The 283,883-nt window shown below is 46.2% G+C and overlaps 9 protein-coding genes, 2 long non-coding RNA genes and 3 other non-coding genes across 53 annotated transcripts; 6 read left to right on the top strand and 8 right to left on the bottom strand.

Moving 5' to 3' along the window:
• The first annotated feature begins 783 nt into the window (after positions 1-783).
• LOC133357893 (putative uncharacterized protein DDB_G0282133) lies at positions 784-18,989 on the top strand. 22 transcript variants are annotated; one of them, XM_061576084.1, is made up of 21 exons: positions 784-934; positions 2,012-2,101; positions 2,370-2,496; positions 2,609-2,753; positions 2,897-3,050; positions 3,155-3,265; positions 3,533-3,659; positions 3,772-3,916; positions 4,060-4,213; positions 5,120-5,149; positions 5,637-5,757; positions 6,432-6,576; positions 7,701-7,851; positions 7,959-8,045; positions 9,335-9,561; positions 9,852-10,350; positions 10,459-15,851; positions 16,085-16,180; positions 16,861-16,986; positions 17,897-17,951; positions 18,448-18,989. In XM_061576084.1, exons 1-21 carry the CDS (start codon positions 928-930, stop codon positions 18,732-18,734), a joined length of 8,277 nt encoding a protein of 2,758 aa, XP_061432068.1. In that variant the 5' UTR covers positions 784-927; the 3' UTR covers positions 18,735-18,989. The 22 variants fall into 22 exon arrangements, with proteins under 22 accessions (XP_061432068.1, XP_061432050.1, XP_061432101.1 ...); XM_061576066.1 differs by having other exon boundaries at positions 9,852-10,377; positions 10,432-15,851; XM_061576117.1 differs by having other exon boundaries at positions 9,852-10,509; positions 10,672-15,851.
• Positions 18,990-20,442: 1,453 nt separating this feature from the next.
• CCDC89 (coiled-coil domain containing 89) lies at positions 20,443-27,361 on the bottom strand. 4 transcript variants are annotated; one of them, XM_061576379.1, is made up of 9 exons: positions 26,559-27,361; positions 25,796-25,966; positions 24,902-25,024; positions 24,503-24,675; positions 23,262-23,392; positions 22,900-23,036; positions 22,195-22,271; positions 21,714-21,813; positions 20,443-21,472 (listed from the first exon to the last, which is right to left on the bottom strand). In XM_061576379.1, the coding sequence occupies exons 1-9, from the start codon at positions 26,622-26,624 to the stop codon at positions 21,386-21,388; spliced, it is 1,065 nt and encodes a 354-aa protein (XP_061432363.1). In that variant the 5' UTR covers positions 26,625-27,361; the 3' UTR covers positions 20,443-21,385. The 4 variants fall into 4 exon arrangements, with proteins under 4 accessions (XP_061432363.1, XP_061432362.1, XP_061432365.1 ...); XM_061576378.1 differs by having other exon boundaries at positions 25,796-25,969; positions 26,559-27,360; XM_061576381.1 differs by having other exon boundaries at positions 25,796-25,938; positions 26,559-27,360.
• A 37,606-nt stretch (positions 27,362-64,967) lies between these two features.
• CDA (cytidine deaminase) lies at positions 64,968-77,533 on the bottom strand. 2 transcript variants are annotated; one of them, XM_061576420.1, is made up of 5 exons: positions 77,359-77,533; positions 71,901-72,032; positions 69,984-70,101; positions 69,348-69,405; positions 64,968-67,274 (listed from the first exon to the last, which is right to left on the bottom strand). In XM_061576420.1, the coding sequence occupies exons 1-5, from the start codon at positions 77,363-77,365 to the stop codon at positions 67,107-67,109; spliced, it is 483 nt and encodes a 160-aa protein (XP_061432404.1). In that variant the 5' UTR covers positions 77,366-77,533; the 3' UTR covers positions 64,968-67,106. The 2 variants fall into 2 exon arrangements, with proteins under 2 accessions (XP_061432404.1, XP_061432395.1); XM_061576411.1 differs by lacking the exon at positions 77,359-77,533 and adding an exon at positions 73,613-73,668.
• Positions 77,534-80,539: 3,006 nt separating this feature from the next.
• Positions 80,540-111,251, bottom strand: BCAS3 (BCAS3 microtubule associated cell migration factor). Of its 5 annotated transcripts, none has more exons than XM_061576302.1 (25): positions 111,185-111,251; positions 107,348-107,416; positions 106,647-106,701; positions 106,209-106,284; positions 104,714-104,820; positions 104,063-104,144; positions 103,619-103,691; positions 103,391-103,495; positions 102,748-102,824; positions 101,729-101,820; positions 101,262-101,345; positions 100,942-101,127; positions 100,067-100,163; positions 97,426-97,559; positions 96,532-96,859; positions 95,843-95,987; positions 95,079-95,123; positions 92,860-92,978; positions 91,380-91,539; positions 89,901-89,998; positions 88,915-89,000; positions 87,930-88,138; positions 87,311-87,384; positions 86,995-87,138; positions 80,540-83,381 (listed from the first exon to the last, which is right to left on the bottom strand). In XM_061576302.1, exons 2-25 carry the CDS (start codon positions 107,413-107,415, stop codon positions 83,281-83,283), a joined length of 2,745 nt encoding a protein of 914 aa, XP_061432286.1. In that variant the 5' UTR covers position 107,416; positions 111,185-111,251; the 3' UTR covers positions 80,540-83,280. The 5 variants fall into 5 exon arrangements, with proteins under 5 accessions (XP_061432286.1, XP_061432291.1, XP_061432298.1 ...); XM_061576307.1 differs by lacking the exon at positions 111,185-111,251 and adding an exon at positions 110,613-110,743; XM_061576314.1 differs by lacking the exon at positions 111,185-111,251 and adding an exon at positions 110,336-110,374.
• Positions 111,252-116,988: 5,737 nt separating this feature from the next.
• Positions 116,989-166,013, bottom strand: LOC133357857 (A-kinase anchor protein 9-like). 6 transcript variants are annotated; one of them, XM_061576010.1, is made up of 22 exons: positions 165,826-166,013; positions 157,119-157,245; positions 155,237-155,424; positions 154,059-154,205; positions 152,432-152,683; positions 146,653-149,964; positions 142,344-143,198; positions 140,515-140,904; positions 139,885-139,914; positions 137,231-138,973; positions 132,774-132,892; positions 131,301-131,409; positions 130,019-130,888; positions 128,308-128,576; positions 127,349-127,457; positions 126,193-126,483; positions 125,428-125,663; positions 124,190-124,293; positions 123,270-123,328; positions 121,033-121,154; positions 119,430-119,718; positions 116,989-119,379 (listed from the first exon to the last, which is right to left on the bottom strand). In XM_061576010.1, the coding sequence occupies exons 1-19, from the start codon at positions 165,871-165,873 to the stop codon at positions 123,306-123,308; spliced, it is 9,222 nt and encodes a 3,073-aa protein (XP_061431994.1). In that variant the 5' UTR covers positions 165,874-166,013; the 3' UTR covers positions 116,989-119,379; positions 119,430-119,718; positions 121,033-121,154; positions 123,270-123,305. The 6 variants fall into 6 exon arrangements, with proteins under 6 accessions (XP_061431994.1, XP_061431987.1, XP_061432003.1 ...); XM_061576003.1 differs by having other exon boundaries at positions 116,989-119,718; XM_061576019.1 differs by having other exon boundaries at positions 116,989-119,718; positions 142,344-143,195.
• A 3,520-nt stretch (positions 166,014-169,533) lies between these two features.
• LOC133358712 (uncharacterized) lies at positions 169,534-174,982 on the bottom strand. Its single transcript, XR_009757114.1, has 2 exons — positions 174,940-174,982; positions 169,534-170,304 (listed from the first exon to the last, which is right to left on the bottom strand). It is a non-coding gene; the product is annotated as an uncharacterized LOC133358712 (long non-coding RNA).
• A 1,313-nt stretch (positions 174,983-176,295) lies between these two features.
• LOC133357805 (putative nuclease HARBI1) lies at positions 176,296-180,762 on the bottom strand. Its single transcript, XM_061575943.1, has 2 exons — positions 180,536-180,762; positions 176,296-178,999 (listed from the first exon to the last, which is right to left on the bottom strand). The coding sequence occupies exons 1-2, from the start codon at positions 180,712-180,714 to the stop codon at positions 177,949-177,951; spliced, it is 1,230 nt and encodes a 409-aa protein (XP_061431927.1). The 5' UTR covers positions 180,715-180,762; the 3' UTR covers positions 176,296-177,948.
• A 6,261-nt stretch (positions 180,763-187,023) lies between these two features.
• On the bottom strand, positions 187,024-201,334 carry PSME3 (proteasome activator subunit 3). 6 transcript variants are annotated; one of them, XM_061575923.1, is made up of 11 exons: positions 201,196-201,334; positions 196,223-196,255; positions 195,662-195,724; positions 194,161-194,268; positions 193,760-193,808; positions 193,176-193,288; positions 192,372-192,440; positions 191,630-191,697; positions 190,597-190,651; positions 190,293-190,379; positions 187,024-189,645 (listed from the first exon to the last, which is right to left on the bottom strand). In XM_061575923.1, exons 1-11 carry the CDS (start codon positions 201,235-201,237, stop codon positions 189,565-189,567), a joined length of 768 nt encoding a protein of 255 aa, XP_061431907.1. In that variant the 5' UTR covers positions 201,238-201,334; the 3' UTR covers positions 187,024-189,564. The 6 variants fall into 6 exon arrangements, with proteins under 6 accessions (XP_061431907.1, XP_061431916.1, XP_061431898.1 ...); XM_061575932.1 differs by having other exon boundaries at positions 194,161-194,265; XM_061575914.1 differs by having other exon boundaries at positions 193,760-193,802; positions 194,161-194,265; positions 201,148-201,332.
• Positions 201,335-207,031: 5,697 nt separating this feature from the next.
• LOC133357765 (uncharacterized) lies at positions 207,032-214,780 on the top strand. Its single transcript, XR_009756993.1, has 7 exons — positions 207,032-207,118; positions 209,004-209,108; positions 210,248-210,325; positions 211,273-211,334; positions 212,355-212,418; positions 213,467-213,537; positions 214,618-214,780. It is a non-coding gene; the product is annotated as an uncharacterized LOC133357765 (long non-coding RNA).
• LOC133359019 (small nucleolar RNA SNORA57) lies at positions 209,710-209,845 on the top strand. Its single transcript, XR_009757141.1, has one exon. It is a non-coding gene; the product is annotated as a small nucleolar RNA SNORA57 (small nucleolar RNA).
• LOC133359003 (small nucleolar RNA SNORA57) lies at positions 211,576-211,710 on the top strand. The gene has a single exon (XR_009757139.1). It is a non-coding gene; the product is annotated as a small nucleolar RNA SNORA57 (small nucleolar RNA).
• Positions 212,617-212,751, top strand: LOC133359011 (small nucleolar RNA SNORA57). Its single transcript, XR_009757140.1, has one exon. It is a non-coding gene; the product is annotated as a small nucleolar RNA SNORA57 (small nucleolar RNA).
• A 2,762-nt stretch (positions 214,781-217,542) lies between the features above and the next one.
• LOC133357759 (peptidyl-prolyl cis-trans isomerase FKBP9-like) lies at positions 217,543-230,796 on the bottom strand. The gene is made up of 10 exons (XM_061575874.1): positions 230,205-230,796; positions 225,465-225,610; positions 225,125-225,314; positions 223,773-223,918; positions 222,599-222,788; positions 221,981-222,126; positions 221,058-221,244; positions 220,258-220,403; positions 219,630-219,793; positions 217,543-219,163 (listed from the first exon to the last, which is right to left on the bottom strand). Exons 1-10 carry the CDS (start codon positions 230,441-230,443, stop codon positions 218,981-218,983), a joined length of 1,737 nt encoding a protein of 578 aa, XP_061431858.1. The 5' UTR covers positions 230,444-230,796; the 3' UTR covers positions 217,543-218,980.
• A 9,747-nt stretch (positions 230,797-240,543) lies between these two features.
• On the top strand, positions 240,544-268,993 carry P3H4 (prolyl 3-hydroxylase family member 4 (inactive)). Its single transcript, XM_061575861.1, has 7 exons — positions 240,544-242,324; positions 245,463-245,615; positions 250,918-251,089; positions 262,693-262,821; positions 264,424-264,569; positions 265,816-265,899; positions 267,037-268,993. Exons 1-7 carry the CDS (start codon positions 241,773-241,775, stop codon positions 267,184-267,186), a joined length of 1,386 nt encoding a protein of 461 aa, XP_061431845.1. The 5' UTR covers positions 240,544-241,772; the 3' UTR covers positions 267,187-268,993.
• The last annotated feature ends 14,890 nt before the right edge of the window (positions 268,994-283,883 follow it).

The raw sequence follows: 283,883 nt of genomic DNA, 5'->3' as shown, positions 1-283,883 counted from the left end.
CAGCAAGAAAATAACTAACCTAGCTTTCAGCTCCTACTAAAAAATGAATCCCAACATATAATGTACTTCAATAAAGTACCTAAATAATTGGCCACATTATACATTTTTACACCTTCATCATGGTACTCATCAATATTTTAATATCACGATACATATGATATCTAAAAAAGTGTATTGCAAAAGTAATTCATTCATATTAGGATTGAATCCCTTAAATGTATGCGTAGTACATATATATCACTATCCTGCATTCACGGTTTTCTTAAACACAACATATATTCGTTTTAGCTCATGTTTCTTATCAAAAGTTTTCAACTGGTGGTATTTGTACAATATGTGAAGTTAAAACACATTAATTTTACAGCTGTAATGAAAAATATTCTGTGGGTTTTTCGGTACAGCTACGTAGATAGGAAATAATAACCAAGATCAAAATCACGACGTTTCGATCACAACACAAGCAATCATCTTTGTCACCTGAAGACGAGTGGTTAAGTTGTGATCGAAACGTCGTGATTTTTATTTTAGTTATTTTTTCTATCTACACGTCTTTACCAAAAGACCCTAAGAATATGAATGCCTGCAGTCATGAAAGCTTGTAATGAATAATGTTATCAACTAAGTTAGTCACTGTTTACACAGAATTTGTACACGTATTTGCAATTATATACCCAGATAGCAATTTTATATTCTAATATTATACACAACTGAATAAAAATCTACATAATGTAATTTAAATTTGACATACTTTTCTAATAACATTTTTTACCCTGTCTAGCCTCTACAACACCGGAAGAACACACGACTCAGACACTCAAAACATCAACAAGAACAACACAAAGATCCTCGACTTCGAAGACGACTGTACATACACCTACACCTGGAGGATCTGCTTTACCACTCACAGAATCTCTGCCACCATTTACAATGCCGCGTAAGTTTAAATATTCATGTTCCACGTGTTTATGTTCATTTCCTTATAATGTTTTCAGCAATTAGCTACATTTTTTCAGTCGAGAGTGGAGAAGAAACTAAATGGAATTTTTGAAAAATAGTAATAACATGAAGTGGGGTTTATCGTTAAAATGTTATTAATTTTCTCGTGTTAAAATTAAAATTATTGCAACAAATAATAAAGCTGGTCCTATAGTGTTCATGTTATTTAGATTGGCGGCAAACCATTCAAATAAGTTAGCGGTCCACACTGATTGTAGTGGTGGTATCCATCATTCTACTATCTTTGGTTGGAAAGGAATGTAAGCGTTTTCGTTATTCATTCAAACGTTCTTCCATACGTCTATTTTATACATTGGAGCTAGGGGAAATCCAAGCAGGTCCAAACAGACACAGAATATCTCTACAACCCATGCACAAGTCAAAAGTGGCATTCCACATTGAGGAGAGGTCATGGCAAGGATGCCATACTGTTCAATGTGATGTGCACCATGTGCGCTCTGCTGCAATATGGTGTAAATTCCAAAATGAATTTCCTTGGCCCCCTCAGAATATGGCCAGCTACTGAGTTATCATCTCATATTTTTATATATATATATGAACGAAGATTACTTGTATAACATGCAATATACACATTTATAATAATGTATCTATATCCATGACACATATTTAGCATATACATATACACAACATATGCTTCTAGATGTACAGTTGAAGAGTAATATGCACATCATTAGCGGGATCATTTAAATAAATGTTAAAAGCAATTACAATATAATAATTATTAGATGCTATGTTTTTTTAAGTCAACATTCTGTATGCATGCAGCACAACCAAATATTAAACACAATCATATTAAGCAATATTTGTCGCGAAACCTGAAGGGATTTTTTAAAAGTTAACTATTATATACCGTATGATACGAGTTAGACAGAAATATCCCCTGCTATATTTTTACATTTAAAAAATATACTTTACTACTTTCGTTGGTGCATGCTTAAGATATTTCTATGTATGAAGAAAGAAAAACTAACTTCGAATGCTTTTCTTACATCAGCTTTCACATCCCCAACTGTTTCTACTACTACTCCAAAAGGATCCACTACAACGAAGTTTTCCACAACTGTCAAGACTCAGTCAACTACACGTAAGGCTTTTATACTCATTCTAAGTCTCTGGAGTCCTTGGGCTTATGTAAAACGTATTACTTCACCATCAAACTTTAGTTGACAAAATAGTAATTAATGGAATTCATTTGGGTGTAATTCATTTTATATATGTATAAATCTAACTGGATAAACTGTGCCGCAATCATTAAGATTCCTCTTATATGTTGTTTCATATTAATATGAAAAATGACACGTCTGTAAACCATGAATGTTTCTAATGTAAATTTTGTTTAATTTTCATTGCAGCTTGCACTTACGTAATGCCTTTCCCGAAGATATCATACTCCTCCTCAAGTGATGAGCAAACATCGGCAAAATCAGCAAGTTCTGAGGCGGACTCTCATGAATCCTGGACCCCAAACAAACATGACAGGTGCGTATTATACTCTTCGCAAATGCCCACATCAAAGATATGTTTACTTAAGATAATTATGAGAATAATCTGTACGTTTTCTGTCATTAATTCTTCTCTGTAATTTTTCCAGCAACCCATACATACAATTCCAGTTCCCTCCAGGGAATGAAGTTATTGGTATACAAATCAAGGGCAAGCAAGAAAAGAATGAGTGGGTTACAAAATTCACAATTTCCTACAGTGTTGATGGAATTGTATGGATTCCACTAAACAAGGTAATACTTTTACAGGTGTCAACGGGTGTTAAAATGTTAATTGTGAGAGTGTTGTGGAATAACATGTAATTTTACAATCACAATGCAAGTATGCTGACGGGATATTTTAAACCATCTTTGTAATGACTGCTTTTATTTTTCAGATATTTGACGGCAACTCTGAGGGACACCAGGACACCATCATTTATTTCAGCCCATCTATCCCATCCAATGCTGCTTATGTCCGTGTTTATCCTATTGAATATCATGAGCACATCAGCTTATTTGTTCAACTTCTCCAAGCCTGTCACCCTGAGGGTAAATTACCTATTCCTAATTTTTTTTGTACCACTTTATTGTAAAGTGTACTGCTTGGCATCAACATGCAAGTAACTAACCTTGCATATTTTCCCTCATATCAGCTTCCACATCTGCACATGTATCTTCAAGCAAACCTCCAGTCTCTCCTACTACTCCAAAAGAAAGCACGACCACAAAGTTTTCCACAACTGTCAAGACTCAGTCAACGACACGTAAGGCTTCTATACTCATTCTAAGTCTCTGGAGTCCTTGGGCTTACGTAAAACGTATTACTTCACGATCAAACTCTAGTTGACAAAATAGTGAATATATAATGCATTGGGGTGTACTTCCTTTTATATATGTATAAATCTAACTGGATAAACTGTGCCGCAATCATTAAGATTCCTCTTATATGTTGTTTCATATTAATATGAAAAATGACACGTCTGTAAACCATGAATGTTTCTAATGTAAATTTTGTTTAATTTTCATTGCAGCTTGCACTTACGTAATGCCTTTCCCGAAGATATCATACTCCTCCTCAAGTGATGAGCAAACATCGGCAAAATCAGCAAGTTCTGAGGCGGACTCTCATGAATCCTGGACCCCAAACAAACATGACAGGTGCGTATTATACTCTTCGCAAATGCCCACATCAAAGATATGTTTACTTAAGATAATTATGAGAATAATCTGTACGTTTTCTGTCATTAATTCTTCTCTGTAATTTTTCCAGCAACCCATACATACAATTCCAGTTCCCTCCAGGGAATGAAGTTATTGGTATACAAATCAAGGGCAAGCAAGAAAAGAATGAGTGGGTTACAAAATTCACAATTTCCTACAGTGTTGATGGAATTGTATGGATTCCACTAAACAAGGTAATACTTTTACAGGTGTCAACGGGTCTTAAAATGTTAATTGTGAGAGTGTTGTGGAATAACATGTAATTTTACAATCACAATGCAAGTATGCTGACGGGATATTTTAAACCATCTTTGTAATGACTGCTTTTATTTTTCAGATATTTGACGGCAACTCTGAGGGACACCAGGACACCATCATTTATTTCAGCCCATCTATCCCATCCAATGCTGCTTATGTCCGTGTTTATCCTATTGAATATCATGAGCACATCAGCTTATTTGTTCAACTTCTACAAGCCTGTCACCCTAAGGGTAAATTACCTATTCCTTATTTCTCTGTGCCAATTTACCCCTTCATTTATCGCTTGGTACACACGGTGTCTTATCATTTGTAATGTAACTCTTCTTCCTTTTTATTATGATTGCATCCAGAAATTAAAATGTACATATTACTACCCCACTTTTACTGGGTTCTTTTTTAAACAAAGTACATACATTTGAATTAAAGTTGCTTATGAAATTTAGTTTCCAAATGTTAGTGTTTGTATAACGTCGAGAAAAAAACACGAAATTAGCAACAGAAGGAACATAGGAGATGGATGGGAATGTATGTATGTAGCCAACCATGCTAATCAGAGGTGCGGAGTGGAAGGCCGGGTCAAGGGAGGAGAATGGGCAATAGAGAAGAAATTAGCTTTGAGAGAAGAACGATAGGAATTCAAGGAGGATGACTGCTTAATGTACAGGGGAAGTTTATTCCAGCGGAGGAGTGCAAGGAGGGAGAAGGAACAAAAACGAGATTGGGCACAGGTAGGAGGGTCAGCGAGAGACAGAGAAGATTGCGGACAAGAGGGGACATATAAGGGAATGAGAGAGAAAAATTAAGGTGGGGCAAGGCCATGGAGAATAATTTTAAAGGCGAGCGTCGGTTATTTAAAAAGACTGCGATAGTAAACAGGAAGCCAGTGAAGTTGAAGGATCAGAGGCAAAGTGTGAGACTTAAATGAAATATTGAAAATAATCTGCATAGAAGCATTTTGAATAAAGCAATCATGGACCCATCACCACTCTACCTGACTGTAGACAAATATTGTCTATAATATCTGCAATACTCTGATTCACAATACATGCAATTGGCCACAATGTTATTTTTATGTAAATTGTATTCTTAATTAAATGCTTATAATTTGTTCATGTCTCCCCCTCGCCCCTCTTCAGATACATCAACAGCTGTGCCAACAACAACTGGTTTGTAACTATTTGTTAATTCAATTAGGGACTGACTCGTGTGTTATTCGATCCTAACATTTTAGTTTGAACCCATGAACAATTCTTGTGTGCAATAGTGATCTTGGAAACTTCTCCAAATTAATTCATGGACATTAATTGAATGCAAAATCCTGTCGTGAGCTCTTAAAGCCACATTCTTTTTGTTTACAAAGACATGTCTTCACTCAACAAATTTACCAATTCACTCTCAGTAACCGTATTTTAGTTGCTAGCTCACAATTGTGGTCATCGAATGTATCTGATGTGACTCTCCCCTAGGTAAACGCTTGTGAAAAAATTAGTTGTCTAGATGTAGTAACAAGTAACACCAATGCTTGAGAGGCAAGGACAACCCAACATAATTGCCAGCCATGATGGGTTTTCATTACCAGGTTATTTACTCGCAAATGTATCCAGCTTTAATAGAAGACATTTGCTTCTGTTTCTGTTTGTATGATCCATGCAGCTTGTGTAAAGCCAATGGGCATCAAAGAATTCACAGCCACATCCTCAAGGAGTTTGGAAGAAGGGCCCAGCAGTGCCCCCCTGTACTCTGAGCATGCATGGGCTGCTGCTGTTAACAGCGAGTATGATGAATATTTCCACTTACAAATAACATATTACACTTGTCAGTCTTCCATGACAGAAAATTCACTCAAAGAATAATTACACCACAAATGTACTCCTTTATATCAGACAATATAATGGATAATACCTTTGCATACAATTAAGTTAATAATCTAACAAAGACAAACTATTTTCAAAGTAGGTTGACAGATGCAACTAATAATTTAGAGCAAAGTGGACTCCTTATAGTAAGGGTAAAAAAGGCAGGCAGTGGTGGTGCATGCCCGTGACTCAGCACTGTGCAGGGGAGAATAGATGATTCACACAAATGTTGTGAAACTGCCTTCTCATTGACGTCGAGGTACCATACAATGGCGTACCAGGAGAGCACAGTACAGCAAAATGCAGTCTCCACCTGTTCCATCTGTATGGGATAGAGTGCTGCGCCCTCGCATACGTGGGGTTTTTCCTGGGTGCTCCCGTTTCCTCCAACATGTAAACACTCATGAATAGACTGATAACAATAATAATATATAGAGGGCCACAGAGCCTGGCCAGTTGTTAGCTGCCTTCCCGCTTGTCTGTGGTTCCTTGAACCTCGAAATCATTCTCCCTATTCGACAGTGAGTGAATACTGTGGACGTTACAAATGTAAAATATTATGACCATCTTCACCCACTATTTTTCCTGACAGATTCCAGTACCTGGAATTAATACTACCTTCATCGAGAAATATATTTGCCATAACCACACAAGGCAATCCAAATGCTGATGAGTGGGTTGAATCCTACAAAGTCTCTTACAGCAATGATGGTATCAACTGGAATACCATCGCTCAGGTAATGCATAGATAAAAAAAATTGTTCTGTAGTTGCAGCTTTATCTTTGCTCTAAACATAACACTGTTTCAATATCATCAAAAAGTTTGTTGAGTATTTTCCTTTGCATTGCACATCATTCTTTGTGTTCACTAAAGAATACGAATTTGTTCGTGTTAATTGACTTGCTAAATATGCGCAGTTTTTTTAGTTCTTTAAGGACGTTACTTTAAAAAAATGTTTATGCTATGGTTCATGTAAAAGACAACAGCTATGGTTCATCTAAAAAATCAGACACATAACATACACTTAGGGATTGATTAGTTCAGCTATTACTCACCCACTGTTGTTGTTACCCACGGATAAGAATTAAACTTGCAGTATGCGAACCACTCTGCCTCACACCCCATTTCATTTGTGTAATGCCTTAACCATTTGATAGCAGCTTGTATTTCTAATACCTCTGACATCTCTGAAAGTGTAGTGCTTGGAGAAGTACTTTTGGTTGCATGTTTAAATTGCTCAAACAGTTGAGGGACTGTATTGGTAGTGGTGCAAGCCACAAACAAAAACACTCAACACCTTCATAAATAGTACGACAGGACAAGAACAAAATAAATAGCAGTGCTGATGTTTTGGACAACTGTCCTTCAGGTCAAAGAGAGAGGTAATAGAGATTGACTGACTTTTAGTTGGATATTGCTATTCATGCTGAATATATTGAAGGGTTTAATTACAAAATCATCACAATGTTCTTGGTTCTTTCGGTAAAGTCACGTTACCGAAAGAACCAAGAAGATAAATCCCTGCAGTCACGAAAGCTATAAATCGAAATCATCACAATGTTTCCTCAAAATGTTTACACTCATTGGTCGGTAATGAATATGAGATGCATTGCACGACAATAATGCCTCTGGGACAACAATAAAAAACAGGTGTGTTGGTGGTGCTGACCACCGACTCCCTCGTGTGCCATGCCGGCCTTCATAGATGCTCGCTAACATACACACACACGTATCGTAATTTAAAAAACAGTATGGATCACTACATGGAGAATTGCACATACCAACTCTTAAGTTCACATTTGCGTGGCCATATATCTGGATAAGTGAAACATTAACCTTTTGTGTTCGTAATTATTTCAGGTGTTTCCGGGCAACCAGGACAGGAACTCGCTTAAGACAAATTACATAAGTCCTTCAGAGCCTCTGTACATCAGCTATATCCGTATTATCCCTGTTAGTTGGCATAACCACATAAGCTTGCGCGTGGAGGTGCTTGGAGAATGCATCACAGGTTTGTTGTGTTTTTTTCTGTGTGCCTAAACATTTTATTTACTACTAAATCACAGCACTTGGAAAGATTGTTTCGCATGTGCTAACTGCAAACGTTCTTGTTTACAGATACTCCTACGACGACTGGTACGACGACTGGTACCACGACTGGTACGACGACTGGTACGACGACTGGTACTACCTCATCTACCACAAGTAAGAGCACGACTTTTTATATTTCATTGCCCACTTATAAACGTGTTGTTTTGTGCAACATCAAATAATGGCTCGTACAAATGTAAAAATGGTTCGAAGCTTTCGTGACTGCAGGTGTATTTGTCACTGTCATATAAATTGTGTTACGTGTAAGGACATTTGTTACACCACACTCAACATCTATATATCCCACTCATCTTAAGCATCCTATAAATCACATGACTTATGTGTGACCACCCCAACCATACATCTCTCCCCACTGCCCCCCCCCCCCCCCCCGTGAAAACAGACGCTGCTACACCGTGCAGCTCACTTCTGCTCGCTTCTTCTTCCTTCTCTTTCCCTCCCCTCTCATCATCATCACCCTATCATCCCTGACACCTTGGCCCAGTCATTCATTGACTCCCTCTTGCCCTTCCTGCCCACTGCTACCTCATCTTGAGCAGTGCCCTCTTTGTCTGACTTTGGGGACTTCTGTCCCAGCATCCTTTCTCGTCCCTTTCTCTTTTTCCATGCATAATATCATTGACTCTACCCCCCTTCCCGTGTTGTAGCCATGGGTAAAATTTCTGACGTGCCCATTTGCCGGTATATTCCTTCTATGTATCAGATTTTTTTTATGAACATGTAACTCTGTGCAAACGTTTGGCTTCAAATCACGTCTTCGTAAAAAAATTAATATCAGTTATGAGACAAATACATTCGAATAGAATTTGCTATTAAGATGGTTCTTGCCATAATGTATTTAAAGATGATGTCTAAATTCCTGTGAAGTAAGCTATGCTACTTGGTAAAAAAAAAAGATACAATACATTGTAAAAAAATGTTCAAATGTTACAAGGTGCAAATATTATATGACAAAAATGTACATAAACACCATTTGCACTAGAAATGTAGGTTACAATTATATCACATAGATATTGCATTTGAAAATTGCATTTAACATATATGTAAATGTACATATTCACCAAAAACTGTTTAAACACTACCAATAATATTTAAGCTGCTGTGAGCATATTAGACTTGCAATTCAGAGGACCCCTGCTTGATTCCATTTCCCGGCAAAACCATCTGGATAAATGGGTACGTTTCTTAAACCTTACCACCTCTTGTCCACCCAGCAATATAAATGCCTACACAATAGTCGATTGGCAGAAGAGTAGGCTTAAAGCCCACCGGACAAGCATCCCTAGCGCCACCTTTAGTGGAGGTCATTCTACACAGCAGTGGCATGACCAAGACATTGCGCCGGGCTACTTTACTCACGATAAATGTCTGTTATGTCACAGGGCTGTGTCCATCGGGCTCCGAGTGGAGCATGTGCATAACGGCCTGCGAAAAGATGTGCCAGGGCATGCAATACTACTTTGGGCAGTGCCAGCCCCCGCACATGGCTCCCTGTATCCCTGGATGCACAAGTCCAGAATGCGGTCCAGGAGAGCTTAAGGCTGACCTGACCACATGTGTGCAGATACAGGACTGCGTTTGCAGATTGCCCGATGGGACTGTGGTTCCTGTAAGTGACCCAGCGCACAGAGACATAGCATGTAACTGTAACAAATTATTTTCTTTGTCACATGCATCTCATCATCATGTACTGTAAATCCAGTCTTTTATGTGGATAGAAATATATTTTTTGATAAAAAATATAATATATGAAAGTTATATGTTACACTAAAAAGTATGGACCTACTATTGATTTATATTTTTATTTTTTTAATGGACACACAACATTCGTGATTTATATAAATATTAGTGATTGGTTTCCATATCTCCAAAACATTTGTATGTATTGTTTCATTACAGCCTGCTGGGTCTGTGACCACACCAGATGGACAAAGATGCACATGCTTTGGAAATCAACTTATCTGCACACAATCAACAACGTCACCACCTCCAACATCAACATCACCACCACCAACAACGTCACCACCTCCAACATCAACATCACCACCACCAACAACGTCACCACCTCCAACATCAACATCACCAACACCTCCAACATCAACATCACCACCTCCAACATCAACATCACCACCACCTCCAACATCAACATCACCACCACCTCCAACATCAACAACGTCACCACCACCTCCAACATCAACAACGTCACCACCACCTCCAACATCAACAACGTCGCCACCACCTCCAACATCAACAACGTCGCCACCACCTCCAACATCAACAACGCCGCCACCACCTCCAACATCAACAACGCCGCCACCACCTCCAACATCAACAACGTCGCCACCACCTCCAACATCAACAACGCCACCACCACCTCCAACATCAACATCACCACCACCTCCAACATCAACAACGTCACCACCACCTCCAACATCAACAACGCCGCCACCACCTCCAACATCAACAACGTCGCCACCACCTCCAACATCAACAACGCCACCACCACCTCCAACATCAACATCACCACCACCTCCAACATCAACAACGTCACCACCACCTCCAACATCAACAACGTCACCACCACCTCCAACATCAACAACGTCGCCACCACCTCCAACATCAACAACGTCGCCACCACCTCCAACATCAACAACGCCGCCACCACCTCCAACATCAACAACGCCGCCACCACCTCCAACATCAACAACGTCGCCACCACCTCCAACATCAACAACGCCACCACCACCTCCAACATCAACATCACCACCACCTCCAACATCAACAACGTCACCACCACCTCCAACATCAACAACGCCACCACCACCTCCAACATCAACGTCACCACCACCTCCAACATCAACAACGCCACCACCACCTCCAACATCAACGTCACCACCACCTCCAACATCAACATCACCAACACCTCCAACATCAACATCACCACCTCCAACATCAACATCACCACCACCTCCAACATCAACATCACCACCACCTCCAACATCAACAACGTCACCACCACCTCCAACATCAACAACGTCACCACCACCTCCAACATCAACAACGTCGCCACCACCTCCAACATCAACAACGTCGCCACCACCTCCAACATCAACAACGCCGCCACCACCTCCAACATCAACAACGCCGCCACCACCTCCAACATCAACAACGTCGCCACCACCTCCAACATCAACAACGCTACCACCACCTCCAACATCAACATCACCACCACCTCCAACATCAACAACGTCACCACCACCTCCAACATCAACAACGCCACCACCACCTCCAACATCAACGTCACCACCACCTCCAACATCAACAACATCACCACCACCTCCAACATCAACAACGTCACCACCACCTCCAACATCAACAACATCACCACCACCTCCAACATCAACAACGTCACCACCACCTCCAACATCAACAACGCCACCACCACCTCCAACATCAACGTCACCACCACCTCCAACATCAACAACGCCGCCACCACCTCCAACATCAACAACGCCGCCACCACCTCCAACATCAACAACGCCACCACCTCCAACATCAACAACGTCACCACCACCTCCAACATCAACAACGTCACCACCACCTCCAACATCAACAACGTCGCCACCACCTCCAACATCAACAACGTCGCCACCACCTCCAACATCAACAACGCCGCCACCACCTCCAACATCAACAACGCCGCCACCACCTCCAACATCAACAACGTCGCCACCACCTCCAACATCAACAACGCTACCACCACCTCCAACATCAACATCACCACCACCTCCAACATCAACAACGTCACCACCACCTCCAACATCAACAACGCCACCACCACCTCCAACATCAACGTCACCACCACCTCCAACATCAACAACATCACCACCACCTCCAACATCAACAACGTCACCACCACCTCCAACATCAACAACATCACCACCACCTCCAACATCAACAACGTCACCACCACCTCCAACATCAACAACGCCACCACCACCTCCAACATCAACGTCACCACCACCTCCAACATCAACAACGCCGCCACCACCTCCAACATCAACAACGCCGCCACCACCTCCAACATCAACAACGCCACCACCACCTCCAACATCAACAACGCCACCACCTTCAACATCAACACCACCACCTCCACCAAGTGAAAAATGTCCAAACATGACTGTAGATCTTGACAACAGCACCTGTTCAAGCTGTCTCGAAGGACTTTACTGCTACAAGGGAGCCTGCGTGCCTTCATACGACTGTCCGTGTGTAGTAAATGGTGCTGTATATGAGCACGGAAGTATTTGGAACGAGTTGTGCAAAACATGCATGTGCATAGATGGAAACGTTGAATGCATAATGAAAACATGTCCCGTTACAAGTCAGGAAGGATGCCCGGTTGGTGAATATTACGTATTGAAAGCGGACAGTTGCTGTGGAGATTGTATACCTTGCTGCAATAACTCTCAGTTTAACTGCCACTCGAGCGGATGTCAATGCATCCCAAATTCCTGGGTGTGCGACGGCACCGATGACTGCACAGGAGGAGAAGACGAGGACAACTGTGTCACTTCGACCTTGGTCTACTCAACTAGTCCACCAGTAACCACCACGGGAGAAATCACAACCATCATAATCACAACACCTCAGCCCACAACCTACACAACCGAACACACTTTCAGTACAAGTCAACCACCGGTTGGAACGACGACAAGGTGGTCCACAACCACTTCACCGCCAGAGGGCTGCATTTACATGGGCGTTTTCTATCCCGTTAATGGTTCCTGGCCAAGTGGTGTCAATGGATGCGGACGATGCTACTGTCGTTCACAGGACACGGTCAAGTGTGACTATTCAAACTGCGAGCAGACGTGCATTGCTGCAAGTGACCAGCTGAAAATGTTCGATGATCAGCAGTACCAAATCGACTACTGTTCTCATGTATTGGCAAAGGACTGTGCAAATAGCACCTTTGAAATAGTATACGTGCTCAAGTGCAGTGGCGATGGAAATAACTGCACTGGAGCGGTTCACATTGCAACAAGTGATACTGTCCTCGTGTTGGAGTCAATCAATTATGTAATTGTTAATGATATCAGCTATACAGCGGCACAAATTCAAATTGGCCTGCACATAAATGCCATAAATATTTCTTATGTCACTGACAGTCAGATACTCGTGTCATCCAGTCTTGGTTTCAAAGTAATATGGAAGAATGGATATGAAACGCAAGTTGTGGTCGACGAAAGTCTGAAGGGACGTGTCTGTGGGCTTTGTGGAAATGCCAATGGCAACAAAATGGACGACTTTGTCTTCAAGAACGGCACTGCAGCAGCAAACATAAGTGACTTTATAAAGAGCTGGGAGGTTGGTACAAATCTGTGCACCAAACCTAATACAACGTGCTTGGATTCCAAGGAGGCAATTGAAATTTGCAAAGCCATCTTTTCACCAGTATTCTTAGAATGTCAGGGTTGGGTGGATCCAAACTTATATTATAACCTTTGCCTCACGGACGTCTGCAAATGCATTGACGCAAATGCATCCATCTCCGCTGCCAGCCAATGCAAATGCCCATCATTTGCCTCCTACACCCAGCAATGTATGAACCAGGGCAAGTGCATTAATTGGCGTGTCCCTGTCAACTGTCCAGTCAACTGCAATAACAACATGGTGTACAAGGAGTGTGCCTCCGGTTGTCCAAAGACATGCACTAACATCAACGGCCAGCCACAAAACAATTGTGCTATACCACTCACATCTGGTTGCATGTGTCCCGACGACAAAGTGTGGGACGGCCATTCTTGTGTCGGAATTGACTCTTGCAATCCGTGCGTATGTACTGGCTATGGCGATCCTCACTACATAACATTCGATGGAAAATATTATCCATTCATGGGGAATTGTTCATATGTGCTTGTGAATGACACCCTATCTAATGACCTCCTTATATACGCCACAAATGAGTACTGTACTGCGTCTACGACAATGACATGTACTAAATCGGTGACAGTGCTCTACAAAGGCAACAAAGTTACTTTGCTACTTAACAAGTACATAAACGCCAACGGCGCTTTACTAAAGCTCCCACCTTCAAGGGTAATAGGTAGCGTCATCTTTGTACAGCTTGTTGGTCTGATTGAAGTATTAACCATCCCTGAGATTGGTCTGAAGCTAACATTCACACCGAGTAATATGGCCTTCCGAATTGAACTACCCCCATCAATTTGGTGGAACAGAACTGAAGGGTTGTGTGGCAGCTGTGATGGCAATCCAAGAGACGACTTCATTACCAACAATGGCAGTCTAGTGAAAGACAGTGACGAGTTTGGATACAGCTGGGAAATTTCACCGGACAACAAGACAATTTGCTACCCACAACAACCTCATATATGTAATACTACTGACTGCTGTGTCAACGGAGCTCCAGTCAACGTCTGCGATGTCATTTACACCACAGCTTTCAAGGCCTGCCACCCATTAGTGAATCCAGATGTGTACTACAACTCCTGCAGATTTGATGTTTGTAAGCTTGGTGGAAACCAGTCAGCATGTGCTTCATTAGAAGAGTATTCCAAGGAGTGCCTAAAGGTTGGCATTTGTATCAATTGGAGGAACTCTTCACTTTGCCCATACGAATGCCCAGCTCCATACCAATACCGACCATGTGCCCCAACTTGTCCAAAGACCTGTGATAACTACGAAAACTATCAACCTTCAACTTGTGATAGAATTGAGGGCTGTATGTGTCCAGATGATTACGTATATTACAACGACACATGCATAGCACCTTCAAGGTGTCCAAAATGCATTGGCAATGACGGCACAGCATACGCGCCAGGTGACAAGTGGTATCCTGATGGCAACAAATGCACTGAGTGTGAGTGCAGCACAATGGTTCCTGGTGGCTCATATACTGCACTTTGCAAAGCATACAGTTGCCTTTTTGAAAATGTCACTTGTGCAGATGGCCAGAAGAAGCACAGTGTATTGGACAGCAATGGTTGCTGCATGACAGACATCTGCCTACCCTGCGAAGACAGCGACTGCATAAACCCACCGCCCATACCCACATGTGACGTTGGCGAGGAGCTTGTCCTGCAAGAAGTAAAGGAATGCTGCAAGAAATACAAGTGTCAGTGCGTACCATCCTCGTGCCAAAATGAAGTACCCGTGTGCATTGCTGACTACGTCCTCAACGTGATTAACCCATCAGCTTGCTGCAAGATCTACAACTGTGTATGCCCTGAAGTTTGTTCCAACAGCTCACAGCCTCCAACAGATATCCCATTCGGCTACAAAGTCATCAACATAAATGAAGGTGGATGCTGCCCTGTCTATCGCATCGTCTGCGACAAAGAGATATGCAAGAGTGTACCTCCACCCGTGTGTATTGCTCCTAAAATTCTTCATGTCACGGTTGAGCCTTGCTGCAACAAGACTGAGTGTGTTTGCCCTTCATGCGACGATGTGGTTGTTCCAGTGTGTGGACAATACGAGGTGCTGCAGACCACTCCAGGGCCATGCTGCAATTCTTATTCATGCATCTGCGATTCCAGCAAGTGTCCAGTGTATAATATCAGTTGCCAATTAGTCAACCAGATGGTGGTGGCTGGTGAGGTAGTGCCATGCTGTGGGCCAATTCCGGTATGCCAATGTAAACCTTCGTGCGCACCATCGCATTGTCCTGAAGATTATTTGTCCGTCGTCACAGGGCAAGACGCCTGTAATTGTTCAATTTACGAGTGCCGTCCACGGCAATGCCTTTTCGATGGCCAGATTTATCCTGTTGACAGCACATGGGGAGTGGATGTATGCACAGTATGCTTCTGTGAAGAGGTTGATCAAAACTTCAGAATACGCTGTGAAGTGGAGAGCTGCGCACCATGTGGTCTGGTAAGTTGTGCATGATCTCAAAACATTTATTTAATAACGTTCATTGATTTGCACACGTGTTCTTCTACCTTTTCAAAAATATATATTCACTACCTCCTGCTTCATTTATATTTAAAGTCTTCGTCACCTTTTTTATGAGCATAATTCATTTCTTACTTGTGTTAAGTTTACATACTCTCAAACAATTATGCAGCTCCTGAAATTTACATTGTGATGTGTCATTATTTTACCAGGGACTTGCAAACTCACCTATTGCTGGCACCTGCTGTGGAGAATGTGTGGAGGTGAACTGCACCACTTATGACAATGGTGTCATCAAGATGTATCAGGTAAGATGTGCAGAGTAAACATTTACAATGTAAAGTTTTTAATATAATTAATAAAGCACTTCCAAAAGGATGTAGAGTACACAAAATAAGCATGTGCCTTTGTATCTAGGTAGGTGTATGATATATTTTTCTGGAAGTCCTGTAGACCGATGGACTGGACACATTTTAGGCGGATTATATTTTTTCTCTTATTTACGTAACGTATCTATATATAGGCTCTTTAATATAAATGAATCATTGCTCATTATTTATACAAAACCAAATAAAGCAAATGCTTGTGAGCAGATTGAAATGAGAAACAGCATAGGTTTCCAATCCTTCTGATCAATCTCTCATTGGGCTAAATTATTTGTTTTGGTATTTGTCCACAAAGAAAATGTAATATCTTTAAATAAACTAAATAGGGAATCATATAACACTAAACTTAAGTGGGCTAGTTTAAAATTTCCCACAGGTACAACAAATATCAGTGTATGAAATGTTTCACACAATGAGCCAACCAAGAAAAACACCCACTTGTATTCCACGCACTTTCAACAACATAGAACATTTCACATTGATTTTAAGTTTACAGGCCAAAAAACTAAAACTATCAATATTCAACAAAAAAGCGACACATTGCAACTGCATGACAGTGTTATTGGGTTTTTTTAATCAATGTGCTCATTTACCTCCTTCAGCCTGGCGAGCAATGGAATCCGGATTTCGAGTCGTGCACAACCTGCATTTGCGTGGAGTCTTTGGGGCAAGTGTCTGAGGTCTGCAACACCATCCGCTGTGATCCTGTCCCCGACGACTGCAAGCCGGTAAGTGCCTTCACGATAGCACCATCAGTAGCAGTCATGCCAAAAACATGCTCGTTCCAGGAATACGAACCACGATACCTTGCCGATCTCAAGGAGCATATACCATCACGCAAACTCTGGTGATCCCTGCAGCGGCTTATGGCTAACCATCGAACAAAGATGGTCACTGCATTGCGCGATTTCAGATTCGCTTCCGATATTCAGAGGTGGGACAAAGTCATTGTTATGCAAGTCCAAGTCGAGTTGCAAGTCTTTGTACATTTTGCCGAGTCGAGTCTGAAGTCATCAAATTCATGACTCGAGTCTGACTCGAGTCCAAGTCACATGACTCGAGTCCACACCTCAGAGGTGGGACAAAGTCATTGTTATGCAAGTCCAAGTCGAGTTGCAAGTCTTTGTACATTTTGCCGAGTCGAGTCTGAAGTCATCAAATTCATGACTCGAGTCTGACTCGAGTCCAAGTCACATGACTCGAGTCCACACCTCTGCCGATATTAGGAAGCCACTGGAGCTGTGCATTTTCAAATCGAGATTGAAAACGTATTTCTTTAGAAATTATTTTTGTTTTTAGTGTTTAGTTTGTTGTCCTTCCTCTGTACCTCTGATTAGCACATCTGGCTACGTCCAGTGCGAAATAAGTTCAACATACATACCTCATATTATCTGTATTGTGTATAGTATATAAATTATGTATTCTGTACGTAACGCTCAACATATAGTACTTCAGCATACAATGTATAGATATGCCACATTTATTTTTTTACAAAAGCCTTTCATTAATTATCAAAATGTCACAATGCAGGACCCTCCTCCCAAAAGTCTTCAGATACGGTAATGTGGATAAAGGGTAGGTTAGAACTTTTAAAAATATTAAAGAGAACACAATTAATAACAGCAATTTACATTACAGGAGAACATTGTTCAAGATGGATGCTGCCTGAAATGTCTCACATACAACGAGCCAAGTAAGATAATCACCCACTTATATTCCACGCACTTTCAACAACACAAAGTATATCATCCCCTGAGATAAGACGCTTGAGAATGTTTTATGGTGTAGAACCAATTTAATATATACCAAGACATTGGTGGATATCTTTATGATCCATATGCCCTCTGTAACAATCACTCATTCCTCGGCCCTTGCCATCTTGCCATCTAAATCATACTATTTTTGTACTGCTTTAAAGCTATGTAAAGTACTTTGAGCTAAAGTGCTCTATAAATATAAAATAAGAGTCAATTCCCTAAGACAAATTTAAATTACGAATGTTTTTTGTAATGTGCTATTTTTCCCTATGTACAAACATGTCCAACAAACTCGTCAAAACTATGCATTTGCATTTAAATCCTGTGTGCACTATTCACGCGTATAAAGCATAGGCTAATTAACACCAAGAAGTTTCCGAAAACACTGATAGCCACATCGTTCTAATGTCTGTTCTCTCCCAAAAATTCCAGACATGACGTGTCAACCTGTTCTGGTAAACGGCAAGAGCACGGCAATCAGCGCCGAAGGCTGCATTAGCCACGAGTTCGTGGACGTGATGGAGTGCGCGGGTACCTGCTCGGCCACCACCCTCTACTCTGCCGAGACTGACACTTTCGACCGCCGCTGCGGTTGCTGCGCTCCTGCCCTGACAGAGAAGCGCACGGTGCAGCTCTTCTGTCCCAATGGCAGCCAAAAGACGCACAGTTACACTTATGTGCAGTCGTGCTCCTGCCAATACAGCCAATGCCCCGAGTGAAAACAGAAAGTGTGACCCAACCGAACGGACTAAACGGACCGACCACAGACCTGATATTAGTGTGTCACATGTATGTAGTGTCAACGCTAATAAAATATTAGATGAATTTTAAATAGTAAAATGACAGTTTTAAGTCCACGTAGATGTATTGATATAAAACAGTTGCACGTCATTACAAATGTTGCTTTTAGTGTAATTGTATGTAGTGTTCCAAATTACCAAAAATAAACGATATCCAGCATTGTTGCAACAGAATACCTGACTCTTGAATGTTTATTGTCTATGTGTTCACTCTTAATTACATATTATAAACGCCACGCGAAAAGATGAGAAAACATTTTAAGACGCGGCAGAGAAAACATGATGAATATAGCACTGCAAGACATCAGGGGCTAAACACAGGATTATCTGTCATTCGTCAAAAGCTTAGGCCCTCTGACAAAGGAGATATAAGCTGAGAGTTTCAGCTCCTGACTAATGACAGAGAAGACTGTGTTTGGCCCGTCAGAAATGTGTACAGCAAACTTTTCCCGTCTTTTCTCACCTCAGGCCAGCGTTTCCCACTGCAGAGGTATTTTGCACTATTTTCATAACACTAAAATATGTAGTAGAATGATTTATGCATTCAAGGGGAGATTAAAAAATACCATTGTCTCCTTGATAACATGTTTTAAAAACATGTTATTTTTTTGTTTCAATGCATATACCCTTTATTTCTGATCAATTGGAGCATGGAAATTGGTCATAATTACATTTAGATGGCTTTTATAACTCTTTGTCAATTCACTGCTGGATAAACACCTCCGCACACCATGTCAGTCATAGGGGTTGTTTGATAATACGTCACCCACTAGTCAGCACAGGTTGGTGAAAGGGAGCCCAGGATAGGTTCATATATCACTTATTATTGATGTTAATAGTCGTCGGGATTTCAACTTAGGTTGTTGGATGCATACCAGAGTGCACTAACTCCAAATCAAACTTAAAAATGCAATGGAGGTATTTGCCTTCGTAGGGTTTCAGGCAAAACGGTCAAATCAGAGTTGTTTCCTCAAAGCCAAAATTATCTCGGAAATATCTCCACATCCCAAATAGTTAAATTAGACTTAAGAAGATTTGCACATTCACAGAGCTGTTAAAACAGCGATGGTTCTAATATGTACCATACCATTTAAGAATCAACATACCACAGTCGTTTCATAGTGAAATGTTTGACACAACAAAGCACTGTTTTAAAGGTACACCTTTTTTATCTAAAGCCTTTATGCTGGTTTTACAAAAGTATTAATACCGCACAGCTAGTATATGACGACACCAAAGTTATATTGGGTGAGAATCTTGGCACTGGAATATTCCACATGGTTGAGTAATTATGTTCTTGATCATGGAAACAAAAGGCAACGATGTTACGCCTCATTAGATATAAGACTTCAGCTTTCACCATGATTATAACCATGATTATATAATCATGATTATAAGCATGGTGAAAGTAAGGCTTGGAACAGCCTTGTCACAGTGATTCATGGCTTCCTGGGCAATCACAAGGTCGAAAACTATGTGGAGCTTTATTATTTGGTTCTTTCGGTTAAGTCACGTCTAAAGGTAAAATAATAAATTAAATAATAGTATATTACGACGTTTCGATTGCAACACAAGCAATGATCATCAGGTATAATGAAATTGGTGATATCTGTCTACTAATATGTCTGTCTATAGTTTTCTGCTTAGATTTTATGTCGCTATTTCATTATACCTGATGATGATTGCTTGTGTTGCAATCGAAATGTCGTAATATACTATTATTTAATTTATTATTTTACCTTTAGACGTGACTTAACCGAAAGAACCAAATAAGAATTCCCGCAGTCACGAAAGTTCTAAAATTAAGATTATGTGGAGCTTGTAAATAAGGTGTCAGTTTTGTTGCCAGATAAAAAGGTAAAAAACCAATTATCATATGTGGAGCTGGTTGAGACTCTAGTGAAGGACTACGGCACAATGGGCTGTAGGATGTCCCTCAAAGTCCATATCCTTGATGCTCATCTTGATCAATTCAAGAAGAACATGGAAGCGTACTCAGAGGAGCAAGGCGAGCATTTCCACCAGGATATACTGGACTTTGAACGCCACTACCAAGGACAGTATAACGAGAACATGATGGGAGACATTTGGGGGCTGATTTGTGAAAGCGATTTACAGTATAATCGTAAATCTGGAAAAACTACTCACTTCTAAATCTTTTGCAGTCATTTTTGTATTACTTTAAGTATAAATACATGTGAATTTTTATTCATGTTGTTTTTTTCTGACTTTATGTGAACGAAAACACACAAATTTGCCCGTTTTCTCATTGAAAATAGGTCAATTTCAAAATATCACTGTCCTGGTCACAAAAGCAAAGTTTGTGGGGAATAATAGCCATTTTCTATACTTTTTAGGCATAAGCAATTACAAAATAACACTACCCAGGAACACAAATTGTGTTACATAGTGTTATTAAGCGCCCGGAGCTTATTGTGCTAAAACAGTTTTTTTGAAAGATACCTATATGAAAACGATTTCTAACTACAACACCACATTTCAAAGAACATTTTTTCATTCAAAAATTTGACAAAAAAATACGTTGTGAATAAGAAAACAAACATGGTCTTTCAACTAACAAAATGGCGTAATTTTGCATTCAGTTGTTTTTCTTTGGAAAGTAATTCTCCACTATGCTTCTTAAAGGCTTCAAACTCCTGTAGAAATAAGGATAAATGTTGCACATGAGTCACATTTTCTAATGTTGTCTTAATCAAGTACAACATTCCAACACCAAGTTAACCAAACAAGTCTAGAGTAACTGATTAAAAATAACAATCTGAATTCAATATTAGTAACGGATATTGCATTATAGAAATGCATTGACAGTGTTCTGAATTTGTCAAATACCAAGGCATCTAATTTAAAAAAAGCTGAGATTTGGCAAGAACAGCATACCTTTTGCAGTCTGTCAAACGCCTGTGCAGAGTTGTCCAGCTTCCCCCTCAATGCCCTCACCTGCAGTTCAGCATTCACCGCCTCCACATCCCGCTCAAACCTACCACCACGTGACCAATGGCTTTCACTGCGATGACATCTCTTTCCAGTTCCTAACACGAACCAAAACTAAGAACGGTCAAACCAAATGCACTGTCCCTAAGCTCTAACAAACGTAGGGTGGTGCTCAACTATACAGGCAGGCCAGAGTCGGTGGTGGAAATGGCACATTACTATGGCAGGGAGTGACAATTCAAAGGAAAACTATAGATTTTAAAAGCTGAAGTTTAGCTCACATATGTTTGAAATCAAGGATACAGAATTTTAATGGAAAACTACATGTGTTTATAAAGTCTTCCCCATCCACATATGTTGGACTAGCAATAAAATGTAATTGCTCTTGACAAACCACAGCTTTACAGTGTTGTATGTACGTACCCACCTTTTCTCTGCAGACCTCCTTGCATCCTCCGATTTCCTCAGCTTATGCTCGAGCAGCTGTATGTCCTTCTGTCTTTCCTGCATTGAGTCAATATTTGTCACAGTGTATTTGACACCAAATTGGAGTGGGAAAGAATTAGCTCTCCGACGTTGTATTGACATGATGTCAGGGAGTTTCAATTCAGATCGCAGCCCGAAACATCAAACTTAATGCTAAGCAACAGGTGGTATACCCCAAAACATATCTCAGTGCCATATAGCACAACTGCGAAAACCTATGAAGTCGTGTGAATACATTTTTAACACAACAAAATCCCACGAATGGGAGTGAACGGATGCTTGGGAACTTGACAGTGAATGGAATCAGGGAAAAGTGTGGCACTGTGTTTGAACATATACCCTGCAAGTGATCTTCCAATCTACAAAATAAAGGCTCTATCCACGTCGCTGCTGGGCATTATTAGTCAAGGCCCACTGCTTGTACAATCTAAAGGAGACATTAATTTGCATTCATGCTTCCCTCATCACTTTCTTTACCACACCCAAGAGGATGTCTACCACGAAGATGGAGTGATCACATCAGCTCCTGTGAAAATGCTGCATGGATTGTTGCATGACCACGATAGGTGGCGGAGATTTGGGAAGGCCTTCATCTCATAGTAGATGGATCACAGGTGATGATCATTATGATGAATTGCACGCAAACCTGCAAGAGTCGGCCTCTCTGCATTGTAAGCTCTAACAGTTCCTGTTTTTCCCGAGCCAGGTCGTCCACCTGTTTCTTCAAGCTCTTTTGCTCGGCTGCCCACCCACTTTTCTCAGCCAGTGTAAGAGCCTCAGTCTCTAGGGACCCAAAGCCACACAACAGTAAACAAATGGAGTATATTATATACATAAGAATTATAATCACAATTGATGCACGTTCCACAAAAGCAAAAATACACTTCCTATACCACTGAAAGCACCCTTGTTATAATTTTGATGACAGAAATTTCAAAATAAGCGACGTCTAGCTAAATTAAAATTCGTGCTTTACAACACTGGTTATTATGTTATGAAATGCATTACCAGCAATTTTTGTCTCCAATTCTTTCAGCTTCTTTTTTAGAGATTCTGTCTCTTGTGCATGTGTTTTTTCAACATATTCCAAGCGGATTTTAAATTCATTTTCCTTTTCATAATAATTCTTTGTCTTCTGACTGAAACACATCACAGACACCACTCAAAAATGCATTAAACTGACAAATAATGATATTATACAGGTTCTAACAAAAAACACATATCCAGTTTTTCAATTCAAAGAGCTCTCACCTAACATCAAACAATACTGTAGTTTCATTCATGTATGTACTACACCATTTAAGTACGCTAAGACTTGATATCCAGTCATTGTTATGCTATTGTACACCTTTCAACCTTAAAATCCAACACCAGTGTAAAATCCACATCAAAAAGTGACCTCATGTGTTACCTCTTAAGAGTGCCCTTTGATTCAGAAAATAGGGAATAAAGTAAAACCCCTCTTAACGACCACTCCTGTTACTCTTAATGACCACTCCTGTTAACGACTAATCGCTTAACGGGCCTCCATAGAGCCCAATGTGTAGTGTATAGTGTAGTGTATAGTAGTGTATCACAGTGTATAGTAGTGTAGTGTACAGTAATGTAGAATAGAACCCCTCTTAACGACCACTCCTGTTAACGACAGGCTGTTGTAGGTACAGTAAATATTAATTAATGCATTGATAACCATGTTTCTTTTAATGTGTTTATAATGTTAACAGTATCTGTATGTATTCATATCCATTGTTTAAAAAAAATTACCTTAGATGAAAAGGAGTAACTTTCGATGCTATCGGAACGAATTAACTCTTTAATATGTATTTCCTATACTCGCTTAACGACCAGTTATGTGGAACCAATTACCTTCGTTAAGAGGGGTTCTACTGTATATTAGGGGTGGGAAGATTTACCACACGCAGTGATTCCAAGAATAATCGTGATTCAAACATCGATTCTTTTTTAACACCGCGGTGAATGCTAACACCTCTAGTGGCTGATGTCAAACCATTACATACAATCCATACAAATAAAAAAAATGTATTCTTACATGTGCGATTTGACGTATCGAATCAATGAAAAATCAATTGATCAATGGTATCATGCCAGCCCTAGGGTATATAATATGAATAGACATGTATGTGGAATGGGCTTACAGAAGCAGGGCAGCAGCACAACATTCTACAAGATGGGTTACACATTTTCTAAAGTGCAGATTCAGCACTTTAAAAGCTTTCAAGCCTTTCCACCTGCATAGTTGTTCCTGTTCAGAGCACTCTGTCTGCAAGGCTTGCAAATCCTGTGCGAGTTTAGTGATGATCGTGTCTCTTTCCTCAATGGAAGCAGAAAAAAGATCCTCATTTTCACGTCTCAACCGTGCATTCTCTTCCCGCAGATCCACGTTCTGCTTCTTGTGTTCATCCTGTTCGAGGTTACAAGTTGTTGTTTTTTTAACTCCGGTAAACGTAATGACGAAGAAATGTTATCCTATCAAACACTAGGAATTTGATTTGTTCATACAGGAATAGCTGTTGAATTTTCAAACGACTGAAAATATATTTATAAATGCAATCAACAATTACAGTATATATAGCTTTAGAGTACAATATCACTATCCTTGTTCCAGTAATATGTAATGCTGAACACACCTTGAATGTGATCATTTCCTGGTGGTTGGAGGCCAGCTCCATGAAGCGTTGCTCTAGCAGGCTGCAACGCTTGTCTGACACGTCCCTTTCTCTCTCCAGCTCACTACTTCTGCACTCTAGGACCTGGCCGAACATGGGGTACATATACAATGTTATTCGCAAGCATACATAGTGAAATTTATATCAGCTGCTGTTTGCAGAGTTTCACATTTATTGTCTCATACATTAATGCTAAGCTCTAGGAGCTAATAGTCCCGGTGAGATGTGAAAAGAACACATGAATAGCAGACACCAATGATATGTAATACACAGTGAACATCAAATTTAATAAAACTGGGAGGTACATTTCTTAATCGAATTAGCATTTATTGAACATTCAGTTACAAATCATGGAAATAACATATTACCTATCTTGGATGGTGGTCAGAGGTCGCAACCGGGTACCCGATACCTGTACCCTACCCGATACCCGGCTACCCGTACCTGTCCGGGTACGGGTAGCCGTTTGCGACCCTGGTGCGGCCGGGTACAGGTAAGGAATCAAAACCCGTTTGCGACCTCTGATGCTGGTATAATGTATGATCAGTACCAAAAGCCAAAAACCTATATATTCCATGTCCAGTATTGCCATCTGGTTGTTTTTTTTTTCCACAGTAGCTCTTGCCCATTCTGCACCAGGACATCCAACTTGGGTATTCAGGAGGTTAAAATATTTACAGCTTAAGACATTACGGGTAATGCTATAAATATGGCCATGACGTGCCAATTAATATTTGGCATTCATAAAAAAATATTCCATTTAAAAAAAAGGGTTGAGGTTCAACACTAAACTATCAATCCTAAAACTCAGACACATAAGCAAAGAAACCAGACAATAGAAGGCTGCAAAATTACCTGACATCGGGCTAAGGTATCATCGGCACGACGCTTGAGGATAGAGATGAGGTGAGACTGCTCCTCAATCCTTGACCGGAGTAGGGCACACTGCTCTCCATCTTCCTGTGGTCCCCGATGAAGCTGCATCAGCGGAGGAGCCACTGCAGCCAAGGACGAGGAGGCAGGCATCTGCTGCAGCTCCAGAAACAACAGCTGCCAGTTCACGATGATGCATATGCAGCATGTTGAAGTGCATACTCTTAGGTTTTTCGGTAAAGTCACGTAGGTAAAAAATAAAAAGTTATAGAAATAAAAGAATAAATATATTTATATTTTTTATTTTATTTATTTTTTACCTACGTGACTTTACCGAAAAACCTAAGAGTATGAATCCTTGCAGTCACGAAAGCTTAAAATCTAGAATTATGTTGAAGTGCATTTGTACACTTTCATCCAAAAATGGACTAAAACATTTTCAACACATCATAATCAAAGAGCACTCTGCTAATGGTCAATATAAAAAAACTCAGTATACTATATTTCAGATGAGATATAAGCATTAACCTTTAACAATATATCTGAACATTTATTCGAAAAAAAATTCTTGCGCTCACAAGGCAGTTCTTGAATATGCATGAGAATCGATTATCGACAAATTCGACTCGCCACGTGCTATGAATGATCTTGGCTCTTACACCGCCTCTCTCGTGTAGTGTTGTGTGTGTGTTTGTTGTATTCCTTACAGGTAAGCAACTTGTAAGGGTGCTGAAGTGTAACTGACCGGGCGGCTGACGCTGCCTCCCTGTTCACTCTCGGCGCTCCCTTCGCCACATCGCGGGGACGCCATGGGGCGTGGTGTGTTGTGTTGTGGGGGTGGTGTGTGGTGTGGTGGTGTGTTGTGTGTGGTGTGTGGGGGTGGTGTGTGTGGTGTTGTGGGGGTGGTGTGTGTGGTGGTGTTGTGTTGTGTGTGGTGGTGTTGTGTTGTGTGTGGTGTGTGGGGGTGGTGTGTGTGGTGTGTGGGGGTGTTGTGTATGGTGTGGTGTGATGTGTGGTGGTGTTGTGTGTGGGTGTGTTGTGTGTGGTGTTGTGTGTGGTGTGGTGTGTTGTGGTGTTGTGTGTTGTGGTGTGTGGGGGTGGTGGGGTGGTGTATTGTGGTGTTGTGTGGTGGTGTTGTGTGTGGGGGTGGTGTGTGTGGTGTGGTGTCGTGTGTGGTGTGTGTTGTTGTGTGGGGGTGTTGTGTGGTGGTGTTGTGTGGTAGTTGGGTGGCGGTGGTGTTTGGTGTTGTGGTGGGGTGTGTGGGGGTGTTGTTGTGTGGGGGTGTTGTGGTGGTGTCGTTGTAGTGTGCTATGTGGTTTTGTTGGTGTGTGGCGTGGTGTGTGGTGTTGTTGTGGTGTGGTGGTGTTGTGAGTGGTGTTGTGTTGTGTGTGGAATGGTGTGTGTTGTTGTTGTGTGTGGCGTGCCGTGGGTTGTGGCGTGACCGCCGCAGCCCTCTGCGTATCCACTTCACATCACCGACGGGCGGCGCGCGACAGGGAACGCTTTTGCCACCAAGGCAACGAGGGGCGGGCAGCGACCACTGGGTGCCACGTCGGGGGAGACACGTTCACAAAGCCCAGGGAGAGACTCCCCCCCCCCTGCCACCACCACCACCAATCACTCGCCTCCCACTCATGCTTGCGTTGCTCTGGAGAACCCGGTAGATCGGCATTCGATCGATGTTCGATCGGCGTTCGATCGATCGGCGTTCGATCGATCGGCGTTCGATCGATCGGCGTTCGATCGGCGTTCGATCGGCGTTCGATCGATCGCCGTTCGATCGATCGCCGTTCGATCGATCGCCGTTCGATCGATCGCCGTTCGATCGATCGGCGTTCGAATGATCGGCGTTTGATCGATCGGCGTACGATCGATCGGCATACGATCGATCGGCGTTCCATCGATCGCAGATTGAAGCTCGGAGAGCTGAATGAATTCAAAAGAACTCGCAAACGCCTTTTCGTCAAAGACCTTCGACGTGGAAAGATGCTCTGGTGTTTGTTTTTGCTCTTCCACAAAGCTCAAGGTCCAAACTCTGAAACGCATCCACTGCACACACCGTGGCAGCAGCGGATACCCTGATAATGCACAAATTGAAGATAAGAAAAACACTCTCCAGTCGTAATATGCGACTTTGGCCATCCAGAACAAACCGTAACAAAGCAATGCCCCCGATCCACAAACACGGAGACACCGCAGCGATACAAATCCCATACCTGTCAACTCCTTATCAGCGCCCTACCTCCTGACAGATCAATTCAGGACCTTCTTGGTCACCCCGTGCCTTTATAAATCTCAATTTTAATCCTACAAAGTCCCATCACAAGGGAGAAACACAAATAAATAGACCCAAAATCATGTTTGTTGCCTGTATCGACAGACCTGTTCTCCACCTGAAGACGGCTGCTTGCGTTGTGGCCGAAACGTCGTGAGAATTATTTTATTATGTTTTATTTTTATTATTTTTTTACTTTCCTTCTACGTGACTTTACCGAAAGAACCAAGAAGATGAATCCCTGCAGTCACGAAAGCTTTAAATCGAAACACACCGATGTTGCTGTACTAGTGACGAATTGGCCACGTTCTGTTTACGTGACAACCCTTACTAATTGGCTGTGCCGGGTGGTGGCGGGTTTAACGACACATTTATATATACTAGATTTTAAGCTTTCGTGACTGCAAGAATTCATATTCTTAGGTGTTTTCGGCAAAGTCACGTAGGTAAAACATTAAAATTAATAAAAGTAAAATAAAATAAAAATCACGACGTTTCGGAGGCAACACAAGTCTCCGTCATCAATCTGGCTGTGACGGTCCCACCTGATGACGGAGACTTGTGTTGCCTCCGAAACGTCGTGATTTTTATTTTATTTTACTTTTATTAATTTTAATGTTTTACCTACGTGACTTTTGCCGAAAACACCTAAGAACATTTATATATTTACACGATCTACTTAAAAAAAAACTCTATTATGGATGATATTGGTCGCGAAAGCCTACGTGTCAAATCCTTGTGCAGCAATTAATTTCTATTACCCCAATATATGTATCTCGTATCGGTGTTTGTTAATGTCTATTGCTTTTAACGTAGGTGGGGTGACTCCCCCACCAATCACACGCCACGTGGACTGAGGGGTGGGGCGGTGGGGTGGGGGCCGGAAGTGGGGGCGGGGGGTGAGGGTGGGGTCGGAGGTCGAGGTAGGGGACAGGGGGGTGGAGGCGAAGGTGGGGGGCGGGGTCGGAGGTCGAGGTAGGGGGTGGGGGTCAGAGGTCGCGATGGGGGCGGGGGGGGGTGAAGGTGGGGGGAGGGGGCCTGAGGGTGGGGTGGGGGCGGGGGGGGGCGGAGGTCGGGGTGGGGTCAGGGGGGTGAGAGTGAGGGGCGGGGGCCTGAGGGTGGGGGCGGGGCGGGGTGGGGGCGGGTGGCTGTTGCTAGGCGACGTGACGACTCTGGGTCTGGCGTGTTGAGTCTCAGGGTGAAGTTGTGGAGGCTGATAACAAAGCAGAGGAAGTTAATTTTATTCGCACAACTTCACACGCTCGGTTTAACCCTCCCCCCTATCGAATGAACCGCACAGTTGGCGTCGTGGAGTTGGGTCACCGCTCGAAAATTTCACAAACCTTGCTTTTTTTACCCCTTTACCACTCCTTCGGTTGAGTTATTTCATGAATGCAGTACAGTTTATATATACGGTACGGTATATACAGGGTATAAATACGGTGGACGTACACATTTTGTCAATCCACTGGAGGATGACGGCCTCCCCACGCCTGTATTAGTCTTCAGAGTGATTGCACCATACTTCACCACGCACCACAGTTTATTGGGTTTATGAAGACCTGGGAGCATATAAGTGCAATACAACTGCACCCCCCCCCTCCCTCTGCCTTCTACCACATAGCCTCGCCAAATATGTATAAAGTACTGTGGTCAGAGTAGGAAAATTACCCCACGAAAGACTTTCCCCCCCGAGTCTCAAGAGGGCCTTGCCTTGGGATGTTTGGCCAGTTCCAATTATTCTACGAAGTTAGTAATTGTTAGAAATGAACTACTACTAAGGCCGACAGGAAATGTTAGATGAACCTGATTTAACTACAACAAAAAGGTTGCAAAGTTGGGATCAAGATAAATTAGCAAAACAAAAGTACATACAACACATGAAAACAATTCTAAAGCACTGCAGCATGTTTGTGTTATATACAATTATTGAAGGCATTTGAGATCAAAATAATGACAGGCATACAAGAGTGAGTTGGAGGACTTTAGGAAAGTTAAATGTAATACTGAAGAAGAATAAATGTTTTTAAATGGTGCATATTTTGCTTGTTACGACATAGGGATCAAAAACATTGACATTGGCAGAAATAGAACAAACGCTGAAAAGGGCACGGATACGCGTGGGGTACATGTGAAGTATTCGGAATGACGGCAGGAAACCACTTGACGGGTAGCACACTTTTGATTAAACCTTGACTTGTCACGATACAACGTGTGGTCACTATTCCTCACACTACACACACTTCACTTGACACGTGTGGTCACTACCTTTCCCACTACACACTACACTTGACACGTGTAGTTACTATGGCTCACGCTATATGCTCACACTGCATGCTCACACTGCACTCCAGCCCCGTAACGTCCGTGGAGCCTCCAGGCCCACCCCAGCTTGGGCGTGGGTCACAACCTCTGGGTCCCGAGGGCCGGCCCTCACACGGACGTTCGGCCCCGGGTCCCAGGGTCCCGCCTCTGGGTCACACAGAGCCCCGGCCCTTACAAGGACAGCGGGCCTAGGTGCCGCAGGGCCCTATCTCTTCCTCCTCCGTCTTCAGTCTTCGCTGGTCACCAACTCCCCGTGCGCCTGTGCGCACCACCTTATATAGCCCCCGCTCTCGGGAGACGGAGCGTATGCGGACCTCGACGTGAGCATCCCCCTTAGTTGACCAATCCCCGCGCGCTTGCCCCAGGATCCCATCGCTGTCAGCGCACGTCACCGATACCCAGCCAATCACTGCCTCATAACCCCCGACCCCGCGCTGACCCCTGATCCTTCACCGTCAGCGCGCGTCACCAACACACACAGCCAATCACTACGCGCTGGCACACGATCCCTACCCCAGCGCGTATCACCACTACATCACCCCCTCCCACATAACTCGCAGCCGGCCCGGCTGCTAAACAACACAACACAACACAACAAAACCCCACCCCCCAGTGTGCCCCGTAACGCAACAACAACAACACAACGACACAACACCCGACAACAACCTATGTACAACCCGACAAACAACACAAAAAAAAGTCAACAACAACACACAACACCTAGACAACAAGCTATGTACAAACCGACGAACAACACAATAAAAGCAAGTCCAAGAAAAAGAACGTGTCCAGTGTCTCTGTGACTATCGATCCCCCCCCTCCGCTCGCTCCTCCACCGGGGTGATAGAGCGGTCGAGCGGACGAGGAACGCAGTGACGAGGCGCTCCGGCCGCATCGGCCCCTCATTCGGTTGGTCATGAAAAGTTGCGCGACTGAGCGCGAGTCCGCCTGGCCGGTCCATCGTATGGGACGGGACGCTGACGACCGTCTGGTGGCTCCGGCAGCCCTGGAAGGCGCGGATCGGGCCTGGAAGGACCGGCCGCGCCGCGGGGATCCGGCCGCCGGTGGTCGGCAGCTGTCAGTTCCGAGACACCTGGGAGCGGATCAGGCGGAGACATGTGAGGATCAGGCGGAGACATTTCCCCCCTTGGGTCGTCGGTCACGTCACATGCTCGGTCCTCACGACACAAAGGGAGGCCATATGGAGGCGAGAACGGTTTCAGTCGGGAGGGGTGGACGTACCAACGGCGCTTTCCCCATTTTATCTGAACACACTGGGGGCGTGCAACCCGCACGACCTCCACGGGTCCCCGCCATGGCTTCAACAATTTATGCGACGTAGCCAAAGGTGCCTGAGGGCAGTGCAGCCAGGCCCTATCGCCTGGTTTCCAGTTGTGCACGGACACCTTCCGTGCACGCAAACGCTCGTTGGCAATTTGGCGAGCCTGCGAATTAAGCCGTGCGGCCTCCCGTGCCTCGGTCAGCTTATGAATGTTAAATTTAATATGTTCAGCCAATTTCGAATTCGTTCGTGGCGCGGACAGTCCCAGCTGCGTTTCCATGGGCGGGTCGGCTTCCCGACCATACATCAGATAGAATGGGGAAAATTCCGTTGCTGCATGGGGAGCCATTCCATACGCGGCGAGGACCCCCGGGACCTGCAGGTCCCAGTCAACATGTGCCTCACACACCTGCTGGCACAGCATAGAAGTCAAAGTCCTGTGGAGTCGCTCCACCATCCCGTCTGTCTGTGGGTGGTACGGGGAGGTACGCACCTTCTTAGTACCCAATAGGTCGCACACCTCTTGCAGCAATTTACTTGAAAAATGTTTCCCTTGGTCGGTCAGCAAGCGTTCGGGAGCCCCCTTGTCCAGAACGTAGCCCTGGACAAAGGCGTCCGTCACAGCCGCCGCCGACTGGTTGGCGAGTGGCCACGCCATAGGCCACCGGGTAAAGTATTCGACACCAACCAACAGGTACTTATTTCCCCTAGGCGTGACTGGAAAAGGCCCCAAAATATCGAGCGCAACGAGCTCGTTAGTGCGCGAGACCTGAATAGATTGCAGCGGTGGATTTGACGCCACGGGCGGCGGTTTCCGTCTGGCGCACTCAACACACCCCTTTAGAATATTCACCCCATCACTCCCCATCCCCGACCAATAATAGTCACGCTGAAGCAGAGCAAGCGTTTTGTTTACTCCCAAATGCAAGAGGCGTTCATGTGCGGCCAGGACAACTTTCCCCCGCACAGCGGAAGGCACCACGAGTGCGTGCCGCCGGGACAAATTGTCCCATCTCATTAACAGGCCCTGCTTGAGTACCCAGGAGCCAGTTCACTCCCGGCCCTCCTCGGGACCCCCCGCCCTGCGACGCAACGCTAGCAGGGAGCTGTCAGCCATTTGGAGACGGCCCCACTCAATCAGCGACAGTGAGAGCAGCGAGTCCTCTCCCTCAGGGGTAGCGGGAACATCACCGATCGGTGCATCCGCGGTCGTGGCCAACGCCCCCATACTTTCCGCAGCTGGCGGTTTACAGCGCGCCGATCCCATTAAGCACGCACATTTGTGACAAGGCGACAATCGCGACAGGGCATCGGCGTTAGTGTGGCGCAACCCCTTACGGTATGTGGTCGTGAACTGATAGTCCTGGAGGACTTCCAACCACCGTGACAATTGGCCCGAGGGTTGGGCGACCCTCAATGAATACTGAAGCGCCGCATGGTCCGTCCGGACCATAAAGTGACGGCCATAGAGATACGGTCTAAATTGCTGTACAAAAAAAACAATAGCCAGCAACTCGCGACGGGTGACGCAGTAGCGCTGCTCCGCCGGCGACAAAACCCTGCTACCATAGGCGACCACCCTTTCGACTCCCCCAACGACCTGTGAGAGCACCCCCCCAATGCCCGTGTTGCTAGCATCCGTGTCTAGCAAGAAGGGACTTGTAAAGTCAGGATAACGCAAGGGCGGGGCACCCACCAAGGCGTCCCGGAGGGAGCAGAACGCGGCCTCCTCCTCCGGTCCCCATCGGAACTTGACTTCTTTTGCCGTTAGAGCGTGCAAGGGTTTTGCAATGGTGGCGAAATGCTCAACGAATCGGCGGTAGTAAGAAGCAAAACCGATGAAACTGCGCACGTCCGAAACCGACGTGGGCGTTGGCCATGAACTGACACAGTTCGTCTTCGCGGGATCGGTAGAGATCCCCGAAGAATCGACAATGTGGCCCAAGTATCTCACGGACTTACGAAGAAGGTGGCATTTGGCCGGTTTAAACTTTAATTTAGCCGATCGCATCCGCAAGAACACCCCTCTCAACCGCTGGAGGTGTTCCTCAAACGTTTTACTGAAAACAATGACATCGTCTAGGTAAATCAAGCAAGTATCCCATTGCAAGCCCGACAAAACCAACTCCATAAGGCGCTGAAACGTCGCGGGAGCGGAGTGAAGTCCCATGGGTAACCGGTTAAACTGGAACAGGCCCCCTGGAGTCCGAAATGCTGTCTTAGGTCTAGACTCGTCGTCGAGTGGCAGCTGCCAGAATCCCGATAATAAATCAAGAGTAGAAAAATATCGCGCACCAGACAATGCATCGAGGGACTCGTCCATTCTGGGGAGCGGATACGCGTCAGCCACAGATATTTTATTCAGGCGACGGAAATCTACGCAAAATCGCAAGGACCCGTCTTGCTTTTTAACCAGCACAATAGGTGCTCCCCAAGGACTGGAAGAAGGCGAAATAATGTTGGCCGCCAGCATATCGTTGACGGCCGACTGAACGTGTTCCTTCTCAGCAGGACTCAGCCGGAAGGGATTTAGCCTGACCGGTGCCGCATCGCCTGTTTCAATATGGTGGCGCAACAGGTCCGTGCACCCAATGTCATATTTATGCTTACTGAACACATCAGAGAATTCTATCAGCAACGCACACAGCGCACCCAACTGTACCGTTGACAAATCGTTCGAGTCCGCGCACAGCGAATCGACCCATTCAAGGTCCTCCCTCGATGGATTGTTCTGCGTCGGGCTTGGATCAACATGCGCAACCAGGCGCTCTTCCGCAGGGACCCGTGCCGCGTGAGCTAGCACAGTGCCCTGCTGAATAACGGCCGGCCGCGAACCAGCGTTTAAAACCATCACGAACGGGTCCTTGTCAGCCCGAACCAAAGTGTGAGCCACCGACAAATCGAGACCCCCGACAGCCCTATTTGAAGGACCCAAAAGCATGCCCTGTTCCGAGGTCTCCCCAACCAATGGTTTCCTCAACCGGAGGGGAATTAACATCTGTGAACCCGGGGGCACGTGCACGGTCTGTGTCGCCAGCGCTTGTATCGTAGCGCACGCCGTCCGAATTTCGGTAGGATTCGTCAAAAATGAAATACGGCGACCCGATGGTAGCTCAATGCAACGCTGATCGATGAGAATTTTTATGGGTATTTTAGCCAAAAAATCTGTGCCCAACAGACAAGGAACCGCTAAGGAAGAAGAAACGAAAACGGGTCCCGACAATTTAATATCTCCAATGCAAATGGACGCCCTAATCTGGCCGACAACGCCCAACGAGCCCCCATTTGCCGCGTAAAATGGCACGTCCACCGGGAGCAGAGGTCGACATTGGACGGGGAGAATGTTGTAAATGAGGTCTGATATAATAGTTGCCGACGCCCCCGTGTCCACTAACACCCTGACCTCGACCCCGTCAATGAATCCCGTAACGACCGATGATCCCGCCGACGCAGCCACTATCCTGTGCCCCAACTCAGACCATTTAATGTCCCCTCGGTCCCACACGAACCCCCCTCGCCGAACCGAATCCCCGATCCCTAACCGGCCTTCCTCCGCCGCAACGCGATGGCCCATGTGTGTCGTGCATGTAGGCCGAGCATGTGAAGTGCCGCGACTTGCCGGGGGTAGTAGGGATGACTTGGGGCCTTGGTCGTCGTCCAGCCGAGGTCCCGTGGCGCGCTGACGTGGAGCGCGGCAACCGGACGCCACGTGGCCCCGGAGGCCGCAGTTGTAACACGTGATGAGGGACGTCGGAGGTCTCGGTTGCTCCAGCTTGCGGGCCGATCGCAGAGGCGAACGACCCCCCGACCTCCAGTCCCCCGGTCGTCCCGCGGTGAATGCCTCCTCTCGTGGGCTGACGACTTGGGGCTCGGTGACCACCGGGCCCGGAGCTGAGGCCACGGCAGCAGTGCAGACGACCCCCTGTTTACGCTGGAGGACCTCGTATGCCTGTATACTTGTTGCGACCCGCAAAGAAGAAATATCGACCTCGTCGGCCGTGTTGATGGGGACCCCCAGGTCCTGCGCCAACTTGAGCAGTTGCTCCAAGACCATCGCGTCCTGGCCCTCCTCGTCCATACGAGGGAACGCGGCGTCGGCGAGAGCCAACAACGCCGTGCGGTAGGCGAGCGCGGTCTCCGTGTCCGCCTTCCGACGGGCGTAAAAGTGATGGCGACACGCCGAGGGAGGTCCGTAGACCTTGGCCATGAGACCCAGCGCAGCCTTAAGCGTGGAGCGGTCCGACCTCTGTGCGGACCTGAAGGCCGCGAGCGCATCGTCGTCCAACATGGCAGGCAGTGCCCGCAGCGCCGTAGCGTCGGACCAGGCCGACATTTCCTGATGCGCCAGAAACCTGCGCTGGAATGCGCCCCAGTCCCCGCCTTCCGCCTTTAAGGCTGACAATGTGGGAAGGCGCTGCTGGAAGATGAAGTCGTCCTCTGCCACGTGGTTCCTCTCCGCCGCACCGTCGGTCTGCAAGATGGCGGCCCCAATGGCGGGTGGCTGATGGCGGTCCGCAGCGCGCGTTGATGACGTAAGCGGGCGCGCTTGGAGAACCGCCGCCACGTGTTGCTCGCCGTTCCCGCCAAAAGATGTCCGCGCAGTTGAAATGGCGGGAATCGCCAAGTCATTTTGGCGGTAATCTGCGGGGCGACCCTTTTGAATGTCCGCCGACGTCCCCGCTATCTCTTCCTCCTCCGTCTTCAGTCTTCGCTGGTCACCAACTCCCCGTGCGCCTGTGCGCACCACCTTATATAGCCCCCGCTCTCGGGAGACGGAGCGTATGCGGACCTCGACGTGAGCATCCCCCTTAGTTGACCAATCCCCGCGCGCTTGCCCCAGGATCCTATCGCTGTCAGCGCGCGTCACCGATACCCAGCCAATCACTGCCTCATAACCCCCGACCCCGCGCTGACCCCTGATCCTTCACCGTCAGCGCGCGTCACCAACACACACAGCCAATCACTACGCGCTGGCACACGATCCCTACCCCAGCGCGTATCACCACTACACATGGAGGGAGCAACATTACAACCCAATCACGACAAAAACAGCAACTTGTCGTTGCCAACAAACGAATACAATTTGAAAAGATATAGGTACAGCACAACTATCCAAAATCATAGTTTGCTTGCTTAAATGTTGCTCAAAAGTATTGGTCAAGGTCAGGGGTGTCCAAACTTTTTGCAAAGAGGGCCAAATTTGATAAAGTGAAGATGCCTGGGGGCCAATAGTTATTTCTGACATTTTTTTAACCATAAAAGTTACTTGAAAATACACACTGTTATAAAAAATTCATTGTCACAATTACCTTTATTTTTCAAATGACAATGTAACCAAATATAAGCCACTCAGGCAGACGTGAACAACTCTAAAAACACAATTCTGCCTTTCATTCAGTCAGGTAACATTGAACAAACTGTATAGAATACCTTAAATTTCCATGAGTTAAATATCTGTGCCTCATGAACATTTTAAACAGGAGTTATAAGTAATGCAAAGTGGTCTGTTATCATTAAACTTTATAACAAGCGAATTTTGCCCTTGTCTTTTACAAGATCTTTCAGAAAGCAATAGTTTGTGTCACATCTACAGGTACATAACATCAACAGTTATAACCAATTCATATTCAAGAGTTTAATCAAACAAGTGCCATAAGTCCAAGTGCATTAGTGTGCTTTAGGCTTTTCACTGTTATTATTGACAGATGTTACCTTTCAAAACACTCAATTTCAGATTGATCAAGGAACAGATAACTTGCTGACACTAATGAGAAGGGTGATACTGAGATCTAGATTCTCTCATCCTTGACCTCAATCGGTTCTTGTTTAAGTTCATGACTGAGAATATTTGCTCACACAAATATGTAGAGCCGAATAAGCTCAGCATTTTCTTAGCGAATGACCGCATTTCTGGAAACCTGCTTTTGTCCAGCTGCCATTAAAGTGGCGGCCCTAACTGTCAACTTTTTTTTGCATTCGCCATGGCAGAAATGATTCAAGAAGGGTTCGCGGCACGGATGCAGAGCCAGAGAGCACTAGAATGGTGCTGCCACCGTGTGGCGAAAGAAGGAATGATTTATTTATTCTGACAGCGAGCGAGCCATAAATAACACATTATAAGACCGAAGCTGCGGGCCGTATGAAATCTGACCGCGGGCCGTGATTGGCCCGCGGGCCGGACTTTGGACATGCCTGGTCAAGATCAACAGACAGATGGGGGCCTACGTTTTATTTAGTTTCAATACAGTATTGTGAAACAGACCCTTGTGTATTTATCATGTAACTAGCTGTACTACCCGGCTTCGCCCGGGACTTGTATCTACCACGGCCGGCCGCCTTTGTCTCCCCAGTGGCGATGTTAATACGCTACAGCAGTTACTCGTTTGAGGCAGAGTCGACCTAGGGGAGGTTCAAATAATCGTCACCGGTGGTGGCCGTGAGCGGGAATCGAACTGGGTTCGCCGGGTTGGTAGCGCAGCGTAGCGTTAAGCACTACACCCACCGCTCCTCACACACCACACACGCACAGACACACACACAGACACACACACAGACACACGCAGACACACACAGACAGAGACACACACACACACAGACAGCACGCTAACCACTACACTACCGCTCCCCACACACCACACACGCACACACACAGACACACACACAGACACACACACAGACACACACACACAGACACACACACACAGACACAGGCAGCACGCTAAGCACTACACTACCGTTCCCCCTACACAACACACGCGCGCGCGTCCATAGGTACACATACACGCGCTTGCTGCAGACACACACGACTTTCAGGGTGCGTACGGCAGTAAACGACTGAAATAATAAAGCGGCAATGCTGTGTAAGGAACGCCTTAGACCCGCATTACACATTTGTGTAATGCGAACGTAAACACACAAACACACACAAACACATACACAATACACACACACATGCATGCAGACACACAGACAGACACATAACACACATACATACACACACATACAAACACAGAAACACATACACACACATACATAGACACACACATACATACACACAAACACATCCACAGACGTACATACACACATACATACAGGCACGCAGACATACACATAAACACATACAAAAAAACCCACATACATACACACACACATACATACACACAAACACATGCACACACATACATACACACATGCATACAGACACACAGACATACACATAAACACATACACACATACACATGACCCGGCTTCGCCCGGGACTTGGATCCACCACGCCCGGCCGCCTTTGTCTCCCCAGTGCCGATGTTAATACGCAACACCAGTTACTCGTTTGAGGCTGAGTCGACCTAGGGGAGGTTCAAATAATCGTCACCGGTGGTGGCCGTGAGCGGGAATCGAACTCGGTTCGCCGGGTTGGTAGCGCAGCGTAGCGTTAAGCACTACACCCACCGCTCCTCACACACCACAAACGCACACACACACACACAGACACACACACAGACACACGCAGACACACACAGACAGACACAGACAGACACACACACACACAGACACATAGACAGCACGCTAAGCACTACACTATCGCTCCCCACACACCACACACGCACACACACAGACACACACACAGACACACACACACAGACACAGACAGCACGCTAAGCACTACACTACCGTTCCCCCTACACAACACACGCGCGCGCGTCCATAGGAACACATACACGCGCTTGCTGCAGACACACACGACTTTCAGGGTGCGCACGGCAGTAAACGACTGCAATAATAAAGCGGCAATGCTGCGCGAGGAACGCCTTAGACCTGCAACACATTTGTGTAATGCGAGCGTAAACACACAAACACATACAAACACATACATACACACACATACACACAAACACATACACACACATACACACACATACATACACACAGACATACACATACACACAAACACACACATACATACACACAAACACATACACAATACACACAGACATACATGCAGACACACAGAGACACACACAGAAACACATACACACATACATACACACACACATACATATGTAGTGGTGGTATTGACGTGCGCCGACAGTGATGGATCACGGGGCACGGGGTTGGGCACGCGATGTGGGCGTGGCATGGACGCGCGCGCCGGTGGTAAGGCGCGCTGACACAAGCTGGGAAAAGAGGATCGTAGCGAGTGCGCAGTGATTGGTCAGATAAGTGGGTACTCTCAGCGACGTCCGCAGGAGGGGTATAAAGGGAGACGCGCGAGAGCACTCGTGGTCAGTGTTAACCAGTTGAAGACCGAAGACGGGGTGGAGGAGGTAGTGGCCCGAGACCCCTGGTCCCGCCGTCCTTGTGGGGACCGGGGCCCTGTGTGGCTCGGAGCCGAGACTGGGGGGACCGTGGTCCGACGCCCGTGTGGGTCGGGACGGTGGTACCCAGAGCCGAGACGGGCACCCCGGCTGGGTGTGTCCCGGAAGGCTACGGGGCGTAAGAGCCCGTGTCAGTACAGCTGAGTGGGTGTTGGTCACCCGTGTAACGAAGTAGGGTGTTAGTCACCCGTGTAGCTGAGTGGGTGTCCGTCACCCGTGTAGCTAAGTGGGTGTTGGTCACCCGTGTAACGAAGTAGGGTGTTAGTCACCCGTGTAGCGGAGTGGGTGTCCGTCACCCGTGTAGCTGAGTGGGTGTCCGTCACCCGTGTAGCTAAGTGGGTGTTGGTCACCCGTGTAACGAAGTAGGGTGTTAGTCACCCGTGTAGCGGAGTGGGTGTCCGTCACCCGTGTAGCTAAGTGGGTGTTGGTCACCCGTGTAACGAAGTAGGGTGTTAGTCATCCGTGTAACTACAAGTTGGTGAAAATAAAGAGTGTGCTACCCGTGAAGTCGTCTCCTGCCGAGTTACTACTTTACAACTGGCGTCAGAAGTAAACCTGTCTTCAAGGAGAATGGACACAAGGAAGACTTCTCGTTCCCACGTGCAAGACCGGGGAGACGACGACGTACCGGTGACACCACCCGCGGGAGGAGAGGACGAGGAGTTGCCGCCGATGCAGCACTTCGCGGAGATGGCCGATGCTCCGCCCGCCTCCGACACCAGCCTGCAGGACGCTCACTCCCGCCTGGCGGAGTTGCTGCTCGCCGCCGCTGCGATCTTGGCGGAGATCTCCGTTCCAGCGGCCGGTGGAACGCCTGCGGGGTTGGAAGAGGCGGCGCGGCTGGAGGGTTCCCGCCATAAGGCGTTTCGCGCCAAAAGTTTGGGAGTTGGCGCCATTTTTGAGGGTCCGCCTCCGGTTGGCGGGAAACGCGGACACCACGTGGCCAGAGGTCTCCACACAGCGCAGCCCGCGTCATCGGCGAGCGCCGGAGCTCTCCATTTTGCGCCTGCAGAGGGAGCCGACATTTTCTACAACCACAGCGGCGCGCGGGAAAATCGTTCCAACGACGACGACGACGATCGAGTTCTCCAGCAACGATTGCCCGCGCTGTCGGTGTTCAAGGCGGACGGGGGCGACTGGGGAGCCTTCCAGCGACGGTTCATCGCGCATCAAGAAATGTCGGGGTGGTCCGACACCACTGCCCTGCGCGCGCTGCCAGCGATGCTCGACGACGACGCGCTTGCGGCCTTCACGTCTGCCCCGAGGTCGTCCCGCTCAACGCTCCAGGCCGCGCTGCACCTGTTGGCCAAGGTGTTCGGGCCGCCCTCGACCTGTCGCCACCAGTTCTACGATCGGCGGAAGGTGGTTGGAGAAACAACGCTCGCCTATCGCACGGCGCTGCTCGCCCTGGCGGATTCAGCTTTTCCCCGCATGGACAAGGAGGGGAAGGACGCCATGGTGACGGAGCAGCTGCTGGCGCTGGCTCACGGATTGGGAGTTCCCATTAATACGGCGGACGAAATGGACATCTGCTCCCTGGGGATTGCCACGAGTATCCACGCTTACGAGGTCCTACAGCGGAAGCCGACGGCCGTCTGCGCATCGGTGGAGAACGGGGCACCGGCCGCCACGATCATCGGACTTCAGCCTGCTGTGCCTCGGGAGGAGGCCTTCGCTGGTTCGAGGCCGGGGGAGTGGAGAACGGGAGGTCGTTCGCCCACACGCTCCTCCCGCAAGCTGGAGCAACCGAAACCTACGACGTCCCTCGTCGTCTGCTACAACTGCGGCCTTCGGGGCCACGTCGCGTCCGGGTGCCGAGCCCCGCGTCAACGCACCGCGGGACCACGTCCGGACGACGACCAGGGACTCAAGACATCCCAACTGAACCCGGCAAGTCGCGGCACCTCACACGTTCGGTCCACACGCACGGCACGTTCGGGTCGCCGCTTAGCGGGGGGGGGTCCGTGTATGGGCGCCGGGGGTTCGGTTCGGCGAGAGGGGTCCGCGTACGGCCCGAAGGCAGTCGAGTGGTCCGAATTGGCCCACAGGATTGTGGCTGCGTCGGCCGGGTCGTCCGTGGTAACGGGGTACATTGACGGGGTTGAGGTCCGGGTGCTCGTGGACACGGGTGCGTCGGCCACTATTATTTCGGACCTTATTTATAATATTCTTCCCGTACAATGTCGACCACTTCTGCCGGTGGACGTACCATTTTACGCGGCAAACGGGGGATCTTTGGGAATCATCGGCCAGATTCGGGCGAATATTTGTATTGGCGACATTAAATTGGCGGGTCCTATTTTTGTATCATCATCGTTGGCCGTTCCTTGTTTACTAGGCACGGACTTTCTGTCTAAAATGCCCATAAAAATTCTCATAGACCAGGCCTGCATTGAGCTTCCGTCGGGTCGGCGGGTTGAGTTTTTGAAGAGTCCAAATAAGATACGCACGGCTTGTGCGACGGTGCAGGCGCTGGCAACCCGGACTGTACGGGTGCCCCCGGGATCGCAAATGTTGGTACCCCTTCGGTTGAGAAAACCCCTTGGGGCGGATGCGGGGGCGCAGGGAGTTCTATTGGGGCCGTCTAACAGGGCTAAGGGGGACCTCGACTTAGCGGTGGCCCAGACCATGGTGAGGGGGGACAGTGAGCCGTTCGTTGTGGTCCTGAATACGGGGTCGCGGCCGGCCGTAATTACGCAGGGAACGGTGCTCGCTCACGCCGCGCCGCTACCCGTCGAGGAACAGCTCGTTGCTCACGCCGATTCAAATGTCGATACGCATCCCCAAAGTGAGGAGGGGACGGAGTGGTTGGACTCGTTGTGTGCCGGGTCCAGTACCTTGTCCAGTGTGCAGTTGGGTGCATTGAGGGGCTTGCTGCTCGAGTTCGCTGACGTGTTTAGCAGGCACAAGTACGACATTGGCTGCACAGACCTGTTGCGCCACCACATAGAGACTGGGGACGCGGCCCCTATTCGACAGAATCCCTTTCGGCTCAGTCCAGCCGAGAAGGAGCATGTGCAGTCGGCAGTAAATGATATGTTGGCGGCCGACATCATTGCGCCCTCTTCCAGTCCGTGGGGTGCTCCTATCGTCTTGGTTAAAAAACAGGATGGATCCCTGCGGTTCTGTGTTGATTTCCGCCGCCTAAACAAAATATCAATGGCCGATGCGTATCCGCTCCCCAGGATGGATGAGTCACTGGATGCCTTGGCAGGAGCACAGTTTTTTTCGACGCTCGATTTGCTTTCGGGATTTTGGCAATTGCCCCTCGATGACGAATCAAAACCTAAAACCGCTTTCCGGACACCGGGAGGCCTATTTGAGTTCAACCGATTGCCCATGGGTTTACATTCCGCTCCTGCCACGTTCCAGAGGCTCATGGAATTGGTTTTGTCAGGCCTTCAATGGGACACCTGTTTGATTTACCTCGATGATATCATCGTTTTCAGCCGAACTTTTGAGGAGCACCTCCAGCGACTGAGAGCAGTGTTTCTCAGGATGCGTTCCGCGAAGCTTAAATTTAAACCGGCTAAATGTTTTCTGCTTCGGGAATCGGTCAGGTATTTGGGCCATATCGTTAGCCGTTCGGGGATCTCGACGGACCCTGCTAAGACGCAATGCGTCGGCTCATGGCCAACACCGACCTCTGTCACTGAAGTCCGCAGCTTCATAGGATTTGCCTCCTATTACCGTCGTTTTGTCAAGCAATTTGCCACCATAGCCAGGCCCCTGCACGCTTTGACGGCTAAAGGGGTGCGGTTTCACTGGGGGCCGGAGGAGGAGGCCGCGTTCTGCTCCCTTCGTGACGCCTTGGTGCAGGCTCCCCCCTTGTGTTACCCCGATTTCACGCAACCGTTTGTGCTCGACACGGATGCCAGTAACACAGGTATCGGGGGAGTGCTCTCACAGGTGGTCGGGGGGGTCGAACGGGTGGTCGCCTACGGTAGCAGGGTTCTGTCCCCAGCGGAACAACGCTACTGCGTGACACGGCGTGAATTGCTGGCGATTGTGTTTTTTATACAGCAATTCAGGCCGTATCTGTATGGCCGTCACTTTACGGTTCGCACGGACCATGCGGCTCTCCAATACGCTATGCGGGTGGCGCAGCCATCCGGCCAATTGTCCCGATGGTTGGAGGTCCTTCAGGACTACCAATTCACGACGATTTACCGCAAGGGGTTGCGCCACTCGAATGCGGATGCATTGTCACGGTTGCCGACGCGTACGGAATGCGCATGTCAGTTCGGATCGGCGCGGTGTAAACCTTCTGTCGATGTCCCCGCGGAAGTGGTGCTAGCCGCCACGGATACTACGGGGGTCGACGCCCCCACGGGGAGGGACTCGCTGTTAGCATTGCCTCTCATCGAGTGGGGCCGTCTGCAAATGGCCGACAGCTCCCTACTCGCGCTACGTCGGAAGGTTAACGTTCCCGAGGGCGGGGAAACGCGGGTCGGTTCCTGGGTGTGCAGGCAGGGCCTCTTGATGAAGTGGGACTCCATGTCCCGGCGTCACATGCTAGTGGTGCCGGTTGCTGTACGGGGTAAGGTCGTCCTGGCTGCCCATGAACGACTCATGCATCTGGGGTTTCACAAAACGCTCGCCCTCATTCAGCGAGACTACTATTGGCCTGGGATGGGCAATGACGTGGCGAACATTCTTAAGGGGTGTGTAGGGTGCGCTAAAAGAAAACCGCCACCAATAGCGGCTAATCCACCGCTTCAATCCATTCAAGTTTCGCGCACGAACGAATTGGTCGCGCTAGACATCTTGGGGCCCTTTCCCACTACACCTCGGGGAAATAAGTTCCTGCTGGTTGGCGTAGAGTACTTCACCCGCTGGCCCATGGCGTGGCCACTCGCCAACCAGTCGGCTGCGGCAGTGGCGGACGCCTTTGTCCAAGGTTACGTTTTGGACAAAGGCGCCCCCGAACGCTTGCTGATGGATCAGGGGAAAAACTTTTCGAGTGTTTTGTTGCGCGAGGTGTGCGACCTGTTGGGTACAAAGAAAGTACGTACCTCCCCGTACCACCCGCAGACTGACGGTATGGTTGAACGTCTGAACAGGACGATTACGTCTATGCTGTGCCAACAGGTTTGCGACGACCAGGTGGATTGGGACTTACAGGTACCGGGGGTACTAGCGGCCTATCGGATGGCACCCCATGCGGCGACGGGGTTTTCTCCATTTTTTCTGATGTATGGGCGGGAGGCTGATCCGGCCATGGACGTCCAACTGGGGATTTCACAGCCACGTGCTAAATCAAAATTGGCAGACCACATTAAGTTTAACATTGCCAAATTGGCTGAGGCGCGAGAGGCTGCGAGATTGAATTCACGCTCTCGGCAGATCGCGAACGAGCGATTGCATGAACGGAAGGTGCATACGCACAATTGGGAACCGGGCGATAAGGCCTGGCTGCATTGTCCACACGCACCGTTGGCTACGTCCCCCAAACTGTTGAGACCATGGAGGGGACCGGTGGAAATTGTGCGGGTTGCACGACCCCAGAGTATACAGATTAAATGGGGAAAACGCCGTTGGTACGTGCACCCCTCCCGACTGAAACCCTACGCGGCGCCGCGTGACCCCGGGTTGTGCCGTGACGACCGAGCGTGTGATGTGACCGTCGACTCGGGGAGGGATGTGTCGCAGGCTGATCCTCACGTGTCTCCACCTGACCCACCCCCAGGTGTCTCGGACCTGACGGCTGTTGACCGTCGGGAACCGGAACCCCGCGGCTCGCGCGGAGCCCCGATGCCTGGCCCATGCCTTCCTGAACTGCCGGCGCCGCCGGATGGCCAACTGCGTCCTGTGCCGTACGACGGTCTGGCAAGGCGGACTCGGGCAAGGACGCAACACTTTTCATGAAAAAAAAAAAAAAAAAATCTTTTTTTTGTTAAAGCCCGACCTCGTTGCCGGCTTCCCCCTCTGCCGGGGTAATGTCCCGTTCAAGGGACGCTCGGACACATTGGGACGCTGCATGAGTCGGAGAGAAAAGAAGAGGAAATGAATAAAGAAATTTTTTTATTGTTATTCTTTCCGCATACACAGTATCGTTGCCACTCGCCGGATTGTGCATGTTGTTCTTGTTGGGGGTGTGGCGGTTGCTGGGTTTTGCGGATTGCGGTGTTCATGTTGTGTTGTTAGGGTTTGTTGTTATGTTACGGGGCACACATGGGGGTGAAGGGGTGTTGTATGTTTTATTAGCAGCCGGGTCGGCTGCGAGCTATGTGGTAGGGGGTGATGTAGTGGTGGTATTGACGTGCGCCGACAGTGATGGATCACGGGGCGCGGGGTTGGGCACGCGATGTGGGCGTGGCATGGACGCGCGCGCCGGTGGTAAGGCGCGCTGACACAAGCTGGGAAAAGAGGATCGTAGCGAGTGCGCAGTGATTGGTCAGATAAGTGGGTACTCTCAGCGACGTCCGCAGGAGGGGTATAAAGGGAGACGCGCGAGAGCACTCGTGGTCAGTGTTAACCAGTTGAAGACCGAAGACGGGGTGGAGGAGGTAGTGGCCCGAGACCCCTGGTCCCGCCGTCCTTGTGGGGACCGGGGCCCTGTGTGGCTCGGAGCCGAGACTGGGGGGACCGTGGTCCGACGCCCGTGTGGGTCGGGACGGTGGTACCCAGAGCCGAGACGGGCACCCCGGCTGGGTGTGTCCCGGAAGGCTACGGGGCGTAAGAGCCCGTGTCAGTACAGCTGAGTGGGTGTTGGTCACCCGTGTAACGAAGTAGGGTGTTAGTCACCCGTGTAGCTGAGTGGGTGTCCGTCACCCGTGTAGCTAAGTGGGTGTTGGTCACCCGTGTAACGAAGTAGGGTGTTAGTCACCCGTGTAGCGGAGTGGGTGTCCGTCACCCGTGTAGCTAAGTGGGTGTTGGTCACCCGTGTAACGAAGTAGGGTGTTAGTCATCCGTGTAACTACAAGTTGGTGAAAATAAAGAGTGTGCTACCCGTGAAGTCGTCTCCTGCCGAGTTACTACTTTACACATACACACAAACACATACACACACATACATACACACATACAGACACACAGACATAGACATAAACACATACAAAAAAACCCACATACATACACACACACATACACACAAACACATACACACACATACATACACACAAACACATACACACACATACATACACACATGCATACAGACACACAGACATACACATAAACACATACACATGACCCGGCTTCGCCCGGGACTTGGATCCACCACGCCCGGCCGCCTTTGTCTCCTAAGTGCCGATGTTAATACGCCACACCAGTTACTCGTTTGAGGCTGAGTCGACCTAGGGGAGGTTCAAATAATCGTCACCGGTGGTGGCCGTGAGCGGGAATCGAACTGGGTTCGCCGGGTTGGTAGCGCAGCGTAGCGTTAAGCACTACACCCACCGCTCCTCACACACCACACACGCACAGACACACGCAGACAGACACAGACAGACACACACACACACAGACACACAGACAGCACGCTAAGCACTACACTACCGCTCCCCACACACCACACACGCACACACACAGACACACACACAGACACACACACAGACACAGACAGCACGCTAAGCACTACACTACCGTTCCCCCTACACAACACACGCGCGCGCGTCCATAGGTACACATACACGCGCTTGCTGCAGACACACACGACTTTCAGGGTGCGTAAGGCAGTAAACGACTGAAATAATAAAGCGGCAATGCTGTGCGAGGAACGCCTTAGACCAGCAACACATTTGTGTAATGCGAGCGTAAACACACAAACACATACAAACACATACACACACATACATACACACACATACACACAAACACATACACACACATACACACACATACATACACACAGACATACACATACACACAAACACACACATACATGCACACAAACACATACACAATACACACACACATACATGCAGACACACAGACAGACACATAACACACATACATACACACACATACATACACAGAAACACATACACACACATACATAGACACACACATACATACACACAAACACATGCACACACGTACATACACACATACATAGAGACACGCAGACATACACATAAAGACATACAAAAAAACCCACATACATACACACACACACACAAACACATACACACACATACATACACACATACATACAGACACACAGACATACACATAAACACAAACACACATACACATGACCCGGCTTCGCCCGGGACTTGGATCCACGATGCCCGGCCGCCTTTGTCTCCCCAGTGACGATGTTCACACACGACAGCAGTTACGCGTTTGAGGCTGAGTGGACCTAGGGGAGGGCCAGGTCCGTTTCAAATAATCGTCAGCGGTGGTGGGCGTGAATTTGAATCGAACTGGGGTCGCTCAACCAGCTTAATGACTATTTGTACAAAGAACATATAAAGAATCGATTATAATAACCAGGCTACAGTCCACATTATAGACTGCCAGTACACGCAGTCAGCTTCATAAGCAGGCTAGAGTGTACATGATAGAGTGGCAGTACGCTCACCGAGCTTAATAAGCAGGCTACAGTGTACATGATAGACTGGCAGTACGCTGACCCAGCTTAGTGACTATTTGTACAGTGAACATTTAAGTAATCGATTGTTGGCGCGTTGGGTTTAAAAGTAATATAAATTGCACACATTGTGGTGGGGGTGGAGTGAAGAGTAGGAAAAACTTTGATGAATTTACCTCAGAGTGGCGTGGTGGGTGTTGAGGCCTAGTAGCGTGCAGAGCCTGCGGCCTCGCCAAAATTGTCCAGCCGGCAGAGGCAGGGTACGGGTGGCGTGCCTTCCCCCCCCCCCTCAGCGCTCGAACAATACTGTGTAATGGCAATTATTTAATTATTTACGGAGCCTATAAAAGTGGCGAAGGCGTGGCTAGCCGTTGGCAGGGGCAACCGCCGTCCAATGAAACTGCAGCCCTTGGCGAAGGCGTCGCTAGCCGTTGCCAGGTCCAATGAAAGCGGCTAAGTCGTCGCTATCCGTTGCCAGGGGCAACCGCCGTCCAATGAAAGTGCGTATGGTCCGAAATCCACACACACACACACACAGACGGACAGACAGACATTCACGATTTTATATATATAGATATTAAATAGCCATCCCCACTTTTGAGTTTACAAATCTTACCTATGCATAATTTTATCTCGCGTTAACAATTGCTGGGTTTTATTTTTTACGTTTAGCTTATATCGATTGCCATGAAGCTTATTTTATGCCATATAACCCAGTTACACCATTTGACTGCGTGGAGTGGGTGTGTGAGCATGCAACCAATCATATTGAATGAACTCTGATGACAATAAACCACCACATTCATTTTCGACAGACTTAGAACAGAACAAACACGTAGTAGGCTGCTTCTGCCAATAGCCAGCAATTGCCCTTTAATGCTCAGTGCCCAAAATGGCATCCGAATATTTTTTTTTTGTTTTAACACAACATTAATGATGAATGGGTTGGGTTTTTTTATTTGTGCTTGTGCACCGCTGCTTCAGCAGTCTGCCGAATGTTTATATAAAAAAGAAACACTGTTTTAACCTGCTGCTTTATCACACAATTGATATTCGCATTCTTGCTTAATTTAAGCAAATAGATCCTCAGTACATAGAAGGCCAATGTGAGACTCTCAAGAATGGTGGCTCTATTTTAAAAAGTGTTACCATACTCTCCGGATTATGAGATACACTTCTCCCCCCCTGATTTTAAAGCAAAACAGTGTGTGAGACCAGAGACCCCGCGCACTGTGTGGGAGACAAATTACTTTGGTCAGTTTTCAGTTTCAGTTTTCATTTATTAGGTATAGCCCTGTGAGCCATGCGGCTCTTGACTCGGGTGCAACCGCAACAAACAAATCATGAACAAAGAACATCTTAAAGTGACGTTTCGCAACAGAAATATCCAGGAAAAACCAGTAAAAATCTTCTAAAAAAAAGTACCGTATAGGGTATGATGGGGTATACATTAACATTTTTAGCGTGTGATTCAAAGCAATGTAGACCTTTCGGCTGACCCTGTGAGTGAAAGCAAATTGACCTCCATTTGTACTGATTGGAGTACTAAATTCAGAAGTTTCAGTTTTAGGATTTTGCGAGTTATAAGCATAAATGTTTATGATGATGTGAAAAGTCTCTTCGCTGGACATACAATTTGTCAAGTAAGTTTGTTGTCTGTCTTGTTTGAGATGTTGTGAGAGTGTAATTGCACTATGTTTATGCATAGTACTTTGCACTCCACTTATACATATGTAGTGACACAGCGCTGACTGCTGTCCAGCAGCGGCAACTGCGGTGAACAGTTAGCGCACACGCCGTTGAGCAGCTGGCAGGGTGGAGGAACTGGGGCAAGGGTCACGGAATACCTCATATGGAGGCCCCTGGAACCCTCTGGTGGGTTCGAGAAGGGAGGCGCGGCTCGGGTGGAGCCAGGCCACGCGGAGTAGAATATAAGCAGTGGAGAGCGAGAGCTCTGGGCTGCCGGTTCTGGGAGTGGACTTGTCTCGTCGTCGCTGACGTCTTCAACCGCCATTGTCGCTGCCGCCTTCGCCCGATAATTGCGCGGCCGGACAGTATTTGGCTGTCTCGGTCGATGCCGTCGATGCAACGCAGACAGGGTTGTGTCTAATCCAGGCTGTGCGGCAGCATGGTCGAGAGAGAGGAGGCCGGAGTTGGTGTGACAGGATAATAAAGAGACGGTGCCTCCTGCAAATAACTCGTCTCCAACTGAGTGTGTGCGCCGCACACCACATGTGTAGGGGTTATTACGGGGAGAAAGGCGGACAGAAAGCACAAGGGTGTCTGCACCCACACACGGGTGTCTACATCCACGTCCGCATCCGTTAACCACTGGGGGGCCATGGGGGCTCTGTGATCCCCCATAACCCCGCCCCTCGGAGGGAATCCTTATAAAAGGCGGGGAGCCAGAGAGCTCGGGGCCAGTGTGGAAGAAGCTTACCAGTGAAGTCTGAAGACCGGCAGAATAGGCCCTGGGACTCCCCTGTCTCGCTGCCCTTGTCAGGGCCGAGCTGGACAAGCCAGCGGCGCGACCCCAAGAGCTTCCGGACCTCTGCTCTTGTAAGAGCAAGGCCGGCTTAGCTGGGTGCCGGGATCCGTGCTTACCAGGGCCGGATCAGACAGCCTCCCGTAGCACTATTAGAGGAGGACTGGGAACAGGACAGGGGGATTAGTGCTAGGGGTGGTTTCCCATCTAGTACGGGTGAAGGGGCCGTTACCCCTTCAAGTATTGTACTGTCCTTGAGTTTAATAAAAGAGTGTGCCTCAACTCCGTCGTCAGTCTCCCTGGAACTCACTACACATGCACACACATGCCGAGAGGAAGGAAGACACTACACATACATGTTTTTAGAAATAGCATGGATTTGGGCTAATATACACAAAAATGATGGCAGTCTTATGCGGAATAATCATATTTACGGATGGGGCAAATGAGAAATGTTTAAAGGGCAGTACATACAGAGGATGTAAGTAGGAGGACCAGGAGGGCAATTTCATTGCTGAATGAGTACGTTATGGACAAAAGTGCCCCGGAACAATTGCTTACGGATCAGGGTCGAAATTTCTCTTCTAAATTATAACGCGACGTCTGCGACGCTTTGGGCACTAAAAGATCAGGACGTCGCCCTACCATCCTCAGACCGATGGGATGGTCGAGCGGCTGAATTGTACTCTGACTGCCATGCTTTGCCACACTGTCAGTGAGAAACAGGCTGATTGGGACTTACACGTTCCCAGCATGCTCTCCGCGTACAGGATGGCCCCGCATGCTTCCACGGGGTACTCGCCATTTTTTCTCATGTATGTATAGTGAATTAACGCGCGGCAAGAGGGGGAATTGGAAACACGTGTGTGTTATGGACAGTGGGGTCGCGTCAGGGCAAACAGGTGTTGCTGGGGGGATAACGGCCGGAGGGAGATAGTTCGTTAAGTGGTTATAAGATGCAGGGCAGTGATTGGCCAGTTGTTGTTGTCAGGGGCAAGGTGGCGCCAGCAGGTCTGGAGATGGGGACGATAACGGCGGAAGCCACGGATGTGAGGCGTCGGTGGGGACGCCGTTTAATTAATTGGTAATTAATGAGGACGGGGATATACACGGGAGCGTGAGAGAGGGACGCGGAGTTGTTGCTGGGAGCTGGACGGAGACAGTAGGGGAGAAGCAGTGGAGCAGGAACAAGAAGAAGAAATGAGAGATAGAATAGGCTAGCAGTGAAGCAGGAACCAAAAAAAAGATATGAGAGATAGAATAGACTAGCAGTGGAGCAGGAACAAAAATAAGATATGAGAGATAGAATAGGCTAGCAGTGGAGCAGGAACAAGAAGAAGATATGAGAGATAGAATAGGTTAGCAGTGGAACAGGAGCGAGAGAGAGAGACAGTCGGAGTGAGACAGAGATGCCGAGAGAGAGAGGCAGTCGAAGTGAAACGGAGACGCCGAGAGAGAGAGACAGTCGGAGTAAGACGGAGATGCCGAGAGAGAGACAGTCGAAGCAGAGACAGTCGAAGCAGAGAGGAGAGTCAGGGAGAGAGAGACGGAAAGAGAGACGGAGGGAGCGGAGCGGCGAGGCAAGCGGAGCGCGGCGAGCGAGCAGAGAACGCGCTGAAGTCACGGTTGTGAAATGTAAAAAGTTTTGTAATAAAAAGTGACGACGGAAAAAGAACTTGTCTGCGTAAAGTTCAGCACTACATATGTGTAACGGGTTCCGGAGACACTTGTAGAGGTAACTTCTTTATTACAATCCAACACTCCAACTCTCCAACACTCCAACTCTCCAACTCTCCAACAGTCCTGATACTCTGTTACAGCCTAGGTACACAGCCTAGGTACACAGCCTAGATACACTACTCTGGCTACGCTCTGGAACTCGCCCTCACAAGGTCGTAGAGTCGGGAGTTCCAGAGTCCCACCACTGGCCCTCACAGCGTCCCAGGGTCCTCAGATGGCTGGTCTTGGGTCTTGGGTCTTGAGCTACAACTGGCCCTGATCGTCCAGGGAGCTCCCCTTTTATGCCTAGTCCCCAACGAGGGGTAGGCCGTGTGCGCCCCCAGATATCCCACAGAGCACACACAGCCCCCCCCCATTGGTGGCGCCAAGGGGCTTAAGCGTCTGGGCCGCCCAGGAATCCAGCGCCTGGCGCCAAGAGGCTTAAGCGTCTGGGCCGCCTGGGAACCCAGCGCCTGGGCCGCCCAGGGTCCCAGAGCCCCCAGCAGCTCCTCCCTTCTTATGTCACTACATTACCCCACTCTACGTAGCCTCCAGCTGACCCGGCTGTCAAAAAAATACAATTGTACAATAAATTATTTGTTAACCATCAGAATGAGTGTGTGACAAACCAAGAAAAAAATGAGAAGAAAGCGCCTCTCACCCCCCTGTGGTCACGCGTATAAAAAAAAAAACTCCAGGCCATCGATGCAGAACAACACTGTATAAACACATATATGCAGGATGAACGCACGCCCCAATCGCCCACTATACATGATGGGAAGGTGAGTGGCGGCGCGTTGGGACGAGAGTTCGTGGGCGGGGGTCATGAAAATCGTTTGAGTTTGGAGCGAGTCCGCGTGGCAGGTCCATCGGTCGCGACGGAGGCGGGAGGGGACCGACGACCCGCTGTTGCGCTTGTGTCCTGGGTCGCTGATCCCACGGGCAAGCTTGTTCCCGCTGGGTTGGCCGTGGTGGGTTTCATTCCCGAGGCACCTGAGGGCGGGACAGCGGGACCTGCCCGAGAGATAGAAGCAGCATCATCGCGGCGCGGCTCGTCGGACATGTCGCGCTCTCGGCCCCAGAGAAGTGAAGGAGGTGTGTAGGGTTGAATGTGAGGTTTTAGACGTGACGGGTGCACGAACCAACGTCGCTTGCCATGCTGGATCCTGACACACTGCGGGCGGAGAACGCGAATAATAACAACCCGGCCTCTCCAAGGCTTAAGCAGTTTTGAGGAAGTAGCCAATGGTACCTGCGGGCAGTGGAGCCAGGCGCGGTCCCCTTCTACCCAAACGTGGCGGGACGTGCGGAAGTTCCGCAACCGCTCGTTGGCAAGCTGACGGGCTTCTGAGTTATTTTGAGCAGCCTCCCGGGCATCCACGAGACGACGCACATTAGCATGGATGTGGTCGGCAATCTTAACCTTAGGTGCGGGCTGTTTAATGCGCAATTGTACGTCGATTGGGGGGCAAACCTCCCTACCATACATAAGATAGAATGGCGAGTACCCCGTGGCAGCATAGGGCGCCATTCTATAGGCGGCCAAGACACCAGGTATGTGGAGATCCCAATCAGTCTGTGACTCAGACACCTGGTGGCTTAGCATGGATGTAAATGTCCTATGTAATCGCTCGACCATACCGTCAGTCTGGGGGTGATATGGCGAGGTGCGAATTTTGTGTGTCCCTAGCAGGTTGCACACATCCCGCAACAGGGTGGAAGAGAAATTTTTCCCTTGGTCGGTCAGCAGGCGTTCGGGAGCACCCTTATCCAGGACGTAGCCCTGGAAAAAGACCTCCGTAATGGCTGCTGCAGACTGGTTGGGGAGTGGCCAGGCCATGGCCCATCAGGTAAAATATTCCACCCCAACCAAAAGGTACTTATTACCCCGAGGAGTAGCGGGAAACGGACCCAAAATATCCAATGCGACGATCTCATTGACCCGGGAAACCTTAATGGGTTGGAACGGCGAGCAGGACGGCCTAGCAGGTGGTTTCCGCCGTGCACATTCTGTGCAACCTTGCACAAGGTCAGCCACATCGTTTGCCATGCCTGGCCAGAAAAATTCCAAATTGGATTTTAGCTAGTGTTTTCTGAACACCCAAGTGCAAGAGGCGACTGTGGGTTTCCCACACAAGTCGCCCCCGCAGGGAGGTGGGCACCACCAACGTGTGGGATTGGGACCCCCCATCCCAATGCATGAGGACGCCTTCCCGGATGACATATGATACGGGGCCCCCCTGCCCCCTGTGACCCTCAGCATCCCTAGCGCGGCGTCTCAATTTGAGGAGGGAGACGTCTTCCATCTGAAGACGTCCCCTGTCATCCAACCCGAGGCCCAGCAATGCGTCCTGCGGAACTTGCGTGGAGGGAGCCCCGTGGTCCCCGACCCCATCCTCGGCCGCGGCCGCAAGGGATGGGGGCGGTACCCCGTCAGGCTGCCTACAACGCCCCGCACCCAAAAAACAAGCACAGCGCCCATTGGTCGGCAGTCGCGACAACCCGTCGGCGTTCCCGTGTTGAATCCCCTTGCGGTAAATGACAGTGAACGCAAAGTCCTGGAGGATCTCGAGCCAACGCGAGAGCTGTCCAGATGGTTGGTCCACTCGCAAGGCGTATTGTAGTGCCGCGTGGTCAGAGCGTACTGTGAAATGCTTGCCATACACGTATGGTCTGTACTGCTTTATGAAAAAAACGATAGCAAGCAATTCGCGGCGCGTCACGCAGTAACGTTGCTCCGCGGGCGACAGCACCCTGCTTCCATAGGCGACGACGCGCTCCACTCCATTGACAATATGCGACAGCACCCCTCCAATTCCGGTGTTGCTGGTGTCTGTATCCAGAATGAACGGAGTGGAGAAAAATCTGGATAAGACAGGGTAGGAGCATCGACCAGTGCTTTTCAGACGGCATTGAACGATGCCTGTTCTAACTCTCCCCAACGGAATTTTACCCCTTTGGCCGTTAATGCGTGGAGGGGCTTCGCGATGGATGCGAATCCCGCAACAAATCGTCGATAATATGAGGCGAAGCCGATAAAACTCCGCACCTCCCCAACAGAGGTAGGAGTTGGCCATGAGCGCACGCAATTTGTCTTTTTGGGGTCCGTGGCAATTCCTGTGCGGCTGACAATATGGCCCAAGTAACGAACCGAATCCCTCATGAGGTGGCACTTTTGCGGTTTGAATTTGAGGTTATCCGCCCGCATTTTAAGGAAAACTGCCTTCAATCGTGTGAGGTGTTCATCAAAAGTTTTGCTGAACACGATTACATCGTCGAGGTAGATTAGGCAAGAATCACACTGGAGCCCAGCGAGGACCAGCTCCATCAGGCGCTGGAACGTCGCCAAGGGCCGAGTGAAGACCCATGAGAAGTCTGTTGAATTGGAACAGTCCCTGCGGCGTGCAAAAGGCCGTCTTTCGTTTGGATGCGTCATCAAGGGGTAGCTGCCAAAACCCCGAGAGGAGATTCAAGGTGGAGAAGTAGTGCGCACCTGCTAAGGCATCGAGCGACTCGTCCATCCTGGGAAGCGGGTAGGCGTCGGCCACAGAAATCTTATTAAGTTTCCTGAAGTCAACACAAAAGCGGAGGCTCCCGTCGTGCTTCTTAACAAGAACGATCGGCGCCCCCCATGGGCTATTTGATGGCGCAATGACATCGGCCGCAAACATATCGTTGACGGCCACCCGTACATGTTCCTTTTCGGCCGGGCTCAACCGAAATGGGTTTTGACGAATTGGAGCGGCATCACCCGTGTCGATGTGGTGGTTTAGCAATTTAGTGCAGCCAATGTCGAATTTGCTTTGATTGAAAACGTCGGCGAAATTGCTCAGCAGCGTGCGTAATTTAGCATGCTGTAATGGTGACAAATCGGCAGAAGTGGAGCAAAGCGCGTCGAGCCATCCTGTGTCAGGACCTGGCTTGGCAACGGAAGGGGACTCGCCCCCTACGTGACCCACGATCACATCTTCTGACGGGGCTGGCGTCGCGTGAGCAAGCACCATTCCCAGACAGATAACGGCCGTTTCCAATCCCGCGTTAAGGACCTGGATAAAGGGGTCGTGGTCGCTTCGCACGAGCGTTTGTGCACACACGAGGTCCGACACCCACCCGATCACAGCACCCCCCATGAACGCGTCGTAGTCAAGGGGTTTACGAAACCGGAGGGGAACTAACATCTGAGAGCCGGGAGGAATGTGAATTGTACAGGCCGCCAACGCCTGCACCATCGTAGATGCGAAGTGCAACCGAGTGGGTGTGGGCAGGAAGGCCATGCCTCGGCCGGAGAGGAGCTCAATACACCCTTTGTTAATGAGAATTTTAATGGGCATCTTCCCCAAGAAATCTGTTCCGAGGAGGCACGGAACGGCGAGGGTTGATGAGACCAAAATGGGCCCAACTAATTGGACGTCAGCAATGCGGATCTGAGCATTGATCCGTCCGGTGATGCCCAATGAACCCCCATTTGCGGCATAGCATGGCACATCAACTGGCTGCAAGGGACGCATGTATCGGGCAGAATGTTATAAATTATGTCTGAAATGATGGTCGCCGACGCACCCGTATCGATCAACATACGAACATCAACGCCCTCGATGGAACCCACTACGGCAAAGGACCCTGCCGCCGCGGCAACGACCTTATGGGCCAACTCGGACCATTGACCTGGTCCGAGCGCCCGGTTGCTCAATGATGGGCCCGAATCCCCCTCCTCCGAAGCATGACCCCCCTGTGTGGTGTGAGGGTGCGTGCTTGGTGTAAGTGGGGGCCGAGAGTGCGAGGTGTCTTGACTCGCCTGGGTATGCCGAGGATACGGTGGTGAGCGAGGCGCCGGGGTCGGAGGTCCTGAAGTCCGGCGTCGGGGGACCCGGCAGCCGGACGCCACATGGCCCCGAAGGCCACAGTTGTGGCAGATGATGGACGCCCCATCCTGGCGCGAGGTTGGCCGGTCCCGCTGGTGGTGATCTCGCTGGGATCGCCAGTTGGACGATCCGCGACTTTCTGTTGCCGCGAAGGCCTGATGAGGCCCCGAATGCACGTCATAGGCTTGTGCATCAGGTGGCCCTGCACAGGCGGCGATGGTCGTGTCCTCATCGCAATGGAGGTGTGCTTGGATGCACCTGGCAGCACGTAGCGACGTGAAGTCGTCGTCGTCGTCGGCTGTCGGCATGGCAACTCGAAGCTGGCGGGCCAAGCTCATGAGCTTCTGCAGCACGAGTGACTCCACAGCGTCTTCATCCATGCGAGGGTAGGCAACCCGCGCCATGGCCAGCAGCGCGCTGCGGTACCCCATCGCCGACTCGGAGGCCTTCTTCCTCCTCGCATCGAAGCGGTGACATGCTTCGGACGGGGGTCCATAAATCAGCCGCATCTGATGAAGGGCGTCCGTGAGCATGGCACGTTTCGCCCGTGGCACCGCAAGGAGTGCTGCGAGGGCGTCGTCGTCGAGCATGGCCGGGAGGCCCTGGAGCGCTTCATCCTCCGACCAGCCGGACGGCTCTATAAGAGAGACGAACCGGCGTTCGAACGCTGCCCACTCACCCCCCTCTGAAGAATATGCCTTGAGTTCCGGCAGGCGTTGCTAGACGTGAGCCCCGCGCTCGTTGCCTGGCAACCCGGCTGAAGCTGGCTTCGTGTTCGCAGCGCTGTCACCCGGCGGTGAGGAACGCAGCGCTGATGACGCGGCGTTGTTTGGTTGGACCGCGCTGGGCCCGGAAGTGACGTTGCTCCCAGCGGTCATTGCTCCCCCGGCAGAAGTGACGACACACCCGGATGTATTTGTGGCGGGAACTGCTGCCATCCTTGTGTTGGAGCCGGCGGAATGGCGCGGCCGCTGCGCTGCCTCTCTCCCTCCTGTCTCCGCATGTGAGCGACGCATGTCGTCCAGGATGGAGACGGAGGCGTGGAACAGCTCAGTGAGGCGAAGCAGCGTTTCCTCCATTGCTGCTCCCGACGCTGGAGGAGGATCGGCAGGTGTGGTGGACGGCTGCTCAGCCGGCGGTGCGGCGTCGTTGTCGGCCTGAGTTGGCTGCCCCGTCGCCGCTTGTTCCTCGACATCGCCGTCAGGACTGAAGGTACGTGGCTTACTTCTTGTCTCCATGGCCACTTCTGACTCCAAATGTAACGGGTTCCGGAGACACTTGTAGAGGTAACTTCTTTATTACAATCCAACACTCCAACACTCCAACTCTCCAACACTCCAACTCTCCAACTCTCCAACTCTCCAACAGTCCTGATACTCTGTTACAGCCTAGGTACACAGCCTAGGTACACAGCCTAGATACACTACTCTGGCTACGCTCTGGAACTCGCCCTCACAAGGTCGTAGAGTCGGGAGTTCCAGAGTCCCACCACTGGCCCTCACAGCGTCCCAGGGTCCTCAGATGGCTGGTCTTGGGTCTTGGGTCTTGAGCTACAACTGGCCCTGATCGTCCAGGGAGCTCCCCTTTTATGCCTAGTCCCCAACGAGGGGTGGGGCCGTGTGCGCTCCCAGATATCCCACAGAGCACACACAGCCCCCCCCCCCCCCCCCCCCCCCGTTGGTGGCGCCAAGGGGCTTAAGCGTCTGGGCCGCCCGGGAACCCAGCGCCTGGCGCCAAGAGGCTTAAGCGTCTGGGCCGCCTGGGAACCCAGCGCCTGGGCCGCCCAGGGTCCCAGAGCCCCCAGCAGCCCCTCCCTTCGTATGTCACTACATATGGAAGGGAGAATGTGCCGCAAATTCATACACAATTAGGTACGACTGTGAGGAGCGCTAAACAGACCCTACCTGACCACGTCCGGTACTCCTTGCGCCGGGTTTCTGAGGCTCGGGAGGCAGTTAGGATTAGCACGCCTAAGACACAGGCTCGCAATGAGAGTTGTTCACGCAGGTCTGGCCGCGTAATGCCGTGGTCTGTCGATGATTGGGTCTGGCTTCATTGCCTGTTGGCACCTCTCCCAAACTGCACAGGCCGTGGCACGGGCCTGTGGAGGTGGTTGACGCTCGGCATCCACAGTGCGTGTGCATTCGGGCGGGGTCCCGTTGTTGGTTCGTCCACTTGTCTCGATTTAAACAATTCTTTCCTCCGCGTGTCGTTTTGTCATCTCCAAAAATTGGCTTGCCGGGGTCTGATGTGTCCGATGTGCCAGACCGGTTGCGGATTGATCCCCCGAGGGACTCTGTTTTGCCGCCTACAGTGGAACCTCGGTATACGTCGTTAAAGCTGCCGAACCCCTGACTGCTGCTGCCGAACCCCTGACTGCTGCTGCGATCGACGATTCCGCATGATCCAGCCCTGCATTAGCGGATTTCGCCACCTTGCCGTTGACCGCTCTGCCTCCTGCTGAGTCGGGCCTTTCGGGGCTGCACGCTGACACAGGGGACGGTTCGGCATCACGGACCCGTTCGAAGACGGGCCGATTTCATTAATCGTTCTTGTTCTTATCGGTGTTGGGTATTCGTTCATACTTGTTGCATTCATTGTTGTTCATACTCTCTGTGTCGTGGGTATGTACGGGAAGCATCGAGAAGGTACTACGAGGGGCGTGGCTAGAGGCGGAGCCTAGCTCCGCTGAGAGCAAAATAAGGAGAGGCAGTGAGAGGACTAGGGGTCGGTGTGGGAAGCCTGGAGTCCGGACTGCATCATCGCCTACCTCGTCTCGCCACCGGCCATGTGGCGACCTCTGCCAGCGAAGCCCTCTCTCCTCCCCGCGAGAAGAGAGAGACACGCCACAATGGTGGACGAGGGAGCGCGCGCATTACGGCAAGAGGAGAGAGAGCAGAACCATCCGAGAAGAGATAGCGGAGCTGTGTAGTAATTTTCTTCTATATACAGTGGAACCTCGGTATACGTCGTTAATTCGTTCCAGTAGGACTTATACCGAAAATGAGGTATACCAAACGAATTTTTCGCATAAGAAATAAAGGGAAAGGAAATAATCTGTTCCAGAGGAAAATAAATTATATTTTATATGGCATATTATACATTAATGGGGTTGTATAAAATAATTTAGACACTAATTACTAAAATGCATACAGAAGCCACGTGACTCCAAATGAAGGACGTGGGCAGGTGCTCCAAATCGAGGGCAAGCACATATTTATTGTGGTTAATATTAATCTTGTGAAGAACAGCACCGTCACTCTGTTAAATGCAACAGCACGTGTGTCACACAGCATTTCTCCCGAATCGCCATTAACCATCTCACTGGTTTACACGTGCGGTTATTAATTAACAGTTTTCACTTAAACCCAATTCTACTACTGATAAACCATCTTTGTTTTTGACAATCACATTTGCACATCACTATTCGAATATTCCTTTAATCCTAAGCTGTATGTCGATCTATACCATCCACTTAAATCGGTATCTTACACCCATTATATGTGTAGTGACATAGAACGGTCACTACTGTGTCGGCCCGTACGAGGGCTGGGGGCCCCAAGGGGGTGCCTGGGGGGTCACGTGGTGGAAGGATCCGGACCTTCCCAGAGGTGGGGGAAGTGAGGCGTGTCCTGGGAAGGGAGGCGTGGCCTGGAGAGAGCCAGCCACGCCTGGGCGGAGCCGGCCACGCCAAAGCAGACATAAGCGTGGTGTGAACGCAGAGCGGGGCTGTTGTACTGTACTCCGAAGTGAAGACATCATCGGTCGTCAAGTCCCGAGTCGTCGTCCTGGGCCAGGCAGGCCTTTGCCTGCTTGGTCCAGTCTGTGTCGCGTTCCAGAGTGTTAGTGAGTTGAGGAAGGTGGTCACCACCTCATGTAGTGTTATATTACTTACCGTTTAATAAATAGTGTTGCCTCCAAGCTGCGTGTGTGTGCACCTAATTCGAACCCACTACATATGTACTGTATGTGTACAGTATACGTACTGTATGTCACCATTGTACAGCTTACTACTTTACTTGTGTTATATTCTAAATAGCATTGCAAGTAGTCATACTCTGGGTACCTGGGCATAGTTATAGACTAAACAGTATTAGAGTTAGAGAATTACAATAACAGTAGGTAATTACAGTGCATCGTCCTGACAATGCACAGTGCTAAAACGCCTCTAATTGCATATATCACAAACGAACAATTCAACGCCAAGCTTAACGTATAGAACAAGTCTAGAACATTTATATAACGATCAAAAACAACCTTTGGGTCCTTTACCTGTAAAATGGAACAGCACGTGTGTTACAAACAGCATTCCTCCCGAGTCGCCGTTAACCATGTGACTGGTATATCCGCGCGGTCATTCAATAACCCTGCCAGCCACCTACAGGCCCGACTCAGTCATCACATGCTGCTGTACACACATGCATTGATGCACTGCACAGCACATCAGGACTTTCACAGAACCACACTTTACTCCCTTGCTGCACAAGGACATAATTAAAAGCGTCATCCATTCCTAATGTGCCACACGTGCCTCGACCCGGGGCTCTACCCTCCATTGCGGCAGCCCCCCACCGCCCCCCGCCCCTCGCCCCCCGCCCCTCTCCCCCACGTCCCCCGCCCCTCGCTTTGTCTCAGTCGTGTACGGGGCATTCGAGGGTACTGTACGCGGTGACTCATCCCGAGCCACACAAGTTCTAGCAAGCGCGTCGTATCCCAAGCAAGACGTCGTATCCCAAGTCATTTTATGCTGGAAAAAACACGACGTATACCAAATTCGACTTATTCCAAAGTGGTTGTATACCGAGGTTCCACTGTATATAAAAGGGAAATTTGTGATTATGTGTGTCTGTTCAAAATGTTTAGCGTACTTCCCGACATGCAACAAACTTGAAATATGTCATGTGGGTACTTTCCAGACTGTACACCATGCATATATTATAAAAATACACTTTAGTATTTTTTTTTTGGGGGGGGGGGGGGGGGCGCAATAATGGATATATTTTGCACACAAGTGAGCAGTGACGTCACAGATCTGTCATGTCACCCGCATGTGGCAGTGTGACGCAGTGTGCCTGCTGACGTCACGCATCCCCCCCCCCAACCCTCGGCCGTGTATCCCGCACAAATGCGCGGCTGATGGGGGGGAATAGGTTACAAACTTTTACTGGTAGGAACGAAGTGGACCAGCCACCAATAGATTATATCGTCCGTCCGTTTGTCCGTTTGTCCGTCCGTCCGTCCGTCCGTCCGTGTAGCAACATCGCCCCCTACTGCAAACACTTGGCATGACCCTACAAAAACCGAGACCTAGGCCTGAAACTCTCCTTTCGTATCGTACCCCCGCGTGTGTGAAAGGTGGTTAATGTTTAACAATGTTACATTCCCTGATGTTTTTAAATAGCAACATTTACATTTAAAGCTTTTACATAAATAATTAAAACATTTATATTAACAATTAACTCACGGCGGCCTAAGGCCTACAGCTAGGCCTAAAGCCTAGTCCTAGGCCTCAAACTCTCCCTTCGTATCGTACCCCCGCATGTGTGAAAGGTGGTTAATGTTTAACAATGTTACATTCCCTGATGTTTTTAAATAGCAACATTTACATTTAAAGCTTTTACATAAATAATTAAAACATTTATATTAACAATTAACTCACGGCGGCCTAAGGCCTACAGCTAGGCCTAAAGCCTAGACCTAGGCCTCAAACGCTCCCTTCGTATTGTACCCCCGCGTGTGTGAAAGGGAGTAAATGTTTCACAATGTTACATTCCCTGATGTTTTTAAATAGCAACATTTACATTTAAAGCTTTTACATTAAAAACAACTCCCTACCCCCCCCTCGTCGGCGGCTCTCCAGCCGAGCCAGGCCTGGGAATCTCTCCCCCGCTTGGGGTGTATTGGGCGGGGCTACAGCGGCAGGGGGCGGGGCTACGCGGGGCTGGGCGGGGCAACGGCAGCAGGGGGCGTGGGCACGAGGTGGAGGGCGGGGCTACGCGGGGTTGGGGCGGGGTTACGGCGGTAAGGGGCGGGGCAACGAGCTGGGGGCGGGGACACCGAGATGGGGCGGGGCCACGGGTGGCCGGGGCGGGGTTACGCTGGTGGAGGGCGGGGCCACGGGGCATCCACTTATTGGCGGCCATTTTTTGCCATTTCATTTTATTATAGCCATTCAATTGTTCGGTCCTACCAGCCCACCCCACAGGGTCCTGTTAATTTGCCATGTCGCTAGCTCCCATACTTTACACAATATAAAACGTATAAAAATTGACTTTTGTATTTTGGGGGGGGGGGGAAATGACCATGAAGTGTGTGGCGAGAATCAATATCTGGTGAGCGTTTGTGGTATCGATTAAATGGGAATAGGCCGATTCTAAAGAAATCTACAATCTTTGATTCCTTTGCGCGATCTAAAGAATCAAATCTTGCCGCGCAAGCGTAAGTTTTTTTTTCCACCGCGCGTTGGGTTTTATTTTAATTTTTATTAATGAGTTAATGATCAAAGTTTATTTTTATTTCTATATGTTGTGTTTTTAGGGTTGAGAAGTTTTTCAATATATTTTCCCCCCGGGCAACGCCGGGTGCTTCCCGCTAGTCTTCTTCTTCTATCTACATCTATATTAAAGTCAAAAATTGTGGGTTTGTATGTGGTCGTTCTCCAACGCTGGGGTCTACATAAAAAAATAGTTTTATTAGCGATTGTGCGATTTTTGTGCGCTTGCATGTTATTTATTTATTTATGACGCCTTCGGTGGGAGTGAGAAGGACATTTCCTTTCGCGTTAAAATGCGATAAAAAATACACTAAACGCTGAGCTTAAATCTTCACTGTGTGATGTCCCCCCAACCCCGATGCGTGTAGTTATTACTACTATATACAGTCGCTAGATGCTACCACTATAGGCGGTAGATATTACTGCAGAGCGGCCGGGGAGATCGTGACTGGGGGGGAGGGGTCAGGGGTAGCAGCCCAGCCTGCCAAGGTGCCACCTCGGCCGGCTGGACAATCTAGGCGAGGCCGGAGGCTCTGCACAAGACTAGGCCTCACCACGCCACTCTGTCAGGTGAGTACTTTGTGCTATACAGTCGATAAATACTGATATAGAGTCAGCATGTACGACTGTAGTGATGGCAGGTACCACCACAGTCGGTATGCACTGATGTAATCATAGCAGGTACCACCACATTCAGTACGCACTGCTGTTAGATTTTTAAAAGTAGTTTGGAAATATTTTTAAGACCCGGGCAACGCCGGGTACTTACCGCTAGTTGTTAATAAAAGACACAAGTCTACAGTCGTCGTGGAAGTGCTTTATTACACATGCTTAGCAAGAGAACGTCGGAAACATGTCTCACCTCACAGCGTCCGAACTTGATAACTGTTGTGAAATGTTGCACGAATTGCTGTGCTTGAGTTTATATTCAAGTAGATAATTAGAAGCAGGGCTTCTGAGGGTGAAACGGTTTATTGCGGTGATAAAAGGATATATGAGGTAAAAAACACTTTCAATGTCGTGGTCGCCGATTGCAACATTTAATATACTTAATACGGCACTCACATTGGTGTTGAAAAAGTATTCCAATAATCTCAAACACTCATTCTCGGATGTAGTAACCACACCTCCGCATCTGCACCAAAATCAACTCCGGGTCGTTTGCAACGTGACTACATTTGTGCTATATTTCAAATCAGTTGCTCGGTGACAATCAGCTAATCATCATCTCCTTTTATATATAAAAGGCAAAGTTGTGAATGTGTCTGTTCAAAATGTTTAGCGTACTTCCCGACATGCACCAAACTGGAAATTTGCCATGTGGGTACTTTCCAGACTGTACACCATGCAAAAATTATAAAAATACACTTTTTTTTTTGGAGGGGGGGGGAGGTCAATAATGCATATATTTTTTGCACGGCAAGTGAGCTGTGACGTCAGATCTGTCATGTGACCCGCGCATGTGGAAGCGTAACGCATTGTAGTGTAGTGGTTAGCGTGCCGCGCTATGAACACGCCGACCCGAGTTCGATTCCCGCTCACGGCCACCACCAGTGACGATTATTTCAACTGCTCCTGGGCCTCCCCTAGGTCGACTCAGCCTCAAACGAGTAACTGCTGTGGTGTGTGAACATTGCCACTGGGGAGACAAAGGCGGCCGGGCGTGCTGCTGTCACCCACCCCCTCGTATGATATAAATTGGAATTCAACAATTATTTGCAGCATACCAGTCGACATTACTTAAAAAATGTATTCAATCAGTGTATACTACCAGCTATGATATGTATCAGATACACAGACAAACTTGAATAAGAAATTAAAAGTAGGCAAAGTAGTATGGAAAGATGCACGTTCAGAATGACACTGAACTACATAGAAATAGCACGTGGATCAGAGAACATGAATCAGATATAATATTGGATGAATGACTGATGAACAAGACTCGTGAACAGAGTGGCAGCTCGTGGTTAAAACGTGCCTGAGAATTTGACTACTGCAGATATTTATCAGGTAAATTTATTCAATTATTTCGTATGGCAATATGTTCAGGAGCTAAATGCCAACATCGATGTCTGCTAGCCATGAGAGGGCTTCAGGACAGTTCGTGTAGTTTTGCTATACCGTTGGAGGAATGCTGGCTATTGTGGTTAACGGTAAGGCCCATAGTCTTAATCTTCCATTTATGAAGGAGATGTGTATATCGGCCTGTTGATGTTCTGATTCAGTTGATGGTACACCATCATGCACTGTCAAAGCCAGGAGGTGCGATGTTTGGGTCTCGAATGAGGTCTTTATTCTGGACATCTGCGTTGGTCCACTCTGTTCGCCAGCGTTCTTCTGATAAGGTGATGAGATGAGTTAATGTGCAAGCGTGAGATTGGTTGTGCTTTCAAAGGACCATAAAATGATGGTGACACATTAGGAAGCCTTCATGCAGCTAGCGATACACCATGACCAATAATATACATTTATAAAATCATCTATTTGAAATCACCATTATATATAATTAGTTACCAAAGATATACATTTATTTAGTATTTATTATGTACTACATATACAGGCATGTACACCTTACATACACGACACTAAAGCTAAGTTAGTTAAGTGTGTGAGTTTTTACGCAATTTTCACCGATTAGTCCTTATAAAAAGTACAAATTAGCTGACTGGGGCCGGATGCATCTATTATGCATTCTGGGGTCACCTCAGGCACCTGTGTATTTGTCTTGATTCGGAATATGTATTGCAATTTACAATGCATAGACAAAATAAAGTTGATAAAAATATTGATTTGTAAATATGAGCAAGAAAATGAATTTAACCCCAGTGGAAGGGTGGACTGAAAATTATATTACAACAATAACATAAGTGGCCTAATAGTTGACCCTGATGTGTAGACCATGCTCTGTAAAGTTGCTGGGTTGTTGCATGATTGAACATTTTCAGTGATTATTTTTTTCCTGCACTTCTGCCACAATGCTTCCAGGAGGAATCTTATTCTGTTTGAGATGGTGAGGACCAAAGGACAAGGGCAGCAGCTCTTCCACCGAGTACGCACGATATGAAGAGCCATGTCGAGCTGTCAAGAAAACCGTCCATTCTGTGCCAAACTGTGCATAATGAAAAATAAGGGTGGAAAATTAATTGAACAAACTAATGTTGAATACCTTTGCAAAGTTCAATATTGAAACACACAAACAAGAGCGATTGTGTTAGATACTCTCCTTATCGTACTGCCATATTTGGGAATACATCTTTTCTATCATTTAGGTATCGCAGTGGCTTAGGGGGCGAATTCCAGCACCACTGAGAGCCTGAGTTTGAATCTGAGTTTTGGAAATCTGTGATTAAACTGGGTTCTAGAGTGCAGTAAGTTCGTGGTATCGGACCAGTCACAATGAAGGATATTTTCATCACCTAGCCAGTGAACTGGCCAAGCTCTCAAGACGAATGGCTATTCAGACTACACAATCTGTAAAGCTATCACACTAATCGTTGGGAAAGAACCATCTGAGGAGCCAATCAAAACCATCATCTTGCCATACATAGCAGGGGTCACTGAAAAGATTTCCAAAATCATGAGCAAACACAAGATCCAAGTTCGATTTAACACAGCACATAAAATTCGTGATCTGATCCCATCTTTGAAGGATGTGATCCCTGACATACAATACCCCGGCGTCTACAAACTAAGCTGTGTCTGCGGCAGTAGTTACATTGGGGAAACGAAGCAAACATGTCTCGGACCGTGTTCGTGAACATAAGGCAGATCTGAAACACGGTAGGACCAATACCGTAGCCATCCATATATATGGACACAGACACAATTTCAACCGAGAAGATGGGTACAAACTGAGCAATCATTGGAAGGACGTTATCAACCAGTTTAAGTCATAACTGGCTTTGATGTTCCCATCCTACCACCTTCCGATGTTAGTTGTGCTTTACGCCCATTTCAAACTCGCGCGTTCACAGGATTCATGCAACACAGCCACATCGCGCGCCGACTACCCCTCGGTTGCATGCTTTACGATTTTCATGCTAATCTCATTAACATGCTAATTTTCACCTGGCAGCCCTTTGATTGGTGGAAAACCAACCACCGTCGGGTTGGCTCCCACCACTTGCATTAACATTGGCTGCTGACATTTGGGCTACGCCCATTCCAAACCCTGAAAAATAGTTTGCCTTTGGAAGCTAACACCCCTTTTCCTGAAGACGACCACTTGTGTTGCGATCGAAACGTCGTCATTTTTGGTTATTCTTGGTTCTTTCGATAAAGTCATGTAGAAACGTCGTGAGAATTGTATTTTATTACGTTTGATTTTATTATTTTATTATTTTCCTTCTACGTGACTTTACCGAAAGACCCAAAGAATACGATCATGTTTATTTATATATATTCAATCACGACTTTCTAGGGCATATAACAGGTGTGTCCTTAATATGAATAAAGAGGCAATTTTAAGTGACTGCAACTATTTCATGGGGGGCTCTTGCCTATGACAACAGACACTCTAAAAATATGTCCGACAGGTCTGACTCGGCTGATGCGACTCAAAAAATTAAGGCTGGTCTCTAATTTGCTTGCTTAAATAAATGCTGCTACGGGACATTGCTCCAGAATGCCCATAGGCTGGAATGGGATTCTAATGTTAATGAGAATCAAAGTCTTGTTTGACTATGGTAAGTTTGTAATTTCAGAAATAGTTCTGTGACATATTCCAGGGCCACTTTATTGGGTGGTGCACTAACTGTGAGACTTCCACAGATAAATTCCTTCATCTTATGACATAACACTAATAGCAAAATTGGAATAGTTGTACTGCCTTAAAAAGCCTACAAACACTGTAAGCATCTTAGCTGCACTTACAGGTACCAAAGTAAAATATTTTTGACCTGTTAATGCTGTTTCTAATTTAATCATGCGTGCGGGCGAGTGCCAATTACTGTTCGCGTTATTATTGGATAATACCAAGTTGCATGTTAATGTGTGGCCCGCCAAAGCTATGTGAAGGTTCCCCACCCATTATTTAATCAAATCAGTTTTTGCAGCCATTTGGAATTAAAGTCTGGTCCTTCTTGACCCTCAGTAAGAACAAGGTTTTCCATCCTTGATATGGAGGATAACACGAGAGGGCTCCAGCCAGCTCCGGGAGAAACGGCAGTCGTCATGAACCCACCTCTCGCATGACCTGCCTGCATGCTCCGCATGGTGAGATGAAGTCATCAGAAACGTCACTGCGGCAAACACATCCAGCACGACACACACAGCACGTCTACGTTTAGCACTCTTTGTTAATCCACTGCTGGATGACGTCCTTCCCATGTGGTGCGAGTTGTGAGGATTATTTGACCATATTTCACTACGCTGGTCAGTCCGAATGGTATTACGTTGGGAGCATAAGATGTGAGAGCAATGGATTTTTCTCCACTAAACAATACACATTTTATAACCTAAGTTACATTTGTTTTGCATTATCCATGTTTTATCTAAGCCCCCCACCCCCCATTACCCCACATGATTGAGAGTTGATTGTAATCCGCAGATAACTCTACAATTATCACGCAAAATGAGGCTTATGTGACCGGAGCAGCCCAGGTATTCTTGGAGGCCCGGTGCAGAATTCCACCATCTAGTGTTCAAACCTACATCCCAATTTCTTTAGGCAAAAAAACACTTGTTTGATAAAAAAAAATGCATTTATTTCAATACACATATAAGTTAATTAAAATAATAACATTTGCAACATACCAGGCCCATGGTAGGGCCCTCCCTCCTCTGGGTGGTCCTGTGTGTCATACATCACTCTGCTCACCTGGACGCTGCCACGGCTATGGCTTTGAAGCTGTGATGACCCTCGGAGACAGCTTTAAAAATAGCTGTTCGCTCAGCACAAATTCCAAGGTTGTAGCACGCATTCTCCACATTACAGCCTTGGCGTCATGCGACAGTAGAAGATTGTCACGATGCAGGTGTAAGGTGTTCGGGTAAAGGGGTCACAGAAATGCATGGAGTGACATAAAAAAACAAGTTAATAAGACATCAACTCATGTCAACCCGAACTACCAAGTGAATCAACCAGCTCAGTGTCTCAATGGTCGTGACCGGTTTACAATCAGATGTTTTTTGCCAGTTCATATCCTGGTTGGGGGTTGACTCAGTTCATCATCCCTCCAAGGTCGGTAATTGAATACCAATTTGTGGGGAAGTCAGCAGTGGTTGTCCCATGAATCACCTCCCCCCTGCCATATGAATGTGTAATTTCCACCTCTGGCTCAGTGCTGCAAACAGGATATGATCACCACTTCAATGTACATTTGACCGAGGGAATCACTGATTATGATTGACTGCCAATAATCCAGGGCTGTGAAGTTTTGACAACTCCCATGGCTGAGATTCACCAGTGGACACTACTATGGGCACCAATCAGTAAATCTCACTCAATTATTTTGTGGAGCCAAAGTGATGCAAGGGGTGTGGTGAAGACCTTTGGACAAGCTTGCATGTGAGTGAGGCCAGTGGCATAGCGTGAATGGCAATGGACCCTGGTGCAAGGAATACATTGGAGCTCACTATCCAATGGTCCCCTCTCTTTGTAGCCTGGTGCCTGGGACCCTCGATCGCGGGTCGTAGCTATGGAGTTGCTGGCTGTGCAAATTATCTTCAAACTGGCCAGTTCTGTACATCGCTGTGGTGATCCATGACAATTCCTGTTTACTTTGCGTCCACTTCCCAGCGTCATGTGGCCCTGATAATCATTCGAACACAAACTAAGGATAGTTTCGTGGACAAATTTTTTAAGGGAACAAAAATACATTGGGAAGTCGATCCACAGTTCCTGTACAATAATTGTTTCTTTTAAATTAGGTCAACATTCACCCCCATAGTGTGATACATTTGTTTATGATTTCGGGGTCACATTTCGGTTCAATAAATATTTTTTGTTATTTTTTTGCCAACTCCTTTGTATTGTTTATATTTTTCACTCTCATTTGTAGTTTTGTTTACTCCGTTATCTATAACGTAGAAACATATAATTTCCATGAATAATAATCAATATTCTCACATGGGCAATTCAATGCATGCAACATTGGCGAAATAATAAATCAAAAATTAAAAATATAAACACGTAGAATCCTGCGTCAGTTCATAGCTGCATGAGGACAGCCCCACACCATGCACGTTATGGGGGTTATTTGACCATACTTCACCACACTGGTCAGTGCAGTTGGTGAATGCGAGGAGCGTAGATGTGAGAGCATGTAAGTAGTGTACAATTCATTTTGTTGCTCACAACGGAGCAACCACTGCATGCCCATTTACTATAGTATATCATATAAAGTATATACCAGTTTTTAAATAGGAGGCAGGAAATTATAGTCTTGATATTTCGGTTTGAATACAGTATTTTAATAAGTGCTGAAAGCACATGAGCGGTATTTGTCTGAACAAGCAAATTCCAGACCGGATTAGACCTTGTGATTGTCATCAGGAGAGTCAGGTTTCTTAAACAAATGGTGCTAGGTTCCCAATGTTATTGGCAAATGAACTTGCCTAGAAAGCCAATAGGCTAATGGAGAAAACATTTTTTTATTTATACGTGGAGACACAAAACGGAGTTCTGATTACTCAAGCTTTTATCAATAATGCTCCACAGAAAAGAATAAAAATGAGTTTGTGTACAGTGTTTACATAATTATTGCACACAATCAGTCTCAGCTGCAGCTGTTACCAGTGTAGATGGTTCCATCGGTGGTGAGCAGAGCAGCGCCTACTGGGAATTTGCTGTAAGGGCTGTACGATTTCTTGAGCATATCACGGCTGAGTTGTATGAGCTCCAACACCCACTTATTTCCTTCTGAATCTGTTCAAAACACATTTACACCGCAGAGTTAAGGATCATGGAGACATGAAACTATAATTGCTTAAACACTGCCTCCAGATGCACGATTTACACAAGATAAGAAGTTGTACTTTTCAACTGTAGACGCATGCCCTTTTTTACTTTTCACAATATCAATCGGTTTAACTTAATCATTTTGACCAAACTGTATTTTTTTCAGATAAATTATACGTTACATTTAATTAATTTGCAAGAACTACACAATATTTTTCGCACCTCCGATTAGTACCCTTGGCTATGTACAGCACAAAAGAAGTTCACGCCTTTTGGTGTCCTCTGGTCTAACACCGTTTTGAGACGAGGCTCAAAAGAAAGCTGTCTCTGGTGTGGACAAATCAGTTTCAAAGACAATACATATATTTGTTTGCATTCTGACCACAAGTATTGTGGTTAATGCAGACATGATTCCTTGTGCAAGGTTTCAGTTTGGTGTTTTAACATCTTAACACCTGTTTTATTGCCAGAAAAAAGGGGAAACCTATTCTCGAATTTCTTACTCATTTAGCCATTGTGTAATGCCTCTTACGAAACAATTACAAAACTAGTCATTGTTTAATGTGGTCATCAGTGTTGCCAACTCGGTGATTTTGTCAATAGATGTCACAACTTTTTGAGTTTCCCGTACCACAACATGTTATCAAATTGACCTGCGACAACTATGTAGATGTGGCACATTAGGAATGGATCACTCTTTTACGTGTGTCCTTGTGCAGCAAGGGAGTAAAGTGTGGTTCTGTGAAGGTCCTGATGTGCTGTGCAGTGCATCAACGCGTGTGTGTACAGCAGCATGTAATGTCTGAGTCGGGCCTGTAGGTGGCTGGCAGGGTTAATGAATAACCGCACGTGTAAACCAGCCACGTGGTTAATGGCGTCTCGGAAGATTTGCTGCGTGTAACACGCGCTGTTGCATTTTACAGGTAAAGGACCCAAATGTTGTTTTTGATCGTTATATAAATGTTCTAGACTTGTTCTAGACTTGTTTTAGACTTTAAGCTTGGCTTTGAATTGTTCGTTTGTGATAAATGCAATTAGAGGCGTTTTAGCACTGTGCATTGTAAAGGGATGACGCACTGTAATTAGTTATTGTCATTGTAATTCTCTAACTCTAATACTGTTTAGTCTATAACCATGCCCATGTACCCAGAGTATGACTACTTGCAATGCTATTGAGCATAGAACACATGTAAAGTAGTAAGCTGTACAATGGTGATATACAGTACGTATGCTGTACATATACAGTACATATAATGGGTGTAAGATACCGATAGTAGTGGATGATATAGATAGACATACAGCTTAGAATTAAAGTAATATTCGAATAGTGATGTGGAAATGTGATTGTCAAAGACAAAGATGGTTTATCAGCAGTAGAATTGGGTTTAAGAGAAAGGGTTAATGAATAACCGCACGTGTAAACCAGCCACATGGTTAATGGCGTCTCGGAAGATTTGCTGCGTGTAACACGTGCTGTTGCATTTTACAGGGTGACGGTGCTGTTCTTCCCAAGATTCATATGAACCACAATAAATAAATGTGCTTGCCCTCGATTTGGAGCACCTGCCCACGTCCTTCATCTCGAGTGTGCAACATAGACTTTCTGGGAAGAAGACAGCAGATGTGGGTGGATTTCCACGTAAGGGATCCTGTATCAGTTTTTGGAAAATTGTCATGACATTTTTATGACCTCAGGTCTCTCTTTTGACAGAGTGATATATTTGTTTTGGTTGGTTTGACTTTTTTTCCACTTTAAAGAGTTGGCAACACTTGCAGTCATCACATGCAGGCTAACTTACAGGCTGCAACTTCAATGTAGTTAAAACTTCCTCCTCAAGATTAAAAACATAACTCAGGTACGTTCACAGCAATTTGTCCATCCACCACTGGATGAGTGCATCTCCCCCCCACCCGACCGTGCATGTTGTGGTTTAATTTGTCGATACTGAACTAATGGCAAGTGTGGGTTGGTGAAGGTAGGGAGCATGTACAGTACAACTCACCCGTAGTTGAGTGAAGTTACAAGACTGAATCAAGTTACAACATTTCGTTGAGGTGGCGTCTTATCAGTCTGAAATTGCTTTAGCCAGAGCCACAAGCTCACACTGCTAACTGGTGAACCACGCAACAGATGGAGTGTTGCAAGAGACTGTTGCGACTTAAATTACAAACACATGATTGACAACACATGGCAGTTGCTTACATTGATTTCATATACAAATGTAGTCACTGGTTTGTATTGTTCGTTTATCAGTCCGCTTGTCCTGGTGAGGGTTCGCAGCGGCAGCATGTAGAATAGTGGTGGTCCAGACCTCCCTGTCCCTGGCAACAGACTCCAGGTGTTCCCAGGTCAGCTGATCAACCGCCAGAGTGTCCTGGGCCGGCCCCAGGATCTTCGCCCAGTGGCACGTGCCCGGTAGAATTCCAGTCTATCGGGAGGCATCCTTACCACGTGCCCGAACCACCTCAACTGGCTCTTCTCGATTGGGAAGAGCAGCGGCTCGACTCTTGAGGCTCCTCACCCGATCACGGAGAGTGAGCCCGGCGATGTAACAATGTGTTTACGCAGCCCTTTCGAAGGATGCATAACGCATTGTGTTTAAATCGGATTTGTGGGGTTTGCGACTCCCCTTTAAGTTTCAATTTAAAGCTTTCGTGACTGCAGGGATTCATCTTCTTGGTTCTTTCGGTAAAGTCACGTAGAAGGGAAATAATAAAATAATACAAATAAAACATAATAAAATAATTCTCACGACGTTGCGGCCACAACGCAAGCAGCTGTCCTCAGGTGAAGACCAGGTCTGTCGGGGAGACAGCGTCAGACGCTACCGAAAGAACCAAGAAGATGAATACTTGCAGTCACGAAAGCTTTAAATCGAAAAGGATTAAACCAGACTGGTGGCATGAATTGTGTATGGGCTTCTGTCTGTGGGTCTGTTGTAAATCTCTTTATGTGTTTATGGATCTGAAAGCTTTTACAGACTTACTGTGGGTGCATTTTTTGCACTGCCACTTAAATTAAGGTAAAATCCGGACTTTAACCTGGTCGTTTAAAATACTTGACAGGATGTTTGACAGATTCCACTAGGTTGAGATTTTTTAAAAGTAAAATAGTCCCATTCTCAGAGGCGAATGAGATATTTTTCTACCTACGTGACTTTACCGAAAGAACCAAAAAGTAGGGAATAAGATGTTTAATATATAGCAATTACACCAAAATTTTTACTTAACTTTCGTGACTGCAGGAATTAATATTCTTTGGTTCTTTCGGTAAAATAATAAAATAATAAAGTGAATACAAATAAAAAATTTGAAAAAAATAAGAATAAAAAAAACATTAATGTAGACTGTTCATTCTAGATTTTAAGTTTTCGTGACTGCAAGGATCCACACTCTTTGGTTCTTTCGGTAAAGTCACGTAGGTGAAAAAAAAAATCACGACGTTTCGATTGCAACAAGCAATCATCATCAGGTGTGACAACCACAGCAAGAGAATGTTTATTTATTTTTTCACCTACGTGACTTTACCGAAAGAACCAAAGAGTATGTAGACTGTTGCCTGGTTCTTAACCTGAGTGAGTGTACTAGCAGTCTATAATGTAGACTCTAACCTGGTTATTAAGCTGAGTGAGTGTACAGGCAGTCTATAATGTAGACTGTAGCCTGGTTCTTAACATGAGTGAGTGTACTTGCAGTCTATAATGTAGACTGTAGTAATGGTTATTAAGCTGAGTGAGTGTACTGACAGTCTATAGTGTAGACTGTAGCCTGGTTATTAAGCTGGGTGAGTGTACTGTCAGTCTATAATGTAGACTGTCGCCTGGTTCTTAACCTGAGTGAGTGTACTTGCAGTCTATAATGTAGACTTATTATTGGTGCTTTCAGTAATAAAACAAATAATAAAAAAGATTTAAAAAATAACAAAAACCACGACGTTTCGATCACAACACATCTACTACGCCTCTATATAAGGAACGAAACAGTAAGACTTCTCCACAAATCTAGCTGTCGCCTGAAGCTAGTTGTAATTACTGGTGAAACGTCGTACTCAGAATGTAGATGTTGTGGCTTGGCTCTCCAACACACCGGTGTGCTGTACTAGTGACGAATTGGCATGTTCTGTTTACGTGACTACCCTTACTAGTTGGCTGTGTCGGGTGGTGGCGGGTTTTAACGACACATTTATATATTTACGCGATCTAACCCAAAAAACCTTTATTATGGATACATTGAGCTCTATGGTGTAGCGTTTTGATGAAGGAATTATTCTGGGATGGATGGTGGTGGGAATCAGGTTTTAGGTAGGCATCAGTATGGGTTACTTTCCTGTAGACAGAATGGCTCATTTAGCCATCTGGTCTCTTTGATTAGGACATCCAGGAAAGGTAGCATGCCATCCTCTTCAACCTCCATACACCCAGCCATCAAATTCCCTGTACAAGAATACGGGTAAACCGTACGGGTTGACACGGTATGCATCCTGGACCTTACAAAGTCCACCAAACTTGGCTCAACATGTGTCGCCAAGTAAACGTGCAATATAGGGTATAACTAGGTACACAAAGTACACTGCAAACAGTATATTCTGATCATGTCAACTTACAGTCCTTTGTCAATCCACTGCTGGATAACGGCTTCCACTCCCGTTTCGTTCACGGGGGTTGATTGACCATACTTCACCACGCTGGTCAATGTGGGTTGGTGACCGGAGGGTTACGGGAGAGGCAGGACCGGTTCCGATATTACTTAGCGCCGATGTGAGCCGGTGGCCAGTAAATGGACTCAAGTTTCTGGGTATATCGTGTTCTGACTACTGCACTACCCCTCCACCGTGCTATGGACACATCATATTGATGAGCCAAATAATTGTGTTCACATTCAATACCCCCCCATACAACGGGCATTCACATCGTATCAACACCACGTCAATAAATGTTGCGTATACAGCATAGAAACACGAAGGCAGAGTTACACATTGTTTCCGTGAAAAATAGTATGCAGCATTACACACACACTCTCTCTTATGAACAATACTGTGTTTCAACACGCAAAAACATGTTGGTCAAATTCCACACACGACAATCCAATGTCAGGTACAAACTTGCATCTGCCGTCGGCCGGCAAACTCAATTTATTGGCTCACTTCAAACATGCACCGCATGTTACGTTCGCAACTTATCAACCCCAATGCAATGTGAAAACACACAGCACCACACACAACAACACACACGACAGTCAACAGAATGCGATGTATCTATGCGAGTATAAACACTTCGACAATGGCAACACTCACGTTCCATCGAGATGTCAGCAAAACGTGTCCGACCGATTAAGTCAGGCGGACCTGCTGTCACGCTTTATATACCCAGGAACGAGTTTGCCCAGGAAGGGGGCTTTGCTGACTTTGCTCACTCATTTACGACCACAGAAAGGAATATAATTAAATAAGCGTGAGCCCGTGCGTGCAGACAGAGAGGTCAGAGCTGATGACCGTCGTTTTTTGGCTGGTGGTGGGTTGACACGAGAGCTGCTTGGGCGTTGCCAACACTTCTGGATGGACTGGGAATCTGGCGCAAATTGGTATCGATCTCTCTCGGTGGCTTTCGAAAGCAATGCCCGGGGGTGTGGGGATGGGAGGTGATTTTAATTGGACACGTTTCGTAAATGGACCCGTGATGTAGCTAGCTGGTCACCCCGAGATTAAACTGATCTTGATACGTGCGTTGTCTTTGTGTTGTTCGCCTTTTGGCGTTCTCTGGTCTGACACTGTTTGAGACGAGGCTCAAAAGAAAGCTGTCTCTGGTGTGGTGGACCAATCAGTTTCTAAGACAATGTCATATATTACACCGTGAAGAAAATGTTTTTTTTGTTCCTGGGTAGTGTTATTTTCTAATTGCTAATGCCTCAAAAGTACAGAAAGTGGCTATTGTTCCCCACAAACTTTGCTTTTGTGACCAGGACACAAACGCAAACGTTAATAATCCACTCCATTAATAACTGTGTAACACATTTATTTATTGTTCCTGGATAGGAAGTGTTATTTCCGAATTGCTTATACCTCAAAAGTGCGGAAAGTGGCTATTATTCCCCACAAACTTTGTTTTTGTGGCCAGGACAATGATTTTTTGAAATGTACCTATTTTCAATGAGAAAACGAGAGCATGAGAGCATTCTCTTTGGTTCTTTCGGTATAGTCACGTAGGTATGACTTGCATCCCACTGGGATTTTTGCACACAATGTTGGTGTACGGTGCTTTTTCTGCAATATTTTGCTGTCTTTTCTTGGATTTTCTGTTTGCACATTGTCACTATAAGATGTATTCTTGTTCATGTTTTTGTTTTTTGTTTGTTGCGGTTGCACCCGATTCAAGAGCCGAATGGCTCACAGGGCTATACCTAATAAATAAACTTGAACTTGTACAAATAAAATAAACCACGACGTTTCGGGCGCAACACAAGCATCCGTCATCAGGTGGGAAAAGCTTGGAACCCATAACTCGGCCTCCCACCCCATTTGGCATTCGCATTACGTCACAATTAAATGACGTCATTTAAAGCTTTTACCACCTGATGACGTCATTTAAAGCTTTTCTCATCAGATGACGTCATTTAAAGCTTTTCCCACCTGATGACGTCATTTAACCAACGGTCATTTCATTGTGACGTAATGCGAAATGGGGTAGGAGGCCGGGTTACGGGTTCCACGCTTTTCCCACCTGATGATGGACGCTTGTGTTGCGCCCGAAACGTCGTGATTTATTTTATTTTATACCTAACGTGACTTTACCGAAAGAACCAAAGAGTGTGGATTCTCCTGCAGTCACGAAAGCTTCAAATCAAGCATGAGAGCATTTTTTTTTGCATGTTCACCACAAGTACTGTGTTGTTAATGCAAACAGAGTTAATTGAATAAGGATTCTGTTTGGTGTTTTAACATCTTGGACACGTGATTTATTGCCAGAAAGGGGTAAAACCCTATTGGTATACGTAAGTCAAGAGTTGGCAACCTAGTGGCAACACCCATTGCATAATGCTCGTATGTCACCATTGGAATTCGCGGGGATTATTCATTCACTGCGGTACAGTGCGAGCAAGCCTCGGGTGAACTTCACGCACTCATCATTGCACCTTGCCAACACGCCTCGCATATTCACCGCACGACGTAAAGTTCCCCACCGTGATGGACACTATTTGTAAATAAGTAATATTTAAAAAAATACTTTTTAAAACACGCTTTTATGAAATGTACCCGACTAGTAATAGAACTCCACGACTCCAGGAAGTGGCCCTGAAGCTTGCCATAACTTAAGGGGGACGTGGTGATGACAGCCAACGTCAGCTGACCGTGGACAATTAGACCCAAGCCGAAGCATAACATCTAAAAATGAATGTTTAAAAATATATTACGTTTTTTTATGATAGAATATAGCATTGTCATCAGTAAGACATGAGTATACCAAGTTTGCAGTCGAGACCACATTGGGAAGTGGGTTAAAAAGAAGATTTGAGGATACAACAACAGCAGAGTGAGTTCATATAAAGCGTGTAATAAAAAAAGAATATATCACTCGATCAGTCTTGTGTAAACAAAACAAAATTGTGGATGCCCAGGGCTTAAATGGCAATACCTGTCAACCCCCTTATCAGTGCCTACTTTTTAACAGACCAATTCAGACCTTATTGGTCACCCCGTGCCCTTTTAAATCGGTGACTTGCATCGCGATGCGCTTTCAGATGCGCTTCTTCGGCCGTCTGGAACGCTCTCTTGCCATCAAATGTATAGGAAGCCATTGGAGGCTACGCACGTTGAAATCACCGAGATTGACGAACTCACTTCTGTAGAACTGCTTTTTACTGGTAGGAACCACCTGGTTGTTTGTAAATACTATATTGTTTTGCTATTTATCTTGAGTCCAACTTTCAAGCCATGCTTACGAAACAATTAGTGGACCCATTTATTACATAATTACACAATGCAATACAGTATCGATTGGAATGACGCCTCATTCTTTTTAACATGAAGATAAATACTGATTTAACGAATTAAGACCCATTCCTTTCCAATTAGTGTACAAATATTTAAAAAAATCTCGTTAAAATAGAACCAAATAATTGATCATTTAGAGGCCAACGTGAAAAAAAACTGCATATAGCAAAATGTTTTTCATTTATCACAACACTATCAGTCCGTTCTGAAAGAAGGCATGGATTTTATATACCATACCGCCCGTGGCTTTCATGGAATATGAAAGAGCTTTTGATTCAATATAAACGGATTCAGTTATCCAAGCTCTCAACACAAATGCCTTAACATTAATGGTCAAAACCAATTGTAAAAAAAAAGATCTGCCCTGCATAAGGTAATAAAATAAAATCGAAATAGTATTCAGACAAGGATGTTTACAAATACTTTAGAATATATTTTCAAAAGATTGGATTTGGAGGAAAAGGGCATCCATATAAATAAATAGATATATAAATAAATGTTCCCACAGCAAAACAATTGGCTTCTTGGTTGGTCCTGTGAACAGGATTGTGTGGGGGTAAGGTACATCAAACAGACATGCAATAATGTTCAGAATTCTTTGTAAGTTTTCCCATGAATTTATTGACAGGACATTGAATGCTCCTCACAGCTGCATTAAGCCATACACTGAGAACCTGTAAACATACTGAAGCCATTCCAGCACAAAGGAACATCACCGTTCCTGCATGCCCGGGATGAAAGTCATGATACCACTGTCAGGTGGACATCCAACACACCTACCACCCACTTACACATATGCAATAAACCACACAGCAGATAATTATTCAATGACAAAACAGTACATTGGTCCAATCACTTACGAACGCGCGCACACACACACATTCGCCTAGCAATCGCTTACATACATAAATGCGCTTAATTATACTAAGCACGGCAGTCACAAAAGTAGCGTGAATATGTGCTCAGCACATTTGAGCATGTTCATACATGGGACTATCGTCATCTGCAGTGCTGTTATCATTAACATCTACGTTACTGTTACACAGCACTGTGTGTGCAAATGTCTGCTTGTGCACTCACCAGGGTAGGGCATGTGGTCTTTTAAAATCAAGGCAATTGGGATATAAAGTACAGTATATTACAAATCTTCCCGTTATGTATTTACTTGAAGCATGCGTTCAATAGTTTAGATATTACTGTTTACATGAAATACCATTGTCTATATACATAACTTATTACTAAATTAACTCCTTAAATAAGTATCTATTTTAACCAGTCAATTATTCCCTTCGCTATTTAATATTTGTACTATTCCTCTCCTGCTATCTCTAGTCTCTAGTTGATACGTGTTTTTAAGACTCCGGATTAGCCACAATTATCATTTGGAAATAAAAGAGATAAAAGCAATGCTGATGTGTTGGGCCAATCCTCAATAACAGCGACTCCTCCCAACCCTATCAGGTCGGCCACTTCGAAAGAATTTACGGTAGGCAACAAATGTCACCCGATGTCTATTTTAGATTTCTTCTGCAAATATATAACTTGGCAAGAGCGTCCATCTCAATGCTTCAAAAGGGGCGTAATGTATAACTTGGCCGCATCATCCATTAGTGGCACTGTCAGGATTGGTGAACAGATATTTGGCTGAAAGGGAGGTCATATTGTTCCAAGGGCAGTGCTGCCCTTCTTAAAGGGCAATACCTAATGATGAGTCAACATCACCTTGTTACAAGGCATGTAGTTCTCCCAGCTATGGCAGTTTTGTCCAGATCACCACGAATAAAGAACTAATGAAGACATTTGTAGACCCAGTGTTATGCCTATTAAACAGGAGGACATGTACTTCACAAAAGATTAACTTTGTACATTAACTAATACTGTAGCCTAATGCTTAACACACAATATAATCAAGCATGAAAATAATAATTTTATAGTAATAAGGACTTGAATTGGATGTCAAAAGTCACATCACTAGCCAATAGCATATATGTATGCAACAAACATAAAAACATGTTCTTTTACACTTAAAAGTGCAAGCTTTTTTATATTTCAATTTTAGCAGTGACTATGCTGTAATGTTAAAATAATTTTAAATACTACAATTTCTGCATATCAACTGTCATGGCTTGAGCAAAAGAATAATTCTCAGTAATGAGTCGATTGTGATTTCATTTTACATCAAAAACTTATATATATGGTATGAAGTGTCACGACCAGTCGTGCATTATAATGGAATATTCCTTAATTAACATAAAAGTGATTAAGCATATAACCTGATTTTTCTTAATCTGACAAGCACTGCTGAGTATAATTGACTAACTGAACAAAAAAGTACATTTGGCTTGAAATACGAACCGAAGGAATTTAAACAGACATTTAAGAGGGCTCAATTTGCATCAACACAACTGCAGTCATGTGAAAAGGTAACCTTTTGCGTGCAGAACCAAACCACTTTAGCATCGTCCCACAGAACGGCACACTCAACGATGCTGTACAAGGGTCCAGGCTGGGTATCGAACCGGCGAACCTTGGACTCAAGAGATAAGTACGGTACCTCTGAGCCAACCCTGCTACCCCTTCTAACAGTGATGTGGGTAAACTATAAAAACGTTTAAAGGACAATGCACCGATTTGAAAACTACAGGTGTGGAGAGAGCTTTGTATAATAAGTTGAACTGAAATTTGTTCCACAAACACTTCCTTCATTTTAGTATGAAGGGCCAGTGTACAAACAACACTCCACCCAATATGTAACAAGGCCCATAATGTCTAAAGTGCCAATCAACAACAAAGCACCACCTAAATGCCCCTTTATAGTTGCTCAGCAGAGCTCCTATAGCAGTAGCATTACCTTCAGATTTTCCATTACACTTTAGGAGCACTTCTGAATAGATGATTGTGTCACAGTCAACCCTATGACCAGCCTGCTGAAGCATTTTTTCCCCATTCACTTCAATAAGTCATTTTGCGATTTTTAAAAGTGCGTCCATCAAATTATGTCGTGTGAATGTGCATTGACGTGCAACTGCTTATATATGAGTGTGCGTGTACGCATCGACAGGTTTGGTTTCAGATTTGTGTAAGTGTGGCGATGCATGTCAGTAGCTAAAATGTGATTACTTCAAAGTGGGCTGTCATCGCAGTGCAGCAGTAAATAGCTCGTGGACTGTGGACTCAAAACGTTGCTGGTATACCCGTTGATAAAGCAGAGTGCTAGTGCTTGGGTGGTTAGAGAGTGGGCAGGCTCGAGTCGTATCGGCGGGGAAGACTACCACTTGTGGAGCCTGAGCTGTTGCTGAGTGTCTCAATGCTGCCCTCTCTCTGCAGCTCTGCAACAATAATCACATTGCAAATTACACAATTGCGCATACAACACACGTGTATTTTTGCAAATACGATGGTAAAAGCATGCTCTGTCTTACACACAACATACTTTGTTTGGGGTGTGAAGCCGTGTCATATAAACTGTTGTTTTAGATATTCATGTTTTATATATCTAAAGCATATTTAGGTGCAGAATAACGTGTTCTCTTGGGGTATGGTTTTCTGTGGTGCCTGTCAAAAGTAATGCTATGATGTACCGATGTATTCTTGGTTCTTTCGGTAAAGTCACGTAGATAGAAAAACAAACAAATTAAACTTGATTTGAAGCTTTCATGACTGCAAGAATCTATACTCTTTGGTTCTTTCGGTAAAATCACGTAGGTAGAAAAAATATAATTAAATCACGTTTCGGCCGTAACACAAGCGGCCTAAGGACGGCCGCTGACTTTAGCAAAAGAACCAAAGAGTATAAAAAAAAATCTAAATTAAAAGCAAAAAACCCCACGACGTTTCGATCGCAACACAAGCGGTCTTCTTCAGGTGGAAAGAAAAGAGGGCAAACCTCCAGATGTAGCTGCTTATTCGGGCTCCAGAGTGAGTGGGCGGGGGGAGAGACAGGGGAAGAGAGAGGGGGTGGGGCAGAGATGGGGGGGGGGGGAGGAGAGAGGGGTAGAGATGGGAGGAGGGAGGGATTGCACCGTGGGTTTCCCCATCAGACAATGGGGGGGAGGAATGGTGATGCACCGACTGAGTGGAAAGGGAGGGGGGGGAGAAAGAAGAACGGAGTGAAAATATTTAACCTCGCTACGCCCATCTACACTGCTGAAGAAGACCGCTTGTGTTGCGATCGAAACGTCGTGGGGTTTTTTTTACTTTAAATTTTGCCTTTTTTGTTTTTCTATCTACATGACTTTACTGAAAGAACCAAGAATATGAATTCCTGCAGTCACATCAGTACATTTAGACTTAAAACTTTCGTATCGATTAATATTTTGTAAAATATATATTCATTATGCTTAAGTGATATGCGTCATAACATGATTTTTCAATTTGTATATATAATAAAAACTCGTTCTTTCGGTATTTGATAATTCGTAATTGGGTAAAATTTGGCACGGCTGCGCCTTCGGCATACATACAGTATTAGTAATTCGCCATGAGCCGAAATCCCATACAGAATGGTCCAATTTCAGCACACACGAGGAGCGACGCCGCGTACCACGACCAAAACAATGACGTGGTCTATTGGCGGCGCATACGGTGAGCGTTAGTGCAGACCTATTGCTTTGGACTTTACCTTGTTTATGCAAGTCAATCATCTCAAAAATGTCGTCTACACCTACATCAAGAAGTAATAGAAAGGGACTGAAGTAGAAATCCCTCAGCTTGTGAGACAAATCCATAGTTGTGGATAGAATTTGTGCAGGTGTGTCAATACGTATGGTGTGCGAAGAGTTTAACACGTAGACTTTCGCAAACAATATCATCCATAATAAGTTTTTTTGGGTTAGATCACGTAAATATAGGCGTCGTTAAACCCGCCACCACCCGACACAGCTAATTAGTAAGGTTTGTCACATGAACAGAACATGCCAATTCGTTACTAGTACAGCACACCGGTGTGTTGGAGAGCAAATCCACAACATTGACAATACCATTACGTTTCACCAGTAACTACAACTACGATCATCAGGCAACAGACAGATTTTTAGACATCCTCCTGTTATGTTCCTTAAATAGAGGGATAGATGTGATGACGTCATTTGTGAGCCCTTCACGTGCGAACGGGAGAGGTTTAATGGATGCATATTTAAATTACAATGGATATCCATTGCCGGTTTTGTTATTCATATGCTATTCGATGTACCTCCTGTCGTTTGCGTGCAATAAAATAGGACCTGTTATTGTCTGCGTACATTTTGATTTAAAGCTTTCGTGACTGCAGGGATTCATCTTTTTGGTTCTTTCGGTAAAGTCACGTAGAAGGGAAGTAATAAAATAATAAAAATAAAACATAATAAAATTATTCTCACGACGTTTCGGCCACAACGCAAGCAGCCGTCCTCAGGTGAAAACCAGGTCCGTCGAGGCGACAGAGTCTGAATGAAACTCGTGTGCTGTTTCATTCAGACTCTGTCGCCTCGACGGACCTGGTTTTCACCTGAGGACGGCTGCTTGCGTTGTGGCCGAAACGTCGTGAGAATAATTTTATTATGTTTTATTTTTATTATTTTATTACTTCCCTTCTACGTGACTTTACCGAAAGAACCAAGAAGATGTCTGCGTACAGGTAATCCCCATTGACGTATGGTAACCTGTGTAGGCATGCATTTAAACAATGGATTATTTGATGATTCGCTTCCAAGCAGCACGAAGCCTGTAGCTATCCGAACGGGTACAATTATTTTTTATTTCTCTCAATTTGGATATATTCTCAAATTAGTCTTTGCCAGTAGCAACTAATTTTGCACAGAACTTCAACATTATCAAAATCAACTGAGTGTCCTTGTTGGCACACGTATTCTGCCACTGTCGACGGTTGTATTTGGGAGTATTTAATAAAACTTTGGCATAATTTTAGTCTCGTGCTGATCATTTGTCTTGTCTGCCTAACATAGCATTTTGCCACAAGTGCAATTAATCGCACACAGCTTATGTCGACATCTTGTGCATTCATAATGTGCATGCATAATGTTCGTAGATTACCATATAAATAACCCAACCAGAAATTGATATCCATTGTACTTCATATGCTCAAAAATGATGTCATCACATCTATCCCTCTATTTAAGGAACGAAACAGGAGGATGTCTCCACAAATCTGGCAGTCACCGTATGATGCAAGTTGTAATTACTGGCAAAACGTCGTACTCGTATTGTAAATGTTGTAGATTTGCTCGACCACACACGGTGTGCTGTACTAGTAACGAACTTGCATTTTCTGTTTACGTGACAAACTTTACTAATTGGCTGCGTCGGGTGGTGGCAGGTTTAACGACACAATCATATTTACGCAATCTAACCCCCAAAAAAAAATCTATATTATGGTGCATGAAGAGTTTGGAAAACCAATTTAGATTTTTAATTTTTATTGGGACAGGAGCCACTGGGGAGTAGCATTGTACATAATTCTGAATATTGGATAATTCGGCAACGCCAGAGCCCCATATGTCAAATTAACAAGGGTTTACTGTATTGCACACGACTCCTCCTGAAACTAGAGCCTGCTAAATTCATCGAGATATTTAAAAAAAAAAAATTTGGATCACATCGTGACTATGGATCATGAAGATTCAGTAAATCACAAGCAGAGTGAATGTCCACATCTACATAAAATGGGTCCATAAAATCCCTACATAGTGCTAATATAAGTGGGTATGTATCTCTATTAAATCATACATTAAAAAAATTATTATAATTATGAAAGGTAAAAATAAAGGTGCAGCCCTGCAATAGAGAGCTCATTCTACTGCTTGCAGAACTACCTCCACTAGAGCGAGCATTGCGGAGCCTCTCTAGAATATATTTAGTCTCCATTTCAGTTTTAGGCAGTTTTAGTTTGTTTTACAGTCATCAGGAGGGCGGGGTGAGATGTGGTAGTGGACTAAGTGTACCTACCTCGTGTGGTGTGCATGTTTCCCCCCGGTGACTCCATCATCGCATCGGCGATCCTCTCCCTCAATGCCTCATCCCCGGGGTCGCACACCCATGCACGGTGCTGTGCATCTGGCCAGCTGCCGCACACCTCCAGCTCAAACATGCCTGCTCATCACACCCAAACGTACACCAAATGCAGTGCCAGTCAATACACACTAATTCGTGCATGCCACTTGGTGCCTTGGTTAAATCACTCACTTAATTTTGTTAGCGTGAATCAGTAAAAACTCCATGTGCAGTCCCACAGGTGCACATGAGTGGAAACACGACAGCGTACCTGATCCAGCCTCGATTTCCAAAGTGGAGGCCCGTGCTGGCATGCACACTGGATCAGACCGCACGGGCTGTAGTCTGCAGCACATCACATGCACCACATCATGTCACAGGCAAACAACAGAATTTAAACAAAGCTGTGACAGCTGCACAGATTATAAGCTAATGACGAAGATTAGAAGCTGTTTTCTCAGTGGACTGAATTGATTATAATATTGCAGCTATAATATTGTCACAGGGATATTTGGTAAATTAGGCACTTTTTTCAACAAGTTAGAGGATTATAAAATACCGCAAGTAGTATTGAATAAGTTAGAAAAAGCATGAGGAAGCATAAATATAGCAGCAAGACATCTTTCAAAATGCCCCATCTTTGCAGTGTTTGGTAAACGATCAATACGCATGCAATAGAGGTTAACGGTAATTTCCAATTATATAAGAAATGGAGAAAGCAAGATTGGTGTTTGTGATCATTGCCATTGCGTCAAAAGATAATTATTTGCTTGGCGACAATAAACAACTATGGGCAAGAAGTTATGAAGGGCCGTTGAGGCAGTGATCTTTTTATGTACCCAAGATCTATGCGAGTTTTGTGGAGGAGCTGTGTGCTCAGTGGCACTTACCTGAGGCTGCACACATCCAGTGTGTCCGAGTGGGGAGCGTGCGCGGCATGAGTAGCGTGCGCGCTCTCGGGCACGGTGTGCGACAACAGTGCAGAGGAGTTAGAGGACACCAGCATGGTCTGCCCCGGGGGGAGTTGCAGGGTCTTAAAAGTGAACTGGGGGCCCATCCACAGCCGCCTGTGGGGGCCCGAGTGGGTCACGATCTCCACCTGTTGCGGCACAGACACGAGCGTTTACAAACCCCGCACGGCCCCGTATTAACATAACATCACGTTCACCATACACCACGACACATCACCAGGTCAAATGTTAGAATGGAGAGAAAACCATCGTTCAGAATACTGACATTTGCCAAAAGCAGTGATGTTGATGTGTTGTTAAAAAAAATCATCACAATTACTTTTGTGGTTAACGCAGTGCACTACAAACTTGAGAGACTTTCATTTCATTACTATTTGGTTCTTTCGGTAAAGTCACGTAGAAATAAAATAAATCAAATAATAGAATACGACGTTTCGATTGCAACACAAGCAACCGTCATCAGGTAGAACTAAATTTGAGAGAGAGACAAAACACAGACACGGAGACACACAGACAGACACACAAGCAGAGAGAGACAACACAGAGACACACAAAGAGTAATTGCTGCAGTCACGAAAGCTTAAAATCAAGTTTGAATTTGATTCTCAGACACTGATCAGTGTCTGAGAATCCTAAATTACTTGTACACAAAATACTCTTGTGTACAAAAAACACACTCAATGTGGAAGGCCCTTTTGCCAATAGTAGGCAGTCACCTTTTTGTGGATATGTGAAAGTTAATAACTGCTGAGAGGTGATAATTATGATGACATGACATGACATAGTTGTGGCGCTGGGGCTGATGCGGATAGCAGTGGTGCTGGTAATTTTGATGGTGGTGCTGCTGGTGGTTAAAGCAATGGTACTGGTTGGGGTGGTTCTGTTTGTGGTGATATTGGGGAACCTGAGAGAGCCACTCATCATCTTCTTCATCCTCAGGCTCCGATGTTAGGCTCTCACTGGATCCCCTGCCTGCACGTGCACACACTCCTGCAACAGACACAGCTCGCATCCTAAGCATATCCAAAGCCATTGCCAAACGATGATCAAACTCCAAACATTAAAATATCCATCCAGTGTGTAGTAAACGCTCTTTGTTTACATCAATTACACGAATGCACTGCCATGATGGATGGGCAGTTAGTTTGTTACATCTCTCTCATTGTCACTATCAAAGCAGGTCAAGTGATAACGTTTGTAATACAGCCCTTTTTGTTGTCATTACTTCATTTCCAGCATATCCATGATTGCTGATAAAAGTTAATTTTCTGAGACAAATGTAAAATATGCTGAGCAGTATTTTCCCTAATTAAACATACACGAGACTGACCATAATTTCGTTGTTATACATCTTTGTAAATCCCCCAACACCATTTAAGAAATGTTCATAATGCAATGCTTTTGTCAGTGTACATGTACACACATTACAAAACAGGTCAGTGCACTGGGGGCCAAGTAGCTCAGAGGTCAAGAAGTCAAGAGCACCGAGATGGCACCGCTGAGATACTGAGTTCACATCCAGGCAGCCGCATGTGATTAAAAATGGGTTCCCAAATGTAGTGGTGAGCTAATGGTCTCAGCCTGGTCACCAACTACTGTACAAAATATAATCATTTAAAATGTGTTTCTACACTAAATTGGGCTAAATCCCAGCTTCGAGAAGCTGGGAAATTGCTGCCCCTCACTGTGTGGAAAAGATATCACTTGAACCGATCTCAAAGGTAGCTCTGTGACATCCGCTTCTGTATGTATTTTCTCGGAAAAAGGGTTGCATTACACTGTGTGAAATCTGAATGGGGTCTTCCTTTCAGGACATAATGCTAAAGGCGCAATCAGAAAAAAAGATTGCGAGGAACAGCTTAAAAAAATACATGGGTGTTCAGTGCTGACCTGAAGGGAGTGTAGGTGCGTCCTGTACTGCATCGGCTGCCAGCATTAAGGGGTGAGTTGTGTGGAATGGGGGTCGCAGCTCGGCCCAATGGGTACTCCTGAAAAACACACCAACACAAAAACAGCATGCACACACGCCTAAAGGGCTTGTCTTACCAGAATTCGTGCTTTGTCTGCATCGTGAACAAAAATACACTTACTCTTTCAAAATACATTTTACACCGCTTCATACTTTAACGGCGGTTTCTATAAACTAAGATTCCATTAAACAAATCATGAAGTAAAAAGGATAAAGGAGACTGCAGCGATATTAATATCAATTTTATATGTAGGCTTTCACAACCAATATTATTCATAATTGGAAATCGATTATGAATTTTTGTATCATCAGATGATAACTATCTGCTATTGGAAGACCTCCCCTCAATGTAAAACTGTGTCATATGCCATGTTTCTGGTCTATGCCATAGCTGACATTATGCACGAATTAAACACTCTCTTCAGGCACTTTGCATGCTGATTTTCATTATCTAAGTCAGCTTTCCAAAAGTGTTCCAACCTGCTCTTGCGGACTCTATTTAATAATTCAGATCCTTATCTGCCTCCAATATCTGTCCTAGGAATACATACTCTACTGTGTTTAAAATAATTGCGTCCCTCAGCAAATTACTTTATGTTTAGTAAACTTGTTGTATATGACTTCTGTTCTTATCGACGAATGCTGCATTATTTTTGAAAAATTAGCGATAGGAAACGATTCCTACCTCTAGGTATTTTTGTTATACATCGACTGTCATCGGCTAATATTTTATGCCTTAATTTTGCCAATCGAATTTTTAAAATATATTTCCATTGTTGCTATGAAGTGTTGGTGAGAGCATATCTCATTTTATAACTAATCATCTGATTTATATTCTCCTGTTCTCTTCATCTAGTTTCAATGTTGTGGTGGGTCCTTCTTTGTAAAACCTTTTGATACATGACACGAGGTCTAGAATGGTGCATCAGTGAAACTCAATTCTGGACCTAATGATACAGGAATTAAATAACTTTCCCAAAAATCCATTATTTTTGATTATATAAATTACATGTCACTGTGATGTACGAATGTTATGTTAACAGACATATGGCACGGCGCAAAGAGATGAGACACGCACACTGAACCATGAACCTAGCAAACAAAGTTTGATTCCTGACCGCAGCTCACATCAGTGGAAAGTAACATCAGAACTGGTCCGAGGCACCCATCCCCTTCACCAACTTACACTGACCACAGCGGTCAAGTATTATCCAACTCCCAAACTGACACATCATGTGAAGGTGTTCATCCAGTAGTGGATTCATAATGGACTATAAATCATCATGATTATTCGTAAATAAGGCAAGGGTTAAACAATGAAGGCAGTGAGGGCTTTATTTTTAACAGCAACAAAGACTATTAAAGTGTAAACCGGTGGACTGTGGAGGAGAGGCGTGTACCTGGCGATGCCCCAATTGGCGTTGGGGGTGCAGGACAGCTCAAGCGGCGTGTCGTCACAGATGCGAGTGACGCCGACCGCCGGGTGTGGCTCCAGGGTGTGCTCCACGAGCGAGCCCACGGAGCACAGCACAAAGAGCGAGCCCGCCACTGCGTGCGCCTCTGTACCACGACACCATCCCACCGCATCGAAAGTCACGTCATGGTAAAGCACAACTGTACGACGCCACGAGTCACAACGTGCCCTCGCACGGCATCAAGCATCCTACCGCACCATCGTACCACACTAAGCATCACACTGCAACCGTCGCATCATCACACCAAACCATCACACCGCAGCAAAGTCACACCATACCAATGCACTGTACTAGCACACCACAGCAAGTGTCACATAGCACCATTGTACAGCAACCATCAAATTAAATAATTGTACCACACATCACACCGCACAATTCCACCACATCATGCCTCACTGACACAAGCGTACTCGCACAGCTTCGTATCCAAGGTCACTGCCAGGCTGTTTCACATGAAGGAAAATGGTGGCATGCACGTTCTTCCAGGTTAGGCTGTGTATTGAGCATTTCTCTCAAGCATTCACCACGCACTACTGCGGGCATCAGTAGATACCCGCAGTCATGCACGATGCTTGCAGCGATAGATAAATCAATTGTTTGGAAGTAATTAGTCTCATGTGGCCACGGGCCATATGAAATCAAGTTGCCAGCTGTATCTAACATGCAGGCCATAGGTTCTACAACTCTGGACTAAAGAATTGATGTAAAATTTTGGTAAAATGGATGCATTTTTGATGCATAAATTATAGTTTTTTATGTGTTGCTTGCAACAGATGCATTAAACTAAATAATATCAGTTAATGTCCAAAGGACTACTGATGCATGACAAGGTAACAGTAATCACTGTGGGTCGATTATTGGAAGTTCGTGTGTGTATGTGCGGTTCTGTAGTGGTTAATTAACCACGAACCCAGCGACTGGAGTTCAATTCCCATTCACGGCTTCATAAGTGGCGAATACTTGAACTAGTCTCCCCGAGGTAAACTCATCCAGGACCAGGGAGACAAGGGAGGATGAGCGTGGTGCTTGCCACACCACCTCCTCATGCTCTGTGCTCGTGTTCACTAACACCACTCCATAGGTGCTCGCTAACAGCACTTGCATCTCTATACGAGGAATCGTTGTGTGTATGTGCGGTACAAACCCAGCGACCCGAGCTGGATTCCCATTCATAGCCTAATTGGTGATGAATATCTGAACCAATGCTGGGCATCCCCTAGGTTGACTCAGCCTCAAATAAGTACTTGGTGTGATGTTTAAACATTGCCACGAGGGGACAAAGGCGGCCAGGCATGGTGCTGGCCACCCACCCACTCGTGTGCCGTGGCAGCCATCGTAAGTGCTCGCTAACAGCACTTGCTCCAAAGTCTGTCAGAGGATCTTTGTCTTTGTGTGTACTGCATACCTTTCTCGCGGGTGTGCGCAGCCGTGTTGAAGGGGGAGTGGGAGGGAGCGAAGCACGCCGACACGCACACCTCACGCACGCCGCCCGTTGGCTGGGGAGACGTGCGCGGAGCGCCCTTACTGTGAGGCAGGACACAACGTGCAACGCCGTTAGAGCTCACTCTCACAGGTCCGCCACACCACCGGACAGATGAATCCCCTTCGGAGACGGACCAATTAAATCAGCTCACGTGTAGGTGCTGTATGGGTTGCTGCGTCATGGAAGATGGAGAACTTCATTCGGCAGTGGAGTGAGCATGGCTCACGATTATGATGATGAAGTCATGTGTGTGAATGGGTTCTCACCAGGTTCTCAACAAAAAATGAATACTTATTAGGCATGCAATGATGTATCGGATCATTGATGAAAATTGATTGTTATGCTCATTACTTATGGGAACAGATGAATTACAAGCATTAAATAAAAATTATCAGCTATTGTTACCATTGTGAACGTATGTTGAACTTTTTTCGCAGCGGACATAGCTAACCTTGCTAATTGGAGGTGCGAAACAGAGCAAACTGATTTGTACAAATGAAACGTAAAAAATGGAATGCAAAAAAAAGACAGCAAAAGCGACAGACAATAATCCAGTCTTGAACTGAATCATGACCCCAAATCTCTTGGGGGTTGTAAACCATTGAGCCGAGTGGTTTATTATTGGCATGCCTCCCAGGCAGCGCTTAATTTCTAAATTAATATTTTCGGGGGGGGTCGCTGGTAGGCTGGAGGCATATCACTAAGTGGCCTCAACCATGGTGAGAGAAGGATATTGGATATGATGTGCTGGGTGTGAAAATATTTTCCAGGTCGAAAACCTGGAAAGACCCGACTCGAAATAAATTATTCTGCTGTGCAGTTAAAATCCACCATACATGGTGACAGCCATTGCCTATGGGTGTCACAGTTTAGTTTAATATTGCAGGTCTCCGGACAAATAACGTGAATTGTGAAGTCGAAGAGAGAGGTGACTTTCCTTGAGCATGCTGGAAAGTCATGTCAACAAAATATATACACGTGACACCACCAGCACTGCCAAAATGCCTAATTAGTTCACAGAAATTGAATGATACTCGAGCTACTCGTGTTCCAAAATAACTTCTCTAACTTGGAGGTGTCTGTAACCTTGGAGGATGCTAGACAAATAATGGCTCATAAATATGTTTGCCCAATAGCCATACAACATGAGGTACTTATAAATACAATATTAAAATGACACATTATTATATATAGTTATGGACTGTGACAATAGTTTCCAAATTCTACACACACCACTCTTACTTTAAATGTGCTAAAAACACAAATAACACAAACTGCAAAGGAAAATCAATACAAAAAAACAAATGCGACTACATTTTTATCCCAAATCTACAACACAGGTTTCACAGTAAATGTACATTATTATAATTAAACCTGACACTGTTTGACACAAAGGTCAAACTATGCACAAGTTATGAGTTTATACAGTAAACAGCAGACTACCAGCACGTGACAAAGCAAACGGTGAAATAATACGACTTTTGCAAATCAACTTCAATCTTGAAACAATACTTCTGCATTAAAATGAATTCACATTTTCCATATACATATAAAGACATGTTTTTCGTTCTAGATTTGAAGTTTTCGTGACTGCAAGGATCCATACTCTTTGGTTCTTTTGGTAAAGTCACGTAGGTGAAAAAATAAAAATAGGAATAAAATAAAAAATATATAAACAGTTATACATATAAAATTTAGTTATTTCTATTTTTTTCACCTACGTGACTTTACCGAAAGAACCAAATAATACATGTTTTTTAATTAAGTGAGTAACCATTATGCCAAAACACAGGCACGCACTAAAAATACAGAGCAATGGGGAATGTTTAATATCATCCAGAAAATGATAACACCGTACTAACAAGACTTCTGCAGAACACTGTGCTTGTGTTATTCAATACAGACAGACCAGAACTTCGTTTCGATCCGGTGCACATTTACACTCGTCAGACCTTTGAACCAACAGAAAACGTAAAGGACCAGTTTTGTCCAATATATTTGGCACAAGTGCAAGCAGGTTAATGCTTGCAAATGCGTCCAGGGTGGACCACAGGTGGGGGATATGGTGAGTGTGAATGCCCTAGAAAGTCCACCACATGACCAACACTTATGTCGCACATCACACCGCACACCCCACTCACCAGGGTGGTGTAATAGCCAGACAGCCAGTGGCAAAGAGGCCAGGCCTAGGCAAGGAAAGGCACAGAGAGGGAGAGAGAAGGAAGGAGACTGTGTGATCTCGGCTAGCACTGTGCAGGTGTTTCATGTCTGTCACAGTCTACCCTGTACCACACATGCCTGCACAGGATTTCATGCATCCTTCAATAAACAATAGGTGGGAAATTACATAAAAAGGAACACTGGTCACATGCCTACACATCATGGTGACATGCTGCGTCTTTGGCTTCAATGAGGGTCGGCATGTGGGATAGCCCATGAAAGTCCACAGTTATGCGTTACTACAACGGGGTTCCAATGGAAATATGCACAGCAGATAACCTGCTAAGGCAAGATCTATCAGGATTTAGGAATCAATCCAATATGGGGCAGAGGACCTCACTCTAAAGAGGCAATAGACCATGTTTATATGCACTAGCCACATCGATAGGAAGAAGGGAGAGTGCCGACATCTTCACCCCCACCATATGCAATCCACCAATGGGATTCAGGTCGCTACATAAGTAATGCAATGTAAAATGATGTTTTCACAGTCATGAGTGCCGTAATGTTGGGAATGCGTGATGATGCGTGATGCGGTGTGCAAGACATGGCACATTGAATCTAAGCATCTGGCAATCACACATGAGCACTCCCGCATTGCTTGCCTGAGACCACTTTATTCAGACATAGTGGTCTCATGCAGCGTGGTGCTACACGCCGTGAGCAGGGCATGTGGCGTGGTTACCCGGTAGTGAGCGAGCCCAGGGTGAGCGGTTGCTTGACTTGCGCGAGTGGAATTGTGACGCCTGGGTGGGGGAAGGGCGGCAAGCGTGGGTTCCCGTAGCTGAAGCTGGAGCGGCTGCTAAGCACCTCCTGCCTGGATAGCTTGCCTGGGGCACGCAAGAACACACACGACATTCAATACACCCAGTGAGCCGTACCATCTTCACATATGTGCCACATATATTTGTGCAAAAGAGACCTCACATCTTATAGACGCTGTCCATTTCTTTCTCAAGACCTCTCTCCAAGTCTTTTACTCTCTTTCTCTGTCTTTGTGCAAGTCTCATTCTAGGCTTCTCAATGCCTTCCTCGTTTCTTTCATTTCTATGTTTATATCTCAAGGACCTCTCTTCCACCAATTTGCACTGGGTGCCAACTTGGCGTTGACACCGCTATGCCTACGAGGATAACAGGGCACACTCATAAACAAATTGTATACAAACGCAAGAGATGTGCACAATTTCTGGACATACCATACAAGCAATAGTGACAAAACAAGTAAGCCTGAAACACAGTAACAATTGTTCTACAATGCTCTCCAATGTTATTTTTCCAACGTTTTGCTCCATGTGCTGGGAGCTTCTTCATGAATTGAATGCATGCGGCACAACCCTGAAACACACTGAAGAGTTAAAATATGAATGACCTTACCATGGTGAGGGGACGCTCCTGGGCTGGGCGCAGGGCTCCCCGCGCCAACGCCAGCCCCGGCACCACCGGCTCCACCTGCCCCAGACCCGCCTGCGCCATGCTGTAGCTGCATCTGTTGCACTTGGTGCAGCTGCAAGGAGATTGGGCCCATCTCGTCGAGGCCTGCGCTCTTATGGAACCGGCTTAGGCGGTTGGCAACGCGAGGGGTGGTGTGCGTGCGCACGCAGCTCACGCCGCCATAGGGGCACACGGCGAAGACGTGGCACGTGCCGCGCAGGGTGCAGGCGCACACCCAACGCCCGTCGTCGCTCACGCTGAGGTCTTGGACCTGCACGCAAGGACATGCATACATAATTCACATCGTCTTCCTCTCAGCAAGAGTCCCAGTATTGCATGGAGCCAAATGCTATTTTCATTTTCCATGTGCTTTACCGTTTACCTCTTACCAAGTCACATCCACTGTACTCGTATCTCATTCCACTACATCGTCCTATCTCATGCTCGGTCTCTCTCGTCTTCTCCTGCCCTGGACCAACATCTGTATAGCCGTTTTAATCACGTCTTCTTTGTCTCTTGTACATCACGAAACATGGATGTAAGAAACATATTGTATGCGAACAGCGCTTTTGCTAATTCAGTACAGCAAAATCCACTGCCGTATGATACTTCCATACACACTAATCTATGCTCTCCGCCTTTACCAACCCACAATGAAATTATACTATCCTGGTCATGTTGAGGTCAAACAACCCTCGGCACCCGCATGGCAAGGAAAGGCCCTCATCCAGCAGTGGATTGACAAAAGGGCTGTCGGTGTACATAATGTGCACGTGCATCACTACACAGAGGGAAACGCGTTTGTACAACAAAAAGGTGTGTTGGGACGGTGCTCACCTGTGCGTCCGTGTCCCCGCGGTGCAGCGTATAGAGGTGGTGCACGGCAGCCTGCGCCGACACGAGCGGATGAGCCATCACGCGGAACACGTGGAAGTCGTGACCCTGAGCATCGGCCGTCACGAGCAGCAACCCTGGAGAGAAGCATTGTGAAATCAAGTGCAAGCGCAGTGACGTAGCTGTCGAGTGTGCAAGCGGTAAAATTTCACTGGGGCCCACGTATAGGAGGGGCCCACATTAATTCCATGCACCAGGGTCCATGCCAACCATGCTAGGCCAATGTGTACGTGTCACACCCCCTAAATGGTATCAACATCCCAATTTAAAGTACACGCTGTGGTCACAACAATTCATCATCATCAGTCATGATATATACACTGGCATAGTGTAGGAAAGTGCACTAAAAGTGGAGGGAAATTTTTCGATGTAAAGCTTTCGTGACTGCAGGGATTCATCTTCTTGGTTCTTTCGGTAAAGTCACGTAGAAGGGAAGTAATAAAATAATAAAAATAAAACATAATAAAATAAAATAATTCTCACGACGTTTCGGCCACAACGCAAGCAGCCGTCCTCAGGTGAGGACGGCTGCTTTTATTATGTTTTATTTTTATTATTTTATTACTTCCCTTCTACGTGACTTTACCGAAAGAACCAAGAAGAAAAAAGTGGAGAGAAAGTTTAGAAAGTAAACGGAGATCAAATTTAAAGCACAAGAGAAGAGTTATGAAAATAGATGGAGAGGCTAAAGGATTTAACACACAGGACCATTATGAAATAAGTCAGAGCACACAAAACAAAAATGGAGACGATCATAAAAACCAGTTGAGGGCATCACCACAGCAAGAAGGCTGATGATTGGCAATTCACAAATAATGGCCCCGAGAGAAAAATAGGAAACCATAACACATACGAGAACCTTAAAATTTGTGGTCACAACAGTTGCGGATCCAAACATATTTCCAAAGACAAATGTTACCAACACCAACCGTTCCCACTGAAGTTTCAAGCCAAACCACAAAAATGCTTGATTGCAAGATTTTGCAAGAAATGTCAAAAAGTTCTTTCCTAATACAGCACATGCAATTGCCAACAAATACCGTCAGTTTAACACGTAGACTTTCGTGACAAATATTATCCATAAGGTTTTTTTTGGGTTCGATCATATAAATATTAATGTGTCATTAAACCTGCCACCACCCAACACAGCCAATTCTGGCTGTCAACTGATGAGGCTGGTTGTAATTACCGGCAAAAAATGCAGGACTCGAATTGTAAATGTTATGGGTTTACTCTCCAACACACCGGTGTGCTGAACTACACATTTATATTTACACGATCTGACCCAAAAAAACCCTATATTATGGAAATGCTGTCAGACTATCAATTCCACGCATTCAAGGCGAGTTGATGCCAAGTAGGTATATTTTCTGAGTATTCGAGCCATGTGATGTATTCATACCAAAGCAATGTGTTGGCACCACTCATATGTAACAATAGACTGGAGACAGTTATACTTGTTTTTCAAGCGAGTCATTTTTACATTACTCATTGTTTTTTTCGGTAAAGTCACGTATGTAGAAATAAAATAAAATTCAACTAAATTAATTCACGACGTTTCGAACGCAACACAAGCAATCATCATCAGAATTTTTCATTTAATTTTATTTAGTTCAATTTTATTTTATTTCTACATACGTGACTTTACCGAAAAAACCAATGAGTACGGTAATTGCTGCAGTCACAAAAGTTTCAATCCTATGTCATTTTTACATCCTTCGGCAGAGTGCTCACGTGGTGGTGTGTGGCGAACCTGACGACCCGAGTTCAATTTCCAGCCACGTCTAACATTAATTTGCAAGTTTATCTGAATCGGTACTGTACACCCATCCCCTTCAACCCATGTTTGACCATTGTAGCGAAGTATGGTCAAACAACCCCAATGACTGACATTGCATGGAGAGGCCTCTATCCAAGTGACGAGACAAAGGGCTGAAAATTATTGACATTCTTGACTTAATATGCTTTAAAAACCACCTCAACCACTCCAGGTGGTTAAAGGGGCGGCGGTGGTTATGCACATGCTTATAATCCTACACTGTGGAAGCGAGGGTTGGTAGATCACACAAATGTTGTGAAACTCCCTTCCCATGGTCATCGAGGTGCCATACCCTGGCTCGTCAAGGGAAGATGGTACAGCAAGTGTGCACTATCATCTGTCCCCATCAGTATAGGATAGTGGTGCCTCCTCGCATGCGTGGGTGTTCTCAGGTTTTTCCCACGTGTATAAATACTCATTACTTTGCTGGCAACATCTTAATATACATGCGCCTCCATATTTGCGGATAGTGCAGCATTGAGTGTATTGCGATTCCATAAATTACGCTATGTAATCATTCTATATTATACCATTTTTTTGTAAAACATTACCACTTACGATGATTAACATAGATTAGTTTAAGGCTGGACCAGGTCTCTAAAGAGCTCATCTATCAGGTGCACAGTAAGAGCAAATTATTGCCTATGGTTCGGGCAAAGGGTTCATTAAGTTCAAAGAGTAAAAATATTTTCTTGGAACCAACGATGACCTTAACCCTTACCTACCTAGGGATTATGCAAACCATATACAAAAACATGAACTCACCGCTAGGGTCGAAGGTCATGGCCGAGATTGGGGTACCGTCGTGTGCTGGGAAATGAGCCACAACCCCATCCCCTTCTCCCTCTTCACAAACCTCCACCTACACACAACACATTACAGTGTCAACAACTACTACTCGTACTGCACTTGAGCCAAGCAATGTGCCTGAAAGAAGAGTGTACCAAAACAATAGACATCATCAACAACAATCAAGCCACTGCTGGATGCAGGCCTCCCCCCAAGCTGTCGAAATTTCATCCTCCTGCAATATAGAAATCCATCTCACACCTCCACATGAGCTGAAGTAACCTCTCCATCTCCGTGGTGAAAGTCATTCCGGTCGTGGTTCCTCCTATGGCTGCCACTCCAATTGTTAGTTTCAACCACCGACCATCATTGCTTCAAATGATGTGTGCTGCTCAAGCCCACATACTTTTTGCTAACAATTAATGATGTGTAAATTGCGTATATTCCGTAATCAATGTGTACCTCTTTCCCGTTCTCAATGTAATATCAGGCTTACATCTCTCCAAGCTTATTTATACATACTCTTTGGTTCTTTCGGTAAAGTCACATAGGTAGAAAAATAGATCAAAATTTTTTAGACACTTGCCAGGTTTTTCTTTTTTTCATGGACACATACAAAACACATAAGTATGTAGTACAGAGGCAAACACATTTACACAAAGTATAATAAAACAAGTGAAAAAGATGTAAAATTATACCATCCAAGATATAAAAATTTCATCTACGTAAAATTTCACTCACTCTTTTCGCATTAACAAAATTCTCGTACAAAACCGATCAAGGGTTGGCATCAAACGACAATATTAGATGACAGGCACAAGAGCGTGAGTGAGACGATACGCATCCCGCACCTGCCCATGCCGGACACATTCAGTGTCGATGATGGTGACAATCCCAGGAAGGTGTGCATGTCTGCGTGGTGTAGGGGGTGGACCCCCATCCTCCTCACAGCCCCCCGGGCCCATCCCCGTTCCACGTACCCCACCGGCAAGCCTGCCGACTGCCTCTCCAAACAGAGACAGGCCAGAGCGAATTGTCTGCACACGTGACAAAACGGCCAACGAAGGGCAATCAAACAATAGATTATATAGGATGCCACAATGAAGCAGACAAATGTTTATGACTTAATTTTCACCAGAACGGGACATGAATGGTGCATGCATAGGGGTACCTTGGCAGCACTGATCACAGTGGCAGTGTAGGACTGCACAGCATCTCCGCTCACTCCACCATACGTCTGGTGCCTCTGTACCAACTGACAACGGCACCAAATACACGCAGGGCAGAGCGGCGAACTACTCGTACCGGCACACCTGTGCGCCCCATTTAGGCCACAACATGAGCAAGGCATCGTGCAAAAATGTTCGACATCGCCATGTAGTACATGCAGACAACAAACATCTAACATACTCTCAATTAAAAGGTCAATGAATATGGGTGCAATGATGCGTCAACATATCAATTAATATCGGTTTATATTCAGCTCATGATACATGCAATCAATTGTGTGTGTAAGAATAAATGTCTTTCATGAGTTTATGCTGTATGTAATGGGTTTGGGAGAGGGGGGGGAGGATTGTAAATTGTTGCACCCATAATAATGAGGATGTGAAATGTGAGACTTGCGTTGCAACATACATAGCGCGCTCCAACCTTAGTGTCAGCATAAGCGAGCCAGCGTGACCCGAGTGCCAGCGGGTTTGGGTTCGGTCCTGGACTGGGGTAGCAACCTGAGGCAGTAAAGGACACACAAGAATAACAACACATATGCAACATTAAGACTTCATGAATATAGCGAATACTGTATTTGTGGATGAAGAAAGTATACACATTCTTAGGTGTTTTCGGTAAAGTCACGTAGGTAAAACATCAAAATTAATAAAAATAATAAAATAAAATAAAGATCACGACGTGATCTCCAAAATTAATAAAAATAATAAAATAAAATAAAGATCACGTCGTGATCTTTATTTTATTTTATTATTTTTATTAATTTTGAGGTTTTACCTACGTGACTTTACCGAAAACACCTAAGAATATGATTCCTTGCAGTCACGAAAGCTTCAAGTCTAAAGTATACACATTTTTTTTTTACTGTGAGCACATCATATACGTTTGTCAGTCATATTAGTGAATTTATCTAGTTGTAGGATGAATCACTATCAGACCGATTTTGGTACATGTGCTTTACCAACACAATGATTCAGAGTTAAAATTACATTCTGAACAAAAACATTTACATTTTGCCAATTTACATATTCCATGCAAATGTGTACACGACAGATGCAGACATATGTTTGGGAATGTGTGACACCAAATATTAAAATAAGTGCAGTACTATTTCTTATGGATACTCGTACACTTTTTCTGTGCCTGTGGGTCCATCTTATTTTTATGAAATATTTGTAAAGCGCTTTATGTCCAATAAATGAAGAATATCAATTAAAACCATACAAATCATCCATTTAAATACAATATATCTCCATCCATAGAAATACCCCAAAAGTGTCCGGAATGCCCAAGTAAATATGTACGCGAATGCTTGTGTGACTTGCTATTATTCCTATAAAAGGTCACCGATAATACTGGCGTGTGCTTTGAAGACTAGCATGGTGGGTTTGCAACGGTTCAAAATAAGAACTTTGCTGTCATCTCACTTGTGATAAAGAAGGTCTTGACGAGTGTACGGCTATCGAAAGCTGCCAATTTCTCCTGTAATGCCACCACCAGCACCCTACACACTCACAAATACAAAATATTAAATTAGTATGGTTCAGACCATTAGCCACAAATACATCATTTGGAATTGTGTCTAAATGACACAGATGTGCTGTGGAAAATAGTTGTCACCAAGATAACCGCATATATTTACACAATGAACCCAGAAATTGGTACAACTAATGCAACTAACACACATACATACACACAATATAAACTATAAACAATAGCCAAGCTAACCGAAAAAAAATTGTCAATAATTACACCATAAGTTAATTTTGATCGTTTTTCATGCATTTGATTTTCATCACAAAGTTTTATTGGTATTTAAAAATGTTTTACATGATCAAACTGTTATTCCTTAAGGCAGCATTCATTTCCTTTTGCTTTCAAATCTGGATGAGAAATATTGAATGCCGTTTCGGATGACTTACCACAATTGCATAATAATGAAATAATCTGGAGCACCATTTTTAAGATTTTACCAAGTCCTTGAATCAAGTGTCTCACACCAATTAATGTAAACAACATAGCCGACACATCACAGGGTCAGAAAATGAATAAGCACCCTCTCATACCTACCTGTGGTTGGCATGCAGATTAAAGATGGGCGTTTTGAACTGAATGGATTTCACCACCTCTCCTGTACGCAATGAGCGTACCTCCACACCGCAGTATGGCTGAGACCTGTGGCGGATACGTCGCGTAGGGGGTTAGTGCCATGAAATCACGTGACAGCCAGTGTGCCAAAAATGCCACAAAACAGTGATTGGCAGGTGGGCGCTCAGTGAGCAAGCTGGCTTAGCTCACCCGGTGGATGAGGCTCCATCGCACGTGGCTAGTAATGGCCGCTTGTCTGCAAACAGGTCTTTACTGTCCACGCCTGTGGTGTGACGTGGAATGGATGACACCGAGACCCAGAAAACGTCTTATTCATGGTTGAAGATTACACTATTGTGAACTTTTCATTATTTACACATAGGCATAGACAACTGCATCGAATAATCTCTTAAACCGATTTCTACACTCATGATACACACACCAAACCATGGGATAAAAAAATGTATTTACAGATTATGCTAATTATATGTAAATATGTAATTTAGGCGAATGACGCAAATGAAACAATGAACAAGAGGCAATACAAACTGCTCTTCCAAACACAAAGAATCAGTAAATGCCAAGCAACAAGCAGAGTGAGATTTATGGTACGCATTGCAACTCATGGCTTGTCCGTAGCCAACGTTCACTCACCAGAGTGTGGTGTGGGAAGCAGGCGAGCACATCTGACCGGGCCACTCCTCACCGAGTACAACTCCTGAGCCTCTCCACTGACCTACACTCAACGCAAGGGCATTGGACAACAGATGTAACAAGGGACACTCGCGTATGCTGTTTCCAAACATGGCACTTACAGTTAAACAGCTAAAAAGTGTAATGAACATACCCCACTCTTTTATACAACACATTGAGCAACAGTTGTACTTAAAACACTCTAACAATCCAAACTGTGTGGTATTGTAAGGTGAACAAAGCAATGTGAATGAAGTCTCACTCCGAGTAGTTATGTTCTCTGGGTGATACACATGCCATATACAAAGGCAATGTATTTAAATGACTACATTTATAAAGGACTATCCTTTATAAATAATTAAGTGTTCTTAGTGAGGCAGTGATAGTATTAGTACTGATACATTGGTACAAATACTCATGTTCGAATGTAAAAAAATATATATAGGACTCATCTGGAGTAGAATTATGTATCTGATATTCGCCATCACAAGTAGAAATGGAACCTAGTTCACTGTGAGAGATAATCTAAAGATAAACTACAGCGATACAAACTCTTCCAATAAACATGCATATTGAATTGTACATGTGAAATCAGACAAGGTGTACACTTACAGGCAGGCCCCATATGTGCATGCCAGTGTTGTAACCCAACATCAGCAGTAGGGGGGGCGTGCTTGCCCCTCCTCCGCCTTCCCACAGCTCAGGGTTTCTGCTCACATCTGCAGCACACGCCAAAACACGGGACGCATCAAGGCCAGGCCCATACTCCAAACATCCCCGGGGCTTCTCATCCATTATGAGCGGCACACAAAACAAGAGTATCTTTGAACCAATACACACAAGCCGATGACGAAATAACCTGAAAGGTGAAGCTAAGAAAAGGTAGAGCCTGCATAGTGCTTGGATAGGCAACCACTATGCACAGAACAGCAACATCTAACGCTGTAGTATGCTCCAACTAGCACTGCCCATACATTTGCGGAGAATATAACTTAACCGTGCCCTTGCTCCCAAACATTGCAGGAGTCTGCATTAAGCACAATAACATCACCACAGTAACAAAGCGTTAAGGGATGATAACGGCATGAATCAATGGGGAGCCGAACTTTTGGACAATTCTTCCAATAAAATACGAGTCAATCTTTTCGATTATTTTGGCTCCCATTGGTTTGTATTGGACGTTGTTTTTCCATCATTTTGGAGGCAAAATGTTAATTCAGAAAAGTGACACTTTTGCAGGCAGGTCCTTGCTGAGAAAAAAATATCTTTTTGTTTAAATGATTTTTGTTCTGTGCAACATACCGTTTGTGAGATAAAGAGCATGACAGGCGGACAGTTGCAAATTATGATATATATATAATGCCTGTGCTCTCCACTTTCACTAACCCACACTGACCAGTGCAGTGAATGAAGTATGGTCAAATAACCACCACGACCCGCACACCGTTGGAAGGTGCATATCCAGCAGTTGATTAACAAAAAGCGATATGCGTACATGCGTAGTGTAATAGCGCTGGCTGGTGGACAGCAGTGGCAACTGTGATAGACAGACAGTACACACGCCTGTGAGGGTGTGCAGGTGTGTGGCAGAGAGAAGGAACTAGGTCATGGGTCATGGAGGGCCCCAATCTGGAGGCCCCTGGAACCTGCTAGCAGGTTCGAGAAGGGAGGCGCGGTCAGGGCGGAGCCAGGCCGTGCTGGGAGCATAAAAGGAGCCGAGAGGAGGAGGTCGAGGTTGCCGGTTCTGGGAATGGACTCGTCTCGACGTTGCTGTAGTCTCGTCGCCGTCGTGGCTAAACGTCTCCGCGCTACGAAGGATAGCAGTTGGCTATCTCAGTCAGCGCCGTCAGTGTTAGGCGGCTAGTGTTGTGTACAGGCTAGGCTAATATACTGCGGAGAGTCTGTGGACGAGACCGTGGAAGTTGTTAATAATAAAGGTGCCTCCTAGAAACTCATGTCTCTGAATAGTTGACACTACGCGTGTAAAATAGACGTGTTACGTCAAACATAAATAATAATTGTGTGTGTACTCAGATACGGAATGTGTTAATGGATGTGCAATATTCATTGGAGACTGCCATGTGTGCAGTGTGCCTTTAGTTCATACCATTGAGATCAGCCTTCTCAAAGCGTACCCACACCACACGCTCCTTCTCATCTGTTACTGGGCTGCCTGCATATGCCTGCAACTCAGCATGCAGGCACAACAAGCAGGCATACACATCAACCATGACCGCAAACTGCAAATCACTCCGAGCACATAACACATGATGGCTACACCGTACAAAGCATGGCAAATGCAAAGGACTAAATTTAAAAAGAGCAGACCGTTAGTTTTCAGTTAAATAAACTAGATGGGGGAAAGTCGATTCTGACCATTAACTTAAATATTAGCTTATTTGTGAACAGTGTGTGCAAAAGAGTTATTTGAATGTATTGAACTTTTTTCGCACAGTACGTAGCCAAGCGTGCTAATCAGAGGAGCTGGTTTGGTGTAAATATGAGTGTTTGCTTAACACAATGAGCGTGGCTCGGGCAGCCTCACCTGCGGCACAACATCTTGTATGAATGTAAACACACTATCCATGTACGACTGCTCTCTGCAAAATCCACAAGAACACAGCATTCAACATCACACGTGTGACCAAGTGTACATTAGCTGTTACGACTGCAGAAATAACATTTACAAAAGCGGTTGAGTTTATGGTATAAGTGAAATGCATTTTATTTGGCCATCATAGCAGAGTATTTATTATTCATTGCTTCAACTGCACCATTAAACTATTTCATCGTTTGCGCTGTACAATTGTCCTTGGATTGACATGAAGAGACAAGAAGATAATCACAACGATGAGGAAACAAACAATTTATGGGCATCGTACTGACTGGTAAGAAAAGTCATTGGGTTTGGGAATTACATATCGCCATAAGAGATGATGGCCAACAGATGTGTTCATGGGATAGAAACCAAAACAGAAAATATGCTCAAGGCGACCACAGTAGAGGAGCGATGAGATCAGCGCCTTGCAGGACTGCGATGCACTATGGCATCACGGAAAAGTCTGGGATGACAATGGCAAGAGGGAGACCTTAATCCAGCACTGGCCAGAACAGGACTGATATTGATGATGGCACCATTACGCAACGTGAGAGTTGTTTTATTTATTTAGTGGGAACATAACTACATGGACGATGGCACAATGATGACGATGACATCGGTGTTTGTAAAGTGAGTCAACAACGCACGTCTCTGGCTGAGGACGCACGATGGCTCCACCAGCACTGCACCGGCTCGCTCGCCAAGGAGATTCCATCCTGAAATAGATGCAAAAACACCTGTCTCAACTTCAACAGTCAATAAACATACCTGTTTCAACCACAACACTTCCAACACACGCGCCCGTCTGGACCAAAGACAAATACAGTATCCCAAATACAGCCGACATAGGCTGCGGGAGAAAGTGCTGTTAGTGTGCTACTATGAAGGTCGGAATATTATACCAGAGAGTGGTATGGCCAGCACTACGCCCAGCCACCTTTGTCTCCTCAGTGCTGATGATTATACATCATAGAAGGTTCTGCTTTAAGGTTAAGTCTATCTATGGGATGCCCTGAATGAGTTCAAATATTTACCACTGATGTTAGCCTTGACCAGGAATGTAATTCAGGTCATTGGGATAATAGTACAGTGTGCTAACCGAGGCCCCTATTTCACCCTAACATTTCAACACACACCCCTGGCATCACCATCAACAGTCAACACACGCCTGCCTCACTCTCCAATAGGCACACATCTGCCTCGCTCTCTCCATTCAACACACACCTGCCTCAATCACTACAGTCAACACACGCACCTGTATCACCTACAGCAGATAAACAAGCCTGCCTCGCCCTAACAGTCAACACACCCCTGTATCACCTACAACAGTCAACACACACCTGCCTCACTGTACAGTCAATACACACGCTTGTATCACGCACAACAGTCAACACAAACGTCTGCTTCACTGTCAACTCAACACACACACACCTCCCTCACTCCCATCAGTAAACAAACACACCTCCCTCACTCCCATCAGTCAACACACACACCTCCCTCACTCCCATCAGTCAACACACACGCATGTCTCACCTACAACAGTCAACACAAACGTCTGCTTCACTGTCAACTCAACACACACACACACCTCCCTCACTCCCATCAGTCAACACACACGCATGTCTCACATACAACAGTCAAACACACACAATCCTGCATCACCCTATCGAGTCAAACACACCTAACTTTCTACTCAAGTCAACAACACACACGCCTGACACACACTCTACACACACGCATATCTCACATACAACAGTCAAACACACAATCCTGCATCACCCTATCGAGTCAAAACACACCTAACTTTCTACTCAACAGTCAACAACACACACGCCTGACACACACTCTACACACACGCATGTCTCACATACAACAGTCAAACACACACAATCCTGCATAACCCTATCGAGTCAAAACACACCTAACTTTCTACTCAACAGTCAACAACACACACGCCTGACACACACTCAACACACACGCTTGTCTCGCCCACAACAAGGCAACAACACGCACGTCTGCCTCGGTATTAGAATCCGACACCCACCAAGCCTGTCTAACTCTCAATAGTCAACATACACGGCTATCAAGAAATCGCGAAAGTCAAAAACACACGCGCAATGGAGGTTGTGTCGCAATCTTCCCCCTGTCTTTAGGCAATTTACATATTGCGACCAACACTACCGAGGGGAAACTGTATGAGAACATCCGTTCGATCGGTTTATTTTTTTTAAACACAGGTTTATTTATCGAACTCTGGGTAAAATCAATCCGAACGTGACTTGATGCGGTTAAGCAGAGTCAAATGCTGTGGCTCGCAGCATGGCAATAACAACGGGACCGACACAGCCCCGTGTCACTCTCACATGGCCGCGAGCTCACAGAGAGTGAGAATTAGCCTCTACCCAGGTGAGGTCAACTCCCAATAACCCTGGTGTCCAACCACAGTAATCTAATCGTCTATTCACGTTGGACCGTATTGCTATAACATCACGTTCGCCATACACATCACCAGGTCACAAGTTAGGATGGAGAGAAAACCATCGTTCAGAATACTGTACTGACAGTTTCCAAAAGCAGTGATGTTGATGCGTTGTTAAAAAAATCATCACAATTACTTTTGTGGTTAACGCACTGCACTACAAACTTGAGATACTTTCATTTCATTACTCTTTGGTTCTTTCGGTAAAGTCACGTAGGTATAAAATAAAATAAATAACGACGTTTCAGGCGCAACACAAGCGTCCATCATCAGGTGGGAAAGCTTTCGAAAGAACCAAAGAGTATGGATTGTTGCAGTCACGAAAGCTTCAAATCACGTTTAACCCTATAGATTTTGTTTTGGGGTAGATGGCGTTAATGTGTCGTTAAACCCACCACCACCCGACACAGCCAACTAGTAAGGTTTGTCACGTAAACATACCGTGGCCAATTCGTCACTAGTACAGCACTAGTGTGTAGTGCAGTGTATAGTGTAGTGTATAGTGTAGTGTATAGTAGTGTATAGTGTAGAGTTTAGTGTATAGTAGTGTATAGTGTAGTGTATTGTAGTGTATAGTGTAGTGTATTATAGTGTATAGTGTAGTGTATAGTGTAGAGTTTAGTGTATAGTAGTGTATAGTGTAGTGTATAGTAGTGTAGTGTATAGTGTACTAGTACAGCACTAACCGGTGTGTTGGCGAGCCAAGCCACAACATTTACAATCTGAGTACGACGTTTCGCCAGTAATTACAGCAACCAACATCAGGCGACAGCCAGATTTGTGGAGAAATCCTGTTTCGTTCTTAAATAGAGGGCATAAATGTGATGTCACTTGTGAGTACCTCAGGTGTAAAGGTCATTTGGGAGGGGAAGACACTTATATTTAAGCGATCTAACTCCAAATAACATCGTATGGATATTAGTCGCGAAAGCGAACGTGTTACACCGACGTAAACCCCTCTTGGGCAATCCACTGCTGGATGAGTGCGTCCCTCCACACGTGGTGGAGATTACTTCACCATACTTCACCACGTATGGGAAAAAACACGGCCGTAAATAATAATTATGCAACGTTCACTTGGCCTGAAGACGAAACAATTCCATCGATGACCACAACAATTTCAAATAATAGGTCCCAGACGCCTTTTTCAGCTCACAGTATCGCAATCTTTTCTCTCAGCCCGTGTGTTTTGTTTTTGTACAGCCGCTACCACCCGAAGCAAGCGATGGAAATTCCACGTTATTATGGCCGGGCCCGAAGACAGCCGTCAAGTGTTGACAAACAAACCCAGAGAGAGGGAGGAGAGGGGGGAGAGGGCACTTTGTTAACTGTGCCACGCTTCGATAACGGCGCCTAACTCTGCTGCTGCGCTTACACCAAGGCACACACACAGATAGAGAGATGAGCCAGGGAGTCTGAGGAGAGACGCTTACAGCCTCAGCCGGCGATGAGGCGGCCTAATCGCCCACCACCCCCGCTGTTGTTGCTGCTGTTGTTGTTGTTGCTGCTGTTGTTGTTGATGTCCTCCTCTGGTTCTATGAGCCCCCCTTGAACCCTAAGAATCGCACGACAAGCCGGCAGCAGCGCCCCCCGCGGTGCCCCGATTCGTCGCCGTTCAGCCACCCGTTCAATCAAAGGGCCCTCCCTTTGTTTTGTTCGGATAACTTTATCGATAGTTTTTTATTGTTAAAAAAATTAACTAATCCGGCGAACGGGCGATAAGTATTACTGTAGAATTTAAAGTAGCACAATCGATGGGAAATATATTTTCCAACATTTTTTTTGTCTCAAAAGCCGAATCTGCACGCCGCGAGTGACGCTCCAGCATAAAGCGGCCCTCTCGGCCACCGCAATAGAAACAACGATGTAATTACAACAATTTAAAACACCAGGGGAATTAAACATCGTCGTCTTCGTCGTCTTAGTCTTATCCTCGAACTGTAACCTTTTTCGGAAAAACATTTCCGTGAGGGGGAAAAAAATGTATCAACAACGTCAGCCTCACCTCGACACAAAGCCCAGCGCTTGTCAGCAAGGGGTTTGTTTACATCCACTTCTCGCGAGATCTTGCGCGCTCGCTTGCGTGGAACCACCTCGCCCCCTCCAAGTCTCGCGAGATGTTGTTGTTGCGGGGGGTGGGGGGGGGATAGGGTGGGTGGGAGAGGGGAAGGAGGTGAGTGGGGGGGGGGGTGGTGACGTAAGATACGGCGATCTGATTGGTCGGCTGTGTCGGCCAATAGGAGTCGTGCCCTTTTGGTCACGGTTTCATGTTGTTGGGGCTATTTTTGAGATGCCACACATTCTAGGTGTGTACATTAAATGTGTAATTTCGTTACATTTGTACTCTGTAATTGGCATTTAAATGACCCACCATGGAAGTAATTGGTATTGTGTGTTAAAGTATATGTTTATTTTGTTTAACAAGTTGAGAAATGACCAGAGAGACCAGGGTTAGTCTCATTTGCGAGTGTCAAAATGACAAACGTGAAAACGTGGGATAAAAATGCAACAATCAAGCGAATAGAAATCAGAGAACAAAAAAGACAACTGCATTATAATACTGCACACACATAAGTATGAAAGAAAACTTTCTTGTCACGAAAGTTGGCTATTAATTACACAAAACACTGAATTTGTAATGTGTGCCTTCGTCACATTACTCCAGTAAGATTTGTAATTTTAATGACTCAAGTAAAATTAGTATTTTGCCAATCTGAAATGTTTTTGTAAAGACATATACAAAAAAAACCTCTCTAAGTCAGGCTAATTGGATGGAGAGCATTTTAAGTTATGGGGGCTGTCCAGTATACTGCAAATAAATAATGTTTCTTATTCTTTTTTTTAGAATGTAGTTAACATCCAATATTTTATTTACGCGTACTAACGTAACAGCAATTGACTAAAAAAAAACTTAATAACACGACTGATTCAGTCACCATAAAGCAGAGGTGGAGGGCTGAAGTTTACTGGGTTTCAATAATGTATGTTATTGTAAAATCATACCACTGCAGTTTTTAGAAATAATACTGGTAGAAACCCACTGGTCCCATCAGCCCACAGGGGATTATTGTGTCCGTCCGTCCGTCCGTCGTGCAGGGAGGGGCTGGGTGGGGAGGGTGGGAAGGCGCTGGGTGGGGAGGGTGGGGAGGGGCTGGGTGGGGGGTGGGGAGGGGGCTGGTCACTCCGTGGTGCCCTTATAAAACTCAACGTTTAACCTACTCACCCCGGCTTGTGCCCGCCCTCACAGTCGGCCATATTTGCGGAATACACCACGCCGCTGTTGACCCTGGCCATTGACCGAGCAACCCAACGTTCCTACCAGCTCCCTCCGCAGGAATGTGTTCTGTGGCTCGAGTTTCCTGCTTGGTTACTGGCTGGGCTCCTCTTCACCCAAACAATAACTCTATAATCCATAAAAGGGGTTTTTTTTTTGCGGTAGATCGCGCAAATATAAATGTGTCGTTAAACCAACCACCACCGTTTCGCCCATTAGGGGCGAAACGTCGGACTCGATTTGTAAATGTTGTTGGTTCACTCTCTAAAACACACTGGTGTGCTGAACTAGTAACGAATTGGGATATTCTGTGACAAACCTTACAAATTGACTGTGTAGGGTGGTGTAGGGTTTAACGACACATTTCTATGTACGCAATCTTACCCCAAAAAAACCTTCTATTGTGGATAATACAGTATTACTCTTTGGTTCTTTCGGTAAAGTCACGTAGAAAATAAAATAATCATAGAATACGACGTTTCGGTCGCAACACAAGCAACCATAATCAGGTAAGAATGATTGGTAAAACACAGAAACAACATCCATCATTCATTCATACCTGATGATGGTTGCTTTAGTTGCAACCGAAACGTCTTATTCTATTATTATTTGAGTTTATTTTCTCCGTGACTTTACCAAAAGAACCAAAGAGCAGTCACGAAAGCTTCGAATCTAGTTTAATACAGTATTGTTCGCGAAAGCCTACGTGTTAAATAACTCTGTTGTTAATGACTGCAGCTGGGTAACTGGCTAACACTGGTATAGTTGGTGAAATCTTGGCTTCATAAATGTAATCTTCTAAAACACTCGATATACAACGTTTTGAAAAAGCCCTGTTTCCTCCCTTAACATTGTAAAGTTTCCTTCAAAAATACCCTCAAACAGATTAGTGCTTGATACAACCACATTTGCAAATGTCATTTAAGAACTTTAATCCTTACCCGTGTATTTATAGTTTACATTTTATTGTGGGACTGTGTGTTGTTTTGGTGTGGTCTGGGATTCTTTTTGTTGTTGTTTTCCTGCCTTTCCCAAACTCTCACTTAGTGTTGAAAAATCAGCAGGAATGTGTGTACTTATGCCATTTGTACTTTCTACTGTATTAGTATTTATATATTTCAAGTGACTTGCTTACCTTTTCTCTACTTTGCACTCCTATTGTTTTCAGTATTGTTGGTTGTAAATTGCTTACCTGCCCCTACTGGATATCTATGAAAAAGAGCTTCATAGCTCATCAGATTCGCCAGCATAAATGTACTGATTCTGTATTGCTGAAAATCTGGCCTTGAAAGATGCACAATGTGTCATCTCATTAGGTATATGTAATCTCCAGATGAGTAGATACTGATGGACTAACTGATTCTGAGCTTGTGTTCTCTTCCCAGATCTCAACACTGTAGGACCTCATACCTCCATCTGTGTAACATCTCCTTCATTTCTTATTTCGGATGTCACAGAAACCCTCATCAATGCCTTCATCCCAACGGGACTGCTGCTATTCTCCTCTATGGCTACCCCATATCACTCATCTCAAAAGTCCGAAATGTCACTGCCAAACTCTTTACCCACACCCTTAAAACACATTCCTGCGGAGGGAGCTGGTAGGAACGTTGGGTTGCTCGGTCAATGGCCAGGGTCAACGGCGGCGTGGTGTATTCCGCAAATATGCCCGACTGTGAGGGCGGGCACAAGCCGGCGTGAGTAGGTTAAACGTTGAGTTTTATAAGGGCACCACGGGGTGACCAGCCCCTCCCCACCCAGCCCCACCCCTCCCGCCCCCCACCCAGCCCCGCCCTCCCCACCCAGCCCCTCCCCACTCTCCCCACCCAGCCCCTCCCCACCCTCCCCACCCAGCCCCTCCCCACTCTCCCCACCCAGCCCCTCCCCACCCTCCCCACACAGCCCCTCCCCACTCTCCCCACCCAGCCTCTCCCCTACCAGCCCCTCCCTTCCCAGCCCTCCCCACCCAGCTCCTCCCCACCCAGCCCCTCCCCACCCAGCCCCTCCCTCTCCACCCAGCCCCTCCCTGCACGACGGACGAACGGACACAATAATCCCCTGTGGGCTGGTGTAACCAGGAGGTTCCTACCAGTATAAGACTACATTATTACCCTAAGTCTCTGATTGCTCCACTGGCTCCCAATCCAATCCTGAATCAACTTTGAGATCACACCACCTCCATGCACTTGCCCCACTGAAGGCGGTCATCTAGCAGTGGATTAACAATCGCGTTTCCACCATACACATACATCCTAATTACGGACAGCACATTATATATGCGATGTTTACTGCAAACTGGTCTGTTTTGATTCCTCAAATAGCTTTCATGGTCTGACTTAGTTGTTCCAAACAACTGCTTGCCAGGATATAAATACATGGCTTTAAAGCACAGCACTTTTGGGTGTTACCTTTAGTTAAAATCAAAAGGTGGTTACCCTAAATTACAAAAAATAAACATTTGTTTCTGGCTTAGTTAGGCAATGCAATAAACGAATACTGTACAATTATATAACAGGATTGACCAGTGGTGACACTTTGAAAGCTGAAACAGGTGCAGAATTTGCTTGCTTATAAAATCGTGCTTCGTGGAAAGCACATGTTCAAGGGAAACACAAGTTCAGAAGGTTCATTCAAAATTAGAATATTTATTTATACCGGAGGAATCGAATGAGCTATAATATGTCCAGTAGGGGTAGGTTGCAAAACGTTACAACAATAGAAAAACACGATAATTGAGGGGTCACGAGACATCTGTACCGCCTTGTACACTGCAGTCACAGCGATGGACAACATTTACATCAGAATCATTGGCTTGGAGACGACACGCGTGTTCTCCCCGTGGTCGCGTGGATTGTCTCCAAATCCTCCCCTACACATTTACAAACATGCGTCTGCATTATTTTTATTATAATGCTGCTGTAAATTTCCACATAAGCCACTTCGTTGAGCTGCTTATCATTCAGGTAGCTTCTAAAACAAGATGATAATAGCTCGGTGGGCTTTACCTGGTAAGATTAAAAAGCTTAGTTTTATTTGTATCTATTTTTAAAGTGATGTTTTTACCTTCCTTATACAGCGTGTTTAAAAAAGATTGACCCAATTCCAAAGCAGTATATTTCACGATGGCAACATGTTACAATTACACAAAAAGTTACAAACGGTTTAATGAGTTATCAAGTTTTACTAACCATTTTATAAATGCTCTATATGCCCTCCGCCTGCTGTACGGACAACATCGAGACGATAGTTGAATTCGTCCCAAACGCCTCTCTTCTCACGTTTTCCTCTGAGGTGTGTGGTCGCCCTGTGCTCTTCCCCTTACATCAACAGTAGCCTGCTTCCTCAAATTGTCGATACCAACGACGAATGCTCTTTGACATTGGCGGATCAATGTCAAAACGCTGTTGAAACGCACGCTGCACCGCAATTACGGATTCAGTCTTCCTGAACTGCAGAACGCAACACGCCTTATGTTGCGGGGTCACCATCTAGCGAATGACTGAGGCTAGGGGCTGTTTGTGCGCTGGGAGAGGCATCTTGCGGTCATCATTTAAAACTCTATGCCCCGCCCTCCTCACTATGCCCCACCCTTTCAAGTGGTAAGAGTTTCATTCATGGGCGGTTCGTGGTTGCAGGGATATAGCGATTTCAAATCGGTTCCATCTTTTTGAAAAACCCTGTACTGTGCACTCCTATCGTGTTGTTGTATTGTTCATTGTTGTAACGTTCTGACCTGTCCTCCTGGACATCTGTAAAAAAGAGCTTTAGAGCTCATCGGATACTTCCAGAATATATTCCGATCCGGACATTTGATTAATAAACATCTCTATAATCACTATGAGATCTCTTTTACCAGTGGCAAAATATAGTAGTAGGTTTTTACCATTTTAACTGGTACAAAACTGAGTTTAAAAGGGATAAAAACCTACTACTATCTCTATAGTCGTAATACAATAGTTGAAATATGTTCATGCATGGTATACACAGCTCAGACTCCCGCTTGCTTGCCCATCGCCACGTAAATAACCTCTTGTTGTGACTGCTCTCTCGCTAGATTCAGCAGTTCCACTGATGGATTATTCTTTCCGCCTGAGGACGACCGCTTGTGTTGCGATCGAAACGTCGTGATATATTTCTTATTTTATTTTTCTACCTACGTGCCTTTACCGAAAGAACCAAAGAGTAGGTATACACTTGTAAAAATATATACCTGATCTTGTATGATTAGTTAAAACGTCATTATTGACAGTACAATGATGAGACAAGTGTATGCACCCGTGATTTACCCATTTGCCTTTAAAATAATTAAATTATTTGGTCGGTTCAGTGGTTGAACAAAGTATGTAATTTTTAGGTTTTGGCTAATGCCATCGATGGTACTTTAGCAAAAATATAATAAACTTAAAAGCATGACAGATTAATGTTCAAACCAACATTGGGGAAAATCAGAGCGTGAGCAAACTTCAAAGTGCACATAGCACTGGAGCTTAAAAGCACACACGAGTCGTAATTTGTGACCTCGTTATTGCCGAGGGTGCTCAACACGTTAGTTTTTATTGCATGTACAGGGTAGATTATAAGGTGTACAAGTTCACCGTAAACACATTCACCACACTGCAGTGGCAGCATATTCTGTGCCCTTTGAATCGCAAACACGCAGTTTCCAAAAAGTTCATTGTAGCCTCGTAAACACAAGAAATATTGACACGAGATTAATTTATAGACTTATAATAAAACTATTTTATTCTCTTTATTATAATTACAATCGTATCAACATTGACAATTCAACGGTCTATGATTTTTTTTCAAGTGTACAAAGGTGTGATGTGAAAATGGATAAGATTGGCTGGCATTGTAATGCTGGACTGGGAAGAACCCGTGGGGGACCATAATTGTTCTCTTTAATCAGCATCCGCACACCCAAATCTTACTGAGACTGATTAGATGCCAGTTGCACACACACACAAACATTTTCAAGTGATTTCCACCTAAGGAATTTTATGAAAATTGCTACAAGTGTTCTTGAGAATTGGCCCAGGCACTGGGTAGACATGAGATGTTATGCTTCTTTCAGGACGGCTTAGAGCGATACCCTCAACATAAATGACACTTGCTCAAAGTAGCATGAAGGAGTTGCATAGCTATATATCTCACACTTGCAATACGGAGGTGAGCTTTGTTTAAACGAAGGCAACAAGTGATACTCAAATGTGGGTTTCGTCGGTTGTGCTGTACAGCCCTCTGATACATTTTCTGGTTATACCGTGTGTTGTTCAGCATGATGTCCAACATTTTTCTGCATGTGCTCGGAGCTTGTTGAGAAACTGAATGTTTTGTTGAGTTGCTGAAGAAGCTCCCTGGACGTAGACGTCAAGACATCATGTCTAACAACACACAGTACAACCCAAAAACACATCGCAGAGCCTATAAGACAATGTGGAAATAACTGTAAGCAACAACCGCCCCTCTTACTAATGTTAAAGGGGATCATTGATGTTCAGAGAAACCTATTGCCATGGGCTCAATGTTATATTTACTTTGACCGACATGCACAATCGTTTTAACATTTTTGAGATAACATGTAAATACTGTAGCCGATAACCGTTGCAGAAGAGTCTCTGCTAAAATATAAAGTTGTATATTAAGTTAATATAAATATGGAATGTTTGCATGTTGGTGCAAATAGTTTTCATTTCCGACCTGAGATTTTCATTATATTAGTTACATTAATTACATTGCATAAGCTGCAATGCATATCGTGCAAGTGTGGATATAGCCAATGCTTTTATATTCAGCGATGCTCATTTATTGATTAAATTGTATATAAAGAGCAACACTAAATAATATTGATGACTAATTGATAAAATAGTAAAGAAATAAAGTATCGATTCTGAATGAGAAACTTTAGCCTATAGGAGTGTTTGTTGCTGCATGGGTTAACATTAGTTATGCAAGTACTACACACTGTAGATACTGCAGTAATTAACCCTCATTTTATTTCAACATTGACTAGGAGACTGTCTTAACGCGGGAGGGTGAAAATAGCAATATTCTATAATAAATAAAGTAGTAAATAAATAACTGCACTCTAAACACCGTTCCCCAAATTACAGTCCTTATGACCCACCATGATATAGATTTCCATGTTCTCTGCTCAACATACAAACTAATATTTACAATGCTACACACATCGGTGTTAAACACGTCTCCTCTCAGATTGACAATTGAAATTAAGATAGCGATCTTGTGTGTGTTTCAGGTGATCTCTGAGCAAGCTTAATCTAAAACAGCAATTACCTATGTAATGCGAGGCGTGTTTAGCAATCATCATGCACGTGCGCTGACGGTAACAACTTAATTTGTGTTTGAACAGAGATTGCTAAGCATGGGAAGGTATACCGTGTTAAGTCGTGAGGCCTGGATTTAGAAACCCCTACACTATAGAAATAAAGGACCGTGAAAATTATCCCTCAACCACTGGAACGGCAATCGTGTTACACATTAAAGTGCAAGTTCTCGACTTCGGCAAGATCTGAATAGGCTGTTACAAAACAAGATCTAAAAAGTGTATTTCTACATTTGATCAACTAAGTCTATCACTCATACTTTGAACATAAATACATCAGAGAGAAAAAACATAACGTGCCACCTTTTTACGTTAAAAAAACACGACCACATTAATTGTTCCCATTTCAGCTAATAGAAAGGGCTGGATATATAAGGCTCGATATTGGACTAGGGTTTGTCATAGGGTTTAAGCTAGGACTAGAGTTGCACCTTGTGCGAGGGTTTAAATTAAAGTTCATTGCTAGAGGTAGAGTTATCACCAGTGATGGGATCTCTTCTTGAACTTAATCATTCTTGTAGTGCACTACCTTAACACTGGGGATCTTTTCTTGTACTTAATAATTCTTGTAGTGCACTACCTTGCACTGGGGATCTCTTCTTGAATTTAATCATTCTTGTAGTGTACTACCTTGCACTGAAACAACATCATTACCTTGTAAAGACCAGCAAGTGACATTCCAACTAAATTAAACAGACACAAAGACAAATAACAACTAAGTTATATTTCTTCATAAAATATGTATTTTCTGACCGTGGTGTCAAGGTCTTTCGAGACACATGGGGCATTGAGAGCTAAAACAATGTATTATTTAGTTAAGCAGAGTTCATTGGAAGTTGAGTTGGAGGCGCTCTCTCCCGAAGACAAAGGAGATGTGCAGCTCAGGGCTTCTTGGCCAGACGTGAAAAGGACGACGTCTCTGTAACACGAACACAACACAAGCAGGACATGTTATTATGTATGCATGTTTGCACTCTCTGTGTCAAAAGTATTCCATTCTCAGTGTTTATCAAAACCCCACAAACCAGTCCTGAACAGCAGGGTTCTGGGAACCAGTTTTCAGTGAACTGAATGCACACCCTCCATTCCTCCCCCCACCCAATTTCAAAGACAATTTTTCGTCAATGTCAATTAACCTTCGCATACATCATGTCCAGTGTGGTGGACTGCTACGATTTGTTTGCATTTCACCTACGGTGATCACACCCCATAACTTTTTGGTGTGCGCAGTCCTTTTCCTGAGGACGTCAACTGTTCAGTGTGGCCACCTAGTGGTGGAACATGTGACTACTACGGCATAAACGGTGTAAAGCTGAGCTTGACATTCAAGGTGAAGGCTGGTGGACACTCCGTGGTCCAAATAATAGACATGATCAGAATTTTGTGAGGAAATCTTATGAGAAATTATCAACTTAGTTGGGGGGGGGGAGGGGAAAGGGTTCCTTTAAAATCACAGTAAAATTTAGAATTTTTGTTTTTAAGAATTCATGCACCAGAGAGTGAAACGAAGACAACCCCCACTCCCCCCCCCCCCCAAAAAAAAAGCTCTTATAGATACTTAGCCAAGCTACGTATATATATATTTTTTTTTATTAATAATGCTCTATTCATACAGAAGAGCCTCGTAGAGTCTTAAGACGTTTCAAGGAAAGTCCTGTGCATTGCCAATTCAATTCCTAAGTGAAATGTAAAAGGAAACCGGAGTATGCGGAGAAAGCTATACAAGAGAATAACAACACACAAAGTTGCATGCAAACACATTCATCTCATGCCACTTCAGAACAACACCACCTGCTTGATGTCTCCAAGAAGTGTCAACCATGCGATTTGGACATCGGCTGACGTTATGGTTTTTCTTCCCCCCCCAATCCCCAATTACTCCAGAAGATTGCGAGTAGATAAAAAGTAAAGTTGCAGCCCTGCATTTGCTTGCTCATGCCACTGCTGGCGGAAGGGCCTCCACTAGATGGAGCTCGAGAGAACCAATCTATATGGTGTTTTTGGCCTACTCTTTCACACTGGCCAGACATCTCAGAAGGATGTTGGTGTATCCACGCTTTACCCCACAGCTGATCGACTAACTGTGGTTTTTGCCCATTTATACTGCGGGGTGGACAGAAGTGGAGGGAATTAAGACGAGTGCCCATTGCTTCAATTGCTGTGCAGGGGACATCCACCGGGGTTTAAAGCACGAACCTCTGCAACAAGCGGTGAACATGCTACGACTTGTTACCTGTGTAGTAGGGCCCCAGGCGCAGCTGGATGGACTCCAGCTTGTTGATGAAGTCGTGCAGGAAGGAGTCGGGGTTCCTGTGCTCGTCAGCGCAAGGAGCACTGTGGGAGGACCACGGTGAGCTGGAATACAGCGGAGGAGGGGGGGGTGCTCAATCATAAGTGTATGATAACTTTACAGAGAACTCACGCCGTTGCCTTTGTTATGTTGTACATTTTTTTTACTTTTGGCAGGTACGAATTTCTGTTTTGAATGCATGAGGTGGAGCTTTGTTTCACATAAGCTTAAGCGAGGCAACTATACATCGAATTTTTTAAACGACAGCAAAATTGTACCAGCATACAAATCTGGGCTGAGATATGCTCAGAAGTGGTGAACACAATTTTTGTTGGGGGGGAAGAATGGTTAGATGCCCTTTATCAAGGAAAGCCTCACTGAGTTTTATTTCAGGAGGGTCCTTGCACTGGGATATTTGGCCAATTCTATGACATGAATGTTTGGCATGTCAAGAGAAAATCGGAGTGTCCAGAGAAACCCATGATTATGAGGAATTAACATGGCACTGCACTGCTTTTTCCTGGTGAAGACCACGAGGCCGGTCCAGGACACGCTGGCGGGACTATGTCGCTTGGCTGGCCGGGAATGCCTGGGAATTCCCCAGGAAAGCTAGAGTCTGTCGCCAGGGAAAGGGAGGTCTGGACCGCCACTCAACATGCTGCCGCCACGACCATCACCAGGACAAGCGGACTGAGAAACGAACGAATCCTCCCAGCCCAACCCTATAACACCTGGGATTTCCTTTCTGTCTCCCATCCAAGTACGAACCAGGCTCATCATCCCACTTCGCTTCTATGATCTCAAAATATTGGGTGCATAGGTTTTCTCCTTTTTTCTGGCAACAAAACAGGTGTTAAGATGTTAAAACACCAAACTGAAACGTTTTACAAGGAATCATGTCTGCATTAACCACTATAATTGTGGTTAGAGACAGCATGTCTCTGGTGTGGACCAATCAGTTTCAAAGACAATGCATATATTAGAGTGTGTTTTTTGTTTGCATTCTGACCGACAAGTATTGTGATTAATGCAGACATGATTCCTTGTAAAAGGTTTCAGTTTGGTGTTTTAACATCTTAACACCTTGTTCTGTTGCCAAAAAAAAGTTGAAAACCTATTCTCATATGTTGGTACTGGCAAAGGAGGTCCCATGATATTTTGGGTGCATTTAGAGTAATTTGATCGTAGGTATACATTTTATTGGCGGCAGTGCCTAGGATAAAAAAAAAATTTCAGGGGAACACCAACCAGGTGCCAAAAAGTAAGTCAATTTTAGCAGATGCATGTAAGTATGTATGTTGAACTTGTTTCGCATCGTATGTAGCCAACCGCGCTAATCGGAGGTGCATGAAACCTTGCATTTTCTTGGACACATCTCAATCTGTTTCACACTGGATGCTTGAACATTCTGCAATATCAACACTGATCTTCCACACTAAACTACAATATACACAGCAAGGTCCTGAAATATCTACCACACCCTGTTATAAGCTTCACCATCTATGCCTATATTCAAGGGTGAGTGTCCGTATCAACGTCAGTTTATCTGTCAGGAAAATTCAAGGGTTAAGGATGATTTTCTTTAGGGGATAGAGGCAGGGCGAAGGTCAGTACTGGGCCATTACCGACTATAATCACCCAGAAATGTCTGTCCGTCCTGCGCGTGACGTCACTCCGCGAGGCCCACCCCCCCCGCGTGACGTCACTCCACATGAGGCCCACCCCCCCTCATTAATATTCATGAGTGGGTGGATTTTTACACTAACGCAGAAGGTCTAGCTGAATTAAATAATTTATTATGCAAAGTCGATTCAAATCTTACGTTTCTTTACAGAAAGGGACGCAAAAAAAAATCTATGCAGCACAGTGCTACATCCGTGCATGACGTCACTGCAACAGAGGCCCCCCCCCCTTCATTAATATTTATGTCCGCGTGGAGAATTACACGAACGCACAAGAAGGTCGCTCACTCCACTTGCCGCACCCCTGCGGGTGACGTCACTCCACATGCCGCACCCCTCCACAATAACCATGATGGGGTGACGTCACTCCACATGGGGCAACCCCCCGCCCTCATTAATAATCACGAGCTGAACAACTTTTCTATTGACTATTTCAGACTTACTGCAATATACACCCGTCCTTGGACCGGCAAAAAAGCTAGCGGTATAAGAGCTCACCAGTTCCAAAAGTGTTCACGTTCTACTTCATCCAGACTATGACCACAGGTAGTGTCGGCCTGCAGAAAAACACAGACACGGGTTACGACTGGTTCAACATTTTCACAATGGCAGGTGCTTCAACCATTACAATTCACACCACTGTAGGAATACGTAAATAACACTGACCTCACTTGGGCACAAATTAACCTGGAAACCCAATTTTAAAAATACAATTTTAATTTACAGGCACATGAAGCTGAACACATCTCAAAATTCTGTACAAGAAGAAGGCAATGCATTAGGACTGCAATTGGGAAAAGGAAATCAGAGGGAGGATGCTCATTTGTACTTCTTTAGAAAACTGTAAACACAATCAACATCTTTATTTATCCTGGAGAAATCAGATGAGCTGTGAAACTCTTTTTCACAGATGTGCAGTTGGGGCAGATCATAAAGCTACAACAAACAATACAGAGACAAACGATAGGACTGCTAAGTATAGGGAAAGGTAAGTAAATCGCTACACTATTGTTATTTTGCCAGGTAAAGCCCAGTGAGCATCAGTTCTCTTTCAGAAGTGACCTGGCCACAAATGAGTAAATTATCATGTGGAAATGTATAGCAGCCAGATAATGGTAATTGGCGTTATAGGCAGGTGCCATATTGAAAATAAAAAATTAAAATAACTTCTTTAGCTCAATAGGCCTTACACGCTTCACGTAAAAGAACAGGTTAACCTCTCCCTGCAGACCCAGAAGATCGGCCACCGTGCATTCTACTTGAGCATTGCAATTATATGACCACTTCGACCTGTTGACATTGGTATGGATCTTGTACCATCATGGTTGGGTGGAAATGTGCGCGTTTGAAGGCCTGCCTTAATAGCTTTTGGTTTGTTTACAGTGTTGCCATAAGCATGCCGGTGCTCGTAATGTTACCCGGTGTACTGAACGTCGTCACGGGCATGTCAACCTTCCAGCCATGTGCTGTACAGCCTCTTTGTCGCTGCTGCTGCTGCTGCTTCTGCAGAAGCATCCTCAATCTGCAACAGGGGAAATGACTCAAGTACATCAATGAACGGAGGGCAAAAAAAATATTGTGGTGTTAATTTAAAGAGCATAGTGCCCTGTCTTTAAATTAACTTGTCCAAGGTGAAGTCCACTGCACAATTTTTATCCATCTCATCTGATCCCACTCTCTTCTCCCCACATCACACAACACCACGCTCTAAACTTGGGTTCTTGAGCCACAACTACAGAAGAACAGTTTAATTTGTCTTACATTCCACAAACATCTCTTTCTTAGCTGACACCATCACTTTCTGCAATTTAACGTAATACGTAATATCCCAGGATTACAACAGATTTAAGAAACTATTCTCTCTTCAATGTACCGCTGTTTTCCTCTGGTCGCTTGATCTGTCCATACGCCTGTTCTTGTTAAACATTCTCCAATATCCGCCTTTTTTTCCAAAGGATTCCATCAAAGGAATCCTCTTTCTAATCACCTCTTGCAGAAAGCTGCTCCCTCTCACTACCACCGACCCAATCCAGATTGTTTTATTCCTCTCGCTAATTTATTGAACGAGTTCACATTCTCCTGCCAGCTGACGCAGGACCTCTTCGTCAGCTTAAAGAGCGATGAAGCTGAAATAACTCCCTCGGTCTGTCTGTCTGTCGTATACAAACCTTGTTGCTGCAGCTAGCTATACTCTCACCGTTTTGTTCAATGTCTTATTTATTACATCAATCCAAATCGTCGTTCCTCCCTTTGCTTCTCATTCTTTACACAGATAACCAACAGACCCTTCCCCTCCCCTGCTGTGAGTACAAGACAAAGATCCCCCGTTTTGCCTTTAACATACTGTTCGGGCAAGTGCTGTTAGCGAGTAGCACCTATAAGGGCCAGCACGGCACACGAGAGGGTAGGTGGCCAGCACCACGCCCAACCACCTTTGTATCCCTAATGGCGATGTTTACACCGCACGAGGTACTCATTTGAGGCTAAATCGACCTAGGGGAGGCCCAGGACCGGTTACGGATAATCGTCACCGGTGTTGGCTGCGAGCGGGAATCGAACTCGGCTCGCCCAGTTCGTAGAACAGCCGCGCTAACCGCTACACCGCCACTCCCCACAATACAATACCACAGCCGCGGGTGCAATACACAAGCTTCACCTGCAGGTGGCGGCGACAGCCCGGGCCACGACGCGGAAGCGCCGTCGCGTGGCTGCGTTGGCGGCCGTTTCCCGCGCGATGAGCAGCAGCTCCACGCGAGGGCGAGCCAGCAGAGCGAGCGCCGGCTGCTCCGTGCCGGCGAAGGAGCCGAGCACGAGCAGCAGGTAGCGCTTCTGGTGAAGCAGGGCGCGGCGCTGGCTCTCGGCTCTCGTGAACCGCCGGTGCAGCGACTGGAACTGTGGTTGGTGCAGTTGACAAGAGGTGGGGGAGGGGGGGATTTGCAATATGCCGTTAAGAGGGGGGGGGGGGGATTTACAATATGCTGTTAACAGTCACTAATAAAAAATTATGAATTCGAATGGTTTGGAAATAAAAATGTATAATAAGGTCAAGGTGCAGTCCTGCAGATGCTTGCTCATGCCAGCCCCCTGGCAGAAGGGCCTCCGCTACAGGGAGCCCCTACATAAGATATTTTGGCCTAACTAATCAGATGTCGTAGAAGTGGTGGGAATCGGCACACTTTAATCCACCTAGAGTAAGTCCACCGTGGAGATGGAGCAACAAGATCAGCTCGTGTGTAGGTGCGAGACCATAGTGGCATCGTGTGGCCATGAGGAATGGTGATGACTTGGGGAGACCGTCAACTAGCAGTGGACAGATCATGGCTGACGATGCTGTTGACGAGCCGAATGTTTCCATTGTAATAAAATGCGCAAAATATTCAATAAACCCTCTCGGCCGTGTAAAGAGAGAATTTGCACTCGCCTTTCCGATGGGCACGCAGAGCATCGCTCGCTCTGAGGCCGGGCTGCCGCGGCTGGCCCTGCGTGGCGGCGGCACCAGCTGGCGGTCACTCCTCCAGGTGGGCGCCGGCTCGGGACCGCCCGTCAACCGCGGGGGCGGCGTCTGCTCGCGCTGCTGCAGCAAGCGGGTCAGGTCCAGCACGACGGCGTTCAGCGCCTCCTTCTCCTCGGAGAGCACCGTCATGCGGCCGTACAGCTCGCTCAGCTGCCGCGCCACGCGGCCCAACGGGTCCCCGCTCGCCAGTCGCGAATCCTGATCGCCGCGCCGGGGACGAACAACGACGACACGACGACCGACGGTTTCAAATTACGACGTCGTCTCAATGCAATCGTTTGTCAAGATAATTTGCCCGAGTGCGACTTACGCAAACAGGTCTAACTGCAATCATATCTCAAGACTGAATTACAATGTATGTAGTTTGCATTGTAATAAACTTCAGGTCACATGAATGAGCTTCTGATGCAATGCTGACAGCGCTCTTTTATGGGGCTCCTCAATTGGTAATTCGGAGAGAGGCCTACTAAGTTGGGTGTGGTGGTACCCCCACATCTACAGCAGTGCTTCAGGGGCAAGGATTGGTCAATTGCAACAATTGTTTTAATCTTAAACCCCTGCAAGAACACGGCAACACCGCAAATGGGTTCGGAAAGCTATCTGTGCCTTTGTATGTGCGAGTCTTCTCTGCGCACTCCTGCGCTCTCCCCAAAAAAAACATTACCTTAAAATGAACTGCAAAAACAGTACCACCTGAAAATGTATTGCGACTCATTAATGCTTTCCCGGATAGATAAATAAGAATGTCATATTATGTTACTAAGAACAAATAACATTTATAAAGCACTTTTTTGCAAGGCACTCAAGGCGCTGGTTAAGCATGGTCTAGGCTTGAGCATGCGTACCTCCTGGGCCCCTCCAGCCCGTACGCCCCAGCGAAGTTGCAATGCCTGCTTGCTCCATAGCTATGCCACTGGTCATCAGCAAATCTGAGACGTTATCAGTACATGCCAAATATTCATTAACACTCCATAAACGACTTCCGAGGTTTCTCCCACAAATCGGGATGAGACGGCAAAAGTCACTCGAGGTGGAAGGGGAACGAAGGAGGGGCAACCGTTACCCATGTCAGATCGGCCTCCGAGTGGGCGATCTCAGCGTCGAGCTCCTTCAAACGTCGCAAGAGCTGCGCCAGCTCCTCATCCCGAGTCAAGTCAACCACAGAGATAACCCTGGGGCACGGCAAGAGCACAGAGGGCAGAGTTACATGGTGTTGTGTGAATGTGGCCGATGACAAATCGCCCAGAATGCAACTCATCCGGCACCTCCGATTAGCACGGTTGGCTATGTACGGCGCGAACGAAGTTCAACATACATCTCGTCATATCTCGGAACCGAAGCTGGGTTTAACCTGGATCGTGATTTGATGGGCGACAAAAACATGCACAAATAGGTTTCTGTAGGCGGATGTCGAGTGCAGTAAAATCCATTGTTGTGATAAAGCATTTTTGCACCCTCATCTGCGATCCCCACCTTCCAACTCATACCGAACAGCATGGTGAGGTATGGTCAAATAACCCCCACGACCTTTACTGCATGAGGGGCCCTCATCGAGTCTTGATTGGCAAAGAGGGCTGTACACGTGTGAATGAAAAGCATTGATATAGATACCAAAGGCTCTTGTTAATTATTTATAATTGCCAAAATTGATCTCCTTTAACATTTGCTCGTTGCCAAAGTAGGATCGAAAGAAACCTCCTTTACCAGAATATGGGCCATTCAACCACAGAAAGTAATTGGCAGTTGCACAAATGACAATTGAAACCAGTGTGTAATCTTCAAAGCTAAGGCAGCATCAATGGAACATTTGACATTGGAAGCTAAATAAGCCAAAGCCTCGTTTGTAATTGGAGAAAATTATTAACAATAAAAGCAAATTAGAGCTGCATATTTTGACGCAGCCGACCATTAGAAACCATGGATTGGATTCAAAACAGGCAACCCCAATGCTCCGAGTTTAAATGGTGACCACTAGGCATGTTAGATGGTTTGCGAGAGAAGCAGCAAAACGGCTCAACATACCTGATGCTGATCTGGGCCAGCAGATCTCTTGTGGTCGTTGACACCAGCTGCAGTCGTCTGCATGCACACTGCAGCAGACCGTGGCGTCTCGAGAGATCGGTGCTGTTGGAGGAGAGGCCAGCTGTGCGACTGCTGCTGCTACCGTCACATGCGACCAAGCCAGAGCCCTCGCTAGGCCCGGCTATGTCCCTGTTCCCATTGGACATCTCCGTGTCAGCCGTCCCCTCCTCTGTCCGGGAGCCACTCAGGAGGGAAAGTTTTTCTGCAGCCTAAGAGAGAGACAGAGGGAGAGAATTTGTTTGGTACTTAAATATTCCTGATGGCCCTTTGTGAATCCACTGCTGTGTCGGTCATGGGAGCTGTTTGATCATACTTCACCACACTGGTCAGCGCATGGTGGTGAATGGGGGGCCTACGATCTGTTCGGATAATACTCATCACTAATCTTCGGTAATTTTAGCAGTGGCCAGGGAATTAACTCATGTCGTTGGGTTCTTAGTGCAGGACGCTAACCATGGCACCACCGTAGCTAGTTTATATAGTATTCCAATACTATCCTCTTTGGTTCTTTCGGTAAAGTCACGTAGGTATAAAATTAAATAAATCACGACGTTTCGGGCGCAACACAAGCGTCCGCCATCAGGTGTGTTGCGCCCGAAACGTCGTGATTTATTTTATTTTATACCTACGTGACTTTACCGAAAGAACCAAAGAGTATGGATTCCTGCAGTCATGAAAGCTTCAAATCAAGATTATTCCAATATTGTTCGTACTAAGTATGGAATTATTGAGGACACCCTCTGCCCATAGTTATTTAATAAACTGATATGATTTAGCATCATGATTTTGTTGCCCCATATTTCCAATCTCATTTGTCAAATATTGATGTTATATATCTATACATAATATTGGTCTCGAAAGCCTATGTGTTAAACAGTGATTATTCTATTAGGCTCAATGTAATATTAATACAACTCTCTCTATATAATGTGCATCCATTTAAAGTAAATTATTTTTACACTTGCAATACATCACATTTTAAGCATTATTCATTTTAATCGATTGATTTATGTTTTGTTATCCCTAAAAGGTATTTATGTACCGTTTTTATTCAGATAAATCTGTAACCAAACTATGATACAATTTTTCGTGATTACATTTATATTCTTTAACATTCAGGTTTCATTCAGATATTATAATTATTATTTGTAAGCAGACCAGAAAAAAAACAAATATCCATGCCATTGACAAGCAATACCTTACATATTACCTTTCGCACATCTCTCCCAGTTCATAAAAGTGGATTTTGGACACGCAAGACAAATATTCCCCGTATGGCCTTAACAGGCTGTTGGGGCAAGAGCTGTTAAGCGAGTACCTATGAAGGCCGGCACGGTAAACGAGGGGGTGGGTGGCCAACACCACGCCCGACCGCCTTTGACTCCCGAGTGGCGATGTTTACACACCACATGAGGTACTTATTTGAGGCTGAGTCGACCTAGGGGAGGTCCAGGACCGGTTCAGACAATTATAATCGATTACAATCGTCACTGGTGTTGGCAATGAGCGGGAATCAAACTCAGGTTACTGGGTTCATAGCGCAGCGCGCTAACCGCTAAAACTACCACTCCCTTTGGACACACACACATACAGACACACAGACGCAATGTCATATAGATAACCCTGAACATATCCCATAGGTATGTCTCACCTTGACACAAGTGCTGGCTTGCATCTCTGTCCCAACTCCAGAAGCAGAACCTTCAATCACAGGCAGGCTCGGCCCATCTGGCTCTTCCCGCCGAGTCTCCACGTGCTCCGATTGATCTCCACAGTCCGTGCCACCTGGCGTGGCTCCTTCCACCAGCTCGCAGGGGGACCCCGTCCTCTGCTCAACGTCCAAATCTCCTCGGCCCGTAGAGCGGTCGCCTCGCGAGGGGACACTCCCAGCCACGTCCGCGTCGCCGCCGATAGCCGGGCGCGACCGCTCCTGCTGCAGAACCTGCAGCCGCTGCCGAAGGTGCTGACAGGCCTCTCTCTCCATTCTCAGAACCTCCACGAGGTCGTCCCTCTCCGCTTCAAGCTGCGTGCATGTTCCGCATGGCAGTGCCATTGGTGGCGTGGCTCGTGCCGCCCTGCTCGAAGGCTTCGTCTGGGAGGCGGGCTCCTTCTTAACGTTCGCGGACCTGCCTGCGGGCTTTTGTTTGTTCATTGTCTCTTTTCTGGAAAGCTTCCTCGTCTCCCCAGGGATAGTTCCCTGGGAAGGGGAGCTGCCACGACAAGGTCCAGATTTCTGCCAGCCTCTTGCCAGATCCTTTTGCGGGGGTACAGATTCCAAGTGCAGATGCTGGCCTTGGATGGGATGTTCAGAATCTGCAACACTTAGGGCAGCCTTTGTGCACACAGTATCACCTGTGGTGTCTGTGTCAGGCTCGGGCATCGGTCCCTCAAGAGCAGCCAAAAGCAACTGCTGAGATGGCAGATTTTTGGACATTGTCGCAGCGGCTTTGTCCTTAGCGACCTTGGATAACTGCGTTTGTTGCCTTCCGTCGGAGTCCGCATGTGAAGGTTCAGCTGCATCCTGTTGTAGCGCATGCAACAGAAGCAAACGAATATTAATATAGTTCATACCAATGCATACAAGAGTAAAGGAGCTTATATGAACATAAAAAATAATGATGGGGAAGACCGCAAATGATATGTAGAGAGAGGATTTATGAAGACCCGGAGAGAAGGGGAATCACGGTGGCCGATGCAAATGACTGTGGCAGTACTGAATGTTCTGTAACATTCACCACATTGTGACTGAAGCTTTCGGATAAGGGAATATAAACGTAGCTCATAGACAGAGCTTCCAGACTCACCAGTTTACGTTTAACAATGCACCAATCAATAAACGTAAAATATATCCCTTCTCAATATTTATAATAATAAGATTACATGCGTGTACAAATAACACAAAGATACATGGGAATGGGAGATCCCACACGTACCTCCTCGCTGTGCGATCCGCTCTCTCCCGCCAGCTCCACTGCTCCTTGCGGTGTGGACATGCAAACTCTCAAGGCCTCCAGCTCCTCTTCCTTCATCGCCAGGGCCAGCCTGTTTCGCACAAACAAATGGACAATTCAAAAGGTGGCGTGACGTGTCAGTTATGATAAACAAAGAACTGGGATGGCACCAGTTGATTGGTTAGCCAGTATCGTGCTGCATCACAGACAGGCATGCAGTGAACATCCAAGTTCTAGGAAAATCACATTAGGCTTAAGCCCCCTGCTTGAACAAGGCTTAATTCCCACTCACAATACCATCTAAGAACCCTGCTGATAACCAGAGCCACCTGTCAAACAATCGGCTCCTCTGTTGGCTCTCTGCACCATCTGTTCAACCAAACGGAATATTTCACAGACTGATGTTCCTTCCCTGCCTAAAGGCCTTCCACCACGCTTGTTTTTGCCACTCTTTTTCGTAATGTTTCCCCAATTTAATCCCAATTGTGCTATCGGCATCATGTCATGAGACAGTACCCGTTCGATTCTAACACAGCAGTAGATCTTTTCATGTTCGGGAGCGATGCTCAAGATTATTTCAAACAACGTGTGGTCCAAGCAGTAGGAGGCAGCACTTGTCCCACTCGCTCTGCATGAGTGTTGTGCTTCAAGATGAATTGGGGCGCTGCTGTGGCGAGATGTTAACTACCTGACTTGGTATGCCGAAGGTCGTGGGTTCAATCCCGACCATGACGCTTGTATATTTGGAGTTTGCATGTTCTGCCTGTGGTCGCGCAGATTTTTCTCCGGGTCCTCTGTTTTTGTTCCCTCCACATTTAGAATCAACATGCTTTTAGAGTATTTGCCAACTAAAAATGTACAAATAAGCCACTTTTTGAGCTATAATTTGTGGCCAGGTCACTTCTGAAAAAGAGCCATATAGCTCCGTGGGCCTTACCTGGTAAAATATATTTTTTTAGGTGACTTTCAACCCAACATTTAGGCAAATTAAAGTGCAGAACCAAATTTAACGTGACGTTTTTTTGTGCTGTCATTGGTGACCGGCCTCAGACCATTAACTCCCTACACTTGAGAACCCAGCTGCCTGGATTTGAATTCAGGTTCTCAGCAGTGTCAGTTCTGCACTCAAGCCTCTGAGCCATCCAACCACCGCCTTCCAGTACCACTTGTTCACCCCGACCCGTTTCGAGATATCTGCAAATTGCATGGTGGGTCCCGTTCACCGCCGAATTTCAGAATGTTCAAGCGGTTCAGCGTCAATTTGATTGAGGCATAGCACTGTTGTTTTTTAAGATTTGGTACTCACTGCAGAGAACTATCGCGACACGGCCGCACTCTTATGATAGCTGGCGCCATGCATTTCAGATCGGCCCCAACCCTTGGCTCGTGCCGAGCTCAAGCCTGTCCCCACTACCCAAACTCATTCATTGTATGCTCTTGAGGCCATGCTCTTACCGGAGTGCGTGCACCTCCTCCAGGGAAGCCCTCTGGGCATCCACTGCAACCTGCAGTGCTGCTTGGCTGCTGGGCATGTCCCATCGCTTCGCATCGTCTTTGTCCGCCTGGGCGCCGCACTGCCATTCCAACAAGGGGGACACAGAGGCACACGTGGCGGTTGCTAACGGAATTGCAGTGTTCTCGCTCTTGAGCGAGTTTAACAACTCACGGACACTGACGTTGTTAACTTTTAATGAGATATGCAAGGATGGACTGATTTATAATAATTGCGCGTATGACACAGGCATGGAATCATGCGTGTGAGAATCAATTATGAACGACTTGGACGTTGTAACGGGTTTGCATGACCAGTGCGGCCACGAGGAGGCACTCAAAATTCACCCATTTTGTTGAAAACATTTTCGTGAATTGATCTGCGACCCCCTGAATCGTGCCCAGTTACCAAACTGTGAGGGGGGAGGGGCAGAAGGAATCATTACATACGAAATATTACGAGGATATGGCAAGCTATTTTCAGGTTTACACCGTCAGGTTGAAATACCTTTATAGGTCACCAGCTTGCCCCTCCATTATTTGCGACATCCATCACGGTGCAGCCGAATGCTACCACCACAGGGCACAGTGGAAATCATAGAAAGTGTCGACTTAAGTTTTGGAAGCTTATCGATCGTTTGCATGAAATGGGAAAATTAGGGTAAAATATGTAAAAAAAAACTCATTAAAAATTAACCCTGCACATTTATCCAAAAAAAGTATGGGCAGTATTTGTAGTGCTTACATTACACAAAACATGCTTTTTCAACTTAAGGCTTCTGCGGATTGCGATGACTATGCAAATAAGTCACAGCCAGAAGCAATATGCAGACATACCAACATTAACACAATTCTTACCTTTGAGGTCACCTCTGCCCTAAAAAAACAATGTCACTGACGTCACCCGCCACGCATGACCCTGCTAGTTCACGAGCTTCGCTTATGGTGCTGGGTTCGGGTACCCGGGTGACCATGTGATGGAAACTTGTCAAACAAAACCACCGCCTATCAGAATGTGCTTTGCTGGCATTATTTACATAAGGAGCAGGTTTTGGATATGGGAGGTGCTGGTCGGTTTAAAGGTCTATAGCAAGGTTGGGTAACATTTTTCTTGCAGAGGGCCAAATTATGACTTTCAAATACCTTTGGTGGCCCACACAATAAACACGCACCTCGGCCTTTGCAGTGACAGAACTGACCGAGGGCGCTAAAATTGGAGATGGTATTGGCAGGTCAAAATATTTCCCTCCAATACCCCACTGGTGTAGCTACGATGCTTTCAGTCACAGACCGATGTCATCTGCGGACTGTTTTGAATTGCTAGGCTTCATGTGGTTATGGGCCGTATAAATAAAAGTAACGGAACGCGTTTGGCTCACGACTCAAGTGGATTCCCTGCCACTAGTCGATAACCAAATGAACTACACCTGGATATGAGCAATCATTCAAGGAACACGGGCAAGAAGATTTTATCTAGAAACTTACCTGTTGGCTGCTTTTGGCCAACTTCACACATGAAATCTGAAAGTGGCTTTTTCAAAGTGGGGTGTCCTGAAAAAACAATCACTTTGGAGTTGGGAAACTGAATTTGGAGAGGTTAATGGAAAGATGACCTTTTACAGGGTAGTGTCTTGATGCAGTCCTATATGATAACTGTGCATTTCTATACTCACTGGCAATAATGAAATTCCATGTCAGATACAATTATTAAATTTCATTTGAAAACATGAGAGATGCAACGGGTCCGTACCCCACACCGCCTTGAATAGATTTTTTAAAAATCTATATATTTGTTTGTTTTTATATTGTGAATAGCCTCTAGTGGCTGGAAGGATGTGGGAAAGAGAAACGTTTAGCCTTACACGTACGATTCGACGCACGTATTGTGAGCCCAAAAATCTATATTTGTCGCTGAATTAACTCACTGTACACCCATATTAAGGATGCAAAAAAAGCCACGTGTTCACGTACCGTGCCTCATGGGTCATTGCACGCAGAGAACAGATTTATCGATGCAATCGAGTTTTAACGTTGACATTTAGCAAGAAATAGTGTAGGCTACAGACAGGGCAGACATGTCTTGCATGCTCATGCACCTGGGAGGTTTAGTGGCGCTGAAAACAAGACCTGTAATTTTGGTTTTATTTGCTTTGTTCCGGCCCCAGCTTCCATTCCAGGTCTTGGCGGCAACTGCATGTGGTAGACCAGGAGATTGTGCTGAAAACTCGATTTTGCTTTCCAAAAACGCAGCTTCAATCTGTCGTTTATCGTTAAGTTACTGGCTCGTGCTTATTTATTCAATCGTGTTAAATGCACAGCATATGTGAAGATTAACACAAATACATACCCTTGTGTGTAATGAATACTAAATTAGTTTAGGCTGCTATGGTAAATTGTGTGTTACATGGCAACCAACAGCTATCCTCCCACTTAGTGTCCACAAATTATTTGGGAATTAAAGAGTTTATAATTTTAGAGGTCATCCGTAAAATATTAGTTTTCATGACGTACATTACACAATTTATAACATAACGTGTTGACGAATTAAGACTGCCAAGAAGTTTAATATCAAACTTCATAATTCTGGACACGTAATTTACACGGATATACAACGCGATTTTATAAAGAAAGTAAGAAGAAAGTTTAGGCGACAGTGCAAGTGGTTAAATCGCTTCATAAGGGAATTTAAGAATGCAATGCACACACGCAAAGACTTGAGACAGCGAATCAGTGCGCACTAGGAGTTGACAGGCGTTAATTTCGGACCAAGTTGGCAAAAAGGATGCGCTTGAAAGGCCGCATAGAAGCCAAGCCAATGATGACAAAGATGTGCGACCGTTTGCGTTTCAACATGTATTGTCACAGTCAAAGAAAATGCGTTAATATGTTTGCAGTGCACGTGGACACTTTACAATCAGTTAGTCGGGCACAGCACAGACAAAATGTTTATGGCAAGTAAAACTAGATGCATCCGTACTCTTTGGTTCTTTCGGTAAAGTCATGTAGGTATAAAATAAAATAGATCACGACGTTTCGGGCGCAACACAAGCGTCCGTCATCAGGTGAGAAAGCTTGGTCTGCTGTTGAGCCAGACTATTTGTGGTCGATGCATCCAATTGGGTTTTGACATAGGGCCATGTTATGTCAATCGATCGCACCTCGGATTAGCACGGTTGGCTACGTACGGTGTTAATTAAGTTCAACATACATACATACAGATGTCTGTATGACAAACATCTCCCACCCCCATATTAACACACGTTACACTCTTCAATGCTGCAATATTGGAATTCATCGATGTCGTTCATGTTGCGAGACACCGACCACAAATAGGATGCTCATCATGGTCAGTGTATTTAGCAGGAATGGCTGGGAACAAAAACCTGAAGCTCTGGCAGTCATTTGGAAACACGGCCAGATCATCGGCTGCTCTTACATGAATAATGTTTGGCTTTGGAGTCTAAAATTTGCAACAGTTTTTTAAGAGTTTTGTGTCGAAGAAAAGGCCATATCCCAATGAAGGCATGGAATAACAATATGAAAAACACACAAGCACACTTTGTCATTCTTATGGGGTTAGGACACAGATTTGGCGAAGCAAGAAGCCATTGGCAGGAGGGTTATTCATAATAAAGTTTATTGTGACGTGTATATGATGTGTATATATTAAACATATGTCCTCCAAGTCCTTACCTCCCAAGACAACATTATTAATCATAAATTCCCCTGTTAATTGCACTTGCGAGTTTGATTTTTTTGCCACATTCCCAATAGCTATTTCATATATATACAAATATTTACACTTTAATTTCCATTTGCTTAAAATTGAAAGACATGCAACAAGCATTAGTTAAAAATAAGCTGTCATTAATATATATGCACATAAAATATAGCCACAGCAGTTAGTGTAACAGAAACATCCATTGCACCAGAAATTCAAGCGTCTGCCAGGCATTTAAACACCACCCCCCTCCCCATTCTGACTCAACTCACCAAGCTCGGTTGTTAAAAACACTCACAGACAGGGCTTAATTTCTCACCGAACATTTCCCACGTCACTCGTGGACTGGAGTGGGTGGCACGCAACTGGCAGTAACGGCCAGAGCGAGACGTATACTGGACATGGCATGCCGGGTGCAGCAGAGATTAAGCCCCGCTCACAGGTATATCGTGACCGTTTTACAGAGGACATGCGAGGCCGCCACGCTGCTCGACTGGCCGCCGCCGCCGCCTCCGCCACCCTCCGGGCCGACCGCCTCTACCCTTGGGGCCGCTCCTCCACCCCCCGGCAGGATTATCCGCACCAACCCCTCGCCTGGAGCCCACAGCCTATCCAGCCTCCGTGTGAGCTCGCTCATCCTGCTCCTCTGCCTGGCCACGTGCTGCCACAACGGGGGACCCGCACACGCGTCCCGCAGTACCTGGACGGCGGTGCGGCCTCCGTGCTCCCGACGCTGCTCGCCTTTGCCGTCTTCGCCGAATGCCGCTGCGGTGGCGGCGGCATTCGGGCACGAGGCCTCGGCCTCGGCGGTGGCGGCGGCGTCAGTCTGTGACCACATCGCAGAGTGGGCGGCATCTGCTCCTCGACACTCCGACTCTGGGTTTGACGCACCGGTGGCAGCTGTCGTGGTGGTGTCGAAATTCTGAGCGCGTTCCCGGTCAGCGGCCGCGCTTGTTTGTTGGGGCAAAGCGGGCGATGTTTTGCCGCTGCCCAGGCTGTCCACTTGCTCGTGGCTCTCGTCCATGAATCCGCTGTACACCGACTGCAGCTCCTGGATGCGGAACTCCATCGTGTCGATCTCGTCGTCCTTCTGCGAGAGCTGCCACTTGAGACTCGTGTAGTCTTCCCTGAGCGAATGGAACTGGTGCCTCAGCACCTCCAGCTCAACGATGTGAGCGCGCAGAGAGCGGATTTCTGTGTTCTGCCACTCAAGTTGTGCACAAAGGGATTGGTAGCTTCGTATGGCCTCGCCAGGCTGACCCTCGGCTGCCTCTTGAACGGGTGGAATCAGCATCGTCTGCATCTCAACGTTCTTCACAGCAAGCCGATCTTTCAGTCCATCGCAGTCCCTCGCCACATAATCCAGCTGCTGTTTGAGCGTCTCGAGCTCTGTGACGCACAGCTCAAATTTCTCAGCCTCCACCTCCTTCTGGCTCAGCTGCGACCGCAGGGTCTCGGCACCACGTGACATGGAGTTAAGTCGCTCCTTCAGGTGGTCCACCTCAGAAATGCACGACTGAAGACACTGGAGCTCTGGATCCTTACCGGCGGCGAGAGTCATGTGCGCGACGTCAGACGGGTCTTGCGCGCCGTGTTCGGGTTCCTCCCTGCAGCCTCCTTCAAGTCCCCGTCTCCCGAGCCTGAGCTCGCAGACCAACGACTGTAGTGACACGATCGCAGACTCTTTTTGCACGAGCTGGCGTTTCAGGCCGTGGAAGATTGTTTCCATCTCCTTCACTTGACGTCCCAAGGGTTGTAACTCCTGGATTTTTTCCTGCAAGGACACTATCTCGTCTTGCTTTTGCAACACCTGCTTCTGAAGGGCGAAGGAATCACCGTTGAGGAGAGCGCCATTTCCACCTTCGCCCCTAACCGAGGCATTTAGGTCTTCGAGAGACACCTGGAAGTGCGTGAACGTGGATTTTTTCATTTTTTGCTTCACCTCGGCCGAGTGTTGCTGGTCGCCCCAAGCTTGAACCTGCTGTTGCAGCAGCTCCACCTCGGTGTGCTTTATGTCGAGCAAAACCTGCAACGAGTGGAGCTCGGCTTCCAGGGACCTAAACAACTTGGCGTCAGGGTTCTCCTGTTCACCGCACTTCTGAATTGTGCGGCTTTCCAACATCGACAACAACCTGAGGAGCTCTGTAATCTGCCCCTTCCAACTCTGGGCTGCATTGCTGCACCCTTCTGCTGCTACCGGTTTCTGAGGTCCGAGCGCACGATAGTCCAGATTTGCCGCTCTGTTAGTCCCAGCTTCCCCGGAGGTTGCACTGGAATTGATTTCTTGCAAGGCTCTTCGCAGGACTTCACCCAGGCTGCGGCTCCACGCACAGTCCGACGTGTGGTCTCCCCCATCGTTCAAAATCTTCCGAAGCTCGGAGAGAATTCCGGATGGAGGCAGTTCTGTGCCATCACCGCGACGGTCCACATCTTCCTGGACGACCTGCGGAGGGAGAGTAAGTTAGACAACAATCGATGTCCTTGTGCAACAACTTTGTTGCACAGGTATGTGACAGTAATCGCACAAAGCCATGAATGAAACTACAAAGCAAAACGATTTGTAGGGGTCCTAGTTGTTGCCATATTTTCTTTATACAAACACACACTGCCACATTGCACGAGCTAATGTTTTTATTTGGATAGTGTCAATCGGTGTCTAATGCTTTACAGCTATCGCTTAACCAACTGGGCATTTGTGAAACTACTGGATATCTGTGAAAGAGAGCTTCAAAGTTCATCGGATTTCTCCAGGATAAATTGATTCTGATAGCTCGTGTAATATGGCAGTGTGGTGCGGTGATGAAATTTAAGCCTTGACTTATGAAATGTACTTTATATATGCTTACATTTAACAGCCTAGTACTTTGACGGTGGCCATAAAGTGTGCAGTAAAAATTACAAGAGGCTCATTTTAGGGCTGTGCCTCAATGACCCATGGCAGAGCGCGACTCACACAAGGGCCAGAATTTGGGCAGTGGCAACAAATAAAAAACTTCACACTGGAATCACAAAATAATATTTAGCATCGCCGTGGAAAATCTAAGTAACAAAATAGGTAAAGCAGACAATACATCTGTTTCACAATATGTCTCTCCAGGTAAACGATACAAAATATATATGTATGACACACCCACCAAGTTTCTGGGAGTGCATCATTTCGGCAACATTGATTCAGTACAAGCAAACTCTGGAATCGGCTCACTGGATGGGAGGCTCTGCACGTTAAAAGCATGCTCAATGGTTTGTGTATTTCAAAGGAGGTGGAATGTTGGTAGAGCAGCACACTAAATGTTCAGTTAAGCAGCTCAACTTAAGAAAATAATACTTTTTTCTCATGTTCATGCAACAACTTACCTTTAAATGGTCGTTAGTCAAACTGGTAAACTCCTCAGATGAACACAAATGGCATGAAAATGAGAGGATGCACAGGGAATCCGCAATGTATCGAGCTTGTGAAATACGTGCTTATTGCATTCCAGGTGTAACACAATCACGTGAATGGGTCGTTGCGCCTGATCGTGTTTCTCCGTATGAAATTTGTTCTCCATGAATGTTCTGATAACTCGTCAAGCAGAAAACTACATGAGAAGTAATTGAAGTGGGGTTTTTTTCCCCGACTTTCTTCTTCCGGCTCAATTCAATCACTTGGTTTCTCATATTATTGAGCGATATGAAGACAAAAACACTTTTTGGAGGGAAAACACGATGAAAAAAAATCGCATTCCAACAGAAAATTAGTTATCGAGAGACGTTTCCGAAGTTAGCCCTAATTTCTATGAGCATCTCCTTTATTCATGCCGAAGTTGCTCATAGTTCACTTTAAAAGACAACGTAGTTTCTGACAGCTCGATTGGACCGAACTCGAAAACGTCTCTCAAGAATGAAGTTTCAGTTGAGATGCCATTTCTCTTAAAGCCATACATTGTTAAGCCATATGAACAGACACTGTTAAGTCAACAAACAAACCGTTGAATTAACGAATACCTGGTCTTCTTGCCCCTCCTCTGGCACCACGCTCATATGCTGCACCAGCACCATGCCGGGATGCTTCTTTTGCTGCTTGCGGTGATGTTTCCTCTGCTGCTGCTGCTTCTGCCCCTTTTGCTGCACCTGCACTTGCACCATCACCCTGCCGGCCTGCTCCTGTAGCTCAGCCTCCTGCTTCTCCAGCTGTGTCTTGCTCTTCTGCTCAGACTCTGAGTCTGTTTGTCCATGATGCTGTTGCTGCTGTTGCTGTTGAACACCATCCTCGCAAGCTTCCTGCTCTGCGGGCGGAGGCGCTGTCGTGGCCTTGTCATCAATGCCGTGGTGGGGAGGGCTGCCGCTGGCCCACCCTTTCAGCAGGCTCACCTGCACGCCGCTCGCCTGCTCCACCTGACGGGGTGACATGCGCAACTTAACTTACGTTGCGCGCACAACGGAAGACCCGTTACACGGCTTGATGTGGATTCATCGATTTACACCTCGACGTTTTGATAGGCTAGGACGTAGCTTCAGAGCATGGCATATCGTTTCAGAGTGGGGCACAATGCAAGTGCCATTTACACCACAGGCCCTGCAAGGTGGGTAGTTAATCAACAACCAGCCACACCTAAGAGACACAAACACAAACCTCTTGATTAAACAGTGCATGCAAATAAAATCCAAACCAGGCACACTGCATGCCATACCAAATGAGAAAATGCATATCTGATCAAACAAACTCTGGAAAGGATCCACAGCACCCTATTCCAACCACACACGGCATGCGACTTAAAAGTCAAGGACTTACCTTTTCAGATGAAACTCCCCAAGTGCAGTGGTAATAACAATGCAGCAAACACCGGTTAGTTAGGACGTCATATCAGGAGGCCGATTCCAACAAGTTGCATATTCCGATTGTAAATTGTATGCATTCATATACTTGGCAACCATGTTACTTCAGGTGATCGATGTGGGTTATGGCCCCAAGATGGTCAACTAGGTTATGGGTAAGAGCACTGAACTGGCGCTGCTGAGATTCTGGGTTTGAATTCAGATTTCAGGCACTAGGTTACCAAGTGTAGGGAGTTGATGTTCTCAAATGAGGCACTTATGAACGCACAACAAAAAATCCATGATTAAATTCGTGTTTTCACTTCATTAGGTCAAATTATATCTCGAATAACAATAAAATATCAGCATTTCAACATTTCTCCTGTAGCAGGATATGAAACAACGTGCAGTGCCTCTTTGTAGTGTGGATATAAATAGGTCAAGTGAGGGGGGGGATCTCAGTGGTAGTTCTGTGACATTTCCTTCCACAGGCCAAGGAGTAACAGCAGCGTGAATGTTCTGAATGGACACCTTGGTCCATGGCGTGATGCCAAGAGCACAATTGGTATCGAATAGGTTAAATCCCTTAATAAACTAGATGCCCACACTGGTGATGATAATGTTCTCCTGAATTTCAGATGAGTAAACAACATTATAACGCAAAGCCCTGTGCTTCAAATTCCTATGGGAAATTTATAGTAGAGTTAGATATTAAATCTTACATGTAAACAAGTAATGCAGTTAATCATAATTACACTTTGTCATATTTCTTTATATATTATTTTAATTCTAGCAATGTCTTAAAAATATTGCAGTTAATGCAATATTCTGCTTTTAGCTTACATTTTTTTCAAGCCACCATTGGCAAGCAACACAGAAGGTGGAAAAAAAATCTAAAAATAATTTTAACCTAACATTGTACCATTGGAGAACTCTCAATTAAAAGGACCGCTTTTGCTTCGCGTTTTTGGTTTAAATTTTTCCAGATTCAGTCCCAGCCTCCGACACCAGGTCCTTACCGCGAAGGGTGGCGACGGGAGGGATATTTGAGCCGTGAGTCGGTGGCGACCGCTTCCACCGCTCCCTCGAGATCCACGACAGCGGTACAACCACGTGTGCACGTCAATGCCGGAATCGCCAGCGCATGGCACCAGCGGTCCCACCGGCAGAGGAATAGTAACCATCATCTCTGAGAATCCTTCCGCAAACTCCTCTGGACGCCAGTGGTCAAAATCACGAGCTAATGAATCTCCGTCAGGCTCGGAGCGAGACGGGTGAGTGAGGACGAGAGGTCGGTCTAAGGACTCCATGTCAGGTGATCGTAAGGGGTCGACGGTCGATTCGGACTCAGGATCACATCCGGGCACCACATTGTACTTGGAGATGACCACAGGTCGATCAACCGGAGCAGCGTGATTCAACGAGACATCAAAACCAGATGGATTATCCTCCTGTTGCTGCTGTGATGGACCATCAACAGAATTAAAAAGTGCTTGAATGTCCCGCGCAGAAGGCCCATTGGGAGATGCGCACACATCGGCAAACTGGTGAGAACTTGAGATGGCTGGGTATGAAGAAGACCCTTCATCTGGATATTGCTCACAATATCCTCTCAATTGTGAACTTCCAACCAGTAGAACTGTGTTATCTCCAGCAGTGAAACCAGCTGTTTCCAAGGGATTTTCACTCTCATTTGGGGTGCGAGACTCCACGGTGACAGTCAGTGAGGTTGGAAACTGTGTGGTCAGTTTTGTCTCTTGACTGTAGAGGTTTGAGAGGCCATGGGCCATTTCAGCTGGACTCGGATCCACAGATTTTAAATCAAATCTGCACTCATCTTTTCCCTTCTGCAGTTTGTGTAGCAAGTAAGGCTGCTGTTGCAGAAGGCAGATATGATAACGCTTTATTTAAAAGTAGGAAGTATGGCTTATATCGTAAATATCTATGGAGTGTACACAATTACATGCACATCCACCATAATTAATCTTAACCCCAACATTACCACTTAATATGTAAACAAAATTTAAATACGGCATCTCGTCTAGTCCATGTAAACCATGAAGGAACGCACCATGCATATAATAAAAAAGTACGAGTCGTTATCTTATTAAAATGAAGATTCTTTCAAATGCATCATCACAGCTCAGGGTGATTAATGGGAGTTGAACAACAAGTTTGTGTGTATGACGTTTTTGACAAATTATTTGCACACTCTTAAAACCACTTACAGAGTTTATACCAACTTACCCTCCCACTTTTGCACAAACCTGAACAACTCACTCACCCAATGTGCATTTGTAGATAAGCTAAACAAGTACAGGAGTGAAAACCTCACCCATGTGCATTTATTGATAAGCAATAACTGATTGTCAAAAACTACAAGAGTGAAACCAGCTATGAAATGAAATTCTACTCTGACAAACTGCACTGAACACAAGTGGGATCACAGATGTGTGTTTCGTGCTGAATACACTTGATCCTAGCCTCAGCAATATCAGAGGAGAACAGGAGGAAACATTATAATACTGTTACTGAATTATACATTTTGACAAAAAAATTGCATTTCTCTCTCGGACTCTGTCGCCGTGGCTACCCTGGAACTCGTCAATTGGGGCTGCCCCAACAGAGCCCGGAACTCACTTGGCATGACCCCCTAGCCCCCCCACCCCCAGGGCTGCTCGAGGACTTATTGATGATGGGGTTTTTTTTCCACGTGTAGACAACTTGGAACTCATTGGCAAATAGGGCCCTGGACCCCCAAGACTCTTGAGACTCAACGATGGAAGAGTCCTGGCCCCCTGATATTCCTGTGAGACTCAATGGTGGATGGGCCCTAGCCAGCCTCAGCAATCTCTGGGGCTCGTAGGTGCTGCCCTGGCTGCCCCAGCTGTCCAGCTGTCTCTGGGGCTCGTTTGTGCTACACCCTGGTTACTTTATTCCACGCTGTTGCTGTCTTTCTTCTCTCTCCCATGTTTCGATGAAGTGACCGTTCCACCGAGCGTGCAACCCAGATGTAGTTTTTATTCATTTTTTTAGGGCGTCTCAGTATACAATTGCATTTTTATGCTTTATAAACTTAAATTGTACAAAATATATTACTAATAGTTGACATGCCAAAACATCGAACATGGTGACATTTGTTTAAAACACTTGAATCTCTGATGTTTAAGAGGCCTTACCCAGAAATGCTAAAACGACTCCATAGTAAACCAGCTTAAACAAATGAGATTGGGAAAACCAGCAGCTAAACAGGGTTTAGCCTGGATAGCGTTTGGATGGGTGACCACGATTAATTATATAGGCTAGTAGTGTGCACTACCCAATTGTTGCATTATACTTGTATGCTCCCATGCATATTTTCTCCGTCTTAACCAACCAGCATTGGCCAGTGTCAAGTATTGTCAAATAACCCCCACAACCTTCACGGAGTGCAGAAGCCCTCATCCAGCAGCGGATTGACATTGACTTACCAAATTATTTTTTGAAAAATACTTTGACATTAAAACGTAATTGTATGCAATTATTTATGAAAATGAGTAAACTGGGATTATAACTAAGTGCCCATAAGAAATACTACACACACACACAGCTGTTGGCGCAGCCTGGAAACCTGTGATGTTTTTGCTGAAAGGCAAGACCGTGATGAGATGCAGCTGCCTCAACAGGAAACGCGTCGTCACACAAGCCGCGGCAGATGCCTCCCCTACACGGTGCACGCGCTGTCCAGCAGGTACGCCAACCAAGACACTTGGCACAAGGGGCACCACCCCTCCAATGACAGAATGAATTCTGGATTATTTTGCTGCTATGCATTTCCACGTGATAAGCCACTTTTGTTGAGCTATCATTTGTGGCCAGGTCCGCTTCCAAAAAAATAAGTTAATATCTCAGCGGGTTTTACCATGTAACATAAAAAATATACATTTTTTAAGCGATTTCTTTACCTTGCCTATACTTTGCACTCCTATCGTGTTTTTGTATTGTTTGTTGTTGTAATGCTCTGACCAATCCCAACTGGACATCTGTGAAAAAGAGCTTTATAGCTCATTGGATTCCTCCAGTAAAAATACATATTCCGATTCTGATTAGTTGCAGAAAAAATAACATTGTTCACCATGTTCAATAAATCATTGGGAGTCGAGCGGTGGTGCAGTGGTTAGCACACTGTAATATGAACCTGGTGTCCAGAGTAAAATTTCCGGCCGTGATTAACATCAGTGGTGAGTTATATCTACACCAGTCCTGGAAAACTACCCCCCATCACTAACCTGCACTGACAAGTGTGGTGAAGTATGGTCACACATTTCACCATGACTGACATGGAATGCAGGGACCTTCAGGCAGCATTGCATTGATAAAGGTCTGTAAATTATAATTATTACATGTATTATGATTGAGTTACTCAGTGGGATAATTTAATCGTACCATCAATTATACAAATGCATGCATCAATGCGTGCATGCCCACATAATTCATCTTTATCAATTTAGTTACCAGCACAGAATGTGCCCATGTGTTGACTCATATTTGCGGTCATGCATGCATGGGTAGATTGACAAATGAGCACACTTGTAATTCAACAAAAGTTAATCAAGCTGGCCTTCATCATTAGCATGCGAACAGGTGCCTTGGCATGTCTACACGTCCAAAGGTTTAGCCCTGGTCATAAATGGGACAAAGCGGTCAGGCTTTTGACTAAATTGTAATTCCTTTGCACTTACATTTGTGTTTGCACAAATGTCATTGCACAGCATGTGTTTCCAGAGTGCACAGAATAATTAATCATCAGGAAACCACATGTCACAATGGTGACTAATCATGTTTTCCCTCACACCGCTAAAGTGTTGTTTAGTTATAACGGATTTAAGCTATGATGAAGCAAACCCTTGCATGAAATGTTGTCGTCCCATACGAATAGTTGTTATTCATAACTAGTCTATGTATATGTATGTTGGATGTATGCTGAACTTTTTTGCACCGTAAGTAGCCAACCGCAACGAATCGGAGGTGCTAATATGTAGATTCCTTTGTCAACCCACTGATGGATGAGGGGGGGCCTCCCCTCCGCCTTTGACCATTCTCATCATGCTAGTGAGTGTGGATTGGGTGAAGTTGGGGAGCATAGAAGTACAGTCCAACAATGAATGTTGTAGCTGCACTGCCTTCTGCTACCCACCAAGTAGCACCACTGCAGACGACGACAACCTGTAGTGCACAGGGTTCGCCCATATCCAGCACCATCAAAACTTGTCCAATGCTCCTGTGGTCAATGCATAGATTTCAGGGGATCCAAGCCAGGAAGTGAAATATAATGAAAGCAATTCTCACCTGTGGCACGTGAGACAGAGCAGCTTGTGGCGAGGGTCCAGTGGCCCCGGGCAGGTCCAGCTCCTCCACGAGTCTCGTCTGGACGTCCCCCTGAGATCCAACGTTCAAGTGCGCCACCCCTCCGCGCCCCTTACGCACCACCACCTCCTTCTCCTCCTCCGCCACCTCGTCGTCACTTGCCGCTTGAGCTTTAAGAGACGCCATCTCTTCCTGCTGAAGGTCACACGTCTTACGCAGATCGCCCACCCTCTCTTCTAAAGCCGCCTTTTCTTGCAGCAACGCGTTGAATTCGTCCGCGGAAGGAACAGCTGTGCTTATGGTTGTTGCACTTTGACCTTGCGTCTGATCACCTCCGCCGCTCGATTTTGCACCCGCGGTGCCTCCTCCATCAACTACACTGTGGGGTGAAGCATCCGGGGCTGGCTCCGATTCACATTGGTACTGTGCCGCCGGTTCACGTAGATTCTTCTCGAGCACGTGCGCCTGCACTCGCCCTTTCATAGCAATGCACTGCCGGCTCAAAGCACAGAGCAGCTGCTTCAGTTGCCGACCCTGCTTTTGGGAGGCCGTGTCATCGTCGGGTTTAGGGGGCGACTCTTGCGGGTTTGCGACAGCCTTGCCACTTGGGTTTGACGGGACAAGTGCGGGTCCAGAGGCTTCCACATTGTCACATGTGCTGCCAGATATTTCCAGTGTTTCTTGGAAGGTTGCGCAGTACTCCAGTTCACGGAGAATTCCACTGATGCCCTCTTCAGTCTCAAGTTGCTCCAGTTCAAAGGATTTATTTTCTTGAATCAGTTTTTCCACTTTTTCTCTGAAGTCTTCTTTGAGCGCTGCCAACTCCTCCGCATGCTTGCTCTCCAACTCTGCCTTGGATTCCTCATTAGCTACCTTACTTTGATTCTCTGCACCTTTCAACGCCAACTCCAAGCTTAACCTGTGCTTCTCCTCCAGCTGCTTGGCTAGGTCGTCTATGTCCTTCTGCTTCTCCTGCGAGTCCTTCAGAGTGAGCCCATGGATCTTCTCCAGCTCAGCCAGCAGCTTGTCGGTGTTTAGTTTGTGCTCCTGAGCGAGCGACTCCTTCAGCCGCTCCAGCTCTCTCGCATGCTGCTCCTGGAGCTCAACCGTTGCATGCTGCTCTTCCTCTCTACGCAGAGAAAGCTCTGCGCCGAGTTTCTCAATGTCAGCCGTCAACTTGTCCACCTTTATTGCGTGCTCCTGGCCTGTGGTCTCCTTCAGAGTCTCCAGCTCTTTGATGTGCTGCTCACAAATGCTCTGCACTTCCTCCGTGTGTAGACTTTGCTGCTGCTGAAGCTGCTCTTGCGCCTCCCGCGCCCCCTGCCGACTCAGCGACAACTCCGCGTTCAGTGTCTCTGTGTCGTTGAGCAGCTTGTCCACGGCCCCCTTGTGCTCCAGACGCAAGGCTTCCTTGAGTGCCTCCACCTCTTCACGGTGATGCTGAAGTAGCTGCTCCAGTCTGCATGCATCGTCCTGCACCCCCATGCGCTGCTCTTTGAGCTGCTCCACCTGCCTGCTGTAGTCCTGCTGCATCTGTTCGTATCTGCTGTCCGCTTCCTGTCGACTCTGAGACCGTTCATTGTTGAGCTTCTCCACCTCTGCCTGCAATTTGTCCATGGTGACCCGATTTTCCTGCCTTAGAGTTTCTTTGAGACCTTCCATCTCAATGCTGTGCTGCTGCTTCATCTTCTCGAGCGAGCACTGTGCCTCTTCCTTATTGTTCAGCAGCTCCTCTTTGAGCCTCTTCAGGTCCCCCAACAATTTGTCGATATTTCCCTTGTGCTCTTGATCTAGGGTGGCTTTCTGAGCCTCTTTGTCAATGAGGTGCTGCTGCTGCTGTTTTTCTAGAGTGCTCTGTGCCTCCTGCTCATGCTGAGATAACATCACGGTGAGATTCTGAATGTCCGCAAGCAGCTTGTCCAGGCTTCCTTTGTGTTGCTGCCCGAGAGTGTCTTTCAAGCTCTCCACCTCGGCGATGTGCTGCTGCCGTTGTTCCTCAAGAGCGCTTTGTGCCTCCCGTGTATTGTGCACCAAGTCTCCTCTAAGCTTTTCTAGCTCTGCCTCAAGCTTCTCTAGGTTTTCTTTGTACTCCTGGACGTCAGCATCTTTCTCATTCTCTACTTCTCTGTTGCACTTGTCCCGAATGCCCAGAGGGTCATTCTCGTCTGTGGGCACATTGCCCAGCTCGCTCTTCACCACCTCTTTACCGAGGGACAGCTCCGCGGTCAGCTTCTCGTTGTCCGCAAGAAGCTTGTTGACATTTTCTTTGTGTTCCTGCCTCAGCGACTCTTTGAGACCCTTCATCTCTTCAATATACTGCCGCTGTAACGTTTCCTTCGTGCTTCGCAACTCCTCCGCACTCTGCGACAAGGCCACGGTGAGGTTCTCAATGTCGGCCGTCAGTTTGTCAATGCTCCCTTTATACTCCAGTCCCAGAGCTACCCGCAAGCCTTCCGTGTCCTTTTCCTGCTGCTCGCGGATTTGCTCGAGTGCCCTCTGAGCTTCCTCCCGGCCGAAAGACAGCTCTGCATTGAGCTCCTCCAGTTCGGCTACGCGAGCCCGAGCCTCTGTCCGCTCGTTCTCCAACATCTCAAGTTTGACGCGAAAGTTCTCCAGCTCCCGCCCATACCTGGCATCCATCTCTGTGCTCTCGCTCAACACTGACGACAGCTGCTCCTGCCCACTCGCGAGCTGCGCTTGCGAATCTCTCAGCGATGTGTTGAGTTGGCCGTTGGATTCCTCCAGCAGCAGTAAACTCTCGTGCGATCTCCTGTTGCTCTCCGTGAGGTCTTCGATGACTGCCTGAAGCCTCTCGACCTCTCGCTGCATTTCCGAACGAAGGGCGGCGACCTGCTGATCGCGCTCTTCACCGAGCGCCGTCCTAAGTTCTCCCTCTCTTCTTTCCCAGTTTGATTCTGCCACTTCTGTGAGGTTTCCATCGAGGTGTCCTTGCTTCTTGGCCAAATTATCAAGATCGTTGAAAAGCTTGACGTTCTCTCTGGAAAGCTGCTGCTCTTTCTCTGCGGAAGCCGACAGTCGCATCCTTAGATCCTCCAAGGCCAAGTCCTTGGATGAAACTTCTCGTTGCAACTCGGTCACGGTGCGTTCCGCTTCTCCTACCTTCTCTGTCAGCTCGCAAAAAGCAGCTCTTTCTGTCCCAGTGGGACTGGTGGACGTGCTTGTAGGGGCCTTGTCCTTGCTGGGTAAAGTCTGTTGAAGCGTCAGGATGATGGCCTCCTTTTGAGAGATCGTGGCCTCAAGCTGGCTGGCGATGGTTTTGGATTCTTGTAATTCCTGTGAAAACGAAAAATGTGAAACATTAATCGTCTCATACAAATTTATTTTTTAATAGTATCGGTTTCCTACAAGAAAACATTTATAATTCAATCGCCACATTTCAACAAATCCGTTAATATAAATTACTCAATAATGTTAACGTTTCAATGTATATTGTACGAATATTTGCATATGTTTCATAGTTTATCTAATGCCATAAAAGTTTTCATTCCAAGTTCATAAACACGGCATAATAAAACTTGTAAAAATAAATACTGGATACAGCTCTTTGTAAATCTACTGCAGGATGAAATGATATAGCATGGGCCCTGGGGGTTGTTTCACTATACTTCACTACACTGGGCAATGCGGTTTGATTAAACATTTTTTACTTTTCTTAAAGTGTTTATTTTACCAGGTAAGGCCCGGAGAAAAATCCACGCGACCACGGGGACAACATGCAAACTCCAACTATAGAAGGCGTCAGGGTCGGGATCAAACCCACGACCTCCTGCATACCAGGCGAGGTAGTTAACATATCACCACTGCGGCACTCTATGAAGGGGGTGGGGTGAGTGGAAGAGGCTTCAGGAGTTTCCCTCGCCACTGATGTTATAGCCATGGCTATGGATCAAATCCACAGCACTGGGTTTACAGCGCGGTGCGCCCCAACCCGGACAAAGAAAATTCACGTTTTGTTTCTTCACATCTCGTCCCCAAAGGCATAGGTCAATATACCCCGACGGTATTAATCCAGTAAGCTGCATTAAGCAGTTGGTGGCCCATAGGCAGAAGCAAAACTACAGCCGCAGACTATAATTTTTGTGAAATGTCACGTGCAAATATTTTACGGCAGATAAAAAAAATCCCCCCTGCAAGGGGTAAATGCAGCATAACAGTGTGCATGCTCACATAATTAATTATACTTTGCAGACGTCAGATTATATAATAACAAAAATACTTATAACAGGAGCCATTGGCCAATACGTTATCCTAATATGCGTTGTTAATGGACAGTGCTCATGACACACAAGTCTTTACGCTTACACTGGTCAACACACTTTTTCTGGCATAAGGTATTCCAACGATTTTAAGGTAATTTTGGGGTGCCGATTCCAAATCTGGCATCAGTTTTTGTCTAACACATCAGGTTATTGAGATATCAAATATTGCATTTTCAATAAAAACTGCAGAATAAAAATATTAAGTAAATGTGGATATCTACATAAAATTATATTATAAACACACTATCCTAAAAATACAGCACCATATTTTAACACTAAAGCAGTCACTGACTAGCAACAACTTGCAATCATAAATGACGGAGTTAATTTCGGGTAAAATCAATGAAAATGGGGTATGCTGATAGCATAAAAATGAGGTGATAGAGCAAATCTGAGATCAGATTTGGAATCAGCACCCTGAAATTAGTCTATAACAGCTGCAAAAGTCCAGGCCAAAAAAAAATGTTTTTTTTGTTGACCAGTGTTATCTGTGATGGATTTTATTAAATAGTAAAATAATAAAAAAGATGAAAAACAATGCTCTTTGCTCAGGAAAGCTCCATTGAGTCTTACGACTATTTTTCAACAGGATCCTGAATTTGCCAATTCCATCAATAAGTGTTTGGTATATGGGAGAATAATAGACTACACAGAGAAAACCCAGCAATACAAGGGGATAAGCAATGAACGATCCACACATATGTAGGAATACATTGTTGTAATGCCATCTAATGGCTACCTCGTAGCAATGATACATTACTTTACAAAGCATGTTTTCAAATAAAAAAATACATATTTGGCTGTTATAGGGTTAAAATCAATGTCATTGTTAATGCACATGGGCCTATTTATTTAGACTGACACTTTTGCAAAGAGCGATAATGTATGATAACGGGTCTAGTAGTTTAAGGAGTGTTACTCAAGTTTCAGACGTATCAATCCATTATTATAAGCGCACAGCTTTATCTATCTGTGATGAACGCTGCACTTTCCGTCGTTTTCATGCAGGGAGCGCTGCAAACCTACGCGCCCCCTGCATGAACGAAGGAGGCGCAGGGACAGACGTTCGATTACGTTGGAATCGATCTGCAGACGGCGGTCTTATCACACGGCCAGCTCTATGTCGCCTTATCTCGATCCCGCAATCCCAAACAGGTGAAAGTCCGCATCGAACTGAACCCCCAGCAAGGCCATCCACTTAACGACGAGAGAAAATTCCCACGAAATGTCCTTTTCAATTAAGTCTTCCAGATGTAAAATGACATAAGCTTTAAATGAAGAAACACAATGATCTAATTCAAAACATACAATTCTAAGATGTTCCATTTTCAAACTTCAAAACTAAGCATCGGGTGCTTGCGTGAATGCGTCGTTCATGTAAAAAATTTTTGTGACTTTCCTAGCCTTTGGGGAGGCCTTCATCCAGCAGTGCAATAATCATGGCCGATGATGATGATGATGATTATGATGCTGATAGTCACCTTCTGAAGGATGAGAGTGTGCTCCTCGTGATCTGCGGCCCCCTCCTGGGCCAGCCCATCCGGCCGAGTTCCCAGACTTCCTTCGGCTCCCGGCTGCCGAGTTGCATGCGCCAGCTCGAGCCGGGAGCGCAGGCGATTCAGCTCGGAAGTCTTCTCGCACAGCAGGTTCTGGCACGTGGACAACTGCTGCTGTGCCTGCACCAGTTCCTGGGTCTGTGTCCACTGCCGCGTGCTCCTCAGCATCTCACTGGCCTGTGCAAAGGGAGATGGGAGGACGCACACGTGCAGAAACGAGGGTTCCCCTCTTTAGCGCCGCATTGGGCCGAGTTGTGTTCGAGATGGTTGGGTGGCTCAGAAGGCACAGCAATGAGCCAACACTGCTGAGATGTCAGGGGGTAAAATATAGGCAGCCAACCGTGATTAAATAAGGGTTTTGAGCGTATAGGAGATTCCTAGCAAGGACATATGCATATAATTGTAAACTGTAACGTTAATACTTTGGAAAGATGTTACTCTGGAGAATAAAAGTTATCTATTTTCTGAGCTGGCCGAGTGGCTTAGGGGTCAGAGCACTGAACCAAGACCGCTGGGACGGGGAGAGAGTGAAAGAGCCTGGAGCGGAGGAAAGCGAGAGAGCAAAACGGAAAGAGGAGAGCGAGGGTAAGCGACGAGCAGTGGGAGGGAGGATTAGGGAGAGGTGAGAGAGATTGAGACAGGAAAGGGAGAGGTGGGAAAAAGGAGAGCGAGGGTGAGAGAGAGAAACAGGGAGCAAGATTGGGGGGAGGGAAGTGGGTGAGATACAGGTGGAGGGAGGAGAGGAATATGGAGGGAGATGTACAATATGGAACATGGGAATAGAGAAAAAGAACAAAGTGAGAAATCGAGGCAAAATGGGATATGAGTATGGGATATGCAGTACTGAGGTTTATGCATGAAGCCATCCAGATATACAAACATAGACATAACTTCAACCGTGATGATGGGTACAAATTGAGCAATCATTGGAAAGAGGTTATTAACCATGTAAAAAAGATTTAACTACGCATATTTGTACCATCTTATTTGACAGGCACTAGTCTATTTTACCGAGTTGCTAACATCCCCAGCGTTTAACAGTGCTGCTATTTTTTGGTTTTGGAAGCCAACACCGGCCGTAATTCTTGCGGAGGTGCTGAACAGCTGTACCTTCCCTTCTAGCCCTGCCCCCCACCCTCCCAGTCCCTGACTGCCACATTTAGATAAGCTCATCCCCCCTCCCCTTAACCAGTATATAAGATCTTGTCTCTTAGATTTTCCTTCACTTGATACAGTAAATTTGGCTGTGACGGTCCCACCTGAAGACGGAGACTTGTGTTGCCTCCGAAACGTCGTGATTAAATTTAGTTATTTTCATGTATTTTTATTTTATTATTATAATTTTTACCTACGTGACTTTACCGAAAAACCTAAGAGTATGAAGGTGGAGAGAGACAGGGCTCGATATAAGATACAACGTTCTTCTGGATGGCTGGCTAGGTGGGAGGGATGGATGTCCAAAAGTTGTGCAGGTTGATAATTATATCTTCAAAAACCACCTCGTGTTCACAACATCTGACCAATGGTGACAGCTGCACACTTTAGTTCCCACCTGCTGCAGCTGCTGCTGAAGACTCTGGATGTGGGTAGTAAGGTGCTGCGTCTCCTGCTGCACCCCATCCCGGCTGCTGAGCGCCTGCTGCAGGTTGGCACTCAGCTGCGTGATGATCTCGTCCCTCTGCTGGATTGCGGCTTCAAACTGTGCCCACGAAGACAAAGATCCCCCGTATATCCTTAGCAGACTCTTGGGGCAAGTGCTATTAGATAGAGAGCAACCTATGAAGGCCAGCACGGCACACGAGGTGGTGGGTGGCCAGCACCACGCCCGACAGACTTCGTCTCCCGAGAGGTGATGTTTACACACCGCATCAGGTAATAATTTGAGGCCAAGTCGATCTCGGAGAGGCTTAAGGAGGGTTCATATAATAGTCACTGGCATTGGCCTCAAGTGGAAATCAAACTCGGGTCATCCGAGTTCAAAGTGCAAATCGCTAATCACTAAACTACCACTTCCTACAAACAGTGTGCACACACACGGGCATGCCACACTAATTAATATCTTCATCGTTTTTACTTACTACTCAATTGGGATTACACACAGCAATCGCTACATTGCCCTCTGCTGTCCACTATTGGATGCTTTAGCCTATAGCAGCCTGTTATGTCAAACCCTAATCCAAGCACTACCCAGGATCAGCACACTATATGAGCATAACAACCAGGAAGCATCAATGCATGGATAATACAAATATCCAAGGTTCAATTGAAGAAAGTGATATTAAACAATAAAAGGAATTTATACATGACTAGCCATTTATGCTTCATAGCATAAAGTTCCACTTGCAGGAATTACGTAGGTGTCAGGAGTAGAGCGAGGCAGATTATCCGATAATTCAATTGATTGATTAAGAATTGTAACCGGTTATTTTCATGCGATGGATGACTCAGGCTCCTTTAAAAATGGTGCCGCAAGACGTGAAACCCCCTGCAAGTCACGCCCAGGCGTGGTGTGGCTCATGATGCCGATAATTTCACCAAGCGCCACCCATCTCACAGAGGTGAGACTTTCCCCCCACCCGCCAACCAATTTTGTGTTATCTAAATTAGCTCAGCAAGTGAACTAATAACCAGTAGAGTAATCGTATATACCAGCTGATTTGTACAATGCGGTGTAGTGCTGGTGGCCTGGCCTGGGGGATATGTACATTGCGATGTAGTGCTGTTGCCTACCTGGGTGATTTCAAGGGCCATCAGCCCATCTGTGTCCCTGTCCGTGGGCAGAGATGGGACCTCCGAGGACCTGTCCTCCGTGGTCTCAGGCTCAACAGAGCCCAGGCCTCCAGGAGCATCATCCACAGAGGGGATTTGTTCACCTAAGCCAGCCTCCACTATCGTCTCCACACCAACCTCCATCTCGCCTGTACAGCAATACAGCCAAATATAGCTGCCCAGTTAATTACACTCTCAACGAAGAGTGTCTAACATCTTGATGGTCCTTTGTCAATCCATTGCTGGTTGAAGGGCTCCCCACTCCGTGTCAGTCATGGAAATTGTTTGAGCATACTTCACCGCGCTGGTCGCCACCGATGTTAGCTGTGGCTGGCATCAGGTTCCAGGGCGCCTGAGTCACCCTTTCACCAATACGCATAGACCAGCAAGGTGAAGTATGGCCAAACAAACCCCGGTGACCAACAAAGTTTTGGGGAGGTCTTCATCCAGCAGTGGATTTACAAAGGTAATCAAATCATTATTTGAATCACACGTGCATGTTATAGTATTAATATATTTTTAATCTAAGCATTTAATAGGCAATACTCCAATAATCATTGGTTTTACAATCTAAATCATGCATTACCATTTATCAATTAGATATAATGGGGAAAAAAGCTAAAGTTATTGTTCAATCAAATGTTATGTTGAAATGCTTGGTTGTACATTTTGTGATGAAATACTAAACGAGATAAAACAATAATCACTGAATTGTGCAAATATTGTGGTACAGTGCTCAAGGTTGGTAAACATTAGCCTTGGGCTGTTATTCTTTATGTACATTGTCATAAGGTGCACACAATATCAATTACATGAGAGCTGATGTCCCATGTTCACAACACAGGTTTGTCTATTCAGGTTTATCACAAACATGAACAACCAAAAGATCTACTCAGAGAATTCCAAACAAGACTGGCAAAAAGGTCTTCTTAATTCAAAGGGTTATTTAAACCTCTTTTAAGCAGACCAGACATGTTGGCAGCGAATTTGGTGGCTACACTTAACACAACCACAAAGAATAAAGTTAGGCAACTTTTACCAATGCGAAGATACAGGTCGAAATAGTACGTGAATAAACCTGCCATGTATTTTAACTGTTAGAACGTTCAAATGCGACTGAGCAAATCTTGACTCTCATTGTGAAACCCTCCACACCTCGGTGGCTTCGTCTTTAAAGCAACACTGGCAGCTAGATGCACATTCCGAGGACGGCTGTAATGTATGCATGAGCAGCTTGAGTGGTGAACCCTACATTTTAGGCTTTGCAGATGCCTCTTGTGAATTGCTTTGGCAGGGCAAAAGGTAAACGTCACAAATGAAAAGGTGTGGTGCACTGTTGATGACGAGCCAGTGGAGCAATGTCATCAGTACACGAACAATGCGATCCTATCACGAGGTACCAGTGTAGCGCGGATGCGCGATGTGCCAACTAGAGGAGCATGTCTGCAGCGACGCCCGAGTGGTAGACTGCAGAGGAATACAGTTTGTAGCGATACCAACACACAACCTAAAAGTGATACCGTTGCATGGACTAAAGCTAATCAGCCCGCAAGGGCATGTCCAGAGTGTCACCTTTCGAGACATGCAGTCTGCAGATATGCCTATTTGTAAATTACAGAGACAGAAGAAGTGGTCTGCAGTGATACTGGCACAGACTAAACATACACACAGTCTGGAGCAATACCAGAGAATAGACTGGTGACATGCTGGTTGCATTGTATACAGTGGCCTGTTCTACAACAGTGATTCCACCTCCCGCACTCCCACTCTCACGTGTCAGCTGCCCCCCCCACCACTCTCATAAAACGAATAAGTTTCGCCAGCTCAAGCGAGCGGGATGTACCGGCGGTCAATGCGTGCTCTTCCGTCGACAGGCCATGTTGATGGAGAGGCGTCCTCTTCCCCTTCTTCTTCTCTTTCTCCGGATTCGCGACGTCACCTTTTGCTTTTCGCTGTCGGAACTCAGCAAGCTGCACACGAATGCGAACGAGATGTAGAGCGACAGGTAGCCGAGGAACAGATAGCACGACCACAGTAGCAGCATGCCGCTTCGGCCAGCGAGGGTGAAGCCCTCCTCAGCCCGCGCCGAAGAGTCCAATCATTGCGCGCTTCCGATCGAACATCTCCGTGTATTACTAACTACGCGAATAACAAGAAAATTGCGGGCTACATTCGCACAATTATTACATTGTGGCCTGTGGAAGTTTAACACGGAAATTTTGCACAGGAAATTGGCAGACGGACACACCTAACCCAGCAGTAAATTAACCCAATGACCTAAAGCTGGAGACTCACGGTACAATATTAATGGCGAGACGGCGAGCGAGACGCTATTGAGGGCGCACTCTGCGAATCAACGCGACCACCGTGGGACACTTAGATCGTGCCACGAATCGGGAACCTAAAAAGCGCCGGCTCACATGGAGTTTCACCACAGACTGCTCCTTCCGAGCACCCTTCGCCCTAACCTCCCCGCCGTCGCTGCGCCCACATCCATGCTGTAGACTCATAAATGCGACATGCTTTAATGCAGAGATACAATTGCAACTGCAAACCCGCCCCCGCTACGGGTAATCCAAAGAAAGCGGATTACAGGAATTACCAGACAGCCCTATAGCGCTAATAGGATAAGATTGTGAATATGCATGGCAACCCATTGGCCTCGTTTCTACTGCATTGGTCAAAAATGTTGCGTAAAAACGTAGGTTCAGTGTTGCCAAATTACTACGTTGTGGGAACGATAGGACATCGCAACAAAATACATTATTTGCATTGATTGTACTTCTATGCTCCCACATAAATGTTCACCACCTTCAACGTGCACTAACCAGCATGGTGAAGTACAGTCAAATAACCCAAGACCTGCACAACATGGGGAGGTCCTCATCCAACAATGTACTGACAGAGGACTATACATGTACACATTGAAAAGTTTAGATAGAGTTGATAAGTCATATATATACACACATTAGAATGTGTAATAATAAGTCCAATACCATAATACAATATTTCCACAGCCATACACAGAAGCTGCATTGAGTGCAGATGGTTGCATTTCTGTAAAAGTCACAATTACATTCTGACCCTGTGAGTATCCTAGGCAAACTCATCTTGTTCCATGTTTTGTTACCTATTCAAAGTAATTTATGCCTGGATTGTGGGTTTCAAATGTCATATTTGTAGTTTGGAATAGCTGGGGTGCAGCGGTGGCGCAGTAGTTATACCGCACTATGCTTTATTAACTATAAACTAAACTCTTCTTTATTTTACTAAGTAAGGCCCACTGAGCGATATAGCTCTTTTTCAGAAGCAACCTGACCACAAATGATAGTTCAACGAAGTGGCTTATCAACTGAAAATTTATAGCCGCCAAATACCCTAAACGCACATTGATTCTAAATGTGGAGGGAAAAACCGGAGGACCCAGAGAAGAATCCACGCAACCACGGGCAGAACATGCAACCTCTAAATATACAGGCGTCAGGGTCGGAATAGAACCCACCACCTCCTATATATCAGGTGAGGTAGTTAACATCTCGCGACCATGGCGCCCACACTCTTTATCCACACTCGAGGCACACATTTTATGTCCCGCAAAGAGTATTTGTCGTACTCAAGCAAACCCTATAATTAAGTCTCGAAGAAGATATTCAACCAAATTAAGCAAAAACCCACATTTAATATCATGGTTTATTTGTGCATGTATCAGTGACCAGGCTGATCCAATGACCTTGCTGTACTGTACTTGATAAACCTGTTGTATCACGAATGTCTGCCCTGGCCGGATTTAAACCCAGGGTCACAGACAGCAGAGTCACCCAGCGACCTCCTAAATACTATAACATTGACATAATTAACAACGTATACATAATTACAGTACTGACAACTCCATTAGTGTGTTTGAAACAAACAAACATTACTAATATCCCGTGGACACATGTGGGGAGGCCTTCTTCATTCAGCAGTGGATAGACAATGGCTGATGATCATAAACTCCCAAGATACTTCCTCCTCTCTCATCTTTGAGCGTCCAATTGGGTCTCACAGATTACCTTGTAATCCCAAAATTCAATCGGCTTGTGCGGAGGATGTTACTGTGTTGACAACCTGCATAAAGGCGTACGCTCCATCTGAACAACACCCTCCTAATTGTTTTGTCAATTTGGTTACAATCATATTTATTTACACTGGGGGAATCTGATGAGCTATAAAGCTCTTTTTCATAGATGTTCAGTAGGGGTGAGTAAGAACGTTACAACAAACAATACAAAAACATGATCGGAGTACAAAGTACAAGAAAGATAACCAAATGACCCAAACAAATACAAATTATACTAAACCATCCCCATCCTACCAGGCAAAGTCCACTGAGGTATTAATTTATTTTTCAGAAGTGACCTAGTCCCAAATGATAGCTCAACAGTGGCCCATCATTTGAACATATGCAGGTTAAAGAGATAATTCAAACTGTTAAGAAGAGTCAGTGGGCTTGGGAAGAACACATTGCTCAAGGTGATTATGGCCAAATGTTCAAAAGTAATCCGTCGCAGCAAAGAAATGAAACCCAGAACACGGAGCGATGAAGTCGTGTGTACACGTGCTTGGTGGATTATTACATCGCTGGCTTGTCAAAGACGCCGAAGGCTTTGGGAGTTCTTCATCCAGCAGTGAAATGATCATGGCTCATAATGATGAAATTAGAGGCGCAATAAAAGCCTTTCTTCGCCTTATTTCACATTAACAAAGCTTGCAATAAACAATCAAGCACAACTTGGGAGTAATTTAAACGTGGTTGTCCCCTGGCTTGCCGACTGCCAACCTCAGGAAACGTACGCTCCAGAGGTGTGGACTCGAGTCATGTGACTTGGACTCGAGTCAGACTCGAGTCATGAATTTGATGACTTGAGACTCGACTTGGACTTGCATAACAATGACTTTGTCCCACCTCTGAGGTGTGGACTCGAGTCATGTGACTTGGACTCGAGTCAGACTCGAGTCATGAATTTGATGACTTGAGACTCGACTTGGACTTGCATAACAATGACTTTGTCCCACCTCTGGTACGCTCCCATCAGTTTCTTACGACTGCCATGTGAGACGATCACTGGGCGACTTAACACTCGTATCAGCAAAGGAAAACTTTTAATGTTGCTTTTCCATGCAAAACGTGTTTCTAAAACCTTCACCAATCTACCCCACCTACAGTGAAAGTCAGCTCTGCTAAGACGATACACGTTGCCACTCCATTCATCTCGTATTACAAGACAGACCTGTGATGGGTGACGTGGCCAGCTCAACCAGTTCCGTACAGGTTAACAAGACACTACCACTCCCAGCCAGTCTCTGTTGCTCGGATGGTATGTTGCTTTATCCTGGACCAAAATGATTAAATAGATGAACACTTTTGGAAAGTTGAATTTTATAATGAAAAGCAACAAACTAATGTGACTAAAGTGAAATGTTTTCTGTCAGCACATACTGTATATCCTGCTGCGATAGATGGTCGCAAATATTAACACTGACAAACAAAATGAAACAAAATCTGAAAGGTACACATAGAAACACGCCAGAAAGGGGAGCACGTGGATTACAGAACACAAACCAGACACATCACATTGACTATTAATAATAAGCAGGTAGGGCACATCGGGAAGGGATGGCCAATGGACAAGACTGGTTATTGAATGGCAGCCGAAGGGAGAAATATATCCTTGAGGACAACCACCATAAAGATGTAGCAATGACATGAGCTCATGTACCGTAGCAATATAGATTATGTCATTGATGACACTGGGAGGCCCTCATCCAGCAGTGCATTGGTTATGGCTGATGATGATGTTAAATAGTAACAAGTATAACCCGTAAAAACAAAGTTTTTCACTATAATTCCTTTATATGCGTGGCGGCTAGAGTCCTCTCGTCCTCTGGCTTGAGATGGCTGCCACCTATGGGTCAGATGATTGCATGGCACCATTAAGCAATTGGTAATTAAATATAGTATTTTAGTCCTAAAAAGTGTAAAATTTTGGAAAAAAATGTTCACGAACATTAATTGTCACGCACAACGAGTCTGTGTGCAAAATGTCAGCTCGATTGGATCACGGGAAGTGTGTTAAAAAACGACCGAAAGATTTGCACGGTCCTAAGGAAGCAAGCGAACTTAATATAAAGAATTTAAAAATAAACATTAATCCTTGTATAATCTTCAGTAATACAAGACAAATAACATCTCATTCCAAATTTGAGAGTGAAAAATTACAATATGTACTATGATCACAAAGCAACCATAACATTTTCAAGTACAGCACAGTATGCTTTTGTACAAACGAAGAAATGGCATGGCTTAAGCCTCCACAATTTAACAAAGTTAACACCACATCTCTGCTATATATTCGTTTTATTCCAACAAGGACTGATGCAACCAAACTGTTCGCGAAGTAATCACGTGTGGCATAGCAATGAAGCCAACATTTCACCCTCGACTCAATGAAACCCCTTGTTTGTTGGCTGGGCGGTGGTTGGGGGGCTCTGGCTGGGCGTGTGGTGGGGGCGCGTTGCTTCAACAGCAACCCAGTGAGAGAGAGAAGAGCGAGCAAAGGCACCCACGGGTAAATAAACGTGGACAAGGAGGGGAAAATGTGCCATGCTGGCATTTCCGTGTCACTGGCCCACGTCATTCATTCCAAGGCGGATTGATCCAGACACTTGCAAATGGCCAAAGTGTTAAGCAACACTTAGTTTCAACCACTCCACACACACACCCTCTCTATGCGTGGTATTGATTGTACATGTAACCCCACTTACTCGCTCCCACATGTATGTTAACTATTTTGTTAGTCCACTACTGGATGAGGGTCTCCCCCCATCATGTGGGGGGTTAGTTGAACATACTTCACCACACTGGTCAGCGCAGGATACTGAAGGCGGGGAGCACAGATGCTGGAGCATGGTACAGTACTGCAGTCTGCTAACAATGCAACAGCACAGCAACCTACAACACCTATTTGATGCATTGGTGGTCGCTCATCCAATCACTATCCATGCTCAAACCTGCTTGGCTTATGGCATTTTGGATGATTTGATTAAAGATGGTAATAATGAACTGATGCAGGATTGCCATACACACAATCCAGTATTAATAGTAAGCCTAGCAGCATGTAAAAAATAACTACACGGGGAGACTTAAATAGCTCAATGTGAGCGAGTAAAATTAAGCATGGGAAACAGGTTTGGTGCTCACAGGGACCAACCTAGGCACCCCCCCCCCCTTCCAAGGATGGACATAAGTTGCGTGAAAGAAGTTGAACATACATACCGCTCATCTCATACCTAAACAGGTGGGTGTCCTGAATTATCTGCTCCATTGCCCCTTGGCTTGCCACTTGATCCCACCTTCTGGGCACTTATATATCCCTGTCAATTTGTCTCGTCATTCAGTCACTGTCAGGTTAGCCACATACCGTTTCACCTGCTGTCACATACAACGACCAGCTGTAACCACGACAACACGTCTATTCAATCGTTAACTAATGTGATATCACGAAAGCTGCTATTATCTATTTTTTATTTGACAAATTCTAAAATTACCCACAAATTGTCCACTACTTGAGCATACTGATGTGCTACTACTTGAGAATATTGGCACAAGACTGAGGGAAGTGGAAACAAATGTGGACACCAACGGGCTATCTGTCCTATAGATCGTGAGTGATGATGACCCACAGATTACTCAATGGGGATTACACACAGCAATCATTGCCCCCTACTGGTTGACTATTGCCCCAGGTCGCTCTTGCAAATCAGATTATCCTTCTGATCTCTACAGAGTTCCCCACCTGGTTCAAACAAAATGAACTTGACATTTGATTCTGTACCTGCCAGCCGTCACCTCCGCAATTCCACTGGTCGCATAATTAATACACCCCTCTCATTATCCGCGCCTGTGACCGTAACTCCTGGAATGTGCCCATACTCGTCTGGTTGAGCTCGAACAGTGCTTGGATGAATCTTCATTAGAAGCTTTCGTGACTGCAGGAATCCATACTCTTTGGTTCTTTCGGTAAAGTAACGCAGGTATAAAATAAAATAAATCACGACGTTTCGGGCGCAACAAAAGCGTCCGTCATGGTCTGCTGCTGAGGCAGACTGCCTCAGACTTTACCGAAAGAACCAAAGAGTATAGTGCTTGGATGAGTGACCGCCATGCACAGCAGGTTGTTGTTCTTGGCTGCGGTGAAGCTTGCACTATTGTACCATGCGTCTGTGTTAACCGCGTCTACGCTCCCCCCCCGTCTTCACCAACCCACACTGACCAGAGGGGTGAAATATGACCCCCGTGAGCGGCGGATCGTGTGGAGGCCCTCAGCCAGCAGTGAGTTGACAAAAGGGGCTGCAAATGTATATCACCTACAAACCACCATCTCACATGTACACCTGTTGTCACCCCCGCTCACATGCTGTCGCCTCACCAATCCACCTGTCATACAATATCTAAGCGCCACCCCAACAGCTGAGATCACCTTACAGGTCCCACCTGTAAAGTAGCGACACACATCAGCTGATATCATCTTACAAGCCCATCTGCCATCGTCTATAACCACCCCATCTGCCATCGTCTATAACCACCCCCAGGTGTTACTTCAATAATCCTCCCGTTGTATCTATAACCCAACCAGCCTGCTGATATCATCTTACAGCCCCCCCCCCCTGCTTACACCTGCACCCACCAATTGATAGGATACAAACGTAGCCGTCACCTACAGCCATCAAATGTCGTAGAAGGCCACCGGGCATCTACACCAATCAGCTGATATAATCCTACAAGTTCATCTACCACCCCAGGTGTCACTTCAAAAATTCACCTGTTGCATCTACTCCCACCAGCCAGCTATATGTCATCTTAACTTAAAGCTTTCGTGACTGTTTGAATGAATATTCTTTGGGTGTTTCGGTAAAGTCACGTAGATAGGTTCAAAGATAATAAGAAAAAACTACGACGTTTCGATCGCAACACAAGCGTTTGTCTTCCTGATGACGACCGATTGTGTTGCGATCTAAACGTCGTAGTTTTTTGTTGTTATTTTCTTTGAACCTATCTACGTGACTTTACCGATAGACCCAAAGAATAGCTAAAAATCATCTTGATTTGAAGCTTTCGTGACTGCAGGAATCCATTCTCTCTGGTTCTTTCGGTAAAGTCACGGAGATAGAAAAGTTTTATTTAATTTTATTCTTTTTTCTACCGACGTGACTTTACCGAAAGAACCAGAGAGTATGTACACATCATCTTACACGTGTCCCCCACTCACCCACCCACCCCGGTTCCTCCACCACACCACCAGTTTTAACCTACAGCAAGCCATCAGCTGTGTCACTGACACCCATCACATGGCCACGCACGCACATTCGAGGCAGGGTGGCAACTTCGTTTCCACCACCACCAACTAAAAGCGACACCAATCGTCCCGCTGGCGGGCTGAGTGGGTAGGTTCGCCCAAGCAGAGCCCCTGTCCACGTTGCAAAAGCCTGTTTAAGAGATAGCGTGTCGACCCATACGGTGTCCCACGTATTATTGTGCAGGCGAATTGATTGTTTAGGTCCATCTGGAGTACAGCAGTTTCAGTAAAAAAAGTGTCAATTTGTTTATGTTTCTCCCTTGTGATTGGGACTTTTGTAGGTTGAACGTTGAGATTTCATAGCGATGTCAACCCATACGATTTACACTCCGTATTCTCGTACAGGGAAATTGAGTTTTCAGGTCCATACGGCGTACGGGCAACACAAAACGTGTCAATATGTTTGTGTTTCTCCCCTGTCGTGAGACGTTGTAGGACGAACTTTGAGATGTGCAAGGGCACGGGGGAGACCAATAAGGTCCCGAATTGGTGCCCGTAATAAGCTGAGGGCACCGATTAAGGGGTTGACAGGTACGGGGTTAATAGACACGCGTTGACAACAGACGGTGGTGGGAGCTGAGGTGGTTGTGGTGGCAGCTGAGGTGGTTGTAGTGGTGGTTGTAGTGGTGGTTGTAGTGGTGGCAGCTGAGGTGGTTGTGGTTGTGGTGGTGGGAGCTGAGGTGGTTGTGGTGGTGGTTGTGGTGGCAGCTGAGGTGGTTGTGGTTGTGGTGGTGGGAGCTGAGGTGGTTGTGGTGGTGGTTGCGGTGGCAGCTGAGGTGGTTGTGGTGGGAGCTGAGGTGGTTGTGGTGGTGGCAGCTGAGGTGGTTGTGGTGGTGGTTGCGGTGGTAGCTGAGGTGGTTGTGGTGGTGGTTGTGGTGGCAGCTGAGGTGGTTGCGGTGGTAGCTGAGGTGGTTGTGGTGGCAGCTGCGGTGGTTGTGGTGGTGGTTGTGGTGGGAGCTGAGGTGGTTGTGGTGGTAGCTGAGGTGGTTGTGGTGGCAGCTGCGGTGGTTGTGGTGGCGGCGATGACGACGACGAGAGAAGTCATGAGGTAGAAGGGAGACCACGACACCAACACCAGCAGCAAAAACCGCGGCGAATTAAACGAAATTTTCTCTCGACTCGGTGCATCAATGAGGGGGGTGGTGGTGGTTTTACCTTCGCCTTTCCCGCTTCAACCTTCCTGCGTCGCTTCTCCTCCTCCATAGCTCGGCGATAGAGAGAGAGACCGCGTTACGGATGCATGCCAAGCAAGAATAACTTAAATTAGTTGAAGAAGTAAAACGAGTCGCGAGCGGTCGCGTTCACTTCCTCCGCGCGGCTTCTCCCCCTTTGCAGGCTATGGCCGCTCGAGATCTCGCGAGAACTCTGGCCCACCTGTGCGCCAAATCTCGCGAGCGTTTGTGTTGGCCCCTCCCCCTACCGCCCCCCCCTCCTCCCCCCCCGGACCTCGTGGCTCTCACCTGTGCCAGGTGATGATGAGTGCTGACGTCACCGCTGTGTATCGTGGTGGGGGAGGCCACTTCTCATACTCTTAGGTTTTTCGGTAAAGTCACGTAGGTAAAAAATAAATAATAAAAATAGAAATAATAATAGAAAATAAATAATTATTATTTTAGTTTACATTATTTATTTGAAACCAAATAAATAAAAGATAAATAACAACAGACAAAATATTTATTATATTATTTTTATTAGAACTAAATATTTATTATTTTATTTCTGTTATTATTTCTATTATTTATTATTAATTATTTTTTACCTACGTGACTTTACCGAAAAGAGTATGAATCCTTACAGTCACGAAAGCTTCAAATCTAGGCCACTCCATACTCATGATTGGGTGATGATGCTGCTGCTGCAAGGACTACGTTGGCAAGCGGTGGGCACGATCACAAATAACACAGCAAACTATGATTGTTTTTTTACCCTTTTTATCTGGCAACAAAACTGACACCTTTTTTTACAAGGAGTCATGTTTGCATTGACCACAATACCTGCGGTCGGAATGCAAACAAAACACACAACTCTGATAATGTATGCACTGTCCTTGAAATTGATTGGTCCACACCCGAGACAGCTTTTCTTAGAGCCCTGTCTCACATGGTGTTGCACCAGATAACGCCAAAATACTCCTTGTAAAAAAGGTGTGAGTTTTTTTGCAAGATAAAAGAGTAAAAAAACTATTATCATATTTTGCTACTGGCAAAGGAGGGTCCAATGGTGTAAACACAGCAAACCTCGACACATTGGTCAATAACCCTGTTGCCTTTAAATGTAAAATATATAATTGGTGACGTTTCGGGCAATGGCCCTTGTTGCCTTGGTGTGGTCTCGGGGCTGTTTTTGTTTTTCTGCCTTGTCCAAGCTTGCATTTGGTGCTGCCAAATCGGCGGCAATTTATGTTTTTGTGAAAATTTGTTCTTCTTTGCTTTATATTTATGTATGACGACTTGCTTACCTATTCTCTATTTGCTTTTACAGTATATCGGGGTTTTTTGTCAAGAGCTTCATAGCTCATGATTCCTCCATTATTCCGATTCTCGTTTTTGTTCTATGAAGGGCTATTGCCTGAATTCTCGCATACAGTATTACTAAATATATTTAGTTTCCTTTTAAGATAGTGTTATTGACGAATGTTGCGCTTTTATTGATACACAGCTCCGCCGTAGTAACGTGGAATGCAGAACCCTCCTGAAAAAAAAGTCTTAAGATTGAGTGAGAATTTTCTGTGTAAAATCAACTTCGTTAATATTATAGATATTATTAAAATATGAATTTGTAAATGTCCAGGAATGCTGAAAAGGGAATATAAAGCCCAGTGACTGTAAAAAAGTAGAGGGGTGGCAAGAGCCAGCGATCTGACTGGAAGCTAGCAACACCAGTGGACACGTGCTTGTTATTAATCATTGATAAACAAGATAGCCACGGACATCGGTTACCGGGTTTCCAATTCAATGTTTGCCGAATGCGTAGCCCATTGCCAATACACTGCTGGATAAATGCCTCCCCCCACGCTGTCGGTCATAGGGGTTGCTTGACCATACTTCTCCACGTTGGTCAGGGCGAGTTGAAGGTGAGACAAGACCAGTATTATGTCCCAACAAAACACACAACTAATAATTTAAACAAAATTAAAGGGTTTTTTGGGGTTAGATCGCGTATTTTTTTTAAAGTGTTATTAAACCCGTTACCAGCCGACAGCCAATTAGTAAGCTTTTTCACGTAAACAGAACATGCCAATTCGTTACTAGTACAGCACAACAATGTGTTAGAGAGCAAAGCCACAACATTTACAATTTAAAAACTTGTATTATGGATATTGGTCGCGGAAGCCTACGTGTTAAACTAAGAATTTATAAGATGCATTATAATCATCCATAGCAGTGACTGTCAGGAGATTGTTTTGGGAGTAGGTACGAGGCCCGCAGAGACATTTCCACAATCAGTCTTGATATCAGTGGCTTGGCCACATCGTGTGCCGGTGTTGGAAATGCACCGAGACCATAGCCCAGTGAAACGCAAGTGCCGAGCTGCTCGGTGGCAGGAGATTGGGTAGTGGGCCCCCTTCTCATTTCTCATACAGTTCCAGGCAGGAATAATGCCAACCACGATCCACCGCTGGTTGACATCACAGAACATTCCACTGTGCATGTAACAATTTTTTATATATATTTTGTTCATGGGTAATAAGTGTTATTTCCTAATTTCTTACGCCTCAAAAGTATATAAAATGGCTATTATTCAGCACAAACTTTGCTTTTGTGACCAGGACAGTGATATTTTGAAATGTACCTATTTTCAATGAGAAAACGGGCGAATTTGTCTTTTCGTTCACATAGTCAGATAAAAACAACATATGAATAAAAATGTACATGTATTTATACTAAAGTAATACAAAAATTACGACAAAAGATTTAGACACCAAGGTGCACTACCACAGGCGGGACTGGCCACAGCAGACCGAGTTTTCTGTGGGGAGGAACAATCACGAAAAACTACTAAAGTAATAAAAAAATTGGTGCAATTTTTGTATTACTTTAGTATAAATACATGTTAATTTTGATTCATGGTTTTTTCTGACTTCATGTGAACTAAAGACACCGTTTTATCATTGAAAATAGGTCAATTTAAAAATATCACTGTCCTGGTCACAAAAACAAAGTTTGTGGGGAATAGCCATTTTCTATACTTTTTTGGCATAAGCAATTACGAAATAAAACTTACTACCCAGGAACAAAAGCTGTGTTACAGTGTTATCAAACGGTGCCAGCTAGTGCTCATTTCACCACCCCTGAATGGCTGGGCTAACCCTGGGATGGATTCACGGCAATATCGCAATGCATTTAACCCTATTCACTATCCAAAATGTACATGACATCTGTCAAGCTGCTGATTAATGGATTGCCTACCTATGTCGTAAGAGTTGCAGTCGTAATGTGACCTTGATGGCCACCCATTCAATATCATGTGCATTCTGGCTGATGTGGTAATAAAGTCTCTCACACATCATGTCAGTGGAAGAGGGGTTTGCCTGGTCCCTTTGTTATTTTCCAGTTACGCAATGGTACAAGGGACACAGGCGTTATACATTTGTAATAATGCATATATGTTCTGCCATCGTGAGGCCCATTTATAAGTGTGAATATTTGCCAACAATTGTTTCAGTTTGCAGTCTCTAAAGCTCAAATGATCATGGGCCGAAGGTGTTGTGAACTTACTGACATTTTGAAGGACACAGTAAATACATGGAACTTGTACAATTAATCCAAACGTAATAATTGCGTTACCTGGATTAATTTTACAAAAAATTGTCAGTGGAGCGCGTGCGTTAGTTGCCATTTTAAAACTAAATTAAACTGAATTCTGCACAAAATGTGCTTATCATTCACATCTCATTTAAATCCATGAACACAGGTGTCACATTTAACATAGTTAAAAATACATTTCAAAGGGATGTATGTCTTGTCCAACATGAGTCGACATTCAACATTCTTAGTGCTTTAATAGTTGTTTCTCAGTGTTATTGCGGTAATCCTCTTAAAACTAGATAATTGGCATGCCTGGATTACATTCTTTTAAAAGAGATTAGCATGTTTTCATCCATATTATGAAGGTCTCTCAAACAATGTGCTTCTTCTCATATTTTTTAAAATAATAAAACATAAAGAGATCCATGTAGGCCAGGATAGCATGTCTGAAAGCGATAGAGGTAAAAAAATAACACTGTAACATTAAGTGAAAAAATGTGTAGTGATACAAAATAAAATATTTTCGTGCATTTCTCAGATTCATTTAAACACGTTCTTAAGTGAAATACTGCAACAAGTGCTAAACAGAGTAGTGGGATAATTCGTTTAAATCAGGTGGTCGGGAAAATGAACTGGGTAAAATTGATTCAAACCTTACTTCATCTTCAACTAAAACAGTGATAAATGTGCAACTGTGGGTATTCATTTTCTGCGGAGGTGTGCGGGGAGGTGCGGTCGAGCGTGGCGGTGTTGGAAGCATCTGAGAGCAGGCGTGGGTGGCTCCGGTCGTGCAGCGCGGCGCCGCATCATGGTCTGTGCGCACGCATCTTCGTGCCGACGCTCAAAAGCCGTGCACCTTCAGCTGGTCTTCCTTGGCAATGCCAACCTTAGCACGAAATAAATAAATATATCAATATCTCCCCCTCTCGCATTGTCAGTGTTGCCACTCGCTGGCATACATCCCAGGGATTATTGTGGTCATGAGCGTGCATAAGAATGCGTGGAAAAAGTCACGTGGTTTTTGGAAATACTTTCGATTATATTCTTGGTTCTTTCGGTAAAGTCACGTAGAAGGGAAGTAACAAAATAATTAAAAAACTATTAAACAATAAATATTTTTATTATTTTATTACTTCCCTTCTACGTGACTTTACCGAAAGAACCAAGAATATGAATCCCTGCAGTCACGAAAGCAATAAATCAAAACTTTAAATTATGTCGCCGAAGGGCAGGCCCATGAAATATTCGTACATTTGGTGGGTAGATGACTCCCGGTTAATGCTGTAACAGAGCACTGAGCCAACACCACTGACATTGAGTTTGAATACGGGCAACTATCTGTGATTAAAGGGCAACACGTGTATAGTATTTGTCTGGTTATTCTTCGCACGAAAAACATTACTAGTTAGTATTACTGCACTTGTTTAGCCAGGAAAGTCTCACTGAGTCTCAACAATATTTTTCAAGAGGGACCTGCAGTTTTCGCAGAAGAGGGCTACGATTATTGTTTTACAATTAAGTTTTTTTCACATTTGAAATAATTTGGACCGTGAAGCTGGCACGAAAATGGCCTACTCGTCTTCAGATGACGGCTCGGATTTTCTAACGCCCACTGCGAGGCTGACGGCACTTATTTAATGGTTAATGCACCCATAGTGTTAACCAGGGAGACCATTCCGAATTCGAACCACAAAGCTTTGCAACAGGTAGTGAGAACAGGCTACCAGTTGTCCACGTCACCACTCCAAACACGTTTTTTAAACGCAACGTTTGTACCTTTTTAATGGAGAAGCATAGAGAGAGATGCTTTGGTGCAATGCATATAGCAACACTGGACTTTCCATCCAGAGGCGCCGGTTTGATTCCACCTCCCAGCACGGTAGTCGAAACAATGGGGCACGTTTCTTAACCCCCCCCCCCCCCACCATAGAACCCTCATCCCCTCTCTCCATCCAGCAGTATAAATGGGGACACCAAAGTAAGTCGTTCAGCAGGGCAAGTGTGGTGGGGTAAAGTGTGAATATTGCCCAATAACTCTACAGCTCCCTCTAGAGGAGGTCCAAACGAGAGCAGTGGCTTGAGCAAGCCATTGCAGTCCCTCACCCTGATGTTTTATATAACCATAAAAATGCATTCATGACGAACATTCCACTGGAATCAATAACCGATTCCTCACTTCAGGGAATTTGTAATCAATTCTGAAAACGGCTACCAGTTATGTAGACAACCCCCAAAAGTATACACATTCATGGGTAAAATTCGATGCTTGTAACATGAGCTTTAAAATCAAATCGATAATAGCCTCTCCTTGACCTTCATGTGTATAGTAATAACCCTTTGCCGTGTACACCGCGGCAGAATGAATGCATCACCACTCTGACAGTTCATCAATAGACTCCCATCATCATCGAGCGTTACGCTCAGCTTCACTAGGTCAAACGCATCCCTAGGGTGTACGTGCACTGCAATAAGTGATTGACCTATCGGTTAGGATGTGTTTTCTGGCTACCTTCTAGTATGCGTGGGGTTTCTCTTGACACGGCCTTTCTCAAACACGAATTTAAAAAAAACGCATGACTTAAAATATATTAAACGTTATAAATAAGCTCATCATATCGTACTGTATTTGTAAAAATACAGTTCGTATTCGCAAGGTTACGAGTTCATATTCCGGTTGGTCAGAGGTCAAATAACTCAGCCTTTTATCATCAATCTGGGGTCCGATAAAATTGGTACCACTCTATGGGTAGGTCAACAGCGGCTGTCATCGAGCGAAATTCACTTCGGTCATTGGAATTTCGAAAGGGCACCGTCGACTTTAGGTTGTGGACAGCGAACGAGCAGCCACATTTGTGATTCGTTTTTCACCATCGCCGTCATCACCATCACCACCATCAGTGGTGATGGCGCGGTTGGCAATGGCACGGACCCTGATGCAAAGAACGAAATAGATCCTCCTCCCCTATAAATTGTCCCACTCGTCGTTGCCAGGGCATGGGCCGGCCCTCTTGCCCGTGTGCGCTTGTGCGCAGTTGCACCGCCTGCACACTCGATTGCTACCAATACCTGCCACTCGCTGCTCAGTGACGGCAACGTCACCACGTGCATTTTGAGGTGCATTGAAAAATGTTGATTCTCCGACTGATGCTCCTGCTGTTGTGGAGTGACTCATGCAGCCAGAGTTGTGGTGGTACGTCGTTTATTGTGAAAATTCGGTCACAGTTCCTATGATCACTGTTCCATTGCTTTTATGGCTTTATTTTGGTGATTTTCGAAAAGTTTTTGGTTTGGCCATGTTTGTTTGTTGTAGTACAGAGTTAGACTGATGGCCTTAATCTAAGTTGTCTTGTGGTTGTTGTTGTTTGACTTGCATCCCACTGGGATTTTTGCACAGTGTTGGTATACTGTGCTTTTTCTGCAATATGTTGCTGTCTTTTCTTGGATTTTCTGTTTACACAAAGTCACAGTCACTTTAAGATGTTTTCTTGTTCATGTTTTTTGTTTGTTGCGGTTGCATCCGATTCAAGAGCCGAATGGCTCACAGAGCTATACCTAATAAATGAAAATTGAAATAAATTAAAATGAAACTTGAAAATAAAAATGAAACTTGAGGCCACGTGCACTTTGAGGCCACGTGAAGTGTCGAAGGCTCGCTGCTGACAGGTATCGGGACAGACCCAGCAGGTGCCATGGGTTGGCCAACTGAGATGACCTCAAGATGCACCACCAACATTGGTACATTCCCATCCGCTCGTTTCTGTGAGCGTCGCTTCTGTGACCTCCAACTACCCAGTAGCGTCCTTCGATAGTTACGCAACTACCATTACCAAGCATCAACGAAACCACTTCACGCCACTATCACATCCATCACAATGACCACCACAAACACAACCAACGTATGCCACCAACACCACCATCAACTACCACTTTCGCACCTTCGATTATCACTGTTGGCTACGTAAGGTGCGAAAGAAGTTGCGCATACGGTACGTACATCATAACCGTGACAATGACCCTATTTATTGTATCACCATAATCAATCCATCGCTATGGCCACTATGGCTTTACCCATAACCATCAAACCCAGTCACCATCATACTTATCATATTCATCATCACCACCACCACCAAGTCACCTCCATGATAACCACCACCACCAATATCCACCAGGATCACCAACACAATCACCACCAGCACAACCACCACCATATCTTCACCAAAGCAATGACCGCAATTATCACCACCTCCATCTCCACCAATAACAATCACCACCATCATCACCATCACCACCAATAACAATCGCCCCATCACCACCAGTGCCACCATCACCATCTCCACCAACAAAAATCACCAGCACCATCATCACCACCAGTGTCACCACCACCATCTCCACCAATAACAATCGCCCCATCATCACCACCATCACCACCACCAGTGCCACCATCACCATCTCCACCAATAATAATCACCAGCACCATCATCACCATCATCGTCACCACCAGTGTCACCATCACCATCTCCACCAATAACAATCGCCCCATCATCACCACCATCACCACCACCAGTGCCACCATCACCATCTCCACCAATAATAATCACCAGCACCATCATCACCACCAGTGTCACCACCACCATCTCCACCAATAACAATCACCACCATCATCACCATCTCCACCAATAAAAATCACCAGCACCATCATCGTCACCACCAGTGTCACCATCACCATCTCCACCAATAAAAATCACCAGCACCATCATCACCACCAGTGTCACCACCACCATCTCCACCAATAACAATCGCCCCATCATCACCACCATCACCACCACCAGTGCCACCATCACCATCTCCACCAATAATAATCACCAGCACCATCATCACCACCAGTGTCACCACCACCATCTCCACCAATAACAATCACCACCATCATCACCATCTCCACCAATAAAAATCACCAGCACCATCATCACCATCATCGTCACCACCAGTGTCACCATCACCATCTCCACCAATAAAAATCACCAGCACCATCATCACCACCAGTGTCACCACCACCATCTCCACCAATAACAATCGCCCCATCATCACCACCATCACCACCACCAGTGCCACCATCACCATCTCCACCAATAATAATCACCAGCACCATCATCACCACCAGTGTCACCACCACCATCTCCACCAATAACAATCACCACCATCATCACCATCTCCACCAATAAAAATCACCAGCACCATCATCGTCACCACCAGTGTCACCATCACCATCTCCACCAATAAAAATCACCAGCACCATCATCACCACCAGTGTCACCACCACCATCTCCACCAATAACAATCGCCCCATCATCACCACCACCAGTGCCACCATCACCATCTCCACCAATAAAAATCACCAGCACCATCATCACCATCATCGTCACCACCAGTGTCACCATCACCATCTCCACCAATAACAATCGCCCCATCATCACCACCACCAACACCACCACCGGGGCACAAGACGACCATACCATCCCCTCACCGAAAGACTGGAGATTCTGGATCGCTGACACACGACAGACAGACAGATCGTGCCCCTCTTCTAGGCAATGTCCCACCTTCCCCTCCCCCCTCACTCACTGCTCCTTCTCTTCCCCAGGGCGTGCCGTTATAAAACAACAACAAAATCTCCGCCACCCCACCACCACGTTCCGCTTCACCGCCAAACGCTGCAACAACAGCAACAAAAAGCCCCACACACACACAGAGGGGCAACCACCACGTGACGTCAGAGGGGGCAGTGGGGTGAGACACCAGGCGTGCGTGCGGGTGACATGACGTCACAGCGGTCGCCTCGGCGACGAATTTTAATAACGGCGGGGTGGGGGTGACGTCACGCCTCGCGACGGATCCGGGAGACGAGGTTTGTCAAGAGCGATGACGTATTCGTTACGGGGTGAGACACCAGGCGTGCGTGCGGGTGACATGACGTCACAGCGGTCGCCTCGGCGACGAATTTTAATAACGGCGGGGTGGGGGTGACGTCACGGCTCGCAACGGATCCGGGAGACGACACGACGTCGCCCTTTGAACAGCAATGACGTCATTGCGATGGGCCAATGGCGTTGCGTCATCGTGCGCAGCCTTCAAAGACCACGTGTTTGTGTGGTGGAGTTCAAGGTGCACCTAGCCTGGCACAAGCGTCGTGGTGACGTCACTGCCACTTAGTGGCGAATGTTGCTGTAGCGTAGCGCGTATCGCGCTGCGTAACGAACACAAACGACCAGAGTTCGACTCCCGCTCACGGCCAACACCAGTGACGATTATCTGATCCGGTGCTGGGCTTCCCCTAGACAGACTCGGCCTTAAATGAGTATCTGGTGCGGTGTGTAAACATCAGCACTGGGGAGACAAAGGCAGACGGGCATGATGCTGGCCAACCACCCCAAAGTGTCGTGTTGGACTTCAAAAGGTGCTCGCCAATAGGAATTGGCCCATCAGTTTAAGACTCCAATGGGGGGATCATTGTTTAGGTGCCGTTGGTGCAAGTTAAAAGTATGTTACGATACTCTTTGTTTTTTTCGGTAAAGTCACGTCGGTAAAAAATATATAAAATAAATTAAAACATAAATCACGTTTCAGAAGCAACCATCATCAGGTGTAGACTGCTCCAGCAACATTACCGAGGCGTATTTGCGGGAGCAGTCTACACCTGATGACGGTTGCTTGTGTTGCTTCCGAAACGTCGTGATTTAATTTATTTGTTTAAATTTATTTTGTATATTTTTTACCTACGTGACTTTACCGAAAAAAACAAAAGTATGGATCCTTGCAGTCACGAAAGCTTCAAATCGAGAAGTATGTTACGAGCCAATGTATTTCCACGCCAAAACAAGAGTAACAGAGTACAGAAAAGCTATTTTATTACGGTGTTAATTCGAATATTCTCACAATTTGGAGCCTAAATTCAAAGGTCTTTTTTTTACGATTCCCAGTATGTTGTCCGTCTCAAACACTGTCTTGCTCCAATTGCCTGCACACTTCATTTTCATATAATGGTATGCATAATAAGGATAGTGAAAGAAATAATATCACTAAATTGTCATTTGCATTATATATATTTTCATAATGCCAAGTACATAGGAAAAGCTTTTCAATGTGCATACCTTTACCACGCATTTCATTACATCTTGCTGTTGCAAGACGGCAGGGTTCTTCAAATATATTATCTGGTGGGCCACAATATAATTAGTGTGCTGGCGGATTGCGTAACATGTCACATTTACAAACGTTAAGACGTCCACGTGGTATGATTTCAAAAACGTCTGTACATTTGACCACAAATCTGCATCTCTTATCTCCAAGTCTCATCTTTATCGTCTATTGTTGATCTGAGCAATCTCTATTTCTTTAAGTCTTGGTGGACCCTAATGTGGGCCATTTCAATAGCCCTCAATGCCACATTTAGCCCGTGGGCTACCACCAGTCCGAGCTCTGCTGAAAGACTCGAAAGCAGTGTTAAGAACATGTTTCAGACCTGGTATCAACTGCATTTACAGCGAACATCAGCTGATGAAAACTGTTCATATACCAGTTTTTCTTCTAAGACACCACCTTGCAAAATATCCACAATTCATACCTTTTCCTCACATTTCCTTTTCTCTCCAGGACCCCTTTCACTTGAGATGTTTAATCATGGACTTAGTTATCAGTTCCTATTGATGTTGCAAACAATAAACTTTTGAGCACTTCCAGCTCATTAATGGCCGTCACTTGCGGGCCTGTCAGGTTGAGAGAAGGGCGAGTGGCCAGCAAGGAGGGGGGGGGGGGAAATCGCACAGGGGTGCGTGAGCACTCGAACCACCGCCGCCGAGGGAGACGGCACTGATTTGCGACTCATTAGGTTGCTGTTTAGAGATACAAAACTGGCTTTTATCTTGTAAACAAGTACCTTGGTTAGTCTGTCCTCAAGCTCGACGGTCAAGTGTTACTACAATAGTGACATCACTGGCAATTAATATTATCTCAAAGATTTTTAAAGGTGTTTACAAGTGCTCATTTGGGGTAGCACCACCCTTTACATTTTCAATGGACAAGTTTAGCAAATGTGGGAATTTCATTTGCAGAGATGCAAATAATTGCAGGTATTGAGACCGAAATTTAGCGAAAATACGGGTTCATGTTCTTTAAAGTAAAATTGGTAGCTTCCATCATATAAAAAATAAACTTTTTGTGGCAATAAAGAAACCCATATTGATAACCTTTGCATTTCTTCACTCGTCATGGGCTACACTGACCCCGAGGTCCCATAAGTCCCCACCAGCTCTCACATGAAACTGCGTTGCGACGTCATTTTGTCTGTTGAAGGCGAGCGACGAGCTGTACACGATGCACTAATCAAAGTTTTGTATCTTCTGTTGTCGTCCTTGCTGCGCTTGGATGACAACAGAATGATCCGCGCCAGGTGGGTCGCGTCATTTATGTGTGTAGCGGGACGGAGTCGCCAAAAATAAATTTAGATTTTGACTTCCGTGTTATTTGGACGACAGGTTTAACACACTTGTTCAAAACCGGCCCCAAGCAAGTTGGCAATTTCTTCCCGTTTCCTTTCTCCGGCATCGTCCTGAAATGCGATGTCCTCCGTGGGATAGTGGATGACAACGTCTTTGCTGCTCGACTCGTCGGCAAAGTCATCCAGCTCGGTCTCGTGCAACAGACAAATGTTGTGGAACACACAGGCCGTCATGATCACATCCACCATTCCGTTCATGTCGGACATGTCCAGGTACTTCAAGCGACAAAACCGGCCCTTCAACATGGCAAAGGCCCTCTCGATCACGCTCGTGGTGGATATCTGCACAAAGTTGAACTTCTGCTCACGATCCGAGAGCATGCCGGTCTCCCGATACGGCGTCATCAGCCACGACTTGAGGTAATACGCACTGTCCGCCACCATGTGATACTGAAGGGGTATCGTCTGCTCAGCCTCTTCAAACAACGGGGACTTCTTGAGCACGCAGAAGTCCGTGATGCACCCGGGCCAACCGGTGAAGCAGTCGAGGAACTTGTAATTGGCGTCACACACCGCCTGAAGCACCAGTGAGAAAAACCCTTTGCGGTTGTAGTAGTTTTCTGGGTTCAGCGTGGGAGCTTTGATTGCGATGTGACAAACGTCCAGTGCGCCAATTATACCCGGAAAGCCCTTCTGGCGCTCAAACTCCGCGGCGATGCCCTCGAAGTCTTCCGGCGAGGGCCAGACCAGGTAGTCCCTCATGAGGTTGTTGATGGTGGCGGCGCACACCCTGCGCAGGCACGTGAGCACGGAGGAGCGCGGGATGCCGAAGCGTTCGCCAATCGTGCGCAGGCACTCGGGAGTGGCCAGCGTCCACAGTGCCACAAGCAGCACCTTGGTGAGCGGGATCGGGGGGCGCCCCCCATGGTAGGGCTCCGTGGGGAACTCGGGGCAGCGCGCCAGCTGGCTGACAAGCACGTCGAAGGTCTGGCGAGACACGTGGAAGTGGTGGCGGAACACATCGGGGCTAACTTGAGGGATCAGCTCCTCTGTGCTCTGAATGATGCTCGCCACACTCTCGGAGCCCTGCCTGCAAGTCATTGGAAGAGAAAACAAAACAAACAAAAAAGTTAAGAAAATCAAGAATTTTTACGACTCCATAACGCTTTACAACACGTGTTTGTCCTCAAAAGTGTTTTTACAGTATGAAAGTGGTTCAGCAAAAAAAAACCTCGTTTGCATATTTGCGTCGTGTTTGCTCTCCATTAGGTCTCCCGAGATGTGGGCAACCCTCAAATCAATTTAGTTTTCAAGAGGTCATCAACACAGCTTTATACCAAACTAGAGCAACGCGAGTTGTAAATCGTTAGTGTACGGTGCATTTGAGACTCGTGTCTGTCCTAGCCCGACACATTGTTCTTGAATCATGCCATTCCTGGATGAGGGCCTCCTCACGGTGTGCAAGTCGTGGGGGTTATGTGACCATACTTCACCCTGGTCAGTGCAGGTTCGTGAATGTGGGGGAGCAAAGTGCTCCACTGTAAAATTGTCTCAGCCCTGCCCTCTGCTGCCTACGATGGAGCCCTGCGGCACTACAGGGTGTCCCATAAGTCTGGAATCACGGGAAAAACTAAGAGCCACCTTGAGCCTGCAGAAACAAAACAAAATATTAGTTATTGTTCCTTATGAATCCAGACGTATGGGCCATCCTGTATAATAACAACCTGTGCATGGTGGTCGCCAACCCAAGCCACTCTCCAGACTTAAACCTGCTGCTCAGCTTCCGAGATCTGTATGCTTTTTTTAGAGACTCATTCTTAACTCCCTACTTGCATTAGCTGAAGCCGTGAATTAGTAGCGCATTTCGCGAATCGCTGCGTCAACGCTACCCCACGAGGCTACTTGCGTGCAAAGGCCCTGTAATGTAGTAAAAGTGCACCTAGCCTGGCACAAGCGGGGCGCTGAGGTGGCCAGCTGTTAACCCTCTCGATCCCGACCCTGAAGCCTGCTGTGTATTTGTAGTTTGCGTGTCTCTCTCTCCCCGTGCATTTCAAGTTCATTGATTAGGTATAGCCATGTGAGCCATTTGACTCTTGAATCGGGTGCAAACGCAACAAACAAAAAACATGAACAAGAAAACATTTTAAAGTGACTATGTGACTAAGTGCAAACAGAAAATCCAAAAAAGACAGCAAAATATTGCAGAAAAAGCACCGTACACCAACGTTGTGTGCAAAAATCCCAGTGGGATGCAAGTCAAACAACAACAACCACAAGACAACATAGATTAAGGCCATCATTCTTACTCTGTACTACAACAAACAAACATGGCTAAACCAAAACACTTTTCGAAAATCACCAAAATAAAGCCATGAAAGCAAGTTTAGAGTATTCGTTTGCTATACATTTCCACGCGATTAGCCACTTAGCCGAGCTATCATTTGCGGCAGGTCGCTTCTTAAAATATATAGCTCAGCAGGGCTTACCTAAAACAATAACAAATAGTTTAACAAGTAATAGTTTAACAAGTAATAGTTTAACGACCGTTGCGTGGTTACGCCACCGGAACCCCTGCGGTTGTTGTTGTTGTTGAACGGTAGTACAGTAGTACACATGTGGCAAGCACCGGCAGAGCAGAGCGGCGACCATCAGCTGTAGGTCGTCGTCTTCGGGCGCCTCCGAGTCGGAGAGCAGCAGGCGCTCCGACTCGTCCATGGAGGAGACGATTTCCAGGATGAGCGACACGAGCGCCGCGGTCACCGGGTCCAGCGCGGCCTTCTTCACCACCGCCACCGCCGCCTCCATCTTAGCTTGGACACGTGGGGGGTGGGGGCGCGTGGGGGAGTCACGTGGGGGAGAAAAGAGGCGGGGCGCGTGGGGGAGTCACGTGGGAGAAAAGAGGGGGGGCGCGTGGGGTGATCACGTGGGAGAGAAGAGGGGCGGGGCGCGTGGGGTGGTCACGTGGGAGAGAAGGGGGCGGGGGTGTATCGGGTCGTCACGTGGGACAGAGGAGGGGCGTAGGGTGGTCACGTGGGACAGAAGGGGGCGGAGTGCGTTGGGTGATCACGTGGGATGGAAGGGGTGGGGCGCGATTACGTAAGACTGAAGGGAGCGCGTGGCGTGGTCACGTGGGACGTGGAAGCATAAGATGATGATCACGTGGGACAGATTTACCAAATAATCAACTTTCTTTTTGCCATCCATAAATTATTTTATTTATTTGTGGTCTCACCTAGGCCTCGGCAAGGTAAGGTAAAAGTTAAACGGTAAAAAAAACAAGAGAAACGTTACCCTACCTTTTACCTTACCACAATACAATCGTGCTACCCTACCTTTTACCCTTTAGCAAGTAAGGTAAAAGGTAAAAAAAAGAACGAGCCTATTTTTACCTTACCTTTTACCCTTATCCCATACAAATTTCGCGATTACAGGGTAATTACTGGGGTAAAAAACATGGAATTTTTTTTTTACGATAAATTCTAGTTATTCATTTTTCGATTTAAAACTTTCGTGACTGCAGGGATTCATCTTCTTGGTTCTTTCGGTAAAGTATCGTAGAATGGAAATAATAAAATAATAAAAATAAAACATTACATAATTCTCACGACGTTTCGGCCACAACGCAAGCAGCCGTCCTCAGGTGAAGACCAGGTCTGTCGGGGAGACAGCGTCTGAATGAAACAGCACCATGCTTGGAGCGTATATTTAATCTGGGTTAGAAGGAGGGGAAAGGGCGCCTTGACAAAATAATTTGCATATCAAGAGGAATTTAGCATATTTATGGGAAATGCAGGTATGTGATTAGTACTACTTATGCCCATGCATTATGCAGGATTAGCAGCATCAAAGGGAGGGGATATGGGAAATGCAGGTATGTGATTAGTACTACTTATGCCCGTGCATTATGCAGGATTAGCAGCATCAAAAGGAGGGGATAGGGGTAGCATTAATAAAGGGAAGGAGTGTTAATAGTATGTAGCTGCAGTAACTAAAACCACCACGTATATAACTAAAGTATAAACTACATAGTATCATCAGTATACTAAATATACTCTACAATAAGCTGAGTTACTAACAGTACGTAATACATTACAATTCTACGTCGTAAAAAATATGATATGCTTCCATCTAAACTGTATTCTCTTACATCACACGAGTCAACACCGTACTATAAACTGCCATAGACAACCCTGACATTAAATTATATACTGTATTGCTATACCTTATACATTGTAATATTACACTATGTATTATTCTACCCACCCTAATGTATATCACACTGCTGTATATGGTACAGTGTATAATAACAAATAGTATAAAATTTATATACTTAATACAATGACACAAAGTAATATATAGTATCGTAATTGTATAGTGAAGGATGTTGAGTGGAGTTTGTCTGGTGCCAGGATGTAGAGTGGAGGTTGTCTGGTGCCAGGATGTAGAGTGGAGTTTGTCTGGTGCCAGGATGTAGAGTGGAGTTTGTCTGGTGCCAGGATGTAGAGTGGAGTTTGTCTGGTGCCAGGATGTAGAGTGGAGTTTGTCTGGTGCCAGGATGTAGAGTGGAGTTTGTCTAGTGCCAGGATGTAGAGTGGAGTTTGTCTGGTGCCAGGATGTAGTGTGGAGTTTGTCTGGTGCCAGGATGTAGAGTGGAGTTTGTCTGGTGCCAGGATGTAGAGTGGAATTTGTCGAGTGCCAGGATGTAGAGTGAAGTTTTTTCTGGTGCCAGGATGTTGAGTGGACTGGTGCCAGGATGTAGAGTGGAGTTTGTCTGGTGCCAGGATGTAGAGTGGAGTTTGTCTGGTGCCAGGATGTAGAGTGGAGTTTGTCTGGTGCCAGGATGTAGAGTGGAGTTTGTCTGGTGCCAGGATGTAGAGTGGAGTTTGTCTGGAGCCAGGATGTAGAGTGGAGTTTGTTTGGTGGGAGGATGTTGAGTGGAGTTTGTCTGGTGCCAGGATGTAGAGTGGAGTTTGTCTGGTGCCAGGATGTTGTGTGGAGTTTGTCTGGTGCCAGGATGTAGTGTGGAGTTTGTCTGGTGCCAGGATGTAGAGTGGAGTTTGTCTGGTGCCAGGATGTAGAGTGGAGTTTGTCTGGTGCCAGGATGTAGAGTGGAGTTTGTCTAGTGCCAGGATGTAGAGTGGAGTTTGTCTGGTGCCAGGATGTAGTGTGGAGTTTGTCTGGTGCCAGGATGTAGAGTGGAGTTTGTCTGGTGCCAGGATGTAGAGTGGAATTTGTCGAGTGCCAGGATGTAGAGTGAAGTTTTTTCTGGTGCCAGGATGTTGAGTGGACTGGTGCCAGGATGTAGAGTGGAGTTTTTCTGGTGCCAGGATGTAGAGTGGAGTTTGTCTGGTGCCAGGATGTAGAGTGGAGTTTGTCTGGTGCCAGGATGTAGAGTGGAGTTTGTCTGGTGCCAGGATGTAGAGTGGAGTTTGTCTGGAGCCAGGATGTAGAGTGGAGTTTGTTTGGTGGGAGGATGTTGAGTGGAGTTTGTCTGGTGCCAGGATGTTGTGTGGAGTTTGTCTGGTGCCAGGATGTAGAGTGGAGTTTGTCTGGTGCCAGGATGTAGAGTGGAGTTTGTCTGGTGCCAGGATGTTGTGTGGAGTTTGTCTGGTGCCAGGATGTAGTGTGGAGTTTGTCTGGTGCCAGGATGTAGAGTGGAGTTTGTCTGGTGCCAGGATGTTGAGTGGAGTTTGTCTGGTGCCAGGATGTAGAGTGGAGTTTGTCTGGTGCCAGGATGTAGAGTGGAGTTTGTCTGGTGTCAGGATGTAGAGTGGAGTTTGTCTGGTGCCAGGATGTAGAGTGGAGTTTGTTTGGTGCCAGGATGTAGAGTGGAGTTTGTCTGGTGCCAGGATGTAGAGTGGAGTTTGTCTGGTGCCAGGATGTAGAGTGGAGTTTGTCTGGTGCCAGGATGTAGAGTGGAGTTTGTCTGGTGCCAGGATGTAGAGTGGAGTTTGTCTGGTGCCAGGATGTTGAGTGGAGTTTGTCTCGCGCCAGGATGTAGAGTGGAGTTTGTCTGGTGCCAGGATGTAGAGTGGAGTTTGTCTGGTGCCAGGATGTAGAGTGGAGTTTGTCTGGTGCCAGGATGTAGTGTGGAGTTTGTCTGGTGCCAGGATGTAGAGTGGAGTTTGTCTGGTGCCAGGATGTAGAGTGGAGTTTGTCTGGTGCCAGGATGTTGAGTGGAGTTTGTCTGGTGCCAGGATGTAGAGTGGAGTTTGTCTGGTGCCAGGATGTAGAGTGGAGTTTGTCTGGTGCCAGGATGTAGAGTGGAGTTTGTCTGGTGCCAGGATGTAGAGTGGAGTTTGTCTGGTGCCAGGATGTTGTGTGGAGTTTGTTTGGTGGGAGGATGTTGAGTGGAGTTTGTCTGGTGCCAGGATGTAGAGTGGAGTTTGTCTGGTGCCAGGATGTTGTGTGGAGTTTGTCTGGTGCCAGGATGTAGTGTGGAGTTTGTCTGGTGCCAGGATGTAGAGTGGAGTTTCATAATCAACGATTTTTGGGTTTAGATCGCGTTTATTTATAAATGTGTCGTAACCCTCCACCACCCGACACGGCCAATCAGTAAAAATGTGTCACGTTGACAAAGACAAATAGTTCACTGCGTTAGCCCACCGGTGTGTTGAAGCAACAACATTTACAATTTGAGTACGACGTTTCGCTGGTAATTGCAACCAGCATCATCGGGCAATTCGCCAGAATGGTGAGGCTCTCCTGTGTCTCCCGTTCTTATATAGAGCAGCAGCAGGGTGACGTCATCATGCTGCTGCTCTATATAAGAACGGGAGACACAGGAGAGCCTCACCATTCTGGCGAATTGCCCGATGATGCTGGTTGCAATTACCAGCGAAACGTCGTACTCAAATTGTAAATGTTGTTGCTTCAACACACCGGTGGGCTAACGCAGTGAACTATTTGTCTTTGTCAACGTGACACATTTTTACTGATTGGCCGTGTCGGGTGGTGGAGGGTTACGACACATTTATAAATAAACGCGATCTAAACCCAAAAATCGTTGATTATGAATAACATTGGTCGCGAAAGCCTACGTGTTAAACAGAGTGGAGTTTGTCTGGTGCCAGGATGTTGAGTGGAGTTTGTCTGGTGCCAGGATGTAGAGTGGAGTTTGTCTGGTGCCAGGATGTAGAGTGGAGTTTGTCTGGTGTCAGGATGTAGAGTGGAGTTTGTCTGGTGCCAGGATGTAGAGTGGAATTTGTTTGGTGCCAGGATGTAGAGTGGAGTTTGTCTGGTGCCAGGATGTAGAGTGGAGTTTGTCTGGTGCCAGGATGTAGAGTGGAGTTTGTCGAAACGTCGTGAGAATTTTAATTGTTTTATATTTTTATTATTTTATTATTTCCCTTCTACGTGACTTTACCGAAAGAACCAAGAATAAGAACCACTATTATTCACTCTTGTCACAAAGCACTTGGCCAAGCTGGACTTGCCCAGTCACTGTTCAAGTTCATTTATTAAGTTTAGCCCTGTGAGCCATTCGGCTCTTGAATCGGGTGCAACCGCAACAAACAAAAAAAAAACCAACGAGATAACATGGGGGAGATAGTCCCGACCTCATCTCTCCTGACAGAGTTTAATCGTTATAAGCAGACCAATATCTCCGAGAACTGGGAAGTGGCCACTCATCTGTGGAAATATGATCTCGTGTTGCAGACTCCAGGTTACGAGACTGGTTATGGCCACATATGTATCAAGGCTCGGTCAAATCTGGCTGGGAACGGATTTGTGCAAAGGTTTTCTGGGGACACAAATAACCACCCACATGATGGCAAGTATAGCTGGCGATATCTGATTATCTTGGTCATCAACTTTTTCTATAATGAGCCAAGAATGTCTGTGTGTCCTGTCGGCCAGCCCCCCTCATTAATACTCATGAACAGGTGACGTTCTCCACAAGGACCCTCCCCCTCATTAATAATCATGAATGGGTGACGTCACTCCACATGGAACAGTCCCCAACATGAATAATCATGAAGGTGACGTCTTCCAAATGGACACCCCCTGCATTCATAATTAGCGGGTGACGTCACTCCACATGGGGGGCCGAGGCACCTCCTCCCCCCTCAAGGTCAACTGACAACCCTCACTACAAAGGCGTCACGTGGTCTCCGTAACGCTGTTGAGACATAGAAGTAAAAAGGACGTCATGATGAACCAGGGATTATAACCTTAAAATGAAATAGGTCTGTGACCGCGCCTTACAAATTGCACACGAATTGATGCAATGAATATCACGTCGCGATCTGCTTTTCACTAGCAAGTTTCAGATTTACTGCAATACACCCGTTCTTGGACGGGCAAAAGGCAAGTTGATTATCGGTTCCATAACTCATTTGGATCACACGAAAATAGTTCGAAAAGTTCCCATGTGCGGGAGGAGCTTGGTGACATCGACAATAGTCCACATCATGATGGGCTTGGGTTGTCGAAGGTTTCCTGCCTTTGAGAGAAAGGAAATAGGGGGCACATCCTTCAATCAGAGAGACGCAAGTAATGCAGCACCAAAATAAGTATAACCAGTAAAAACAAAGTTTTTCACTATAAATCCTTTATATGCGTGGCGGCTAGAGTCCTCTCGTCCTCTGGCTTGAGATGGCTGCCACATATGGGTCAGATGATTGTCTGCCAGTATTAAGCAATTGGTAATTAAATATTTAATTTGTTTTCCCTAAATCGTGTAAAATTTTGGAAAAAAATTTTCACGAACATTGTCTCGCACAACGAGTCTGTGTGCAAAATGTCAGCTCAATTGGATCACGGGAAGTGGGTTAAAAAACGACCAAAATAATTGCACGGTCGTAAGCAAGCAAGCAAGCACGCAAGCATGCGAACTTAATATAAAGGATTTAAAAAGGAAACAATCGTCAATTAATGACGTGACAAGTTGTGTATCTTGCATTAGTTCACATCACACGATGACAACTTCTTAATCGGGGTATTTGCACATTTCAAAACGTTTTGGTTTGAACGTTCTGGCAGGCAGTGCATTGAGTGTTAAGTGACATTGTTTAATTACTGTGGTGGTGGCAAACATGGTGTGAAAAACAACTAATTGCAACGCAAATTGAAACCACTCGTTGAATATATTTCACACGCCACACAATCCAAAAGGGGAGTCAATTTAATCTTTAATATCAATAACAAAACCAGGGCGTAGTACAGGCGATCATAATTGCGTAAAGGTGACATTCTGCTATCCTGCACGTGTCCAAACGGGACTATTGTACAAACGGCCAATGACGAAAACCAAGAGGGCACCCCAAGTTCATTTGTTTTACGACATGGAGATGATCCGGCAATCAGTCTACCACGAATGCATTCAAGTGTAAATGCACATGTCCAGCTCAAGTGTTTTGTAAGCTTTTGGGATTTGGCACAATAGAAAACACATTAGGCGCAGTCTCTCAAAATATTAAAATGTCGATATTTTCTGCAGAATAAGGTGAACTGGCATACAATGGAAGGTACCGAATTCCTCATTATACCTAACAACTACATCTAGTGTTGATTTTGAACGTCTCCATGGGACCTGCAGTTACGGTTCCAATGCTGACCTAAATCGTATAACTGGGAATTTAACTTTGCAGATAGATCAAGTAAAAAAAAAAAATCATGATTTACAATTCACCAAGTGCCACACCCCAAAATATTGCAACACTTGTTGGACATGAACCCAGGTGTGTTGTACACCAGCACCACTCCTGGAGGTGACGAAACGGGGGTTTAACAAAATAAATACCCCTACACAAAAATGGAACATTCCGCAGCCAATCTACACGTAACCTCAACAGGGCCACCACAACGCTTGTAGGCCAATGCCTAGAGCAGGCTATTCCCCACTTCATCTTTAACAACGCATTAAGATAAAACATTTTCAAAGCAATGCAAAATATCAATTTTGCTCGAGGAAAACGTCTGGACTATGACCGTACTCAAAATTTCAATACTGCAACTCCTTCCGAAAAAAAACGAAATGCTGCACTCGATTCCTTCAGCTTGGGCCTTAGGGTAGGTGTATAGGGTGGAATTCATTCCTTTCACCATCCAAAGCATTACAGTTTGTATATTCCTCGACTATTTACAGGGTAAGCTTAGTAAAGAATTTACACTTTACTTGTGCTCACTCTCATATACAATGGGAACTTACACACTGCAGCACCTTGCTTTGTCTTGAGCATAAAAGCACGTGAAGTACTGCCAACCTGATGATCAACTGAAAGGCAGCTGCAGTATAACTAGGACATGGAGTTTACTTCCCTGGAATGATCCACACAAGCTGCAGTTGCGCAGTGCCAATTCCACGTACTCCATTTCTGAGTTATAGACCAGCTTCTCAATCTTTGCCCAGCATTGTTTTGGCTTGGAATGGGCCGCTAAGTCGGGGTAGAAATTATCGCAAGTAAAAACATCAAATAATAAAACACAGGTCCAAAATTTACACGTTGAAGTTATAATAAAAATCAATTAATGTAAAGGTCAATAATGGGTCTTTATTATGTCATGCATGGTGTTCATTAGTGCCCCACCTAAATATTCTCAGCATTTTAATATTCAAATTTTTTTTGAAATCAAATGGGTTGTGACTTACCACATCTAATTCATTGTTTGTTGCTTTGAAGTTGCTTCAACAGTGAAAATGGCAAACAATTTGCTCACCCCCTCCTGCCTATTTCCAACAGGCCTCTCTCAAACGTTAAAAGTTTTTAAAAGTTTTTTTTTTTCATACAACTGGAAATATGTATCAGCAAGTCCCTAAACTTCCAGTAAATCGATACTGACCACTGAGAGTATAGAATGCCTTCCATTATGGGAAAACGAATGAAAACCACGTTTTTTCAATTGCTGTTATATAAATGGCTTGTGTTCGACACAGGCAAAATGCTGCCCGCAGGTCATTTGCATAAACCTGGGGAAGGGGTTCAGCTGGTTGAACAGGTTGGGGGTCATGAAAGATGTGGACAGGGTCGATAAGAGTAACAGCCTTAATCGTAGACATGTGGGCAGCGAGATGAAGTCCATGAGAGTGGGAGCTTGGCTCAGCTTTTCATTGTCGCAAATCCTAACGGCATACCGCACAACACTAACCGCAACCATCTGTGTCTGCCTGTTAAAAGTTATGCCCCCGCTAAACATCCATGTTCTCGCTTAAACCAAGGCCACACAACTGGCCAATGACAAAGCAACGTGGACGTCTCGTGCACACGCTGGGGCCGGGCCACTTTACCTACGGCAAGTTTTATCAGGTTTACCCAGGGAGGCACAAGACACTGGCGATAAGTGCCAGCTCCTGTGCCATCGTTTCCCTGGAGGGCTGCACTCTCTTTCTACCTGGACCACAGCAGGACATGCTCTCGATTCATATCTAAGGTGGCCAAATGCTTGGCCACAGTGCTACACGTCTGGTGACTAGGAAAAACATGAGAAAGCTCCATTGAAGCACAGGTGGATGAATGTGATGGGACAGGGATAAGCAAGGGAATAGTATGGGTGGTGGCAAGGTAAGCCTCCGCAGATAGAGTTGGGCTAATGGGGCGGTTGATGCTAATGAATAGTGGAGTGGAGCTTGTGTAGTGGGGGCAGGCCTAATACATATTATGGGGCTTTACTGAGCTTGGCTAGAGGAGGGCGAGATTTGGCAGGAGGCGCTATTTAGTAGAGTGCATCCGTGTTGGCGCTCCGTGGCTTCTTGATCTTCTCAATGTTCTTTGTAATGACGTCATGCAAAATCACCTACACCATGCATGAACATGCCGAAGCACGCCGACAAAGACAAAGACACATACAACAATTTACATTAAACCATAAATCACATTCTGCACTTGCTCTTCATTAATCTGCCAACTATTATCTATTCAACATTTTTTTCTAAATGCTGTTAATTGTGCGAGAAAAATAGACCAAATATTAAATCCTAATACACTGAAAAATTGCCCCTGACCCAATCACGTAGAAAACACCCAATATCTCGTCAGATTACAGAAGTAGAGTTGTGTTTGGATAGTGCTTGGATGGGTGACTCTCATGCACCAACAGGTTGCTAAAAATCTGCAGGGCTCCACCGTGTGCAGCAGAAGGCAGGGCAGAAAACAATAACTATTTTTGTTCTGCACTTGTGTTTCCATGTTGCCACTTCCTCCCTTCGCCAACCATGTACTGACCAACGTGGTTAAATATGGCCAAGTAACCGAGACCCACAGAGGCATGGGAAGATCCTTATCCAGCAGTGGATTGACAAAAATATTAACGTTGTTTTTAACCTAAATCTACAAAAAACCTGAACACTAACATTCACTGTAAAGGATTTGTTTATGCACTTTGTTCTTCGCGTTTGACATCATTCCATAAACTGCGAGCCACGTGTGGTGAAAGGTGCTCACATAGTGATTGCGCAGCTCGGAGACGATGATTCGGAGGCTCAAGTACTCCTTCTCATCCAGCTCATCCACCGTGCGCCGGTAATCCTCCTGCACAAACGCAAATCCCACGGTTAACAACTCCTCAGAGGAAGTGCTGTTGCAAAAATGTCAGCTATTGCAGGGTACAGAAACATATTTAGGATTCATGTGGTCAGCCCAATGCATTCACACCTTTTCCCTGCCTTGCACAAGTGACGAAGAACGTAAACACACACATGATTGCGGAACATGCACACCAGAGCTGCGTTGGTGCAACTTCACTCACCACATGGGGGTACTTGGCCACCTTGGATACGAGCTTCGCCCTGGACATGTAGTATCTAGTGAACGACAACAGCACATATGTTGAAAACTACTTCACCTGCATTTGCAGCAAAATAGTCCAGGTGCACAATGATCAACTGTGAAACCGTCAACGAAAATCAACATACACACTCAAAAAATGCTGTTCTACATAGAACTTGTACACACTACAATTGTTGCTGCCCATGCCCACACTACACATGGCGTGATGAAGTCAACTTATGGCCTAGCGGTTGCAGAGGCTGACAATTCGATCCGACAGCTGCCCTGTGGGTGTATGAACCTTAAAAATACACGAAGTCTGCTTCGCAGTGGACATTAAAAATCCGATTATGTAATTCTTAAGAGTAGGCCATTGTGTGCCGGTGTCATGGTCCGTATTTGAACAATTCCCTACACGTTACTGAAATGGAATTCTACAAATCAACTATCATCCACTTCTAGTAAAAAACTAGGCAGAACCCTCCTGCAAAAGTCCTGAGACTCAGTGAGGCTTTTCTGGTAAAAAAGTAGAATTGTCATGGGTGGATTGTTACATGACAAGACCGTGAGAGATGAATAAGACTTGGGGAGGCCTTCATCGAGCAGTGGATTAATCCTGACCGATGATCATCAATACTCTCTGTCCTTCTTAAGGTTAATACACTTCTCATAGCATCTCAATTTTGGTTTAAGACTTGCATGCAAACATTTACAAAAACAATGAAATTATGCATGCAATTAAATATTTCACTATGTTCATGCATGCGAGTAAGAGGTGACTGAAAAATAAGTTTTTTTTTTCTCAGTTAAAAGAAATGAGATGCACATATGATCCAAAAGACATTCCATAAGTTAATTTGCAGATTGTCTCACTGAAGTAAACCAAACCCTAATTTTGAGAAATTACACTTTCAAATTATGCCTTTTGTCACGTGCAGGACTGTGAATTTTAATGTGGCTTTTGAAAAACAAAAGAGTACAATCCACATAGTTATGCAAGCATGTGTTTTTACCGGGAAATCTGGTCCAAGAAGGAGGCAGCCTCTCCCTCCACAGTCCTCAACTCTGCAACCGTGTCCTCCTGTTGGTATACACGTTCATACACGTGCACGAAAAGACAATTCTTGTTGGACTACATAAGCTGTTGGTGCAAGCGTTATTAAAGAGCATCTATTAAAGTCAGCACAGCGCACGAGGCAGGGGATTGGCTAGTACCACTTCTGGCCGCTTTAAGACAAGTGCCGATGTATACACACCATATGAGGTACTCATTATAAGCCTGAGTTAACCTAGGGAAAGGCCTAAGAACTCCTGAGGTATCACTCGTCACTCATGATAGCCGTGGCCAGGAATTGAACTCGGGCAGCTGGGTTTGTAGGACATTGCGCCAACCACCGCACTACTACCACCCATCATGCAAACACACACCTAAATAGGCTTAAAGAGTGAGGCACATGCAAAAGCACAAATACAGTAAAACTATTTCCCAAAAAAAAACCTTCTTATATACCAAATATTGATAAACGAAATGGACTCAACATCCCAATTCAGTGAATGGTCGGGCCTCTAATGGCTGCAAAGGTGTCAAACTGTTTACATACAACATATGCATTGAAATATATATACACAGAATCAGATCTACATCTTGTAGATGTAAGAATGTTGAATCGATGAAACATTATAAACCCATATTAAGTTGTGCATATTTTTGTCCGCTTAATCCTAAGATCACAGGCAAATGGTAAAGGTTAATACCTGAACAGACACGCCAAAGTTGTTTCCATCTTCAATCTTGGGGATCATCAACTGAATCCACATCTTCACCTGCAAGGAGCCACAGAAACTTAAGGGACACGCAAAACTCCTGGTAGCATGGCCTTGGGCCAGCGACTTCACGAACAGCGGACGGAAATTGTTATTTTAATGTTGTCAGGTGCTATATTTAAATTCCTTTGGGTGGATTATATTTAATGGCAATGTGTAAATTAAGTTGGGTCTTCGGTACAAGGAGAAAGCTGGTACATTTAAGTAATTTCTACAATTATAGGAAGACAGAACTTTAGGTTTCTTTTGCAGCAATCAATTTTGATGCGACTGTAAAAATTAGCACATTGGATGGATGTGAGAAATAAGCTTCATGTAAGTATTTTACTTATGCCCTGAGAAAAAGAGATAGGAGTTATTTTAACTGCACAATATACTACCGGGTGCTACACATGAGTGGCAAATCCTTGATGGAAAGAAATAACAATGGGAGAAGTGGTCATATTTGGTATAGAAATGTTGCTATAGTCTCTCAAATAGCAATTGACGATTCAAGGACAAGAGTCCAGATTCATTTTTTCTTGGCAAAACAGCTGCAACACAGCTTTGGCAATTTCCCCTATTGTTGATGACCGAGACAATCAGTGCGTTTCCATCAAAAGTTTGACTAAAGGGATACATTTTGGCAGTAACACGTGTATCTGGCCTCTTGAGTTAAGTGAAAGCATACAAAAGCTAAGTCCTTTGACTGTAGTGAACACATAAGAGTGTGTGGATTAAGCGAGCGAAACTCACGGTGTTACACTTGTCCATGAGCGTCCGTATTTCGGGTTTTATTCTCTCGATAAGCGCCACGAGCTTAGGGTTGCTCTGCACCATGCCGTTAAGAAACGCGTACACCTTGGTACCTGCCACACAAAAAGGGAGAAGTAAAAAAAAAAGCCTACTCATTCGGCAAGGTCACATGGCTTTTATACTATATCAACATGGTTTAAAAGAAAACCGCAAACTACACAAGGCACTGTGGTTTATATTTGAATAAGTAATAGTTTCATATCACAATACCAAGGATTTTAGGTGATTGATTGAAAATAAAGTTGTCCTTTGATGGTGCTGATGGATGTGAGCGTTTCCTGAAATGCATCAAGAACTAAGATTTTTTCCAGTAACCTCAATATCTACGAATAATTTCAAGATATTTTAATAGTACTGCTCATGAACAAAATACCAGTAATTCATTAAGTACGACCTTTAAAAAAACCTTGCCCTTAACGTTGCTGCAGATAATTTGCAATAAAGCTTGGCAGAAAAAATACAAAGCAAGATTTAATTTGTGGTGAAACTTGTAAGGGGTTCAAACACCCCTTAATGTCACATACCTTCGCACTGGTCTTCCTCCGCTGCAATCTTCCTTTTCTTTCCCTGATGCTTGAAGACACACACACACACACGAGCTGATAAATCTAAGAGCAATGACACTTCCAAGTTGCTGATAGAGAACACTGGGAACCAAATTTGATACAAAACGTATTTTTGCGATACTGCGTTGGCGGCGGTACGCGAGCACAAATAACACACTTATCACATCTACAGCAAAGAGATAATCTCTCTACGATAGAGGACTATTTCCCTGAAACAATGCCTATTGAATAATGTATTATTCCCTTGAGGTCAGTGCGATTGACAGTGTGGTACAGTCGTGCTCAACATACATATTTGTTAAGTACATCTGTATATTAAATGTGTGCATATATATGCGCGCGCATGGCAGCATGCTCACATTATCCAATGCATTGTCGTGGCTGTTGGTGATGAGAACAGGCTCGGGAATAGGGATGTTGAGGTCAGAGTGCAGGCCCACCAGGTCCGTTATGTTTAGACATTCCTCCTGACCAACACACACGCACAGAACAACTCAACACACACAACAACAAGCCCCTCAGTCCTGGCTGAGCTAAGGTCCACTCAGTCAAATTGTGGCCTCGGGGATAATTGGAGCATCACCCTCGATGAAAATGCCCGTTTACTCTTTCTTAAAACATCGACTAGTGGTAGGAATTAGTGAATATAAAGATTTGTCCGTTCCATAAGCTTATCCATCCATTGGCCTTTGTCCACTTACACACCTTTGAATGTTTATTTGGGAGTCCACATATCCTTGTAAGATGTCTGAATACTGGAGTGTCCTTATAGGTATGGATTGGTCTCTCCAATAATCAAATTGCCCTTTCTGCCTTAGCGATAACAAACTCACAACTCATGCGTAGTGTACAGCATTTTGAGTACATCGAATGCGTTTACTTTAAAATGCATGTATGCGCCTCTCAGCCTCTGCTGCCACCTTTCATACGAGTAAAAAGCACCGGGAAGAATCCAGACAAATCTATTTTTATTTTCAATATGGCTGCAAATCCATATGATATTTAGTTTCTTCGGAGCTGGCACCTGTGTCATTCTTGACTTGACTTATTTACGTGAAGCCTTCAGTTTTGAAGACATCAGTGACACTAACCCTGCACGTTATAGGTGCATCTCAATAAAATATCGTCTGGATGAAAGATCTTGAGATTCTCACTGAGAGGACAGGGGCTCCCATTTCATTCCTTGCACCAGGGCGCATGACAACTACACTAAGCCACTGCACAAAAGGGTCAACGCTGAAAAGGGATGTGTTGAATGGGTCACAAGGAGTTTCTTGCATGGTTCTTGCCTGTAACACCAGGCAACTCAACAATTATATAATAGTCCACACACTGCTGATGACACTCAGAAAAATAAAACCGGTGGACAGTGTTTGCAAGCTTGTTTTTTTATATTCCTGCTGTGCCAATGCACCATGGATCTCCCCTGTAATATAGCAGGGAAACTGGATAAAGGGGACTGTCCATGTAACAAATGAAGTAAACTCAAGCTTAATTAAATTCTGTGAGAAAAAACACTAACCCAGGTCTTTTGGCTGATGGAGCCAAATGTTATTTATACAGGTGGCAAAACATAACTTTGTCTAAATAGATATTTATCTTGTCAGCTGCAATCCACCAAGATGACGCATACTGCATTTTTACAATATGCATTGGCTGGTCATGTTCAGACCCCCCTTAAAGTAGTTCATCTGATTCAGCGCAGACTTGACTCAAGCCACACCGTGACGGGTGGGTGGGCACGGCACAAGTCAGCGTGGTATAGCGTAGTAAAAAAAATACCCCGCCAACACACAGTATCGGGAGGCCCTCATCCAGCAGTGGACTGACAAACGGGATGTATGTGGACAAGTCACATACCTGTAGGAAAGTGTCGAGTTCTGACAGCTTTTGAGGAAAAAGGTTTGCCACCAGATCCTCTGCCTAAAATGAAAACAAATGTCAAAAGAGGAAATAACATTTAAATGTATTAAACACTATTGTGAGAGCTTTTTCACTTAACTCAATACGCTACCAAATTAAACGGTGATATACACTGCAGCCTAGGAATAACATTCCAACTATGTGTGTTTTCCATACCCGATATCCACATTTTCACCTCACAACAAATTAAAATTGCCAATTCGTTATAGTTCCGAGTCAATGTGTAACTAAATCTAACATTATATTTGGCTAGGTCTCCCAAAAACCATTATCGCCGAGTGTCACCGTATTGCCAAAAGCTTAAAAAGCTTCAAAAACATTGGTAAAAAAATAATGTATAAATTAGATGTGAAAATATCATACAGTCAAACATTTTGTAGGGTTTCAGATCATCAAAGATTTAATCTTATTTTAGCACTGCTACTATTTGCTTTTAAAAACGCATATATCATCTCCATAGGCTAATATAGATGAAAAAAACTGGATTATTTCACTCACCTCGGCACTAATTCTTTCCTTGAACATCTCAACCTGCAATGAGAATGCACACAAAAAGGCATGATTACACGAAAATATACTACATGTACATTATTTAACTAAGAATCTATAGCAAAGGCCGACATTCATCACGGGAGCTCAGTTACCGCATAGTTATTTAAGCCAAGTCCCCCCATTGAGACAGACTGCATAACAAGATCATGATAGCATAAGCCCGGCAGACACACATTGTTACAAGTCTATTTTTAATCACCCTGCGGAAAATGTATGCATTAAAGAAATAATGGCTGTCCGTCCAACTCTGGCACAGCACATAATGTGCACAATTCTCGTGTGTGTTCTCAATAAATATTTTTCAGTATGGTTTCCATTCCAGACTTCAGATCAGAACAATGCCCCTGTTTTTGCCTTTTTTTAAATACTGGCTCTCATGTTTCGTTCAAAGTCTGATAAAAGGCAGCCCAAGGAAATGTGGAATTTATTTTGGCGTATAAATGAAAGGAAAAGGCAATCAAGCACAAAAGCACAAACCTAGCTTAACTCCTATGCCCTCAAATAGTGTGTTAATTATGGGATGAAGACAAAAACAAAGTGGTGCACATACTGTATTTGGAAAAACAGTTTCCAAAGCAAATCTATTCCATGTTTGACTTGCCTCTTGTCTTCATCATCAAATGGTTGTCTGGAGTTATGTTACTCAGCAGAAGCTGAGTAACAGCTTCAATGACTAAAGAGACTGTCATTGCAACACCTGGAGAGGCACTGCAACTTGGATGTCTGACAATCATGGCAATGCTCTCATTTAACAATCACGCAAAACAACCGTTGCAGATACGCATTGTGGAACATTGAGATTGCTTTACCTATACCCACCCAATGAAAACCAATGTTCAAAGATGGCTCACAAACCCTAAAGCAGGGGTCGGGAACCTTTTTGACTGGGAGAGCCATAAAAGCCAAATATTTCTAAATATATTGCATTGAGAGCCATATAGTATTTTTAACGTATAATAAATTAAATATGTATTACTTTTAATGCGACTTCTGGTGCTGCATGGTTTTGCTGATGGCCTTGTAGTCTGGTTCGTACGTGGTGAGGTTGAGCTTCGTGCAGGCGTGACCCGTGAAATTTATCTTCAAAACTAATTTCTGTTTACTTTAAAATGACACAGTATTATTAAGCAATATCACAAGTATTTTAAAATCAGTTCCAAACTGATTTTTTTATTTTTTTTCAACTCAAAATTGTCTGGGAGCCATATGCCGTCACCAGAAGAGCCATATATGGCTCGCGAGCCATAGGTTCCCGACCGCTGCCCTAAAGCATACCCACCAGCAAACGACACACGTGACACGATACATTTACCCTGTACACATGCAGCTCTTGGGAGTTCTCTAACCATATTTCACTACGTTGGTCAGTGTGGGTTGGTTAAAGCAGGAGGAGTGACGTGCATAGTAGCCGAGTGCAACAATGTTTTTCTCTGCACTGCCTCCCTCTGTTGACCGCCACGTAGCTCTGCACATGCTGATAAATACGCTGGACTAGCGTCTCCTGGGTATCCTGTACGGCTACTCATGAATACTGTATATTAACACGTGAAAAATACATGTACCTACTTCTGTCACACGCTGCCAAAGTTTACACGTTAACCTTCCCCTGGGCTCTAGATAGTTTTATAACCATGCCTCGTACGTGTGAATGAGTACAATCAACATTACATTTATTTACTTAATGTATTTAAAGCAGGAACGTTTGTGATGTAATTTTGTACAGAAGCTTATTTAAGGATCTGTGTGGTATTATTCTGTGGACGTGTATTTTATTTAAGGTGCAGTTTTGCTCAAAAGCATTGCACAATGTACAAAACACATTAGAAAAGGTCACAACTGGACACTTTCATCAATAGCTTTAGCAACTAAACTCGTGTTCCTGACAAAACATACGCATGAAGAGGAACTGAATAGGTATTATCCTTGCACATGCTAAATGGAATAAAAAATACAATCACGATACTTTCTACCTGCAATTCTCCTCTAATGGGTTTTTGTATCGGTAGCTTGTTTTCAGAAACCATGCGCCACATGCCATGCACTTTTCAATGTGGACATATGTATATGTATAAAACTATTCAGCATTATCATAGTATATCTATTGCTTTGTTATTATTACTCTCGCTGCATTGGGCATTTCAAACAGGTTGCCAAGTAACTGCGATTAAGGTTTTGCTGTTTTGGGGGTATTGTAGCCAAAATGTAAAGAGATATTGTGAGCTAGGAACATTCATGTGTAGGATTGCAATAACCACGGGCCTACATATAAAGAGACTAACAAACATATGTGTGTTATTCTGGAAAACACAAAACCAGGTTATAATTTCACTGTGTTCCCAGGGATAGCTCATGATCTTTTTTTTTATGAAAGTGATATTACTGTAATGGGTATACATCCTGGCAGCCATCCTATACAAAATCAGTGGATGGTTTAATTTAAATAACTCAAGGGGCACTGTCACACACTTGCAATCAAAAGCAGTGTAAAGGGAAAATTTCACTGAATGTGTTTATGCAACACTGGCCACACGTCCTCCAGAACAGCAAATTTGAGAATTTCTGTCCAATCACAAATGGCTGTACAAAGGACATAAGCTAATGTTACTTTATTTGGTTCGTGCATCAAAATTTATTGATGTATCACCCCCCCCCCCCCCACCTTCCACGTAGGCCGTGCATTAATCCAAGACAAGAATCCAAGTCTCGGGCGAAGCCGGGTAGTAAAGCTAGAATAACAATACCAAACAATTTCAAGCCTGTTAATCAGCTGTTGGATGAAGGCCTCCCTGCACGCAGTGTTGCTTATGGGGGTTGGTCATACTTCACCACATCAGTCACTACATGTTGAAGTAGGGGGGGGGGGGCAATTATCGGTCCAGATATCACTGGTGTTAGCCATGCTCAGGAATCAAACTTAGGTCGCAATGCATACATTCCTTGCTGATTTATTATGTAACATTTGGATAAAAAAATTTAACTATTTAATATGCCTCAATGAATCATTTAAAGCTCTGTAGACATTTTGGCAGCCCTGGACCAGTGGTGAAAATCCCACATTATGGTGATGGCAAGATAATCCACAGGTCAGCCAGGAGGGATGGACTTGGGGGGGGGGGGTCAATTTGAACACGCATGCTTTCGAATCTGAGTGTGTACGTTTTGCCCACTGCCTCCTGTCCACTTGTCATTGTGAACATACTTAAATTTAAATGCACAGCTGTCAAAACTGCTGAATGAAGGCATCCCCACGCTGTTGCAGTTATTGGTGAGTACATGTTGGAGCAGTTCAGATAACACTCGGCGATGGCTGATCATGATTATGACAATTATACAGTACATGTTGATCCGGGAAGACCATGGCTGACAATGATGGTATCAGGATATTATGCTACTTATCTAAATCTTGAAGACTATATTCTGCTTATTTCTCATAGGCATGACGACGATGAGGCACAAAAAGTTGGAATTTCTCTTATCATTTTGCCTTTAATCGACAAAGTACAGACCAAGTTTGATGACGTGGCGATATATTATACTACTCCTGTTATTCATGAGATGATGCATTCAGCAGTGGACTGTGTTGATGGTAATGACTGACGCTCTCCAGTCTCTTATTGATGACGGTGCCTTCGTCCAGAAGTGGACAGAACATGGCTAAAAATGCGACGATTACGAAAATGTTCATGATGTTTACAACTGCAACTATTTCCATTAACACAATGTAACTAGGAATGTATAGGTTTAATTTTTTTTAAAGAACATATATTAAGCGGGCTTGGTTAGGACGCGTCGCTGGAAGGGATGACTGAACAATGGTCAGGAATAATAATAGTGTCGCAGAGAGGAAGTCCATCGAGGAAACGGAGAGACGAGATCAATTCATGCGCAGAGCAAATTGTTGCATCGCACCAATCGTGCGAGGTGGTGATGCCAGGTTTGAGGGATTCATCCAGCAGTGGATTTATCACAACTGACAAAGGCTTTTATCTATTTTAATGAAAAGAATATACCTTAATACAGGCATGGACAGACTATTACTTGATGATTTATCCATCACGGCTTCTCGTGGGGTATAACAGCCGAATATTTCGGCATTACATCGATGATGAAATGTTAAAATGTACATCCCTTTGTCAACCTGACCGGGATGAAAGCCCTTCCCCTACCGTCGTGGCGTTCTTTGTTTTTACTCAACCTTACGTTGTTCGGTGCGGGTTGATGAGGGAAACACAGACCAATTAAAATACCACTTGATACTGGTGGTAGCCGTGACCAGAAACACAACCGGGGTCGCCGGGTTCGCAGCAAAAAGCGCCAAACACTCACTGCGCCACCATAGATTCCCAAGATAAAAAGGCCACACATCACACGAGCGGCTATTAATTAATCATAGTTTTTTTTGAGTACAACTAATTACACCTCCACGCAGAATTAACTCCACGTCAGCCGATGAAAAAAACAAACATTCCGCTGACTTAATGTCTCCCATTTCACAATAACGCCGCTGCCTCCTCCATTGAGCAGTGAGACACCCCCACCCGCAGTGCCGCAGCTGATGACGGTGCCATTACTCGCCACTGCCTCTTCCCCGTGTCCACTGCCACCACAATCACAACCAAACACGTCGCGACAACAACCAAATGGCTCAAACTATTCGACTCGCCGCCGAGCGAATAAAGCGATCGCGTCTCTCGCCGCGCCGGGGAGCTCCACGTGGAGGGGGGAGCGTCCTGACCCTTGGGCCCAGCGCAGGCTCAAGGCCCTCACGAGGCCCAGGCGACGACTCCCACCCACCGCCCCCATCACCCGCCCGTGCCGGCGGTCCGCTCGCTCGCTCGCTCGCTCGCTCCATCGTCTCCCCCCTCGCTCACCCCACGTCCCTGGACGCCGCGGCTCGCCGCTCGCGCGTCCCTGCGCACCTTCTTGGTGGTCTCGCCGTCCAGCTTGAGCAGCGCGGACATTCTCGTTGCGTACGAGAGGGGGAAGGGAGGAGCGAAGCGCCGCGGCGTTTGTACGCGGAGGCCCCCACGGATTCTCCTACCGCAGCCGGGGGGCGGGGCGATGGATAAGGGGGCGGGGCGATGGGAAGGGGGCGGGGCGAAGCGGTTGGGGGGGCGGGGCGATGAGAAGGGGGCGGGGCGATGAGAAGGGGGCGGGGCGAGACGTCGACTCCGGGGAGGGGGAGGTGCTTCCCCACGCCCGGCGGGTCACATTCGCCTCGAGTGCGCATGCGCAGGGCGAGGTCTCGCCCACGTTTGACATTGGCTCCGCCCACATGTGACACGTGGCTCCGCCCACATGTGCCGCGTGGCCCCGCCCACATGTGACGCGTGGCCCCGCCCACATGTGCCGCGTGGCTCCGCCCACATGTGACACGGGCATACCGTGTCAACCCATATGGTCTATCTTCTTGGTTCTTTCGGTAAAGTCACGTAGAAGGGAAGTAATAAAATAATAAAAATAAAACATAATTAAATTATTCTCACGACGTTTCGGCCACAACGCAAGCGGCCGTCCTCAGGTGAAAACCAGGTCCATCGAGGCGACAGAGTCTGAATGAAACAGCACACGAGCTTGGAGCATATATATAAGCTGGGCGCATTGACAAAGGAATTTGCATATCAAGAGGAATTTAGCATATTTATGGGAAATGCAGGAATGTGATTAGTACTGCATATGCATGTGCATTATGCAGGATTCACAGCATCAAAGGGAGTTGCAGTTGCTGCTGCTGCTGCAGTTTCATATGGTCTACTCTAGCCCGTATTCTTCTTGTACAGGGAAATTGAGGTTTCAGGGCCATACGGCGTACAGCCGTTTCAATACGGGGAAAAAACAATTATTGTCTATTTGTTTGTGTTTCTCCCTTGCGGTGGAACTTTATAGAATGAAAGTTGAGATTTCATACCGTGTCAACCCATGTGGTTTATCCCGTGTTCTTCTTGTACAGGGAAATTGAGTTTTCAGGTTCATACGGCATACAGCCGTTTCAATAGGGGCAACAACAATTATTGTCTATTTGTTTGTGTTTCTCCCTTGTGGTGGAACTTTATATAATGAAAGTTGAGATTTCATACCGTGTCAACCCATGCGGTTTACCCCGTATTCTTCTTGTACAGGGAAATAGAGTTTTCAGGTCTATACGGCATACAGCCGTTTCAATACGGGCAAAAACAATTATTGTCTATTTGTTCGTGTTTCTCCCTTGTGGTGGAACTTTATAGAATGAAAGTTGAGATGTCATACCGTGTCAACCCATGCGGTTTACCCCGTATTCTTCTTGTACAGGGAAATTGAGTTTTCAGGTCTATACGGCATACAGCCGTTTCAATAGGGGCAAACACAATGATTGTCTATTTGTTTGTGTTTCTCCCTTGTGATGGGACTTTGTAGGATGAACGTTGAGATGTATAAGGGCACGGGGTGATCAATAAGGTTGGCACTGATACGGGGTGACAGGTATGTACGGGGCTCTACACCACGCGTGCGGGCAGAAGCAGCTTTGTCCACCCACCATTGCCTGTTGAACTAGTTTGTTGCCTCTCATTATACACTACTGTTGTTCTAAAAGGGAGTTTTCGGAGTCACGAAGTCGTCCAGCAACCTCTTCTGGCCCCCATCAACCACACTAAAGTGAAAAGCAATCGAGGGACTCTATTGTCTTGGTGTGGTCTTGTTGTTTTGCTGCATTTCCCAAGTTTACATTTGATCTTGATCAACAAAGGACTACCAAACAATAGAGATTTGATCTTGACAAATAAGCAGGAATATATGCACTAGTGCAATTTGTACTGCCATGATTTATTTATATTGGTTGTTTAAGTTACTTGCTAAACTTGTCTCTTTATGACTGTCCTTCACTGTACTGTAGTTTACTGACCCGCCTCGACTGGACGTTTGTGATAAAGTATCTTATCAGATTCCTCCAGGACAAAGATTCAGATTCACGACCTACTATCCCCACATCACTACTTACTATCGGGCTATTACCCGAAACGTTGCCTCTTACACGCCACTCTTAATGCAGTGGTATTTAAGGACGTGTTGAGCGTATCTGTGCTTGCGCACCACTGCTAAGGCAGAATCTAACGCAAAGTAATGTTTAATTGGGTTATTGATATTCTCAAAAACACTGATAATCGTTTGAACCCATATCTTTGAGGTCCCTTGCCGATTAGTACGATTGGACGATTGGCTACATACGGTGCGAAAGAAGTTCAACATACAGTACATATAAATAACATCTGGCAGCTCACTAGCATTGACTCCAGCAAGCCTGATTGGTGATTTGATAGTTTGTCGAAACCGGCCCAGTTTGCTTGAATCAATAAGAATGCAATTAATTACACGCACAATACTTCAGAGCTATAAACGACCGTGACTCGCTTGGGTCAATGACTCTGTAATTATGCACTCCTAACAAGGCTTGTGCGGCTGATAGATTGTGTAATCTTTTCTTTTTTTAAGCGGAGACACGGATGTCCGCTTTGCTGTTTTTAAATATATTTGATTCGCATATGTATTCGATATGCGTGACCGGCAATCATCGCAATGAATCTTATATAAGACAGTTCTGGGAACGAGTTGATTTCAGGAATCGCATTCGAATCGATACCGCTGCCATCCCCGTGTAAAATATTGGTCCAATAAAGGCGTCCGGGCGTGTTGCTCGCCACAACAACCCACCCACTCGTGTGCCGTGCCCGGCCTTTATCAGTGCTCGCTGACAGCACTTGCCCCCAAGAGTCTGTGAAGGCTACACGGGGGAGCTTTGTCTTAGACGGGAATCGTTCTGAAAGTGCTCGGTCCGCTGACCACTGGCGGCGCCTTCTCCCACGTGTCTGGGCACCACGTGGTGGGGGAGGGGGATGAAGGAGGTGGGGGGGGATACGGGGGCGTGGGAGGGGATAAGGGGGGGGATAAGGGTGGGTAGGAGGGGGGGAGATAAGGGTGGGTAGGAGGGGGGGATAAGGGTGGGTAGGAGGAGGGGATAAGGGGGGGTGGGAGGGGATAAGGGGGGGTGGAGGGGGAATGGGGATAGGAGAAGAGGGGGGGCAGGGGGTGAGGGGCAAGGGGAGGGGGGGAGGGGAGGAGCAGGGGGGGGGGGGGAGAGGGGGGGCGGGGGGGGGGGGGAGGGGAGGGGGGGGGGGCTGGGGGGGCAGGGGGGGGGAAAGGGGGGGGGGAGGGGAGCTGTGGAGGCGTGCGCGCAGTGCGCATGCGTGTTGTCAGGATGACGCAACCACGACTGCTTGATCCATGGCCCGCGCATTGCGCATGCGCGGGGTGATTGCCAACACGTGGGGCTCAGGGTACAGTCAGGCAACCCAGCAGTGGGTCTGAGACCAGGGCAGGGCCTTCGACTCAACAGCATGGCGAAGCATTCGTTACTGAACACTGTCACCTTAAAAGGCGAGAAGACGTTTCGAATAATGGCCCTGCTTTATAGGAGACGGGAACGCTGTTAAGAGGGCAATTGCCCTAAACGTCACTTGTTATATATTACTCATCTTCCATTTAAGGCCACTGTGAATACGAATGTGCTTTTGTTGTTGCAACGCGGCAGTACCCTTGTCACCAAATATTTATAAAAACATAAATTTAGGGGACAAAATTGTCGTATACTCACAATACAGACGGCAAATTGTGCTTGTATAAATGTTACGATTTTTACCAAAATACGTGTACGCTAATAAAACACCATTGGGGGGCTTCACGGGAGAAAATCTGGGTTTGAATTGCGAGTGAAAACTATTTATGTGATGAGCGAGTTACAAATATACAACTTCTCAATTAAAAACTGCATGTGAACGCAACAATGTAACATGTGTTTTTACAATATCGAGTGTGCTTCAAAGCACATTCCTGTGGAAGGAGCTGGTAGGAACGTTGGGTTGCTCGGTCAATGGCCAGGGTCAACGGCGGCGTGGTGTATTCCGCAAATATGCCCGACTGAGGGCGGGCACAAGCCGGCGTGAGTAGGTTAAACGTTGAGTTTTATAAGGGCACCACGGGGTGACCAGCCCCTCTCCACCCAGCCCCTCCCCACCCAGCCCCTCCCCACCCAGCCCCTCCCCACCCTCCCCACCCAGCCCCTCCCCACCCTCTCCACCCAGCACCTCCCCCACCCTCCCCTCCCCACCCAGCCCCTCCCTACCCACCCAGCCCAGCCCCTCCCCACCCTACCCACCCAGCCCCACCCCTCCCATTTTTAGATGCACGACGGACTGACAGAATAATCCCCTGTGGACTGGTGTAACCAGGAGGTTCCTACCAGTAAAAAGTTTAACACTTCTGAGAATTTGCAACAATACCACAAAAATGTGCCTCCCGGGCTCTGGAGACCACCTCGAGAAGATTCCAGGCACGTGTTGACAACGATGGCGAACAAGTCGAGACTGACTTTTTGAAGCTCTTAACATTGCATTTGTTACCATGTTAAAGTGCATTCGTTTGTTTCAGTTAAATTTCATTTATTTGGTACTAGCTTTACTACCCGGCTTCGGTATAACCCTGTAAGCCATGCGGCTCTTGACTCGGGTGCAACCGCAACAAAAAACATGAACAAGAAACAGCTTAAAGTGACTACACGCAACAGAAAAATCCTGGAAAAAAACAGAAAAGTCTTCCAGAAAAAAACACCGCATTTCAACGCTGTGTGCAAAAATCCCAGTGGGATGAATTAAAAACGATAGTCTAGTATAAGTGTTAAAAAAAAGTTAAAGCACCCTGTATATCCTCTTATGCTCTACAGAGGGGCTATATAGCACGAAAAGTAAACGTTTACAATCCCAGTTAAAGACCACCTCCAAATATCATTTGCCACTGATGGCGAGAGATCGTACTGAGGTCACCCTCGATAACATAATCGATTAACCACTGCGGCATCGCTCCAATCCTAAACAATATGCAGTCGATACATTCACGATGTTTAAGATGGATTTTGGATAAAGTTCGTCCTGTATTGCTTATCTGCTAATGGCGAAGACGCGGAAGAGGCCTTTGTCCAGCAGCGGATAGGCTGATGACATTATCGCACAGGGTGGTGCATATGCCATTTAATTATCTAAAACTACCATTGGAACCTCATTTGCCAATAAAAATATGATAATTGGTTTTTTACCCTTCTATCTGGCAACAAAACTGACACCTTTTTTTACAAGGAGTCATTTTTACATAGACCACACTACCTGCAGTCATAATGCAAACAAAACACACAACTCTGATAATGTATGCACTGTCCTCGAAGTTGATTGGTCCACACCCGAGACAGCTTTCCTTAGATTGGTCACATGGGTTGGTGCAGGTATTGTGGTCTATGTAAACATGACTCCTTGTAAAAAAAGGTGTCAGTTTTGTTGCCAGATAGAAGAGTAAAAAAACAATTATCTAAAACTAATTACGTTATAAGGTTGACTTAAAACAGAAAATGTTAGGGTTTCAATTAATTGTGGGTCACAAGACATTTGGAGCACCCTGTACAACGCTAATTACTCACGTGGAGACATTTTTGTAAACTTTCCAACCCAATTACATGTTTTAAAATAAATATAAAGTAACATTTTCACACGTTTACTTCCGTTGTTCTCATAGCTAAAACAAAATTTTCTCTAAATCTAGATTCAAATCTAAATTTAGAGAAAATCTAGATTCAAATCCAGATTAAAACAAAGTTTGTTTGAAGTTCGTCACACTGGGCGGTGACGTCATTTTCACTTGCGAGACTCCATTGCCAATGACGTCATTGGTGACATGACGTCACGGCGGGCGGCGCGTGTATATATAAATGTGCAGGGTGGCTGACACTCCCTTCTCGGTTGGGACTTCAAGGCCCTGGTCGGCAAGGTACGGCGCAGCTGCAATCCGCATCCATCCGCTTCGTTACTCGCTGCATCTTGCTAAAATTATCACCGCACGGGATGCGGGAGGTTGTCGTCCATCGTATGCAATCTCCATTTTTTATTTTAATTGTAATCGTGAGCGGTGGTGCAAGTGATTGGCGCTCCGTGACACGCTGATTGATTTGAGCATGTGGTCGCACAGGCGACTAATGCGTTTGTAAAGCCGCAATGCTTAAATGCAGAGTCTGTGATTGTGGATAATACTTTTATTGGTAACTGTTTTTGTCGATCTAATAGTTTAAATGGGCTAATGTAAACTGAGCCAATTGCCAAATCGCACGGAATTGCGCCGGATTTTTAAAGCTTAGGATTTCGGCCTGGATAGCGTTTGGCTGGCTACCTCCATGACCATTATGATGATAATGTGGCTGCCACGTGAGCCTGGTAGGTGGAAACGTTGGCGACGTACGGTGCGAAAGAAGTTAAACATGCATGCAGAGGGCAGTGCAGCACCATCGGTTATGGCCATTTAACAGTCCCATGTTTACTGTATGTGCTTCTGGCCTCTAATCAAATCCGCACTGACCAACGTGATGAAGTATGGTCAAATCCCAGCACTGGATTGACAAAGGCTGAATGGCTGAACGTGCAAACGTAACCTGGAGATGCTTCATTGTTCCTGCAACCCTTTATGCAGATGCCATGCCAGTGCCTTGCATTAAAATATTATCTAAAGGCTACGTTCTTAAACCCAACGCATTGTTAATAACCCTGCCGGAACAGTAAATATATGTAATTGGGCGACGTTTCGCACTGTGACCCTTCAAAGCACGTCAATGGCATTGTTATTTTTGACGAATGCGATATTTTTGTTGCTTGTGCACCACTGCCAACGCAGTGACTCCGAATCTTAATAAGTAGCACTTGTTCGGCTAAAGTTATTTGTGAACGTGCTGCTAGGATGGACCCCTCCCCACGGCCTACAGGTCCTAAGACTGATGACCATGCTTCACCTGGCTGATCTAATGCGGTGTTGTGAAGGTGGAGAGAGTAGAGGGGGTGGAGTATAGAGAAGTACAGCGACCTTTTGAATAAATCCCTGGCAACGGCACTAAAACCGACCATGCTTGTCTGGAACCTATCACTCTGTGGCAAAGTAACACGTGGCCGTCGCATTCTCGGGCCTCTGCCACCCTGAGCAAATCACATTTAACATTTAATATCCAACTCGTGGTAGGCGGAATTTTGTAGCCGGATGGATTTCTTGCACCTTAAATACACGTACATGGCCCAGCCCTTTCACGCTGATGTAGGTCATGGTGCGGGGGGGTGGGGTTTGTTCATACTTCACCATGCTGGTCAGTGCGACTTGGTAATGGCATGGGAGTTGATTTGGAAACATTCCATACAACAATTGTTTTTTTTGCTGAACTGTGCTCTGCTACTCACCACGTGGCTTGCTGATGTAGAGGTGTCGTGGGCATGCAATATTTTAAACCGGATGCATTACATACATGGTCGTGAACTGACAAGGAGTTGCAGTTATTGCAAATATTTGTTATATTAAAAGCTGGTGTGTTGATCTGATCAAGCTATGGCAAATATACAATTTGCCGAGTGTTTGAGTCTGAAGGAAAACTGGTGTGGATGCAGTGAACTCGTAAAATATCGCAATCAGTTACGATTACGTGGTGTGCAGCAGAGGTCCGTGCAAATTAATGTACTGTACTACTGCAGCATGGTGACGTTACACGTGATATTAACATGAATTGCATGGATACTCATCTTCCAGTAGCTTGACAAAATGGCTGTGCATGACTACAATGTGCGTGCATTACAAAAATAGCGGTACAATTTACCACACTGTTTTTATTGCGTTGCTGTTGCAGGTGAAATGGCTGTGCCTTCAGCAGCGCGATGCCGTTCCGCCGTCGCTGGTTAAGTTTTTTCAGAAGTGGCCCAGCGGCAGATCCTTGGAGAGCAACCAGAAGCAGGTGATTTAAAACTTCTACGCATGGCTCTGCAAGCAGATAACCCAACAAGCCTATGGTCGAGGTGGTGCGCATGATGGCGAGCCACCTGATGGGCGGTGAGGAAAGGCATTAATTTACCACGGGAAGCATGAGTTTCATTATCCCAATGCACCGTAGACCCCTGCAGCCCAAAGCCAAACCCCACGCAGTTGTAAAAGCCAAGTCTCTGGCAGCCAGTGACCAGACTGCACCAGAAATCTATGGAGTCCTGTCGACAGTCAGGTGGAAGATGCCCCACGGTGACATGCCGACTACCTGAAAGTGCTCGAGTGTAAATAGGGAATCCAGATCTCCCAGGCCCCGCACGGTCGGCAGTGCAGCAGCTGATGGCCGAGCATTGTTTTGTGACTCGGGAGGAAAAGGAAAGTTGGTTGCGGAGAAAGACGACTTTTGTGTGCCACTGACATGGCTTGCTTGAAATTCACAAGCTACGCTCGAGTGGGAGTAACGCAGTCTTCCGTCACGAGAACGTAATAAGTAGTAGCTACCCCACACAGTTGGGGCCGGAGTGCAGTGCAGCTGATATTAGGTTTCTTGGTGTGACTGAAACGTAGTGCGTTCACCTCCAGTTCTTGGCATGAGTGTGCTGTGCGGTGCGCATTTGTGGTATGTAAGGAGGCAGAGTAACCGCCAGAGTTATGCCTTCGGTGCCAGCGAGTGTCCATCTTCTGGTTCCATCCTCATGCACTGGCACATTGCTTGGATTTTCTTTGTTACATTTCATCGTGCAACATTTCCAATGCAATCACATAGGTTTTTGTGGTTGGACTATGTATAGGGCTCCAATGTGTTTTTGTGTTGTCTGACGTTTTGGCCCGAGTGTTAGGAACTTCTTTAAAAACAATGTTGCCTAATGTATAATTGAATGTTCAATTCTTGAAGAAACTCCCAGACATGCCAAAACAAACCAGGTACTACAACCTGAACATGAAAAAGTTTATAGGTCTACTTTTGCGTATGAAAAGTATCTTTATCATCCTGCAACATACCCTTGAGGCGCTAAACTTGCTATTTTCCCTTTATCAACAAAAATAGTCTTAAAATTAATGTTCATATTGCTGTATTTTGTGGCTTGAGTAATTGTGGCCTCTCATTTGCAGTGGGTGTTAAGCTGTCCTGGGTGAGGTGATGTAATGGATCTGCATCCTGGGTTTGTGGACCAACCGTACAATGACGTGGTAAGTCTAAACACAATTTTTGAAGAGAAAAAAACATCGGTAATACACGCTCGCCTATTAGACAAAGCCAGCTTTTGTAGTACGATGATATGCTAGCGCTATCGAGAGCCATGGGCAAACTGCCTCTCCTGTGATGTGATTGCACAAGGCATTTGGTCTGAGCGCACGGCGCAGGTTGTCCTGTTATGCGGGCCCCACAGAGTCTTTCTGTGTGGACCCGTGGAAGGGACTTCAATGTCGCCGCACGCGTGATTTCACTGCTTTTTCTCTGAGGAGAGGAATACCCACCTAAGGCTTCTGGTGTCCACTTCAACATATTAATAGAAGTAATACTCTATGAGACCTCCATTATCAGAGTTGTTTTTTTTTGCATTTTGACTGCTTGTGTTGCGGTTATTGCAAACATGATGCCTTGTATAAAGGTGTCAGTTTTGTACCAGTTTAAAGGGTAAAAACCTACTAATAGAAGTAATACTCCTTCGTCGTCTTGTTTCGTATGGCCTATGTTGCTTTGTTGTGCAAGTTAATAACAGATGTAAAAAAAAACGCTGCTTTTAGCTGGGCTGTAAAAAGATGGTGCATCAGTCCCGAGACATTTTGCCTATTTCATTGAACTACCAATATATCTCTATTTTGGGTCTACCGTATTGCCATCCCTTAGTGGAGTTGATAATGGTAAGGTCATAATGATAATCGTGGGTATTCTCATGCCTGTATACCACTGTAATCTTGGGATATATTCTGTTGTGTATACATTGTAACTGGAAATATCGACAAATCCAATAGCGAGTCGCAGTGTGATGACCACTGCCATTTGGTTGAATTATGATGCAGAACGTTTCTGAAAAGGTCTTTTGACTTGGTCGTGTATTTATGGACTCGTAAAATGTTACTTGGCTGTATTTTGCAATCCCTTAATGAATTGTGCTCTCTTTTCCCTCTTCCAGAATGAAAATGGTGCTTGAATGGTAATGGACAGAGGCCATTCAAGTTGCAAGAAAATCTGCCAGTACGTTTTGGGAATGTCCACCACCGTTACAGCCTGTGCTGAACATTCTGAGTGCACGTACATGACCTTGGGTAAATGGGACTCATTGATTGTTAAGCCACTTTGTATAGGTATCATTTGTGGCCGAGTAGCTTCTGAAAAAGAGCTATAAAGCTCCGTGGACCTTGCCTGGTATAATAAAAATAGTGTCTGAGCTGGGAGGAGAAATGTAGCAAATCGTGTAGTTGGGTTGTGGAGGGCACCTCCAGTTCTTGGCATGGTCGCGCTGTGCGGTGTGCGCCCGTGTAATGTACGGAGGTAAAGTGTCGCCCATTGCTATGCCTTCGGTGTCAGAGGCTTCCCTCTTCTGGTTCCATCCTCAAGCACTGGTACATTTCCTTGCAAGCTCCTCGAGCAAGAGATGCGTCCCACTCGCTCGTGTCTGTCTAGCTTGCCATCATGTTGACCAGCAATTGCTGTGGGTCGCGTTTTTGCCTTGTACAGTGTGGTATAGGTCACCTATTGGTCTGCACAGTCTTTTATGGCAGGCGTGTACTTTGAGACGAGGTATCTCCCCATATTGTGGATGGTAGTAGTAGCTACTCGTTTTCTTTAAGCTAAGTAGAGTTTTAAACAAACCCTGCTTTTAATTGACCTATGAAAGATTTGTGTTTCAAGCCCTAGACCTTCTGTTTTAAAGCCACCCCATTGCATAAAAAAACTCGTATATATCTATTTTGGTTATGCATTTACATAGTTGATGATGGTAAAGTGGTACTGATAATGGGAGTCTTTTCTCGTGCTTCTACACCACTGTCGGTGTAATATAAATGTTTTAGTTTTTTCCATAATTTGCCTTTGGAAATCTCGACCTACCAATGCCGAGCCGAGCGTGTTGACCACAATACTTACCAGTTGATTGACGATGTGGGGACTTTGCTGAAAAGGTCTTGTGACTTAACGATAATTTTGAGGATAAATAAATGTTTATTTACCGACATTTTTGCAATACTTGATTGTTTTCCTCCCTTTGCTTTCCAGGTTGAAAATGGTCTTTGTACGATGACGAACAATGTCCATTCAAGTTGCAAGAGGATTTCTGCCGGTACGGACATGTTACCATCTGCAGAGTTTGCCAATATGCTCCACCGTTACAGCCTGTGCTGAACATTCCGAGTACACTTTAGCTACGAGTGTGACCTATGGCCTGCATGTTTATGGCTATGGTTAATGGGGACTAAGTCCTATTGTATCCTAACGGGGAGGAATGTAGCGAATCTTTGTCGTTGGGTTGTGGAGGGCACCTCTAGTTCTTGGCATGGTCGCGCTGTGTGGTGTGCGCCCGTGTAATGTACGGAGGTAAAGTGTCGCCCATTGCTATGCCTTCGGTGTCAGAGGCTTCCCTCTTCTGGTTCCATCCTCAAGCACTGGTACATTTCCTTGCAAGCTCCTCGAGCAAGGAATGGCATGCCACTCACTCGTGTCTGCCTGGCTTGCTGTGTTTGTCATAAATTGCTGTGCATGGACCTTTCGCCTTGTTAAAGTGAGGAACCATTCGTTCAGACGATGAATTCTAGCAAGGTGGTGTTCCAACTTTGAACCGTTTGCTTGGACTCGATGCATTTCACACAGGATGCTTGTACATTCCTTGACATGGGCACACTGATTGTAGTGTGCTCGGCTCACGTTTTTACCTTTCATTCGTTTTCTTAAGACCTGCCAATGTAAACTACAAACTTCAAATGCCCCCTCTAGAGATGTGTTAAAAGGTGTGAGTGAGTTCCAGTCAACTTCGTGGCCATGTTTAATAGGTTCTTATTCGTGGGTCAATCCACCAGTGTGGGAATTATTTTACACTCCTGTTAACTGGTCTATACCTGATTGTTGCTAATGTGGGATGGCATTTAACTCCTTGCTTTCAAATTTAAAGTGTTACTCGAATCAACATACCACTAACGTCTATAATTATCTAAGGGCAGTGCAATCATAGTGCTGTATTATGCTTTGAACATCGATGCACCCAAACTTTACTGACCAGCATGGTGACTGATCGTCAAATGACCTGTATCGCATTGGGAGTCAACTCGTGCAGCAGTGGATCGATGCACGAGGCTTGTTTGAAAAAATCTTCCAACCTTTTTTGTTCCAAACAGGAGAAGGTGAGATGAAAGCGGACGTCTCCACAGGCACGGGCTTGCCCCTCGCCTGCTGCTTGTGGTGACCTGTAAGTGACGCTGTTCAAGTCCCCCGTCTACCCTTGCTGCTGAATAGCCTTGGCTTTATCTGCCCCAAAGCAAATGCCGTTTCATGTCTGTGATATTCCTCCTACTAAGGCATGCTTGCACTACCACGTGGCAAGTTGTGTAAGAGAGGGAGGCAGAGGAATTGGCACAAGGGCGCTGTTGCCGTCTTCGGCTGCTGGGTGCGCTTACCATAGCCCCCCTGGTTTGCGCCACTTGCCAACAATAAATCATCGGCAGCCTCGAATACTGCAGCCAAGTGGTTTGCCATTGGACAAAAGTTGTGTTCTAAGGCACGAAGTGGGTAACCTTTTCCTTCTTGAGGTCTGAATCGGACTTTGAAATCACTTTGGTGGGATTACACATTAACACATCCATAGCATCCATTAAAAATGCCATAAGTTACACGTGCGTTGACTGCTTTTAAAGAGGCTTTTGCAGTGACAACACGGGTGGAAAATATTCCCTTCTAGTGGCTATAAGACACTTGCAGATTGCGGAGAGTCGGGATGGCCACGGGCCACTATAAAGTCACAGGAGAGAGGTTCCCACGCCTTTCCTCGGGTTACAATTGGAATGGACCCTCCCAGCGCAAAGTAAAACAGGCTGGTGAGCCAGTCTATGAATGGAGCATTCAGTAATGGATTCGACAAATACATTTGCCTACGGAAATCGACATGCAGGATGCTCGCATTGGGTGTGTGACTGCATCCACCTGTCCCCGTGTTCGGGCTCGTACATCGCAATCGGTGCATTACGTTAAACATTCATAACAAGGGTAGAACATTTTGCGGTGGTTTATTTTGGGGTCTTGTCTACCCTAATAACCAATGCCAGAGTTTCCAGGCATCGCGATAAGTAGCCCAATGGTTACATTTCAAATTTGTTTTTTTACAAACGATACATCTTAAGAGCTTGGGGTGTCATTCTTATGTGTTTTTTTTTATTAATGGTGTTATACTATACTGAGGTTTATCAAAGAAATGCAGTAGTAACAGTTGCAGGATGAATTTATATTTTGTTTGTTCATGTGATCCCCTCTTCCCCTGTCATCCACCCTGTAGCAACACGGATACAAGGAGCAATGAATCCTGTGGACGAACGTGGCAAAGCTGTGCAGATATTTACTCAAGTCAAATAAACACGTGATTTGAAGTCCCAACCGATCCAGTATTTGCCTCGTCATGTGGTGTACTTATTGTTATCAATAAAGAAATTGCAAAGAGAGCACTGGTTGGATTCCTGTCGATTGCGTTATTACAAATAAGTGATGTGCATATACATGTCAACTGGTGCCAACGTTTTACATTTTTCCTCAATCCAAATCAGTTGTGGCACGTTGATTTCCATTTGGAACCCAAATCTAATGCACCCATCTGGTACTCTTTGTTTTTTTCGGTGAAGTCACGTAGGTAAAACAATGAAATAAATGAAAACAAATCATTCGCGACGTTTCGGAGGCAACACAAGCCTCCCTCATTGGGGTGTAAAAAAAGGCACCGCAAAATAACCGTCTGGTGTTAGGAGTGGCCCAGACAGTTATTGCATAATAAGTGGCTCCGACACGGTAAGAACTTGACGTTTATTAATAAATCTTCGGTACAGCTTGGTTGTCTCGCTACGGATGTTACGCTGCCCCTCGACACGTGGTGCTCGCCCGCTCGCTAACACGCCGCTGGCTGACGGCGCACGAGGGAGCGGCTGGAGGTCGAGCTGCCACGTGGCCGATGGAGATGGTGGTGCAGCAGCGACGGGGAACTCCTCTTGATGTTCAACACCGACCCCGCACCTTGCTCCGGCCCTCTCGCTTACATGTGCTCCCCGGCGGCTCAGCCCCGCCTCTAACCACGCCCCTCCTGGAACTTTCGGGAACGCTTCGGAGGCTTTCCGGGTGGATCCGCCCCACCCCACCTTTGCTCTAGATATAAACCCTACCATAGATAAACCAGAAGTAACGCCCCACAATACAAGAGATGGCGCTCTCATTAGAATTGTGAAGTCGAGGCGTTGAATAATCAACATGCTCAGGGCATGCCCTCCAATTTCCATGCAAAGAGTTCCAAGTATAACATGGCTGCGTGTGTATTTCAATGGTTCGCATTTTGGGTGAATTAAGTACAAATATAGCTGATGGGGTTATTTTACGTTATCATGCTTGACTGGGCCAGTATTCATTTGCTGTAATTTGAGAGACTGGTTGAGTTATTGGTGGCCGAAACCCAGGATTTAACTTAGATCTCCGTGATGCTGGAACAGATTCCTGCGGAGGGAGCTGGTAGGAACGTTGGGTTGCTCGGTCAATGGCCAGGGTCAACGGTGGCGTGGTGTATTCCGCAAATATGCCCGACTGTGAGGGTGGGCACAAGCCAGCAGAGGTGTGGACTCGAGTCATGTGACTTGGACTCGAGTCAGACTCGAGTCATGAATTTGATGACTTCAGACTCGACTTGGACTTGCATAACAATGACTTTGTCCCACCTCTGAGGTGTGGACTCGAGTCATGTGACTTGGACTCGAGTCAGACTCGAGTCATGAATTTGATGACTTCAGACTCGACTTGGACTTGCATAACAATGACTTTGTCCCACCTCTGCAAGCCAGCGTAAGTAGGTTAAACGTTGAGTTTTATAAGGGCACCACGGGGTAACCAGCCCCTCCCCACCCAGCCCCACCCCTCCTACCCCTCTCCACCCAGCCCCACCCCTCGACGGACGGACACAATAATCCCCTGTGGGCTGGTGTAACCAGGTGGTTCCTACCAGTAATATTGTTTCAGTATAAAGAGATGAGCTAATAGAACGGTATAATCTGGACTTTTATTTTGCAGGCTGTGTGGTTCTTGCTGCATACACAGTGGAGAATGCATGGAGTCTATCTGATTTCAGACTGGGATTTAAGCAATTAATCCATCGAGTGGTTTTCAACCTTTTTTGGTGTGGTAATCCTCCAAGTAAAACCACTCGTCCCCATACCCGCCCCCTCCCCTACAATCGCTTTGTGCCCTAGTTGCTGAAAAAAACTATCTTAAACTTTGGAGTCTTTTTTAGCTACCACAACTGCTAAAGCCAACTTCCTTAATTTCATATTAAATGCCCCTAAAATATTCATAAGGAAATATAGCAAACCGTTCTTGGAAAGTAATTAACTTTTGGTAGGTGCCACTTGTCAATTATTGCTGGACAGTTTGGGCCAAGAGCCAATAGTCGGTTAATTTTAAAATGGTGGCAGATGCTGCGGGCAAGGCCGTATTCAAACTAAACTGATGACGTCCAGTAGGGACACTGGCTGTATACAACTACATGCTCGGGTTATCTAAGGTGACATGCGGCTCAAACACGTTCCTTCGGAGTGGGCAGGTCGGAACTTGGTTGGACAGCGCATTCGTGCGATCCGTGTCACGCGGCGCAAGCTGCGTGGGGCGGCGCCTCACGTGGTGCTGAGCCCGCCCGAAGCGCTCTATGAAATACAAATCGAGGGCGTGGCTATGCACGACAGACAAATAATCCCTGGTGGGCAGTGTGGAACTATTGTTCCTACCTGTACATATAATGGTTGAAGGATGTAGTGACATGGTGCTGTGGTGGGATTTTATCTCCCTTGCCTGTTGTGCAGGTCATGGGTTTGCCTATTCGGAGTTTGCACTCTCCTTCTAGTGCCATGAAATTTTCTCCATTTAGAAACCGCCATTTGGATTTGGCTACTGTAAATTTCCAAAAGCTACTTTGAGATATCTAATAAAAGAGCTCATAGCTCAGTGGGCTTTACTCGGTAAGTAAGTTTTAGTTTACCATTAGCATACATCAGATACAATCCATTAGTAATTCTCATATATCCATGCCACAACCACTGAAAGGGTTGTCCTTCCCAGAGAACCACTTGGACACTCGTGGCGCTGTTTAAAATATGCAAATTCATTGCAAAATAACACACGTGGAACTTTGTGTGGTTTAATGATGCTGAGGGTGAACACTTTTGAGGCAGGAGACTGGTGTGGGACGTTAAAACCATACACTGTTTTATTCAAGGGTAGGCACTTTAATTTGGTGAAATAAAAAAGAAGGTTCAATGTTCAAGAATAACAGAATTGATTAGAAAAACACTTAAAAGAATGCCCATCAAATGTGGGCGTAAAGCTGCGCATTGCTACCTGAAACCCAAACGACACTCGGATTTCACAGAAATGTTGCAAGTTATTTGCATAGCACACAGACCTGTACACAGGGGTACAACTTCAACATTGCCACAACAATGGACACATCTGCAGAAAATAGCAGCTGTGACCTATTCTATAACACTGGCAAGAAACTTTACTCATGCAAACGCATGAATTAGGCTCCGCAAACCGCACCGTTATTTTTTATACTCCATTAATGTTTCAGCACCTTTCATCATAGCAATTTTGAATCCACCGCTGGATAAAGGCCAAATCGCCCATCTCCGCTCCAGACTTTTAACTGAAAATAATCCTGGACATTCTGATATTCTGACATTGTACATTTCTGCCAATTTTTTTTTCTTTTTTACTGCATTTGTATTTTAAAAAAACAGCTGGAGCCTGAGAGACACCTGCAGGATAGAGGCAGTACAGCAAGTAAGTTGCTGAATTATCAGTGCTGAATTTAATTGTTCTCCCCTTCTACTAATAACACCACATGCAAAAACTAAAACAAAAATTGGACAAACTCCCCACAGCAGAACCCTTTCGAAATATTATTTGGACACAGGAGGATTCCCATGTAAACAAAACAAAACCATGAATACATCTTTAACGATGCATATTTTTAAAAGACCATATTAAACAAAAAAACGTATTAAAATATAGTTTTAAAAAATGGCAACATCACACGTGCTTTTGAATTTTCCACAACATGTCCAACAACTACACCCGCCCTCGTCCGTTGAAACCGTGTTTAAATATCGTCCATGAGGCTCTATTTAACATTTCCTAACCACGCGGACTCCTCAATACAGATACGAAAGGCACGGGGAGGTTAAGGCCTGCGTCGAAACTTAGCGAATAATCTTCATTTGCATTTTTTGAAAATGACCGATTGCTCCACCGTTTGCGACATCTATTTCTGCCAGGAGAGGCAGACGTTCGAGCGAGACGGAATTACGGTGGCTCTGTGTGGCTGAAGGACAGACTGCTTACAGCTGCTGGGGGAGGTGGCACAGCCTGAGCAGCAAAGCCGTAGGGGGGGGCGGCAGGATGGCTGGAATGGGCGGGCAAACGACTGCGAGGGCAGGTGATACAGGAGGGGACCCCAGGTAGGGAGAGAGGGTGGGGGAATAGCTGAGGGTAGGGGGGTGGGGAGTGTGGGGGGGGTGGGGAGGGTGGGGAGGGTGGGGAGGGGGGGAACATCGCGTTGCTTTCTAGGGAGAGATACAGGCAACGCAGCTCATGTAGTTTCCTGCTCCCAAGCCTCATCACAGCTCATCGTGGTTCTCGGCATCCTCCTCCGCCTTCAGCTTGAATTCCGGCGCCGTGATGCGACCGTCCTTGTTGCGGTCCTGGTTAGTGAACATTTCACCAATGACCTTGTCCGGATCCGAGCCGGGGGCGAGCCGCCCCTTTCCGGCCGCCACTTCCGCCTTGAGGTAGGCGGTGAACTGCGCACACGAGACGACGATACAGAGGGAGGAGGTCAGAGGTCGGTGGCGAGTTCGCCCCGTCGCGTCGGGAGAGGCTAAGAGGGGGTTACACAGCTCCCCCCCTCTCCTCTCCTGCTGAAAGCTCAGCCTCCCTTCTTAATTCTTGTTCCATTAAGCAACAGGCAGTGCAGCATTTCCTTACATGCATCGGGGGTGAACACTAGGGGAGAATGCATGATGCAAAAAAGCAGACCATATTTCAAATGTGTTTAACGTTAACATTGACACGGTCATGCCCCTCCCCCCCCCCATTCAGAAAATTGTAAAAAAGAACCGATTCTTCGATCAAATTGCAACCCCAAATCACGATGGTTTACCTAAATCCACAGAGTTGAGGAGAAGTGCGGAGTGGTCAACCATTACACCTCCAATTAACGAGCTCTCTCTCCTCCGCTATGCCCACCTGCGTGCGAGTGCATCTCACCTCCTCCAAATCGACATGGCCATCTTTATTGCTGTCCATGAGCTCAAAGAGGTTGGTGGGCACATCCCCGTCCCAGATGAAGAGGTATCCCTCGGGCAGGCCCTCCTGCAGAGCCACGAGCTCCAGGTCAAACACGAGCACGGCGCTCCCTGGAACGTCGCCATCTGTGAGGAGACACCGGGAGAAACGCGAAAACGAGCATTAAGTAGAGGCACACACCCATAGAGGCGCAGGAAACTAACGCACGGGCGGATAGAGCAAATACAATTATTAGCATGGTTGGCTACATACGGTATGAAAGAAGTTCAGCATATGTACATATACGTGGGTCCTGATAACGGTGCCAATGACACAGAGAAAAAATGGCATGAAGACATCACGTGACGTATGATGTCACATGGCCTGCCAGCAATTGCTAGTTTCATTATGTGGCCTGCTGCTAAATGCAGTTGAAGAATCCAGCTCTAGACGTGTTAGGTGACTTGCCAAGGTCTCGGCCCGATGCTTTGGCCAAAGAGAAACGTTATAAGACTCCTGCAAACGTGGCACGAGGTGGGGCGGGGGTAGGGAACCGAGTAAAAAATAGAGATGAAACCAATCCGTGCGGCACTGGTTTGAAATCCCTCACCGATGCCCTGCTCGCCGTATCCCAGGTGCGGAGGGATGATCGCCATGCGCTTTTCGCCGACACACATTCCCGTGAGCGCCTGGTCCAGCCCCAGTACCACACGGCCACTGCCCAGTATCAGGTCGTACGTCTTTCCATACTTGTGCCTGTCCCACGCGCACACGTCGGCACAGTGTGTGTGAGTGTGCGCAGAAAACAGAGCAAATACGCACGCAGGTGCTCAACATGTGTGATCGCATTCGCGCTCTTGTCCAGACACTGCTGGATGAGAACCTCCCCATGCTGTGTCAGTGGTGGGAGGTTGTTTGACCGTACTTCAACCACGATGGTCGGTGCGAGTTGGTACGCAAACACTGGTCAGTGAGGGGTGAAGGTGGGGAGCATAGACGATGGAGTTTGCTGCACTGCCCTCTGCTAACCACCACCAAGCCCCACAGGAGCCATGAGCAATCTGCTGTGCATGGTGATCACCTATTCAAGTACTATCCAGGCTCAACCCTGCATGGCTTTCGAGATCTGGTGAGACCGGGTGCATTCCGGGTGATTTGGGTCATAGGCCCAGTCGGTCATGTCCTTAGAGATTCATCCAAAAGGGTAAGTGCCGCCACGAATACGGCGCTACTTCCGCCATTTTCCCACCAAAAATCGTTGTCACATTGCGTCGATTGACTTACGGGGCCTGAGGGCACATCCGCCGCAACGTGATTATAAATGGCGCGACAGGCCGCCGTGAGTGCACCCAAGATGCATCGCACGGGTGTCGCGTGCCCATCGTCCCGTATCCGCGCATGTGCCCTCACGAGGAGTCGAGCGGTGAGCCGTCCATGTAGGTCCCGTTGTAGTGCACCTGCACCAGGTCTCCCTTGCGCGACTTGCGGAAGCACTCCTCTGGCTGGAAGTAAGAGTCCGTCTGCACCTCGTCCTTGGGGTTGTGGAAGTCGATGAGGTTGATGTCGAACACCAGCACGGCCGAGCCCGGGATGGAACCTTGCGTGATTCGGAGACACAAGCAGACACGACGCTTAAGATAACCAGTTTGGGGCATGCTAAGCCTCTTGTTGTTTCGATGAATTCGATGTTTTTGACGAGAGCAACGACATTGAGGAAATCCAACCGATAAACATGAGCAAGTGCAGAAATGAGCGTGTCTGTCTAGACCGCTGAAAATACGAAATGAAGCAACAAGAGAACGAGTGGGACAAGAGGTGGTGACACTGATGGAGATGATCCAAGAAAGATGACCCCGGCGGTTTACACACGTGTCCAGATTTACACGCGTGACCAGGTCTACGCGCATGTCCAAGAGGGCAACATATGCGCTGGGTTGGCATAGCGAAGAAAGATATCAGACAAAAATGGCGACAAGTAAGCTGTGAAGCTGGTGCGAGACTGAAAAAGGAGAGATCAGCCCCATCGTCGAGAAAATAAGGGGAATTAATGAAGGAGATTGTGGTCATAACCGGGCCTGAAATTTCCCTACCAATGCAACAGGCTAAAAGTAGGCACAGAGCTCATCCAAAGGAGGAGTTTGTGGAAAAGGGGGTGGACATTTATGGGTGCAGCTCAAGTATCCGGGCTATCCCTCCCCACCATTACCCTGCATCGTTAATCGAGAGCTGACTGTACATTGTAGTGTTGCCGCATGGCGGAAACCCGAGCCAACAGAGTGTGCCGCTGGACGGAAGCTGCTGCAGCAAGGTTGTGTTCCGCGGACGCGTCGTACCTGTGCCGCCCTCTCCGTAGCCAAGGTGGGGCGGGATGGTGACGATGCGGCGCTCGTTGACGCACATGTCCAGCAGCCCCTCCTCCATGCCCGCGATGATATTGCCCAGCCCCAGGTATGTGTTGTACGTCCGGTTGCGCGAGTGGCTGCAACGCAAGCATTTGGATAAATTACAGCTCGAAGAAATGGAGCTACAAGCCCGGCTGTCAGGTGATATCCGAATTGGTCCCGGGTTCGCTCTAGACCCCAAGCTGCACTGACCAGCGTGTCAGTGAAGTATAGTCAAACAACCCCCCATGGCTGATGCCACATGCCATGCCCTTCGATAAAGGACTGCGAATGTTTTTGTTTGTTACATATGTTGAACTTCTTTTGCACCGTGTGCAGACAAGCGTGCTAATCGGAGGTACGGGGGAAGGACAACGAGCTAAACACAAAAAGCAGTTCAAAATAAATTAGTTTTCAATCTGCATGATTTCAAAGTGCATAGCCCCAGTGACTTCCTAATATCGGATGGAAGAGCGTTCCAGACCACCACAGAAGCGTATTATAAAGTGTGCGATGGTTGGGGGGGGGGAATCTTGCGTGGCACTGCGAACATTGTGATGAAGGTCGCACCTTGAGTCGAACGGGGTCCCGTCGAGCAGAGTTCCGTTGTAGTGGTAGCGCACGTAGTCACTCGACTTGGTCTTACGGGTGCAGTTCTCGGGCACGAGGTACGTCTTAATGTCCACCCGGTCGTTTGGGTTGTGCAGGTCCAGCAAAAGGACGTCGAACACGAGGCTGGCCTGCGCCGGGATCACGGGGTCTGTGCGCGTGACGCCGCAACAAGGAGACAAAGAGACGCACGAAACGTAGCACGAGAATTACGGGCAGAAAAACGCCGCCAGCGTAGAGTTGGCATTCTCACCCAGTGGTCAACATAAGCGTGCACAACACAGGAGCACATGTAGATGAATAGCTGTTTTGTCAATCCTCTGCTGGATGAGAACCTCCCCACACTGTGCGGTTTAACTCTACTGAGCTTCTTTCCGAGATCGCATGATGCAAACACAACGCCTCTGTGTTTATATGCAATGAAGAAGGGCTATTGCTCGAAATGTCATATTATCGTGTTACTGACAAATGTGTCGAGTTACTTTGTTATTTGCCTTTTCCGAGATCTGATGAGATCAGGCACAATGCAGGTGATGGGCGAGCGCCATGCGTGACACAGGCTGCTGCGAGGATACATTGTGAGCAGAGGGCAGTGCAGCAATTTCCACTATTGTACTGTGCTACATCCCAACGTCTGTGCTCCCCACCTTCACCAACCTGCACTGACCAGTGTGAAGTATGGTCAAATAATCCCCATGACACGCACTAAACGTCAGACATCGTGTTAGACAACATGTGGTACAACTCAAAAACACACCACAGAGCTATAGAGGGTGCATGTGTACCGAAATAAAATTGAGAAAAAGATCCCCCGCATAGCCTTTAACAGATTGCTGCGGCAAGTGCTGTTAGCGAGCACCTATGAAGGCTGGCACGGCACACGAGGGGGTGGGTGGCCACCTTTGTTTCCCCAGTGCTGATGTTCACACACCGCACCAGGTATTCATTTAAGTCCGAGTTGACCTAAAGGAAGACCAGAACCGGTTCAAATTCGCCACTGTTATAGGTCAAAAATGAGAATTGAACTCGGCTCGCCGGGTTTGCAGCACAGTGCGCTAACCACCCACTACCCGACCACTCCCCAAACTGTAACACACACACACACACAATGAGACAGGAGGGGCCATACGCTCACCGTATCCAGACTCTCCGTAGCCCAGTTGAGGGGGGATGGTAACAAAGCGCCTCTCGTTCACGCACATGCCCAGAAGGCCCTGGTCCATGCCCGCGATGAGCCAGCCCATGCCCACGTACGTGTTGTACGTCGACTTGCGGGTGTAACTGTAGAACGCACAGCGCGACAAGTGGGATTGGGTTTGGAGCGACAAATTAGTTATGAAGGATAGGGGGGCAAAGACAAGGGAATTCAGGGTGGCATGTTTTACAATGATTGCCAATGGTTTAGAAATATGCCACTCATTCAGCTCTGTCGAACTGGTAGCGTAGATAAGGCTCAGAACATTTACTTGGTTCTTTCGGTAAAGTCACGTAGAAGGGAAGTAATAAAATAATAAAAATAAAACATAATAAAATTATATAATATAATAAAATAAAAAAATATAATAAAATAATATAATAATATAATAAAATAATTCTCTCTGAACATTGTTCATGCTGTGAGTTGCTCACATAATATGCATGCAAAGCATGATGGGAGTTGTGTCTTCCTGCTTTTAAGCACACCTTTTCAGTGTTGTTATATCTTAATAATGAAAAGCGGTAGCCAAGGAATGCAATGCATTCAAGGGTACGTCAACCGACGAGTTGGAGCGAAATTAACGCATATGCAGGTGCTTGGGGGATTATTACAGTGCAAGATTGTGAAAAGTGGCCTTCAACTTAGGGACATCTTCAATCAGCAGTAGATTGACATGGCTCATGATGATGTTTGGCAAAGGATGAAATAATCTTCGTGCCATCCATGTGCAATTTCTTAAATACAGTTGCTTCATCCTAAAAAACGCTAATTATAGATTTACTCTATTTAAAGGTGAGGTCCTGGTCGAGTGGCATTTAATTAATCACTTTAGCTAACAAAAGTAAATCCGTAACATCTTTTGGGGAGATAAATCGACCCTTGTATATTTTAACCACAGAAAGATGCATGTGAGAGAAAACAGAAAAAGTGCAGCAGCAGGCCGCTGGGTGTTTTAAGGTCAGAGGTCAGAGTACTGAGCTGGCAGTACTGAGAGCCTGAGTTTGAATCCAGGTATCAGCCACTTGTGGTTCAACGGGGTTCTCAAGTATAGCAAGTTGATAGTTTAAACTCGGTCACCGAGGACTGTACAAAAACAATCATCTTACATCTTGGTATTTCACTTGATCTGGTTCACCAAAGTACACTTAATTCTTTACAGGGCCAGCTGCCACTGCTGTCCCTTTGACGACACTGCAGCAGGGTGTTGGAATTATTTGAGATGACATGTGATGCGAGGCACTCTCTAAGGCGCACCCGCAAATGCAAAACGTTGAATCCTCATCCCTTACCTGGAGTCGAAGGGTGTGCCGTCGAGCAGCGTGCCATTGTAATGGTAGCGCACGTAGTCGGTGGACTGCACCTTGCGCTCGCATGGTTCGGGCAGGGAGTACGTGTGCACGGCCACCTTGTCCTCGGGGTTCCACACATCCACGAGCAGCACGGAGAAGAACAGCTCCGCATTGGCTGGGATAGAGTCGCCTGCACATGTGGTGGGAGACGGAGAGAAAGAGAGGAGGGAGATTCAAAGCGCTCACCCGCGTGTCCACTCTGCAGCACAACCGCGAAAGGCCGTCGCAGTGGTGCACCGAGACGGTGTTTGTCCGAGTGTCGCGTGCGAGTGTCTCGTACCGAGGCCCTCCTTGCCGTAGCCGAGTGCCGCGGGGACACGGATGGTCCGCAGCTCGTTGACGCACATGCCCAGCAGGCCCTGGTCCATGCCGGCGACCATCAGCTTCTTTCCTACAAACATGTTGTAGGTGGAGCCCTTCTCGTAGCTGCACACGATAGCAGGAGCAAAAAAACACAAAAACATCTTATTGTGTTAAAGTGTCCCTTTGAGAGCACTACGCCGCTGCTGATTTATCCAAAGACGGCTGTCCATCATTCCGCGTATGGATGAAGAAACTGGAATGAGTGCAAAGATGAGCAATTTATAAAACAAAAATCACCGAAGTTTCTCCTTTGCAAAATGCACGCGCGGTGTTTGAGAAAGAGTGACCTGCCATGGAGAGTGGCCAAAAAAACATTAAACCGAATGCCTGCTCCCTTGAGACACCTACTGACGGAGTGATGAATGACGATATTTGTTAAATTACCTTCATGCTGTACTACTTTTTATTTCATGGAATGTTTGTTTTCATCATCATTACTATAATCATACTACTATTGTTAGAATGAAAGACTTTTGTAAATGATTCCACTTAAAATTTGAAAACCAAAAGTGGTACACATTTGAGCCCTTTCTGTCCGTGGCAGCCTTCATGTATTTACAGCTATGGTGCAAAAGACATCTCCAAAGCTATGATTCAGAAATATCCATGTAAATACTGTAGATGTATTTGCACATGGGCGAAACAGTAAAGGATTTTTATTAATAATACGTGTGTATTTATAACTACACGAGAAATAATTTTAAAGCCTATTTTACAAAGAAGACTGTGGTGCAAAGGGGAAATTACAAACAGATGTGTGAATTCATTGGTTACAGACCTCGGCGTTTTAACAACAAAACACTACGTGTTACAGCCATTTGACAATTCACTGCTGCATCATGAAGTCGTCCAGATGCCATTTATTTCACGAGCGCACAGTTTGACAAAATTTCATCATTCTGTGTAAGTGAAGGGAGGGTGGTGTTTCATGACCTCTGCAGATGTAACAAATCACTGATGCTAGCTGTGACCCAGAATGCAACTCGGATCACAGAGTTCATAATGCAGTGCGCTAACCACTGCGTTACTGCTTCTTGGCAGAAGGGGGATCTCACCTGGCATTTTGCCTAGAGCCTTCAATAACTATTTTGGTGGCCCTGCTAGGCAGCTTCACTGTATGCTGCTCATTCATTGATGCGTCACCAGGACACACGAGGTTTATAACAAATGTGTTAAATAGTCCAGAGAAAAATATAATGATTGACGTGTAATGATTAGCACAATATCTTGACATCATGAAAGAATGGTGTAGCACAAACTAGTAAATGTCCTTTCCCACTGACTGTGGTCCTGGTGTTGATCTTACAATTCTATGACGATAGCCATGGCCAGAATCAAACTTTGTCTCGCCGAGTTCGTAGCAGTGTGCTAACCATTGTGCCACAGCTCTCCAACGTAACATTCCTTGCGCCTAAGTCAATTAATGAAAGAAAAAAAAGATGCGTTGCTTAACGGATTCATGCATTGGATCTCTTTTGGCAAAGGGTGTCGTCATCTGCCACAGGCATGTCAGACCCCCTGAAAGAAGGAGGGCCATGGCGTGACTTCCATATGTGAATCCCAGTGGTGGGGATGGGCGCTCTAAGCCACCAGATGTCCCTTAGCGATTGGTCAGTGAAAAGCAGCAACTTTTTCTGCCACGTTGGTGATATATTCCACCCACTCCATGCCCTTCGAAAACTGCTACGTGGCCCAATTTCCTTGCAGACAAGGCACCCAATTTTGCAAATAGATATAAACGAGCTTTATTTATAACTATATTACAAAAACGTATCCGTGCAATTTTCAGTGTTGCATTATAGGTAATAACATGTACAATTCTCTCTCTTTTGTATCTCCAGTTTGAAAATGAAAAAAGCTTTTCTCCCACCGGCTTCCCAGGCCTTGTGGACGATTGTTAACAAACTGTATATGGTCTCAACACAAAACACATCTGCACTGGTTTCACCATTCGGGGGGTAATAAGCAATGCATAGAAATACCGTGCAATTGATTCAGCTGGATTTTCCACTGGCAACTTTCTGGAGACAAAGGCATTATGGAGATATGGAGCAAGTTCTGATATGCATTAATGATGCTGAATCAGTTTGATACTTAGTAAATGGTCTCGTGACATGATTGCAGGTTTGTATTAATGATGATGTCGGGGTCTGCTATGTTCGATACGACGTCAATTGTTTGGTGATATTTTTGACACCATTTAATGTCCACCTTAGCAACACCTAGCGACGTTGAGGTTCGTTTGGTGACATTTCAACTTGCAAACAGTACTAATCCCATATAAGAATTTCCCATAAATATGCTAAATTTATCTGTTGATATGCAAATTCCTTTTTCAAGGCGCTCTTCCTCCCCTAACCCAGCTTAAATATACGCTGCCAAGCTTGGTGGTGTTCATTCAGACGATGTCTTTCCGACAGACCTGTTCTTCACCTGAGGACGGCTGCTTGCGTTGTGGCCGAAACGTCGTGAGAATTGTATTATTTTATTATCTTTTATTTTTATTATTTTATTATCTCCCTTCTACGTGACTTTACCGAAAGAACCAAGAAGATGAATCCCTGCAGTCACGAAAGCTTTAAATCGAAATTTTGCAAAGAGTTGTCGACAAACATCAACGCACCAAACACCGGCGGCCGGAGGGCAGAGGAGAGAGGGTGGCGATGCAAAAAAAGCTGCCTCGAGTTTGGAAGACGCAGGGAAGGAAGGGACAAGAGTCTAAGTGGTTGACACAAGCTGCAAGGAGATTTCAACGAGGGAAGCGGCCACGTGCCCCAACGGCAACGTGAATTGCGAGCGCGACTCGGAGCAAGAATGTTTGGAAGTCTCAGAAGAGGCTTGTTGCGGCAAGTTTTGGCTTATTGGTGGGCCCCCTGGCTGCGCGTAGCTGCATTGTGGTGGATGTGTGTCTCCTTTGTGCACTGTACTTCTTACTTCTTGCCAGCGACTGTTACTGCAGAAATATGCGAACAACGTAGCATGTGTAAAGTGTCGATCACACTGCTGTGTGTGTCAATAGCGTTTGCACGTGACATGTTTAAAGCTCCGATGGCACTGAATAATCCTGACGCCTGTTATTACCATTAAAATGAGCGATCCGTTTATAGATACCCGGCTGGTTACGAGTCGGATAACTCACCGACGAGACATGAGCAGGGTATCTAGAAATGGATCCAAGTTGAAATCTCACCTGCCGCATGTTAACATAATAAACAATCACGTCGCGACGTCTTGTAGCAACTGCGTAACTAACAACAACAATTTAATCCACTGCTGGCTGGATTAAGGGCCTCCCATCTCGCCGGGGGCGTTGTTTGACCATATTTCACCACTGTGATTTACTCTGTGTGGGTTCAAGCCCGGCACAAAGACAAAGATCCCCCGTGTAGCCTCTTAACAGACTTGGGGCAAGTGCAGCTAGCGAGTAGCGCCTATGAAGGACGGACAAGGCACACGAGGTGGGGCAGCACAACCACGCCCGACCGCCTTTGTCTCCCTCGTGGCGACGTTTACGACAACACCGCACCAGGTGCTCATTCGAGGCCGAGTCGACCTAGGGGAGGCCCAGAGCCCGTTCCAATAATCGGGAATAGAACTCGGGGTCACCGGGCTCGTAGCCCTGACCGCTACGCCACCGCTCCCCGACCACTCAAATCTCTCACTCACACAGAGTGACATAACACACAGAGAGAGGAGACACACACACAGAGTGACACACACACAGAGGGGAAACACACACACAGAGACAGAGGACATTTTGCAAGTGCGCATGTCGTATTCGTCTGCCTGTCACCGACTCCGCTAAGAGTCGTCGAACTTTTAAAATGTCTCGGTTCATTGGAAAAACATTTTTTGAAAGAAAAAAAATGTAAAAAAAAAATACTCACGCTAACACATTGCTAAAAAAAAACCAGTTGCGAGAAGGAATATTATTGTATTAGTTGTTACACGTCTCGCAACGTTAGGGCAATGAACAGCTGTGACGTGCACACGACCGTGCACAGTTGCTGCTGCTGCTTCACGCAGTTCATCAGCAGCCGCTTGCCATCATCCATCCACTGCTAGATGCCAACAATTATGAACAATTCGCATAAAAAAAAAATCAGTGCATATTCTCCCAGCTTGTGACATTGCTCACACCGACAAGAGTAGGGGTGCTATTAATATTCGTCCTATTCTCTATCCACTGCTGGATGACGGCCAACCTCACCACTCTCCGCTGATTGTTCAGCCGTGGCCCGGCGGGGGGGAAGGGGCGTTGAAGCGGATTTAGAAGCGACATTTAACGCGTAACATAGAACTCTGCAATCGAACAAAATGCGAGTAGTAGGTTTCGTTTTGGTAGTGGTTGGTGGTGAAACCAGGGAGAATCATCCGTGAGCGGGGTTCCTGATGAGTTTGCGGTGATTGGGGAGGCGCCGCTTAACAAAATGCGAGTCGAAAGTTTCGTTTTGGTGGTGGTGGTAGTGGGGAAACCCGGGAGCCTCATCCGTGAGCCTCATCCGTGAGCGTGATTGCCGATGAGTTTGGGTGGGTGAGTGACTGAGTAGGCACCGATCACCTGCTGGTTGTGTTTGTTTGTTGGTGGTTGTGTTTGGTTGTTGGTGGTTGTGTTTGGTTCTTGGTGGTTGTGTTTGTTGAGACATGATCGTCTTACCTGGAGTCGAACGCCTTGCCGCCCTTCAAGGTCCCGTTGTAGTGGAAGCGCACGAAGTCACCGCTCGCCACCCGCCGTGGACACTCCGCCGGCGAGGAGACCGACTTTACCTCCACCGCATCCACCGCCGTCTTCTTGCCAGACGCGCCCGACACGGTCGTGATCATTGCCACCGCCGCAAGCAGCAGCAGCAGCTTTGTCACCTTCATCACCGTTGTCGATCCGTCGCTGATGGCCATCGTTTTAGTCGTCAAACCTCGGGCAAGCGAAGGGCGGAATAAATGGAATTCCGCTAACTCGGCCAAGCGGAATTTGAGATTAGCGGTGAAGCGCTGGGTGGTGTTGAACTTTCACCTTCGTTACACACCGCTCTTACCCAAAAGCAAGCTAAGTTTTATTCTAAACCAAACTTGGATTTAATTTAACCGTGAAAACTTTCTTTGGAGGCAACTCAAACAATGGAAAACGTTCGCCCTCCTCCTCCTCGGTTGGGGTTTGCGGGTTTTTTTTTGTGTGTGTTGTTGTCGCTGGCCGCTCGGTGTCGTGGTTTTCTCTAGAAGGGAGCGAAGGCGACGATGCTGTAGGGGATGGAGGGGAAGAGAAACGAGGGAGGGGATGATGATGAGGAGGAGGGTTGATGATGGGCGGGACTGATGGGGGGAAACTGGAGAGGGGGAGAAGCCACGTCTATGAATTCTTTGCACGGTGGGGCTGGGCCCCTTTTAGTACTTCACTGTATTAGGGGCCGAGGCATCACCCCACCCCACTTCCCCACCCCACCTCCAGCGTTTCTCTTGCAACAAAGTTGCATCGTCCCGCTAGCTTGCCCCCCACCACCCCCTTGTATGTAAAGGTTGATCCAGATGTCGTGTGACCTCCTACCCACCACCTCCCACTCCACCTCATGCCCCCATTCAAGTCTATAAAAACTTCATTTTTTTAATAGGAAAGGGTTTGTTTAAAACGGATTAATATGCAAACGGGGGAAGAAATATCGGGGTCTCAAAAGAACAGAAACCTCCGATGGATAATTTTGGTCGCGAAAAAGCCTACGTGTTAAACTCATTGAGGGTCCCAAGACATCTGGACCACCCTGTAAGCTGACCTTCTTTCGCACCGTACGTAGCCAACCGTGCTAATCGGAGGTGCGACGGGGGGGGGGGCATCAACACAAGACAAAAAGCAGTTCTAAATAAGTGAGTTTTCAATGTAGATGATTTAAAAGTGCATAGCTCCAGTGGCTTCCCAATATCGGAAGAGCGTTCCAGACGGCCACCGCAGAAGCGCATCTGACGATCGTCTTTGTTCGACGGTTCAGCCAATAGCCACCGCCGAGGATGATCAGAGTTCGCGTGATGATGGTTTATGCCCCTTGGACGAAATCAACCAAAGCATGGTGGTGCGTTTGTGGCGTTCCGTGTAATGACATCAATCCCCTATGTGCATCAATCCCGCATTGACCAGCGATGGTTGAAGAAGTTATGGTCAAACAACCCCCCATGGTCGATACAAGGGCTGAACGATTAATCAATTTGAAATCGAAATATTTTTTTAGCGATTTGAAGTCATATTACTTATTGGAATTGTTTTATTTTTATAACTTTATTTATTTAACTTAACAATTGTTCTATGTTTGATTGTTCTATTTCAATTAACACATTTTAATAAATACATGTTGGAAGCAATTTATATCTTTTAAGTTCTCATCCTTGCATTCGAATATATAGAGCAGTTCAGATTTTATGGTATCATGTGGTAATGCTCCATCACATGTTTTACATCTATTACACAGCGAATGTTGAACTGAAGCTTGACTTTAAAACATTTAATCGCAATCGCAATTAGATATTTTCCACAAATCGTTCAGCCCTAGTCGACACTGCGATAACGTGTGACAGTATTGGGGCAAGCTTCAACTAAGAGCAGCCTCACACCGCTCGGTGTCAGGAATGTCCATGAAGCAGATGGGGGAACTTTAGAGCCCGCGGGGCTATACCCGGCACACGACTTAGTTTCATACACCACGTGGCCCAGCTACCACGCAGTATTCGAACGATATTTACCCGTCACTGCAAAGCATCTTGGCCAGGGATTACGTTCGACCTGGCATCATCAACAGTGTTTCTAATATTGGTACAACAAATTATGTCACTGTGAAAGGGGCCTCTTTGAACAATTGGCAAGGCTTCTTTGCACAGTGGCGAAAGGTAGGTAGGTGGTGTGTACGTTCATGTGTGGGGAGCGGTGGTGTAGCGGTTAGCGCGCTGCGCTTCCAACCCCGAGACCCAAATTCGATTCCCGCTCATGACCAACACCAGTGACGTTTATTTGAACTGGTCCTGGGCCTCCCCTAAGTCGACTCAGCCTCGAATGAGTACCTGGTGCGGTGTCCAAACATTGCCACTGCAAAGGCGGCCGGGCGTGGTGCTTGGCCACCCACCCCCTCGCGTGCTGTTTCGGCCTTCATAGGTGCTGCTCACTAACAGCACTTGCCCCAACAGTCTGTTAAGGCTATATGAGGGACCTTTGTCTTTGTTAATGTATGGCCCGCCAATGCTATCTGGAGTACCATTCGGTAATAGATTACCCACACACCCCTTTGCCATCAAGCAATACTCCTTTGTTTCAGACTTGCAAAGAGATCGGTTGAAAACCACAGCCACGCTTGTTTGAAGATTGTTATCATGAGTCATAATAACAGCCTCCACGTGTCCACCACCAATGGTGGTGGTGGTAACGTTGAGATTTGGGTGCACTGCTCTGTGGTTGGTTCGAATGCTTCTGTTCAGGTGCTGTTGAAGATCGCTCTTCAATGAAAAACGTATATATTCCATGAAGACCATAATTGCCGCAGCATTTCCCATTGGAAATATCTATAATCGATTATTCATGACTTTGAATATAGCGTGTCAACCCATATGGTTTACAGGGAAATTGAGTTTTCAGGTCCATATGATGTGCAAATAAATGTCTATTTGTTGGTGTTTCTCCCTTGTGACTTTGTAGGATGAACGTTGAGGTTTATAAGGGCACGGGGTGATCAATAAGGTCAGCGGCACGCGTGGGAACAGGCGATGCATTTTTCCAACTCTTTTCATTATATCCGATAAGTTAAGTGATCCAACCAATAAGCGGTAGAGTGATAGATACTGGAATATTCGAACGGTTCAGCTCTAGAGTACATAGTTGAAGGCGTGTGCCTCTAAGTGTATCCTCGAAACGGAATGTAATCTGTATGACATAAAACTCAACACTTTCGTCAATAATAATGTGACCCTAAAATTAATAACATTCAATAGGTGATGTTTCGAGCAGAGTCCCTCTTTAATAGCACATGACGGATGTTTGAGTTTGTTGTTGTTTGTGCATCACTCACTACCAACGACGCAGCAGCATCACCAAATACTGCAATGTAACGTTAATGATTTTCACGATGGATCGATTAATATCGATTCCAAAGCTCATGAATCATGAGTGGTGCAGTTTTAAATTATCGATGCTTTAAGATTCATGTGTGGATTATATTATTAATTAGTTCACGTGGTCCCTGGAGCTACTAAAGATACTACATTATACCCCAAAATACACATACTGTATGTACATTTAAAAAAATCAGTAGATTTCAGTGACATGCCGAGCGTTTATCTAAATATCAACTTTCCATGTTCTTGGGTCTTTCGGGAAAGTCACGTAGATAGGTTCAAAGAAAATAACAAAAAAAAAACTACGTTTCAACCGCAACGCAAGCAATCGTCATCAGGAGAAAACATAATCAACTTTCCATGTTCTTGGGTCTTTCGGGAAAGTCACGTAGATAGGTTCAAAGAACAAAAAAAAAACTACGTTTCAATCGCAACGCAAGCAATCGTCATCAGGAGAAAACATAATCAACTTTCCATGTTCTTGGGTCTTTCGGGAAAGTCACGTAGATAGGTTCAAAGAACAAAAAAAAACTACGTTTCAATCGCAACGCAAGCAATCGTCATCAGGAGAAAACATAATCAACTTTCCATGTTCTTGGGTCTTTCGGGAAAGTCACGTAGATAGGTTCAAAGAACAAAAAAAAACTACGTTTCAATCGCAACGCAAGCAATCGTCATCAGGAGAAAACATAATCAACTTTCCATGTTCTTGGGTCTTTCGGGAAAGTCACGTAGATAGGTTCAAAGAACAAAAAAAAACTACGTTTCAATCGCAACGCAAGCAATCGTCATCAGGAGAAAACATAATCAACTTTCCATGTTCTTGGGTCTTTCGGGAAAGTCACGTAGATAGGTTCAAAGAACAAAAAAAAACTACGTTTCAACCGCAACGCAAGCAATCGTCATCAGGAGAAAACATAATCAACTTTCCATGTTCTTGGGTCTTTCGGGAAAGTCACGTAGATAGGTTCAAAGAACAAAAAAAAACTACGTTTCAACCGCAACGCAAGCAATCGTCATCAGGAGAAAACATAATCAACTTTCCATGTTCTTGGGTCTTTCGGGAAAGTCACGTAGATAGGTTCAAAGAACAAAAAAAAACTACGTTTCAACCGCAACGCAAGCAATCGTCATCAGGAGAAAACATAATCAACTTTCCATGTTCTTGGGTCTTTCGGGAAAGTCACGTAGATAGGTTCAAAGAACAAAAAAAAACTACGTTTCAACCGCAACGCAAGCAATCGTCATCAGGAGAAAACATAATCAACTTTCCATGTTCTTGGGTCTTTCGGGAAAGTCACGTAGATAGGTTCAAAGAACAAAAAAAAACTACGTTTCAACCGCAACGCAAGCAATCGTCATCAGGAGAAAACATAATCAACTTTCCATGTTCTTGGGTCTTTCGGGAAAGTCACGTAGATAGGTTCAAAGAACAAAAAAAAACTACGTTTCAACCGCAACGCAAGCAATCGTCATCAGGAGAAAACATAATCAACTTTCCATGTTCTTGGGTCTTTCGGGAAAGTCACGTAGATAGGTTCAAAGAACAAAAAAAAACTACGTTTCAACCGCAACGCAAGCAATCGTCATCAGGAGAAAACATAATCAACTTTCCATGTTCTTGGGTCTTTCGGGAAAGTCACGTAGATAGGTTCAAAGAACAAAAAAAACTACGTTTCAATCGCAACGCAAGCAATCGTCATCAGGAGAAAACATAATCAACTTTCCATGTTCTTGGGTCTTTCGGGAAAGTCACGTAGATAGGTTCAAAGAACAAAAAAAACTACGTTTCAATCGCAACGCAAGCAATCGTCATCAGGAGAAAACATAATCAACTTTCCATGTTCTTGGGTCTTTCGGGAAAGTCACGTAGATAGGTTCAAAGAACAAAAAAAACTACGTTTCAACCGCAACGCAAGCAATCGTCATCAGGAGAAAACATAATCAACTTTCCATGTTCTTGGGTCTTTCGGGAAAGTCACGTAGATAGGTTCAAAGAACAAAAAAAACTACGTTTCAATCGCAACGCAAGCAATCGTCATCAGGAGAAAACATAATCAACTTTCCATGTTCTTGGGTCTTTCGGGAAAGTCACGTAGATAGGTTCAAAGAACAAAAAAAACTACGTTTCAACCGCAACGCAAGCAATCGTCATCAGGAGAAAACATAATCAACTTTCCATGTTCTTGGGTCTTTCGGGAAAGTCACGTAGATAGGTTCAAAGAACAAAAAAAAACTACGTTTCAATCGCAACGCAAGCAATCGTCATCAGGAGAAAACATAATCAACTTTCCATGTTCTTGGGTCTTTCGGGAAAGTCACGTAGATAGGTTCAAAGAACAAAAAAAACTACGTTTCAATCGCAACGCAAGCAATCGTCATCAGGAGAAAACATAATCAACTTTCCATGTTCTTGGGTCTTTCGGGAAAGTCACGTAGATAGGTTCAAAGAACAAAAAAAACTACGTTTCAATCGCAACGCAAGCAATCGTCATCAGGAGAAAACATAATCAACTTTCCACTTAAGCCTTGTGTTGTGCCATCACCCTTCACGAAGCCGCACTGACCAGCGCGGTGAAGTATGGTCAAACAGTCGTCACGACCAACACAGCGCGGTGAAGTATGGTCAAACAGTCGTCACGACCAACACGGCGCGGTGAAGTATGGTCAAACAGTCGTCACGACCAACACAGCGCGGTGAAGTATGGTCAAACAGTCGTCACGACCAACACAGCGCGGTGAAGTATGGTCAAACAGTCGTCACGACCAACACAGCGCGGTGAAGTATGGTCAAACAGTCGTCACGACCAACACAGCGCGGTGAAGTATGGTCAAACAGTCGTCACGACCAACACAGCGCGGTGAAGTATGGTCAAACAGTCGTCACGACCAACACAGCGCGGTGAAGTATGGTCAAACAGTCGTCACGATCAACACGGCGCGGTGAAGTATGGTCAAACAGTCGTCACGACCAACACAGCGCGGTGAAGTATGGTCAAACAGTCGTCACGATCAACACGGCGTGGGGAAGCCTTCATCTGGCAGTGGATTGATCAAGGACTGTACACGATTGAATTATGTTGTATTGATGCATTGCTTTGCTATACAGCATTCGTTTGACCTGACAGTAACTCAGACCTTATTGGTCACCCCGTGCTCTTATGAATCTCAACGTTCATCCTTCAAAAGTGCCATCACAAGGGAGAAACACAAATACATATTTCGATACTGCAGGGATTCATCTTCTTGGTTCTTTCGGTAAAGTCACGTAGAAGGGAAATAATAAAATAATAAAAATAAAACATAATAACCCCTATTATGTTTTCTTTTTATTATTTTATTATTTCCCTTCTACGTGACTTTACCGAAAGAACCAAGAAGACAAATACATATACAAAACACTTTTTTTGTCCGCATTGAAACGGCTGTACGCCGTATGGACCTGAAAACTAACTTCCCGGTACAAGAATACGGGTGATCCACATGGGTTGAAAGCTATTACAGTACCGTTATCACTTAGATCTCCCTTAATAAAAAAGAGACTTTAGTCTGAATGAGCAATCTCTGGTTCTAAACAAGGGCCGTCTGTCTAATTTGTGTGTGTGTGGGGGGGTTACTCTTTTGACCCTTGAAGTTGGCAGTCAAGGAACGCAACGCGTCTGAGATGGAGAGCGAACGAGCGAACGAGCGAGCGAGCGAGACCACCGAAGAGACGGAGCGATGGAATCAGCTCGCGTGCGAGTGCTCCGAGTGGATCGATGCACCGCAAGGATCGTGGAGATGTCGCGAGACAGCGTTGGGAGAGGGAGGGGGCCTTCATCCAGCGGTGGAATGACCCTGGCCGATGATCAGCTGTTCCCTGTGAAGCGGCAAAGGGCTGAGGTTACAATTCACAGAGAGGCGCCCACGGGCTGCGTGGAGAACAGGGTTGTGGATTTTTTTTTTTTGGGTAAAAATTCTTTGCATTCAGCGGTTAAGCTTGGCATTTGGGAAGCTGGATATAAGCACAACTTATGTAAGCCCGCTGGTTTTTTTTTATATACACACGAATACAATTACACTGGTGGGAAGGCGAACTTCGGATACAAACACACTTTGGATATAAGCACAGCTGCCCTTTCTCGCGATGGGGTCGTGCTTATATCATGCGTATACAGTACTTCAGCATACTGCACACTTAATATGTAATTAGGCCAATCCGCGTTCATACTCCAGTGTTCAAACGCCCCTTAAATCCAGCAGTGTGCCTTTGTTTTGCTACTGCTCCATATCCGGAACACACGCAGAGTGTGCCTTTGTGCGTCACACATTCACCACGTAAACCAGCGAGATGGTAAATCACTCGCACATGTCGTCTTGGCTTGCGACAGCACGAAACTGTCCGGGAAAGATGGAGTTAGATTTTTTTTTAAACCCCAACTCTAAACTACTATACTGTATGTAACAACGTAATAGAGTCTGCGCAAGCAAGCGCATTGGGATGGGACATTCCACGCGCAGGGGAACCTTGCTTTGGTTTTGGCGTGGCTTTCGGAATGAAGTGTGGGCCCCCTCCTCCCTCCCTCCCTCCTCCCGCAGTGCGAAAACTCTTAGAAACCGCCCTAACGGAGGCGAAAGTCTCCTTCAGTGTTGGCACTCATGCGGGCCCCTGCTCAGAGCGGTGGCGCTGTGGTTAGCGCGCACCGTGAACACCCCTGCCACGTCTTCTTGGTTCTTTCGGTAAAGTCACGTAGAATGGAAATAATAAAATAATAAAAATAAAACACAATAAAATAATTCTCACGACGTTTCGGCCACAACGCAAGCAGCCGTCCTCAGGTGAAGAACAGGTCTGTCGATAAGACAGAGTCTGAATGACACGTCCTGGGCTTGGAGCGTCTATTTAAGCTGGGAGGGAGGAGGAAAAGCGCCTTGACAAAAGTCAGTAGGGAGTGATTTTTTTAACCGGCCATGGGGGGGGGGGGGGGGGGGGGTGATGACCCCCGGGTGGACCTCTCTTTACCAATAAGCATTTACCAGCGTGGTGAAGTATGGCCAAACAACCACCAAATGACCGACACGGAACGAGGTATTTTGGTTGTTGTGACCATCCGGCAGTAGATTGCCAAAGGGATTACACGATATGCTAATCAGTAGGTCTCGTATAGCCTGTATGGCTTTAATAAAATACAGTATTGCGTTTAGGAATTTGCATCAGCATTTTAACCTTTGCCACGTATGCGTCTGTCCGCGGTGTATCTGTCATGAATTAGTCCTGGCTCCCAATATGCCAACATCGCTACAAAACATCCCTTTGTTGCGGGTAGGTGGGGTCCATTGTAGTGCATGTGGCCATCCGCACGAGTGCGTTTTTGGGTGCACGCTCAAGCCGAACACGAATACTGCAAACCCAGTGTACTTGCAATGGCACCACGAAGTATTTGTTTCCAGGCCACTAGACGAGACAAGAGGGGGGTGTTAGACCTCATACCACAGCGCAGCCGAGGGTGGGGAGATGGAGTGGGGGGGAGAGATCGGGGGAGGGAGGGAGGGAGGGATGGATGGGAAAGTTTGGGGGAGGGGTGGTGGTGGTGGTAGTGACACGTGGCTACATTTTTGCTTCTGAAGGCCCCATGTCTCAAAAGTGATTGTACAAACTGGTTTGCATACCCACCGGCACATAACTGTAATTAGCACGAGCTACCGCTACACATATACCCCTACATGATGACGGAATGCTAATTGATAGCCCAAAAGCAAGTATTGTTCAAGAGCAAAGTATACATACGGTAAATAACCGAAACGACAATTAAATAGACGAAAAAGTCAGATATGGGTCACTTTGATGTGTTGGAGGTTATACGGCGTGTTGTTCGGTATGTCCGATGTTTCGTTCCAAGATCTTCATGCATTATAATCTACTCAGCATGATCGTTCTACCCATCGAAATTCGTGCATGGGGTTGGTTGCACGCTTGCATGGGGATATGTAATCCACAATTCATTGTCTAATGTGGCATTGTGTGGGCGCAAGTCCAGTCAAGCTTTGAGCCAGAACTTGCTCTTTTATTTTGACATTAATTGCAGAATTTCTGAAACGAAATAATCGCTTTGTGATGTTTCTTGCAGATGTTTCCACGAATATAAAGCAGCATGTGAGGCCAAACAACCATCACGGTTTTTTCTCCAGGAAATGTGCTTCGTCTTGAAGAACTAATACTGTACTACAATGTATAAAGTTACATTAATATCCCATATTCACAACTTAGTGAGAGCCCAGTGAGATGAAATCTCTCGTTTTAGGGAGATTTGGTGCAAACAACAAATTGCCAATATATTCAGCCTATTCAACTACACCAAATTTAATTAACACAATAATAAGAAAAATCATAAAATTAAAACCAAATTGATATTAAAGGGACGTAAAAATTTAAAAAAATTTGAATTAAAGACATTAGATGGAAAGTGCAATTAAAGGTTGTGATTCAATGTATATTATTATACAACAAAGGGCAGGTTAAATGGAAATAATAGCAGGGATCCTACTACTGTCCTTAACAAGAAAGTTCTGGAATTGTTTGCGGAGTGGCCGTGACGTTCCATTTTTTTTCCATTTGAAAGGAGAGCGTTCCCCACCCCTTGGCGAACACGTGCGCTTTGTCAGCCTTGAAATTAACCCCCCCCCCACACACAAACCCACCCCCTGCATTTTCCACTCACAACCCTACAGTAGGAACCAAACCCTAACCCGAAATCCCCAGGCCATCTCGGCGAGAAAGAGGACAAGAATGCGGCTCCAACCACTATAGAGCCAGAGGCGCTGTTTCCCGAACGGCTCTCGCGAAGCAAATCCATCACGGCAACTCCGCCCCTGATCCCCTCCTTCCATCCACCTCGTCTGATCTGGGTACACCCACCCACCCCACCCACCCACACAAAGTTGCGCCTCCTTCCAGCAACACTGGGGCTCTTCCACTCCAAACTCACGGCGGCCACGAAGTTCAACGCAACACCGACCATCAGCTTTGCTTATCTCAGCCTCATTATCGTCACCGTCATCTCTTTGTGTGTTGTGTGTGTCGTGCAGCTGTGGCAGCAAAAACCCCCTCCCACCCCGACAAGGCCAGCCGGTCAGGACTGTGGAGGTATCGGTGGGCTGTCAACATAAATTGTTCGGTCCTTTTTTTGCTCGTTTGGGTGGGTTGCAGTGTGCGTACAGCCAGCCACAGGGGATCAGGCAGCCCAGATAGGGCATAAGCATTTTTTTGGTACACACTCTGCGTGACCCGAGTGTACATTCGCATATTGTTTTTCAGAGGAGGAACTTTGCTTAGACGAAGATTGATTTGTGTAACCGATGCATAGACTTCACGAAGGACTTTAGGCAGTATATGCTGCAATTAAGTCATGCTTTTGTTTAATAGTACTGTGTGTGGCTGTATTGTACAAGGGCTTTCGAGTGCATTACGTATATAGTTTTCCAGCATATGTCCAATAGAGTTTGTCCTGGAACAATACATAATTATATCGTTAGAGGTTATTACACTGTCCACGGCATAGTATAACGTGCATTGTATGGTATATGCCCGTATGGCATGAACACTAAACATATTTAATATAATCTAGTACTGTGGTGCATTGTAGGTTTTGCTGTGAAAGTCCATCTCACTGAAAGTTACAAATACAATTAACAGTTCTTTTTGCACGAGAATATTGCAGTGATTTAGGTAAAAACATTCATTGTTTTGTTTCGTTAAGTGGCCTTTATTTGAAATGTAAAACGTTGATATCGCAATTGTAATACTGTATTTAATTGAGGCATATTACTTTCGAAAAAGTGTGTAGTAAGGAAACACATACTCATAAATTCACTGCAGTGTTTGAATATTGGTTAGATATAGAATAGATGTAGACACTTGGGTGGGTGAGAATTTTGATCAGGCATTTTAGATTTTGAGACACTACAATTTCTGACAATTTTAGTCAGATATCCTAGAACGTAGACAGGCACACTCGAGTGCGTGAACTTTTTTGGTGAGATATTCCAGATCTTGGGACACTCCAACGCCTCGACATTGGCCAGATATTCCAGGTGTGGGGACCCTCCAGCAACTGAGCACCTTGTTCAGGTGGTTGAGGAACACGTGACAACGAGTGACACCTTAGCCATGGCACGTCTCTCCACTCGTCCTACTTCATCGCCGCTGCCCCAGCTGCTCCTCGCCTCTCTGCCACTGCTGCTGCTGCTGCTGGTGCTGCCAGCTCCCGTGCGCTCCCAGTACGAGAACTACAACTTCTTGAACTTCCCGGGCGCCGAGCTGGGCTCGTTGGACGCGGCGTACGCCCTGGCCCTGCGGCAGTACGAGGCGGAGCAGTGGGGAGCGTGCCTGAGCTCCCTGGAGCGAGCCCTGCGTCTCCACCGCTTCGTGCGTGACAGCCTCGCCTTCTGCCGCCGCAACTGCAGCCGCGCCACGCCGGGCCAGGGGCCCCAATCCCTGCCCATGGAGCTGGGACTGGGCGCTCGGCCCGGCTCCCCCCCCCAGGGTGGTGCCGTCGAGGGGGAGATGAGGGCGCTGGGCGTCGTGTTCCGCAGGGCGCAGTGTCTCAAGCGGTGCCGGGAGATGCTGCCCGCCTTCCGTGCGGCACAGCCGTCGCCGCAGATGCTGGCCGACTTTGACCGCAGGGCGCCCTACCAGTACCTGCAGATTGCGTACTACAAGGTACATCTGTGTGAAGGGTGCGGTGGTGGCAGAGTTGGCTTTGTGAGCGCTGTGTTGTTGGCCAGCTGTTCGGTGGGGCCCTGTGCTGACGGGGAGATTGGTGGTTGCAGAGCGAGAAAATGAAATGCACAAGGGAAAGAGACGCGGAGATAGAGAGGCATGCAATGAGAGAGACAGATGTGGATGGAGAGAGATACATGGAGAGATGGAAAGAGACAATGATTCATAAACGCGTAGAGAAACAGAGAGACACGTGGGGTGAGATGGCCAGGACCAATGACAAATGTATATGCAGAGATAAAGACAGAGGGTGCACAGACAATCTGAGAGACACATGGAGAGATCACAGGCAGACACTGGAACATAGAGGGGAAGTGGCATAGAGATGCATCCACAGAGAGACCTAGGGGATGGAGAGACATCAAGTGAGACATAAATAGACACTAAAGCTTTCGTGACTGCAGGAATTCATATTTTTGGGGTCTTTTGGTAAAGTCACGTAGATAGGTTGTTATTTTTGTTATTTTCTTTGAACATATCGACGTGACTTTATCGAAAGACCCAAATAATATAAATATACACTTTTGGGGGCAAAAAGTTCAAGTATACATGTTTAATGATCTGAAAGATGGGAATGGACCTTGTGACCATGGGATCTTCTGCTATTCAACGCAGCAGATGAAGAAAATATGTAAAAGTTGCACTCTGTTTTTTCAGTGACTTGCAACAAATGCCACGTTAAATAACGATTTACATTACCTTCTGTACAACCCACTGCTGGATGGAGACTTCTCCATAGCCGTGTCAGTCATGAGGGTCGTTTTACCATACTTCTCCACGCTGGTCAGTTCAGGTTGGTAAACTGGGGAGGTTGTGGGAGGGGGGGGGTGGGCAGGATTGGTTCAGATACCACTTTGCCACTGTTAGCTGTGGCCAGGAATCAAACAGGTCGCTGGGTTGATAGGGCATTGCACTACCCATCTCGCCACCGCTCAACCCCACGTTAGACACGAGTTCTATTTAATATTTATATAATTGAATGTCCTTTATGGGTTAAAACCACAGACAGCATTATAATTTAGAATTAACTACTACACATATATTTGACTGCACAGTAATACCATTATAATGACTTTAATCACTAATTAGCAGTGTACTTGCTGAATGTATATTCATTTAAAGTTTAGTGTACAGTACACGGACAGCCTATTTTGTCAACCTGCTGCTGGATGAGGTCCCACCCATGCCGTGCGGAGTGCAGGTCATGGGAATGATGACCATACTTCACCGCGTTGGTCAGTGCGGATTGGTGAAGGCAGGGAGTATCGGAACTGGAGCATTGTACATGCAGTACAACTGCCTTCTGGCAGTATAGCCCTGCAGCAGGCTGCAAGTTACTTGCCTATGGTAACATGTTCAGGAACTAATTGCCAATGTCGAGGTCTGCTGACCAAGACGAGAGGGCCTCAGGAGAGAGTTCAGACATATTTAATCAGGTGAGGCCTGTAAATACTAGCAATTGGGTGTGTGTAAAGGAATGTCTTGCGGTGACTTCTTGTCCTGTGCCCTGGCTGGCCTCTTAGTCAAGCTGTGAAAGGCTGGAGAGGCCTTGTCCAGGCAGGTGAACAAACAATTGTAAATGAATGGCACACATAGCGCGCCAGTGCTGTTTGTTATGAAGGCCGGGAGTTTGTGTGCTTGTTACCACTGGAAGCCTCGTTATAATGTTTCCATACCCACACACTCTCTTGATAGTCCACCACAAGTGCCTTCTTACCGTGTAATTCGCTGAATCTTAAGAGAGTGTTTTCATTAAACTGTGGTTATGTTGTGTTAGCACCACAAGCCCGCTATTCCCCCACCCCCGCCCCACTGCCCCCATGCTATTTTGCAAACACACCAACAATAATACTGTTAAATAGGAATAAGAAACTTGTTATGTAGGCATTAAACAATTATGTCTGGTTGTGGCATCTTATGACCTCTCAAACCACGCAGTAAATGTTATTGATTTGCAGCCAATCTCCCCATTCGGTTGTAAAATATAAAACACTACCTGCAGCACATGCTGGCTCAATGATGCAGCCAGTAGTCTGGGCCACCAGTGGAGAAGCCTGATGCAATGCCACGCCGGATATAAGGACTACGCATCTAAGAAGGCCTCAATTGAAATAGATTTAGAATTGATTGAACCAAGTGTGTGAGAATTTGACTAGGTATTAATATTGGCAGAAATGAATTACACTTGCAAGTTAAAGTTTATTTGTTTAACCAGGTGAGAACACGATACCAGTGAAGTCTAATTTGCAAGAGTCAGAGGTGTGGACTCGAGTCATGTGACTTGGACTCGAGTCAGACTCGAGTCATGAATTTGATGACTTCAGACTCGACTTGGACTTGCATAACAATGACTTTGTCCCACCTCTGAGGTGTGGACTCGAGTCATGTGACTTGGACTCGAGTCAGACTCGAGTCATGAATTTGATGACTTCAGACTCGACTTGGACTTGCATAACAATGACTTTGTCCCACCTCTGGCAAGAGTGCCCTGGGTTACTATAAATGACAAAATGAAAACAAGTAAATTCAGCAATGAGTACAGCAATGAAGGAAATGAACATCAGAGCCAAACAACTGCATCACACGAGAAATTGAAATCATTGCTCAAACATAAATCAACGTTAACACATTCCCTAGAGAGTAAGTTGGCCTCGGGCAGATTACTTTTAGACTCGTCATAGTCCAATTGCAAATTAAGTTACAAGAACATTAAATAGACTTATTTAGGCGAATGGAGCGTACAAAACTATCGGGACAAGACAGACAAAAATTAGACCAAAATTAACGTTGATTTGCATTGCGGCATGGATCGTGACAATAAATAATCGTTGCCCACCTCGTAAAAATCCCTCCACATCTAGCAGATAGGCACATAACCATATCTGCAAGCATTTAGCAGAATACCATTGCTGCCAATAGAATCCACTTTACGACCGTGTCTTACCACAGTGCATTTTCGAGGAAATCGCTGCAACTGACTTTTGTCCAGCGGACTTTTACCGGCGGCTGTAACACCGGGCGGCGATGGCAGTTGCTCGCGCGAATTATATATCCTCCGCGCAATGTCTCCCGCCGCAGACGGACAACCTCCCAGCAGCCATGGCGGCGGCGTACACCTTCCTGCAGCGGAACCCCGAGGACGAGATGGCACAGAAGAACCTGCACTTCTTCTGGACACAGCCCGGCGCAAGCGAGAAGCACCTGCGAGACCTGGAAGCCGATCCCTTCCAGGTTACCGGCAAGCGGCGGAGTGCGTGGCGCGGCACGTGGGTCGCCGATTATTCTTCTGGGGTGCTTTGCACGTTATTTGTCGCCTTTGTGTCGAAAGCGCACGAGAGCCGCGAACGCACCGCCGGCCACCAAATGTGGAGCTGCGACCGCATCGCCGGCCACCAAATGTGCGCGACATTACGCGGAGAGTAACTGGGCTCCGGTGCGGGTGAATAGCGGTCTTGTGGTGCCATTCGCCAGCGTGTGAGCGGCCGGTGACAAAGCGAGCCAACTTTTGAGTTCAAATCAATCATCGCAAGTGATTCCACCACGCGTGCAAACATTTCTGGTGTCACTTATGAGCCCGCTTATTTGTAGTTTGGAGGGCGTACATTGTGGGCTGCAGAAGGCAGTGCAATGTTGTACTGTACTGTGTTGCTTCCACGTCTCTGCACCCTGCCTTTACCATCTCACGTGTTGACCATCATGGTGAAATGTCAATTGACCCACATTATATTTACGGCTTGGAGAGGCCCTCATCCAGCAGTGGATTGACAAAGGGCCATACATGTACATGTACTACACACACACACACCCCATATATCCCGTGTGTAGTTAGCACAAATGCTGCAGTGTACGAGCGAAGGCACGCGGGATATTTAATAATTAATATCATAATTACCACATCCTTGTAAAAAATATTTTTTGATAACCCCCTTTCATTACCTCGCTCCCACCTCTCAGATTACCACCCTATAATTGGGTTCCAGCCTGATGTAAGTGGACGTAGCACAAAGGCGCGGTTTGTGCCACCCGGTGTGCAAATGGGCAATGCGGGAGACCTTGCGTGTCAAAAAACGGGGCCTCTCACTCACTGCCCCTTTTCACAATCGCGGCACTTTGGGATATTTTTTTGACTTATTTTAAAACGTGCCCACTGTGATTTATGATGCTAACGGAAACTTGGGGGGGGGGGGGTGGGGATAGGAGGTAGGGATAGAGCGAGCCCCACGGACGAAGGTGCCTCGATGAAAGTGGGGCTGTCTTGAGAGTGGCAGTGGTGGCGTCGGCGTGCTGTTTGCTCGACGTCCGTGACCCCGTATCACTCGAGGCAACTCTCTGATTGACTGTGAGGCTGCATTGAGGTCTTGGGGGGGCCACAGCAGAGGTCGCAAACGGGCTTTGATTCCTTACCCGTACCCGTACCCGGCCACACCAGGGTCGCAAACGGGTACCCGTACCCGTACCCGGCCGTACCCGTACCCTACCCGTACCAGGCCGGGTACGGGTAGGGTACGGGTATCGGGTACCTGATTGCGACCTCTGGGATGAAGCCATGTTGCAGGCGCGGGTGGGTTGATTTTAGGAACTTGAATTGTGAGAAGAGACAAGACGTTGGGAAATGAGTGACAAACAGTTACTCATCAGTGACTCACGGTCTACCCGTACCCGGCCGCACCAGGGTCGCAAACGGGTACCCGTACCCGTACCCGGCCGGGTACGGGTAGCCGGGTATCGGGTAGGGTACGGGTATCGGGTACCCGGTTGCGACCTCTGGGCCACAGTGGCTCTGTGTGGGGAATCGCCAGAACCTCTGAGGAGGCGTCTTGTGTGAAATTTCGGCGCGTGCCGGTTACCGTTGAAACACGATCGTATAAATATTTTGTTATTAATTCACTTTTGTTCGTTGCAGAATTCTTAGAGGGCTTAGTAATGAACAGTCACAGTTTTAAAGGATTAAAACATATATAAAGGTACGGTTTGAAGAAAATTATCGCTAATTGGTAGCAGTTGAGGTCTCATTAACACTGGCACACTGTGCAATGTGTGGCACTTTATTCCGATGCAGCGTGAGGAATGAATAAAGTGATCATTGACGGCGCACGGTCAGTTCAACGTTAGATGAAGGCCTTCCCGCACCCGTATTGATCGTGCAGATTTGTTTGAACACACTCCAGCAGTATTGCTTTGTTGACCACAAGCAATATAGGCCTAATAAAAAGTGTGCCGTACTTGGCCCTTCCCCTCTTCAACCATTATATATACGGAGTGGGAGCTCTTGTAATCTCTCATTTACGTGATACAGCTGTCGTGGCTGTGACGGTTCCACCTGAAGACAGGAAGCTTGTGTTGCCTCCGAAACGTCGTGATTTTCATTTTACTTTTATTAATTTATTTTTTGTACCTACGTGACTTTACCGAAAAAACCTAAGAATATGAATCCTTGCAGTCACGAAAGCTTCAAATCTAGAATCAATATAGGCCTCTTCTGCTTGCGCACGTCAGATTGACCCCGCTGTTGTTTGTCGGCACAGCGAGGCCGGCCATGCCGAGCAAAGAAAACGAGCCCCCCCCCCCCCCCCTGATTTGCCAACGATTTAATAGGAACAACGTTGTCATGTAGTGGACCGGTTCCCCAACAGCTGTTTAACACAGACCACAGGCGCAAGTACACAAACCACACGGCGGCGACATGGCCGAGCCTCTCCCCCTCCCGCCCTCATCCTCCACGTAGCCCTGACCCTGCACCACCCCCCCCCCTTTCCTGGCCGTGTCCTCCTTGCATCGGCTCAACCAGCGACTCATTCTTCTCACTGCCTACTTTTCTCCTCCTCTGGGCCATCCCACTTCCCGTCTTGGCTTCTACCCTCCCCACTTCCTGCAGGGCTCTTTGCATTCCTGGGCCCTCCCCGTCTCCTCCTTGGCTCTTCACTGGCCATCTGCTCCACGCTCGTGATTTACACCGGCCGCACATTCATCCTTCGCTTCTTGTTCCTCTCTTATCACGCCAATGGGGCCAGGGGCAGAATTGGTAATCACCTAAGGTAGCAGCACATAGCGGTACACGGTTATTAATACGGCTAAAGGAGAGTGAATTATTTAATAACTCGACTAAATTCCAAACGGCTATCACATAATTCACCGGTGTTGACCACGTGAAATAATTGGAAGCATCTTCTTGATTCTTTCGGTAAAGTCACGTAGAATGGAAATAATAAAATAATAAAAATAAAACATAATAAAAGAATTCTCACGACGTTTCGGCCACAACGCGAGCAGCCGTCCTCAGAACAGGTCTGTCGAGAAGACAGAGTCTGTTTCCTCGACAAACCTGTTCTTCACCTGAGGACGGCTGCTTGCGTTGTGGCCGAAACGTCCTGAGAATAATTTTATTATGTTTTATTTTTATTATTTTATTATTTCCATTCTACGTGACTTTACCGAAAGAACCAAGAAGATGAATCCCTGCAGTCACGACAACTTGAAATCGTAATTGGAAGCACTCGAGCCATGCCACCTCAGGGTTGCACCGACAAGTGAAGTACCCGGTCCGGGCTCGTAGACTATCTCTTCCCACGAGGGGAGTGGTGGTGCAGTGGTAAACGCGCTCCAATGATGAAACCCGGAGACCAAGTTTGATACCCGGCCATGGCTGACATCAGCGGCCAGTGATATCTCATCGGTTCTAGGTCCCCCCCCCTCCCCCACAGGCTCGTTCACCAACCTACACTTGACCAGCGTGGTGAAGTATGGTCAACCCCCCTCCCTCCGCCTCCAAGACTGAAGCAGCATATGGATGCCTTCATTTAGCAGTGGATTGACCAACGGACTGTAAATTGTTTTTACTTTTTCTTTAAAGTAACGGAATAACATGTGCGCCTTTTTTGAGAATTAATTTAATCTGCTCGCGAGGGCAAATGCTCGCCCTGGTTTTCTTTGGCTGCGCGCATTTGAGAAGTCTGCATGTGCGAGAGGCGTGCAGGCACGCACGTGCCCATGCACACACGTGTTGTCCTGGAGCATGTGCACATTGGCACGTACGCATGGACACACAAACACAATGGACAAAGATTCCCCCCATATAGCCTTTAAACAGACTGTAGGGGCAAGTGCTGTTAGCGAGCACCTGTGAAGGCCGGCACGGCACACGAGGGGTTGGGTGGCCAACACCACGCCCGGCCGTCTTTGTCACCCCAGTGGCGACGTTTACAAAGCGCACCAGATACTCATTTGAGCCGGAGTTGACCTAGGGGAGGCCCAGGACCGGTTCAGATATTCGTCACTGGTGTTGGCCGTGAGTGGGAATTGAACTTGGGTTACTGGTTATGTAGCGCAGTGCGCGAATCGCCACACGAACTGCTCCCGACTACCATACACAGACAACAACAACAACCGCCATTCACCACTAAGTGGCAGTGACATCACCACGACGCTTGTGCCAGGCTATGTGCACGTTAAGGCCATGTGAAGTGTCGAACGCCCGCTGGCAGGAGGTCACGGGACAGACCCAGGTGCCATGGGTTGACTGAGATGACTGGCTGATGCACCACCTGTGCCCCTTACTGTGCCAACCTGCTGTGCTTTAGCCACCCAGGCGCTCCGCTCGTTGTTGTGAGCGTCGTTCCTCTGCCCACACATGCGCACACACCCATCCACGCGCACATGCTCTCCCACTTGCACATGTCTTCAGGAAGGTACAATTACGTTTACATGTGCTGAGCGAGGCAGAGCTCCACATGAATAAAAAACAGACCCCTCTGTGGAGGCAGGAGCTGTTGGGACGACACTGAACTCGGGGAGTGGATAGCACCGCCCACACACCCAACCACTCCGATCTCAGCCCACAGCTGACCTTGCTAAACCGCACTCAATACTTATTTTAGGCCGAGTCAACTTAGGAGTCGCTTAGACCAGAATAAAATAAAATGTTCGCCACTGATTAGCACGACCAGGATTCAAATGTGAGCAAAGCATTACCAGGGCCTGTGCCACTTATCAAGCAGCTTTGGAATGCTTTGACGATAAGGACAATCGGAGTCGTTCCAACATATTTAATTCCCGTCTTGAAAACCTCACCTCTTCGAACTGGCCTGTACCCGCTAGTTCTGGCCGTTAACCCTGCAGCTTCAGTGTATTCCCTGCTTTCGATGCACAGTGGCGCACTTGGATCTCCAGATGAATGTGCCACTTCGAAAATGTAAATGATTGCGATTCATATTCTTGGTTCTTTCAGTAAAGTCACGTAGAAGGGAAATAGTAAAATAATTAAAATAAAAACATAATATAACAAAATTCTCACGACGTTTAGGCCACAACGCAAGCAACCATTGTGAGAATTTACTTATATAATGTTTTTATTTTTATTATTTTTTTATTTCCCTTCTAGGGGACTTTACCGAAAGAACCAAGAATATGAATCCTTGCAGTCACGAAAGCTTTAAATCGAAATGTTAGATTATTATTACTTCTGCTAATGCACCCTGCCGTCTCGTAATGCTGCGGCGTTCATTCTTTTTCTAAATTCCCCTCCGTGGCCGCTCAGACGCTGTACCGCGAGGCAGTGCGCGCCTACGGCACGGGCGATCACCTGGCGTGCGTGGAGAAGATGGAGCGCGCCCTCGCCGGCTACCTCCACGCCTTCCACGACTGCGCGAGCGCGTGCGAGGGCGGCCGCGAGGTCACCACCTTCCAGGACTTCTACGCCTCCATGGCAGGTGGGCCCGGCACACGGCAGGGATGCTGCGCCTGCGTGCGTGCGTTGAACTTCCTTCGCACCGTACATGACCAACCGTGCTAATCGGAGGTGCACTCGCCGCTGTCGCACACTGCCGCACGCTGCGCACGTGACGGCGGCCATGTGCATGTGCGCCCCTGTGCGGGGAGCAGTTAGCGAGCCGCGCTACGAATCCGGCGACCTGAGTTTTATTCCCACTCACGGGCACCAACACTGGTGACGATTATATGAACCGGTCATGGGCCTCTCCTTGGTCTTTGCATTCTGGTGTGTCAGTGTAGCTGCCTTAATAGGTGCTCACAAATAGCACTCTCACTCCAACAGCCAATGTATGGGAATTTTTTGCAACCTGTGTATATAGTGTTTGCCTTTGTGTGTTTGTGTATGGTGTGTATATATAGTTATATGGGGAGTGATAGTGTAGCGGTTAGCGCGCGGCACTACGAACCGGGCGAGCCGAGTTCGATTCCCGCTCACGACCAACGCCGGTGACGATTATCTGAACCGGTCCTGGGCCTCTCCTAGGTCGACTCAGTCTCAAATGAGTACCTGGTGCGGTGTGTAAACATCGCTGCTCGTCGAGACAAAGTCGACCGGGAATGGTGCTGGCCACCCACCCCCTCATGTGCTGTGCCGATCTTCATAGGTGTTCGCTTACTGCACTTTCCCCAACAGCCTGTGTGGGTTATACGGGGGATCTTGGTCTACGTGCATTTAGTGCTTTGTGTGCAGTTAAAACGCGGGGTAGTGAGTGCATCTAAGTCTTAACTCGTAACACCTGGGTCTGTTTGATGCCATAACCTCCTGCCAGCAGTGAGCCTTCCACACTTCACGTGGCCTCAAAGTGCACCTAGCCTCACCAAAGCTGTGAGTGATATCATCATCTCTTCATGGCCAACGGTGGCTATTGTTGCTGCTGTGCACGTGGCAGCTCAGCCCAGCACATGGCAGGATTGGCGTACACGTGGCAGGTCAGTCAAAGGGGGAACGCCGAATGTTCCCTGTGCATGTGGCACTCGCGGCAAACACGGTGGCTAGGAGATGTTAACTACCTCGCCTGGTATGCAGGAGGGCGTGGGTTCGATCCCGACCTTGATGCCTACTGTATATTTTGAGTTTGCGTGTTCTTCTCCCTGTGGCCGCGAGGATTTTTCTCCGGGTCCTCCGGTTTTTCCCTCCGCAGTTAGAATCAACATCATGCGTTTAGAGTATTTGGCTGCGATACATTTTCACGTGATAAGCCATTTCGTTGAGCTATCATTTGTGATAGGCAGATCACTTCTGAAAAATAACTTTACAGCTCAGTGGGCCTTAGAGTTGAGCCAGCCCAGCGCGTGTCGTATGGTGGTCAACTCCGCTCGCTGCGTGGAACATCGGCTCGACACGTGGGGAGGGGATACCAGCTCCCCGCACGTGGCTGGTTAGCAAACGCGAGCCCAGGGCAGCCTGAGCACGTGGAGCGTGAGATAGAGAAGGAGAGCGATTCGTGTTCCACGAAAAATCGTCGCGTCTGAACGTGAAGCCGGCGAGCCGCTCGCTGGCTGGGGTCCCGCTCTCGGCGCGCGCTCGGCGAGTTCGTGCTGTGCCGTCGTGGCTACGTGCTCCCCCGTCCGCGTCCCACGATCCATGCGGCCCCGGCTGCCAGATTTCCTTACGTGTAGAAAGGGTGCAGGGGTCTGTGTCGTTTGACCGTGGATAGCGCCGGTAATGGGCTTGTGGCTCGGGGGCGACTGTGCCGCAGGGCGGGGTGGGGAGGGGGGGGAGCAGAATGAAAGAGTGAGGAGGAGAAAAGGAGCAGAGAAGAGGAGAGCAGAGCAGAGCTCTCCTGGAGGAAAAAAAACAACTCTCACCTGAGGTTTAGATGAAGCTGCGTTGTTCTCCGTGGCTGTACCGTGTTCGAAATAGTCTCTATGAGCCTGGGGAATATTGAGACTAAACTCCCAAGAACCCTAAAGACGCCTTAGTTTGGCATAAACACTGAACCATAATAATCATAAGGTGTGCCGTTTGTCTGGCTCTCTGAATTTCGGGCATTAACACTGAACTCTAATAACCTAAAGATGCCTTAGTCTGTTCCTTTCAGCCACAGGCAATGACACTAAACCCTAAGAATCATCCTCAAGGTGGATAATTCGGCTTTCTGAGCCTCTGCTCCAATACTGTAGTGATATTTGTCGTTTTGTCGTGTTATCACGGCGCCCCACGTGCCTTTGGCTCTCTGGCGGCAGACAGATTAATCTGGACGTGCATCGTCAGCAAACGGGAAAGCCATTCGTGCCATCCACGTGAACTGGACGAGAGATCAGCCGCTATTCCGCGACCCCACGTGGCTTCGACTAAACGCACGGAGGACGTTTCACAGTGTGGGATGTGTGCAAGTGTCAATTGTGTTTTGTCCGCTGAGTTTTGTACGTTTATTTTTTATTTACTTACATGGAACGGATGCATCGATGCCATCTCAGAAATCAGAATCTTTATTTAGGCTGCCGGAGAGATCCGATGATCTTATGAAGCTCTTCTCTCTTGCACACGTCCGGTGCGGGTGGGTCCACAACGTTACAACAGCAAACAGTACGACAAAGACACACGATAGGAGTGCAAAGTAGAGAAAATGGTAAGCAAGTCGCTGAATATAGATAAGTAACGAAATATTTCATTACATAAGCACGATCTATAAAGATTTGGCAAGGCAGCCAAAACAACAACAAAACATTCTCGGTCTTCCCAGCCCCCCCCCACCCCCCCTTCTCGATCTTGCCAGCCCCCCCCCCCCCCACAATACAGTTTTGATTTGTACAATCTTCTAAATCACAACTGCATCATCAAGACATCATACAAACGAGTGGGACGTGTGCAAACCCCTTGCCAATCCACTCCTTGATAGGGGGCCGCCCTACACTGGGTGGGTCGTGGGGGCTATTTGAGCATTCTCCCCACCACAGTAGGTCAATGCGGATTGGTGAAAGCAGAATGCGGGGTGGGGGGGGGGGCAATAGAAGTATAGTACAGCAATGGAATTTTCTGGATTGTCCACTGTTGCCTACCACATAGGCGAGCAGTCTACGACGACCTGCTGTGCATTGTGGGTCACCCAAGCAGGCGCTACCCAGGCTCAAAACCCTGATGAGCTTCCGAGGTCTGACGAGATTGGACGCTTTCTGAGCGAGATTTGGTGCCTATGACCAAATCACCTGGGACACGTCCATCACCGGGAAAAGGAAAGCATATACGAGATATTAGTTGATTTCATAAATATATGTATATATTTTAGATAAGAGGCAGTCAGTCACAGGCAGAGGAGATGAGGATGGGCAGGCCATCGACAGCATGGACGGCCAGGGAGAGGTGGTCCCAAACAATGGGGGCAGCGGAGAAGAATGCGCAACCTCCCGCTGAGTGAAGGTTGACGAGGAGCTTCGGCATAAGAGCCTTTGTTGCTGGAGTGGCGGGCGAGTGAAGGGGAGTAGAGGGAGATGAGAAGGGAGATTTTAAGGAAGATGAGAATGGAGCGGAGAAAGGAGAAGGGAGATGAGAAGGGAGATGAGAAGGGAGATGAGAAGGGAGAGGGAGAAGGGGGAGAGGGTGATCTTTAACCCTTGATACTCATCCCCACTTGACCCTTTCCCGTTCTGAGACGACCGCAAGTTGCAGGGAGGGTGTCCCATTCTCACCGCTGAATCTCAGAGCGCGCAAGCGGTTCATCGCTAATTTTATTCAAAGTGACATAGCAAACGTTGTTTTTAAAGAGATTGCGCTCACCGCAGAGAACTGTAGTGACACGACCGCACTCTTATGATAGCTGGCGCCAAACTGTGCCACACTCCCCCCTCTCGCATGCCCTTTTGCGAGCCTCGGTTTGAGAAAGTTATTTTCGTTTTTCTTTCCATTCATACGTGTACATCATCGGAACACAACACGTACGTCATCGGAATGGGAAAGTGTTCATAGCCTACGACCAAATGGCCCTGCATGCACCCAATTTTGTCAGATTTCTGAAGCTTAAGCAGGATCGAGCCTACTTAGAATTTGGAATGGTGACCACCAGTGACCAGAAGATGGCAGTACAGCGATGGACTTAGTCCACGTTATAATAAATTGTGTTCACTCTGTTTTGTGTGTGGCTTGAATACGCCGGGAACTGTCAGGGTTATCCCATCGTATGGGTTATTGCTAGGTACTCCAGTTTACCACTCATTCATGGTATTTGCCAAACATCATAATGCAAAAACCTCCTGAAGAGCAAGTCTTAAGTATCAGCACAGAAATTGGAATGATGAAGAATTTAAATGTGCAGTGTACGTTCGTTCATAATCTATATATATAAAATCGTTCATGTCTGTGTGTCTGTGTGTGTGTGTGTGGACTGCACTTTCATTGGACGGCGGTTGCCCCTGGCAACGGCTAGCCACGCCTTCGCCGCTTTCATTGGACGGCGGTTGCCCCTGGCAACGAGTAGCAACTTTTTCCGCGGGGTGGACGCCATTTTTAATAGCGCGGGGGGGGGGGGGGGGACCGGCACCCGTACCCAGCGTTCGCCGGGTGGGAAAATCAGGCAAGGCGGGAGGCTCTGCACGGTGCTAGGCCTCGACACCCAACACGCCACTCTGCGGTAAATTCATACAAATTTCACGTCCTCTACAGAGTGGCGAGGGAGGCAGAGTGGCGAGGGAGGCAGAGTGGCGAGGGAGGGACTCAGCCTCAAAACGAGTAACTGGTGTGGCGTATTAACATCGCCACTGGGGAGACAAAGGCGGCCGGGCGTGGTGGATACAAGTCCCGGGCAAAGCCGGGTCATGACTATGTGTGTATGTGTTTATGTGTATGTCTGTGTGTCTGTATGTATGTGTGTATGTATGTGTCTGTATGTGTTTGTGTGTATGTATGTGTGTGTCTGTATGTATGTGTGTGTGTATTGTGTATGTGTTTGTGTGTATGTATGTGTGTGTTTGTATGTATGTGTATGTTTGTGTGTATGCATGTGTGTGTATGTGTTTGTGTGTATGTGCGGTTATGTATGTGTGTGTATGTGTGTGTCTGCAGCAAGCGCGTGTATGTGTACCTATGGACGCGCGCGCGTGTGTTGTGTAGGGGGAACGGTAGTGTAGTGCTTAGCGTACTGCCTGTGTCTATGTGTGTGTGTGTGTGTCTGTGTGTGTGTGTCTGTGTGTGTGTCTGTGTGTGTGTGTCTGTGTGTGTGTGTCTGTGTGTGTGTGTCTGTGTGTGTGTGTCTGTGTGTGTGTGTCTGTGTGTGTGTGTCTGTGTGTGTGTGTCTGTGTGTGTGCGTGTGTGGTGTGTAGGAGGAACGGTAGTGTAGTGCTTAGCGTGCTGCCTGTGTGTGTCTGTGTGTGTGTGTGTGTCTGTGTGTCTGTGTGTGTGTGTCTGTGTGTGTGTCTGTGTGTGTGTCTGTGTGTGTGCGTGTGTGGTGTGTGGGGAGCGGTAGTGTAGTGGTTAGCGTGCTGTCTGTGTGTCTGTGTGTGTGTGTCTGTCTGTGTGTGTGTTCTGTGTGTGTGTCTGCGTGTGTGGTGTGTGGGGAGCGGTAGTGTAGTGGTTAGCGTGCTGTCTTTGTGTCTGTCTGTGTGTTTCTGCGTGTGTCTGTGTGTGTGTGCGTCTGTGTGTGTGAGGAGCGGTGGGTGTAGTGGTTAACGCTACGCTGCGCTACCAACCCGGCGAACCGAGTTAGATTCCCGCTCATGGCCACCACCGATCAAGATTATTTGAACCTCACATAGGTCGACTCAGCCTCAAACGAGTAACTGGTGTGGCGTATTAACATCGCCACTGGGGAGACAAAGGCGGCCGGCCGTGGTGGATACAAGTCCCGGGCGAAGCCGGGTAGTACAGCTAGTCTATATATATAAAATCGTTCATGTCTGTGTGTCTGTGTGTGTGTGTGGACTGCACTTTCATTGGACGGCGGTTGCCCCTGGCAACGGCTAGCCACGCCTTCGCCGCTTTCATTGGACGGCGGTTGCCCCTGGCAACGAGTAGCAACTTTTTCCGCGGGGTGGACGCCATTTTTAATAGCGCGGGGGGGGGGGGGGGACCGGCACCCGTACCCAGCGTTCGCCGGGTGGGAAAATCAGGCAAGGCGGGAGGCTCTGCACGGTGCTAGGCCTCGACACCCAACACGCCACTCTGCGGTAAATTCATACAAATTTCACGTCCTCTACAGAGTGGCGAGGGAGGCAGAGTGGCGAGGGAGGCAGAGTGGCGAGGGAGGGACTCAGCCTCAAAACGAGTAACTGGTGTGGCGTATTAACATCGCCACTGGGGAGACAAAGGCGGCCGGGCGTGGTGGATACAAGTCCCGGGCAAAGCCGGGTCATGACTATGTGTGTATGTGTTTATGTGTATGTCTGTGTGTCTGTATGTATGTGTGTATGTATGTGTCTGTATGTGTTTGTGTGTATGTATGTGTGTGTCTGTATGTATGTGTGTGTGTATTGTGTATGTGTTTGTGTGTATGTATGTGTGTGTTTGTATGTATGTGTATGTTTGTGTGTATGCATGTGTGTGTATGTGTTTGTGTGTATGTGCGGTTATGTATGTGTGTGTATGTGTGTGTCTGCAGCAAGCGCGTGTATGTGTACCTATGGACGCGCGCGCGTGTGTTGTGTAGGGGGAACGGTAGTGTAGTGCTTAGCGTACTGCCTGTGTCTATGTGTGTGTGTGTGTCTGTGTGTGTGTGTCTGTGTGTGTGTCTGTGTGTGTGTGTCTGTGTGTGTGTGTCTGTGTGTGTGTGTCTGTGTGTGTGTGTCTGTGTGTGTGTGTCTGTGTGTGTGTGTCTGTGTGTGTGTGTCTGTGTGTGTGTGTCTGTGTGTGTGCGTGTGTGGTGTGTAGGAGGAACGGTAGTGTAGTGCTTAGCGTGCTGCCTGTGTGTGTCTGTGTGTGTGTGTGTGTCTGTGTGTCTGTGTGTGTGTGTCTGTGTGTGTGTCTGTGTGTGTGTCTGTGTGTGTGCGTGTGTGGTGTGTGGGGAGCGGTAGTGTAGTGGTTAGCGTGCTGTCTGTGTGTCTGTGTGTGTGTGTCTGTCTGTGTGTGTGTTCTGTGTGTGTGTCTGCGTGTGTGGTGTGTGGGGAGCGGTAGTGTAGTGGTTAGCGTGCTGTCTTTGTGTCTGTCTGTGTGTTTCTGCGTGTGTCTGTGTGTGTGTGCGTCTGTGTGTGTGAGGAGCGGTGGGTGTAGTGGTTAACGCTACGCTGCGCTACCAACCCGGCGAACCGAGTTAGATTCCCGCTCATGGCCACCACCGATCAAGATTATTTGAACCTCACATAGGTCGACTCAGCCTCAAACGAGTAACTGGTGTGGCGTATTAACATCGCCACTGGGGAGACAAAGGCGGCCGGCCGTGGTGGATACAAGTCCCGGGCGAAGCCGGGTAGTACAGCTAGTGCATTTATACAGGCAGTGATGAAAAGAATCGCACAGGACACTAGCATGTTCTTCTTTGTTAAAGAAGGAAGCATCGGTCTGGGTCTCTGAGCCATTATAAACAAATAATATTAAAAGAAACGTGGTTAATCAAGGCATTAATTAATATTTACTGTACCTACAACAGCCCGTTGTTAACAGGGGAATGGTCAGTAAGCGAACACATTGGGCTCTATGGAGGCACTACACCACTATACCCTACACTACTCTACACTATACACTACTATACACTACACTATACACTACTATACACTCCACTATACACTACTATACAATACACTATACACTACTATATACTCCACTATACACTACACTACTCTACACTATACACTACACTATACACTAGACTATACACTACTATTCACTACACTATACACTACTATACACTATACTATACACTACTATACACTACACTATACACTACTATACACTACACTATACACTACTCTACACTATACACTACTATACACTAAACTATACACTACTCTACACTACACTATACACTACTATACACTACACTATACACTACTCTACACTACACTATACACTACACTATACACTACACTACTATACACTACTCGACACTACACTATACACTACACATTGGGCTCTATGGAGGCACTACACCACTATACACTACACTACTCTACACTGTACACTACTATACACTCCACTATACACTACTATACACTCCACTATACACTACTATACTATACACTACACTATACACTACACTATACACTACACTATACACTACTATACACTATACACTACACTATACACTACTATACACTACACTATACACTACACTATACACTATACTATACACTACTATACACTACACTATACACTACACTATACACTACACTATACACTACACATTGGGCTCTATGAAGGCCCGTCGTTAAGCAATTAGTCATTAACAGGGGTGCTCGTTAGGAAGGGATCTGCTTTATAAGTAATTATTAATAATATGAATGTACAGTGTACATTAATTCATAATGCATTTATAAGGGCAGTGATGAAACCAATCGCACAGGACAGTATCATGTTCTTCTTTGTTAAAGTAGGAAGCATCGGTCTGGGTCTCTGAGCCAGAGAACAAGGCCCCCGCAAACTGAGAGTGAAACTCCGAGGAGGGCCATCTGCAGCACGCACGCACAGCTGCCAATCTTACAGTGCCTTGTACAAAGGAGGGCAGTTAAGCATTTAGAGGAACTTCCGGTGTTTGAGATCAAACCGGTCCATATGGCTTACGCACCCATGACCACCCCGACGCACTATTGCCTTTTCAGCCATCATTTGACTTCCGGTAGAGCTCCAGCCAACCGACTCTCTCGCCGTTTCTAAACCACCCTTGTCCGTGAAAGTATGTTGAACCATTTTCGCACCGTACTTAGCCAACCGTGCTAATTGGATGTGCCAGGTGGACATAAAGGAGCCAAAAATGTCGGAGGTGCGGGGAAATGTAAACAAACTAAACACAAAAAGCAGTTCTAAATAAATTATTTTTCAATCTAGATTTGACGGCGCATAGCTTCAGTGGCTTCCTAATTTCGGAAGGAACAGCGTTCCAGACGGCCGCAGAAGCGCATTTGAAACTGCGCAATGCAGTGACCGCCTTTTTTCAATGGTTAGCCGTAAGCCGGTGCGAGGATCACCGGAGTTCGTGTGATCGTTTATGCTCCTTGACGAGATCAGGATGGTATTGTGGTTCATATGTGGCGAGCACTTTGTGTGGAATGAGTGCGACCTTAGAACGTATTCGTTCAACGACCGAAAACCAATGCAGCTCAGCGAGCACTGAATGGATGTTGTTAGATCTTACCCATCGTGTCTTCTTCTTCCTTGGCATCTACCCAACCAACTCCACCCAACCAACTCCATACAACCACTCCACCCACCAAACTCCCCCAAACCACTCAACTACACCCACCCACCAACTCCACCCAACTACTGCTCCCACCAAAATCCACCCATCCACTCAACTGCACCCACCAATTCCACCCAACCACTCCACCCACCAAACTCCACCCTACCACTCTACTACACCCACCAAACTCCACCCACCCATTCCACCCACCCACTCAACTCCACCCACCCATTCCACCCACCCACTCAACTCCACCCACCCATTCCACCCAACCTCTCCACCCACCCAACTCCACCCAAACACTGCACCCACCCACTCAACTGCACCCAACCAACTCCATCCAACCACTGCACCCACCCACCCAACTACACCCACCCATTCCACCCAACCTCTCCACCCACCAGACTCCACGCAACCACTGCACCCACCCACTCAACTGCACCCAACCAACTCCATCCAACCACTGCACCCACCCACCCAACTCCACCCACCAAACTCCACCCAACCACTCAACTCCACCCATCGATTCCACCCATCCATTCCACCCACCCACTCAACTACACCCAACCATTCCACCCAACCTCTCCACCCACCAGACTCCACGCAACCACTGCACCCACCCAACACCGCAAGAGCAAATTCCTCCACATTCTTGTGGGCTCCATCCGTCACAGTTAAACGGTTGCTTACGGCACAAGTCTGTAAGACACCGCTCTGCATGGTGACCATGGGACAGCGCTGCTGTGAAGTAGTTTGCCCGTGCCATAGCTGGCGAAAGGGCTTCCACTATCGGGCGCTCTAGAGAGTCCCTCTGGTGGATCGTTACAAAGTAAAACAACAATCACGCAAAAAGGGGGGCTTGATTTCATGTCCCACGTTAAATTACCTTTTAATCAATTGGCCAATCGGACAATGCAATCCATGTATTCTCTGTGTAATTTTCGCGCACAGTCGGTTTCGAAAATGATTCACAAGTGCCCCCGTCAATTTAGAGGTCCTCTCTAGAGCTCCTTCCACTTGGAGGCCCTTCCTTTACCAGAAGTCGCGCGAGCAAAGATGTTGCAGGATGCCGCCTTTGCCTATTACACTCGTCAGATATGAGAGTGGAAATGCAAATCGAGCTCGTTGCACCGTCAGTTGGTATGCCACACAACTAGGGGATGGGGGGGATGGAGCGCGAGGCGCCTTTCATTAGAGAGAGATGGCCCGAAACCAATGACGCGTCTCGCTCGCTTGACGCGGTAGTAGATGCATTCCAAACAAGTAAACCCGTAAAAACAAAGTTTTTCACTATAAATCCTTTATATGCGTGGCGGCTAGAGTCCTCTCGTCCTCTGGCTTGAGATGGCTGCCACCTATGGGTCAGATGATTGTCTGCCACCATTAAGCAATTGGTAATTAAATATTTAATTTGTTTTCCCTAAACAGTGTAAAATTTTGGAATTTTTTTCACGAACTTAATTGTCACACACAACGAGTCTGTGTGGAAAATGTCAGCTCGATTGGATCACGGGAAGTGGGTTAAAAAACGAGCGAAAGATTTGCACGGTCCTAAGCAAGCAAGCAAACTTAATATAAAGGATTTAAAAATATATTCGCCTGTGGAGGATGCGGGGATCGATCCCGCGACCTTTGGCATGGGAAGTGAGGGCGCTACCAACTGCGCTACTCCGCCATGGCCTGTGGAGGGGTTACGCTCTGGGCTCTTACACTGTGACGTTCAACCAAAGCCATGAATGAGTTCTATTTGAATATATGTAAAATAAAATTTTTTTGCCTAAAAAGTGTAAAATTTTGGGAATTTTTTTTCACGAACATTAATTGTCTCGCACAACGAGTCTGTGTGGAAAATGTCAGCTCGATTGGATCACGGGAAGGGGGTTAAAAAACGACCGAAAGATTTGCACAGTCGTAAGCAAGCAAGCAAGCACGCAAGCAAGCAAGCAAGCACGCAAGCAAAGGATTTTAAAAAAAAGAGCACACACAAAGCGAAACTGCACGAGGCAGCTGCCTGCCAAGTAGTGCGCACAGAACACGCACAGGCCATACCACACAGTGTTGTCACCGCTTCCGACCACATAGAACTGTGGGTAAAACTAGGTAAGCCGTATATATTTGCGAAATCGCACAAACAGAACCCGCATAAAGCGAGGGAAACCTGTACAGTATTGCGTTTATAGGGGGCCGTGTCTGCTAAGAGCTGTTTGCCGTAATGTCCATTGGTTCTCATCTCTCCGTCTCTGTGTGTCTCTCTCTCTCTCCCTGGTTGCACTGACCTGCAGATCACTACTCGCAGGCCCTCGCGTGTAAAGTGAGCTGCGAGGCGCGCCTGGTGCCTCTGTCCGGTGGAGAGCCACAGGCCAAGTTCGTGGCCACCATGTACCACTACCTCCAGTTCTGCTACTACAAGCGTGAGTCCCTCCCCCCCCCCGGGGGGTCTGCCAAATAGAGCGTAATGTCGCCTCAACGAACCTCAACGGTTCGCTTGATGTCACGAGACGGACCTTCTTAAATTAATTCAAAAATTATCCACAATTGAATTTTGGGGGGTCAAAATCTTTTTGTGTGTCGTCGAGATCCTCCACCACCCAACGCAGCCGAACAAATTGAGTTGCCGCGCGGTGCACGGGGCGTTCTAGTAGCGTGCTGAACCTTTAATGTGTTTGGCTCGTCCGCTCACAACGAGCGTTAGCGACCGTACCTTAATCGCTCCGTTTTGGTTGCGAGAATTGTCAGGGTCTTAACGACGCAAATTTGGTCAGACCTTTACGAGGCCTGAATCCAAAACGTCAATGATCATTATGTTATGTTTTGTCAATCGCCGAGACAGTTGAACAAGTTTTACACAGTAACTGATACAGCATCCTGAACGCATACTTGCAATCGTGTTAATGGACAATTCACCGTGTATTACAGAGAGCTAACTGACGCAGAATATTTAACACAAACAGGGAATTAAATTGTCCGCAGTGGAAGTCGATAGAATTTCTCCGCTCGACGCTCGGACAAAATTTTGTCGTTGGAGAAACTCAAAAGTCGCTAAGTTGCCATCACTGGTCCGGCTTGGCATGCAGCTCGCGGGGATTAGAACATCGCTCGGTGGCTCATGTGGGTGTAGTGATGTGTCTATTCGTTGAGGAAATACTGGTTATTAAAACTCAAGGTACCTGTATTGATTTTCATGTCTCCCAATCCCTTTACCCGTGGCACACCACCGCGGTAAGGTGGTGTAGAGTCAATGATATGAAGAATGGAAAATGTTTAATCAAGGGCAAAGGGAAGAGAGAAGATAAAGAATGGGAAACAAAAGGAAAAGGATGATAAACGAACGGAAAAACGGGAGCTCTAAGAGTAAAAAAAACAATCTCAGTTTGACGTCATCATGCCATAAACAGTCTAAATGTAGAGCCTGTAGGAAAGTGTGCCCCCTACTGTGTAAAGTCTAGAAAGGCCACTTGGAGAGTGTTTTGGAAGCCTTGTGAAAAATATTTTTTGCGGGTCGTTTTCACGGCCTAAGTTTGCGAGATTTCCCAATGGATTCATCTCATGGTGAATCTATTTAGCGCAATTGGAATATAGAGGGAAAAAAAAGACCAAATAAAAGTCATCCAAACGTGTCTCCCTTCGCGCGCGCTTCAGTTGGTGGGTCGAGGTTCGAAGTGGACTGCAACCTTCAAAGGATTGGTGCTGCCTTCGTGGTCGCCCCCCCCCCCCCCCCACCGTGATCCGTGGATCAAACAAATCACTCGAGACAGACAGCGTATGGCAGCCAAGAGCAAGTTTATGTGAACGCAAGAGGTTACGCGTTTTGCGCCAACGGTCCTTCGCTGACGATGCGTGACGAATGAACGACCGAATGAGTAATCTAAAATACGGTCGTCACCCAAACACGGAGCCCGCTGTTGTCAGGTTGCCGTTAGTTGACGAACGCGGCGCGTGGATTTGCTTGCCTGACGCGGGCGCCGTGTGTGCGCCTCGTGTGGTGCGGTGATGGCGGTGCTTCTCCACCCCAGTGGGTGAGTTCAAGCAGGCCGTGCGCGCTCTCGAGAGCTACTCCCTGTTCGACCCGGAGGACGAGGTGATCAAGCAGAACCTCGTCTACCACAAGGTGAACAAGGACGCGGAGGGGCTCACGACCGCCGACTTCGAGCCCAGACCGGTGAGGACTCGCCGCGACATCACCGCCGCCACGTCACCACAGGGCCGGAGCTAGGCAGTGCGGTGACTGCTGCGCCAAGGTGTCGTCCATCGTGCCGCTGCTACTGCCCCCCCTCCCCCCCCTGCTGCTGCCTATCCCCTACTGCGGTGCCGGCACTGCCCCACCAAAAGAAGAAACAAGTTTAGCCACCACCAACTGACACCACCAACTGCCACCACCAACTGCCACCATCAACTGCCACCACCAACTGCCACCGCTTGCTTCGTTTGCAACAATGTGGCAGCACCCTCTCCCACCCCCGTCTTTTCTGTAACTTTTAATCCCATTCTCTCAGAATCTTGATTTAGACTGCTGGAGGAATCCGATGAGCTGTGAAGCTCTTTGACTTGAAGCTTTCGTGACTGCAGGAATTTATATATTTTTGGTCTTTCGGTAAAGTCACATAGACGTCTACGTGACATTACCGAAATACCTAAAGAATGTGAAGCTCTTTTTATTTTTTCCAGTATGGCGGGTTAGCGAATTACAACAGCAAACAAGACAACAAAAGTAGAGAAAATCGAAAGGAATTCACTAAACACGATGCTAATTGGTTCCACGAAACCGGTCGTTAAGTGATTTGGTCGTTAAGCGAGTATAGGAAATACACGCGAAAGGCTTAATTTGTTCCGATACCATCGGAAGTTACCGTTTTTCACCCAAAATTTTATTTTATAATATTTAAACAATGGATATTAATATATAAATATACTAACAACATTATAAACACATACAATTAAAAGAAACAGGGTTAATCAATGCATGAATTAATATTTACTGAACCTCCAACAGCCTGTCGTTAACAGGGGAATGGTCAATAAGCCAACACACTGGGCTCTATGGAAGCCCTACACTACTATACCCTACACTATATACTACACTATACACTACTATACACTACATTACTATACACTACACTACTATACACTACTATATACTATACACTACACTATACACTACACTATACACTACACTACTATACACTACACTATACACTACACATTGGGCTCTATAGAGGCCCGTCGTTAAGCGATGAGTCGTTAACAGGGGTGCTCGTTAGGAGGTGTTGTACTGTCTAAGTAAATAAATGCATCAATCCTATAAGTCTGATTTATCGAGCTTGGGCAGAAAAATAACAACAACAACTAAAGTGCTCCTTCCCACCCCCCCTGCCATCCCCACTGCCATCCGCACCCTAAATTCCCAGGAAGCGCTGGAGTACCGTGACCTGACCGTGCGCCTCTGGGAGATGTACAACTTCTCCGTCGAGTTTCTGGCCCCAGACGACGAGGTGGGTCACCGTGAATAAACTCGTACGGCCTGCCCTCGGAGTGACGGCCTAATTCTCGTCGTGTCCCACTTTCTTCAGCAACAATGCTGTCGTTTTTTCGTGAAGCGTGAATATAGTCAAGTTGCAGCTTTGATTTTTTTTCATTTTCGATCGGCGCAGTGATTTACATTGTCTTGAAATACAGAAAGTGTATAGTATCGAGGTGTAAAGTATTGTTCAAACGAAATATATTCTGAGAAACAACTCGGTCTGGAGGTGTGTCAGAGCAATGGTGCAGCGAGAGACTTTCTTTCCTTTGTATTTGTGTGTTTAGTTTGTTGTCCTTTCCCCGCACCTACAATTAGCACGGTTGGCTATGTGCGGTGTGAAAGAAGTTCAACTTACACTGCTTAGAGCGCAGTATAAAGCTGAAAAAGTCAACGCGTTCGTCAATAATACCGGCCTCAACATTTTTTTAAGTACACAAAAGGCATCGTTTTGGGCAATGGCCGTTCTTCACAGTACATCGAGGGCCCAGGAGGGTCGTGTGTGAGTTTGTTTTTTGTAAAGTGTGCTCGTGTCGCACCACTGTCATCATCTGAGCAGCAGCAGCAGCACCACGAGATAATTCGTGTTCATTTTGAATAGCTATGCTGGGACTGCCTGACACGTGACGTGTCTGCGCAGCGCGGAGATGCGTTCAACAACAACTCAGCATTGCCCTGCGCGCCGTTCCATTTTGAATTTCAGAAGTGTGATTTAAAAGAAAAAAAATCTATAAACAGTAGTCTTGAGACCCAGTGTTACTTTCATGGGTAAACATAGGCAATAATACTGTACATAGATATGAACTCTTAATAAAAGCCCAACAGCCAAAGCATTTAGGGTCACCGCCTGAATGCTTTCAAACAAGACTTTGATGTTATCACGCCAGATTCAGATATCTCGTGAAGCCAGCATATCACGGGCTCTCAGTTCTGACTTTGCACGGCAAATATCCGGCGGGCAAAACCACCCGTCCTGCGTTGAGCCCTGCGCTGGCGCGGCTCGGATATGCCAGTGGAAAAGGGGTTATTTAAGCGCGCCATTCCCAGGCCATTGGCGAGGCCGCGTCGACCTGACCGATGATGATCGCGCGTCGTTGTCCGCCGCTCGCAGATGGAGCTGGACGGCGACGTGACGTACGAGCCGGAGCTGGACACGTCGGACGTGGAGTTCGAGGGCGAGGGCGACTACGAGGAGTCCATCTACTCGGACTGGTGGCAGGAGCCGCAGCACAAGGGCGACGTGGGGGTGCCCAGCAGCTGATTGGTCGCTCGTCACCGGTCACGACACGCGGCCGAACACACGGTCACTTTTTTTTTTAACCAAACTGCCCGAATACCTCCCCCCCCCCCCCCATGAATGTATGAATGAGCCTGTGGCGCAGGGCTCAATTTCAGCGGGGTCTGTCTGGGTCAGCCCAGCCCAGAAATTATTTTCCGCGTGCCGCACACCACTTCCGGTATATCTCCTGCGATGTGCCACCTACGCCCGCTCTATCAGTGACGCGGAAAGTAAGAAATGGAGCCCTGTCGTGCGGTGGACTTTGTTGGCTATCTCCCTCCCGCAGTCCATCTGAGCACAAACCCCAAAAAATTGCCTGCATCTTTGCAGCGTTGCGCTGATGTTCATTTTTATCGCCGTCATCATCATCAAGTGTCGTCCTCATAACCGAGGTTCGACGCGCACGACCGTTGCTTTCCACCGTTGACGATCGTCAGCGTCGTCCCGTCCAGCTTGCTCACATTTCCCTTCTTCCTATTTTTCACTTCGATTTTTCTTCGCAGAATCTATTTCATCAGTTGGTTCAGCTGAACCTCCGCTACCACTCCTCTCAGTAGACTCCCAAGTCGTTCCAGCCTGTGTTCGTCCTGTCAGCTCACTCTGCCCGTTCTCTCATAACACCACATCTAAAGTTTTTCCTCGGGAATTCTTTCAGTTTGAAGGGCAGATCAACAAAGCAGGATTTTTGTATTCACATTTCGATTTGTGTGTGCTTGTTTCGCTGCCACATTATCGGTTTCTTTTTTTTGTTTCCTAAATGAGCTTAGGAGGGAGAACCCATGCGGCCAGGTATGGTTTTTGTTCTCTCTCGGAGTGAGATAGAGAGATTACGATTCAGAGGGCGCGGGAAACCACAGACGAGCGGGAAGGCAGCCAGAACCATCGCCAACGATTTCCCAAGCTCAGCGGTTCTATATTTGGATGTTTGGCCAACTCCATTAATGAGTGGTCATTACATGCGGGAGAAAACGGGTGTACCCGGAGACAACAACACCCCAATATGAATGCGAGCGGAGGTGATAATCTCCTTACGGATGGATAGACGTGGCAGTCGGAGCCGCCTTATTGTGACATTGCACGTTTTCTATTGGGCGGGGCTGACCTCACTGCTAGTGGTGCTACACCTTCATCACATATATAAAACGTTCTCACTGCGGTTGTGCTGCGTAGCTCTCCGATGTATTTTCGGTTTTGCGCCGCGTGCCGCTCAGCGCGACGTTTCGCTACGGCTGCTGGGAGCTTCATCGGGAACTGAAGAAGTGCCCAGCGCGTGGAGCGAAACGTCGGACGTCGCGCCGGACCGATGCGCGGCATGACGAGAAGACGCGTCGGAGCGCCTCGTTTCTCTTCCCCTCCCGGTCGCGTGTGTCGGAGCGTTTTCGCTTAAATAATGTGCGGCCATCGTTTCTACATTTGCAGATTTCTAGCCGATAGAATTTAAGTGCATGTTGAAAAGCAAAAGGTGTATTTGATAACATTGCATTCAAATACGGTATAAGTCATTGTTGACATTCGGTGCTTTTAAAAAATATATATATGCATTGATGAGAACCTGGCTCCTTTGATTCTCGGCACAACTCTGTAAAGAGTTGCAGATTACCGGAGTTGTGTTTGTGCCTTCGGCTGAGCCACGCGGGAAGCGCAGCTCGGTGCACTTACGCGTCGCCGCTGCGCCCGCCGTTGCCACCCCTCGTGTGCCCCCTTGTTAACGCTGCCGTCCTGCACGAAGCTGTGATTGCCAACGTTGCTCGCTACCTTTCTAGTGTAAATAAACATTGGAACGTGTTGACTTTGTCTCCGCCGAGAGTTTTGACTGGGTGGTGTTTTGCCGCGTGGTCGCCAAAGCCAATTTCAGCGATGGGCTGCCGATTGTTGAAAATATATTTTTGTTACTGCGTACCGGTTTTCAGAAATAATTAACAAAAAATAGGTGTTGGACTCCACCATCCACCAAGGGTGCGTCTCGTATCCACTCCTGTTTGTGATTTTCATGGACAGGATATCAAGGCGCAGCCGAGGTATGGAGAGTATCCAGTACGGGGGCATGGAGGTGGGTGGCGTCGCTGTTTTTTGCAGACGACGTTGTCCTCTTTGCCTCGTCAGTCTGCGATCTCCAGCGGGCACTTGGACAGTTTGATGCCGAGTGTGCAGCGGCTGGGATGAGGATCAGCACCTACAAATCTGAGGTCAAGGTTCACTCCCAGGAGATGGTGGAGTGTGCTCTCCAGGTGAGGGGGGAACAGCTGCCCTTAGTGGAGGAGTTTAAGTACCTCGGGGCAGTGGCGGCTCCTGCAAAATCTCTCAGGGGGGGCAAATGTCTGGATGATTGATAAGGATAAGGTCCACCCATGCAATGGATAAATTAACAGCTTAAGCATGTAAAGGCAACTTCACTTCTTTAATATTAATGAAAAATAAAGTGACTCTTACAATACATCTTGTTTGTTTCTATACTCACTATTAAAACAAACCACTCAAGTTTATTTTATTAAAGATTCCACTAGGTGGCCACAAATTATATTGTTGGATGAAACGTGCTTACGTATGATGACGTAAGCACGTATGATGACGTAAGCACGTTAGGGCGAGCCCTCCCGGAAGCCATAGAGAATGCATTGGAGCGCCCCCCGGTCGAAAAAAAACATCTTTGAATGTAAGTCTATGGGGCCACTCGGGGCGATTCTCAGCCGGAGTGAAATCGCCCAAAAAGAGGCGGTACTCCACAGAACGTGACATGACGCTGATTGGACTATATCCAGAGGCTGCAGTGACGGCTAGCGTGACTCTGTGGTTCAATGACATTGGTGGTGCGTCGCCCAATCGCCCTAATGAAGAAACCGCCCCTGCCTCGGGGTCTCTCACGAGTGATGGTAAGTGGGGGCAGGAGATTGGCCGGCGGATTGCTGCGGTGTCCGCAGTGTTGCGGGCACTGTGCTGTTCCGTGGTGGTGAATTGGGAGCTGAGTTCTCGGACAAAGCTCATAGTTTACAGGTCGATGGACGTTCACACCCTCACCTATGGTCATGAGCTTTGGGTAACGACCGACAGGATGAGATCGCAGGTACAAGGGGCCGAAATGAGGTTTCTCCGCAGGCTTGCCGGGCTCACTCTCCGTGATCGGGTGAGGAGCTCTTTAATTCGGGAGAGCCTCCGAGTCGAGCCACTGCTCCTCCGGATCGAGAGGAGCCAGTTAAGGTGGTTCGGGCACCTGGTAAAGACGCCCCCCGGTAGACTCCCCCTGGAACTCTACCGGGCACGTCCCACTGGGCGAAGACCCCGAGGCCGGCCCAGGTCACGCTGGCGGGACTATGTCGCTCGGCTGGCCTGTGAACGCCTGGGAATTCTCCAGGAAGAGCTAGAGTCTGTCGCCAGGGACAGGGAAGTCTTTGACCGCCACTACTCAACATGCTGCCGCTGCGAACCCTCACCAGGACAAGCGGATTGAGAAACGAACGAACGAGCAACATCCGTAAGAACTTTAATATTGAAACGAACGATGATAGAATTGCGGAACGTCGACTGCTATGGTACGTACGTATGTATGTTGAACTTCTTTTGCACCATACATAGCCGACCGTGTTAATTGGAGGTGTGGGGGGAAGGACAACGGTTATGCCAGAAAAACGCCACCAAACAGGAATCTGGAAAAATCATTGGCAATGTTGGTGAAAGAAAATAGGCAAGGATGAACTAGAAAAAAGATGGATTGACAAAGTGGAGGAGGAGGAGGAGGGAGCGCTCGAATGAAAAGGAATTGAATGAAACGTCAGGATGACGATCGCCAACAGCATAGCACTTGCAGCGGCAAGTTTGTGGACCCAGTGTCTTCTGTTAAGGGGGTTGGATGGGATTGGAGAGATTATTGTCCATAGGGGAATGGTTAGAGCGTGGCCCTTTATTGTATCCGCATCTCAAATTAGCACGGTTGGCTACGTACGGTGTGAAATAAATTCAACGTACACGTGTGTTGTGGTTACTGCTCAGCAGGCACCAAAACAAACCGATTTCCACCGCATTTGGTGCAGTGCAGCTGCCACGTGTGGTAAGGCATGAAGCAGAGGGCGCTGTTTGTCCGAATGGGTAATGTGGGAGCTGACTGGCGTGCTCGAGATTTATTCAACCCCAGCCCGCCCCGTGATGCTGTGAATTGTCGCGATTCAGCATTCGAAATTAAATTCAAATTTGTTTTTTTTTATGTTCGTTTAATGTCGTGCTGAATGTTCGGCTGAGGTTCATCGGCCATTTCGCTTCTGCAGACTGAGCACGCAAACCCATTTTTGCAGTTGGTCCTTTGCAGCAGCATTAGCATAACATTTGCATTCATTCTAAATATTTGATTCTCAAAGCCACTAATTTGAGTGCAATAACTGTTTATTTACCAATTTGATTATTTAGCATTTGTTATTTCAGAATTCTAATTACATATATATTTAAAATATAAACACACCATCATACTCACAATGTAGTGATGTTTTGCGAAGCGGACATGATCATTATATTATGTCGTACAATATTACATCGTACGATATATCGTCACCTCGATTGGTCTCCCTTTAAAGCTATCCTCAGCACATTCCGCTTTCTTATTAATGGTCGGAAAATAATAAGGGACTGAATGAAAAGATGATGTGTGTTCAACGGTGGAATACTGCGTGGTTAATAACTGAACACAGTATGTGACGTGTGATAAATAGGCTTACTCTTAAGGCTTATAAGAAAATGAAGTGATATGATGATGTGGTATGGATAGGATCATGGGGGTTTCATGGACCATACTTTTACCACGCCGGTCAGTGTGAGTGTGTGAATGCTGGGAGCAGAGAACCAGTTATAACAGTTGCAGAACGGCAATGTATTTCGCAGCACAGACTCTATATTCAAAATCAACACGGCACCAAGATAGCGCGCTGTTCCTATCCTCATGTGATCCGCCAACCTCCCCCCATCCCTATGCATGCGGTAAGCCCGCGAGCATGTCAGGGTCCACCGCCCTCACGGTGGCAGTCTGTTTTTAATGGATTCTCCCCTTTGTCATCTCCGAATCTTTTTGAAAATGTTTTTCGTGAAAATTGTGGCCCCGGTTGCGTAGCGGGCGCTTCCATTAAAAATGAGCGCAACTGCTTCATTGCTTATTTATCGCGGGGGGTTATTTATTTATTTCCCACCACACTCACCGCGCTCCCCCCCCCCCCCCCCCCCCGTTGTCTCAGGATGGCGCATGAGAAGGATCGTGCTTTGGCTTAGCACAGCGTTGCGATTCCTCCTCGTCGCCATCCTTTTAACGTCTCGGCGTGCCCGATTTTTCACGGCAATGTGAAACGGCCGTTCGCTCCGTTCTGTACACCGTCGGCAGCCGCCGTGATCCATCCGCTGCCCGGATGAGGACCTCCCCAAGGCGCCACCAACGAGTCCATCTCGATCCGGCACGCACGAGGTGACTTCACTGCCCTGTCGCCGTGGCGGACCTCCTCTCCGGTGCGTTTCTCTCCTTCGGCTGCCACTTCGTCGTTGGTCACGACCATCGGCCATCGTCCCTGCGAGCGACGTAGCCTCCCCGAACTCGCTCTCCTTCAGAGTCGACGTACGGTCTCTTCTCCTGTAACGCGGTGGTAGTTGCGCTTCTGAAGAACACCGCGTTATGGAGAAATCGCGTTATCATAAATAATATATGAAATGGGCTGAACAAACACCGAGGCGCGTGGGTAGCATCTGGAAGGATCCAGCAATATCCCGCCTTGTGTGATGCTACACCGAGGCAGCCGCACAACTGTTCATTCCGACTCGCGCGACGTAGTTCTGTTTGCTCAGTCGTGTTTTATAAAATTCCCATCCGCGTGAGAAAAACATTTGTTCCCGAATACATTCATCGCTTTATATCCAAATTCGCGCTGTGAAAGCACGCGTTATCGGAGCTACAGACTGTGTGATATGTTGGACTTGCAACAGTGATCCGTGCGTTCCTCTTCATGTCTCGGTGTCATTTCAAGAATGAACTTTTCCACGCTCCACACACTTTTTTTGTAATTTCTACATTTTCTTTGACGATGCCCATGTTTCTGATTCATGCGCCACAGCAGTTAATATACACCGATTCAAGATTTTTCTGCACCTTTCACATTGATATGTTGTGTATCAGAGTCTGTTACAAGGAGACTTGCTTTCACCAAAGTGATTCACAGCGACATTAGAAGATACATTCCTAAAGTTGGATCTGGTGAGATGCAAGCAAAAGTATCAACGGACAGAATATTAGCCATGTCAACTATGCCGGCGACTGTCATTATGACAGCCGTAATTTTTAAAATCACTACATTCTGGCAAGTGATGCTTGTTTCCCAAGTTCCACGGCCTGCCGACCATGGGTTGGGAAACCGTTGGTCGAGATAAGTGATCGGCAAACCCAATTAACAAGAGCAGGCAATTTGTTTTCGAATTTCGTAGAAAAAAAACCCTAAATTTTTTCCAAGACCCTCAATGCGTGTGGATACGAGACGGCAATCCTCAATAAATGACGTCACAAAACAGTCATTAAAGATCGGCACAATGATCCGGAGCAGCAGGTTACTGAATCCTGCCCATAGTAAACTGGACTCCCATGGTGAAACTGGACTTCAATGGTGAACTGGACTCCCATGGTAAACTGGACTGCCATGGTAAACTGGACTTCTACGGTAAACTGGATTCCCATGGTAAACTGGACTTCCATGGTAAACTGGACTCCCATGGTCACGAGTCAGTAACCAATATAACACGAAGAGCCATTTTTTTCTAATTCGGCAGTCACAAAAAAAATCAAACCTCGATATTTCAAAATCCGCACGTGGCTCCCAGTGGCGGCTCCTGCAAAATCTCTCAGGGGGGGCAAATGTCTGGATGATTGATAAGGATAAGGTCCACCCATGCAATGGATAAATTAACAGCTTAAGCATGTAAAGGCAACTTCACTTTTTTAATATTAATGAAAAATAAAGTAACTCTTACAATACATCTTGTTTGTTTCTATACTCACTATTAAAACAAACCACTAGGTGGCGACAAATTATATTGTTGGATGAAACGTGTTTACGTATGATGACGTAAGCACGTATGATGACGTAAGCACGTTAGGGCTTGCCCTCCCGGAAGCCATAGAGAATGCATTGGAGCGCCCCCCGGTCGAAAAAAAAACATCTTTGAATGTAAGTCTATGGGCTACTCGGGGCGATTCTCAGCTGGAGGGAAATCGCCCAAAAAGAGGCGGTACTCTACAGAACGTAGCATGACGCTGATTAGACTATATCCAGAGGCTGCAGTGACGGCTCGCGTGACTCTGTGGTTCAATGACATTGGTGGTGCGTCGCCCAATCGCCCTAATGAAGAAACCGCCCCTGGTGGCTCCGTAGCCGCAGGCCCGCAGGCCCCTGGTCTAGATGTAGGGCCATCCTCTTACACACAAGCCTGGATGACCCCAAAAACTTCCTCTACCTAAATCCTTACAAAACCTCGGCATTTTTATTTTTATCCTCTCGCTCACCCCCTCCTGTACCCTCCATTTCTTACCCCCACCCCCCCCGCTTAGCCCCTTCCCAAACTCTTCCGTCCTCACTCTCGGTCTCACCCTTGATTCCGCTCTTTCCTTCACCTTTCACGGTGCCAATACCACTCGCGCATGCCGTTGGCGGCTGTACAACATCAGGAAAATCCACATCCCTCATCACTACCACCGCTGCCAAATCTCCTCGTACACTCCCCTCGTCTCCACCCGCCGGTCTCCCTGCTTACGCCTCTATCCCTCTCCAGCACATCCACGACGCAGCCGCACGCACTGTGCTCAACCTTCCACACACATCCCACTGCTCCTTCTCTCCTTCAACAACTTCGCCTGGCTACCCGAGTATTCGAAGCGCTGTACGGTCTTGCCCCCCCACCCCTACCTCTCATCTCTCATTAATTTTTTTGTCCCTTCACGCTTCCTCCGATCTCAATATTCCCATCAGTCTCACTGTTCCTTCGCTTCCCTGCGCCCAGTCTCGCTTTCGTTTTTCTCTCTCCTTGCCCCGTTGCACCGTGGATCAAACTCCCACTCCACGTTAGACTCTCCCCTTCGATTTCCTCCTTTAGCTTTGCCCTCAAGGTCCTTTCTCTTCTCTGCTGCCGATTCCTTCCCCCGCTTCTAAGCCACCCGCAGTCCCCCGGTCCTCTTCATCCTACGACCCTAATTCCTGACCCGGCTCCCACGCCTCACCATTCTCTATGTGCCCCTAACCACTTCTCTCTCCCAGCCCTCCGCTGTGCTCCTCAATCAGCTCAACTATCCGGCCACTGGACCTCTGCCCCTACCACCCTTCACCTACCCTCATCCATGCCCGGCCATAGCAGCTATCTATCTTACCGCTTCACACATGCGGCCCCATCATACTCCGCCGCCTCTCATCCACGTTGCACCCATCCTCATTCAACATCATTCACCATCACACTCCATCTTAGTCCTCCTTCGCTACCGCTGCAACAACATCAGCTCCATTCCCAGGCCCTGTCCCTCCATCCCTTCCGTCACCTCCCTCACCGACAGCCGCTCCACCCCACCCGTCGCTTCCCTTCTGCACCTTTGTCTACCGCCGTCGGCTTGCGTTGTAAAGTGCCCTGGAAAGGGCGCTGCTATACGAACCCTAAATCGAATAGAATACATCCTGTTGTGAAAATACACACGTTTAAAAATGCAGTCAGCCTCTCATATGGCCGCATTTTCCGGGTTGCGGATGAACCGTGTTCATTCGCATCTCTTGCGCACGCACTGGGCCAATCAGCTGCTGCTCCTCACTCGTCGAGGGTCAGTGACTCGGTGCCCACGTGACTGGTGCACGTCGGAAAGTAAACCCGTTTACGCGAAGAAACGATAAAAAAAAATCGAATTGCACAGTCTACATCTTCAGTCCCATTCCACAAAGGTAAAAGTATATATGTGTGTGTGCCCTAATTTACAGGTGTTTAAGTATTTGTGTTTTTGATTGACCTGGGCCATCCCTAGCTCCCCATCCCATTAAACCTTGACAAAGGAGAGTCTACTGTACCACATGTGCACACGGGCTTTGTTGTAAATATATCTCAATGTTTCCCCTACACTCACTCAGGATTATGAAACGCCCGTCCAATTTTTTTTTTAAGTAGACGCACACCTATTCTCAATGTGCACGCATCACAGCCCCCCCCACCACCCCAACAGCTAGGCGATTAAACATGAAGGGGATCATTTGTGGTCAGGGCAGGCGGCGGTATTAACTCGAGCGCAGTGCGGAGTTTCTCACCGAAGAAGACGACGACTTGGGGCGATGGCACCGTTTCGTTTTGGTCACTTCCGAGCTTTGTTCCTTTTCCGGATGGGACACGGGGGGGTGGGGGGTGGGTGGGGGGATTTTGGGGGTGAAGTGGACGAGGGGGGAGGGACGTCAAACTCCCCCTCGTGTGTGGTTGCTTCCCCGGCCTGTCCCGTCTGGCCCAAGAGAGCCCAACGCTTACAACATTGCCAGCAGATTCCTTGATTCCCAGCAAACGGGGGTGAAGCTACAGAATCTCCCGCTTTGGCCGGCCGGCCGGGGGATGGGGGACAGTCAGTGTCAGTTTGAGGAAGGCTGTCCCGGTGTCTCGAAGCATGTTCGCAAATTGGGATCCTGTCCCGATTGAAACATTTCTGTTCTTTCTACTTAATTGGCGATCTCGGTAAAGGACGGGGCCACCCGAGTAGTGGGTGGGGTGGCCAGAGGAGCAGATGCGGCTTGTCAGCAAGCAGGTGGACCCAACGTCGGAAAGAGTTCTGATATCTCTCGCTCTGTGTGTGTAACGGAGCTCGTGGCTGAGTGGCCGTGGCCATCGGAAGTGGTCAGAGCTGATTGACCGGCTGCCGGCTCACCATGTGCGCAGCCGCTATGGCGAGATGTTGACTACCTTGCGTGGTATACAGGAGGTCGTGGTGTTCGATCCCGACCCTGACGCCTGCTGTATGTTTGGAGGTTGCATGGTCATGTGGTCACGTAGATTTTTCTCCGGGTCCTCCGGTTTTTCTCTCTGCATTTAGAAATATTTGTTTAGAGTATTTGGCTGTTATACATTTCCACATTGTAAGCCACTTCGTTGAGCTATTATTTGTGGTCAAGTCGCTTCTGAAAAGAGCTCAGTGGGCCTTAACTGGTAACATACAAAAACATGTTTAATAAAATATAGTTTTTTTTTAAAATAGTCTCCCAGAAATGTGGTAGCTTTAAAGTGTGGGAGCCCTCAGTAATTATTGCTGGACTTCAAACTCAGGAATTATTAAAAAAAAAATCCCATAATTTGTCCTGTTTGTGCGATCGGTGTCATGTTATGAGACGGAGCATTGATTTGGATCTCTTTCAGAGCAATTCAACTCTTCATGTTGGACAACGGCCCAGAGAAGAAGATACCACGGAGTTCCCTCTGAGATCCCAAAAAGTGACCTTTGGTCTACACTGTGGGGGACAGCTCTCCCCAGGTAGTCTGCTTCAAAGAGTAGTGCTCATCACACAAATCAAGCTAACACTGTATTGTTATTTCTCAGAACTGAAATTGAGGCAAATGGAGCCGAACTTAGTGCAGAATCAAATTCTTGTGCGGTCATTGGTGACCGGACTGAGAGCATCAACCCGCTACACTTGTGTAAATATTTAATATATTCATACATTTTTAAAAATCAATTTGCAATACTGGAGGGAGTGGTGGCATAGTGGATAGTGCACAGCAGAATGAACTCGGCAACCTACGTTACATTTGTCTCGTCAGTTAAAAACTGTAAAGATGTTCCTCCTTATTTCCCACTGTTTTTTAAAGAGTCTTGAGATTCCATTGCGTTCAGCTACTTTTTTAAAATCACAAATCATATTGTATTGTAATAAACAATTCGGAATGCCGAGAATGCTTGTGCATTCCAATCGATTCTGGTTTCATTGTTAAAAGGTTAGACAAATTCGTGGAATGCCATCTTAGGACCCAGAAGGGAATTCTTTGCAATTCCTTTTCTAATCTGCATTTCCATCATCACCATCAGCCATGATCAATCCGCTGCTGGACAAAGGCGCCACGGTGGCGAGATGTTAACTACCTCGCCTGGTATACAGGAGGTTGTGGTGTTCGATCCCGACCCAGACACCTGCTGTATATTTGGAGGTTGCATGTTATCCCCGTGGTCGCATGGATTTTTCTCCAGGTCCTTCTGTTTTCCCCTCCACATTTAGAAACATGCGTTTATAGTATTTGGCTGTTGTACATTTCCGCATGGTAAGTCACTTCGTTGAGATATCATTTGAGGCCAGGTCGCTTCTGAAAAAGAGATATATAGCTCAGTGGGACATTACCTAGTAAAATAAAAAAATAGTTTCGGTTTAGTTTTAAGGGCTCCCCAAGTCGTCACCGATCTTTCACAGTTCCGTGATGCAACAATCCACGTGGCACCTGCACTCGAGCTCATTTCATCGCTCCTATCTGTAACGTATTGGTGAAGCAACGGCCATTTGCACAGTGGCAATGGCATGAGTATGATTTGCTTTACAATCTCATCGCCGTGGCTTTGCTCCCACCGCCGTTCGAGTGAGCACGCAAATCGTTCAGTGAAAGCCAAAGGGGGCCCACTTGAGATCGCCTAACTATCAAATGCTACCCCGCTGGGAAGGACTGTGGCATCGTTCTCACCAGGGCCTGCAATCGTGGCCCATCCCTGTGCTCAACCGCCACACTGCGATCGTGGGGGCACCACTGCCAGCACGTGTCGATGCATTTATTGCCGAGGCTAAGTTTCTCTCCCCCCCCCCCCAATCTCAATGTGTGTGTGTGTGTGCAGCTGCCCACCAACACTGCATGATGCCATGCCGTGCATTCTTTGGTCGTGACATTCCAAGATTGTCTAGCCTGCGCTATTACTCTGTTACGATGTTTTTTTCCCCTCGTTATTCATAAATGTGATTGTTTTTATTTCGATTTAAAGCTTTCGTGACTGCAGGGATTCGTCTTCTTGGTTCTTTCGGTAAAGGCACGTAGAAGGGAACTAATAAAATAAAAACATTACAAAAAATATAGTTTTATTTTATTAAGTTTAATTTTTATTATTTTATTAATTCCCTTCTACGTGACTTTACCGAAAGAACCAAGAAGAAAAATGTGATTGTTGTTGGCAATTAGCACAGCTAATGGGCTCCACAGTGTGGAAGTGGGGGGTCCCACATATATGGTTGCTAGAGGCAAATCTCTCAGTGTTGGGCATTGGTACATCTATGCTGTGTTGAAGAGTCCTAATGAGGACGAAACTATCCACACTTGTCCATCTCTGCATCACTGCTGCTGCCTGGCAGTCGGTCACACTTGCTCCGATTTATTTTTTTATTCTGACCTAATTCAAGAGGACCACAAGGGACTTCTTCGGGAACATGCTGATGTTGTTTTGCACACGAGATGTTGTATCCTCCTTGCGCATGTGTGTGTGTGTTGTTTGGAACAAAAAAATCCAAGGAGCGTAAACTTAATGGCGCATACCGTTTGCTATTGTTTATAATTATTAATTGGGCAGATTATTCGGATTGCAGATTAACCGTGCTTGCAAAATAATAGTTAGAAGCTCCTAATTTGGTCATGGGTCCACATGACGGCAAATATGTCAATAAAAGTAAATAATCAAGATCACTGATTCACCAGCATTGAGGCAAGCGGGCCTGACTGCTGATGAGACACTGTTTGTCGAAACCAATCATGCTTACATTATTCACTCCCAGAAGGCTCTGCGGCCCGATGGGTTGAGTAATGAATACTGATGATTATTATCGATGTTGAGAGAAAGATATATGAAGGAGACATATCATAATCTGTATTTAGATTGGAGGAATCTGATGAGCTAATACGCTATTTTTCACAGATGTCCAGTATATATTGTCTGCTTATCTGCTTACTCACAGGGGTTGTTTGAGCATATTTTTTTTTATTGCGAGTCACAATTGTTGTTTAGGTAAGATCATGATGATGTCAATTATTTGTCGTAACTGATGTCAATTATTTGTCGTAATACCCTCCACCATAGCCGGAAATTGAATCCAGGATCTCGGGTTCAGAGCGTCGTGTGGGAACCACTACACCACTGCTCTACCCTCCCAGTAATAACAAAACATTCCAAAGGTTTCATAACATAGAGTGTTCAATATTCGATCGACCCTTACAGAACCCATTAAATACCAGGCTTGTGGAGCCACAGTACAAACACATATTTTTTTGGTGACATTTAACTGACATTTTCTCCATCGATATCTGCCAGATTTCATCCACTGCTGTGGGTGCTGGACATGCACCAGGCAGAGAACGCTCAAGCATGTTTAATCCGGAGCCATGATCACCGAGTGTGCTGCCAGACATTGCCAGAGCCGTTGTTTGCCACTTGGAAGCGAAACCAAAATGTGTGAATTGTCAGATCTGAAACGTAGCTACATTGTCAGAGCTGTAATGCAGCTAAATTGAGTGAAAATCTATATTTTATATGATTAATATGATTAACTACGTTTAATATAATACATTGAGTGATACACTGTGAAACTACTGTAGATCTGTGAAAAGGAGATTCATAGTTCATCGGATTCATCCAGTATAAAGAAATATTCTGATTCTGAAATGTAACATGATGTCTGTGCAAACATTTGTGAACATCGGATTGAGTTTCCCAGTCACCATGAATGCTCCCGAACCGCTCACAGGGTGAAGATAATTCTAATATGTGCACCAACCATAAGCTACGAAGATGAAATATTAGGCTAAATGTTTTAAGAAATTAACCGACCTCAAAGTGACCCATTTCAACATTGTTTGGGTAAATTGTGTTAATGTACATTAAATGTTTTGCTAGTAGGGCATGACACGGTTGATTCTGTGAAGGTCATTCAGACTGGATTTGCTCGTTCAGTTTTGTACAGGAGCCTGGGTCACTAACCGACGTGGCTGTTATATATGGATGTATTTTAGCTTTGAACCATTTTAATTATACGTGCATATTATATGTAGAAACCAGAAAAAAAGCCAAACATTTTTTAAAGTATATACGGCAATGTAACTTGATGTCATTTTTTTGTTAATTATGTTGAACAAGCCAGGGTATATATATATATTTTTTTGCCGGTAATTTTTGATGTCTTGCAATGATAGTATTTGAAAGTAGATCATGTTTAAACGGGAAAGTGGGTCATGCATAATTGTCATGCAGGTTTGCACAAGCGTGCAAGAGTGCACGTCTGAACGAGCAGCCCGGTAGTCAAATGTCCTTTTAACAACTCATGTACAAATGTGATTTTTAAACAATGTATTCTGGTGAGATTATGCTTAAGTAAAATAAGGCCGTCCAGGGGTTATGAGAACAAGCATTGTCTATTATTCCAAGCACAGCACTTGTGAGGTTTTTTTTTACCGATGGAGATAGAATTTTAATTTATTTCACCATCAAATTTGAATTAAAAAAAATATACACATAATTATTATTCAGCGAGAAACAGGATGGAGTGGTTTCGCAGTGGTGTTTAGCGTGCTGCGCCAATACCCCCCAACAAAATCTGAGTTCGATTCCCAACCACGGCTAACATTAGTCACGAGTGATAGTATAACACGCCTTGCCAGCCCTTCTCTTCACCAACCAGCACTGACCTCCACGGCGAAGCGTGGTAAATTAAACCACCATGGCACGGGGAGACCTTGGTTCATCAGAGCATGGAGAATGGCTGAAATTTGCATTTATTTATACATCACTGAGGTTTGTGTTGGGTTAGATCACGTAAATACAAATGTACCGTTAAACCCGCCACCATCCGACAGGTTTGTCGCGTAAACAAAACGTGCCAATTGGTTTCTCGTTCAGCACACCGGTGCGTTGCAGAGTAAACGCACAAAAAACATTTACAATTAAATTCGTTGTTTGATTTTGTTTTTCTTTCCAAGTCACTCCCCAGCGTAACGACCCGTGTGTGAATGAATGCTCGCCGCCGCGCACCGTTTCGCCCTGCGGCAGAGATAACGGAATCCACACCTCGAGGAGGTGAATTTGATTGTCGCTCCGAGGAGAGAGGCTCGTTGCGGAGCCTCATTAACGCGGATTACTCAGAGGGACGATGACCCGCGGCTCCCGGCTGCCCCCCGCCCCCCCAAGGCCGATACTACGCACGCTCATCTCTCACAATTAAATAGGAGGCACCAGCCGGACCCCTGACGCCTCACACCCCCCTCACCCCCGCCCCAATTGCCTAGGGGAACAACACTGAGTTGGAGAGGCCAAGGTCACCTTGGTGGTGTGAATATGGCACAGGCTGTGCACACTCTGTATGCACGAATGCGTGTTGTTTCATTGTGCTCGTTCCAATTGAGGTCCCCCCCCCAAAATAATGTATTCTAGGTCGCAACCTTCTGCGAATTGCCAGGTACACGCAATATACAGGTCTTCCCTCGCTTTGTGCGGGTTCGGTTTGCGCGATTTCGTGTCTATTCTGCTCCCCTATTTCGACCCAAATTTCACTCTATGCGGGTTGAATTCACTCGTATGCTGCTATGCGGTCGGACGCGGGACAACATTGGGTGTGCTGTATGGGCTATTCGGCAGGGAGGTGGACTTCTCCACAAATCTGGCTGTCGCCTGATGAAGCCAGTTGTAATTACTGGCGAAACGTCGTACTCAGAATGTAGTTGTTGTGGCTTGGCTCTCCAACACACCGGTTAGTGCTGTACTAGTGACGAATTGGCACGTTCTGTTTACGTGACAAACCTTACTAGTTGGCTGTGTCGGGTGGTGGCGGGTTTAACGACACATTTATATTTTTACGTTATCTAACCTAAAAACACCTCTATTAAGGTGTTGCTTTGTGTGCTCTTTTTTGGAACGCATCTACCGCATAAAGCGAAGGAAACCTGTATTACAGTAAATAAAAGTAACACGATCTCCTCATGACCACGCTGGTCCATGGAGGTTGGAGAAGGGGAGAGGGGGTTGGGGCAGAACTGGTTTAGATAACACTCGCCACTGATTCATAATCAACGTTTTTGGGTTTAGATCGCCGCGTTATTTATAAATGTGTCGTAACCCTCCACCACCCGACACGGCCAATCAGTAAAAAAGTGTCACGTTGACAAAAGACAAATAGTTCACTGCTTTAGCCCACCGGTGTGTTGAAGCCACAACATTTACAATTTGAGTACGATGTTTCGCTGGTAATTGCCCGATGATGCTGGATGCAATTACCAGCGAAACGTCGTACTCAAATTGTAAATGTTGTGGCTTCAACACACCGGTGGGCTAAAGCAGTGAACTATTTGTCTTTTGTCAACGTGACACTTTTTTACTGATTGGCCGTATCGGGTGGTGGAGGGTTACAACACATTTATAAATAACGCGATCTAAACCCAAAAAACGTTGATTATGAATAACATTGGTCGCGAAAGCCTCCTACGTGTTAAACTGACTCGCCACTGATGTTAGCTTTGGTCGGGAATCAAAGGCAGGTCGCTGAATTCACAGCTCAGTGCAATAACCACTGCGCGCCAGTGGTCCCCTGAACCACATACAGTTTATGATTTGTGTCATTGCAATTCAAATTACGAGGAAAATTACTGTACGACTGGAAAGCGAATTAAATAGATATGTTTTAAATGGAAAATAATTCGGTAGATTACGTTGCAGGTTT

Source organism: Lethenteron reissneri, chromosome 7 (genome assembly GCF_015708825.2).
Source record: "Lethenteron reissneri isolate LAM-NWPU_2019-01 chromosome 7, ASM1570882v1, whole genome shotgun sequence".
NCBI classification, from domain to species: domain Eukaryota; kingdom Metazoa; phylum Chordata; class Hyperoartia; order Petromyzontiformes; family Petromyzontidae; genus Lethenteron; species Lethenteron reissneri.
This window is presented reverse-complemented; position numbering and strand designations above follow the sequence as displayed.

Excerpts from the sequence above, each read along its gene's own strand:
- LOC133357893 (XM_061576057.1), top strand. Across the intron at positions 2,102-2,369 it reads CAAGACTCAGTCAACTACAC|CTTGCACTTACGTAATGCCT; the intron begins GTAAGGCTTTTA and ends TTTTCATTGCAG. Across the intron at positions 3,266-3,532 it reads CAAGACTCAGTCAACGACAC|CTTGCACTTACGTAATGCCT; the intron begins GTAAGGCTTCTA and ends TTTTCATTGCAG.
- CCDC89 (XM_061576378.1), bottom strand. The coding sequence starts at position 26,624 with ATGGCGTCCCCGCGATGTGGCGAAGGGAGCGCCGAGAGTGAACAGGGA. Across the intron at positions 25,025-25,795 it reads ATACCTTAGCCCGATGTCAG|GTCCTAGAGTGCAGAAGTAG; the intron begins GTAATTTTGCAG and ends ATGTTCGGCCAG. Across the intron at positions 24,676-24,901 it reads AGGAAATGATCACATTCAAG|GATGAACACAAGAAGCAGAA; the intron begins GTGTGTTCAGCA and ends AACCTCGAACAG.
- CDA (XM_061576411.1), bottom strand. The coding sequence starts at position 73,661 with ATGTTGCACACTCGAGATGAAGGACGTGGGCAGGTGCTCCAAATCGAG. Across the intron at positions 69,406-69,983 it reads ATAGCCGTGGCAGCGTCCAG|TGACGTTTCTGATGACTTCA; the intron begins GTGAGCAGAGTG and ends TGTTTGCCGCAG. Across the intron at positions 67,275-69,347 it reads GCAGGCAGGTCATGCGAGAG|TTTGGCACAGAATGGACGGT; the intron begins GTGGGTTCATGA and ends CATTATGCACAG.
- BCAS3 (XM_061576302.1), bottom strand. The coding sequence starts at position 107,415 with ATGGAATCTCCTTGGCGAGCGAGCCGGTGCAGTGCTGGTGGAGCCATC. Across the intron at positions 95,124-95,842 it reads CTGGGCTCGCTCACTACCGG|GCCTGGCCTCTTTGCCACTG; the intron begins GTAACCACGCCA and ends TTCCTTGCCTAG. Across the intron at positions 88,139-88,914 it reads ATGATGAGTGGCTCTCTCAG|GTGGAGATCGTGACCCACTC; the intron begins GTTCCCCAATAT and ends GTGCCGCAACAG.
- LOC133357857 (XM_061576003.1), bottom strand. The coding sequence starts at position 165,873 with ATGGAGGAGGAGAAGCGACGCAGGAAGGTTGAAGCGGGAAAGGCGAAG. Across the intron at positions 152,684-154,058 it reads TTCAGCAGCAGCTGCAGCAG|GCCAGTGAGATGCTGAGGAG; the intron begins GTGGGAACTAAA and ends CCCTTTGCACAG. Across the intron at positions 140,905-142,343 it reads TCCCGTCGCCACCCTTCGCG|GTGGAGCAGGCGAGCGGCGT; the intron begins GTAAGGACCTGG and ends TCACCCCGTCAG.
- LOC133357805 (XM_061575943.1), bottom strand. The coding sequence starts at position 180,714 with ATGGAGGCGGCGGTGGCGGTGGTGAAGAAGGCCGCGCTGGACCCGGTG. Across the intron at positions 179,000-180,535 it reads GTCGCCGCTCTGCTCTGCCG|GCAGGGCTCCGAGAGTGTGG; the intron begins GTGCTTGCCACA and ends AATGACTTGCAG.
- PSME3 (XM_061575892.1), bottom strand. The coding sequence starts at position 201,237 with ATGTCCGCGCTGCTCAAGCTGGACGGCGAGACCACCAAGAAGGTGCGC. Across the intron at positions 193,289-193,759 it reads GGAGGAAGACCAGTGCGAAG|GTACCAAGGTGTACGCGTTT; the intron begins GTATGTGACATT and ends TTTGTGTGGCAG. Across the intron at positions 192,441-193,175 it reads TCATGGACAAGTGTAACACC|GTGAAGATGTGGATTCAGTT; the intron begins GTGAGTTTCGCT and ends GGCTCCTTGCAG.
- LOC133357759 (XM_061575874.1), bottom strand. The coding sequence starts at position 230,443 with ATGGCCATCAGCGACGGATCGACAACGGTGATGAAGGTGACAAAGCTG. Across the intron at positions 222,789-223,772 it reads CTACGGAGAGTCTGGATACG|ACCCCGTGATCCCGGCGCAG; the intron begins GTGAGCGTATGG and ends TCACGCGCACAG. Across the intron at positions 221,245-221,980 it reads CTACGGAGAGGGCGGCACAG|GTTCCATCCCGGGCTCGGCC; the intron begins GTACGACGCGTC and ends GAATCACGCAAG.
- P3H4 (XM_061575861.1), top strand. The coding sequence starts at position 241,773 with ATGGCACGTCTCTCCACTCGTCCTACTTCATCGCCGCTGCCCCAGCTG. Across the intron at positions 262,822-264,423 it reads CCAGTTCTGCTACTACAAGC|TGGGTGAGTTCAAGCAGGCC; the intron begins GTGAGTCCCTCC and ends TCTCCACCCCAG. Across the intron at positions 264,570-265,815 it reads CCGACTTCGAGCCCAGACCG|GAAGCGCTGGAGTACCGTGA; the intron begins GTGAGGACTCGC and ends CTAAATTCCCAG.